Source organism: Mastigoproctus giganteus, chromosome 13 (assembly GCF_048544385.1).
Source record: "Mastigoproctus giganteus isolate SK-2022 chromosome 13, ASM4854438v1, whole genome shotgun sequence".
NCBI lineage: Eukaryota > Metazoa > Arthropoda > Arachnida > Uropygi > Thelyphonidae > Mastigoproctus > Mastigoproctus giganteus.
The window spans coordinates 166906023-167194380 of NC_143587.1; the positions used below are offsets into that span (position 1 = coordinate 166906023).

A 288358-nucleotide genomic window follows, 5' to 3' on the forward strand; every position below is an offset into this window, starting at 1 on the left:
AAAATTTGCAGTTTCACTGCTCTTTTTTTTTTCACTACTTCTCGATTACACGCGTTGTACGCAACATTTCATATTTATTCAAGGAAAGTTCAGATTGCTAGCAATAGATGGCGTCGGTAACTAAGGCATTGTTTCTGGAATCAGAGTGAGAAAGTCGATTGTGTAATTATTTCCCAACCTTTTTCGGATGCCGACCATTTTTATATTTGAGATAGAGGTCAAAGACCGAAAAGTATTAAACCATACGTGCAGATATATTATTAGTTTTTCTTTTTTTCTATTAAATGTGGCGATATGTATAGGCGCGAGGATGCATAACTATACGCACTTTGAGTGACCTTCGTTCAAGAAAGAATCATTGCTAAATACGGTGCTGTTTCTTGTATTCTCTCTTGTGAACTCCTCTGAGCATAAGAGTGACGGCGAAGTATGGCCGTCACTCAGTATAAGATCTCCGTAGCCGAGTGGTATAAAGTGCATACGCTTTGAATGACCTTTCGAGTAGTCTTTCGAGCTCGCGTGACTACTAAACATGGTATAAAATGTACTTGTATTTCTGTCTTCCTGGCTTGGTTATCGCAGAGTATAAACAGGAAATATACTTATTTGTTTTTTTAGATTTTGTACTTAACACGTGTATTATAAATCCAGTTGTGATAGGAATATCTGTATTTCCATGTTAATAGGATCGTTGCCTAATTAAAAAAAAAAAAAAAAACTATTTTATTAAGTCAGGTGGACCACGAGTCAAGAAACACCGATGACCAGTGCTTCTCAAACGATCTGTGAAGGACGAGTTTCTTTTATTTACAATCCGTCGCGGACCAATACTTTTGTAAAATCCCCGCGGACCGGTAACGGATGAATCGCCGCAGACCATTCGCATAATCGATTATTTCGATTCTGATTACTCGTAAATCATTCGATTATGCGAATAGCATTCGAATGTTTCATTTGATTATACAATCAAATCAAATAATGGAACGAAATAATTCGATTCTATCATTCGAATGATGTGTCCATAATCGAAAGAATCATTGGAATGTATGCCCATCACTAATTCGTGCACTTTAATGAGAGAGAGATGCGGGGAAATTCTCATTAATTTGCTACACATAATTTAGAAAGATCACTTTATTGAATGAACTTATCAATAAACATCTTCTGCTGATCAGCATTCATTACTTTTATTAATTTATTTATTTTTAAACATGTTTTTCAATCTGATGTGACCGAAGCACAGTTTGAACGCTGTCCACGGGATGTTTACAAATAGAAGGCGATGAAATCGTGAATTAATACCTCGATATACATATATATATTTTTTTTATGGTCACGCGTTTCCAGCTAATAGCTTCCGGTTTTTTTTTTTTTTAGCGTCCATTTTAATTACACGCTTAAATAGATGAAACATAAAGGCGAAATTTTCAGGGACAATCGTTCCTTACAAATTGCAATCTGTTTCGGAAAAGTGCCTCCCTAGATTTCAGTGTATTATTTCAGAGAGAGAGAGAGAGACACAATGAGAACAAACGCATTACTGCGAATTTTTAAAAATCATAAACCTGAATATTTTAAATTAATACATTAGAATTCAGCCAAAGGAACGCACGAAGATCGTATTGCGATAAAAGTTTAGTGTAAGTTAGGCCTAACCATCTTGGTGAAACTAAATTACAAGAGAAATTTTTTTCAAAATCAGTTTTTAAACAAACAGTTGTTGCTACTTGCTTAAATCTTGTAAACAAATAAATCAATAAATATGTTCTGTTTATACTCCTATATTTATTTATTTATATACACGTTTCTCACACACAGGGCACACAAACCCTAAATAAAGGTGAGAACGCTAGGAGTTACAGAAAATACAAAACAGTAATAATCAATACAGAACTAGAATTAAAATATATACAAAATTTACATTAAGAAAACAGAGTAAGGAGTAAATTCTTATAGATAGATGGATTAAGAGTAAAATCAATAATTTATTACCTGAAGGAAACGGAACAGAGGACTTTTTTTACGAGGAACAGGCAGTGAGAAATTAATTTTATAACGAGAATTCAGACGGGGTATAGTGAAAGGTATTAAATTTGAATCCCAATGAATGGATTTCCATAAAATTTTACATTTTGTTCTTTTATAAAGACTTCTGGAACTTTCTAATTACATTAAAATTAGACCAATAGAAATCCGGCAAATATATCTTTATTTTTCATACATCACATATAGGTTATCCATATATTGTAGCTGAAGCGCTGTATATTTCTTGCTGTGCACTGATTGGGAGAATGAATAAGCAATATAAGTGGGTGCACAGAAATGGAAAAAAAATAAAACAACTCGGTTTGCTCACAAAATTCGTTGTTTTTGCTCGTTTTTGTTATCAGTTTACTAAATCATGAATTATTGATCAATAAATAAATATTCATTTATTGCAAATACAGCAAGCCAATTTATGGCTAGTGGCAGATAATAATATATGGCTAGTGGCAGATAATAATACAAAGGAAATAACATAAAATAATCGAATACATAGCAGATTTCATATAAACATTAAAAATTACTCGGAATTATACTTATGTATAATTCCGAGCCAAATGTCCTGTTCTGAAAAAAAGAATTTTCAGAACAGGACATTTAGCTTTCAGTTCCAGTTACTGGGTTGGAGGCAGGGTGCTGTTTTTATTTCTCTTCATTTTATCGGAGATCTGACTCCTGTAGGCTTCGGAGTTGATTAACCTGTTGCAATCAATGTTGGGATGATTTATGAGGTGAAGGGATGCATTGGGGAACATTCTGTCCATTTGTTTGAGCCTCTAGAGGTTGGATTAAGTTTCTGGTTTCTTGAATTTTTCCTGTTGAGGAAAAATTCAAGAAATTTAAGTTTGGTGAATAGCATGCAGAAGTGATTAACTTTGCAAGAAGCATGACTCCAGACTCGTTGATCACCTATTGCAGAGGCTTTGTTTTTAAGTTTTCATAAAACTGTTGCCTTGATAATGTATGAGGAAAACGAAGCTTACTATTCAGCCATCTAAGAACCCAATATGCTAGGGCAAGAATTTTCTTGACGGTTACTTGAGGAGAACCAGACCAGATTTCGGAAGCATAGGACAAAATGGGAAAGATGCATCTTTGAACATGCTTAATGACTGTTTTTCTGTCTTGAATCGCTGCTGTTTCTTGTTTGATTAACCATTTTGCTTTTTGATTTTTTTGAGCAACATATAAATAGCGGGCATTAAAGGAGAGATTTTTATCAAAAACAACTCCAATATCTTTGTGAGATCTTGGAGTTGTTTTTGATAAAAACAACTTTGGGATTGGGACATCTGCAATTTTTATTTCTATGTGGTTGGGTTGTTTCTGAAGGGAATAAGTAATTTGAGCAGATTTGCTTGCATTTATAGATTGAGATCTTTCAGATACTTGATGATTTCACAAACCTGTGAATTCGCATCATTGATAACTTCGCGAATATCATCACTGGCTTTGGAGATTATAAATAACTTTAAATCATCGGCATATGCAAGTAGATTTTTATTTTCTTGTAGAAGTGGTTGAAGAAATGCTGAAAATATAGTACTGGAGAGAACGGCTCCTTGAGGAATGCCTGTTGAGGTTGGGACGAGAATATTGTCAGTACTAGTGGGGAAGAGGAGAAGTCTGCGATTTATTCTGTATTGAAAAGAGGAAATAATCACTGTGTCAACGAGAAAATGAGTTTTTTAGTATTTCAAAAGCTTTTTTGGGATCTATGTTGTCGAAAGCACCTTTGATGTCAAAGTAAAACACATTGCATTGTGCCTTCTCTTGGAACGCAGTTTGGATGCGCACAATGGTGCCAGCTAGGCTTGTTGTTGTGGAGCGCCCTCTAGGACCAAAATGCATGTTGACAAGTGCATTAGCGAAGATTGCATGTTGAAGATATGGAAGCATGATTTTTTCAATAATTTTAGTAATTATTGACGAAACAGCAATTGGTCGATGGCTGGGATGGTTATTACTGCAAGATTTTTTAGGAATCAGCGTAATCCCGAAAGTTTTCCATTGTCTTGGAAGGAATGGCTTGGAAATGCATCTGGAAATGATATGCACTAACGAATCAATGATGTATACGCTGGACAATCTAATAATGAAACCAGGGATGCGGTCAGGACCTTCACTACTATCAGGGCCTAATTGGTTAACTGCACGCTGAACTGTATTCTTGTTCACAAGTTGGTTAATTAGCAGGGCTTGAACCGGAGACACATCATGTTGCACGTTGTCTGCTTGATGACTAATGTACTATCACAAAAAAGCGACCCCAATTACAACCTGTAGCATAACTCTTCATGTGACAAGTGGCTGGAAGAGGGAACAAAAAAGGATAGATGAATTCCTAACAGAAACCTGGCAAGGAAGATGGAATGAAACCACCAAAGGAGCAATAACCCATAAATTTCTTCCACCTGTGACAAAAATGTACCCGAAAGCCCCACCGTGGTACTTCTCGGGCCTTAACACTACATATCTACTAACGGGCCATGGCCCGTTTAAGGAAAAACTAAACATGCTAGGCATAACAGAAGATAGAAATTGTACTTGCGGAAAACCCGAATCATGGACTCATGTCATGCATGAATGTCAAAATTATGACGACATAAGAGCGAGCCTCATTACAAACATCCAGTACAATCCAATTAGCCAAGAATCCCGACTCCTGAATACACAAGAAGAGTTTGTAGCGTTCACCAGCTTTGCAATTCAACTATTTACAAGAAGGAAAACAATTATCGCACTACAACCTATCCAGCAGGAAGACAACAACACTCAATAAAAAAGTCTAAACTTAGAAGGAATGGATGAACCAGAACAAGGGAGAAACTGAAACAAACCAGAATCAAAGAAGAGAATTCAACAGTACAGAAAAATGCACCATTAGTGCCTAAAAGACTAATCAAAGTTGCTCACAGGAAAAGGAGAAAACAACTTTCTTGAAAAAAAACTACGCCAGACAAGACAAATTCTCATGACACTGACGAATTTCTTGAAAGAGACCAACACTGAAGCGTCCCAGAACTAGAGTAGAGCGCCATCTGGCTCTCAGATCCTGCACCTGCAGGATCCTCTTTAAACCCTATTTCCTCGCAAGGGGGGAGAACCCTCTTCCCCCCTTGCCACCCTCCTTTCCCTCTGGTGGGGCATGGGCATTCTCCTCTGAAAAACGGGGGTCGTCTTCTCTATCGACCCCTTTGCTTCCTATTTTCCCCCAGTCTTCTGCCTCCCCACCCAAAACTGTCATCTTACATAGCGATCAGCACAACATCAAAATTTAAGACACACCAAAATTTATGCCCCACCTTTTTACAGACTTTCAGTGTAAACCCCAAACGATGTTTAAAAGAACCTTAACTAACTAAACTACGCTCGCGATTTCTCCAATTTATTTTATTTTTTATATATAAATATATATATATTATTATTTTTTTTTTTTTTTTTTTTTTTAGGTCCTAGCCACTGAAATCTCAGGTAAGTAAGTGGCAGGACCTGCCAGAGTAAAATAGCCTCACTGGGTACACCCAGCCAGCCGCCACGTGACAGGGTGTGGAAACGTCAGGTCCGTCTAGGGGCCTGGCGGCTAATAGGCCGGATGAACAAAGGGCACAACACACCACATAGCACATGAACTATACATTTTTTTAAAAAAATTTCAAGCTTGCCGGAAACATAGAAAATACGCGGAGATTGGGGAAATCCCAGGAGCCGTTAGACCCTCAACACACCTTACATCAGGTATTAGGAAGTCTGCTCTCATTAGAATAATCCCTAAATCATACAGGCCTATCGCTTTATTATCCCACTTAGGCAAGTTACTAGAAAAGCTCATGGCATACAGATGTAATCTACTTCTTTTGGAAAGTAATCTATCTTCCTCTCTTCAGTATGGATTTAAGCCTGGTTATAGTTGTGAAGATGCGCTTTTTGAATTGAAAAAGTTAACTGATAGCGCTACTTACAAATATGCACTTTCAGTTTTTATTGATTTTGAAGGCGCCTTCGACAATGTTTGGTGGGAGAGTGTCTTTCGGCGCCTTAGAATCGCTCGGTGTTTTAGACATCTCTTCCTTTTGTTCAAAAGTTACTTTGCTGAACGTACCGTCTACATCCAAACCAAACATCAGTCGGTATCCAAAGCTGTTTCTCGAGGGTGTCCCCAGGGTTACATTCTTGGCCCTCTTTGTGTGGAACCTCGTCCTTGATGATTGGCTGTCTTCTCCCTACAACACGGCCGATGTGCAAATGATTGCCTTTGCCGATCTCTCCATCTTAGTACATGGAAACTCCAGGTCCCAATTGGAACAACAGGCTAACTCTGTACTCGATAACTTGCTGGATTGGATTCTGAAAAATAAATTAAGAGTGTTACCATCTAAAACCAAGATGATGATATTTCACGGAAAACTAGACCATAATAGACCTCCGGTTGTCAAATTTAATGGAGTATCTCTGCCACTTGTTGCCGCTCATAAGCATCTTGGTATTATTTTTGATGAAAAATTGTTATTCTTACCACACATTCAGAAACTTTCCAAAAAAGTGAAAACTTTTACGGCCATATTATTCAAAATCTCTCAGCAGGACTGGGGTTTAAAAAAGGGAACCCTCGGAATTCTATACTACACAGTGTTTATTCCAATCGTTATATATGCAGCCAGCATATATATGGTTTCACAGAACCAAACTTATTACAGTTCAAACCAAACTAGAGTGTCCAACGGACCTTTTTGCTAGCTCTCCTGATAACATTTAGAACAGTTTCAACTGCATCTTTGCAAGGCATTTTAGGCTTGTTACCTCTGTATCTGTATCTTACGTACATAGGCTTTGTTTACTATATTCGTAAAAGACATCCTCTAACCTTTTCCGATTTGACCTATGATTCCACTGCCGAACCAAAGAATGAAAAAGCGAAATGTTGAACTGAGCTTCATAAAAGATGGCAAGTGAGATGGAATTTCTCGACCAAAGGAGCAGTGACCAGAGGTTTTATACCCGATGTTAAATTCACTATCTCAAAAAGTGATCAGTTTTGGTTCTATCCAAGCCTTGTTACATTATACATTCTAACTGGTCACGGTTCTTTGAACGCTCGTCTTCTTCAATTCCATCTATCCACGACAGATACCTGTTTCTGCGGAGCCTCTGAAGACTGGAGTCATGTCTTATTCTTCTGCCCAGTTTACCAAGATTTAAGACAAACATTATCTAGTACGGTGCATAATTTCTCTCCTAGAAATGAAAGATATCTTATTGAAAATCAAAATGCCTTATCAGTTCTACAGGAATTTGCCACACATGTTTTCAACAGACGACGTGGATTGCTGAGCTGACTTCTATACTCAACAAAGCTACATATTTTCTTTTTTTTTTAATAATAATTATTATTTGAACATTTTATCTAATTAATTTATTTTTTTCTTTATTTATTTTATTTTATTTATATATTTTTATTTTTTGAAACGTAATAATATTTTGTCCAATTTTTATTTATTTTTTGCTAGCCCCTTAGGGGCAGGATTCGTTGGTCTCCAGTTTATTAGAGACGGGATTTTAAACTGCTTGTACCCAGGGCGCCTCCGTAGCCAGGTGGGCAGGAGCAGCAGTGGTAGCACACGCTTCTTGATTAGATCGAGGTTCGAGCCTGTGACCACCAAATACGGAGGATGCGGAAAGGTTAGGGAATTACCACCGCATATTCCCGGAGCAATATGGCCTAAGTTGCTAATGCTCCTAAAAACCAAATAACAACAACTGTACCCAGATTTGGGCTTCCTGGGTACGGGAACTGCTGGTATCCACTGCTATTACACTTTCTGGATTCTTTGTGGTATTCACCACCGTACGTGATTATAGGAGATTGCTGCACCTATAAGACTTGCGCTTATTCCTATGGGTGCTTGAAATATCACATTTAGTTTAGTATGTGTATAATTGGGCCCGCCTCCTCGTGGCTTGGACGGGTACTGGGAAGCAGCCTTTCCGGTGATCGCTGCTTCCTGGTAGCAAAGCGGCCAAAAACAGCTAAACAACACACATATACACACACACACTACGCAAACATTTCTGGCCATTGTATAGAGTCTTGTATATCATCACAGAGAACCATGGCGGAGATAAACTAACGTTTAGGGGCCCCCTTGCGTAAGACACAACACATATCCACATTAGGTTGAGTGGGGTATACCACTTTTCAATCTTCCTTATGGCCTGCAGGAGTGCTGCTGTGTTTCTGGAAGTAATCCTTAAGGTTAACTATTTCTGTCTTCTGTTGCTCAATCAGGTCTATCAGGCCGCCTTCCTCTTATAATAATAATAATAATAATAATAATTATTATTATTATTATTCACTTTTTTGCTTCTATTAATCACAGGAAGAGAAAATAAAATTCAATTACTTTAAGAAATAAAAAAAATCTAACGCGGCTGATATTTAATTGCAAAAAAAGTATGCGCCCATAAATAAACGTTATATTTTATTTACTCATTCAATTTTCCATATACAAATCATAAAATGAATTTATATATAAGTTACTTATTGTATTTGATTTTATGTTTCATACGATCAAAAATTTAAATTCATCCCGAATATTTCACCAGAAGACGTCCACCACAAGTTGGGAAATGCTACTTTGGGGCGTCAACACTTCATACATTAAGAGCACAAGTTTATAAATACATTTTACTTTTAATTTCGAAACATGGACGTAGTGAATCGTTTATTATGGAATGCAGCAAAACATGTTTTTCTATTTTTTTTTAATTTGGATTTTTGCTAGGTAGGTTTCAAGGACACTTTCGGCTACTTTAATTACTCTTAAGCATCAAGTTTTCCTTCTTCTTTTTTTAAAAACTCTTTATATTTATTATTATATTTGTTTAAAATCGATAAATTGTCCGCTATTACTGTGGTATATATACAAACCGGGATAAAATTAGTAAAGATAATTGACTAGAAATATTATTTAAACTTTTCCTAATAAATAATTTGACCTGTATTGTAGTGAACTGTTCGCCTCCGCATTTTCTCTGTACCGTACATTTATACACACAGTACTTAAGTAAGAATATTTATGTCTCATTTATGTTGTACATTCAGTGACCAAAAAATTAGAAACCTTTATTCAATGTCTAGTAGAGGCACCCTTTGTCCAAATTACAGCAGTGGCATGGATTCTCTGAGGTAGTCTACTTCGGATTTGACTACTCTTTCATCAGGATATTTGTCATCTGTAATCAGCATCAAAACGGATTTCCTAATTAATCGAAGCTCGTAAATGAACGGAAAATTCTTTGACTATTCTTCGACATATTCCAATTGCCTCTATTTTTCAAACTTTGTAAAAATTACTGAGCAAACAGGAGACTCCGTTACTATCTTTTAACCGAAGAAGGGGGATTGTCTCTTTAATGGCAGTTTCCTAGAAGAACTCAGTTGCGTTCTTCGAGGAAACCGTCAGGTTGATCGCTGCCCCTCCCTTCGATCAATAATAGTGACAAAATATCCCACATGTTATTTTGAATATGTGAACTACAGAGTGATGAAAGATTGGTAAAAAAAAATATTGCAAAATAAAGGATGAATATAAGAGCGGGATTTGCGAAGTTCATGGCCCGACTATGAAAGGGTAGTGGTACAGTGTTGAAAATTTCTGTACTTTAATGTATAATACTTCAAATAGTAACCCTTTTCATCAGTTTCAAGATTTTTTTTTTTTATTACAGGTCCTGAAAGTCAACAGAGTTATATGAATGAGGGGGGAAAGATTGACAAAATCAATTACCGTGCAGTCGACCAATCAATATTTGGGGGGGGGGGACTAAAGCTAAAGACGATTCATGAAGATATGGTTATAACACTGGGGGAGGATCTCTCTTTTTATTCCTCGAAGGTTCTGGACCATGGACGAGTTTTATCGCTGGATGAAAAACATCCAAGAAAAAAATGAATTGATGGACGCGATAAAGTAACGCGTTGGGTTTTCTTGGCTCGTTACTTACTCTAAATGTTGCAATCCAACTGGGTAGCCCCGACATTTTATTCCACCTTACTCCTGAGTTCAACTAAAGTTTCCTTATTGTTTAAAATGAAATTTTATGCGCTCAAAACTGAATCGCGTGGACCACTCTCAACTACATCTCACTAAATTCAAAATTGTAGAACGATGCAATTTTAATTTTGAGATAATTAGCATTTATGAATAATATTTTTATATTAAAAAGAAAAATTTCGGTTTACTTTTTAAGGTGGCATTAATTTACGACGTTTATTCGATGCTAACAGAAGTCTGATTGGCGGGTGTGAACTAAATGCAAAAAGTTTGATAATGCAACTATCTTTCACTCCGGTGAAATTTCGAAGTACTCTCTACTTTTGCAAGTTCTACATTATACTGTGAAGAGGATTTTTATGTTCTGTTGTCGATTTCTTTAGAGATTTTTCTGCTTTATGAGGTGTTTTCCAGCTATTCCGGCGTACATTTTATTTGCTTTATGGTTTTATTTCTAGTGTATAAGAGTGCTTTTGAAAAGACTACACATAATTGAACAAGAGTAATCCTCGGAATTTTTTGATGAATTGTGAAGGTGTCTGTTTAGACTTACCTTGGATGACTTCCAGCTACTTGCTGTATGAACTTATTTCGTAGATATTTTGGATAATCTGAATACAGTAGTGAAACAGAATGCTGTGGAATGAAGGTATGAGTATTAGACTAATCTTTATAGCAGCGTTTTCAAGCATTGTACCTTGTATTATTTCAATTAGGCTAATATTTTAGTGTTTTGAAGATAATATGCCTCGCGCACCATCGGTGTAATTAATTGTGGGATACCAGGAAACAGACGAGTTTTATTTTATATGCTTAATGGTTGGGGATATGGAATTTTTACTCTTAAAATTATAGAGTAGGGGCATTCTAGTGACTAGTGCTTCATAAGGGAAGTTGCGTACTCTTCTTATACCAGAAAAATTTGCTGCAATTCCCACCTTAATATTATAAATAGAATATCTTAGTAAGCGTTCTTGTGCAAAGAATAATAAATGATTTCAGGCTTTCCGTGGGTGCACACAAAGTAAATCAAATTCCACCGTTTGTGTATCACCTAAATTAAATCGATGATAATATGGGAAGCAGTCATAAGACTACTTCCCAACCTTCGGGTAATTTTTTGAATGCAATTTAACTGTCTGCTGAAGGCAAGCTGTATGACTTTGGGTCACAGGTACTCAACGCTTCTAAAGACAGAATCTTTTCCACAGTTCCTTGATCTTGAGGAATAGACCGTAATCGAAGGACCTGCATCAAATCTAATGCGTTTTTTAAATTCTATTTTTATTTAAATAACTTTAAATTTAAATTAAGCTTTCATTTAATGGTATTATTACTTGTATAATTATTAACTAATATTTAAATAGACCTTACTGCTCATTTTCAGGCAAAACAGTTTATTCTGAACGGATTATCGGTTACTTGCATAATGAGCCACAACCGGTAGAAACCTTTAACTTTAATGGCCGTCATGGGAATTGCGCACGTCTACAACATTAAAGAATCTTTATGTATATTATAAATATATAATTAATCATTGATTGTTATTACTGATAAAAATTGTTTCCATTTAAAAAAATGTTCTCAAAAAGCTTAAAATACACATTAAAACGTGTATTTTAAGCTTTTCCCTAGTCAGAAGATTTGATTTTTTAAAAGAATATGAGATGAATGATATGAAATGCCGATATTCTCAATATGAAGGTTTATTGTCACAATTATTGCACCTTTACATAAACCACTGCAAGCTCAAAAGTTTCGGACTCTAGTGTATAAGAGTATAAAATATTTACAAGAACGTGGCTGAAAACTTACACATCACGAAGAAAGGAAATTCGCTCCCTTTACATCTCACTGATAAGCCGAAGAGCATACGGTTCTTTTTGTCGAGGAGTTACTTGGCACCAGTGGTGCATCAAAATATCATGGACGGAGTTACATTTTCCCAAAAATGAAAAATGCATCTCTTAAAATAGTTACTGCAAGTTTTAATCATACATTTCTGTGGATGATTAAACCAACGTATAAGGTATATCAAAAGTCCTGTTACCCCATGATTACCTTTATTTTACATTCCCATCATAAGTAGAGACCAGTAATATACATCTAATCGATTATTTAATTACAAAATAGCTTAGTCTTCCCACTTCATGGTCTGTGCCAATGCTGGCATGTTAATTTTCATGATGCAGAGTAATGGGTATAAATGCTGTGAGATGTTCGGCGTAATATTACGTGCTATTTTCCTTCCCATCGTAATTTCGGGTGTGAGGGTGAGTAGATAAGTCGTTTCAATTTTTTGTCTTACTGCTAACTTCTGTTTTGCTTACCAGTGTTTTCCCTTTTATGAACCCACGTGCTCTTTACATAATAAAATCGGACATAACGCAAACTAAACAGGGTGAGCTTCATTTGGTAACTGGACTTTTGATGTACCTTACAAAGTTTCTTTAAATTAACAATGGCTAATTTGAAGGTATTCTTTCACGGAAAAGCGTGGAATATAAATTATTTTAATCAATTTAATTTTAATTTGTTTTTAATCATTAAGAAATTCAGCGGCTACTTTGCATGGGCTACTCCTCATATAAATTACGAATTGCTGACGAAGAGTTCCGTGACTTCGTAGGACACACAAAATTGGATATTAATTCTTTTCCATTCGTTACATGAAATTTCTTGTCTTCCGTGTTCTCGTGCAGGGAAAAAACAAAACTTTACTGTATCACAAACATCAGTTATACACCACACACAAGTGATATTCCACGAACTTTTTTAAAGAAAGTACTGATCACAGTACAGCATACCCAAGACGGCTCTGTCAGCATGCCATGGACGAAGTCTAGTTGTTCCTTAGCACTTTAAGGGGAGTCGTTGAAAGCTGATGCTAAGACGTTCACAACAGTGATCAGGAAGATCCCAATGACTGTTAAGTTATTCATCACCTCTGCCCTGTACTGCTGGTGGGTCTTATTGATGTTGTAGCGAACGTTGATGATAAGAAGAATGCCAATCACGATCTGAAAAGAAAAGAGAGATATTTATTCACTAAATACACGCTTTAACGTGAATTGCAGCGCACCTTCATTTCAAAATCAATTTCAAAGACGCTTCCAAGAAGTTCTAATAAAACGTAATTGTCGATTCCTAATCAATACACGCCTAAAATATTAGCAGTAGCAGTTATGGACACAGTATAGTAAACTTTTATTGGCATGTGTAACATATTGACTCAAAAGTTTTCACTTCTTGGAACAGCGTGTTGCCGACTTCAATCGAAATTACTCTATTACAGGATGGCTGCTTCGACAAGCGAACTCGGTGACACACGTTTCTCATTGGTTGCTCCTAATCCGAACTCGTAGCTATCGTCAGTCGAACTGCACAGCATATAGACTTTAAAACTAAACATATTTAATCTGATGACATTGCTTAGTTTTAAAAAGCCAGCACTGTTTTAGGTAACCTAATAATTTTTTTTAAATATTAAGTACTGCGAAGTACCTATTTCTAAATAAAAGAAGGTTACTTGCCTAAAATTTAAGAGTTTTGGATTTTAAAACGTGGAATCACCGCTAATACGGAAGTGCCAAAAAAAAAGTTAGGATACGTTTCTGTAATACTGCCTTTGTTATTGATTATAAATAGTAGGTCATTAGTAGTTAACATTACTGATTACATAACTTATTTCCATTGAATGACATGCGACACTTATTACAGCCGACCGGGCTAGCCGGGTGGGTAAAGTGCCTGCCTAGCAACCCAAAGGTCGCGGGTTCGATTCCCGCCTCGGGCTTGGATCAAAGTACACTGCAAAAACCTTGGGAGGTGCATTATGGCCACAGAAGCCTATGCGCCAACAACTACCAAAAAAAAAAAAAAAAAAAAAAAACCACTTATTACGTTACGGAAATTTATTGAAGCGTGTAATATGACTTGGTTGCATTAGGTTGCCAATCATGATCAGCAACAACGAATAAGAAACATGCATGACTGAGTTTGATTATCAACGAACTGTCCAATCACAGAGATTTGATATCACCAAACATGCGCCTTCGGAATGGGAAAAGTTACGGTCGCTAAGTTACATATTCCGCCCTTTTACCTGATTTATTTATTTAACGAAGATTGCATTCCAATTAACATCGTGTAGTTCTTTCGGCGGCCATACTCCAATATACGGTGCCCCCTTTTAATTGGCTGTCAGAACGGGGGAAAGCAGTGATTGACAGGTTTTGATCCCGCCTACTGACTGCGTCCCCTCTTCGTTTCACGTGGATGTCACGTGACACGACGTCACTGGAGCGCTAAATGCGAAATTCGTTGCGTATTCTTTCTTTTGAATGTTGGTTTTTAGTGAGTACGGTACTGAGCTGTTACTTCTTGCTTTTCTGGTTATTGCCTCGTGGTTTTCAGTTTGTCGTTATCCCGTTCCATCCTGCTGGTAAACTGTTTCTTTGTTTTTTGCTGCTGTGAGGTGAGTTTAGTTTGTCTTGTATTTCTGTGTTATTTTCACGTATTATTAACGTAGTATTGTGTCCGTTGCGTTTTTTTTTTAAAAAGAAAAAATTCTACGTTGCCGTTTTGTGCTTATGCAAAGAACAATTTTATTGTTCGTTGCACGTATTAATTGACTTTCGTTTCTGTTTAGCCAGAAAAGGTTAGGTTTTCATGCGACTTCGGGAAGGATTCAAGCAAAAACCAGTCGTTGGACGAAAAAAAAAAAAAAATGTATATTGGGAATTACGTTTTTAATTGTCTTTCGTTTGTGTTTAATTAAAAATGGTAGGTTACCTTTTTGTGGGACTTCGCCAGTTATTTGTCAAAAATTGGTCGTTTGCTGAGTCTCATTATTTTTTTTTTCGTTTTGAACAACGAAATTAGTGTGTTTAATTTACAATCATTTTGGCTGCTGCTCCGAAAAAATTACTGTTGCCGATAATTTCGTTATTTTTCGGTTCCGCCATACTGTTATGTCGCGTGACATTCGCCACGTGCAGTTGTCGAGAATAAGAGGGGGAACGCAGTGAGTGGGCGGAGTTACGAACCGTACGTCACTGCTTTCCCCCTCTTCTTCTCGACGTAATTGTCAAAGGGGCACCGTGTTCTGGAGTATTACCCTTTCGGCATTTATTCAAACATAAAGCAGTTTATTCAAGTCCAAACTGAGTATAATAAATTTGTAAATATTCCTACTACAATAAATACATGATTAAAATAAGTCTTAAATAAAACCTTTAAAACTAAGGTAATGAGGTGTCAGTATTATAATGAAAACTAAATTAGAAGTTTATGAAAGAGCGCATTTAAATTGACGACAAATAATCGTTTTAAAAGGGGACCCAAATTACATGAAAACTGATGGATGGTACAATTAAATGAAGTTCGACTCGTGCGTATCTGAAAAGAAGTATTCAGTAGAGAAAGCTGTAGTCTTTGATAGGGTTGTCATTAACCGAGATAGCCAGGCAACTTTCACGAAAGAATTTTGTACTGTTAATGAGATTGGTCAGGCAGACTGGTCGAGTTGAGCTGATCAACAGAGCAATTAATAACTCATGTAAGGTTGTGAGAGGTGGGTCACTCTAAATTTGTCTCCCGAGAACATCACATCCCACATATGCGCAACTGGAAACATCGGTGGCTGCGCCATTCTTGAAATATCTTCATTCTGAGGAAAAGGTCTCTCCATCCCCTCTGTAGGGGAATATCAACTTCCATTAGTACGAACTGCATATCTACTACACTCCAGAAAGTCTGAAAGAAGAGTGATTTCATCCCCATGCCTCATAGTAGTCATGGTTCCTCTCTAGTAGATATGGAGTTCAGTACGTTTGTATTGAGCCTCTGTTAAACAGCCATATGATGTGGATGCCGCCGTAGAGACGCGAGGGTACAGAAGTACACGCGTTTAAGTTGACAGCAGTTCAACACTGATTGCTAAATATTCTCTCTGCCTTGAACTCCTCTGACCCTATGAGTAGAGTATAAACAGAAAATGTATTTGTTAAGAATAATGTGTTTAGGAGATTTATCCTGGAAGCCACTAACACATTCATCCATTCTAGAGTAGAAGTACCGCGAAATAAAGACCAAAATGAATCATAAGAGTTCTGAAAGGAAAAGCAGAACTCACAGGGCAAACTATCCCAAGACATCCATTCACATGACATTCTCCTCCAACATATGTTAAGACAGTCCCGAAAAGAAGAATGATGTGATTAGCAAAATTTTAATATAGTGTATGACCCCCCCCCCATGAGCTTTAATGACTACCCTCTGGGGGTTACGTTCTACAAACCTGTATGACTTACAGTACAGCAAGGTTCAAGTCTCTTGAATGAATCGTGCTCCACTTCTCCCGTGAATATTTAATAAATTAGATAGGAGAAATCACTGATAAAGAGAACAAGGAACAGGATAAGTTCTAGTAGAATGTGAATACAAGAAAAATGAAGAGGGTAAATCAGATAGGGCCTCCGCTTACAACACGGGAATAACGGATTCACAGACAACCAAACGAAGTGGATGATGAATTGAATAGGTACTTTGTGACGATCTTTACAACTGATTGTTTGAGTGAAGAGAGTGAACTACTATAAATCAAGGAATATAACGGTCTCTGAGAAGCCTCTATCAGGACTGTATATAGCAGTACTGTACCTTCTCTCTGAAGCACTTCCAGACTTCAGTAAGGTGTTCCAAATGGAGTCTCACCTTATACACAAGAAGAAAGACATCCTTCTACCTGGTTGCAAAGTTTGCATAAATCGTAGATAGAATACCATGTGCGTTGCTTGCTGCATGTTTATGCGGCCTGGTAAATTTCGTATCCCTATCGTCTTGTTTTGTCCGGAACCACTTATTTTTATTATTTTTTTTAATTTCTTCTTTAGCCTACAAGTTACTTCCCGATTTCTTTCAGTTAAAAAGTTTAATTGGAAGCTTTAAACTTTAGTTGCTATTTTTCAGACGATAAATGCAACGATCAAAGTTATTTTGAATTAACATAGCCTAGTGCTAGCCATCCACCCTACTTCCAAATCACCAGCAAAGTTTGGTGGCTTCCCTTGTATTCCCACCTCGGTGTCATCGAGGAAGATTAGAGACAAGAGAGAGGCACCTCCCAGAAGTGTTCCCCGAGGGATTCTGCTTGTTACTTTGGTTCACTCTGAAGAATGAGTACCCTTTCTCTCCTCTCAACCAGTCCCTGATCTAACGAAGGAACCTGTCAGTAATCCTTGATCCAGCCTGCCACAAGAGATTGAAGAATTTTGTTAATGGCTTCTTAAGTCGCGGCTCTCAATAGAAGATTTTAGGCAGAGCGAGTAGGATTTCTTGTGAATTGTTTAACCTGCATGGAAAGGAAATTTTTCACTTTTAGATTAATAGTTGTACAGATGCATCAAAATTGAGTTAACCGAGTACTAGGACTTGAGTAGCCAATAAGCCAGAAATCCCAAGGAAAAGAAACACATCTAGCCACGCAGTAAACTTATTGGGGGGGGGGGGGGGATCAGAATGAAATTCCTCGGTTGGGATAAAGTGTCTGCTTATCCTTAGAGGCAATGCATTTCAATAATTAGATTCAATTCGCCATCGATTTATTCCATTTTTACTGAATCCAGCACATACATCTCCAAATGTATTGTCTTTGATGCTTTTGGCGCGTAAACTTGTTTCGCTCGCGACCCCCTGTATTAAATATAAAATTAACGCGACCCCTCAATGTAAACCCCGAGGTAGGATGACCAGATTTTTAGAGGAGAAAAATGGCATTTTATAAATTATGCAGCAGAAAATTTTATTCGACTTCAGAGAAAGGGATAAAAAAATTGTTTCCTTTTCAATTTACACATTAAAATAATTGTTTAATATTTTAATTTAATATAGCAAAAACAACAAATCAAATTCTTATTCTTCAATCAAACTAAGATTACAAAACAATTAATGAGAAGGACGAGCCTGGATAACCTGGCGCAATGTTTGAAATTACTAATCTCATGTTATCTTCTGGATCGAAGTCTGGAAGGCTGTTGTTTTGTTATATTGTTAATTTTGGAAAACCAGACCCGAAAGGTAGCAATGTTTGTATCGCCAATTCTGGATACTCGTCTCGAAGAGAATGCCAAAAGTTTTCCCAAGTACAAGTAGTCTTAGAAGAGTATGTAATGCTTCGTCAGACGACAGGTCGATAAGATCTTCCTTTTGCTGAATGGTAATTTAGCAAACAAATAATTTTGGGACGTGAGGAAATATCAAAAGCAAAGGGATCGCGAATCCAATACAACTTTTTTTCTAGAGATATATAAAATCATTTGGAAAAATTCTTAATTATCATTGTTAGTTGGGTGGCAATGATATCGCTAAATTGAGCAATGTCACTATTATAGCAAAATCAAAAAGGCATGGGAACATTGCAGTATTCTTACGCTCAAATTCATTTTTCCAAAGATTAGGCTTCCCTTTGGAAGTTTCTATTTTATCACTGAGTATTAATATTATTTGTTCCCTGTCCTTAAAGACTTAATTTAAATCATTAAGTTTTTCAAATATATCACCAAGGGAACTAAGCTTTCCAAGCCATTTTTGATTTGTAAACAATTTAGGTTCTGATTTTTACCGATAAAATTAAAACTTTGTTTGAGGTCAAAAAGCAACACTTTACCACTGGACAACCACCCCACTTTCGTATATAAAAGAAGCGTTTCATCCCATTTCATTACAAAGCATTGTGAAAAGTCTGCTATTTAAGCTACTGCTTTTTAATAGTCGATCACACTTATCGCATCTTTCAAACTTGGTGAAAATCAGTTTGCGATTTGTACTAATGCAATGATTGAAAACTATATTTGGAGCAATTTCTTTTACTTTCTTTTTTAAACCTTTATTTTATCCTGTTAATGCAGCCGCACCATCAGTAAAAATCGCAAAGCAGTTGTTCCACTTTAGACAATATTTATTTGAAAGAAAATATTTATAATATTAAAAATCTCGCCCGTCGTTCTTCCTTCCAAAGCTTTGCAAAATAGAATCCAAAATATCTCTCTCGTAGCAGTACCTGACATATACAATAAGTTGAGCAAGGTTTTAAATATCTGTGAATTCATCTAACTGTATTGCAAAAATTGGACTTTCTCTCAATCGATTTAATAAATTGAATGTTATGTTGTTCGCGATAGCTGTGTCTCCGGATAGAGAAATGGTATTTAAATCGTTGCTGTACTTTTCTCCATGCATAATTGAAATCATTTTTGATTCAGCAATAGTATGTGATTTCAATTTTTTTCCTTTTAAATATGAAACTTCCAACAATGCTCTAAAAGCTTTACAAGAAACAGTAGCGTTTCTTCATGGAAGATTTCACACCTTGTATGGCGTCGGCGTGTCTTTTGAAAAGGATTCAGTATTTTTCGTCCTCTCTGGATGTTTCGTATGTAAATGTCTTTTTCTTTTAATAGGTTTCATGCTTTCGTTAGCCACTTTTTCATAACATTTTACGCACGCAGGACGTTGCTCATTAACAACAACAACACTGTAAGTAAAGCCGTACTTCATAAATTCTTCTTGATATTTTCTGTTCTTTTTCATTCCTTTTGATTTGGAATATGAAGCCTCTCTACCAGAAATTGGTGGTTGCCCTACACTTGAAATAATGTTAGTGTCCAAATTTTCACATGATATAATATTTCTTACCTTATTAGCTTCTGAAGTACCTGTAGCAAAATTATTGTCGTCACTCCTCGGCCTTTTTGTTCTGATTACCCAATTGTCCATGGGAAAAAATATAAAAAGGTATTTTTTTTTCTTCTTAAAAACAACGATAATATAAAAAGTAGCGGAAGAATGAAAAACACATCCAAGTTGACGTGAAAGCACCGAATTACGAAGCAGAATAAAGCGTGCGTGCAACAGATTTGCTATTTACTGCCACCAACATATTCGCTCATCTGGTCTGCAGGCAATTTCAGAAATTTTTGCTGTAGGAAGCACGAATTAAGAGCTAGAGGGATTACGATTCACCAATTGAGTAGTACTGAGAAGTATTAATACATACTGAGAAGTCACACTACTCAGCTGCTTTCTGTGTGTCCATAGCCAGTGAGCAAATTAAGCCATATTATCCACAAGGACAATAAGTAAGCAAGCCACCTGCATCACACGTAAAACCACTCTAAAAAATAGAGTGGCAATAGGGTTCTTTCGTATCTCAGAATTCGTTCGAGTAGGAAGGTCTCTGCACCTACAGCATTGAAAAAGTAATTTTAACAGCGGGTTTTTTTGTCTTTGATGTACACAAAAACTAATTTTATTTAAAAATTTCCGCGACCTCTTTGGGGGTTGCACCCCATAGTTTGCGCACCAATGCAGTAAATTAGTATAAGCTGAACACTTAAAAACCTTAAGTTGCAGACATCAGTTTGAGCCACTATTTTTGCAGAAAGTGCAGTAATAGTTTTGTAGACGCTGTAATTTTCATTTATAGTAAACTTTCACAATCTAATGAAAAAATATTATATAACATAGAGGAAGCGCCACCTACCTGCAAGCATATAGATATACTAATACACGTTATCGTAATTAGGCGCAAACTTATAGCTCCATCAGTTTGTAAGACCAACTTCAATTGCGCTGCATTCGATGTAAGCAATGCGATATCCATCATTCCTTGAGCTACACTTTTTTTGGTTGCATACAGATTTACGTCCATTGGAGAACGTATTCTGGTGCGAGGGACGGTATCCTGAAAGGAGAGTAAAGTGCTGTGACTATATATATAAAATTATATAAAATAATAATGAAAGTATATAGATTGGTTTGTGTGACATAAATCAATATTAAAGGGCATGGTGACGATACGACTGCAGATTGCGTTAGTATGGTTATTAAAGATTACTCGGGAGTCTCCAGAATTCGCCATTAGACATAAAAAAATTAAAGCATAAGAATTTTCTGATGTATAAGGTAAAGGCCTTATATGGTTCAACAACCACAGGAATTTATCCATACCCTATGTGTCGGAATTTTAGGATCATGGTTGCATTACATCGATAAATGCTTCGTTATGTCTAGTTCATTCACTTTCAGATACCATCTGTTGCCAAAGCATTATCTGCGGGAGGAGGCTGACGTTGTTATTTGGTTTTTAGGAGCATTAGCAACTAAGGCCATATTGCTCCGGGATATGCGGTGGTCATTCCTTGACCTTTCCACATCCTCCGTATTTGGTGGTGACGGGCTCGAACCCCGGTCTAATCAAGAAGCATGTGCTACGCACTGCTGCTCCTTCCCACCTGGCTACGGAGGCGCCTGCGGGAGGAGGGCTGAGCAGGTTGCTTCTGCATTTCTTATTGGTGGAAAATTTCAGGAGGCCGCCATCAGTCTTGTTAGCATTTGGCTTCTTGGTATTCTAAGAGTGTGCAGAACGGTGTCCACTGCCGCGCTGCAGGTGTTGGCCAGAGCGCTACCCTTGGATTTACATTTGTTGTATCGCGGTTTTTGCTACCGTATTAAGAGGGAAATTCCTACAGAAATTTTTGATATAGAAATCAATATTCGCTCTGACTGTAGAAGCGAAAAGAAAAGATGTATGAATGAAATAATCAATTTACGGCAGACAAGATGGAATACCATACCTACTGGAAGAGTGACCAACTTATTTATCCCGAACGTGACTTTTCTGAATGATAAAAAGGTTCGCAATTGGTTTACACCTAGTTTACAGTCGTCATTTTTTGTTAACAGGGCACGGGTCAATGAATGAGAAATTATATGCATTAGGACTAAGTAACACGGACCTTTGTTTTTGCGGGGCCAGGGAAGGCTGGCGGCACATACTATATGATTGTCCAATATATGACAATGCCAGGACACCGATACGTGAAATTCTTGAGAGTATAGCTCCAGGAGAAGAAGCTATATTTTTAAGAGACTGGAGTAAGTTTCAGATGCTCCAGGTATTTGCTAAAGAAGTATTTGAACTAAGGAAAAGTATGATTCCAGTGATTTTTTTTTTTTTTTTTTTTTTTTTTTTGTTTGTTGTTGGCGCATAGGCTTCTGTGGCCATAATGCACTTCCCAAGGTTTTTGCAGTACTTTGATCCAAGCCCGAGGCGGGAATCGAACCCGCGACCTTTGGGTTGCCAGGCTTTACCCTTTACCCACCCGGGTAAAGGGTAAAGCCTGGCAACCCAAACTTTACCCACCCGGCTAGCCCGGTCGGCTCCAGTGATAAGAGGTTGATCAAATCCATCTGGCTGGAGGCACCGAAGTGTTTTTATGCTGCCGTTCTTACTGGTTGCACAACTGGAAGATCTACTCTTTTCTTTAGCTCCCTCTTCCCCCCCCTTGGTTTTTCCCTTTTCACATTTTGGTATATATATGTATGTATGTTTGTGTATATATGCTAAAAACCAATATATATATATATATATATACTTAGTATATATATTTATTTATTTTATTTTTCATTTTATTATTTTATTTTATTATTATTATTTTTTTGTTATCTTAGTTAATTATTTTTATTCTTTTCTTTCTCTTACTTTCGGGTTTCTTTTTTTTTTTTTTTTCCCCTCTGGAGTGGGCCCTAGAGAAGGATTTTTTTTTTTTTTTTTTTTTTTGTTGTCTCATACTCTCATACTATGGGACACCATAGGTGTCCCATCTACTGGAACTGGCCCACCTTCCCGTGGTGTGGACGACTACCCAGAATCATATGTCCAGGTGATTGATGCTTCTGAGTAGCCAAGTGGCCAGAACACACACATAATACACACAAACCGACGTCACACACATATCTGGCCCATTAGTAGTGATACTATTCTTCACAGAGATACGAGGCGGAGTTGAACTGACGTTCTAGGAGCCGCCCCTTACATGAACACATGTCTACACACATGTCCACATGGCCAGGAATAAGTCCGATAAAGCAAACATATTGGAGTCAGCACAGGTGTGGCTCGCAGGTGGGACTGAGGATTTGGCCAAGCACCACATTCCCCGAGATGTGGCAGGGAGATGAGTCCGATCATCATTTTTACGGTGAAACAAGTATTTTTTTTTTTACTCAACCAAGGACGGTAGTGTCCTTATTTTTAGCGCTTTAGCCATTATAGTTTTTCTCTGGGCAGGAGGCATTCGGACCAATGCCATACAAATGCTCCTCATGTTAAATGGGGCGGTTTCAACACCGTAAAGGTTTGACTATACCAGTTCGGGATCACCGATGTGAGTCAGTTGATTTTTTTTAGCCAGTAGAGCCAATTGGTTTTGATCTGAAGCTTGTCAAGGTTTTGTCTAAAGATCACTTTTGGGTTTAATGTCCCCCCCCCCCCAAAGTCTGAGTGTTCCTTTGTACTTGTATTAGAAACACGATGCTGCCAATTGATATTAACAGGTGAGAAGGGTTGCGACTGAAGCAAAAGTTATGGCAGGGCCCCAACTAAATCAAAAAAAAAAAAAAAAAAAAAAAAAAATCCTCCCAAATATCTATCACCAAGAAGCGGAGAAAAATGATATACAAGGTGTAATAAATGGCAATAAAGTCATCAAGGTATCATCCCATGCAGATCTTGCTTGGATACATGGTAACCCATTCATCATCTCTAGATCTATACTACATGCAAACATGAATACGACACCATGAAAAATCAAAATTCTGAAAAAGAACTTCATAACTCTTGCCAAATTACTGATTAATAGGATAGATTCCGCCAACGTCTAAGAAATCATCTCAGCATCAAACTATCCATCCTAGAGAGCAACATAATCGACGTTATAGGTCGATTCTTACCAACCACGTCTGCCTTAGAGACATGTTCCCAGCAAATATTATTCAACATTTCAACCAGCTGCAGAAGTGACCCCAACAAACTATTGGATGACAAGAAATAAGGCAAGAATATCCTGGAAGACTTGCATCGAAGCCATTGACTACAGTGAATCCTGTAGGCAATGTTCCTAAATGTATGCGTCCATCTATGGATGCATACATTTAGGAACTCCTGTACTTGAAGACTGGCTGTATTTTTAACAACTGAATTCATATTGCAAACTTAATTTTCCTGTGTTTAAACCTAAGTTATATCCCTCATGTTAATATATATTAAAGTAAAACTAAATGGAACAAGGCATCACATGTTTAAGAGAGTAAATAATCTACATAATATTGGTGTAAATCCACCAATATTATATAGATAACTCTTAATATTATATAGATAACTCTTAAACGACGAAACTACGTAAGTAGTGTAAAAGGACATCATTTTATCTGTATCACATATTGGGCTCATCCTTCAGAATGAGTTTCCATGTATTTCATTACTTCGAATAAGTAACGCTTCGCTAAAAGAGGAGACTATTGTTACTTAAGTAACAATAGTCTTCTCTTTTAGGTAAAATGATGCCCTTTTACACTACTTACGTAGTTTTCTTCGTTTAAGAGTTATCTATGGTGTATTTACACCAATATTTTATATATATATATATATATATATATATGTTCGAGGGAACAAGAACGAGAGTAGCCTTGTGCAGGCGAAGTTTTTACTGTTCCTGGAATAGAGAAGTTTTTTTTTATGTTTTATTAGCTTAAATTGGCATATTAACTTATTTTCTAGAGTATTTTAATTTTCCTAGTTACGATACTTAGTTTAAACTTTAACTTAGATGGAGATTTTGTAGGTATTACTTAGTATTGGTGGGTAAGGGTATCAAATCCACGTGTTACAAGTTGCAGCTCCGCTAAACGAGAAGTTTTTTAACCATATTTAGCCGCTTTATTGACCAATTGTTATATTAAATTATTTTCTGTAAGTAGCTTATAGACCTAGTCAGGATCCTTAGTTTATTCTGAATTGAGACAGCGAGATTTGGAAGTTAATTAATACTTAAGTGTCCATAGATTTACAGTTCGCAACTTCCGCCATTGTTATACGATATATTTTTTTTCTTATTATTATTATCATCAGTTTATTTCTCTTAGGAGAACACCCTGTTACAGCCACTGGCTAGGGGGTGATCATACATATACAACTATGTTACAAAATGCAATACAATTATGAAATACATTTTATCTGGAATATAAAGTACATTTTATCTGGAATATAAAGTATTTGAGTTATTAATTACTCGCAAAGGCTTTTACTACTTAACTACTGTAAACTGGTAAGAACATAATATCGTGACAATTGAAGCATACCTTCTGCTTAAACACACACACATGTGGGAGTTTCACCATATTTACATAAACACAAATATTTACAGCCAAACAACATACAGCATATGAAACAACATGACAACAGGAATGACCGCGATACAGTAAAATAAAAATTTGAAAGTTCAATTTTCCAGCAGTCGTCTTCTTCTGTGGGGATTAGAGTGGGGTAGGTAGGATAATCCTGACACCTAATTCTTGATGAGGTTGGGTTTCCTAAAGCCCAGTGGCTCGTGCCTGGCCGAGCAAGGTGCTGAAACTGTATCCTTACATCTGTATTTGCAAGTAAGAGTTTCTGAGAACTTCCTTTCTGTAGGATTTGCAATTGCAGATCTTTTCAGGATTGATATTGAGGTTGTTGAATAGCTGGATGGTGTTTGCTGGAAAGAATCTTCCGAGGCTATCCAACTGCGTAAATGCCGCTTTCAGTTGCGGTTCCTAATCTGAAACTCGTCTTGGTTTTTCGCCGGGTATTATTATTCACTCTCGGGCTTTCGGTGCACCCAGTCGTCCCGTTAAAAGCTGAGCGAGGGTCATTATGTTTCTTGACGTGATTATTTGTCTCCAGAGTGTGACCTCTAAATTGGAGTATGGTACAGCTCTTGAGATGGTAAAAGGCTTAGCTGAAATTCTGTTCAGCCATCTGAAGAGCCAGTATCCGAGTCCTATAAAGGCTTTGATCCGGAACTAGATAGCGTTAGCTTAGTATAGTATATAATATAATATTGTCAATTAATCAGTAAAATCTATTAATCTTGTTAAACTTCAAGTCAATTAAATTGTACTTTTTAACTAAATACATATAACGACTTAGATTTTACAAACGTAACATAATTAATTAATACATAACTTGATACGGAAGTTATATAAACGGAACTCGTAGATAATACTCGATACTGAAAAATATATATAGCGTTATAATTGTGTCGGTATACAAGTTTAGGGTTATAATTTGTACTGAAATTGAAATTTTATTGAAATTAAATCGAAATCATGACTCAGACCAGAGCAGCAAAGCAAAAGGCTCAAGCTAATGGGAGTGCTGTGGCCAGAGCAGAACTGAGGGGGGGGGGCAGTTGCCCTCTGAATCACAGCCTTTTAAAATGCACTGCTTGCTTGATGTTTGTGGAGCAATCGGGTACGGGACATGATATTGCCATGGGGAATGTCTTTGTGTGTGCGCGCGATGTAAGGAGTGTAAGGAAATCAGGCGACAACTCAGCGTTGTTATGAGTCTATATGAGAGCTTGAAGGACAGGGTGGATGTCCTCGAAGGATCTAAATTGAGGGGCCCATCAAGCTCTCAGCTGCCCACATCAACGCCAGAGCTTGCACTTGGTCATCACGCAACACAGCGGCAACTCACAAGGCAGAATGGGCTGGTCCCACAGGAACTACTAGTAGTTGTTGGTAACTATTGTCAGGGAAACAGGGAACATGGTATGTAAAAAGGATAGGTGGAACAGGACCAGGATATGTCTGCCAGGGGCAAAGGTTGATGACGTTGTAGAGCGGATATCAACTTTTAAGAGCACAAAAGGTGATATAGTTGTACACGTTGGCACTAATGACATTAAGAATAGGAGACCGGCGGAATTATTTAACAAGTACAGGTCACTGTTGAAAAAAAGTTGTGAATTAAGGTTGAATTTGAAAGTGTTTGCAATTCTGCCCAGGCATGATAGGAGGGAGTATAGGATGAGAGCCTTGTCGATCAATTCGGCACTGGAAAGATGTGTGCAAGGCTCAAGGCGTACAATTTTTTTCAGCCTGGTCTATACTTGTTAACAGGAGAGACTGCTTCTACAGGGATGGGATACACTTAAATAGAAAGGGTGCAAGAATATTTTATGATGCTATTGAGGCAGTGTTAGGTGGGTCGGAAAACTGCTAGCTTGGGATACAAGGACTAATAGATTAACAGTAGCCACTGGCAGAGGTGGAAGTGATTCTTGCACTGCTTCTATTGGAATGAGCAGCAGCTTGGAAAACAAGATGCAGGTTATTTCAGAGACTGCTGGGAGTCATTGCGGTAAAAGTAAACACATGGATTGTGTTAGGGTAGCTAAGAATAGGAACAGCTGTATGTATAATGTATACTTCCGTGTACACCAATGCTAGTAGTTTGGTAAATGAATTTGAGGTATTGCTCAAAACATCAAAAGCAGATATTGTTGGGATATCAGAGAAGTGGTGTCACACAGATATAAGGAATGCAGAACTGGAATTTGGGGAGTACAATGTGTACAGAAAGGATAGACAGGACAGGAAGGAAGGAAGGAAGGAGGGGTTATAATCCAAGGAAACACATAAAATCCAAGGAAGTGAAGCCAGTCGACATCGCTGGACAGTGCAGTGTTGAGTCAGTTTGGTGTGATAAGCATCGGGAGATCAAAATTGAGAGTAGGAGTGTGCTATAGGCCTAATGACTCTGATGAGTATAATAAGAAACTATACAGGGAAATAGTGGGCCAGTAAATCAGAGTCTTATAATGGGGAAATTTTAATTTCCCAGATATTGACTGGAATTTGTGGGTTGGTCACTCATACACTAGCAAGTCTTTTGTGGATTTATTGGATGATTGTTTTCTACATTAGCATGTTCGGGAGGAAACTAGAGGGAGTAATACTCTTGATCTGATTATCAGTAGTAATTCTTCATGCATTCAGAATCTGCAGATAAAGGAACCACTAGGTGGCAGTGATCACAGTGTGCTGAAGTGGGATTTAATCAAAGAGGTAACTACCATCAGGGGTAAAGGGAAGGGTTTTTGTTTTCGTAAAGGCGACTACGATGGTCTGTGACACTATTTAAATTCTATACAGTGGGACCAACTGATGATGTTACCAATAGCAAATTCAAAATGGAAAGCATTCAACGAACTTATCTTGGAAGCTAATAGGCTTTACATACCAACTAAGAAATATTGTTCAAGGTTTAGGCCTAAATGGATGTCAGATGAACTAATGAGACATATGGCAGAGAAGAAAAATGCATGGGATACATACAAATTAATGGGTGACATGGAAGCCTATGATAGATATAAGCTGGTCTCTAACCAAGTCACAAAGGAGATTAGGCAGGCAAAGGCAGATTATGAGAAATTCTTGGCAAAGGATGCAAAGAAAAACAGAAAAGAGTTCTTTACCTATGTAAACTCTAAGAGGAAAGGGATGAATCAGATTTGTCCACTGGACAGTGATGGTTCAACAGTTGAGGATCCTGCTCAGGTGGCTAACAAATTAAACGATTATTTTGCATCTACATTCGATGATTTCGTAATAACTGAGAGGAAAGCGGAGAAGAAATTGTTGAGGATAAACATAAAAAAGGCATCCGGGGTGGATGGGATCTCTCCAGTTATATTAAAGGAGGCAGCAAAGGAAGTAAGCAAACCCCTAGCCATAATTATGAGAGCTTCTTTGGACTCAGGGGAGGTACCCATGGACTGGAGAAGTGCAAATGTGACCCCATTCACAAAGGAGAATCAAAGGCTGACACAAGTAATTATAGACCTGTGAGTTTAACTTCTGTTCCAGGAAAATTAATGGAGGCACTGGTTAAAGAAGCACTGCAGGATCATCTAGACAAGAGTTCAGCTATAGCTCGGACACAGCATGGTTTTGTTAAGGGAAAGTCTTGTCTGACTAATTTGATTGGATACTATGATGTATTTGATTGGATACTATGGAATGCAGGGAATAACTTTGATATTATATATTTGGATCTTAGAAAGGCTTTTGATACTGTTGCACATGGAAGACTGCTACACAAATTGAAGCAGTGTGGCATTGGAGGCAAATTGCTGGTATGGATAAAGGGATGGTTGAGAGAGAGAAGACAAAGTGGTAATCAGTGGACGCTGCTCATCGTGAACTAGTGTTATTAGTGGAGTCCCTCAGGGTTCAGCGTTGGGTCCATTGTTGTTTTCAGTATTTATAAATGATATTGATTTTGGGATATCAAGCTTAATGTCCAAGTTTGCAGACGATACAAAGGTTGGCAGGGTTGTTAAGGACACTACTGACGCTATGCTGCTGCAACAGGATCTGGAAACGTTGAGCATATGGGCTGAGAGGTAGCAAATGAAGTTTAACATTGACAAATGTAAAGTACTACATATGGGAAACAGTAACTCCAGAGCAACGTATCAACTCTACTACACTGACAATGGTAGAGAATGAAAAGGACCTGGGGGTAATTGTGCAGGCAGATATGAAGTTTTCCGAGCAGTGCAGACGAGCTGCAAGAGTAGCTCATGATGTCTTGTCAATGATATACAGGAATTTTTCTAGCAGGGATAAGGTGATTATTCCCTTGTATAAGGCAATGGTCAGGCTACACCTTGAGTACTGTATACAGGTCTGGAGGCCTCATTTCAAGAAGAAGGATGTAAAGCTGCTGAAGAGTACAGAGAGGGGCAACAAGATTAGTGAATGGAACAAAGGGTTGCTCTTACGAAGGAAGGATTAAGTTTTGCAAATTACAGTGTCTGGAGACTACGCACCGGCGATGTGATCTGATAGACGTGTATAAAGCTTTGAATGGTTTGAGTATACTCAATGCCAATGGGATTCTTTCTCTTGCTCAGAATAATCACCTGAGAGGGCATAAATTCAAATTGAGGAAAGACAGATGTAGGATAGATGTGCGGAAATTTGCCTTTAGCCAACGGGTGGTTGGTTGGTTGGTGCATCAAACTTCCATCCCTTGTTGTAGAAGTAGATAGCCTAAATAAATTTAAGGCTCGGCTGGACAGGTATTTCGAACGAATGGAGGGGTGAAATGGGAGTGGTGTTTTTTTTTTTTTTTTTTGGCTGATGGTGCACAAGCTTCAATCGTTCTTTTAATGTATATGTTTTTTTTTAATTATGTTTCTATGAATCTAAATATTCTTTTAAAATTCTATGTATACCCTTCTAGCCAACCAGATATACACGGGGTGAAAGCAAACTTAATAATAATAATGTTAGGTAGCTTCTGGCTTGTGAAAGTGTTGAGGTCAGCTCCCTGGTTCTATCGTGGCACAGTGGCTGATGTCTTCCCTGTTCTCCCTCGTGGGTAGCATATTCGGCAGAATCGCCGTCCGTCCTCCCAACATCTGGTAGAAAAGATCTTAGTTCGAATCATGTTGATGATATGAGGAATTTTTATGGACCTTTTTCACGTGGCTGAGTTAGTCTTCTCGGGCGAGAGTAGCCTCGTTTTTCTCCTGGACGCTCGAATTTTGAGTCCAGAAAACGGAAAATCGGTCATAGGACACATGCAGTTCATAGACAGTATATACGGAGCAATATGGTCTCATAAAATCCTACTACTACTACAACATCCCTGTTCATAATGAAGGGAACAAGGAACTCTGTAAACCAGATCATCGCTAGTAACCCCACCACGCGGAACACCAGCTACGATTTTATAGGACTTGGTGTGGTTGTAAGACATCTTAAGGTTCTCTGAGTATAATAGTCGGGAACCAAAGAATGTTCCCGCGAATGCAGATCGATTTTTCCAGCAGATGGATCAGCGTTTGAATATGAACAGTGAGGATTGCCGATTTTACATCAATATAGGTGGTGGATAATTCTTCGTTGCATTCGAATGGCCTGCAGGATGGCGTTTGTTGCATTTATCTCTCCTGACAGGCATGGTGAACTTGTGGTAGTTTGTTAGAAATGTTAGTTTGTTGTTTGTTATTTGGTTTTTAGGAGCATTAGCAACTAAGGCCATATTGCTCCGTTGTTAGAAATAATCTGAGTCATTGCCATTAGTATAATTTTCTGTAGAAGCTTAATACAGAGAAAATTTGCCTATGACAAGTCAGATCAATGGATCTTACCCTTAAGTTGCGTCCAGATGGGATATTTGTTTTAATCTTCGGGGAAGTGTTGTTGGGATAACACTGGCATCATGATAATTTCATTCATTTATTAATTACACACAATATACAATCTCAAGATTATGTACATCAAAGTATATACATGATTTATATACAATATATATTTACATATAATTAGATGCTCTGTACATATCATTAAACACTTGTGTGTGTGTGTGTGTGTGTGTGTGTGTGTGTGTGTGTGTGTGTGTGTGTGTGTGTGTGCGCGCGCGCGCGCGCTAATCAGGGTAACTCCCAGGCATAAGCCCAACTCTACCTTGAGAACTTGTGAATAGGTAGTCTTTACAAAGCAGTCCTGGAAAAGTATGTTGAATTACCTGGGTCTGATTTTACTGTAGCGCAATTCGCTCGTGAAATCCCGCACCTACTGGAGGTAGTGCAATACCAGTGAGTGCCAGCAGTCCCCGCTCCCCGGGTTGCCCATACCAGGTAGCCAGCAGGGAAAAAAAACACACACACACACAAAATCAATAGTCTGGATGGCACAACTATAAACTTCAAAAATCACAGTTCGACTGAATATTTCCTCATTTGCTGTTCCACATGCACTGGAACCTCCAAACCCAATAAAGGTACTATCCAGCAAATGCCCAACTATACGTCATGGATAACAGAACCATTAGAGCACCATACACGACGCAATGAATCAGGTCCAGCCCCCAGAATCCAGAAGGAAGTATTCATTATCACTGCACAAAAGACAACTAACCAGAGCACCAGACCAAACACGATGAATCTGGTCCAGCACTCCAGCTGCTAGCCAGAGGTAGAAACCAATAGTTGAACGCAACGTCCTCCAAAATTACAGAACCGACACAAGGAATCGGGTCCAACAAGAAACTCCATGAAGACAATCCAGTCACCAGGTTTTCCTCCCAGTCTGGAGCGTCCTGAAATGAATTAAAACAGTCACGATTTGCAATAAGTAAATGTACTGTATCAAACGATAAGCAGGGATTATGTGCCATCAAAGTCTGCCTTTGGTCTTCATACCCCCGACATAAAAAAATTACATGCATCCAAGTCTCCTGTTCGCCACACGTACAGAAAGGATCTGTCTCCAAACCTCTCTCATATAATTTGGCCCTAAGTGAGTCATGTCCTGTTAACAAAAATGTAGTATACATAGAACGGTTTTTGACAATGCATAGTTCACCTGGGGAAGATATATTTCCTCGTCACACCTCCACTTTCCCATATGGTTTGCCATAAATCCATTAATTTATTCCATATTCGTTGTTTTTCTTCTTTAATATTATTCTCCAAATCGATTGTGATATCCAAAAACGTTAACAACATACCCTTCTCAATTTGTACAAAAAACCTCTGTAGACAATATATAACTCCAATGGCATGGTAGCCGCTGTTCTAGGTAACTTTCAGTAAAGTTAATAATATAGAGCGCTTAAGCGATAAAAGTTTCGATCGAATCCTAGTTTTACTTACCACAAAAAACCAAGCAACAGCCGCAAATGCCACTATCTGGAGAAAAATAGTCTTATAATGCAATGACAACACCCTCTTATTCAATCCCCACTCCTTACTTACGAGAAATCCTAGCAATGGAAGCTGTAACGTGTCTTACTTTTACATTCAGGTGTGAAACTGTGGCAAAAAGGAAAGCTTGTCATCTATGATTAATCCCAAATACTTAGTTTTAGCCACATAGGGAATCTGAACTCCACCTAAAAGAACTCTTGGAGGTCTGCCGTAATCAAATTGTTTTCTTAAAAACCATAAAACAGGTCTTACTTGCAGTGGTCTTCAATTTGTTCAATTCGGCCCACTGCATTAAATCATCAAAAACTGGCTGTATTTTTCCTTCCAATACAAGTCTGGAGCGCCCAGAAACTCCAATCACAAGGTTATCAGCATAGGCTATCTTAACAAACTCTGTACCCTCCTTAATAAGCCACTGATCTAAAACTGCATTCCAAATGAGAGGTCCCGAAACCGAACTTTGAGGACAACCTTTCGAAACACCGGCACTATATGAAGATGACGTGCACGTACAGTAATAAATCTGCCCTGAAAATATGACCTTATACTATCACAGTGTAATAGTTAAATATGTAACTATTACACTGTGCAAGCACAAGAGATCAAAGGGCACTTCCCACCATACCGAATCAAATTCTCCTTCAAAGTCTATAAAGACCATAAGAACGTATTTATCAGAAAAATCCTTGATGTAGTTTAAAAGAGATGTTATTGCGTCCTCTGTACAGTGCCCCTTCTTAAATCCATGCTGATCAGCAGAACACAGATGCTTATCTTCTAACATCGCGGAAATTTTGGGAGCAAGTAACCTTTCATAAACTTTACCCATGTTCGCCAAGAGAGAAATTGGTCTGTATGCTCTCGGATCAGTCCTAGGCTTATGCAGTATCGTTAGAGTTGTCACCTTCCACGGTCTTGGAAAAGTACCCTCAATGAAACATTTGTTAAATAAATTTAACATAATTTGAGGGGAAAAAATCATAAAACTTAATGATTACTTGATTTTCAATTAAGTCCAAACTCAGACATTTCTTAACGTTCAATTTAGCTACAGCTGCACCCAACTCTACCAAACTGAACAGTTCAACATCCGAGTCACCTGCTCCTGTTAACTCAGAGTTAATCCGGCGTATTTCCGCTTGTTCAGGTGAATCATCTTGAGGAAGATCCTGAGGAAATAGTCTTCTAACAATCGTTTCCACAGTAGAAAAACCAATCCGATGTCTCATCATTATTGTTCAATACAGTGTCGTATATTTCTCCACAAAACAATTTATTACGAGAAATTTCATACACGAGACTCCAGAGATCTGTGTTACCAACCTCATTAACCAACTCTTGCTCTCAGCAATAGCCTTACGAAAAGTCTTTCTTCTCTCTTTATAGGCATTTTTAAATTATTCCACATCAACACTAGAGAGATGTCTATTTCTTTGGTATTCTTTCCTAGCTGTTTGTTTGTTTGTTTTTTGGTTTTTAGGAGCATTAGCAACTAAGGCCATCTTCTTTCTTTCCGAGCCTGGCATACCTGAGATCTCAGAGCAGACAAAGCAGGAGTCCAGCAAGGGACAGACAATTTTTTTAGTCCTTTTTCTCCTGGTGGAGTGCACACAAGCCTGGAAAATATGATACTGTACATAGTTACATATTCATAAGCTGTCATAGCATTTAAACTCTCTCCAGTTATCACTATCGAAAACTGTAGTCAAATAATTTTTAAAATTGTTCCAGTTAACACGGTCCATACAAAATCTAGACAGATCACTCGTAGCAAAGCTCTTTTCCCCTCATTGGAAACATAGATCAAATGAAATTGCACGGTGATCACTATTTACTAATCCAGAATTGACTTCCCAATTCAAAATAGACTCGCACATACGAAAAGATGTCACAGTAACATTAGACTTTCCATTTACAGTTGAAAAGGTGAACGGCTTATTTGGAAGGTTTTGAACAACTAGATTATGAAATAATAAGAGGTCTTTAAATTGGTTCCCTCTCACATCAGTATATCCACTGTGCCAAAAATGTGATTTTGCCTTAAAATCAGCAGTCACAATGAGATTATTGGATGCATATCTAAAACAAATATTTTCCAAATAATGAAGCGCTATCTGAATATCTTCAGATGGAGGGCAATACAGTGACACCAGGCAGAAAGAAGAAACTTGTGAAGACACAAGAATGCTGGTCATACACGCCGAACAAAAACCCGTGATTGACGTTACAACAAGGTCTTGATTAAAAATGACAATAGCGGATTTTGGTGTAACATCCACAGCTGCTACTATTCTAGCAGAAGAAGGAAAACTCAATCTTATGGGCTGCCCCTCCCACTTGTGAGGAATAAATTGGCTCCTGGATACAAACAATGTATATACAATTCTCCATGGCAATCACCCTTATTTCATCAGCAACTGCCCGACAGAGCTGATCATTTATTTGCAAAATTTTTAAATCTCTATGTCCTTGCAAAGCTCCAGAGGTAAAATCAGGGAAGGAGCTATTATACATTATTGATACGCATGTTTGCTAATTCCAATCTCTGTTTGTTCTCTTACAATTAATACATTGTGGAGGGTCCTCCTTGTGAGGGCACTCAGCGAAAACATGACCTCCATTAGCACAGTGACTACAAGAAACAGTCTTGTGTGAACATGACTGCGCACCATGTCCAAAACCCAGACATCTAAAACTTGTTCACCACAGTGAATTTCCGAAACCTATGGGAACCGAATCCAAGAAAAATTCTTTCATTATGAGACAAGCATTTATATAATCGAGGGCTGAAACCAATGACCCAATTAGTTACTTTAGTTCCAGAACCAGAATTAAATTGGAATGTTACTTAATCTTTTATCTCATCCTGGGTAAATTCATTATCTTTAAAATTTTTATAGTATAAATCCTCCAGGATTTCGTCCTTTGTAAACTCTTTGGGCACTCCGTATACATTTTATACATTGGACACTCCGTAGACATTTTAGGCCTATCGATCGAGAGGCCTAAAGCTGAAAGTTGCATTTAACTGAAAGTTAAAGCTGAAAGTTGCATCTTCTGAGTTTGTGGTTTCCAATAAAACCCTTTTATTCTTCAGGAGATGAATATTTTTAATCTTCATATTCTTATTAATCCTTAATTGCATCTGCCACCGCATTCCTGACGTCTTGGCTCGAAGCCAAAGCAGAATCCTCTGTAGGTCTAAGTATAACAATGTTTTAGTGACCGAGGACACAGGCACAAACTTATCTGCAGCCGGCAACACTCATTGCACGCCTCACAGTAGCCTCCCTAACAATAGTATCACCATCAGAATTCTCACAAACCAAATTCTGCCTAACTGCATCAGCAAATAATCTGTGAGGAGCTGCCCGCTTCTCCATTAGCTGATCTAAATGATTTGCCCGAATTTCTAGTTCTGCTGATTTAGCTTTAAATCGCTCATTGTCAATCAATAAAGCTGCTGTGACTACCTCCAAATCTGTCCACAAACTATGGATGTGATTTGAGGCCAACTTTGTTACTTTGCTTGAATCAGCTGACATACTCTCCCAAAGCCTTTCGAATTTTGGCTACCGTTGCATACACAACAGAAGCCTCAAGGGACCCTCCAAGGTCCAAACCCTCTGTAAATGACGAATCCTGAACCATATCATTTTCACTAGAACTATTTTGATTATCCGAATTAACCGTAGAAGTAATAACAATGACATCTGTTCCCATAGTTGAGGTAGACTCTTCCACCCACACATGAGGATTTTTATCCTTATCCTTATCCTTGTCTTTATTTTTGTCCAACCGAGGAACAAGCACTTTGGGTGTTTTAGGGATTTTCGGGGTTTTTTTTACCCCTAGACATGATAAGGCACACTGCTGATGAAGGAGAGCAACTGATCGAGATGGTATGAGCTGAGTTATTTGATAATGAACCGTGGGATCCCGTAAGCGCTGGTTGTTTGCCAAAAGAGGAAATGTTCTAATTTCTACAAGATGTTGCCTGGTTATTCTGATCATTGACGAAGGTTGAGGGCATTACTTGGGCAGGAAATTTAACTGTCCGTCAGTGTCGTTATCTGTTAACAATCTGGCTATGTGGCCTAGACATTGCGTAGGCCGAGTTAAGCTAGTTTTATAAACCGGTTTGCCTTTAGTGATAGACGAATCAAGGTGTTTTTTGTATTGTATATCATTTTTAAGCACGGACCCTGCTTTCGAGAACGCTGTTCGGTCTTAACTGAGCGGTATATTTTATTAAGTTTTATGTAGGCTTAAGCGGGAGTGCAGTAGCACATACTCTTTGAGTAGACCGGGGTTCAAGCCCCTGACCGCTAAATACGTCGATCTGCCAACCCGCACTGGACCAGCGTGGCAGATTATGGTCCATTTCCCTCAGCATGAATTATTGAAGAGGCTTCCATCCTGCAGTGGGTTGATAATGGCTGCAGTTCACCTTTTTTTTTTTTTTTTTTTTTTTAGGCTTTTTTAAAGAAGTAGACACTTGTTAGCTCCAATGTTCACCAGATTTTTGAATTATAAAATGAATTCTTCGTATATTGGGCCACAGTTTTATACTATAATCAGAGGATTTCTGTTAAAGTTCAGTCGTACACTTTGAATCAAAGAAATAAATGGGCTCATACCTTTCTTTCCATCCGTGTTGAAGCAGTACATAGCGATACATTTGAAAACAAGTTCAAACTAAGAAAGAGAACGATGCATATCTTTACTAAAACACAGTAGCGAACTTTTCATTACTGATTTATTTCTAACTGCTCTCTGTTCGAATTCAGTTGACTTCCAAAATTTACCTAATCAATTTACTAAAATGGGTTCTATCCTTAGATAATAATCAACTTTTGTATAAGTTATACTTTATACTTTGTAAAACCCCATAGTTTTATATTTTAAAATTAAACTATTCGGTTTATTATTCTTATGATAAAATATTTTAGCAATAATCATCTCCCTCGCAGTGTATACAACCTCATTACGTCACGAGTTTCACATACGAGTACACGAGACAAGCGCATGAACTGTCCAAATACTGAAATTCAAACTGTAGCTTAACATAAGACTAGATTAGAACAAGGTGACAGGTAAAATATCCTTTATCTGTTTTTAAAATACAGTAACCCCCGACTTACGTAAGGTTGCGTTCCGCGGAACTCTACGTAAGTCGGGAATTTCTCCATGCTTGTGCAGTACTCGCAACTGTGCTCTATGAATTGATTGAATCAAAAAAGAAATGTTCGACGAACAGGTAAATAGAATTATTTATTGTATTTATTCGATTTTTTATCTCATGCGCAGAAAAAATTACAAAAGCGTGCAATTTAAAAAAAAAATTCAAAATTGTAAAATTACCAAAAAAAGAGAAGAGACAGGAATAATTGTCAGTCAGTTTTACCCCTCGAGCATCGTTGCCAGAATAGACATCATCAGCTGATAAATACGCCGCTGCGGAGGTTGAGGGCTGTGGAGATTTAGAAGGGGTCGGCAGCTCAACCTTACGAAAGAACATATTAATGGATGACTGGACGGTGGCTTTTTTCTTTTCATCGTAGATTTATTTGTAGCAAGCAAGCATATCATTCACCCCTCTGTTAACTTTTAAGTATCGTTCGCTGTCAGGATCCATCTTCTCAAAACTGGCCATTGCCGATGCAATTTCACAAAATGCCATTGCCATTTCTCTGGTGATGAAGCGTCTTGGCTTCTCATTTGGTTCATCTTGAGCTTCGTCAGCATTTTCTTCTTCCGCTATCGCTGCCTGCAAGTCAATAAGTTCTTCGTTAGATAACTCCTTCTCTTCTTGATATATTAACTCCTTCACGTCTTTGGCATCAACCTCCAACTGAAGTAGCTCTGAACCTTTACAATCTTATCTGTAACCGCTTTATATGATTCGTCTTTTTCAAATCCTTCGAAGCCTTTTACGTGCCGTGGGCATATTTTCTTCCATGCGCCATTTAAACAACTTTTAGTAATTTCCGCCCAGGCATTATTAATGTTTAAGATGGAGTGGTAAATATTGAAAGATTTCCAAATGTCTCTTAACGTAAAATTTTCTTCATCGTCTACTGCAGACAATGCCTGAGCAAATGTTGTGCGTAAATAGAACCCTGATCCATAGGTTGGATGAGTGAAGTCGTGTTTGGCATTAGAAATATGACTCTCACGTTCGAATTGAAATCATCTAGATGCGTAGGATGTCCAGGAGCACCATCTTGAAAGGAACGTCGTTGTCTTCACATTATTTTTCAACCAATTTAAACCAATTTAAACCAATCCGCAGAGAGACATTGTTATCCATGATCTGTTTCGATCGGAAATGTACGGGTAGGGTGGCTTTATTGATGCCCTTAAATGCACGAGGATTTCCAGAATGGTACACAAGCAGTGGTTTTAATCTGTAATATCCTGCTGGGTTCGAATCCCGCCTCGGGCTTGGATCAAAGTACTGCAAAAAAAACATTGGGAGGTGCATTATGGCCACAGAAGCCGATGCGCCAACAACTACCAAAAAAAAAAAAAAAATATATATATATATATATATATCCTGCTGCATTAGCCCCAAGCAAGAGCGTGGTCCTATCTTTTGACGCCTTGAAACCTGGCATTGTATTTTCCTCTTTAGCAATGTATATTGGATCTGGAATTTTTTTTTTTTTTTTCTCAATAGAGAGCAGTCTCGTCAACGTTAAAAATTTGCTGCGTTGAATAGCAGCCTTCATCAATAATTTTTTTCAACACATCACTAAATTTCTCTGCAGCTGCAGAATCGGCACTGGTGACTTCACCGCATATTTTAACGTTGTGGAAACCAGCGTGATGCTTGAACCTATTAAACCACCCGTTTCTTGCCATGAACTTGAGCTGGGGTTCGCCGTACTTATCCTTAATATCTTCATAAATACTTGTTGCTTTTGCTCGAATGGTCATTAGACCCGGGGGCACTCGCTTCTGAATCTGCTTTTTCATCCATATTATTAACAGCTGTTCCATCTTCGATCACAAAACAGCTTTCAGGTGCTGAAACAGCACCTGAACTCTGTTTTGTGATCACTGTTGATCTAAGTGCGTTGATCCTTTGACATGTTCTTTTGTACGCGCACTGTCCTTTAAAATAGTATTCACTGTTGAAGCAGCGAGACCTAATTCCCATGCAATAGATGACACACTTTGTCCTGCTTCGTAGTTCTTAATCATTTTCATCTTCATTTCTAAATCAATTTTATTTCGTTTCCTGGCACTGCCAGCACTTGCACTTTCCGTTGGTTGCTTTCACTTCATCATTGTAATACGCAAATAGGAATGAAGAGAAGTTTTTGAAAATTTGTATTTTATATGATTGAAGATTTAAGTGAAGGGGGAACACATTTCACCATAGTAGCGTAAAAACCTACACAAATGCAGTTATCGATATTATCGGAAATGCAATAAGATCGAGTTTACTACCCGTTTATAATTAGATGCACCAACAGAAAAACCCAATAAACCGGAAAATGCAAATTGTTTTATGGTCGTGACCTCCAGAAACGTGCTTTAAAAAATATCACAAAGGCGTTCAAAACTGATTCTTATAACGGGAACATATGATAACGACGAAAGGAAAAGGATAGTGCAATTTCCATTATAAATATGATCTTTTAGAGAAATGAACAGGTTAGTAATATAGTGAAATTTTCAACTTGCAAGGACTTGGAACAAATTAAAAAAAAAAACAGTGTTATTGGGTTCACATTACGATATTTTCACGATACCTCCATTTATTCTTACGGGTGCAAAATACGTTTCCACGATTTTTTTTAAGTTTGCACGGGCCGGAAAAAACTTACGTAAATTCGACTTTACGTAAGTCGTGTATTATGTAAGTTGGAAGTTCCTGTATTATAAACAAATAATACATTTTATAAATAAAACGTGCAGTTGATAAAGCGCATATTTAACATTTATTATAATTATGAGGGGTGGGTCACAGAGGTGAATGAAACTCAGAAGTGGGCCACGAGCCAAAAAAAAAAAAAAAAAAAAGGTTGAGAACCACTGCTCTAGGTGACCAGAAGAAAGCGTGGGCCCTACATGTCATTCGCACCGCTTCTTCGAATGAATTATGCGATTGGTTGAATAGAGTAGTCTATGCAGTTTGCCATACCCATGAAATAGAGGGAGCCAAAAGATCACGATAGTGAGTGTTACTTTTGTAATGTAAATATACTACGATTCTCAGCGAAGAATAAGACCACCATTGTTTATCTGAACCTGGATTGAGCGACGTGAAAATTCCTCCAGATGACAATATGCCAATTCTGGTACCAACAGAGCACCAACATCGAATATTGCATCCAATAGAGGTTTTCCTTCCGTCTCTACAAATTAAACTTGGTCTAATGAAGAGTTTTGTGAAAGGAATGGGTAAGATGAATTCATCTTACCCATTCCTTTCACAAATGGAATGGGTAAGATGGAATGGGATGGAAATTTCTCACTATGGAATGGGTAAGATGTATTCATCTTACCCATTCCATAGTGAGAAATTTCCAAAGATCGGTGCGGCAAAAATGATGGAGGGAATCTTTAATTTGATTTGACGGCCTCGAATCAGAGAGACTCTGTAGAATGAAAGCTTTTAAAAATGCCTTAAGGTGTTAAAATTAAAAACATGGCAGGCTTAAAAATGAGGCTTTGTGGAAAGTTTTTGTGCAACCACAGATCGCCTGCATACAAAGATGGAGTTCAGAAACTGCTCAATGCATATACTGAAATAGGATGTTGTTGTGTGTGTGGCACTGCAATTATATTTCTTGCATTCGCATTTAGAATTCTTCCTCAAAAACTTTCGCACGGTGGGTGACGAGCAGGAGGAACGATTCCATCAAGATATCAAATCAATGGAAAATCGCTATTACGGTTTCTGGAACGAATGCAGGTTGGCAGATTTTTGCTGAATGTTGTACTGCAACATTCCGGACAAACTGTACCAAAGGAAATTGGTACACATTTTTAAATCGTACACAGCTTTTTATTTTTTAATTTTTACAATAGTGTACTATATTATCTCAACTGTGTGTGTATATAATAAATTGGGGTTAAACGCCTTAACTAACTTGTAGTGATTTTATCATCAGTCGTATTACACAAACTACGCGTGCTGAAAAAGAAACAAAGTACATTTGAAATCAGTGCGCAAAACTGGTTCAGGACATGTCAGATTTCATATAATCACTATCCTCCCCACTCCAGGTGGAAAAGAACCGACTTTGAATCCCATTAATTACGCAAGGAATTTTTATGGACCTTTTTTCACAATTAAGTTAGTCACTCTCGGACGAAGGTAGCACGGTTTTTTCTCCTGGAAACTCCGGTTTTTCGTCCAGAAAAAAATAGGCAAATCGAACTCGCATAATATGTACGGGGCAATAAAGTCGCTGATGTGCTTTAAACCCTACAGCAAAAACATATGGGGAAGGAGGAAGTTGATCAGTGACATTGCAATAGCATAGTTATACCAGCAGTGTTCTGATTAGCAACGCTCGTACTTCCTGCCAGCTATCGTTTACTATTTATGTTTTAATAGTAATGATTTTTATAAACTATATTAATCTGTAATTACACATCCTAATTAGTTCCTTTCCCTCTCCACGCCATAAGACGTTGGCCAATATATATTTCACCTAGTAGATAAAATTGCAGTTCATTTTGTTTCATAACATACTGGTTATTACAATTGATTTTCCAAGGAACCTAACGGTGATAATTAAACTTGTCATAGTAATTTATACTGTAAGGAAATTTGCGCAACTACTCCAAGAATTATTGTCAGATGGCAATCGCACATCATAGGTTGTGCAATCAGTTCCGCCTGACTTACATTTTTCTAACTTTCATTTTTCTAAAACGCAATATCAAGGGATATTAACGGTATTGAGTGGGTAGATTTCGTAAAATGGTAGAAGAATTTCAAGGCTGTAGGTGAATGCCATTAAACGGCTACATGGAAATCTGACAGACATCGTCAGAATCTCACATGAGTTGTACTTTACTCGAGAAACATCTTCAGATTTATGTGGTTTCAGGGAAAAAACACTAACTTTCTGTTTGTTTTCTCCCTACCGAGATGAATGACCTTTAACGAAGGTTAAACCCACTCATGACGTACGCAATTAGGTAGTTCGAAAAGAAAATTCCCGAATGTGTCCCACTCGAAAATCATTTATGGAAATGAAATGTTGCAACTCTAGAATCAAGTTTATTGACATGTGCCTTATTTGTTGGGTTAACGTTGGATTTAACGAGGCGCAGTTACGTCAGGGTTTTATGATCAGCAGACACCACACCTTGTCATTAGAATTAAACGAAGAAAAAGTGAGTTTTTGGATGGGATATTTTGTTTTTGTATTTCCTTTTTCTATTAAAATACAGAATAACAATTATCCAGTATAAAATATTATTAATAATATCTTATATATACATTATAAAACATCTTTAGTTAACTTTATATTATCATATAATATCCGTATGTCAATCAACTTTTAACCGCCTTAGGACCATCTTGGCAGGTTGTTATTTTGTTTTTAGGAGCATTAGCAACTAAGGCCATATTGCTCCGAGAATATGCGGTGGTCATTCCCTGACCTTTCCGCATCCTCCGTATTTGGTGGTCACGGGCTCGAACCCCGGTCTAATCAAGAAGCGTGTGCTACGCACTGCTGCTCCTGCTCACCTGCTACGGAGGCGCCTGTCTTTGATAGGATCTGGCGCTTTAAGGCGCTACACTAAAACATTAATGAAGGTTGCTGGCTATTTGGATGGATCTCCTTCGAAGTAGTCTTCTTGACATTTGATTAGGTGCTTCATGACGTTACACCGATTCCGACGATCCTGGAAACATTCCTGGTGCGCCCAAAAAACAATTTATAATAGTTCGTGTCGTGTTCTGAATAATTTTCTCAGTCGTTGCAAATCTATGATCATTCAAGGGGGACAAATTCATAATTAACAGAGCCCTCTGTATAAAAAAGTTTGCAAGTTTGGCTAGTATTACTAGTGGCAAACGATACAAGAAAGCAAGTTTATATAGTTTATTTAGTTCCTCCTTGAATTTATTAAGCTGGCCACTTCCACAACAACAGATGGAAGCCTGTTCCAACAATCAACCACCCGCTGGCTAAAGACAAATTCTTCACATCTATTCTGCAACCATCCTTCCTGAATTTTAATTTGTGCTCCCCCGTCATGTGTGTAGTCTAAGCAAGAGGACGAATGCCATCAGTATTGAACTTGCTCAATCCATTCAAAGCCTTAAACGCCTCAATCAGATCACTTTGTAGGCGACTAATCTCAAGACGTTCCAATTTGCAGAACTGAAGCCTTTCTTAGTATGAGCACCCCTTTGTTCCCCTAACTAATCTCGTTTCCCTTCTCTGTACTTGTTCCAACAGCTCAATCAAAAATGAGGCTTCGATACATGTATGTAGTACTCAAGATGCTGCCTAACCATTGCCGAATACCATGGTTTAACCACCTCCTTGTATCAGGCAATGGTTAGGCCACACCTTGACTAACTTACCCTGCTTACTCTGCCTCTAGGACAGCAGGACAGTATAGCAGCACACAGTTGAAGCGAATGGTCTGCCAGAACTGAGATGCAGCCTGGCATACACAGTGTAGTAAACTATCCCTTGTTTCCAAGAAACAGCCTTGCTTCCAATAATCGGACTGAAAACTTTCTCTCTTACCATCCTTAGAATTTTTGCAGCTTAAATATCTGAATATTTAAGTTCGTGAATTAAAGCTGAAAAATGACGAGTGATAAAATATTGATTTTACTGTCATCATTAATTAAAAATGTAAAAACAGTAAATATGTAGTATTCGATCAACTCAGTGCTTTCCGAGCACAATCTGATTATTGATTTCATACTGGCGCGCGCACACTTCAGAAAGAACTATTTTTATTCCAGAGGATGGGTGGAGTAAATCCTGTTTGTGACTTGCAATATACGTGTTTTTCCGCACATGCGCAATTAGTATCATCAGGTCCTTTAAAATTCGTGTTTATCTCTATAAAGTATTCTAGTAATTTTGATTTGTTCCAGAGACAGGGTTTGCTTTAATTATGGAAAAAAAAAAAAAAAGAAGAAGAAAGAGATATCAATAAATAGCGAAGGGAAGCAGATATTTACTACTATTATTATTAAATCCGTTTATTATTATAGCAAGTGATTGCTTTCACCCCTTATACACAGCCGACCGGCTAGAAGGGTTTGTAAAAATGTAAGAATGGCAAATTTTTACAATGCAATATTTACAAATCATGTTTACAATATTTACAGAAGTGCGATCATTTACACTGTTATTTACAGAATGTAATTATCGACAACTTTAGAAGAGGAAATTATTCACAGTACCATTTAAAAGTAGATGTCCAACAGTTATTTTATATTTTGGTCATTCCTTCCTATTTATAAAGTTCAAATTCCTAGCTTTTTCTAGTTCAAGCTTCTTCTTCATACTTCTATAGTTCAAGCAAGCTGTAAGCTTCAGAGAGGCTCTTCACTCTGTACTGCTTGCCTTCACAGTATTTCACAGGATCTATTGCCAATGTATTGAAAAGGGGAACTGCGTTGTTCGGAAAGAAATTCTTCAGACAGCACAGGTTGGATAGTGTAGTATGCAACGGTAAGTAGGGATTGTCATTACTGCGTCCAGCACGTGGAGTAGCGATAACTCCGCGAAGACTGGGGGCGTCAATCACACCACTTAGCATCTGAGACAGAAAAAGAATATTCCTGGATGCAATGTGAACTCTCCAGGGAGTGATATTAAAGTTGGCATATAAAACAGCCCTGGAGATGGTGAATGCGCTGCCCGTGACTCTGTTCATCCATCGCATTACCCAGTACTCGACTGCCAGGAATCTGTTTATGTCGAGGTCGGTGCAGAAGACCAGATTGGTGATGCATATAGTGCGACTGGTTGTAGGCACCGCAGGACATATCCTCCGACTACACCGACGTGGAGTAACCCCGTCAGCTCCTCTTGTCGAATTGCCCACATCGCCGAAAAAGTCTTAGTTTTCATGGTCGAAAAATGGTTTTGAAAAGTGAGGCCCTCGTCCCAAGTCAAGCCGAGGTCGGTGTGAGACTTCACTTTCCTTATCTGCACTCCGTTGTGATAGGCTGTGATGTCATTTTTGATTCTCTTTTTTGTAAATGTGATTTGGGCTGATTTAGATATGTTTAGCTCCAGGACGGCGGCTCGCTGATTTATCAGGTGGGTTTGTTCAGGGTCATTTAATTTTATATAAAATTAACTATGCTGCTGAAAGAGATATTTAAATACATAATTACTATTTGTAAAATAATAAGAGAAGTCTACCACAATATAGTACAATCCTCAATATGGTACTATATTGAGGTAAACTTCTTATTATTTTAAAAATATTGATATCAACGTAGAACGTATTGAGCATTACAGCTCTGGTTCATACTATTTAGTATATAATTAAAGAATACTACAAGGCAGATAAATGAGATGGTTATCTGATTTAAATGTCAATATTTACTCCATAAGCCTATATAAAATCGCGAGTATGTTTAACGAGTAGATACGCTTTTTTTAAAATACCTAACACTTAAAATTCAACTGCCGCTGTATTTAATTTACAATTCTACTTAGTAATCAATTCAAATCAGCAAAATTAATTATCAATCTGGCTATTTAAAATAGCCTCGCATGTCACGTAGGTACGTTTTCAAAGCCCACTGACTTTGAAAGTAGTGAAAAACGAAGATGGGCAAAAACATATTTAGGGAGTGCGTTTAGTATCTGTAGGTCAGTAGCAAACATAGTTCGCGGACATGGCTGTTGCTGTCTGTGAGATTTGTGCCACGAATGAGTCAGCAAAAAAAGGAGAGCACTAATTCTGAGAGATGAAACCCTTTTCAGTTCTAGCATTTCGAGAAGTCAGGATGTAAGCGATTGTGTATCAAGTGGACTACATACAAACAATTTTTTGTTTAATTTTCTTTTCTTAAATATGTGCACTTCGAAATGAGTGAAAGCAAATTTTGAAGGTTGGTTAGAAATATTTTTCCTTATCGATTACATTATTATTTTATTATAGCAGTAAAGCAGAATGCTATTTTATTTTTTGTTGTTTTGAGCAGCATCCGCGACTTAAACTATATTGCTCTGTATGTATTATGCCTGTGCTAGTTGTGTTCGCGGGCAGATTTCTATTTTGTGAGGGCTGAAACCCAATATAACTCAAGGGAAAAATTCTACGCCTGCGTCTGAGATCCATTAACTACAGACCTGATTGAAAAGACCTTTACAAATACTCCCAGTCATCAACGAGATTCCAACCCAGACCTCTCCAAAAGAGTAACGAATGGCTATTATTCTCTATTCCCTCACGGTGGACAATATTTTAATTGGGAGAACACTAGATCGAAGTCAAAAAAAATCTTGACGCCAACCCAATCTTCTTCGCAGAACTCAAACACTGCTGTGCGAACTGCAATCTTATATAAGCTGTTCCTGACTTTGAGTCTTCATCAGCGTCACAAATCAGTCCATTCTTAATGCAAAGCTAAGTGTGTGTGTGAGAGAGAGAGAGAGAGGGGGGGGGAATGGTGGAGAGGCTACAGAATTGAAACTAGCTTACTATACAATAAAGTAGTATCCTAATAAACTATATTATTAATTTCACGTGGTATAAGAGTGGTATTAATATAAAAATAAACTTAAAAATCTTCCCATGGACCATAGAAACATTAGCCGAAAATTTTGTGTCGATCAGTTTTTCCTTCTCGACTAATGCCCGAAACCCAAAGGGTACATACACTGTACATGTTTCTGGACAGGGTGCGGCATCTGATGGGGCGACAAAATCAAAATTAATCCCGAAACTTTTCCCGAGAGGGCTAAGAGAACATGATCTGAAAATCTGGTACTGATTCAACTTTTGCTTATTTTGTATTGCCGAAACATCGGAAATCTATTTTGATTTATAAGTACTGGACGGGCCACGAAATGATGATACATTTAAATATCTCATAATTACAATATTAATAGATCTGACACAGTAATGTGATTTAACATCGTCTATACGTGAGACAGAAACTGCGCCCATTTTTGTCCCACTTAATGACGATAGTAATTCAATGGTGCCTATATTATGTGTGCTTTTCATGCTTCATTGTTTTTTATGGACCAAGGTGTCGGAAAATCATATTACTGTGTAGGATTTAATAAAATTGTATTTGTGAGACATTAAAGTCCAGGGGTCGGCAACCTATTTTGAATGAAGAGCCATTTTTGATCAAATAAAAAAAAAAAAGAGAGAGAATCCGAAGAGCCTCAGCTCAAGCTGGGAAGGGGCGGGAGGAAGGAGTTTTTTAAGAAATAGGATAGAGTGGGAAGGTATTTTATTATATATATTTTTTGAAATATTATTTATTAAAACTGAAAAAAATGTAACAAACATCCAATTAGGTACAAATTAATGTGACTTTTGCTGCTCAACTTCTTGAGCGAGTCTCTCAACATCAGGCGAGTATGCCGTAATTTTCATCTGTAAACATGCTGAGAGACTCGCATTGTTCAGTTTCTTGATTTATTTTTAATATAGTTCATTTTCGAAAATATTTTCCGGCAGAAATTCGTCGAACCAAAAACTGAGAAGTCCAAACGCAAATATTGTCAAATTTATATACGTGTCCGGTAAGCTACTCCACGCATCCAACACAATTTGGTCTTGCTTTTTCAACTCGTCTATCGCCGCCCATTTGTGTTGAATTGCAAGGGCAGATTTTGCCTCTCCAAATCCTTAATTTCAGTTTTAAGGCATTTAGTCTTGCACTCCACACATGTCCTTGATTTTTTTCAATTTCATATTGTGCTTCACGTGAGCTAAAAGTTAGAGCCGCAGGTTGATGACCCCTGCATTAAACAAATGTCATCATTTGGTGGGGAAAGTAAATAAAAAAAAAAAAAAGTTCACGGAAATCATCCATTCACTGGGATCCGACCGTCACACGGACGTGAAAAGGTTAGTTTTTTAAAACCCAGTATAATTTTCTTTAACAACGGTCGACGACATTTCCCCTAAATAAGCATCTTTTGTCAATAGGAACAACTTTATTTTCAAAGTAAAACATAAATATATTAATCATAAATACATTAAGAATTTCTTATTCTTCTCTGAAAGGTATTTGTAATAACCATATACATGAAGAATATATTGCAGCAGAATCCCGTCACTATGAGGAAACTAAATTCAAAGGAAACCATTTCATTTCGCTCTTCGAGGAAACTGTTCTTCCGCATTGGTCCTATCTGAAACGCCCATCTGCAACCAATTACATATCCTCTTGCCTTGCCTTGCCGTGCTGCAACTACAAAACTGTCTACGAAGCAAAAAACATCGCGTCAGGCAGGGCAATGCGCACTACTCCATTCCAATTTCATTCATCTAGAATTCGGTAACGAGAGAAGTATAATTTTCCGAACTGAACACCGTGACACACATACCGTGTACTCTGTGGAAAATAAAATAAACACCAACCCCACCTGGTGTACGGAAGTACAAGGAATGGAAATGTAACTACTAAAGCGCTTTTTGTTATTTGTTAAAAAAAAAAAATAAATAAAATAAAGTCGCGGCACTCAGGTGTTTCCTGTAAATGTCCTGTAACACTTCAATAATGAATTGTGATTTCTCTGCTGTGTAACGTTTTAACGAAACACGCCAAACAGAAATACCGAGAGTTTAGTGTCAGACAACGTTAACAACAAAATCATTTTGTAGAAAGGCTTTTGTAATTAACCAAGAAAAAGTCATTTGACATTTTCTTGTTTTACCAGAAATGTGCTTTTAGCCCAAGCTGAGTTGTAAACTACCAGAGAAATACATTTCTATGACATGCCATGCCTTGTTATTTGTAGAAACTAAAGTTATCTCAAAACAAAAATGTAATTTTGTAGTTAACATTGTCTGCCACTAAGCCCTCGATATGTACGTCGCGTTTTTTAAAGCTTCCATTTTAATAATTTTACATGATTGATTAAGCCGGATATCATCATTCTTCTTTTTCTTGGTGATTCCTTTCTACTTCTCTCTCACAGGGTAAATCGGGAATTTTTTTTTTTTTTTTTGGTTGATGCAGCATAAGCCTCAGGCTTCCTTGCACCATATAGCTAATAATAATAATAACCCACGTAAAGTACTTTAATTTGCGCATGCGTTGTGGCAATTTCGCTTGGAAATAATCGAAGTTTCGTGCTTTGTTCCCGTTAATAAATTGAAAAGGAATATTTTCTCACTGCTTACAAATTAATGGAAATAATCTTGTTTCGGCAGATATTCAAATGGGATTTTTTTATTTCTTAGAAATTTTAGAGAATAATGATTTTTTTTTTCTTATCAACTCCAAACTGGATCACCGAGAGGCATGAACATTCAAAAGATCACCTTCTATACAATACATTGGAATAGTGTCGTTTAAAAGAATTAATTTCCGATAAAATGAAGCGCAAAATTGAGAAATTTGTTTTCTACAAAATCTTCGAGCAGAAATAAACATCGCTCAATATCAGTATGTAAATTAAGCCTCCCGTGCTAGCGCATTGGCTACGACAGTCTTCACCAGTTCGTAAAAGTCCAGGTTTGAGTCCCCTATTGTCATGAGGACCTATTCTCTTTGGAAAGCAGAGGTCGTTCAGTAGATCGTTCAGTCTGTCATATACATGAAGATTTATCCCGTCATGGTTTTATCCCGTGGTTTGTTTTATTTATTTTTTTGAAATATTCTTATAAGCCTCTTAAATTCGTGCTGCAACAACAATGTAGAAAAGAGCACTGAATGTGCTCTTTTCTACATTTACATTAGTAGACAGATCTCTACTACGGATATGTATCCAAGAATTTTTTTTTAGAATGAGATACTTGACTTTCTGCAAGTTTTAATTTTCAGCAATTAATATGACTGGAGCTTGTTCCAGAAAACAGCAGTTGAAGGAATAAGTAAAGATGGAGTGTTGATTCGGTAAGCTGGCAGTTGAACCTTGAAGATGCTCTGCCCGTAGACCTCACTATAAGAAGGAGGTGGGGTTCTCTCAACTAAAAATCACTTAAGTTGGTTTAATTTTTTCTTTCTTTCTTTAAGTTATCTCATTCTAAATGTTTCAAACTCTAAAGTTATTAGGTTATGGGACTGTCGGGGTAATTTTTGTTCTCCTTTGTACTGTGCATTGACAATCGTTTACGCCACATATCGTCTAAGTACAGTACTATGTAATCATCCATTACCCCAGGGGCTCACATCTGGTGAGTACGGGCTTGGCAAACCCAGGGTCCTGAGCTGGATATCATCATTATTCTTTTTCTTGGTGATGCCTGTCTATTTCTGACCTCTCTCTCTCTCTCTCTCTCTCTCTCTCTCTCTCTCTCTCTCTCTCTCTCTCTGAGGGTAATCAGGATTTTTTTTTTGGCTGGTGCAGCATAAACCTCAGGCTTTTTTGAATCATATGGCTAATAATAACAATAATAATAAGGAAATACTTAAACATGTGCCTTCTTTCCAACTCTGTTTCCTGACAACAACGTTCTTATATCTAAAAGGGCTCGTTTCCTTTTAGGACCAGTGGCAGATTTCCGCACAGGCGCACGAGGTGCGCGCCTGGGGCCTCTTAAATAGAAGGGGCCTCAAATCTCAGGTCTCAAAAAAAAAAAAAAATAAAATTGTTTCATTTTTAAATTTTACACTCATCATTATTACCTTTACTGAATAAAACTATAATTTAATATGAGAAGTTCGTAAACTCTTATGCGAATATCCCTACATATTATATGAAATATCTATGCGATATAAGTGAATCTGAAGTGGAATACGTATTATCATTAATGCTTAGTTGTGCCATTTTTGCATTTAAACATTAGTTAAAATATATATGAAAGAATTGCGCAACAAAAATGATTACAACCGCAACACCAAATCTGTAGCGCATGCTACAGTAAAAATGTGCGCGTAGAATGAACACTGTAGTGGTACCGAAAATATTTAGAGGTGGGGCCCTCAAAATTGAATTGCGTCTGGGGACTCTCAAGTGCTAAGGCCGCCGTAGCCTAGTGGTTAGGCGCGCGAGTGCATAAGTACACGTGCCTTGAGTGACCGGGGTTCAAGCCCGTGACTGCTGAATACGGTGCTGTTTCTTGTATTCTGTCTATCTTGTGAACTCCTCTGACCGTTTGGTCGTCCCGGAGTATAAACAGAATTTATTTATTTATTTATTTATTTATTTAAATCCGCCACTGTTAAGGACAATCACTTCCCCCCCCCCCCTGTATTTCGAATCTTTATTCCATTGCATCTAAATTTAAGGTATTAAAGCTGAAATATTAATATTCGATTTTTTTTTTTTTTTTTTTTTTTTTATGTAAACCCCAAACACGAGTGGTATTAGAACCTATAGTACTTAGCACCGTGCTTGGGTGGAAGTTGAGAAGACGAAAGAAGATATTTGTTGACATTGGACTTGAAATTCTGTAGACTATTATTTTCAGGAAATACGTATGAAGGAAGGTTGTTCCAGAAAACGGCAGTTGAATGAATAAACGAGGAAGATGAAAAGTTGGTTCTGTGAGTTTGAAGTTGGACAGTAAATGCATGTTGGCTGGAGGCGGCACGTGTTCGGACTGTTTTGAAAGAGAGAGCTGGAATTATAGAAGCCAATTCAGAAGAACGGTGCCCATGGAAGTATCTGTAGAAGAGGCATGCAGCAAAAACAGTACGTCTATGAGAGAGCGAGTGGACAGACTCTGTTAGAGATGAATCATTAATTAACCTAATTGCCCTCTTCTGAATGGAATCAAGAATCTGAGCAAACGTTGACATCAGAAGTTTTGAAACAGTAATCCGACCAAGGAAAAGAAGAAAAGAAGTCTCGCAGGTCATCCCATTTTGCATTCTTGTAATGCCAAACAACACGAGGTTGGGAATAGCCATGAGATAAAGGTTCCATTGGAGAAGAGACAATCACCAAGTTGTGATCTGAAGTGCCTAAAGGACCTCTCACTTCGACCGTGTACTTAGAAGGGTTGTTTGTGAGAAAAAGATCAAGCGTATTGGCTATATGATTAGGATTATCCGGTATTCTTGTAGGTAAATGAACAATCTGTGCAAGATCATTAGTAATTGCAAAAGCCTCAGCATCTCGACCAGCTGGGTCGGTGTGACTAGAAAACGGAAGCCAGCTGGAGTTGTGAACATTAAAATCACCAAGGAAAATTACCTCACTGTTAGGAAAGTTGGAATGGAGAAAGTCAAGTTGCAAATATTATCTTCAACGTTCGTTAGTGAACAGATATCAATACTCCAACGCAAATCAACCCGAAATCCCGCACATATAATAGTAGACTGCACACGTTTGAATAAAATAACTGGAATATTAGCTAAAATTATGATTAACGCTTATAACGACTGAGCTAGAGGTTTGTGTGTAAAGCAGACGGAGTTTGTCTTGATTAAGTACCACACGTTTTAAGGTTTTTTTTTGAAGAATTCAGTTAGTTCAGACTAACTGAATTCTTCAAAGACTATTTGTGAATTTGCTAATTGATTGTGACCAGGGAAGGCGTCAACCTTTGCTACAGCAAAGGTTAGCGAGTGAAACCCCAACCAAAAAGGTGAACACTTCCATCGACACGTAAAGTAAACAGAGTAGCTGTTCAATTTTATTTATTTATTTTAGGTAAATATAAACGTTGCATAAGTCATAGTTTGTTTTGATCACTTCTGTTGCAACAATCCAGATGCTGCCCTCGTGGTGGCACAGCATCGCCGTCCTGCCCACACCAGGTGGAAAAGAATTGAGTTCGAGTCCCGTCGATGATGTGAGGAATTTTTATAGGCCTTTTTCACAACGTAGCTGACTTGGTCGGTCTCGGGCAAGGGTAGCACGGTTTTTCATCCCAGAAACTGTTTTTTTGTCCTGCAAACAGAAAATCGACCTCAGAACACACGCAATTTACAAACAATATATACAGAGCAATGTGGCCTTGTTTGCTGATGCTCCTAAAGCCCTACTATAACAACAACAGTCAGATGCCGTGTGGATAACCATTCTCCAAAGGAAACTAAAGCATAATAGCTCCTCAGAGGGTATTACCGTATTTCTAAAGCGTGAAGTGTTCCGCATGCATTACTATTTACTGTATGAAAGGAGAATGCTCTCTGAGAGAAAGTTCTCTGTTATATGCAAGTAAAAAAAACCAAACTATTACTTTTAGGCCACCCGAATAATTAAATTAATCTGCCGTGCTGTGTGTCCTATGTCTGTAAATTGCATGTGTTCTATGGTCGATTTGTCTGTTTTGCTGGACGAAAAACTCCAGTTTCTGGAGGGAGACCTTGCTACCTACGCCTGAGACCGACTAACTCAGCCACGGAATGAAATAAGCCCATTAAAGTTCCTCGAGTCATCGACAGGATTCGATAACGGGCCTTTTCCACCCAGTTTGGGGAGGACGGTGACGCTACCACTGTGTTACCGCGCAGACTTATATGCAAGTCAGCAACATATTTCTGTTGAAGTGCAGGATGCACATGTTTATATCCCACATGTTTATGCGTCACCAATGAGAACATAAAATGAGATCGCCTATGAATGTTTAACTCATGGTATGAAGATTGTAACTTGGGACACTCCTACCATTTTAATGAACTTCTGAACTGCATCATAAAAGCAGTTTTCTTCTGCTTGTTATGTAGTTGTACTCCTCACGTTATCTACAATGGTTAAGTACAAAAGAAGCAAAAGAAGCTCTCCATTCGACCGTAGACTAATATAGAGCTATGTTTTGGAGTTTAGGGTCATGGTACATGGTCCAAGAATGGCAACCAAGCTAGAAGGCGTCTGGCATTAGTCAGGGTGATTACTGGCTTGTGGACGCCTGCACGACCGCGATGGCTCCGAATGGAAAGCGATAGTTTCCAAGCGACTTTTCTAGTCTTTTCTAGGAAAACACTAGAAAAACACTTTTTAGTACTAGCTTCTCAAAATTTTCCTCCGCTCGCAACATTACTGCTACCTTCACTAGCAACGTACTGGTCTCCTGATCGCTTGGTGACTGGTTGGCACCGCTCCTGCTTCCACCTGGCGGGGCCAGTAACCTGGGGGAGAAGTTATCATCCAGGTCTAAATGGAGCATCCATGATTTAAATGACTTTCCAAACTCAAGACTAGCAACATCCAATGACTTGAATCAACCTAAAAGGATTCGAAAGGAAGCATAATGCCATGACATGCCAAACTTTCTGGTAATAAACTCCCTGTCCACTCAACCTGTGGGTAAATTATCATAATTTCTAAGTAAAAGTAGCAGAGTGGTCAGACGTGAGGGTACACAAGTACACGTGCTTTGAGTGACCGGGATTCAAGCCCTTGACTGATAAATACAGGGCTGCTTCTTGTATTTTCTCAACCTTGTCAACTCCTCTGACCGCGTGGTCGTCCCGGAGTATAAACAGAAAATTTATTTATTTATATATTTTTTAGAGATATTTGGAATTCATCGCCGAATCACAAAGAAATTGGTGAAACGACTATAATCCGGTGACCACCTGCTTGAAACAGCTACCTCAAAACATTCTGAATGGCTGCTGAAAACAACGACATCTGGTGGGCTGCCAGTGATAAATGGTCTGCTAATGATATATTATTATGGATCTTTACCGTCTAGGATTAAGTGGCTCTTTTACATGAAACACGAGTAATTCAAAATTTCCTGCACCTGCGTTTTTTTTTTTTTTTCAGGTCCGATATAAAAACATACGCGCTGCATCTCAGAGTTTCGTGATGGTTTCAGCGCCAGTCCACTTCCATTTGCAGTTCACATCGCTAATTGTCGGCCTTCAATGACATTGAAATACTCGAAACTGACTGCTTAAATGGCACTCTTTTATCATTCCGCGCTACAAGTCCGTTAAATCCGTCAATAGCAGCCTTTTGGGCTTACAATCGTACTACCGTCTCCTCGAAGGACAACAAGCATAATTACAGTTGTCTGACAAATGGCTAGGTCGTGACCACTATCAATGGAAAGATTCTGGGTATTAATGGTAGGACAGTGTATTTTCAACTACTATGAGCCTTCTGCTGTCTTGTACGACTGTACAGTCTTCATGTGGCATGATTTGTTTATTACAATCATGTGGCATGATTTGTTTATTCAAATGTTTCCTCTTTTATTTGCAGCTTCAGCAAACACATTCTCACTATTTCCTAGCTCGATGCGGTTGGGCGTGTCGGCATTGTTTAACACGCAATAAGAAACCATTTTATGTTTTATTAAATGATATTGTTACAACTTTCAATGAACAACATAACCAGGAAGTAAAATTTAGCACAAACCTATTTAAATAATAATATCTCAGCGTTAAAATATTAACTTCAGTTAAATTAAAACTGTGTGCGGTCATCTTCGGTTAATTATCATCTTTTAAGGGCACAAAAGGTGATACAGTTGTACACGTGGCACTAATGATATCAAGAGTAGGAGACCGGCGGAATTACTTAACAAGTACAGGTCACTGTTGAAAAAAAGCCGTGAATTAGGGTTGAATTTGAAAGTGTCTGCAATTCTGCCCAGACACGATTTTTTTTTATTTACTTATTTTTTTTATTTGTTTTTATTTTATTTATTTGTTTTTATTATTATTTTTTTATTTTATTTTTATTTATTATTTTTTATTATTTTATATATATATATTTTTTTTTTTTTTTTAAAGGTCCTAGCCGCCGAAATCCCAGGAAATTAAGCGGCAGGACCTGCCAGAGTGAATCTACAGCTGCTGGGTTCCTGGTCTGCCTCCACGGGGTGTAAGTGGGACAACGTTGGGCCTCAATAGGGGTCCAACGGCTAAATGACCAGATGAACAACGGTACAGAACACTACACATGAACAATTCCCACACACTTTTAAATCTCTGGCATTTCCCAGTGAACTGGTTCACCACAATGAAAGCAACGCGGAGATGGGGGAAACCCCTGGTGCCGTAAGACAACACACACTTACTTACACTTACACACGATAGGAAGGAGTATATGATGAGAGCCTTGTCAATCAATTGGGCCCTGGAAAGATGTCTGCAAGGCTCAAGGGGTAGAATTTTTTTCAGCCTGGACTGTACTTGTTAACAGGAGAGACTGCTTCTACAGGGATGGGATACACTTAAATAGAAAGGGTGCAAGAATATTTGCTGATGCTATCGAGGCAGTGTTAGGTGGGTCGGAAAACTGCTAGCTTGGGGGGAAGACAAAGACTAATAGATTAACAGTAGCCACTGGCAGAGGTGAAAGAGATTCTTGCACTGCTTCTATTGGAACGAACAGAAACCTGAAAAACAAGATGCAGGATATTTCAGAGACTGCTGGGAGTCACTGCGGAATAAGTAAACACATGGGTTGTGTTAGGGTAGCAAAGAATAGAAACAGATGCATGCATACTTGCGTGTACACCAATGCTAGGAGTTTAGTGAATAAATTTGATGAATTTGAGGTACTGCTCAAAACACCAAAGGCAGATATTGTTGGGATATCAGAGATATGGTGTCACACAGATATAACGAATGCAGAACTGGAATTTGGGGAGTACAACGTCTACAGAAAGGATAGGAAGGGGAGGAGGGGTTACGCTATTAGTTAAGAAACACATAAAATCCAAGGAAGTGAAGCCAGTCGACATCGCTGGACAGTGCAGTGTCGAGTCAGTTTGTTGTGACATAAGCTTTGGGAGATCAAAATTAAGAGTAGGATTGTGCTATAGGCCTAATGACTCTGATGGGTATAATAAGGAACTGTACAGGGAAATAGAGTGGGTCAGTAAATCAGAGAGTCTTATAATGGGGGATTTTAATTTTCCCAGATATTGACTGGAATTTGGGGGCTGGTCACTCAAACACTTGCAAGGCTTTTGTCGATTCATTGGATAATTGTTTTCTACATCAGCATGTTCAGGAGGCAACTAGAGGCAGTAATACTCTTGATTTGATTATCAGCAGTGATTCTTCATGCATTAAGAATCTGCAGATAAATGAACCACTAGGTGGAAGTGATCACAGTGTGCTGAAGTGGTATTTACTCAAAGAGGTAACTACCATTAGGGGTAAAGGGAAGGGTTATTGCTTTCGTAAAGGCGACTACGATGGACTGCGACAGTATTTAAATTCTATACAGTGGGACCAACTGATGATGTTACCAACAGCAAATTCAAAATGGGAAGCATTCAAAGAACTTATCTTGGAAGCTACTAGGCTTTACATACGAACTAAGAAATATTGTTCAAGGTTCAGGCCTATGGATGTCATATGAACTAATGAGACATATGGTAGAGAAGAAAAATGCATGGGATACATACAAATTAACACATGACACAGAAGCCTATGATAGATACAAGTTGATCTGTACCCAAGTTACAAAGGAGGTTAGGCAGGCGAAGGCAGATTACGAGAAATCTTTGGCAAGGGATGCAAAGATAAACAGCAAAGAGTTCTTTACTTATGTAAACTCTAGAAGGAAAGGGATGAATCAGATTGGTCCACTTGATATCGATGGGTCAACTGTTCATGATCTTACTCAGATAGCTAACAAACTAAATGAATATTTTGCATCGATATTCACACATGAGGAGTTATTCAGCGAGAGGAATGCCAGAGGTCTTTTCAAATCTGGCAGTAAGCTAGAGAATCTTGTAATAACTGAGAGTAAAGTGGAGGAGAAATTGTTGAAGATAAAGACAAGAAAGGCACCTGGGGTGGATCGGATCTATCCAGTTATATTAAAGGAGGCGGCAAAGGAAGAAAGCAAACCCTTAGCCATAATTATGAGAGCTTCCTTGGACTCAGGGGAGGTACCCACAGATTGGAGATGTGAAAATGTGACCCCAATTCACAAAGGAGGATCAAAGGCTGACACAAGTAATCATAGACCTGTGAGTTTAACTTCTGTTCCAGGAAAATTAATGGAGGCACTGGTTAAAGAAGCACTGCAGGATCATCTAGACAAGACTTCAGTTATAGCTCGGACACAGCATGGTTTTGTTAAGGGAAAGTCTTGTCTGACCAATTTGATTGGATACTATGATGCAGTCACAAAAGAACTGGATGCAGGGAATAACTTTGATATTATATACTTGGATCTTAGAAAGGCTTTTGATACTGTTGCACATGGAAGACTGCTACACAAATTGGAGCAGTGTGGCATTGGAGGCAAATTGCTGCTATGGATAAAGGGATGGTTGAGGGGGAGAAGACAGAGTGTGGTAATCAATGGACACTGCTCATCCTGGACTAATGTTATCAGTGGAGTACCTCAGGGTTCAGTGTTGGGTCCATTATTGTTTTCTGTATTTATAAATGATATTGATGATGGTATATCAAGCTTAATGTCCAAGTTTGCAGACGATACGAAGGTTGGCAGGGTTGTCACGGACACTACTGACACTATGCTGCTGCAACAGGATCTGGAAAGGTTGAGCAGGTGGGCTGAGAGGTGGCAAATGAAGTTTAACATTGACAAATGTAAAGTACTGCATATGGGAAACAGCAACACCAAAGCAACGTATCAGCTCTGTGGTACTACACTGACAGTGGTAGAGAATGAAAGGGATCTGGGGGTGGTTGTGCAGTCAGATATGACGTTCTCTGAGCAGTGCAGACGGTCTGCAAGAGTAGCTCATGGTGTATTGTCAATGATATATAGGAATTTTTCTAGCAGGGATAAGGAGGTGATTATTCCCTTGTATAAGGCAATGGTCAGGCCACACCTAGAATACTGTATACAGGTCTGGAGGCCTCATTTCAAGAAGGATGTAGAGCTTCTGGAACGAGTACAGAGAAGGGCAACAAGATTAGTGAATGGAACAAAGGGATGCTCTTACAAATAAAGGCTTAAGTTTCGCAAATTACAGTGTCTGGAGACTAGGAGAGCATGGACTCAGGGCATGGAATCACCTGAGAGAGCATGCTCAATGCTGATGGGATTCTTCCTCTTGCTCAGAATAATCACCTGAGAGGGCATAAATTCAAATTGAGGAAAGACAGATGTAGGATAGACGTGCGGAAATTTGCCTTTAGCCAGCGGGTGGTTGGTTGGTGGAATAGACTTCCATCCCTTGTCGTGGAAGTTGATAGCCTAAATAAGTTCAGCTGGACAGGTATTTCGAACGAACAGAGGGGTGAAGTGGAAGTGTGTTTTTTTTTTTTTTTTTTTTTTTTGTCTGATGCTGCATAATGAGTAAGCTTGCTTTATTGTATCAAATGCCTCTACTAATGCTAATACTAATTTCTATTCTCATAATTTCCAGATTATTAGACTGGAGCGGTGGTTAAGTAAAGGTAAAGGTGGTTAAGGTCAATGGTCAAGTTAAGCGTTGACATGACAATATCTAACAACAGTTCTTTCATTTGTATAACGTGACGCGGAACCTCTTAAAATGAAAACTTCGTTTCTTATTCTTGATTAATGAGTAACGTTTTTTTTTTTTTTTGCCCTACGAAAACGATCTTCGCGTAATACTTATAGTTGCTGCTGATGTCGTATAGCATTCAGTTACACTTCAAGTCCTTTCTTGGTCTCCCCTATCGCGTGGTTCCTCGAATGCAGATGGTATCAACGGCACAATTTAAAAAATGCGCTAATGAGAGTAATAAAAACTGGTTTCGTAAGTGTATGAAGCATAATGTGACACCTGATTAGCTGTTTGGTTTCGTTACGGGAAGCATGTTTTTTGTTTCGAAAAACGTTGAGAGGGTAGAGGAGCGGCAAATGATGATATCTCAACTAGGAAGTTACGCCACAGTCAACTGTAATTTAGAAGTTGTCTAAAACTTGATTTATGAACAGAAACATGCGTGTGAGACCATATCGTATAGTTCGATTTCTCAGCAATACCTTTTTAAAACAGACGGAGCCCCGTCGGGAAATGACTTTGCTACACTTAAAATCCTTATGATAAACACCAATCCTTATGATTATGAAATACAGTTTTCTTAGATATTCACATTAACAAACTTTGCATAATCGCAATTTTGTTTCTCCGTTGTCAACCGCAGTTTACAGCTAGCTTCTTTTTTTTTTTTTTTCTGTAAATTAGTAAGCTCGTACATTAATAATTTCTTGTTAAATATCTATTAGGGATTACCCCAACTCCATTAGAGATTACCCTAACAGAACAGAATTACTCCATTCAAATGAGGACAATCAGGTTAATTACCCTCTCTTACGAAGTCGTCTACTGTCAGTCTCACTGACGTTTTTCTTTTGCTGCATGCCTTTTCTGTACATACGAGGAGCATGTCAAAAGTTTTCTCCCTGAGTATGAAGGGGAGTCTAGTAACATATTACTTTTCGACATAGTCGCCTTTGTAGTCAAAACACTTTTGCCACAGAAGCTACAGTGAGTTGATGCCAGCTGCGAAGAAAGTTTTTTCCTTGGGGCTCCAGGAACGCATCCACTGCACAAAAGACGTCACTGTCGCTGGGAAAATGGATGCCAGCCAGATTTTTTTTTTTTTAATTAGGAGATAAGTGAAATTAGGAAATAGGTGACTCTGAATTCTCAGACCCAATATTCACCAAATCTAGCACCATCGGGTGCTAGATTTGGTGAATATGGGAATGGTCCAAGAATCCAAAGTCGCACTCAGGCAGTGAAGCAATAGCAATGAGATATTTGTGAGCAGGCGCAGGGTCCTGATGGCACAAGGGTCCATTGCTGGGTTTCCTGGGTTTTCTTTGAGTTTTTCACGCAAACGCCTCACAAGGTCTTCATAATAAGCACCTGTGACTGTCTTGTCTTTCACTGGAAATATTTCATCATCATCCAAGCAACTGAGGCCATCACCTTGACAGCAGAAGGAATCGATTTGGCTTTCTTCGTAGGAGGAGAAGAGCTGTGTTTCCACTGTCCTTTTGTATCTGGCTGAAATTAATGGACCCAGGTCCCATCCACGGTCACGAACCTTTCAAGGAAATTTGCTGGATATGCTTGAAACCCATGCAAGTGTTCACTTGACTTGACAGTACTTGTGCATTTTGATTTGCTATCAACAACTTTGGGACCCATCGTACTGACACTTTTCATTGCAAGAACCCCTGTTATCAGATGAGATGCCCAAGATGCTGGCAATGTATTGAACTATCACTCGTCGACTACTCATCACCAGTCATGCACATTCAACTTCTGGAGTGATGGATGTTGCAGGTTTTCCATAGCGCGGATAATCTTCCACGAGCTCCCTCCCTCGTTTACATTTTGCTGCCTATTTCTTAAACATGGAAAATGTTGGAACATCTTCCCAATGCTGTAATCATATCTAATGAATATCCCTTTTTTGCCAAATATTGAATGACTGAGCGGTGACAGATTTTGTCCATCTGTCCTCATTCACACAACTCTAAATTCGGGATCTATAATAAAAAAAAAAAAAGAGATTACTGCAAATGCATGAAACTTGGTGGGTTACTATTTGAAGTGTTATACATTAAGTACAGAAAATTTTAACACTACCACTATCCTTTCATACTCAGGCCACAGACGTTTCAAATTCCCCTGGTATTTCCTTGGGCACTGTTTTGAATTCGGTTCTGTAACTCACAGAACCAACTTTTCATCTTCCTCATTTATTCCTTCAACTTCAGCTTCCTGGAAAATACCTTCCTTCACATGTATTTTCTGAAAATTACAACCTGCAGAAATTTAAGTTTAATGTAAACAAGTATCTTCTTCTGTCTTCTCAACCATCAACGCACGTACTGTACTCAGTAAACTGCTCGACAAAATTAACAGAACAAAATGTTTTCATGAATATTTTATTGTGAACAATGTCGCCGAAAGCGAATATTTGATATAATATGCATCCTGGTATGCAAATTCCGAGTATCCAATAGAAATCGATCTCCCACCTTACAGAGCCGCACATTATGCAAATTGTTCATGCCTAAAAAAACAAGGGTTGCTACTGTCACTTCATTCCCGTTTTTTGGGGATTGCTCAGTGGGATATCCACATCTCCAGTACTCAGGATGGCAAGTCATCATCGTTTAGATTTGAGATGGCGGGCAGTTGTACTACTTAAGCCTCGTAGGTGGCACGTTGCTTAATGTAACAAGTACATGTAGTTCAGTTTCACTCAACAATGTATACTACGCGGAGATGGAGATAACCCCTAGTGCCGTTAGACACGAAAACACTACACTTTTACGCCGAGGGCTACACTAAGTCCACCAGAACAGACCACTGCTACTGGCTTTAACAGCAAGCCCTACGATGTCCTGTTATCAATTGCCTCTTGAGGTTGCTGTGGCCACATGTGAAAACATTTACAAATGGACTGTGTTAAGAAGGCTCGACTCAAGTGGACTCTACGCAAATAAGCCAGTGGTTTGTATCCAATTAACCCAAACTACCGCAGAACTCGTCGAAACTGGAGAAATGAATGTGACTTGGAGTCCTGACAAATTGGGTGCACTTTTATTCTCTGATGAGTTCCGTTTTAGCATATAAACAGATTCTAAACGTTATTTCATCTGGAGACAATGAGGAATGCGGTACCATCCTGGAATATAAGAGAAAGGGACACAGCGGGGGAGAGGCAGTGTTCACGTGTGGGGGTGGACTCATGATCAATGGCCGTATTCCTCCATGTTTTTGAACAGGGGTACCATAACTGCGCAGAGGTACTGAGAACAGATCCTCCAACCGTATGTATGACCTTTTTGGGGTGCAGTTGGCTCTGATTTTTTTTTTTTTTTTTATGCATGACAAAACCACTGCACTTAAAGCTCAAGTGGTGGAGTAATATCTTGAAACTGAAGATATTCATCGATTGCAGTGGCCAGCACGATCACTAGACTTAAATTCGATCGAGCATGTTTGAAACGCCCTTGGTCGTCGCATTGCACGCTGACAGCCAACTCCTCGATCACTAAGGTCTGCACTGGTGGAAGAATGGGATTTGTTGTGACAGACTCTTATAGACACCCTTATATCGAGCATAGTTCGCCGTTGGAAGGAATAATACTCCGTACTAATCTCATATGAACATATTTTCGAGCATCATGTATGGACTTCTGTAAAGTAACCTTTTTGGTACTTCTTATACAACTCCTATAAATGTCGCTTATACCTGTCAGAAGTTTCTCGCTCTCTTCATTTTATCGTTATTCTATATTACACTACCATACCAATTTTTGTCCCACTTCGTTGCAAGCTGAGCGAGTTACATCACATTTTCTACATGTTCTGTAAATTGTCGAGAAGCGTATAGGTTCTAACACCTTTCGTGTTTGTGGTTTCAAAACAAAAAAAAAAAAAAAAAAAAAAAATTTTATTTATTTTTTTTTTAAACGATAGCTATATATATATATATATATATATATATATATATATATATAGCTATCGTTTTATATTTCATAATGTCCAAAGAATGAAATCTATTTTTGAATACTACTACAGGATAAATAATTCTTATCTCCTTCGCATATTGATCTTTCATCGAATCTAATTTTTGAGCACTGCGATACAAGCTGTTTTCTTAATGAATTGTACTCTAATATCTTTTCATGGTTCCAACTGCATTGTCTGGAATCGAGAGAGAGATTCTCATTTTTTAGATTCCGAATGTTCTCTGCAGCTTCGTGTGGCTAGTCGGTGCTATCATTCTTTGTGTGTTCAAATATTTATAATCTAACTTCATTTCAGATACGTTTTCTTTTTTTCCTTCCTCTTTATGATAAATCTCCTTTTTATATTTTCTAAAAAATATTAGGTATGTCAAATTGGGGCAAGTCATTTCAGATTTATCAGGATTTTCATTCTTTTGTAGTCTAATTGCAGTTATAAGTATATATTCCTTTATAACTTAGTTTAAATAATCTTTTTTTTTATTTTTATAAGAAATGTTTTTTTATTTTTATTTTACAATTATCATAACAGTCAGTTTTAGAGATTTTATAATATTGATTGAGTTTAGAGGTCAATAAAGATGAAATTAAAGCATTTAAACATAATTCCAGAGAGATTAAATTAAAGCATTTTTAAACATAATTCCAGAGAGATGAAATTAAAGCATTTAAACATAATTCCAGATCATAACATCATTGGTAGAATAACTACATTGTAGTTTATAATGTTCTGTGTTTTAAGATAACCACATTATGCCTGATTCGTGTTCCCTATATACTCAAGTATTAAGTTTAACTGATATTCCATCCCTTCCCAATGGACAGTCAAAATATAATCTTTAGTACTGTCAAGAACCGTAGTCTAGTTCGTAATTACAATAAGACAAAATCAAGCCGAAGATCGGCGGAGATAAGCCAGCTGCATGAACTCGAGAGTAGGTTTGTCCAACTCTTCTTGGTACAACGAATGCTGCATCTTCGGGCTGGGGGCTTTAAATTGAAGAGAGAACAAAATATTCATAAACGGACCGCTACAGAGGGAACTCGGAGGAAAATTTGAAATAATGAAACAATTCTAAAAACACAGATTTCTGGTTTTTCTTCTTATTTAAAAAACATATTTACTACAGCACGTAATGTTTTTAAACAACGCTTACACGCATTTAATTTCAAAATATTATGTGATTAATGCAGCAATACCTGACTGAAAGTAGTCACTGGCTTCTGGACAGATGACTAATTTGTCTAGGCATAAATTCGTCCTATTTTCTAATTGTATACAATCGGTCACTCTACTCCACAACGGGTACTTTATCTCTGTGACCTTGGTGTACTATCTCATGATGCAAATTTTCTTACCACATAAATCACATCACATCACTTACTGTATTGTGTAAGCATCACCTACATAATCTACTGTATTTGATTTCAGCAGAAGAGACACCTTCTTCGAGATCTTGCTACTTTCAAATCATTCTGCCTACTCTTAATCTTTCTGTTTCTGTTAAAGTACACCCCACCATATTTTGCCTATGGAAATACATGAATATTTTGTATTGCGTTTCCTGTCGAAATGTAATCTGTAATCGGTTAACTGAAATCTACGCAGTACAATCCAGTTTACGTTACATTTCAGCCGAGTTCGATTCTTTTCCTTAAATTAATCGATTTTGTTTCTTTTTCTGTGTTTAAGAGAAGTGAAAAGTAAATATAGTTATCTCCTTATGGGATAACTGGAAAACTGAATCTACCGGCACCTCCTTAACTTCTAAGGAGGTTCCAGTAGAGTAGTACACTGTTTTGTACTTATTAGCGGAAGAAGCTGAAGCCATTCCATCTAATGAAAAATAAATCTAAGATTGAGAAAACAAAAGTGTTAAAAAAAATTATATATATATATATATATATATATAAACTTAATTGTTTATTTTATGTTTCATGTGTTATAGAGGAATAAACTGAATTTTCAGATTGGTACTGTACATATGTGACGTTAATGCTATTGTAATAGTAATAAATTAAACATTATACGCACATTGTTTTACTTTGGGCATGATCCTATTTATTTTTGGATTCCTGTTTGCTGTGTATTTATAACTTGGATGGAAACCATTTCAGGCATTAAGGCCTAATGGTGCTGACTAGCAATTTGGTGTGCTAGAAGCAGCCGGTTCGCCTGTTTTTTTTTTTTCTTCTTATATTAAATCCTAATTTTACTAGTTAAATACTAAATTTGTGGTTCTATAGATAAAGAACCATGCTTAAAAACAATAAAATAAAATAAAACAGCAATTTGAAAAATAATATAAAAGATCAATTTGAAAAGGAATATAAAAGGTTAGAGGAAATGGAAAAGAACCAAATAGAAGTCCTGCAAACAGAAAATGTTTATTCATAATGCGTGGGCCACAAATAGCAATACTGGGAAGTGCAGTTTATTTGTAGTGTCATGGCTGAGGCAATTCCCAGGGGGTATGTGATGCTCTGTACAGTTCTTGAAACTAAAGTTTGCTAATGGCAACGTATACAAGGTGTTTAAATTAAAAGGTTACCAGGGTCGCTTATTTTAAGGTTTAGACTACTGCCCGGATCTTTGCAGTTTTTCGGTTAAAATTTTTGAATTTGATGTTAAAATTGGAATAAATTATAATAACCGTTAAGATTTTGCGATTTCTAAATTTGCCTAATCAGTTGCTTTTTTCTGAATGATACATTTGCTATCCGTCCTGGTTTAGTTTAAAACCGTTATCGGAGTACTTCAGAAATTAACACAAAAACCTATTATATTTTAGTAGACCAATGGCGTTTTAAGAGAGTAATGCAAGCAGTCCAATTTTAACATCAAATTCATTTAACAACAGATAGCTTTGAAATAAAGCGAGACAGATTCCGGTGTTTTTAAACTGACACGCCCTGTATAAAGAAGTGCTTAACCACCTAACTTCGTAGTTAATATATTATTTTATTTTATCTGTCCTGACTGTACCCCATTCATTAAAAAAAATCCATTCATCATGATTGTTTTCCTGTCCGAAAAATAATTGATAACTTTTATTCCCATTTCTGATTTGCACTCCCATCGATCATGGTTGGGAAAGTTTTATACGATTTCTCACCTGACTACTGAGCTGCCTTTGAGATCATCTAAAAAGCCAAACTCTTTCGTTTCGTTTTATTTATTATAATAAAATTAAACTTTAAACCTGTCATAATTAATATTGTGCAGCAGGCGTAACTGCAGCATAAGGGGTGATGGTATGAAAGGTTTACAGATAGCATAATCAAAGACTGTCGTCAGCGTCTTCCTTGAAAGAGCTGACGACAGCCTTTGCAATAACTTTGTGAAATTAGTCATAGGTCCCGACATATTTGTTTCATGTAACCGGTAACTCAGGTGGAAAATGGGTCACTCCCTGGAAAGGTTGGTCTCTCTATTTTAGATCACCGAGTAGTTTACGGTAGACAGATTTCTTAAGGACCTGTTACGAGACAAAGAAATAGTTTATTAACGGTTTCCTTGAAACAACCTGGAAATTCAAACTAGTTTGTATTTCCAGTTTAGACAGTAGTTTTTCGCTATAAGTGACCTCTTTGTGTGCTTTATTTATTTGAATGAATAAAAGTTCATTTAATGTTTACTGACTTCTTGACAGAGGGAGGGGATGAATTATTCTAGGAAATTCGGTTCACGAAGGATCACTACAGCATGTCTCTAAATAATCTGTAATCGCACTTCCCTTTTCTTTAGGGAAGTGCGATTACAGTGCTCTAAGGCCTGTTTTTCAGATTAAATCGAAAGTGCAAGATTTTTCGAATGAAAACGACTGAAAATTCTTGCATTCCGATTGAAATCGGCCGACTTACAGCTGAGGCTTTTAGTCTAGCCTGTGACGCAGGCTTCACTACCGAACTTCAGCTCACCCTTCCAATGATAATGAGCAACGCTGTCACTTTTGCCCCTGATTTGATAACAGGGAAGCAATCAACCTTGATTGCTGTGGTCTGTGGGTCCTCTTTTACCAATTTTACGACAGAGTACAAGGAGAAATCAAAATCTTTTTGAATTAAGATGGCCTGGCTTGAATTATTAATACCACTTTCAGACCATCAGCAAACTTTGACAGCTTATCTTGGATACCTTCGCCAATATCATTTATTAAATGGTATTGATGAGGGTTTCCAAGGTAAGTCTATCATTTATGTCGTCAATAGCATTTATCATCTGTCTACCTCGTAGCTGAGCCCATTTTCTTTGGACTTCTCGAATTCCCATCTCACAGACGTCACGTGCGTACAAAAACTGATGTAAAATAAGTGAGGTAATGATCTCGGAGAAGCGTTTCTTAGATGAGAATATACCGTTTCCAGGAGAAGACGGTATTCAGTTGGTGCCAAGCGATTGTGACTGAACGATTTCCTTGTGCTATCAATGCGATTTCCTAAAAGCGATATACAGTATAGTTCTTTTATGTTCCTCTTGTTATGCCATCCATTTAACAACAGCTCTTGTTATAAAAGTACTGTATCTTTGTACAGAACAAGAGAGGAAAGCTACCTTTTTTTATTTCACAGTTTTATTACTAACCCCTACTACCTTTCGCTTGGTGACACCAGGCACTGCTTTTGCCTCCCCGTTGCGGTGCCAGTAATCTCGGTGGTAAAGAGAAACACCCAGGACTAAAAGGAGTCAATATGGATAAAAACAATTATCCACCCTTCGAGCTCAAGAACAGAAATTTGCATTAGGAAATGATAATCCAAAGGGACAGAAGAATGATCGGATGGAGCACCCCTGCCCATCGTTTTTAATTTTCCACTCCCTCACTAGTCAGCTTATGAGCAAATTGTCTCCCTTTGTGATACAAAAACATGTGGAAAGTATTGCAGGATCTCCTAAGACTTAACTTATTAGTGGAAACTACGAACCACAGACATTCATAGAAACTTTTGCAGCTTACAAAATTTGCTGGCATTCCAGTAAAAATATCTCCTCACACAACCCTAAATTCAATAAGGGTGTCATATCCAGTTGGGACCTATTAAATGTCACGGAAGAAGAAATAACCCAAGAGTTGCAGGGGCAAAATGAAATTGAAGCAAAACGTATAATGACTAAAAAAGACAATCAACTTACACTTACCAGAAATATTATTCTCGCCTTCAATACTCCTAACATACCCGCTTCTGTAAAAGCAGGTTATTTACTTTGCAGCATTCGCCCATATATTCCCAACCCTTTAAGATCTTATAAATGCTAAAAGTACGGCCCTTCTCAAACTGTATGCTGAGGTGACCCTGTCTGCCCCAACTGTGGGTCCTCAGATCACACTCAAAGTGACTATTCGGCTACAAAAAAAAATTACCTGCCCAAACTGCAAAGGTGACCATCCTGCATATTCCAAAACATGTTAAAAATGGAAAACTAAGGGGGAAAAATAGTAAAATACAAGGTTAAGAATAAAGTCAGCCGCAGTGTTTCCGAATATCACTATTTTAGCATCCCTTCTACCTGAATTCAGTATCTTCTCTGCTGAATTATATACAATTAAATTAGCTTTAGAAAATCTCTGTTCTGACTGTTATTTAAAATCTTATTTTCACTGATTCCCTAAGCTCAATCATGGCATTATGTAATTCCTCAGATAAAGTTGACCCTGTTCTTGATGAAATTAGAAGCTTATTACTGCAGGTTGAAGAATACCACCAACTGGTCACCTTCTGCTGGTTTCCAGCACATACTGGAATTTTGGGCAATGAACTGGCCGACAGAGGTGCAAAAAAATCCAACCACCTTAGATTTAACCAATATCCCTCTTCCAGAATCAGACTATACACTAATCATTCATGCTACATGCCTATCAGAATGGATAGCACTCTAGCAATCTCAAACTAATAATAAACTCTTGCATATCTTCCAGGATCCAAAAATTTGGGCCTCCAGTGTCCGTACATGAAGACGAGAAGTAGTCCTTTCAAGAGCAAGAATAGGTCATACTCATCTGGCCAACCTTTATTTACTGACAGGAGACGATCTACCACAGTGTACACATTGTTCTATAAATCTGTCTGTTAAACACATTCTCATTGATTGCCACTAATATAAACAAGACAGAACTTCAACCCTGCTATCAGTGGTAGATCTTGATAAACCAATAGCTTTAGAGAACCTCGTTGGTGACAAGGCAAATATTTCCGACTACCTTAAGCAAATTGGACTTTCAATCATTTCTGATTTTACAAAAATTTCTCATTTCCTTATATAATAAATGAATAGGCACATTACAGCCAAAGCAGCTTATGGGCCATCAACCCCCCCCCATAACAACAAAAACATATATTCAGCTGTACTTAAAAAAAGTTGCATATGAGTGTATCAAACCGGTGAGAATGTTAATGAGAACACTGCTGTAATCCGGGATGCTCCCCTTGGACTGTAGAAGTGCTAATGTTTCCCCAGTCCACAAAGGTGGTGCTAAAGAGGAGTTAGATAACTATAGCCCAATAAATCACTTCTGTGGTAAGGAAGGTCATGGAGTGTGTGGTTAAGGATGCGATTCAGGACCATCTCGACAAGAATGGTATCTTAAATAGATTCCAGCATGGGTTCGTTAAGGGGAGTTCATGACTGACCAGTCTGGTATATTATTATGATGTAGTCGTTGGGTGTAGGTAGCAAGTCTGATATTACATATTCAGACGGTAAAGTTATAGATACTGGCACTCATGGAAGGTTCACATATAAACTGGAAGAAGATGGAGTTATTGGTAAGATCCTACGCTGGATCGCAAGCTGGCTAAAGGTTAGGAAACAGAAGGTTGTTATAAATGGTCAATTTTCGGTATGGACCAGCGTACTAAGTGGTGATACCGCAGGGATCGGTGTTGGATCTCTCCTAATTTTAATAAATTATATTTATGAGGGTATCCAAGGTAAACTATCAAAGTTTTCTGATGGTTTGAAGGTGGGAAGGTGGTTAACAGTTCAAGTCAGGCCAACTTTTTTTCAAAATGACTTGCAGTGGTAGCATGTATGGTCCGAAAAATGACAACTAAAGTTTAATGCTTCTAAATGTAAAGTTATGCATTTGGGTAACTGAAACTCTGGAGTTGCGTATAAGCTAGTGGGGGCGAAGCTAAAAGCGATTAAAAACGAAAACAACTTGGATATTATTCAACATGACGAAATTTTTCGCGCAATGTAAACGGGCGGCTAGAAATGCATATGGTGTCTTGTCTATGATTTATAAGGGCCTTTGTGTTAGCTGAATACAATGCAATATTGTATTCAGCTCTGGAGACAGCACTTAATAAAAAACAACTGGATAGGGATAGTATGAATATTCCGATTTTTAATTATTATTCTCTTTATTTTTGGCTGATGTAGGAAAAGTTAACTTTCTTGCATCATTTGGCTTTATTAATACTAAGTAAACAAGTATGCATCAAAAATGACTCGATAAATGAAGTAAAAAAAAATAAATTAAATAAATTTAAAAAATGCTCCCAAAGCTATTTAATGACGAGTTAGTATATAAAGTACCACCGTATTTCGGTGTACCCATTTTGACCTTTTGTGGTATAATGAAGCAGAGATAAAAGTATAAAGTTTCTGAACGTTTAGAAGAAACTAATGAAGTATGAAAGTAGATGTAATCTACTACCCTCTTCTTCTTTCTCTCCAGAATTTAAGGAACTATATATAACTTCTTCACGGTTCTATCAATTCAAATTAACCTGCCATTTAAAATGAATTAGTGTGTATGTTTTATTAATTCATTGTATTTTTAAGTAAATTTTGAGAAAAAGAATATTAACGCAAGTCTATTGCTAAAGACACACTTTACAGAGAATGAAGTGTTATCGAGAAATAATTCGCCGCTACTCGATGGCGTAAAATGAATGGGAAATAATAATAATGGTATGCTTATGTGATTCACTTCTCCTGTGAGACCGTCAGTTGCAGAGGGAATTGTGAAGTTCGTGTACATAACCCAATGTAATTAACTCGTGATGGAGAGTAGAACCTACGAATCAGTCTGAAAGTTGAAATTATAGTAAGAGAAACAGTTATTTCTCCTGGCTATTCGCAGATGTACAGAAAAACTGATAACGCCCACTGTTACCATCTGTGCCTCCAAGTGTAGGTACAGTCAGAAACAGTGAGCTCAACCCAAATGGTATTAAAACACTGTTTATTACTGTGGACTTCCTTTAATCATTCTAAGGCAGAGTGCCCAAAACTAACTGGTTAATGTTTGGAAGGTTAGTAGCAGCCATTGACTGCCACTAATTAGAGACGACGAAATATTAAACATGGCAGAACTTTCTCGTTTCATAATTTGTCATTATATAAAGAGCTACAGCACAGCCTTCACGTGAATGTTTGGTGTAATGCGAAATGAAAGTCGACACCGAAGAGTTAAAAAAAAAAAAAAAAAACGCAAAAGTATAGCAAAATATTCATGAAGCACACAACGTTAGAAAATATTTTTAAAACTAATTGTGGCTCGTAAATTTCATTAGAATGTCGTCAGATTGGAAATGTTTGCCTGGTTTCAAGTTATATGCTATTCAGAGCAGTTATACTGAACTAGAATATTTCGATTATTAATTAGGTTGAATATTTCCGACAAATATACAGTATGTAGTAGGTAGCTATAAAAGACGTCATACTTTTAGTTTATGATTTCGTTTATATTTGTTTAATTTTTGTTATGTGTTCTGACTCATCTGATTGATGAAACCAGTATTAAAAACACCTTGAAGGGTTACACTGTATTAATTTGTTTCAACAGACCTAAGTAATTCAGAAGATTCAGTTGGTGGGAATATTAATCACTGAATCCTTTGCGAAAACCACTGTTTATTTGTAAAGTAAGACCGAGCCAAGTTGTATAATTTGTTGTAACAGTACCGAGATGTTTAATGAAATTGTCGTTTAGTTCAGGGGTAACTAAATAAATGAATCTCCAGAATCAATATAAGTTCCTTTACAAACAACTTTTTGTTTAAAGATATAAAACAATTTGACTGCTTTAAGTTTGAAAACATCTTAATTCCGACATAAATTTAAGATATAAATATTTTGGAATTATTATTATTTTTTCTCAAAACTGAATTTCGATTTTCATAAGTAAATTCCCATTATAGAAATCAACCGCATATTTAAAATCGCAAAAGATATTCTACGTACTGAAATACAGAAAGATGGTTTTAAATATATCACAAGTTTTATAATAATTTACATTTTCATCCTACTAACTTATAATTTAGTACTAATAGTACTAAGTATTATTTTCAAAAACGAAATGAAGCAAACTACAACTGTAAATTCAATCAAAATTATAATATATGAATAAACGGAGATATTTCTAGGTCAGTAACAAATAAGGAAATGTTCTTTGATTTACATTTATTTGTGTTGCAACTTCCATAGCGAATGACTGATTGTTTTTTCCATAACTTATTAGAGCGGAAAAATTTTGAAATTTCTCTACTTCCTTTCGCTATGAGATCGCTTCTTTTCTTTCTGATTTTCAAAAAAATGTCTCGTTAATTTACTCATTAGTCGGGATTCTACTTCTGGCACAATCTTTTTAAGCAAACGGGATAGCATTTCACCTGTATACCTCCAGCCGCTGCTTCCAAGTACGCTATATTTATCTGGGAAACTAAGTTAGGCTGGCTCAGTGCACCTGACGTGGAGAACCAACAGTATACAAATATCTCCTTCGGCCGATAGATCTACAGGTATAGCTGAATAGCAAAAGTTTAGATTAAGTTTAATAAATGAAGTTTGTTAGAACACAGGAATAGACAAGCTTAGGTGGGGGAGGCGGGGGAAAAGCACTTCCCATAATATAAACTGCAGTTAAATTCACGAGATCCACTTAGCTTGTTTATTTTCTGTAATCCAGCTCAGAACACATCGAGAAATGAAGCGCTTCACGCAGTCATGCGACTGCAAAATGTGGGCGAATGAATGTCTGATTAGGGAAAGTTTTAACAAATGGCATCTCAAAGTTGAGAAGCGTCCTTATTTAAATGCAAACATTATCGTAATGTTTATTTATTTCTCACAGAACTCGTGAAATTACTTCTTACCTCTCTTTCCCGAAGAGGAACATGCTCTGATCTGGCCTCGCTGCTGGGACCGCCTACGTTTGTCATTTCTGTCCCGTCGGCGGCGGCCGGTTTGTTATTTTCGCTAGCCATGTTTCGTCCCCAAGCACCTCACTGCGCCACACACAAAGGTTTAGATTTAGCTCTCGCACACAAGTGGCAAGCAACGCGCACAATCGCCGGATTCAAGTTGCAACTCTGCTCATTTTCTCCAAATCGGACGAGAATTTCCTCTTGCGACAGTCGCTAAGCCTAACTCCTGCTCTGGTGGCTGATCGCAGAGGCGTTCGTGTGGCTTCCTTGGAAGGTAGATGTACTATGACGCGACAGGAAAAGAGGACCGACGCCCGATGATTCTGTGTTACAGACAAAGCTGCAAGCGTTGTTAATGGCCTACTTTGGGTATTTTCCCCCTTTTCTTTCTTTCCTTCCGTCTATAAGCATTTTACTGAAGACTTTTTTTTTTTTTTTTTTTTTGTGTGATATTCCGCGGTTGAACAACGTATATAACTGACGTAGGAAAACGAGATTCGTCACTTACAGGCCTCTTAAATAAAAGGTTTTTTTTTTTTTAAATTCAATTTGTGAATGCTTATGAATTGGCGAGGTGCCATCTGCAACTCTTGTATACATGTGATGACAGGAGGGACATAATCGGGCTCTCTACTGATAAAGATATCCTTAGCCTATGCGTGTATGAAGACGTGGAAGAGACATAAATGTTTATGGTTAACTTCTACACGAATAGCATAAACGGTGCTTTGTCTAGAAATAGATCGGCGGTGAAAAAATAAAAAACAAATACATTAACCGACAGGACATGACCGTTTTGTTTTCAGAAACAAATTTGAACTTCTCCAGAATCACGGAAACGAATTTTTCGGGGACCATGCACATTAGGTAACTTTTGTAATAAAGAAATTAATGGGGAATTAATCGGAAAGAAATCGATTCATCTACACTGATCTGAGTCGAGCCTTCAACTCGGTCTCGCATAAAGTGGCCAGACGTCCCGGATTTAAGTAGAAGGAATTATTAAGAAAATTTCACTCCACGGAAAAATATATTTAATTTCTGTTGTTTTTATTGTTAAAAGACGTATGTATTTTTATTATTTCACAGAAATAACTACATAATATAGTATATAATATAATTACTATTATAAATAATACAATTAATAATAAATACCTATATAATAATTTGTTTTATTTCGGTAAAATAAAAGAAATATGTGAAAAAAACAAAAAAAAAATGTTAAATCGATGTCCCTCATTGGAAGACTGGATCTAGTCACTTTAGCTTAGCAGTTAAACTCAATCTCTATGGTATGAGTGAAGTGCTGCTTAGATGTTCACGATAGGCTATGTAAGTTTTCTGTCAATGACGCTGTTTCCAATATCTTTTAAGTACACTATCTAATAAGTACTAACCTCAGGCAGTATTGGAGGCCCTATCCACAAGCTGAACTAGAACAGCTCCATAAGAACAGACAAGATGATCCGCAAAAAAAAGACCGAATATACTCTCACTGACAAGACGGGAAAGATTACCTGTCTGATTGACACAGCGGTGCCCAACATTAGCAATCTCCATAAACCTACGAGGAAAAGATCAGGATATAATCAGACCAAAGACAGAAAGTCAAGAAATGTGGTATATGGTAACAAGTAGACCTTTGCAATTAGGACATGGTTGATGCCTTGCATTCTGTTTGTGTATGAATTTTATACCCACAGTTTGCACGTTGCATCTCCACAGCATGCTGCCTGGGAATGGCCAAATTTCTGGCATTTAAAACACCTTAAGGGGTTCGAGATATATGGTTAAGCGCGACAGTTTAAATATCCTGCTTTGACTGAAGCAGGTAGGTTTCGAGAACTGAATGTTAAAATTATACTCTCGATAGAAACCAAACTGCCATATTTTCGGATCATGATCCTTTTTGCCTGCGTGACTTTTTGATCTTTAAGTTCCTGAACTAGTTCATCATCAGGAATGCTCAATAAATCCCATTCAGTGATCACTACTTTTGAAGAATTGAGGGTGGTATGTATGATTTTAACTGGGATTCCATTCAAGGATGTCAGACGTAATAGTAGTTCAGAGTGTCGACAATTAGTGGTCTCTATTAATAAATCTCCAGGTTGGAGACGTTTCGCCATTTTTTGTGAACCTGTAGCATGTTCGAGGCATCTCGGAATAATGAAGCTTGCTCACAGGATGTGTTGACAGAGAATGTAATATCAGGAAAGCTGGTCATTCCTGTCTGTCAGTGTCTTTTTTCATTCTCTTCGAGAGAAAGCAGTCACGGTCAGTATCGTAATTGTCACTTTGTCGAGAGCCCTTTGGCTCAAAATGTGGAAATCCATTTGTTTCTATTTCTACTCCTTTTAGCTCTGAGGGTTGGTTTATCCCCCCTATTACGGTGTTAACCAGCGGAATGGTGCCACAGCGCCTCCATAAGAACCTAATACCAATAGGCCTCGCAGAAAACGCTTACATGGAACTCCGGAAAGCCCAATCCTTGAACGCCTCTGAGATAGTCGGTTGTTGCTCGACCAGTAATAAATATCTGGACATAATAACCCATGCACCTGATACTACACTGCTCGACAAACTTAACAGAACAAAATGATTTTTGTTCTGTTAATTAAACGCTTACATCGTCATTTTGATCAAGGATTCTCAACGGGGCCAAAATTGGACGTTGGACGTTTAAAACCGGGTAGTCGCAGGCGGAGGTGGCACATTAGCTTCAAGTTATCCAATGCCGTCTCGGCACTATGGAAGCAGTTTCAGGAAACAGGAACCATTACAAGATGAGCTGACCAAAGTTCCCGAGGGCTACGTCAACCAGACAGACCGCTATTTAGCTCTAACAGCAAGACAGGACCTTACGATGTCCTGTCATCAGCTGTCTCTTGGGGTTGCTGCGGCCACCAGTGGAAACATTTCCACCTGGAATGTGTTAAGGAGCTCAAATCAATTGGACTCTAAGTTAGGAAGCCAGTGGTGGCGCCCCATTAATCCCAAACCAACGCAGAGCTCGTCAAAACTGATGCCATCAACATGTGAATCGGTGCCCTGACAAATGGGGTACAGATCTATTCTCTGAGTACCGTATTAGCCTACAAAAAGATTCTATATTATTTAATCTGGACACAACGAGGAATGCCGAACCATTCCTCCCACGTCAGAGAAAAGGAAACTTACGGTGGAGGTGGTTTTCTCGTTTGGGCCGCATAATAACGGCCGCACTTCTCATCATGTTTTTGATAGGGATACCCTAACTACGCAGAGGTACCGAGAACAGATCCTCGAACCCGTGCGAATTTTTAAAGGGTGTGGTTCGTCCAGATTTTATCGTCATGCATGATAATACCACTGCACATGGAGTTCACGAAGTGGAGGTATATCTTGAAACTGAAGATACCCAACAACTGTCGTGGCCAGTACGCTCACCAGACTGACCAAAGACAAACCTAATCTAATCGAACATGTGTGGGACGCTCTTGGGCATCGCAATGCACGCCGAAAGCCAACTCCTCGGTCACTTGGTGAGCTAAGGTCTGCGCTGGTGGAAGAATGGGATTTATTGCCACAAAATCTTATAGACATCCGTATATCGATCAGGGTTCCCCGCTGTCAGGCCTGTTTAGCAGTTTGAGGGGGGTGGGTCATACTCCGTACTGATGTCATGCGACCATATTTTCGAGCATCTTGTATCGACTTCTGTAATGTGACCTTTTTGGTAATTCTTATACAACTCCTAAAAATATCCCTTATACCTGTCTCACGCTTCTTCATTTCATTGTCATTCTATGGTACACCACCATACCAAATTTTGTTCAGTTTCATCACAAGCTGTACGAGTTACACCACGTTTTCTACGCGCTCTGTTAATTTTGAAGAGCAGTGTAAAAAATAAATAAGGAAAAGAAAGAAGAGAGTAATAATCAAAGTCCCCTACAGTTCAATTGTTTTGGGGTAAAGCATTAACATCCATTAAAAGAAAGTGGACACCCCCAATGAACATCTGAAAAGTCTAACGTAGGCCTTCTTCCGCAGCGTCTTTGTTGAAGATGTGGAGCTCCATATACGTGCATTGCATATTATGCTACCCCGATCATCAGACCACCTCCTTTGAGATGATCACTTTCCCCGATATATATATCAAAACAGTTTTTTAATATAAAATAAAATACTGAATAAAATAATAAAATTCTAAGACAATGCAAATATTTTTACATATATGCGAATATATGTAAAATAGAATATATGATCCCATAAAATTTCGGTTTCGGTGTCCACACCATAATATGCAATACCCTCCCCGCTCATTTAGTTGCTAAAAAATCCCTGCACAGTTTAGAGCGGTGCTTCGGGTCATTGTCTCCTTGAAATATAAAATTTCTTCCACAAATTCGTTCAAGTTATATTATGTTCAAGAATGTTTTTATAGCCTTTTTCTTAAAATTTCTTCAATTCTGACCATGTCACCTCACCCACTCCAGAAAAACGAAAGCAACCATTTTTCAGAAGCATTTTTCCTTCAGTTGATCGTCGCACATAAACTCTGCGCTTGGATCCAAAAATTTCAAATTTGGATCTTCAGTTGTCTAATGTTTATGGTTCTTAGCCCAAACCAACCGTTTCTTTCGATTTTCCGGTTTTAATAAGAGTTTTTGGACCACTGCACGACCAAGAAATCCTGCTTGTTTAAAACAGTGGATATAGACACGGGAGTTTCTCTGTTCCTATTGAAGTCAACTAGGATTTTAGGAGCAGTAAGTCGTCGTTTGCGTTTAGAAATCGGTGAATTATGGTGTTATCTTCCACTTACGTTGTTACACGCGAGGGTCCTGATCGTGGTTTTGCCTTTAAACTGCAATCTCCTTGAATCCTCCAATGAGTTTGTGCTTCTTTAAATGAAACACCTAATTTTTTGCTAATTCGTCTCTTGGATATCTTTCTTTGTACAGTTATAATAGTACTTCTTTTTTCAAAACTCAGTTCTTATTTCTTGCATGTTTATCAAGAAACGCACAAAACTAACATCAAACACTCTTTCTGAATAACGGGTGTTCGATTTCATAAATTAAATCTTTTAGTCCTCAATTTATATTATTGAAAAAAAAAAAACTATCTAGAATCATTTACAATCTTCTGTAATATTGAAACAGTACCCCGACTTTCTAGAATATTCGAGAATCATCTACAACGTTGAGGAATTTTCTGCATTTTGCTACCACATTTAGGAGTCTTTTACACCTTTCTGGAATATTCTCAAATATTCTAGAAGTTTCTTAAATATTTCTTAATTGTTATTTCAGATTTGATTATTATACATAATAGAAAACAGCAGCTTAGTAAAAATTGGTAAACAAGTTGGTACTATTTTAACAAAAACTTTGAAAATTAAGAAAAATCAAATGTGATTACAAACTTTTAGGCGGAAGTGTATATGTATATTTGCTATGTATATGCACAGTCCAGTCAAAACATTCGCCAAATATCGAAGGGTGCACGTATGTCTTCCTCTTGCTGCCACACGGCGAGGAATGGACTCTATAAGGCCGCTGAACGTTGCAAACTCTGCGTTGTATCATGTCACGTGGATGGCATCCCGTAGATCTCCAACAATCCAAACGCACGCCTCGATTTAAAACTTCTGGTATAGACTGGACAAATTTTGAAAATAAATTTCGCGAAGTGTTTACCCCTACTTGCGTTTCCTACCTTTCGTCTTTGGATACTTCATCATTTTTGACAAAATTTTATGAACTGCTTTCAGAGGTTTCTTCTGCTACACTCAGGAAAAGCAAGGGTCGTGCTGCTTCTGTTCCCTGGTCGTCCCAGGATTTATATCCATTAAGAAAATTAATGAATTCCGCTCGGCGTGATTTTCTTAACGTAAAGAAATTTAATAGACCCCCGACTGAACTCCAACGCCTTCATGAAATTTACAAAGCTTCAAGAAACAACTATTTAAATCAGATTTATAAAAATAAGCGTGATTCATGGGATAGGCTCATCCAGCAAAATTTAAATCAAAACCCGTGGGGTTTCGTTTATAAGATTATTGCTGAGAAAATTCATCCTGGATCTGTCTCTTCTTCGGTCATTGGATCCAATAACCCAAGAGTCTTTCTCCTGGGAAGACACAATAAACACCATTTTAAACGAAATTATTAAAGAGGACATTTCAGTCCCGGAGAGTCCATCTCAGACTGCTCTCCGCTTAAACCATTTATGCTATTCTGGCCTTAGCTATGAAGCCCCTTTTTCAAATCTCGAAGTTTCCTCTGCAATTTGATTCTTTAAATTCAGGAAAATGCCCTGACCTAGACCTAATGGAGGTCTCGGTCTTAAAACGTATCTGGTCCCTCAAACCAGACCTTTTAGTTTCGCTTTTTAACTCCTGCCTTTCTGAGGGTGTCTTCCCGGCCCCTTGTAAAGTGGCTAACCTCAAGATCCTACTCAAAAATCAAAATAAACCCCCAAATTTTCCAACTTCTTATAGACCTATAGCACTTCTTCCCGCCCTTGGAAAAGTTTTTTAGAGAAACTTATTGTTGCTCGATTTCAACCTCTGTATTTTGAAAAGTCCTTATCCGCTCCCAACCAATTTGGCTTCCGTAAAGGTTCCTCCACAGTGGATGCTATTCGGCACACTGTGGATCTTATAGCTGCCTCTGATAGCAAGTACGTCCTCAGTCTCCTGGTTGACTTCAAAGGGGCCTTTGACACTGTATGGTGGCAGAGTGTCCTGGAGAGGTTCTGGGAGGCCAGGATAGCAAGTACGTCCTCAGTCTCCTGGTTGACTTCAAAGGGGCCTTTGACACTGTATGGTGGCAGAGTGTCCTGGAGAGGTTCCGGGAGGCCAGGGTTTCTGTCCCACTGTATAGACTCATTAGTAGTTATTTCACTGACTGTAGCCTTATTGTCTCCTCTGGCATTCTTGCTCTTCAGAGACAGGTTACTAGGGGTTGTCCTCAAGGTTCTGTTCTTGGTCCCTTTTGCTGGACGATGGTCCTAGATGGGTAGTTCCTAAAAGTTCATAAAAATATTGATAAGATTGCTTACGCCGATGATTTGGTCGTTCCAGGTTGGAATTGGAAGAACGTGCCAATGAGGTGCTTGCTGATCTCAACTGTTGGTGTCTTTTTCACAAACTTGAAATCTCAACTGAAAAACCTTATCAAATGCTATTTAAAGGGCGACTCAACCTTGCTAGACCTCCCACAATCAAATTGATGGATCAATCAATAAAACTAGTTAGAGTATCCAAATATTTGGGCGTAATGCTTGATGACCAGCTGACTTTTGTTCAACATGCTAAATATGTCCTTAACAAAATTAAAACTATTACCGGAAAGCTCATACACATCTCTAGATGTGCCCTAGGACTTAAGCCTACAATCCTGAAATTATATTATAAATGTATCTTTGTCCCAATCTCCTGATATGCTGCCGGAGTTTGGGGTAAAAACATTCTAAAACCTTTGGTTTTAAGGTTTTTGTCGCGGGTGCAGCGCTTATTTTTGTTGACAATTTCTCGGGCCTGCAGAACGGTTTCCACTTCTGCTCTGCAGGTCCTTACTGGTTCCCTCCCAATCAAATACAGTGTAATACAGCATTACCTTATGTACAATAAAAGCAGAGGTATCAATGCCACCATTGGACAATATTTCAATAACTTAGACTCAACTCATAAAGAGGAACTTCTAAGACTAAATAATGAATTTTTATTTGATTGGCAGTCAGATTGGAATACGGCCACCACTGGCAGAATTACACATCTTTTTCTGCCAAAAGTAGCAATTTTTGTTAAAAATCTTTGTTCCTGGCTTTGTCCAGGTTTATACACAATGTTCTTCTGCACTGGACACGGGAGCTTAAACTACAAATTACATTCCCTTGATCTTTCTGCCACTCCAGATTGTTCGTGTGGTGCTCCCGAAACAGTTCAATATCTGCTTCTTGAATGTCCTCATTACTCGGACTTAAGGCTTAACTTGCAGTTGGTAACAGATGTTTATCATGAAAATGAGTTTCATGTACTATTTTCCAATAAGGATAAATATTTAGACTTTGCTTCCTTCGCTGAAGAAGTTTTTCGGCAAAGAAAGTCTTTAGTCTCCCTGAGCTAACCTCAGCAGAATGTACTGTTCTAATTTACACTAAATTATAATTGATTCTCGTAAATCATTAAACTGTTTTAAATCTTTTCCTGCTTGTGCTCCGGGAGACTACTCCTTTTGATTAATAATAATTATAATCAACCACTTCAGTCTATTTCTTAATTCTAAGATTGCAAAACTGCTTGAAATGTTTAATGTTTTGCCTTATTCCATCAACTATTAACTTTCCTTGGAGTTACTTGTTTGTGACTCCATTTTTAAATTAGTCGTTGCCTCCTCTTTTATACTTAAACTTGAATATAGATTATGTTAAATTCTACTTGCCCTGCACGAGTTTCCTCCTAGCTCTAGATCATCTCGTACTTGTGTTTGCTGCCATTTCTTGTTCCTAATTAAATTTAGACAATGTTTTTGCAATAGATTTTATTGCAAATGTTTAATGTGTTCAGAGGTCCTGCCCACATACCTCTACTTCAAAGACATGGAAATGTTTTAATTGTTGCCTGCAGGATTCTTGCAGGTAAAATGATTGTTGTAAATATATCTAATGTATATAGCCTTGTTTGTGTACAAGGTATTGCGTGTTTTTTTTTTTTTTTTTGCTGTTAATACTGCAACTTGTTAAATTATTTAATATAATTACTCAGGTGTACGTAGTACGTTTGAGTTTGCTCACTTGTTTTGCATAGCCTTGCATTGCTCGTGTGTACATATTGCTTTATTTGTTTAATTAGAAGTATTAATGTTTACTGCTATACAGAGTTTTTCTGCTGTACATAGTTTATATAGCTGTACATAAGTTTAAATTAAGTCTCTTCCTCCACTAGTTCGACATCCGCTTCTCTTCTTCTTTCTTTTATTTCCTTCTTCTAAGGTTGATCTCCTTCATCTTTAATAAACTATTTCTTTCTTCTCCTCATTCTTCCTACTTCATCTTTTTTTTTAAACTAAATTTTACTTATTGAGTCTTAGTAGTTCCTGGCTGCCTCCCGTGGCTAGGAACGTGAGCCCAGGGGCAGGAACTAATTTTCCTGTCCCTGGGCTGCTAAATGCCAGGGTAGGCACACAACGGTACACACACATTATACTACACTTAAATTCCACACAATCAAATTAGAAGCTTTTTTTTTTTTTTTTTTTAAGTGCCGGCTTTAGACAATTAAGCTTTTAGATGACACAGCGGTGCATAAGAGAAACCTTGGATCCCGCACTATTTAACAATAATACTTTGAATCCAAACGCAGGGTATGTCGACCCAAATAATCCCAGAGATGTTCTACGGGGATCATATCCGATGAATTCAGTAGCCAAAGCAGCACTAAACCAGCAAAGAATTTTATTTATATGCGTCGATTCCCAGCCCCCTACTCTAAGTACTGACCATTGGCAAGCAATCTGGCTAAATGCTGAAACAAAAATATAATGTGAATTAGCCGAAGTTCATCTTAGCAAGTGCAAGATCCCGTTATAGCCGTGAGAAATCTTAATTAGTGGCAAGGCCAACGTATAAAAGTTGGCTCAGATTCAATTACGGACCCAATGCCAATGTACAAGAGGAGAATGGCATGTGCCCGCATTCAAGAACTTCTCTAGATTATGCTTATTAATTAAATAATTACATAAAACTTAGACGAGAGAGTTGCTAGCCCTGTTCTTGCTAAGAAGGTTAAGAATATCTCAAAAAAGCATATGAAGTTTTTGTTTTCTCGCAGCATCGCTTATTATTTTTATTATATTCAAATTTAAATGCACAAGGCATAGTACGATATGAGCTTAAAATATGCTATAAAATATCGGTGTAAATACACCTTAGATTGCTCATAAAAGAAAAACTAACAACACCGCTACTGTTTAAATGTCAGCTTTATTTCTCTCAGCTACTGGATCCGGTTAGAAGTTCAGTGGGTTGCGTTGCAGTGGCTTTTTTTTTTTTGCAGTTAATGGCCTTGAGTTTTTTTTTTTTTTTTTTTTTTTTAATGTAAATCCCAAACACGAGAGGTATTAGAACCCATAGGAGGTTGAGAAGACGAAAGAAGATATTTGTTGACATTAGACTTTAACTTCTGTACAGTACATTGTAATTTTTAAGAAATACGTATGAAGGAAGGTTGTTCCAGAAAACGGCAGATGAATGAATAAACGAGGAAGATGAAAAGTTGGTTCTGTGAGTTTGAAGTTGGACAGTAAATGGATGTTGGCTGGTGGCGGCACGTGTTCGGACTGTTTTGAAAGAGAGAGCGGGAATTATAGAAGCCAATTCAGAAGAACAGTGCCCATGGAAGTATCTGTAGAAGAGGCATGCAGCAGAAACAGTGCGTCTATGAGAAAGCGAGTGGAGAGACTCTATTAGAGATGAATCATTAATTAACCTAACTGCCCTCTTCTGAATGGAATCAAGAAGCCTGAGAGAGGTTTTGGGGGCACCGCCCCAGATGTGCGAACAATATTCCATGGTAGGGCGGATTTGCGATGTATACAGAGTTTTTTTTTTTTTTTTTTTAGTTAGTTAATTGTTGGGCCGACCGGGCTAGCCAGGTGGGTAAAGTGCCTGCCTGGCAACCCAAAGGTCGCGGGTTCGATTCCCGCCTCGGGCTTGGATCAAAGTACTGCAAAAACCTTGGGAGGTGCATTATGGCCACAGAAGCCTATGCGCCAACAACTACCAAACAAAAAAAAAAAAAAAAAAAGTTAATTGTTGGCGCATCGGCTTCTATGGCCATAATGCCTCTCCCAAGGTTTTGCAGTACTTTGATCCAAGCCCGAGGCAGGATTCGAAACAGCGACCTTTGCGTTGCCAGGCAGGCACTTTACCCACCCGGCCAGCCCGGTCGGCTTATACAGAGTTAGCAGCTGTTCGAAAGAAACGTAAGAGCGAAAGAGAAAGCCAAGTTTTTTAGATGCAGAGGAAGCAATATTTGTAATTTGTCTCTTGTGCCAAGAGACATTAGAAGTCAGGATAAATCCCCAAAAAGAGATATATCAACTTGCCTAGAAATCGGGGTGTCACCAAAGATAAGCATAGGAGCAGAAGAATCCTTTTTGCGAAACATGAGACAAGACTGAATTTTAGAAGAGCTGAAATCAACTAAGTTGTCTTTGCTCCACTGGAGGATTACCTGAAGATCGGCATTTAAGGAATTGGTAGCACATTTACGAGAAGTTGAAGCTGATTGAGCAGGGCAAGGTTTCTCAAAATGGAAAGTAGAATGCAATGTGCTATTATCGGAAAAATTATGAATAGGATTTCCAGTCAACGGAAGAAGATCATTAATATACAAGAGGGAGTGGGGGAAAGAACTGAACCTCGGGGGAAACCAGCATTAGTGGAGAAGTTAGAAGACAGAGAGCCATCTACCATCACCCTCAGTGAGCGATCAGAGAGAAAACTGGATAACCAATTACTAAAAACAGTTGGCAAACCATAAGATGGAAGTTTGTTTAGAAGACCTTTATGCCAAACACGATCAAAAGCCTTTGAGATGTCAAGAGCAACTACTTGGGTTTCACCGAACCTTTCCATTGAATTAGTCCATAAATGGATAATATAAGCCAGAATATCACCAGTGGATCGACACTGACGGAATCCATACTGGCGATCGTTGATCAGATGGAAGGTTTCTAGGTAGTTTAAGAGTTGGCGGTTAATTGAGTTCTCCATTACTTTAGAAAGAGTAGAAGTAATTGCAATGGGACGATAATTGGATGGGAGGGATTTGTCACCCTTTTTAGGAACTGGCTGGATATGAGCAAATTTCAAGGCAGAAGGAAAAACACCTTTGGAATAAGAAAGTGTAAAAAAAAGGCGGCAAAGAATAGGAGTAAGTTCAGGGACACAGGTTTTGAAAACAAGTGGAAAAATACCATCGGGACCTGGAGCTTTCTTAGTATCAAGATTCGTCAAAATCCTTCTGACATCCTTTTGACGGAAGACCACAGGAGGCATTGAATGGTGGGAGGTGTTTTACCAAGGTCATTAATACATGAGTTGGAAGAAAAATGGGATGTTAGCAGGTCAGCTTTATCCTTGGCTGAAGTGACAACAGAACCATCTGGTTTGGACAGAGGTGGGAGCAGAGATGGGCAAAAATTGCGGCCAATAGCTTTGGCAAGAGACCAGAATGCTTGGCTACCATTAGGGCAAGAAGCAAATTTTCTACTCTTAGTCTGTTCAAAATCTATTTCGGACTGATTAATAACTGCTTTACAATTGTTGCGAGCTTTGGTGTAGGCAGAAAATCAAACTGGAGAATTAGAACCAAGCCAATTACGATATGCAACATTCTTCTCTTGAACAGCCTTAGCACATTTATTGGAAAACCAAGGTTTAGATAAAGGACGAGATTTTAAAGTGGAGTGTGGGATAAAGGATTCCATTTCGCAAGGAGAAGTGGCGAAAGGAGAACAAAATGGTAGTCAATGAAAATAAGTGGAAGCTGATGAGTTTTGCCAATGCACACACACAAAAAAAACGAAACTTAATTTTTCTTATTGTATCAACAACAAGGCAATCAAAAAAGTTAGCACAGTCAAAAATTTTGTTATATTAATTAAAGAATAATTTTTTTTAATGTGCATGTCTCAAACATTGTGAAGGCAGCTAGCAAAAAACTAGGTTTCCTGAAAAGAATTAACCGAGACTTCAATCAATTAGCACTTTTGATCTTTCTCTACAAAATTTATGTTACGCTAGCCCTAGAATTTGCCTCACAGGTCTGGTCCGCACATGCACTTACCAAAAATTAGAAATTGAAAATATTAAAAAAAGAGCAATACACCACGTTTGCTTTAAACGTGTCCTTGAATACAATGAGAAACTTACCAAAAGTGGCGTGTATTCTTTGGACTTGAAACGCTGAAAGAAAGAAGAGATAAAGCCGGCTTACTCCTTTTTAACCAGCTGTTAAATGGTACTCTCAACTTCCCTCATCTCGTTTCACAAATAAACTTCAACTCACTGACAAGAGCTTTAAGAAACCATCCACTGCTGAAACCATCCTATGCGAGAACAAATTACGGATACTACAACTTCTATAACAGGACTGCAAGATCAATCAACAAAGTAAATCGGGAGATATTTGACACCCCTGGACATTTCAAGAGGCAACTGAAATTGCTAACCTCATCCGTTACCTGAATGAAGAGTCAATTTTAACCTTAAAATTGACTCTTCTTGCAAGTTCTAAGACTCTGATTGTGTAATGTGTGTGTGAAGAAATACCAGTGCTCTACATTACTCCTACCTGTCCACTTAAATCTGACTGATTCCTCCTCTTTTTATTTATTTAGTTTTATTTTTATCTGTAGACTTCAATTTACTGTTTTGTGTTCTCTTTATGTACATTTACTTTTCTCTTTATTTTGGAAATATATACTCCAAGCTTCTTCTTTGAAGCTGTGTAATAATGCTTTGTAGCTGCACCCTCAGGCATGTTCGTTTGCTGTTTTGTAGTTGTTAACAACAATCATAATAACATTTCATATATTTTAAGAAAATGTTACATACAGTACTAAATAAATATTGAACAGTGAGTCTATTAACCTTATTATATTTACAAAAATGTTTATCTGATAACAAAACAATTTTTTAAATTAAATTAAGACGATTATAAAAGACAGAAAACGACAATAATTTTGTCGTTTTCTGCCTTTTAATTCTTTTCTCTCGAAATTCTTTTCGAGAAGATCTCACTGCTGAAGCTGTGATCCTAGCAATTGAGCCTTGGTTTTGGAGAGGACTAAATCTCTGACCAAATCGTTTAATTCTGTCTGGGTGATTAGATGCGGCTTTTAATATATCAAGAGTTAAAAGGTCTGGATCTCTACTCGTTCTGGGTTTTGCATTTTCTGGGGACTCCTTTTCCGCTCCTGAATCAGAGTGAAGTCCATAAGTTTCTGGTGGCATCGTATCATCGTGAGGAACCGGACTTAGCACAGAAGGTATGTTGGGATACTCTACTTTATGCTTGAATTTCCCAGAAAAACCAGAAATATTGGTCATGCAAATGTAACAATCGTTTATGTGGTCTCGAGGTTCCCGCTATATCACCGGAACAGCAAAAGGCATCGATTTATGACTACCCCTAAGCCAGCCTGTTAATGTCCTTGAACATGGGCTACAGGAAATCTTTGGAGCGCATACTTTATCTTGATCTCTGACGTTAAATCCAAAATAGAGTTCATAGACTTTTCTAACAAGTTTTGACAGTGGCTTCCGCTGCGATTTTAATACCACTTCTCGTAAATGTAGCAAAAACTATCAACCTTATTTTATCAAGAAAGCGACATGTTTCATGTATCGTTGAGGCAAGAACACAAGAAATTGTAGATTTTTATTTCTAATTTAAACACAGTTCACGATTTACACTAATGCACACATTTGTTTACTAACACATTACAAAGACACTTGTTCACTTTGTTCATCACTCGCTCTCTGAAACAAATACAATTTTTGAAATACGAAAATGCTCGCTTGGTGCGGAACCCACTCGTATTTAAACCGGCAGAGAAGTTTCTATAAGGCTCACAACGTTTGTAGAGAACTCGGTACCTTCCAGAAACATCTCAACCTTTCTTGCGTACGTAAGAATATTCTAGATCGTTCCGGAGCATTCGCTAATGTTGTAGAAAGCTCCCGAATGTTCTGGAAATCTCTCAAATGTTCTGAAAAATAATAAATAGATAAAATAGGTGGAAAAGATGATTAAACCAACTGCAGATCTTCGTTTTCGGTCATTAACCTAAGATAAACTCCTCTGACCGTTTGGTCGTCCCGGAGTATAAACAGAAAATTTATTTATATTTGAAAACCGACAGTAATGAGGACTTTTTTAAGCACATATCTGAGTTTTTGAACAAATTTCCTACGAGAATCTGTCGAAATCATTTCAGGAAGGAAACTGATGCCGACCAGTGGCATTTGGCTGAAATATATTAATATCCTAAGGGTAATGTTTGCTTAGACACGAGACGCTGATCTTTACTTCATTTGTAACAGAACCATAATTCAGTCCCAACTGTAGCGTCAGTTTATGACTCAGCAAGAAGTGAGCACTGCAGTAGCTAAATACAATTAACCATAACGCTCTAAGAACCGCGTTAGGTGCATATCGCACATCCCCAGTCCATAACTTATATAATGTATGAATCTCTTTACCTATGCAACTAAACTTCGGAGACTTTCATCTCATCCTATTTGGGCTTCCTTTTTTTCAATCCGGTCTGGTAAACTACTTTCAGAATAAAGCAAACTAAAATAAGTTCTGAGCTCACATTGCAGGAACTTATGCAAATATGAAGTGGTAGTTGGAAAATATCTACGAGAAATCGAAATTTAGCAGTTCTATGGTCTGTCATAAGCAATTCAGCAATGACTGTTTTTACCAATGGGGAACACTCGCTAGTCAGTCGAAATATATGAGTGCATTGTCAAATTCTCATGTACTTCAGTTATATACGGATGGCCCAAGAAAGGATACATTTGTGTGGTTTTACCCACTTGCACTATTCTTAGCCTCTTCTCACTTGCACCTAGTTGCATTGTCTACGCAGCTAACTTTATGCAATCAACGTTATGCAAACTTTATGCAAAAAAGCTTGCATAAAGGAGAGAAAGCAGCTAAAAATCTCCTCAATCCTATTTTATCTCCTAACATGATCCCATATATGACTACGAACAATATTACGGCAAGAATGTATTGATCATTGGACAACAGAATGGTAAGGTCAAACTCATGATAAGCTCTTTCGAATTAAAGAAACTCCAGAAGAGAAGAGGCTTCCCGACCATTCTTATTTTACTCACTGTCACTTATAATTGAAAACTGTCCTCATTGTGTTCCTAATCACTCACATATATGCATTGACTCTACCAGCTGAAGTTTTTCGAATTGCAACTTGAAGAAACTTGATTTAATTATATAAAAAAGATTGTGATACGAGCATCTGTAGTATCTTTCACGAATACAGTGAGCAATTCAATATCTGTTTGATATTGAATCGCTAACTGTGTAACGTGCCCTTTGATAGTACAGTTGATGAGATCATCGTCCTCCATACATCTGGTGCAAATGATCTCAGTTTGAATCAGCCAATGACAAGCAACTTTCATGGGATCTTTTTCAGTGTGGCTAAGTTAGTCGGTCTCAGGCGAGGGTAGCATGGTTTTTTCTCCCGAAAACTTTACTTTTTTGTCCAGCAAACAGCAAATCGACCACAGAACACGCTCAATACACGCAAAAGCCATGCTATACGCGGCACAATGTGGCCAAAGTTCCTGATAAAAAAAAAAAAAAAAAAATCCACTTAGCCCTTGCCTGAGACCAACTCAACCATGCTTTTTTTTTAAAAAAAAAAGCAACAAATTCTTGTTGTCATTGACGGAATTCGAGGTGGAATTAAAACTGGTTTGCCACCCACCAGCTGTTCGCACCACACAAGAAACAGATGGTTATAATTATTTTGAAGTCTAAACTTTGAATACACTTCAGGTTACATAAAACTACAGAAAGTATAAAAACTCAGAATAAATAATGAGATAAATTATGTATTTATTTGTTAAGAATAAATTTTAATAAGAAAGCGCCATAAACAGTTTTTTTCACCATACAGAAATAATATGGCGCATTTTATCATGGCGTCACTTACCATGTTTGTCGGCAGGTTTTCGGAATGCATTAAAATCTTATACCGCCTAGAGGCCTCAAAAGAAACATTTGCGCAGAATTACCTTTCAATCCCCTCTTACGTAACAAGGAAAAATAATCTTCGTTCTACGGGAAATATGGCACATTTGCCTAATTCGTTATGTTTCTGTAACAGCTGATTATCTTTTCTGGGGGATCCAACGTTGACCAGTAGAAAACGAGATACGCTTCGTGTTATAAAGACATTTTTCGGTCGACTTTAATTCCGCCTTCTTTATCGCCTATAGTAGAATGACTTATGGAGCACGCGGCGACCACCAGACGGTTGCCTTGGCAACGGTCAGTTTTCGTTTAAAAACAACTTATTTTCATTAATATTAAGACTCACTCGATCCATTTAGTCTCTCTCAATATCCATTTAGTCTCTCTCTCAGTATCAATGGGTCAAGATCGAACTAGTTGATTGATTATTTAACCAATCATGTTTCAGTTCTTTTTTTTTTTTTTGAGCACAAAATTACGTCGGAATCACAGGAACCAGAATCAATATTAAGTTATTTTGATGTCGCTTTTTCCTTTAGGGGAAAATTTTCCGTTTGCGTCCATTCATCGTGTGTGTGTTACTATCTGAACACTTCCAAATATACTCCCAAAGCCGAGGGAGAATTTGTTTTATCTTACTTTTACGGATTTAGGGGGAAGTCTGTGGCCGTGTATTATTCATTCAGTTTTAGTAAATAATACTAAAACTGAATGAATTTCCTAATTTCCTGTATCTGGCCTGGATGTTTTTGTTTTCAACAACGCGGAACTCTGAATAAATAATAAATAAACATTTATTATTTTTATTTATTTATAAATTTATTTATTATTATTAATTATTTATAATTAGATTTGTGTATTGATTTTTAATATTTATATTTATACTTAAAATATACTTAGTATATGGTTTCATTTTTTAATTTCACTATTCATCTTTTGATCAAGATCTGTCCAAGTTTAGTAAGTATAACTGGTGAGTATGGGCTGGGCAAACTCAGGGTCCTGAGCTGGATACATTCTTCGCTTTCTTGCTTCTTTGGTGATTCCCTTCTACTTCTCTCTCTCTCAGGGAACTTTTTTTTTTTTTTTTTGGCTGGTGCACAGCATAAGCCTCATGCTTCCTTGCACCATATGGCTAATAATAACACGAATTGAGAAAGTTTGTAATTTTAAAGTTGAAGCAATAAGTTAGTGGCGCCATCTCTTTGTAAATAATGGTATTAAAAATTATTTGGATAAGAAATCATGTGTAATAATATCACAGCTAGGTTGCAATAAGGTGCTAATTTATTATTATTAGCCATATGGTGCAAGGAAGCCTGAGGCTTATGCTGTGCACCAGCCAAAAAAATTCTGAATTACCCTAAGAGAGAGAGAGAGAGAGAGAGAGACAGAAGTAGAAGGAGAATCACCAAGAAAGAGAAGGATGATGATATTCAGCTCAGGACCCTGGGCGTTCCAAGCCCATACTCACCAGATATTGAGCCCTTGGGGTTAATGTCCGATTTCTAATTTATGCGTACATGTATGTGGAATTGCTTCCTGTAGTGGGCGCATTTAATAAATTATTATTTTTTTACTCATTTTTAGTAAAGTAATAAAAATGAACACAAAGAAATGGGCACATTTCTTAAATTTAATACAATTGACGCCATGTTGCAATGAAAATAAGTTGCGTGAGTTGACACTCCAAGAATTATCATATGATCTCTTGGAGAGCTGATGTCGTGTACTTCGCCAGGAGGAAAATATTTAAAAACGATGTTGTAATGAAACAGATTTATGGAAAAGAAAATCAGCACGTACATAAAGAAAAATAAAAACTACTAAAATAAGAAAACTACTTTGTAAAGAGCGCAAATTTAGTGATTCTTCCCCCTAATCAAAACCGGACGTGTGGGGAAAACTTTAATAGACTTTCCATACGTGGTCAAGTTGGTATGGGAGAGTTGCTTTAATATACGTAGTTGCATTGCAGCAGTATGTCTGCTGGAGAATATCAAACGTGGCCTTAAAAAAAGTATTGTACCCCAATCACCAATAGTGTCACTCGTATTACCAACGGCAAGAATACAAAGCAGAAATAAGTTTGTAAGTGGCAGGGAAGAGCACAGATGTCATTGACAAACAGAATGAACGTCTGTTCAACTCCGCCTCGTATCTCTGTGAAGAACAGTACCACTACAAATGGGCCAGATATGTGTGTGACGTAGGTTTGTGTGAATTATGTGTGTGTTCTGCTGCGGTGTCTGGCCGTTTGGCTACCCAGAAGCATCAATCACCTGGGGAGATGATTCTGACTACTCGTCCACACCACGGAAAGGTGGGCCAGTCCCAGTAATGCACGTACTGTCTCAAAAGAGACTCTGACTCACCTGATGCAGCAGGGGGACCAGGGGGCCCATTCCAGAGGGACAGACAAATTAGAGGAAAAAAAAAAAAAACACCTGTGGTGCAGGTTATGGGAAAAAAATAATAAATAATAAAAAAATAAATAATTTAGTAAAAAAATTAATAAATAAAAATAAGTCTGGAGTGGCTGACTCCAGATAGAACGCAAGGAAAAAATAAATGAAGAAAGAAAGAAATAATAATAATAATTAAATAAATAAAATTACCCGAGAATGAGTTTCAAACAGGCTCTCATTGGATGAAGTATCAGCAATTGCTCGCCACATATTTCAAATTAGCGAAGTCAGCTGTCGCCGAAGGGATTAAAAGATGGAAGAATGAGGCTGATTTAGATTGCACGAAGTCCGGTAGTAAGGAAAAATGTGATCACGAGAATCGTGGAAAAAGTGGTGAAAGTGAACCGAAAAACAACTCTTTAAAAACGTCACGTTGGAGAGTCACAGATACACTGACATCCACTGGATATCGGTAAATCCTTAATGAGTTTTGGTGGAAGTGCTGTTCTTGTGATTTGGAGGCGGATCGTGTGCCAAAATTCATCAATGCCCGAGTCGTAAAACTGACATCCTGGATATTTCCATGTTTCTTGCACTCTAGCACCTCTGTTCAAGATGAGTCCCTCCATTTCCCCTCCTTGCCGTATGGGAGGGACACGATAATGCTCCATCCTATACGGTAAACAGTGTAGAAACCTGATTTGAGGAAAACGAAGTCCAGCAACTCGCCTGACTGGCCAAGAGTCTGCCCCTGAATCCGAAGGCTTTTGGGATGAGCTGAAATGCTGGATAAGTCAGCAGCCAATAGGCTTCTATACAGATGAATTGGTAACGGCACTGAAAGAGGAATGGGTATAGCTGAATGGTAAAGCGCAAGGTACAGACTTATACCTGTTTAAATGACCATGGTTCAAACCTACGTAACTAAATACGGCAATGTTATTACATTCCCTCGCTACTTTCTGAACTCCTCTGTACGGTCATCCAGAAGTATAAACATTTTTTTTTTTTTAATTCGTATTACATGGAACTTGTCCAAAATATTCGGCACATGATTGATGGTGTAATCGGGGCCAAAAGGTGGGATTACATCTTACTAATTTGGACATTAAAACCTCGTTTTTTTTAAAAAAATGTGATGGAATTTTAATTCTTTTGACAGAGTGGTGTATACAAAGGAAATAGAAATATGCTACAGAACTGTAGCATATTAAAAAAAAAAAAAAAAAAAAAAAGAAAAACGAACTTCGCTTAAAAGTATATATACAGGTTAGCCACGTTCTTTTAATTTATTCTTAAAAGTTAAAAATACCACAGAAGAAATAATTTTGATAAACCTTTTGGTATGAAACAGTTTTCTGTAATACTTTTTAAGATGGGAGGAGGAGGGGTTTGCAAGGGTGTAGTAATTTGTCTCTTTGTTCCCTACCAGTGTAACTTTTACGATTTTGATAGGCGTTAGTATAATAAATATGCAGTTATCAACATATTAAAATGAGCATTCATTTTATGCCCCATTATGGTCAAGCACAGTTTATTTCTTTAGAGTTAGAAATCCGTTGAAAACAGATTCTTTAAAAAAAAAAAAAAAAAAAACTTCACAACATTAGCACGCTTTGGACTTTTAGCAACGATCATGTAGGAACTGGTACAAAAGTCAGTCGCAATTAGTGATTCCTTTCGCCGGGGAACAAATATCATCGATTTATACACAGTTGATGCATTCAGTTCATAAGTGATTAAAGCGGAGTGGGAGCCATAACTGCGTGGCCATATCCGTAATTTTCGCTTTAGAATAAACGTCTGTTAGCAGCTGACGAGCATGCGCAGAAATCGCACAAAGGATTCGTCATACCAACCCGGTTCAACATCGCGCAGAGCGTGACTCATTTTCAGTTTAAAGCAGACACGTGACTGATTGCATTAAAATTCAAATTTATGGAGATCTGAAAGCGTAATTAATTCTCCCTAACTTTTCTGAAATCGGCCTCTATTGAACGAGGTTTTAACATTGTAGAATAACTGAAATAGTTTTAAATAGTAAATAAAATAAAAGGAAAAATTCTCCTATATTCATCATTACAACCTCAATTGGGTAACCAATTTGAGGTCAGCTGCAAAACTTTATTTTGTAAAAGGTTAAAAGACACAATTGTTAATATTTAATGCCCCCCCCCCCCCACAATTCAAAAACGGTTTGTTGCACTGGTTAGAAATAGATGTGGAAAACGCTGTCTTAAAATGATAAACATCATTTATAGTGTACAAAAGGGTTTAACATTCTTCATATATTGTCATCATTTTCGTGCAGTGAACATCGATGTACTCTACTACGTCTCTGCTATGCCTTTGTCCTTTATAAACCTATATTATGGTTTCCAGGTGTATGCTTCTGCTAGAGATAGCTCACTCAGGTGGCTACAGTTAGTCCTCCACCAGTCATCCGAATTACTTGAGATTGCATTAAGAATATATTTATCTGTGTCTAAAGCAGTAGTAGAAATAACATTTTTTCCAAACGGAATTAATAAATAATTATTTAAGAATAACTTTTAAAAAAATAAATAAAAAATGAAAAAATCGACTTTCAGACTTTGCAATTAGTGCCCCAGCCACTAAATAATAATTGATGAATTGATATAAGAAATAAGAAATAATTGATCAATTGGTAGTCCAAATAATGCCAAGTTTCATAAGTGATTAAAGTGACTAAATGATAATATTTTACAGAATTTTTTTTTAGTTTCTTTAAAAAAAATTAGGGCAACATAGTTGCCATCAAAAGCAAGGCTCGTGGCCCCCAATTGCCAAGCGATTTCTAGTGTTTCTTTTTTTTTTATCCTAGGATGGATGGATAAAAATGGGCCAGTACTTTTCTTTCATAAACCCTCCTTCGCTAGCAACATCACTGCTACACCCGCTTGCAACGTTACCGCTTCCTTCACTAGCAACGTACAGTACTACTCTTCTGCTCCCTGATCGCTTGGTTACTGGTCGGCACCGCTGTTGCCTCCACGTGGCGGAGCCTGTAAGCTGGGAGAAGAAACAGTAGATTTAAATAACTTTTCACCGTTAGAGAATTCAAGCTCCAGACCAGAAATATCCGATCAAAATGATTCTAAAAGGCTTCGAAGGGGAACACAGTGCAATTACACGCTAAAGTTTTTGGTTAGTTGTAGTATTTATTATAAAACAATATCTTAAATTCATCGAAAGGTATCACAGAGTGGGACCTACTTACAGTAACTTAAGAAGAAGAATTAGTTCAGGAACTTAGCAATCAAAAAGTAATTAGTGCCAAACGAATAATATCTAATAAAAATGGAAATCTCATTCCAACTCGATCCATCACTTTAAATTTCAGCACTCCAGGTTTGCCATCCTCAGTAAAAGCTGGGTATTTAAACTGCTGAATTCGGCCTTACATCCCGAATCCCATTCGTTGCCTTAAAAATGTCAGAAATATAACTATTCCCAGCAGGCATGTAGGGTGGTGATGCCATCTATCCTATTTGTGGTTCCAAGGAGCAACACAGTTGTTCAGCAGATTTTTCAGCCTCAATTCCTGTTTGCCCCAATTCAAAGGAAGCCACAACATTTTCTAAATCATGTGAAATATGTAAAACAAGGAAGACAATTTAAAAGTACAAAATAGAGTCACATAACCTGAGGCACGCAGACAAGTTATGTTGCCCGTGCCAAGTCATTCTTATGTATCTCATACTCGAAGCTATCATTCAACAACAGCTCACACAGATGTATCAATACGCCTAAGAACCTCTTTAGCTAACTTGGCTAAAACTACACTATCAGTCTCTGGAAAAGACACACCTCAAACTAAAACCGACGACGCGACCAAGGCTCCAATTAGCATCCCAACTGATACTCTATTCGAAACATTCCTGGATTATCATAACCTGACTCTGTTACCTTCTGGCTCTCCAACTCATGTTCAACTACCTACAGGTACTACACTAACCATAGACTTATCCATCTGTTCAGCATTTCTTTTTCCAAGCCATTTTCCTATCATCATTTCACTTCAAACACAGACTGGAAAAACTATTTCACTTGTGGCCTACTCGACAGTCAATATGTTCAGCAAAACACCTTGACGACGTAACTGATCACATTACCAGTCATATATTATCTGCAGCAGAAATTTCCATCCCAAAATCAGAGCAGCGCAACCGTGTACACCAAAACGAGTGGTGGAATGCAGATTGTTCCAAAACGAATGTAGGAAAAAACCGTGCTTGGAACCACTTCCGCAAATTCCCAACTACCGCCAATCTAATTGTTTACAATAAACTCAGAGCCAAAACAAGACAAATTAGGAAAAAAAGCAAAACATGAATCCTAGATTAACTTCGCCTCAACTATTAACAAAAATACTGAAAACACATTCGAATTATCTAGAAAAAATAAATAAAAATACAAGCTCTCAATGGGAAATTTCTACCGCTACAATAATACAATGGAATGGGCAGGATTTATCTTCTCCTACTGACATTGCAAATGCTTTAGCAGAATCGTTTTATAACATTTCCGCCTGTTCCTCTTATGTGACCTCCTTTCAACGAATTAAAACTGATGAAGAACGTCATTAATTTAATTTTTCAACTAGTCTCTCACTTCCATATAACCATAACCAACCGTTTACTCTAGCTGAATTCAAATAATCCTTGAACAAATCTCCGAATTGTGCAGCAAGACAAAACGGCATTCACTACAGTATGCTGAAGAATCTTGAAGCCGATCTAAGCATATGATTACTCTTCTATAACCGTATCTTTTCAGAAAATACATATCCTTTGTCATTCCTCTATCTGTGCTGTACCAAAACAAAGATATCCCTCTCCAGTTCAGAATTACAGACCGATGTCGCTGACAAGCTGTTTGGGCAAAATCTTTGAAAGGATATTGCACAAAAGGATAATCTGGATTCTAGATCCCCAAAAGTTTTCTCATCGCCAATATGGCTTTCGCATAAACAGCTCTACCCTAGATTTACTTGTAAAAATTGATTCCGACATACGAAATGCCTTCGTCATGAAACAGCATCTAGTGATGGGTAACCTAGATATTTAGAAAGTATTCAATACCACTTGGCGTCGTGGTATTATTAAAGATATGCATCAGTTGGGACTTAGAGGCTACCTCAAATAAATCAGAAGTTTTTAAGATTGCGCGCATTTCAAGTTCGATATCGAAACAAGCTCTCAGCATCTCGCATTCAAGAAGAGGGTGTCCGCAGGGTTCCATATTGAGTGCTACCCTGTTTCCGATTCGGGCCAACAACATTTTGGATGTTGTTGACCCGAATCTTCCAAAAACCATTAAAATATATATGTATGCAGATGACCTCACCATATCCTGCCAGTTGCAAAGTACAAATACTGATGAAAGACAGTTACATATTGCTCTTGCCAAAATAGAAACCTGGACTTGACGTAATGGATACCCGTCTTGCTGAGCAGAAATCCACCACTACTCACTTCTGCAAATTGTGATCACTTTATCCTGATCCTGAGCTAAAGATCAATAACATTCCAATTCCCCTTGCTCATACGGACCATTTTCTTGGCCTGGTACTAGATAGGAAACTGAACTTTCAAGCACATGTGGCCTATTTTCGAACTATCTGTTTGAAGAAGTTGAATATCCTCCGGTGTGTGACATGAATGTCATGGGGTGCTGATCTGCATACCTTGATCCATCTTTATAGAGCTCTCATCACGGCTCGCTTGGACTATGGTTCTCCAGTGTATGGCTTTGCAAAGAAAAATACTTAAGAGCTGTTAAATACCATCAATACAGTGCTGTGAGAGTTTCTATAGGGGCTTTGGAACATCACCAGTTCAGAGTCTTTATATTGAAGCCCATGAACCTCCATTAAATCCCCGCAGGAAAACGCTAAGTAATTTAAATCTAAACCAAATATAAACCAGTATAAGTCAAATATAAATCGAATATAAATAAATCGAATGATGATAAAAATTAAGAAAAATTTTGAAATATTAGAATCAAAGGTAAGAAATATAAGTAAAATATAAATGTAAGCATATATTAATCATCGTTGATCCGACAGAGAACGTAATTTAATGATTAAAATAAGATTAAATATATAATACATACTACATATTGACCGTATCTAGGACATAATGTAATAGTAGTCAAAATAATATGTGGTGCCCCCTATGTGATGGATACGGTAAAAATAAATAAATAATTAAATTAATGCAAAGAGAAACATGCAGATAGTAAGAAGAAAAACTAAAGGAGTAGGAAAAATAGAACCTGAACTCCACAAAGGCGAAAAATAGTGGTATAGATAAGAAATAGTTTCTCCTACGTCCTCGGATTGCCCTAATAATTTCGGAGAAATAAAAATAAAGAGTGTAGGACAGATTAAAGACATTACAAGATATAAGTTGTGGCTCGGGTAATAATAATAATTTTTTTTTTTTTTTTTTTTTTTGCGTTTTCTTAGGTCCCTGATGGTATTATTATTGGATTGATTTACTTTTTCTAATAATATTCTATAGATATTATGGGTGTATTGCATGATTGCTTGCAACTGCATTAACCCATAAATATTAGTTATTGTCTTTTTAACTTTCTTTCTTTCCTTTTTTATCACCAATATATACAGGCATATACATAATATATACAGGCATACCTCGAATAACGAATAGGATGCGTTCCACGAAATTACTTCGTTTTCAGAGGTAAAAATACTATGGCCAGAATAGGGATATGTTCCTATGTAAAGAAAATGAAAAGCTTTTTTTTTCGAACAAAGAAAAGTTTTATTAAATAAACAGTCAACTTTATACAAAGTGAAATCACATTTTAAAATTGATTGCTTATGCTTTTTTTCTCTTTCATTTAACAATTGCCTATACGGAGTTATTGCATTTAACACTGATCGCTTAACAATAACACTTCTTCCTAAATCAGGATCATTTTCACTAAAAAAATTTAAAACATTTTCAATGTCATTTAAGCACCTTTTTAAATCTTTGGTTGTTAACACTTTTTCGGCAGGAACTTTAACTTCGTCTTCATTATCTTTGTCTTCGTCTTCATTATCTTTGTCTTGTTTTTAGAAAACAAGGTTTTCTAAATCTTCCACTGAAAAACCATCATCTTCTGCATTCAATAAATTTCTAACATCCTCTTCATCGACATTTTCGAAACCTATTGATTGAGCCATCTGGATAACTTCATTTCTAATTTCTTGGATGTTATTTTCTTCTTCTAGTACAACTTCTGGCCATATTTTGCGCCAAACTCCATTTAAGCATTTCTTGGTGACTTCTTTCCAAGAACTATCAATGCTTTCAATTGCGTTTTTAATGGTTTAGTTTTTCCAAAAAGTTTTAACTGTCATTTCCTCTTTATCCTCTAGTTCAGTTAAACTGCTTAATGTTCGACGCAGATTATAAGCTTTAAATGATGCTATTACTCCCTGATCCAATGGTTGAATCAGGGAAGTTGTGTTTGCTGGAAGAAACACAACTTTGACAGGAATGCATGTGTCCAACGTGTTAAGATCAGTAGGATGTCCCGGAGCATTGTCTAACAACAAAAGAGCTTTTTCTTCAAAGTTGATTTTTTTTGACAATACCGTTTTACTTCATGACAAAAGTGGTTAACAAACCAATCAGTAAATAACTCCTTGGTAACCCACGCTTTTCTGTTTGCTTTCCATATTACAGGTAAATTCATTTTTATGTTACCTTTTAACGCCCTCGGATTTTCTGAATGGTAAACTAATAATAATTTTAATTTATAATCGCCAGAGGCATTTGATCCAAAGAGTAACGTTAAACGGTCTTTGGCTGCTTTGAACCCAGCAGCTGATTTTTCTTCAATAGAAATGAAGCTTTTTGTTGGTAGCCGTTTCCAGAACAAACCGCTTTCGTCAACATTGAACACCAAATTTGGAAAATTTTCACTTTCAATTATTTCCTTTAGTTTTTCTGGAAACTTATTTGCAGCTTCTCCTGTTAATTTTACACTATGAATCCTGGCCCGTTTTTTAAATTTCTCGAACCAACCACGAGAAGCCCCAAAGGTTTCCGTAATTTCTTCACTTTGTTTCGATTTCAGGTGAGTAAACTGGAATATTTTTTTTATGTTAAATGGGGCTTGAAATTGCCGACTTCGTTATATCGAAGCTTCGTTATCAGAGGTAACGTTAACCGAGGTATGCCTGTATATATAAATATATATATATATATATATATTTTTTTTTTAGGTCCTAGCCACTGAAATCTCAGGAAATTAGGTGGCAGGACCTGCCAGAGTAATTATTTCAATACTAGTATACCTGGTCTGCCTCCACGAGGCATAGTGTAGACAACGTTGGGCTCCAGCAGGGGTCTAGCAGCTAAATGGCCAGAAGAACAACGATACACAACACTACACTCATACAATATTCATACACGTTTAAATCTCTGGCCTTTACAGTGAACTGTTACACCCACAATGAAAGTAACACGGAGATGGGGGACACCCCTGGTGCCGTTAGACACAAACACACTATACACTACCAGTGGTTTTCAACCGGGGTGCCGCAATAACATTCCAGGTATGCCACGTAATTTGGGTTTATGTTATTAAACTTATTATTTTTTAAAATTTATATGTTTATTTCATTATAAAAAGGTGTACAGTTCCTTTTTAATTTGTGGTGATCTATAATTGATGCTTACGTAGTACCTCTATAAAAAGAATAAAATTATTATATATTGTATATACAAATTTGTATTATTAAATGTAATTTTTATAATTATATTATTGTAATAACTATCATATAACATATATTTTTTTAATATTATATATATATATATATATATAGAGAATATCATTAGAAAAAGTAAATCAATCCAATAATAAGAATACCATCAAGGACTTAAGAAAACGCAAAAAAAAAAAAAAAAAAAAAATTATTATTATCGCTTTTTACCGACAATCTAGATGACTTCAACTGGGGCCAACCACCCAGAATGAAGGCAAAAAACGACAAGAAGTTCTCTGTTTCTGTGATGATCAATATATGCTAAGTAATTTAAATCTAAACCAAATATAAACCAGTATAGGCCGAACATAAATCGAATATAAATAAATCGAATGAAGATAATTAATTAAGAAAAATTTTGAAATATTAGAATCAAAGGTAAGAAATATAAGTAAAATATAAATGTAAGCATATATTAATCATCGTTGACCCGACAGAGAACGTAATTTAAGGATTAAAACAAGATTAAATATATAATACATACTACATTTGACCGTATCTAGGACATAATGTAATAGTCGTCAAAATAATATGTGGTGCCCCCTATGTGATGGATACGGTAAAAATAAATAATTAAATTAAATTAACGCAAAGAGAAACATGCAGATAGTAAGAAGAAAAACTAAAGGAGTAGGAAAAATAGAACCTGAACTCCACAAAGGCGAAAAATAGTGGTATAGATAAGAAATAGTTTCTCCTACGTCCTCGGATTGCCCTAATAATTTCGGAGAAATAAAAATAAAGAGTGTAGGACAGCTTAAAGGCATTACAAGATATAAGTTGTGGCTCGGGTATGCCCGGGATCGCAAACCCGTTCCTATAGTAGGACCCTGAGCTGAATTTGCATGTTATCTCAGCGTGAATTTAAGTAAATTTAAATGAAATTAACTATATGTATTTAAAAAAAAAAAAAAATGATACACTGTAATTTACAAGCCGGTGGGTACAAGTTTTCTACGCCGTAAGACACCAAGAATGCAAAGTGTATCCTATTTACATATATACATGGCACTAAATATAACGATTTTATTGAAAATTATATTGAAACGATAGGTTCAGAAAACAAATTTTTGAAATTAATTATGCTAATTGCTTTCCTGAAGTGATATTTCAGGTAAGCGATAGGGAAATTATTATTAATCAACTTGCCGTACAACGCTGTTAAGCCTGTTGAACAATTTTTATTACTATTGCAGATATAAGCAATCCTTAAACATTGCGATAAAATTATATTAGCATGCACTGATTTTGATACATTTGATTTCCAGTTTGTAAGGCTGACTACGTTAAAATTAAATGCATCTCTTTTATTATATACGTTTACGTCTATTTTATTATTATGTAATATTTCTATATGAAGATCCAAGTAATTTGCTATAGTATCGGAACTATTAGTTTTTTCCAACACAAGCTCCCCTGGATATAATCCACTGTAATCCTGGACAAAATGTGGACAATTAAAAACACATATATCATCTACGTATCTGTATATAAGTAGGTTATCTTGAAATTCTCTTTCTGTATAATACAGATAAAGGTTTGCGATTATGCTTGATGCTGGACTTCCCATAGGGGTGCCAGTGACTTGCAAATATAACGATGTTCCGTCATATACATAGTTATTAAAGATGCATAATTTTATTAGAGAATTCCAATAGGTTAAATCAACCTTTATAGCATTTTTATTTTCTAAATATAATTTCTGGAGGACGACGTCTAAGTTATTAAGGTTAATGCTCGTAAATAGACTGTTAAAGTCAAAAGTTTGTATTTGATGAATATTATTATTTTGATGAATAATATTATTATTATTATTTGATGAATAATATTATTTAGATATAGATGATTTAGATATACATAAAACTATTAATTTACGTAATGACTTGCTGCCTATTAATAACTTACATATTAATATCAGATTTAGATATTCTAAACCATTTGGTCTTAAAGCGTGTAACTATAAAACAATAGCTACAAACCTTCACAATATTAACATCGGACAGGATACATGTGTTTGTCACAAACCTTCATTTCATAGATACGTGGATCCTAACCATAATCACATTATAACCGGCAATTTAGATATAATCCCATATCCCGAACTTAGAGATATTTTATCACTGGGTTTTAAATTTCGACCTAATCCACCTATTAATAAATCTAATTCTAATTTTAAAAAATTGTTATATCTAGATTTACTAAAATACTGCATAAGATCAGCATACAAACATAATATACCGGTTGAAGCTTATCACATGTGGTTATTTACAATGCTTAATATCATATCTAATAAATATAATCAATTGAAATTCGTACAGGATAATCTATATAATACCAAATTAATAAATAGGCAGCTCAAAGATATACATGAACATTTTATAATAACTCCCGTTGACAAAGCTGCTTGCAATTATGCAATCATATGTAAATCATATTATATAGATATTATAAAAAATGAACTACAGTCTAGCCGTACATATAAACAGATAACATCTTCTTCTAATATAATAATCAAAAAATTAATTGCATTGCATAAAAAATTAAAGTTAAAGTATAATAACCTAAAATTTCCATTTATATATTGCATACCCAAATTTCACAAAACACCAATTGCTTTTAGATTCATAACATCATGTAGAGATAGTTATGCTAAATTTCCCGGAAAAACGTTAGAAAAGTTACTTAAAAGTATATTAAATAACTTAAATAAAACTATTATAATAAATAATAACTTACCTATTATAAATGCTCTAAAAAATAATAATATTCATCAAATACAAACTTTTGACTTTAACAGTCTATTTACGAGCATTAACCTTAATAACTTAGAAGTCGTCCTCCAGAAACTATATTTAGAAAATAAAAATGCTATAAAGGTTGATTTAACCTATTGGAATTCTCTAATAAAATTATGCATCTTTAATAACTATGTATATGACGGAACATCGTTATATTTGCAAGTGACTGGCACCCCTATGGGAAGTCCAGCATCAAGCATAATCGCAAACCTTTATCTGTATTATACAGAAAGAGAATTTCAAGATAACCTACTTATATACAGATACGTAGATGATATATGTGTTTTTAATTGTCCACATTTTGTCCAGGATTACAGTGGATTATATCCAGGGGAGCTTGTGTTGGAAAAAACTAATAGTTCCGATACTATAGCAAATTACTTGGATCTTCATATAGAAATATTACATAATAATAAAATAGACGTAAACGTATATAATAAAAGAGATGCATTTAATTTTAACGTAGTCAGCCTTACAAACTGGAAATCAAATGTATCAAAATCAGTGCATGCTAATATAATTTTATCGCAATGTTTAAGGATTGCTTATATCTGCAATAGTAATAAAAATTGTTCAACAGGCTTAACAGCGTTGTACGGCAAGTTGATTAATAATAATTTCCCTATCGCTTACCTGAAATATCACTTCAGGAAAGCAATTAGCATAATTAATTTCAAAAATTTGTTTTCTGAACCTATCGTTTCAATATAATTTTCAATAAAATCGTTATATTTAGTGCCATGTATATATGTAAATAGGATACACTTTGCATTCTTGGTGTCTTACGGCGTAGAAAACTTGTACCCACCGGCTTGTAAATTACAGTGTATCATTTTTTTTTTTTTTTAAATACATATAGTTAATTTCATTTAAATTTACTTAAATTCACGCTGAGATAACATGCAAATTCAGCTCAGGGTCCTACTATAGGAACGGGTTTGCGATCCCGGGCATACCCGAGCCACAACTTATATCTTGTAATGCCTTTAAGCTGTCCTACACTCTTTATTTTTATTTCTCCGAAATTATTAGGGCAATCCGAGGACGTAGGAGAAACTATTTCTTATCTATACCACTATTTTTCGCCTTTGTGGAGTTCAGGTTCTATTTTTCCTACTCCTTTAGTTTTTCTTCTTACTATCTGCATGTTTCTCTTTGCGTTAATTTAATTTAATTATTTATTTTTACCGTATCCATCACATAGGGGGCACCACATATTATTTTGACGACTATTACATTATGTCCTAGATACGGTCAAATGTAGTATGTATTATATATTTAATCTTGTTTTAATCCTTAAATTACGTTCTCTGTCGGGTCAACGATGATTAATATATGCTTACATTTATATTTTACTTATATTTCTTACCTTTGATTCTAATATTTCAAAATTTTTCTTAATTAATTATCTTCATTCGATTTATTTATATTCGATTTATGTTCGGCCTATACTGGTTTATATTTGGTTTAGATTTAAATTACTTAGCATATATTGATCATCACAGAAACAGAGAACTTCTTGTCGTTTTTTGCCTTCATTCTGGGTGGTTGGCCCCAGTTGAAGTCATCTAGATTGTCGGTGAAAAGCGATAATAATAATTTTTTTTTTTTTTTTTTTTTGCGTTTTCTTAAGTCCTTGATGGTATTCTTATTATTGGATTGATTTACTTTTTCTAATGATATTCTATAGACATTGTGGGTGTATTGCATGATTGCTTGCAACTGCATTAACCCATAAATATTAGTTATTGTCTTTTAACTTTCTTGCTTTGCTTTATTTCTTGCTTTCCTTTTATCACTAATATAACTATTAATATATATATATATATATATATATATATATATATATATATAGAGAGAGAGAGAGAGAGAGAGAGTGTGAGAGAGAGAGAATCAGATCTAACAGACAGAAAATTGAGTATTGAGTAGGGGTGCCACAAAATAAAATAAATTACTTAGGAGTGCCATTATTAAAAAAAAAAAGGTTGAAAACCACTGCACTGCCTATATGTTGTAATGTATTATTTTCCCAGGTAAAAAGTTTTCCTGCATAAAAAGTTTGTGATAAAGAATACAGTGTATTATTATTCTGACGTTTTCCCACTTAATACATTTTTTAAATATACAATTGCTTATTTTTAATATTAAACAATATGAACATTTGGTAAATGAACAAGTTATTGTATAGTATCATTTTAGTTCATAATAAATCACCGAAGTAGGTGAAATGGCATCGTTTTTGATATTCATGTATCTCATATGGTGAATGGCTTCTGATTTGCCCTGATTTTGCACTACCTCCAATAAGCAATGCTTTGCAATGGAGAAGACTAATGTTACTTATTCTTGGCGGATACCAGCACCCAAGAATGGTGGTATCCAACGAAAATCCACTGGCAAAGCGTTGCCTACTTGAGAATCCACTGTCAAAGCTTTTCTTATTCGAGGTAGTTCGATATCACGGCAACTCGTTGTGAAGGCATTAACAATATGCAATATTATAAAAATGATGTCATTTCACCTACTTCGGTGATTTACTACAAACTAAAATGATGCTTGGCACTAACTTGTTCGATTAGTGAATTTTCAATAGTCTTTGGCTTTCAGCGCTAAATCCTTTTTAACATTACTTCTGTATGTCGCAAAAATCCGCAGTCTTCCTTCTCACCTTAATGGGAGATGCTTGTACAATACCGAATGAGGGTTATTTTACAATAGTAAACCAAATGAAAACCGATCTGTTCCCATTTGACTTAAAGAGCTGGCTCAATCATGAAATATAGAAATCGATAATATATTTCAGGACACGACACCATCAAATCCAACTTGGACAAATATCCCTGCAATTTGATGACTATTTTCAAAGTGGGGAAAGAACACCTAGTTTCCTTCCGATATTGCACAGTCACATGCAACTTATTCTATTTCTAACTCAAAAGCATGTGGACTCTATACAGATGGATCAAAAACTGAGAGCCAAGTAAGTTCTGCGGCAATCTTCCACTCATTCACCACTTCTGTCTCATTACCAATGGAATGCAGTATCTTCGCTGCTGAGCTTTATGCTATTAACTTAGCTCCGAATCACATTACTGATCTTCTAATTACGCTTGCTTTAATATACACTGATTCACTCAGTGCTGTTTTTCCTATAAATAGTAATACCAACTCCTCTCACCCTGTGATAAAACAAATCCATTCTAAGTTAATTGCTTGTAATGAGTTGAACCAAACTGTAACATTCTGCTGGATCCCAAATGAAAGAGAAGACCTTGCAGCCAAACAACCAGATACTACTACTTCGCAGACTTTTCAGATTCCATATTCCGATTATAAACATATGCGTAAAGCATGTTACAATAGCTTGACACCAATCTGGAGAGATTATTCAGGAAGCAAACTATAAAATAAAACTAGAATAAAATAACTAAAACCATAACGAAAGCTGTGGCCTCAAGCTTCCGGGAAAGCAGACGAAAAGAAACAATTTTAGGAAGGCTAAGAATTGGGCATCACTCACCTCTATCTATTAACGAATGACAGTGCTCTCCAATGCACATCATGTCACGTACAATTGACTGTTCTTTACTTATTAGTGGAGTGTCCCCACTTTCAAAATATCCACTCAAAAACCTTTACTTCATTTACTAATGCACAGTCATCACTAACGTTATCGCAGATTCTTGGAGATGACCCTAATAAGAAAGAACTGTTACTAAATAATATATATATATCATAAAATATAATTATTACAATAAAGTTAATATTTCATATTCACTATTGGAAAGACACAATACGGCCTGTGTGTCTTTAAACTCCACAACAACAACAACAACCGACTCCCTCTGTCTCTGCCATAAGGAAGAATTTCTCATCTTCTCATTCTGTCTTGAAATACTTTCATTCCTAGCTATTCTCCTGCAGCGTTTCCAATCAGTTTTCACTGGATTCCTGGCCAATCTGGCATTCCAAGGAATGAAAGTGCAGCTTAAACCCGCTCTCACAACATCCTCAGGTTCCTTGCACTGACTATAGACTTATCATTCGCAAAGCATGCTACGACAACTGGTCCCTGATCTGGAAAAGTAAAACTAACAATAATCTTTACCAGTTAAAACAAGATCCAAAGATTTGTATCTCGTTCTTCCGTCGAGAGGAAGTGGTATTGGTAAAACTGAGAATTGGTCACGCTCAACTCATCTCTACCTGTTATTGGGAGAAAACCCATCCCAGTACTCATCCCATCAGAGAAAACTTAGGAGCCGTCAATTTCTGGTTGATTGTCCATTATATTCAATCATTCGGTTAAACACTTTTCAGTCACTCTCCACGTTGAACATCTCACATGATTTCTCTCACGACTTAGGAAATTAAATAAATATAGAACAACTTTTAATCTACTGCGCAGTGCTAAAAACAAAATGTTTTTCATGAATATTTTATTGGGAACACTGTCACGGAATGCGAATATTTGATATAATAGGCAACCTGGCATGGAAAATTCCCAGCATGCAATAGAAATCGACCTGCCACCTTACAGTGCCACACATTTCGCAAATTATTCATGCCAATAAAAACACAGGTTGCGCACATATCACTTCATTCCCGTTTTTTGGCTTTCTTATTGGAATAGTCATATCTCCAGTACCGAGGATGGCAAGTCATGTTCTTTTATAATGATTCTTTGAGATGACGTACCTTTAGAAGGCGTGGTGTTTTTGGTAATTCTTATACATCCTCTATAAATGTCCCTTACATATATCCGACGTTTCTCACTGTCTCCTCATTTTATTGTTCTTCTATGGTACACTATCATACCAAATTTTTCCGCTTAGTAGTGTATTTAAACGTATTGGCCTATACAGGAGCATATAATTTAACAACAACTATACCGACACGATCATGCAAATAAATTATGAACACACAGTTTGGCCACAATAGTCCTTGTGTGGTTAAACTCAATACCAACAACAACAATTATCGATATACGGAAATTTTCTTTCACCCAGCGGATGGTAAGAACAAGCCTTCATCTTGTGTTTTAGAAGTGGATACTTTTGAATGTATTCAGGAGATGGACAAGTGATGTGGGTAGTCTTTTTTTCTTTTTTTTTTTTTTTTTTGACCTTTATGCTTTATTAGCCGCTTACTTGCTACGTTTGCCACTACTGATATTAATATATTATAGATTTTTTAAAGTTTAATCCATATATTTTAATTTAAAATCAACTGTATTGGTCAGACTCAACACAGCAAATGTTCAAGCGTATATGTGCAGTAATGCACTAGCATTCGACTGGGCCGTGGTTCAAGTCTGTCTAACTGCTGGACACTGACTAACGTGTTCAAATATCAGTAATTTCAAACTTCTCTGATCTAATGATCATACTCTTCTCTCTGATCTAATGATCATTAAATTAATGATAATTTTAGAAGTGGATACTTTTGAATGTATTCAGGAGATGGACAAGTGATGTGGGTAGTCTTTTTTTCTTTTTTCTTTTTTTTTTTTTTGACCTTTATGCTTTATTAGCCGCTTACTTGCTACGTTTGCCACTACTGATATTAATATATTATAGATTTTTTAAAGTTTAATCCATATATTTTAATTTAAAATCAACTGTATTGGTCAGACTCAACACAGCAAATGTTCAAGCGTATATGTGCAGTAATGCACTAGCATTCGACTGGGCCGTGGTTCAAGTCTGTCTAACTGCTGGACACTGACTAACGTGTTCAAATATCAGTAATTTCAAACTTCTCTGATCTAATGATCATACTCAAGTATAAACACGAACGTTATTGACTTGTACAACTATTTCTTAATACGTTATTTCATTTTATTTTATTTATTTATTTTTTTATTTAAGAGTAGAGTTGCGAGTACAAACAATGCATGTCGGGTTTGGGTGTGTTTTACCAGCTCTGAAGCCTCACTTCAGAGTCCGTTTTAGGACTCTCAAGTCGGAAATAAAACCCATGTTCAGATACACTTTCTGAGAGAGAGAGAGAGAGAGAGAGAGAGAGAGAGAGAGAGAGAGAGAGAGATCAAAGGCGTGTACGTTGAAGCACAAATGACCTACTTTAACATAAATAGGTCAAACTGTAATTTCTCGATGCCATTCGTTCCGGTTACAAGTATTGGCCACATCGATCCAATGTTTCCAGACAAAAACAACAGCAATTGTCAACAAGTTTTCCAACAGTTGGCGGAGATTAAAGGAAAGCAGATTTTGTTATAATTTTTTTTTATTAAAAAAGTGACATCCAGAAGTTTCTTTATTAAATAAAATTCTAGATTTCACCATTGCCCAAGTATTTCGTTACGAGCCTTGTGTAGGAGTTATCATTGGGTATTTTGTAATGTAATAACATTAACAGTCCCAGACTTTGAATGTTCAAGTCCGGGACTGTTAATTTTTGTTTTCGGTTGGTTGATTTTTCCAATTGGCTATTCGGCAAAGCTAATGCGCATTGGATAAATGAGTTCAGAGTCAAGAATGTTATAGCTGGTGTTCTTTATTCCTTCTGTCGCATTTCAACTCAAAATCTTAACGCCGATGCTAACTGCTCTTGAAAGTACAGTAGCGTGTAAAATAAGCCATCGGAATTGAGGATGAAGTTCGTTTATGATGTGGACTCAAGTAGCTTAAGTTGTCTCTTCGAAACTAACCTCCAATTTCTTTTTTTTTTACCACTGCGCGCTTCAGTTCCCTAAGACAGTTAATTTCAAATTAGTGTTTCTAAATGAGCAATTTTTTGTCCTATTTTTCTTGCTTTCTTGAAGGAATTATACTTGAATAAACAGGAGACTGTATTTTCGATGACAAATACTTCTCTTTCGTAGAAGTACTGTAGTTAGAGAGCGCCGAGCTGCTTTTCATAGAAGCAAGAGTGGCAGTTAATGGTTCTCTTCACGAACACACACTGCTGCTTTTTATTCATTATCCACTGCATTGTGTAGCATTGATCGAAGACGAAAGCCATTGTGAGAGAACGCTTTTCAGAAGCGGTAACGATATGTAGGCTGTTAGAAACACAAGGAAGTTGTATTTAATGAGAATCAGATTTCATAGAGAAAAACGTTTGCATGAGAGAAACGCGAGGTAGTAATTATCTTAAAAATTATATGCACAAAGTTTTGAAGCTTGCAGACCAGAACGCTTGTAAATTTTTAATGTATTTCTTAGAAGATATGATACGAAAACATCAAAACAATGGTACATTGCAGAAGTTGGTAAATGTATCACATTTACTCTTTGTACCTCACGTCAAGTTTTCTGTGATTTCTTCTTGTGATTCTTTGTTCCCCAAACTAAACATTCGAACGCAAAGGACGGAGATTTTGTGACACATACAGGAAAAGTGGCAGGAAAATTACTTTCTTCTCGATACACGTTATGATTACTTTGTGGACACTGTACACGTTGTAGCTCCCTCTATCAAACATTTTCTTTTGGGAAATAAACTACTGGCCACAAAATTGGAAACTTTTTTGCAACGGATAATTTAACGTACAGTATGCAAATATAAGTTGTCATATGGTATGACCACCGGTTCCTTGGTATCAGATAAATACTGAGCGTTTTACTGTAAAAACCTTGCTACTCTCCACGCCGGCCCCGAGTGCCAAGCGATAGTGACAAGCGATTTTCTCTGAGATATATAGTCTGCTCTTTCTAAGCGACAAAGTTTAATTTACTTTCTAATGTTTCTCTTTTGTTTATCTAAAGTGGTTCTGTGCTTCAAGTTTTAAAGTAAGAACCAAGAAAGGAAAACTTTCTTTTTTCAGAGTATATATATTAATTACTAACGAACTACTAACTTTTACAACCACTTGGTCACTGGTGGCACCGTCCTGCCTCCACGTGGCTCTCCCAGGGCTAAAAGGAGCAAACATGGAATTTGATAATTTCCCTCCAACTGAGCTCGACGCTCATCATGTTCTAAATAAAATGATAATGACCATGACACATCACAGTCGAAAAGACTGCGGACTGACAGAGCAAAAAGAATGTCCATCTTTCCTTATCTTCCACTCCTTGTCAAACAAATGCATGAGTACACTCTCCCCATTTCTGACACAGAAATGTTTGGAAAGCTCAGCAGGTTCACCTAAAATGGTGAAAAGACTTAGATCAGTGATTTACTAATCGAAAGTGTGAGTCGTAAGCAATCAGCGACTGCTGAATCTCTCAACCTTTGGTGGTATTCCCGTGCGATTTACCCCACATGCAACACTAAATATCTCCAAACGGGTCATCGCTGAGCAGGATTTGATGAATGTCACAGAAGATGAATTCCTCCAAGAGTTAAAAGAACAAAAAGGCACACAAGCTAAGCGGATTATAATCAGAAAAGATAGTCAGCGTGTTCCCACGCGGAACATCATCCTTACGTTTGGCACACCAAATTTACCATTGAGTGTTATATCTGGCTATCTCAATTGCCGTATAAGACCCTATATTCCTAATCCCATCAGGTGTTATAAGTGTCAAATGTTTGGGCACTCTCAGACCGTCTGTCGAGGGGATTTTTGGTACCCAAACTGTGGTTCAAGATCTCACACACAAACGGAATGTGATGCTGAAACACCACTTTGTCCAAATTGTCAAGGCCAACACCCCGCTTATTCAAAGTCCTATGAACTATGGAAAACAGGAAAAAAAAATCCAAAAATACAAAGTAGAGCGGAAAGTGACTTGCCAGGAGGCAAAGAAGCAATTTATGCTTACTACACCTATACACACCTACTCATCAGCAACAAAGAAATACCAGTCAGCAGCCACTCAAACTGACGTGTCAGTTCCCCCAGCCATGTCTATTGCAGATTGGGCCCGAGAAATACTCTCAACCTGACAGCAATCTACTAAGGAACAGCATGCGATAGATAGTGCCAACAACATATCGATACCGCCAACTGCATTGCAGTCTTCCTCAGAAACCATAAAAACTAAAACAGCAGTCCCAATGCGGAAAAGTCGGCGACATGGACCCAGGGCGTCCTATCTTCTCGAAAAAAGAAAGAATAAAATTGGAGAGACGAAAAACAGACTGGACCTAAAAGACAAATTGAATCAAACACAACTGCTAAAAACAAATAATGGATCACATTGTACCGTGGAACTGTAGAGGCTTACGTAGCAACATTGATGATGTCTGTGACCTAACCAACAGTATAGTCCGGTAAGCATATATTTACAAGAAACTAATCTACCACCACAAGCAGTTCCAAAAATCAAGAACTATACTGTATATCAGCATAATAGAAATAACAGTAACACTTTGCGTGGAGGTGTGTGACATTCAAGTAAACTCAGGAATTTCTACTAAACGAATTTCACTGCAGGCCTCAGAAGCAGTAGCAGTACGTGTCTCCTTAGGAATCATGTTAACAATCTAACTATCACCACCAAAAAATATACTTATAATGACCTAGGAGAACTGCTGCTGCAGATCCCTGCTCCCTTTTGTTTATTAGGGGATTTTAATGCACACCACCCACGCTGGGACTCTCCGCATACAGATAGACGAGAAAAACTTCTAAAATTTCAGCTTGACAAATATAATCTAACACTGGTGAAGATGCTTACATTCATTTTGCTACTAGAACAACTACAGCTATACACTTAACAATCTGCTCTCCAACGGTGTATCCACTCATCCGCTAAACATTGACCATTATCCAATAATTTGTGAAATCCAAACAACTAGAATCCCTCAGGCAAATAATTCCCGCTTAAAATGGAAATTTTCCAAGGCCGATTGGAAGTTATTTGCTTCAAGTAACTCATTAAATGATGAAATTATCAAATTCCAATCCATCGATGATGCCGCACATCACATCACATCCTAAATGCCACAACCATGGCCATACCAAAAATCCGTACTGGTTCTTTTAAACATACCAATCTTTGGTGGAGTGATGCGTGCCAACTTGCCAAAAAAGAGAAAAAGAAGGCATGGAATCTGTTTCGTAATCACCCAACTACTGAGAACCTTATAAATTTCAAAAAACTGAAAGCAAAAGCGCGATTCGTAAGGAAAAAGGCAAAAAACGATTCTTGGATCCAGTTTTCCTCTACTATAACGAAGAACACAAACAGCAGAATAATCTGGAATAAAATAAAAAAAAAAAAGCTGAATGGTAGATTTCTCCCAGCATCCTCTCCAATATTGAGATGGAATGGATGAGACTTATCTCCAATTGAAATAGCTAATACTCTGGCAGAAACTTTTGCACAAATTTCAGATATATCCGCATACGACCATCTTTTCAGCAACATAAAAGAATGACTGAGCAAGGCAAATTAAATTTCAGCACAAGACTCCCATATAATCAACCTTTTTCAATTTTGGAGCTACGGGATGCTCTAAACAAATCAACAAATGGGGCATCAGGTCCTAATGGTTTTCATTACCTAATGTTGCAACACCTAGACAAAAAGGGATTAAATTCTCTATTGCTTTTTCTGAATCGGATCTTCTCCGAAAGCTACTAACCTGGCTCATGTTGTCATTCAACAGTGCTAGCTTTTCCAAAACCTGGAAAAGATCAGACGAATCCATGCAACTATAGACCGATATCCTTTACCAGCTGCTTGGGCAAGATATTGGAAAAAATGATACACAACAGATGTATGGTACATAGAATCACACTCAGTCATCAGTTGTAATCAATACGGTTTCCGCAAAAACCGATCCACATTACACCTTACGGTGAAAGCTGAGTGTAACATAAGGAACGCCTTTACTCGAAAAGAAAACTTGTCATGTTGTGCCTTGATATTGAAAAAGGCTTTGCCATCACCTGGCGCTATGGTATTCTGCAAGACCTGTATGCCATAGGACTCAGAGGTCGACTTCCAATGGTCATAGAGAGTTACCTTAAAAATAGAACTTTTCAAGTGAGTTATCGTAATGCTGTTTCGCAAGCTCTTGTCCAAAGAGGTGTACCACAGGGATCGCTACTCAGCGCTACACGCTTTGCTCTTAGGATAAAGATTTTAGCGCCATTTTGGGTAACGTAGAAATCTATCTTTATGCTGATGATCTTGCAACAACTTGCCATTCACAGAATATGCGTTCAATTGTGAACGACGTCTGCAGCTTGCATAGTGTTTTGTGGAAGTGTTTTCACAACGCGGCTGAGTTAGTGGGTCTCAGGCGAGAGTAGCATAGTTTTTGCCTCCGAAAATTCGGGATTTTCGTCCAGCAAACAGAAAATCGACAGTGCAATTTACTGACAATACACAGGAAGCAATATGGCCTAAGTCGCCGATGCTTCTAAAATCCTACAACAACTTTTAGTTACTCATCAAAACTATTAATAAAGATGTCTGATCACTAGAGGAGTACCGCAGGGGGGGGGTCCTTTACTGTTCGCTGCAGCTCTTGAACTCACCCTTGCATCCCAATAGGACTTTTTTGTCTTATGCGGACGACATTAAACTGTACATAACATCATCTAATCCTAATCAAGCACCTACCATCAATCAACTGGCTAATCAAAAAAACACAACAAACTTAATCACGCCAAATCGGCTCAAAATACCTTTACTAACAATGGGTTAAGGATAACAGAAATTTATATCGCAGGGAAACCTCTAGGAAAAGTCATTACGTATAAGGACTTTGGCTTAACTTGGGATGGGGGCCTCACATTTCAGCAGCATCTAAGCGTCACCAGAAAACCTATGCAACAATGTGGCTGCTACGCCAAGAACTCGCAGGAATATATGACCCTCAGCTTATTATCCGATACGTTCAACGCTGCTTTTATCCTATGCCATTCTATTCCTCCATAATCTGACGCCCAAAACCCACTTCATCAAATTTCTTGGATTAGAGTATTGGATCCTTAAACGGCTTCACAGAATAACAGGGAGTCAGAATACCATTTCTAGATCGGTGCTCTACTCGAATTTAGACGTGATCCCTTAGAAACAGCAGATTGCTACCCAAAATATTTAACACTTACTAAATATTTAACGGGACACAATCGATGCCCCCAGAATTGACGAAATCGCGAAGACTCCCAGGATAGCAGGACGTTACTAAGCTCACCCTCGGCTTTCTCTTCAACAGGGCTTGTGTTTCCTGGAAACATTACTTAAGTGACCAAGATTGTCTAAATCTTGGTCATTTAAGTAATGTTTCCAGGAAACACAATCCGACTTATCAACAGATTAGCGATTGATCTTGACAAGTTCTGTGACTCAAAAGTATACAAATCGGCGAAACTGCAGGAAACCTTCACGTGGATGGAGCTATGACATCTACTACCCACTGAAAAAGCACGAGAAACCAAGATGCTGAGCTGTGTCCAGTTCGCCCCTGATTCCTACTGCTGAAGTTGTACTGAAATTTGTAAATTTGTTTGCTATTAAATATACTACTGAAATTTGTAAATACAGGTATTTCTTATTTATGGCATATTTTTATGTAAGTTGACCTTGTAAAATCTACTGTTTGTAAATAATTAATTGTATTACGGATCGCCCTCCTAGCTGAATTGTCGTGTAATGGGTGGAGGCCATATTTATTGGTTCAAACTGATTTAATAATGATAACAATCATCAGTAGCGAGGAAATACCAGTTGATCAAAGAAAGTGTTCCGTATTACAAGTACGATCCTAGGCAGTACTAGAGACCCCAACCTACAAGCTGTACTGGGACCGCGCCATAATAATGGACAAGACGATCCCACCCAACAGACCGGACATAACCTTGTCGACCAGAAGGAAAAGGCTACCTATCTGATTAACATGGCGGCACCCAACACTGGCAAACCTCCAGAAAACCCATGAGGAAAAGATCAGGAAGTACACTGACCTAAGAAATGTGGCATATGCAACAAGTAGCGACCATCCTGATCAACGTGTCAACCAACCGTATGGTGCCAAAGACCCTACATAACAGCCCAGTAGCAACAGGTCTCCCAGAGAACGCACACAAGGACCAAAGTCGCAATCCTGAATACCTGTAGGATAGTCAGAGAGTTCCTCGACCAACAGTGACACCGGACATGACAACCACCCTATGTACTTGGTAGTAATACCCGTCACAGGGTCGAATCCCCCAGTCGGAGAAATAATATAAGAGAATAATAATATTTCATGCATTTAAGTGCACCAATACTGCATTGCTTAAAATTTATAGAGGGTGTTTCATTTAAAAACCGTAGGGGGGGGGGATCTGTCCCGCTTATTTTAGTTTAGACTATTTATCATCTGGTTCCCCCTTTTTTTTATCTCGCTATTACCGTTAATATTACCGTTAAGATTTCTATGTTTAAATAACCTTAAACGGATTTTATTTGAAGGAAAGGGACAAAATAAACAAAAAGAAGAAAATGGTTCTAGAGTGAAGAGACGCAACACATTAACGGCCGATACACACATCGGCCCATACATATACGTGCATTATAGCCTATAGTACAGATTACGTGTACATCGGCCTATGCATTGTGTGCATAGACCTATATATATATATGTGTGTGTGTGTGTGTATGATACACGCGTTGGCGCATATCATAGCATGTTTTTTTCTTTTTTTTTTTATACGTTATTTTCACAAGTACACGTATTTAGACTAACTTGAGGAGAGGAGAAGAATTTTCCCATTGAGAAAAAAAGCAGTTCCTTGTGCTATTTTAAATCGAGAAATAAAATAGAAATAATATCTATCAGATTCAAAAATTTCAACCCATTTCGGGTTGAAATTTTTCTGACACAAATACATTTCGGACCACAAACAGTTCAACTCTAAAAATAAACCAGATAGACCCGGTGCCTTTTAAGTGAAGTACCCTGCATTTACATCTTACAGTATACATAGCTGTGGGATTTATATGTTGCGTTACAGGTATTCCCTCTCTCTGTCAATAAAAAGTTGCCACGTGACAACCATTTCGCTCAACAATTGGTTCTCTGGCATTGATTTAAATTTCCAGCCATACTCCTCGACAACAGACCAGCGTCAGCAGTTAGTGAGCAATGAACCTAATTTACTCCGCGATCTTGGTGCTGTGTTTCTCTCTAACTATGGTAAGTAAAGGTTATTGAAAGAAACCAGTTTATTTATATTAATACTCACGGTAAGGTTAGCTGATACGTGCACAATGGGTTGCTTCATTTTGCTATTATTGTTGAATAATTTAAGTGACATATAAAGGGATTCCTTATGTTAGTCCTTAGTCCCACGAAATAAAAAAAAAATAACCGGATTCAAGCAAAAGAAGCCACGCCTGCAGAGTGGTAGTACCCATGTTCTGGACAGCATCATTAAAAACGAAAGAGGACATCACAAATGCCACCTTACGAACTTAACGAAACTTAATGAGAAAACTTTTTAACGAATTTTCTTGGAAATTTTGCGATAATCCCTAATGTCGTTGTTATAAATGAATAACAACGTTTACTGTAAATATTTACTGTAATTACATAAATTACAGTAAATATTCTTTTAAATATATTTCAGGTCTATAAATGAAGTGGAAACTACTGAACTTTGAAAATTCCGATGTTACTGTAATTAATGTCAGCGTCATAATTAAAAAAAGGTCATATTTAATAAAAATCAGTTTGCCCAGAAATTTTGCAATATTAATTAATGTAAATGTTATAAATGAACCAAGTGATGTAAGTTTTCTACTTCATTCATTATAAATTTTGTCTGAATCTCCTCTTTCATTAAATGAAATAAGTTATCTTGGACTTCTCCGACTACTGCTGCAAATTTCCTTAGGTAAATAAGTATTTAATGCAATTAATGTGATTTGAAAATGATTGCTGTTGCAGTGGTATCGTCATTGGTTCCACATTGCTAATTGGAAAACAGTCCACGATCTTCAAGTTGTCTTAAAATCTGGAAAGTAAAGCGTCACCAGCTCGCAACTTTTCCAGGGACAATACCGCATTCTAAAGGTATTGTCTGGGATGGGTACACCATGTCGGGTATTTTAGCTGCTACTGATTTAGCAGCTAAAATACCCGACATGGTGTACCAAAGCAAATATCTTCATGGGTTTCATCGAATCCAATACCAAGAGACTTCTAGTTCTCCTTTCCAGTTCTCTGATGACACAGAACTGGAAATACACTCTTCGATAACTTTTTCTCACGGTAGGAGTCCCTGAAAGTGTTCGTAAATATCACGTGATAGCGTTTGATATTTACTTGTAACAGCAAATATAATAACATTCTTGTTACAATGTAGTATAGTAACAAATTCATTTGAAGACACGCGATGCCGAGGCAGCCAACTTCTAAGTGATCATAACGACCCCTTAAAGTGTCACAGATCGAGAGAAAAATCGAAATGAGGTGAATACGTTGCTTGCTTATTTAGTAGGAATATTCATCACTAGAGTATAAATCAAGCTAGTCATAAAATTAATTTTTTGAAATAAAGTTTTTTTTCAAATAAATATTTTTTTTTTCATTCCGAACTAGATGGCCGAAGATTATTATGATTATACGAGGCGTTGCGGTGGAAAATGCAAAGAAGATGAGTGCTGCATAAGGACTTACCTCTCCGAAAATGGCCAGTGCCGTACATTAGGAGGAGAAGGTAAGAATAGCTGATTCTCAAATATATTGCTTAAGTAAAAAAAAAAAAAAAAAAAATTAGATTTTTTTTTTTAAATCTGAAGACAGCTAAATAACACGAGCATGACTCACAATCACTGTGAAATGGAAAATCAAAGATTTTTATTATCGAATCTAAATCAGTAGTTATTTTAAACCATTTAATTCAGATTAGGTTGATGGGTTGCTGTGTGAGAAAACTAATTTTCTTACAATTGCATCAGTTTCACATTGTGGAGGCTCTTGACCTCGAGTTGCCTTAGTATTAAAAAATAAATGGATTAAAAATAAACCTGGAAAAGTCTGAATTTATGATAGTCTTCTTAAATAAAACGCCCTCTTGTAGTCAGCTAACACTTTAATTTTACTATACCCATCGCAACCACATGGAGAAACTGCTCATCCAGGCAGCTCGACTCCGATGGATTGCCAAATAGCATTTGCATTATATTAATGAAGTCACAACTACCAGAAAATATATAAAAACCACGGAATACTCACCGCGTTTTATGCTGCAGAGGTATGGGCATCTGCTGCCCGTAGCACAATTAGGCCACTTTTTCTGCTGCTGAGTGGGCAGCAGAAAAATCTCTTAAAATGGGCCTTAAACAGACAAACTTCCTACACAGTTAAGGACAACTGAAATGGCCAGTTAGATACAAATTCGCAGGCTCCTCACGTTGATTATGGTGAAACGCCTTACTACAACTGTCAAAACGATTGTTGGCAAGATTTCAGCACCATCATTCTAGGACTTGTGCGCTTGGAGAGTCCCTCGGCCTTCCCTCAGTGCAACTCCGACTCTGTGCACACATCACAGCCTTCTCCGTCTATCCGATATGTTTCTGCCTTTTCAGCCAGTCTCATGTGCCCAGTCTTTGGATGCTGACCTCAATAGCATTAGCATTAGTAGAGGCATATGATGCAAGAAAGCAAGCTTATTCAGCATCAGCCAAAAAAAATAAATAAATAAAAATAAAAAAACACAGACCACTCCCATTTCACCCCTCCGTTCGTTCGAAATACCTGTCCAGTTGAGCTTTAAATTTGTTTAGGCTATCAACTTCAACAACAAGTGATGGAAGTCGGTTCCACCAACCAACCACCCGCTGGCCAAAGGCAAATTTCCGCACATCTATCCGACATCCGTCCTTCCTCAATTTGAATTTATGCCCTCTGAGGTGATTATTCTGAGAAAGATGAAGAATCCCATTGGCATTGAGCATGCTCAAACCATTCAAAGCCTTATACACCTCTATCAGATCACCTCGCCGGTGCCTAGTCTCCAGACTCTGTAATTTGCAAAACTTAAGCCTTTCTTCGTAAGAGCAACCCTTTGTTCCATTTACTAATCTTGTTGCCCTTCTCTGTACCCGTTCCAGCAGCTCTACATCCTTCTTGAAATGAGGCCTCCAGACCTGTATACAGTACTCAAGATGTGGCCTAACCATTGCCTTATACAAGGGAATAATCACCTCCTTATCCCTGCTAGAAAAATTCCTGTATATCATTGACAAGACACCATGAGCTACTCTTGCAGCTCGTCTGCACTGCTCAGAGAACTTCATATCTGCCTGCACAATTACCCCCAGGTCCTTTTCATTCTCCACCACTGTCAGTGTTGATACATTGCTCTGGGGTTACTGTTACCCATATGTAGTACTTTACATTTGTCAATGTTAAACTTCATTTGCCACCTCTCAGCCCATCTGTTCAACCTTTCCAGATCCTGTTGCAGCAGCATAGCGTCAGTAGTGTCCTTAACGACCCTGCCAACCTTTGTATCATCTGCAAACTTAGACATTAAACTTGATATCCCATCATCAATATCATTCATAAACACCGAAAACAACAATGGACCCAACACTGAACCTTGAGGAACTCCACTAATAACATTAGTCCACGTTGAGCAGTGTCCATTGATTATCACTCTCTGTCTTCTGCCACTCAACCATCCCCTTATCCATAGCAGCAATTTGCCTCCAATGCCACACTGCTCCAATTTGTGCAGCAGTCTTCAATGTGCAACAGTATCAAAAGCCTTTCTAAGATCCAAATATATAATATCAAAGTTATTCCCTGCATCCAGTTCTTCTTATGACAGGGAATACAGACGTCGCACCCTTGAATTGTACTTCTCTATCCCTGATCCTTCTCCTCGAAGCTCCTCTTAATCTCGGAAGCCAAGAATACCATATGATATGAAGGTGGTTTGCTAACTTTTCAGTTTTCCACCTCTATATTCTGTGTACATTGTGCTGTATATAACTTTATTATACTTGGAGTTTTGAGTTGTATTTCGCTTTATGCGTCCATATATGTATTTCCTTATCTTTAATTTATCAATGATATTTCTCTTACATTATTACTTGTATTATCTCTGTTAACCCCTGGCCATGTGGGCCGTGATATTACAATGTATCGATTTGTACTGTATTATTATTGAAATAAAGATTTCTGTTGTGCTAAGTACATTAAAAAGCAGTACTCCGCTCCAATGGAGAAGTATATTATAATTCATTTAAAAAGCATACCCCTACACCGTAGGCTTCAACCACTAATTCAACATTCAAAGTTAACGATAAGGCCAGAAATTCAGCCTTGAAGAAGCAGTACAGGAAATACCGAGAATAGTCTGAGAAATATATGCAGTATTCCTTTAAGAAATTGAATACAGATTCACACTACGCAGGTTTAAGTTCTTAGACTTTCACTGTTCTCCAATCCCAGAATAACGTACATAAATAATAAAGTCTGAGTTTGCATTGATCAACGTTAAACTTCAGCTACCATTTCTCTGGCTAATTTTTCTAGATCATGTTGCCGTAGCATACCGTTGTTCCTGCTATTAACCACCCTGCCAACTTTTGTATCATCTGCAAACTTGGAAATTAAGCCTGATATACCTTCATCAATATTATTCATAAATATAGAAAACAGTAATGTCCGTATTCCCTGTGCTATTAGTGTTGTGGGGGGTGGAAAACAAAAAATTATTATTTACTTTTTATTATTTATTTGTTCCCTTATATGAGTTGTTGTCCACCTTTAATTTAATTTCCCCAATTACACATCTGACTTTACTTTACAGGAGAATTCCAGATTCAAGGGAACTTCTCAATTATTTATAATTCCCCTCGGACAGGCTGAGTGTTCAAGAATGACAAACAACACACACATTAATATATAACATAACATTTTATTTACACTTATATACACAATATAAGAATTAACAACTCTCAAGCACATATTATTATTACTCAAATTTGCCTATGTATTATCAGTTATATATGGCAATTAAATACATTGGTTTTACACTAGAAAGGTTATTTCTTTATACACAACAAACTTAATATCTTTACAAAAACTGCTATAGCTTCTTCTTCACACATGAACAATAATTACTTAAGAGGATTAGGTACACCCTTTCTCCTATTTAAATCAAATCCTTACCTTATAAATTGATTTAGGAATTTCATTCCTAACTTCCGTTTTAATTAGTGCCCCATTTTGTCTTGGGGAATATAACTTCACAACTTTCTTTAATCAAGACAGATAGTACATTTGACACCAATTTCTGGTCCCAAGTGTTAGCTACATTCATAAGACTATTTCTTTCTCTGTATTCTCTACCCTTGCCTTCCAAAATATATTATACTTATATGTTAGACAATAACTAATAACAAATATCAAATTTCTCCCCTTTGCCTTTCTACATATGTCTAATTATACATTAATCAAAACCCAAAACTATCATCTGACTTATCTCTATATTTATGTATATATTTATATCTTTGTATAGCCTTCCCTTAACATCTTTCTAAACATTATACTAATCTGATATTAGAGTTCCAACAGTCCTTTATTTGTGAGGGAGAATACTATATAACTAGTCACTTACTTAATTTTACGAATCGGATTTCTCCGTTTTGGGACCTTCAGCTCCTTGTCTGGGAAGGGCATCATCGTTTACTAACTGCATTCATCTCAGAACTTCAAGTTTCTCCATGGGCTGTAGTCTACGTCTGGAATAGAGCATCATTGTGTCTTTTAGGAATTTATGGGCTCGTCTTCGATACTGCTACTTAACCTTCGGTTCAGCTATTCTGGCGGACTCGGGATTACAACTTTACCTTCTCAGCTCACTTATCTGCGCCTTGCCTTTATCACTGCCTTCAGATGATGGATTAGGGTTATTTCTTTCCTTACACTACTTATTTTCACGCTGGCCACTTTCACTACCTTCCTATAACGGACAGGTTATTTCTCCCTACACTTCAGTCATTTGCATACGGGCTATTACCCTTGCCTTCCGACGACGGACTGACTTATTTGCATACAGGCCACTACCCTTGCCTTCCGATAACGGATTACTCGACTGTTCTCTTCTATTATTAAACTCCACTAACTTTTTTTAACTTACTGACTGCACTAAACTTATCTAACCCTTCACTACTCCATCTTACCTTGTCGGATCTTTCCTAACTGGCTGACAGGACAGGACTTATCTAACCCCACACAACTTATTACTCAATTTTCCCACTAACACTGTCAAAAAACTGACGTCTGTCTTTCCTAACTCATCTCCACAAACCGCCAACAAAAGCCCAACTCTGTGTTCTTTTTAGCCCATTTTCACAAAACACTAACAAAAACTCAACTCAGTAACTTTTAACTCATTCTTTCCCTAACACCGGCAAAAACTCAACTCTGTTTTTACTAACCCATTTCCACAAACACCAACGAAATCTCAACTGTGTGTGTCTTGTCTCTCCCCGTTCACTCACTTTTGTCATCTCAATTCAGCAACGCCCCTCATAATTCCTGCTCGCCTTTTTTTTTTTAGTTTACCCAATCTTCTCATTTTGTCAACTTTCATCATTTCCTATTCGTCCTTTAAAATTTCTCAAGCTGTATATTCAGAGCTCATTTTAATAAATTTCCAAATTTTTCCCAGGCAATCCACTGCTTTGAAGTTCTCCGTCACCTTCGCCACCCCTCGTTAAACTTAGCAGATTTATTTTACATGCTCTAACGACCTTGCCATCGCCGACAGTCAGACGCAAATGTGATTGCTAGCCGGAGTAATTTGACCCGTATTTACTACCTGGCCGATATTTTAGGTGTCACCGGACAAAGGGATGTCCGACAATGTTCAGTCTACAGCCCTATGTTCTTCAGAGCCATAGTTATTCGCACCTGCTCGCCAGCAGTTGTTGTCACCATTCCCGTTGTTATTGTTTGTTCTATGCCATGGTGGGAACTGAAATGTATCCCTAATTGCTAATAGCTTACCGCTCCCTTCTCTAATTCAACCTTGTCTAATTTTTAATCCTTGTGAGTGACCTAGAATAATATTTGTGACTGGAAATGTTTACTGTCCTATTTTGCTATTTCCTAAGCTTTATTTTAAATAAATCTCACTCATTTCTAAAATATTAACATGTAAGATTTTACATCTTACAGTGTTACTAATAGCATTGGCCCAAGAGCGCATTCAATAATAAATACAGTATTGTCTTCTGACACGCAACCATCGTTCTATAGACAGCAGTAACTAGCTATAAATACCAAATTGCTCCAATTTATATAGTAGTCGTTCATGTGGAAGAGTATCAAAAGCGTTCCTGAAATCTAAGTATAAGATATCATTACATTACTCTTCCAGTGGCAACAGTCTTGGCATGGGCAAGTTACAACAAGCTATATTAGATAAAGCCTGTAATCCAATGTCTGCGCAGGATCCGCAGAGAGAAAGGGAGAAGTTCTAGCTCGCCTCCCCCATAGGACACATGCATTTCTGCTGAGGGCAGATGAATCTCCTACATGTGAGAATTGTGTCACCGTTTTAACCATTCGTCATATTTTAACTGAGTGTTCCTGTCATAGACACGAACGTGTTTTATATTTTATCTCTTTTAGTCATCTGGCCTTATACACTCAAGTCAGATTTTATCTCATAATGACCATGTGTCTTCTGCTTTTAGTTATTTGAAATATTTTTTATTCGTATTTGCCTTTTTATTGTTATATCTTTATTCGCAACGTATTTTCTACATTTTTATGCCTTTTATCATTATGTACTTTGACTTTCATAAATTCAGTGACCTAATTCTTTAGGTCACTGAAATTTTAATTGTGTACTTTTATAACCTGATTTTGGCGCATTATAGCCTCTGTTGCTAATGCGCCAATAAAACCCATACTAAACCAATCAGATTGGTCCCTGCACTCCTGCCTAGATGGTTCTGCATTTCTTCTTTAATCAGTAACTCCATGAAATAATGGAGTCGCTGGTTAATCTTATCTGACTAACGTGATCGGAACAGAAGTCAAACTTCTGGAAGGTTTGTAATTACTCACTTTGCCCTTGCAGCCTTCTTTGAGAATAAGAGAGACACTTGCACTTCTCCATTCTGAGCGTAAACCCTCTAAGTCTAAGGATGAGAGCATCTTTTCGTTCAGGAGATCTTATGATTTCTGATATTTTCTGTGGAACGTTGTGTGCTTTATGTGTGTACTTGGCAATTTGTAGTATTACATTTATTTCAATTTCGTCGATTGCTGCTCACGCTTTACCTAAGCACCATGTGTAAAACATAACTACACTGGTGTGCAAAACTTAAGGACCAACACTATTTCTAAAGGTTACAACCACAAAATCTTTACTTAAGGTACTCTTTATTCAGTCTCAGCAGCGATTGTGGACGTCAGCTAATCTGGCTAGAAATTGGCACAAGGTATCACCCCGCAAACATCATTGAAAGGGATCGATATGGCGGTCGAGGTGTTTTCGTCTGGGGAGGCGTTATCTTGGATGGACGTACACAACTCCAGATACTAGAAGGCGGTACTGTAACCGGTGCACGCTACTGTACTGAGGTAATCCTTCCCCATGTCCGTCTGTTCCGAAGTACCATTGGCCCCGAGTTCGTGTTTACGGATAACGCCACACCCCATCGCACTGCAGCTGTTGATATGCTTTTGGAAAGTCAGGATTTTGTTCGTATGGATTGGCCTGCCCGTTCCATCGATCTAAATCCCATCGAACACATATGGGACGCTCTCGGGAGACGCCTAGCGGCACGTCCACACCCACCAGAAAATGTTCATCAGCTGAAGATGGCGCTGACAGAGGACCGGATGATGTTACCACAAGAACTAATCAAAAACATTGTTCTAAGTATGGACAGGCGGTGCAAAGCCTGCATCGACATTAGGGGTGGCCATTTCTCCTACTGAGGACAACCTCTTTCCTTTGTTCCACCTTTGGCAGTGATGCATCTGTATCACGGCAGCCAGTGCTATGTTGCCATTTTGGAATAAAGTCCCTCTGTACCGTTTTTCCGTTGTTTTGTCGGTGTTGTTTCCTTCATTTCTGTACCGAAGTTCCTTTGGTATGCTTTTCGCATATCCAAGCCACTCCCATGAGAAGCTACAGGTGAAAACCTGACTGATCCTTAAATTTTGCACATCAGTGTATAAATATGCTCGTAGTATAGTAAAATGATTATGAATACAAGATGCGCGCGAACGACGGAGTTAACAGGCGTTCAGCGCGGAATAGTGACAAGGTGCGTGACACATATGCAGTCGGTCTGTTTCAACGCCCCTGAAGAGCCCCATTCCGACGATTGATGATGTAATCTGAAAATGGAGGTAGACTGGCGCTAAAACCTCAAAAAAAAAAAAAAAAAATGTGGAAAACCTCTGACGGTGACAGACCGTGACAGGATTGCCTTGCAAAGATTGATCTGCTCAGAACGCAGCTCGACGATGCTGAATGATATAGGCCGTCGTTAACTGATGTGCTAGATATCAGCCCAATAACGTCAGGCGATATCTAGCCCGGTGCAAAGTCCGCCGTTCTTGAACCAATAGAAAGCTGTGCTCTGGTGTGACGTGCTTATCAATCCGATTATCGTGCCTGGGTGTGAAGAATGCCTAGAGAAACCTACCTGCCGGATTGCATCGTTCGGACAATATAGTTTGACAGAAAAAGCGTGATGGTTTGGTTTTTCATGTTTCAGCCTGAGACCATTGGTTGTTTTGGACAAATCCATGAAAGCTGAGGTCTGTCTAGACGTCCTGAAAAGTAATGCGTTACCGTTGTGGCAGCACGTAGGAGAAGACCCATCAGCAGAATAACTTCATTTTATACTGCTCCCTTTATGACGGACTGGTTTGAGGACAGGAACGTCGAAAAGTTGGACTGGCTTGATCTCAATCCTGTAGAGAACTTTTGTGATGAATTGCATCGTAGGGTATACTTGTCAGGACAGACTGCCTAAAAAACAAAGCTAACTGCTCGCCGCTTTGAAAGCCGAAAAGCAGAAAATGTCAGAGGATATTTACAAAACAACTGGTGGAGAGTGTTTCATGGAGACTAGAGACTTTCATAACGGTTCAAGGTTTCAGCATACGTTATTAGTTTTCCTGTAGATATGAGGATGATTGGATATTAATGACAGATCTGTGTAATGTAATAAATAGTGAACGGAGGAAAGCCATTTAAAATGTAGCCTATAGTAATTTTTGCATCTCTTGTTTCAAACCCGAATGAATACTGTCCGGTTTGGTGATATTGTTGAGTTTAGACTGAAATTCAAAATCATTTCGGCCAATTAAAGACAGGCAAGCAAGTGAAACAGTTAATTGATGTGCTAGTTATCAACAGCTTCGGAATTTGGATGCGTGGGCGATGTTTGTATTTATACTATGTATACTCTGTATATTCTATTATACAAATAAAGATTATTTATTTTTGATATTATTTCAATTGGAATATAACAGTTAAACTGAAATAAAAACTAATCCATGTATACATTTTTCTCTTTTCATAAAGACAGAAAATAACATTCAGTGCATATCATAAATAACATATTAGTAGAATGAATAATGTGCAATAACATTTTTGTGGAATGGATAATGTGCATTAACATATTTGTGAAATGAAATGAAATTATTACGCTTTACTCAAAAAGTGAAAAACTTCAATTACCATGGTTCATTTTCCAGGTTCATTTTGTCAGCCATATACAGAGAGCGGAGATTATCATTTTTATTGCCCGTGCAACATGAATATGAGTTGCGAAGTCGCTGAACCACTCGATCACGTAAGTAGGAATTTTTGAAACATTCGTATTTTATTAATCGTATTAATTCAAATTTTATTAATTCATATTTTAAAAATCGATTTAAAACAAGGCGAGAACTCTTATTTTGATTAAAATAAAAATATTTAACCTCATCAGCCGATTTCTGAGAGAATACTGCGAAGAGAATGGATAACATCGATTTCTGGAGTTAGATCCCCTCTCCAAAAAAGGTCAGTGCTAAACAGCTGCAAATGAAGGTCGACTAATATTGGCTAAAAGGCAAAAAAGCTGAAATGTTGATGTTCGGAAAAGTTGTGATGTGGTCCAATGAATCAAAATTTGCTTATAATCTGCTGATGCCAGGCATCGTATTTACAGGAGACATTTTATCCAGATTGTGTGCAAGTTGTCGTACTGTTTGCACACGACCTTGTTGTCATATAAGTTGATGGTGATGGTTTGGGAATGTTTTAACTATTATGAAGTGCTCCCCCTACTTTAAATACCAACGAGGATGAATTAGACTGCCTATATAAATATTTTGGATAATCAAGTTGTGCCTTTTGTAGTGTTTTTTGATCATTTCAGCGACACATGATTTCGATACACCTGTATTTCAGAATGACAGCTTCAGAAAACATCTGCCAGGGTATGATTTTTAGACTATTAGTTATAAGATCATAAACCTTACATAGATAATGTGCTTTCATTCTGATCATGTTTACCTGCTCAACATGCAGTCCAAACATTATACTGTATTAGTATTCTGAGACTGCTGGAGGCTCCCGATATTCGTGTGTGCCGTCTGCTTGTAGGTCATTCACTCTAATCCCTCTTCCTGCAGTCGTAATCAATAGGCTGATGAACTTAATGTTGCTTTTGGGAAACAGAATTTCGCTGAAATATCCACTACCATCTATCGAACACCGCTTGTCATTCAGGGAATTCATTCTTTATTAGGATGGCCAATTTACATGATTTCGTATTTATTGCATTTTCCGGAAAATGACACCTTAAGTCTGGCGATTCGCATAATCGAGAGATGTATTTCGTATCCTATAAAAGAATTTATAGTCACATGAATTGAAAAATTGAGGAGTATTTGGCTAAGTGAATTGTTTCGAACTTTTTATAGCTGTCAGTCTTTATACCTCTCACTCCGGTAGCTGATATTCCTCAACGCTTCATCCAAGAACACAGAAAACTGATTATGGACGCAGTCCTATAACTCACATGATGTGGGATGCAACTACGTGACAGTATGCAACTACTGTCAAATTATGTTTTCACTATTGCTGTATTTCATATACATGCTGCGTTTCATATACATCGCTACAAAGACATTGTATGTTTATCAATAAATTATTATTGATATATCATATTAATAATCAGTGAGTTATATCATTGTTTCTTTATCCTGTTTTCTGAGCTTCCGACTGTAAATAGTCCTGGTGTTTGATTACAAGGATTTGCCTGTACGTCACCGTGTACAGAAATAAATACGCCAATAATGTATATAGTTTCTAAAATTTTAATATTTGGTTTAGTTTCTAAAAGCATAGTGTCTAATTGATTATTCTTTCCTGTTTTGCAGAAATGGCCTCAGAAGTGTGTAAACGAAATCATCCAGGGATGAGAAATCATACAGATCAAAACTTTTTTTTTTTTTTTTTAATTTCGCTTTTAGAAATTGTACGCTTGCCTTGGGATGTTTTTCATTCAAAAAGCCTCCGATGGAGCAGCAAAAAAGGAGAATATGTATAAGCATCGAAAATCAAAGCATAAGCGTTTTTCGTTAAAAAAAAAAAAAAAAAATTGCAGCTCGGTTTAATTTGCAGCTTGCTGGGCTGACCAAAAATAGATAAATAAATGAAGACTCCCCTCATTCAGAGTTTCTAATGTAGAATGGCTATCAATTTGAGAATTTTTCTGACTATAAACAACATAATATAAGGGAGAAAAATGATATATTTTAAGATTACTTAAATGAAGAAAAGAGATATACTAAGATAGTGTACAAGTATGTTCATGGGCCACTTGCTGTACCATACAGGGGAATTTGTATGGACTGTTTCTGTTTTTGTGTCATACTTGAATTATTCGGTTCATAGTGCTCGTCTTTTTGAGAACTGGAAAACTGCTCTTATTTTTGGAACAGTGTGCACGTTACCAAATAACCTTTTTAAAATTTCTTGAGTACACAATTTAAATCTGTTCACGATTAATGTTCTTGTTAATTACTCGTATATTCTTCTATGGTGATACAGCTCCATGATGAATATTATTTGTGATTTAAATGGGCACAGAATGTATTTTTGGAAAAATTTATTCCATTCGCATTTTAGTTTTCGAGCATATTCACTGTTTTCCGCTTCAATGGAGCATTTTTCAATGTACTCAAACATTTTTCCATAATTGATATGCATTTATGTTAATATATACTGTAATTGTATATTTTAAAAATGTTTACGTTTATTCATCTATAACTTTACTGAAAATAAATTCGAAAATAAATATTAAAAAAGCTGAGATTTCACACCTGGGTTTTGAACGCATGGCCACAAAACATCCGACGAATAACGCTGTTCGAAATTGTCCTGTACGTTGAACCGACAAAGTCGATGTTTATTGTTTATCTCTATTTGATCACAAAGATCGTAATTATATATCTTAATTCACAGTAATTTCGCTCAGATTACAACTTAAACTTCTCAATTTCCAATGTTTAAAAACAGGGATAACAAAGATAAAATCCCAACCCTGTAAAAAAACAATCTCTCCTTGTTAACAGGAGAGACTGTTTTTGCAGGGATGGGATAATTCACCTCTTCTGTTCACTTGAAAGGAAGAGGTGAAAGAATATTGCTGATGCTATCAAGGCAGTGATAGGTGGGCGGGAAAACTACTGGCTAGCGGGAATACAAATAATAATAGTGTAACTAGAGCAGCAGGCAAGGGTAAAAGTGATTCTTGCATTGGTACAAGCGGCAGCCTGCAATTTCAGGACCTGCTGTAGGTCATCATGGAACATATGAATACATGGGCTGTGTTAGGATAACTAAGAGTAAGAACACGTGCATGTATACTTGCATGTACGCTAATGCTAGGAGCATTGTAAATATATTTGATAAATTTGAAGTACTAATTAAGTCATCAAATGCAGACATTGTAGGAATAGCGGAAACATGGAGTCACTCAGACATAAGTGATGCTGAATTTAAATATGAGGAGCACAATGTATATAGGAAGGACAAACAGGACAGGAGGGGTAGAAGGGTTATGCTCTTTTACTTAAGAAAAATATTAAATCTAAGGCGGTGCTCCCGTTGGATTGGGTGATAAGTGCAATGTTGAGTCGTTCCAGAGCTGGATATCATCATTCTTCTCTTTCTTGGTGATTCCTTTCTACTTTCTCTCTCTCTGGGTAACTCGGGAATTTTTTTTGGCTGGTGCAGCATAAGCCTCAGGCTTCCTTGCTCCATATGTCTAATAATACTAATAACATACATTGTGCTGCCACTTTATTAGGTACACCCCTGCTGTGCACGAAAATGGTTTGTCCCACAACGTTGCAAGTCACATGACCACAGTTGAGGATATAAATGCAACATAACCTTTCTAGTATCAGTTAAGCATACAAACTGTAGCAAGAATGGGGAAAAGAGTGACCTAACGGACTTCGAACGTGGCATGGTAGTAGGTGCAAGGCGTGCTGGACAAAGCATCTCTGAATCGGCAGTTCTGAACTTTTCACGAACCACAGTTTCAAGGGTGTATAGAGAATGGTGCAAAGAACAGAAAACATTCTCTCAACGCCACTCCTGTGGAAGAATATCGCTTGTTGATGAGAGAGGTCAGAGGAGGATGGCTAGAATTGTGCAAGCAATCAGGCGGGCCACACTGTCGCACATCACGTCAGAATATAACCTTGGTGAGCAGAACAAAATATCGCAACGGACCACTAGTCGCACTTTGTCGCGAATAGGCTACAACAGCCGACGGCCACATTGCGTACCTTTGTTATCAATGAAGATCTAGGGAGCACGCCTCCTGGGGACACAGCAACACCAGCACTGGACTATCGAGAATTGGAAAACAGTTGCTTGGTCTGACGAGTCGATGTTCCTGGTGCATGAAGTTGATGGAAGGCTCAGAATTTGGCAAAAACAACATGAATCCATGGACCCCTCGTGTCTGATGATTATTGTGCAAGGTGGTGGGGGCAGTTATGGTGTAGGGAATGTTTTCTTGGCACACGTTTGGGTCCATTGATACCCATAGATTCACGTCTGAATGCCACCTCGTACCTAAACATCATTGCTAACCAAGTGCATCCGTTAATGTTGACAGTTTATCCTCAGTCAGATGGTTACTTCCAGCAGGATATTGCGCCTGTGCACAAAGCCCGAATCACTATGGAATGGTTCCAGGAACATGACAATGACTTTTCTTTGCTGCAGTGGCCCGCTCAGTCCGCAGATCTCAATCCTACTGAGATCTCTATTCCTGCACAACGTTTTCAGCATCTTGTTCAATCCATGCCTAGACGAATTCAGACTGTTTAGAAGGGTAAAGGAGGCAACACGCTACTAGGTTTACCTAATAAAGTGGCAGCACAGTGTATATATACAGGTAGTTCTCAACTTTACGAGTTAATTCGTTCCTAGCGTGCCCTCTTAAAGCGAAAACTCGTAAAGCGGGAATTTATTTCCCATAGTCAGCAATGAAGTTAGTAAGCTAATTAGTTTGTTTAAACGATTGATTTATCGAAAGAAATGAATCGAAAGTCTGTAAAATCAAGCAAATTATAATAATAGAGAAATTATTTACGACTTACAAATGTTAGAGAATATTTATTCTTCATCATCATCAACTAAATGCACACTTGTTGATCACTCATTATTGGCTCGACACTCGCTGGTTTGTCGCACAAGGAGTCGTCTTCTTTAGAAATGCTTCAAGAGGCGTTTATTTCTAAGGTAATTCTCTTTTAATTATAAATTTCACGATTGCATGCGTAAGCACTCTTTGACTACACACACAAATTGCAACTAACACGATTCGCGTGGAGTAACAAGTTTACGAAGCTTAAAAATAAAAGGAATGAAGAGAAGATTCTGAAAATTTGTTTTTTTACGATTGAAGATTTCAGTAAAGGACAAACACATTTCACCATAATAACGTAAAAAAACAAAATTCCAGCTATCGGTATTTTCTCAAATGCAAGAAGATCGAGTTTACTACCTGTTTATAATTGCGTGCAGTAACAGAAAGGCCCAATAAACCGGAAAGTGAAAATTGTTTTTATTGTTTTATGGTCGTGACCTCCAGAAATATGCTTTAGAAAAATATCACAAAACCGTTCAAAATTTATTCTTATAACGGAACATATGATAACGATTAAGGTGTAATGCATTTTAATGATTTGAATTGGTAACTAACACAATTTCCAAACCACGCTCACGACCTTTTATATGTCCTTAAGGTCACGAGCGTGACCGTGACCTCCAGGACACATAAAAGGTCAGATAAATAGCTTAGTTATACAGCGAAAATTTCAACTTCCGAGATTTTGAAACGAATTACCAAAAAACAATGTGTTATTGGGTTCACATTACGATAATTTTAACGATGCGATGGGGTCCTCTTGAACTGATTAATATCGTAAAGCGGGGTACACTGCATTGTATAGCTATGCACGTGGTTTGAAATGCAGTATTTATGAATGTTTAGCATTCATTTTTGAAATTAAAGTTCCTATTTCGATTTTGTTGATATATTTATATATGTACAGTACAGTAATACCCCGAAGTTACGCGATAGGTGGGTCCGACGAAAATCGCGTAAGTCGAATTCGCGTAAGTCGGGGTAAAACTTTGCATATAAATACATATAAATTTTGCTTAATTGGGACCAAGGACTAACAAAAACACTAGTTTAGAAGAAAAATATTAATAAAATTGCAGTTCTTTATACATATTAATACAAAATATGTATTAAAAAAACAAATGACTTACGTTAAAAAGTTATTTCGATGTCGATGGCTTCATAAAATCTAACAAATTCGTCTGACGACACAGCGCGTTCTTTTTTTCATGCAGAATTTCTTCGTAGCAAGCTAATAATTTTTTTATTCCTTGCTTTCTAGCTATAACGCGTTCTTCGTTGGAGTCTATGTTTTCTAAAATTTTTAAGCCCTTTACAATTGAGATCTTTTCAATTTTCAACCTGTCAAGTTTGCAATTGTCATGTGCTTTTCGCCGTTGCTTCATTTAGGCCTGTAGCACGTGCAATATCACACGGTCTTTCATTTCGCTCAAAGCGTTTCACAATTTCATATTTTTTCTCTATCGACAGAGGCGGACTGGCCATAAGCCTTACCGGGGAAACCCCGGTGGGCCAGTGTGATTTTGGCCATAAACCATAGTGTGAGGCCACTATAAATTTTCCCGGGTAAGAATTTTTGATCCAGTCCGCCTCTGTTTATCGATAATTGCTTTTCTTTTTCTCTCTGAATCTGCAGTGTCTTCACCAGGACGCTTCCTTTTCACACCTTTTAATTTTACTAATTTTTAGGGAATAAAGCACAATTACAAAACGAGGAGCACGCTTGATACGCATAAACAAAGCTGCGCGCATGTAGCAACTGAATAAACAACACCATAAAGGCAGAGATACACTATTAACACCTCACATTTCTAGGGGTTACTACCATAAAACAATAAAAATCCAGTTGCGTTTCTGCTAGTGAAATCTGTTATAAACTGGTAGTAAACTCGATCTAATTGCATTTGCGATTATACCGATAGCTGGAATTGTGTTGGTTTTTACGTTATTATGGTGAAATGTGTTTCCCCTTCACTGATATAAAAAACATAAAAGCAGCAAAGTTGAATTTTGTTCATCTTTCGCTCTCAATCTCCGCCGTCGCACCGGATATCGATAACATATGAAAAACGACCTTGAAGATAGTGGGCGGCAGCGTTGCCAAACGAAAAAATCAAGAACCGCGTAACTCCGAGTTCGCGTAAGTCGGGGTATTACTGTATATCAAATATTAAAAAAAATCTGCTATATGATAGTTATTACAATAATATAACTATAAACAAAATTATAATTCATAATACAAATTTTATATACTATATATATATACTGTATATATAATAATTTTATTCTTTATATAGAAGTACTAAATAAACAAGAATTATAGATTAAAACAAGATTAAAAAGATACTGTACACCTTTTTATAATGAAATAAATACTTAATTTTTTTAAAAAATAAGTTTAGGTAACGTAAATCCAAATTAGGTGGCACTCCTGGAATGTTGTTACGGCACCTTAGGGAGGCCCGGTTGAAAATCACTGAGCTAGCCTCTCGCTCGGCGACAAACAAGAACCAGTGCAGCTTTCAGGAAAAAAAAAATAGTCAACGCTAGGCATTTTAATGAAGGCAGAATCCAACATTCGGAATGCTTTTATTCGAAAGGAACATCTTGTCATGGTCTTCCCGGACACTGAAAAAGCCTTCGATATAACATGTCTTTATGGCATTCTTCAAAACTTGTATGCCACAGGCAGCGCCAGATTAAGGTACGGGCTAGCTGGCCCTTGCTCGTGGCGCCATTCTTTAAGGGCGCCTAAAAGAAAAGAATAATGAGGCAAAAATATTTATAGACTTATTAAACGGCGCCGAAAAATCATTCTTCACGGGGCACAGTAGTATCGTCATCGTCTTCCGGACACCGGGTGGAAAACGCTTGGGCTGGAATCCAGTCGATGACGCGAGGAACTTAAATGTTCTTTTTTTTTTCACTCCGTGGCTGAGTTAGTCAGTCTCAGGCATTGATAGTAAGCTCTTTTTTACCCAGTAACTGTGGTTTTTATCGTCCAGCAAACAGGCAAATCGACCAGAGAACACACACAATTTACAGACACAATACATATATGGGTTTATTGAAGCAATGCAGTGTGACTCTAATAAAATAAAAATAATTTGAAAAAAAATTGTTTTGTTCGGTGTGCAGAAATACCTTGGTCTGGCACTGGCCACAGGACTTCGGGGATGTAGCTTTATACAGAGCTTTCTAATACGGAACTTTTCAAGTGCGTTACTGCAATTCTCTATCTCGAACAGTTGTCCAAGAAGGAATCTCGCAAGGATCGGTCCTTAGTGCCACGCTCGTTGCAGTTAGGATAAATAGTGTAACAGACACTATTCGGGCTAATGTTGAGAGCTATCTGTATGCTGATGACCTTAAAGTATCCTGCCATTCACAGAATGTGCTTTATTGAACGACAACTTCAGCTCTCAATAAACAAAACATAGTCATGGTCATCTCACAATGGTTATTGCCTATCGGCATCAAAAACCACCGCCATCTACTTTTGTAAAAAGCGCCAAGTCCATTTAGATCTTGATTTAATGTTGGGAACCAATCAATACCAATTAGTAAAAATAACCAGTTCTTAACCTAATACTTAATACAAAGGTTACTTTCCAAAAGCACATAACTCAAATATGAACACAGAGTAGCTGAGTTAGTCGGTCTCAGCTTTTTATCCGGGGTTGTCGGGTTTTTTGTCCAGAAAACAGAAACTCGACCACAGAACGCATGCAATTTACAGTTGGTATATACCGAGCAATATGGCCCTAGTCGCCGATGCTTCTGAAACCTTACTACAACAACAGCAAACTCAAATTCAGTGCATGAAAAATTACCTCCATCAGTACCACACAGTTGGTACATAACCCTAGGGTATCGTATCAACTGTGTGGTACTATACTGACGGCGGTAGAGGACCTGAGGGTAATTGTGCAGTCAGATATGAAGTTTTCTTAGCAGTGCAGACGGTCTGCAAGAATCGCTGATGGTGTCTTGTCAATGATATACAGGAATTTTTCTAGCAGTGATAAGGAGGTAATTATCCCCTTGAATAAGGCAATGACCAGGCCACACCATGAGTACTGTATACAGGTCTGGAGGCCTCATTTTAAGAAGTATGTAGAACTGCTGGAACAAGTATAGAAAAGGGCAACAAGATTAGTGAATGGAACAAAGGGTTGCTCTTACTAAGAAAGGCTTAAGTTTTGCAAATGACAGTGTCTGGAGACTAGGCACCTGCAAGGTGATCTGATTGAAGTGTATAGGGCCTTGAATGGTTTGTGCATGCTCAATGCTGATGGAACTCTTCCTCTTGCTCAGAATAATCGCCTGAGAGGGCATAATTCAAATTGAGGAAAGACAGTTGTAGGATAGATGTGTGGAAGTTTGCCTTTAGCCAGCGGGTGGTCGATTGCTGGAACAAACTTCCATCTGTTGTTGTAGAAGTTGATAGCTTAAATAGATTCAAGGCAGAACTAGACAAACATTTGGAGCGAGTGGATAGGTGAAATGAGAAAGTTTTTTTTTTTTTTTTTTTGGCTGATGCTGTATAAGCTCGCTTTCTTTCATCATATGCTAATGCTAAATGAAGAAAATGAATTTACTGTGGTCACTGTGGGGTGACCACAGTAAATGACATGGGGTGCAAATTCAGGCTACTACACCTTCACACTATTATACTTTAATTAGATCTACTCAACAGTGACCACTACTCATTAATATGTAAAATTCAAACATCACACTTTGCAACTTCAGAAAACAGCATAAAATGAAAATTGCGCAACAAATGTGGTGCCTGCGCGGAATGCAGTTCATATCATGAGCCCCCTGGCAGTTGAGTTTCGTTCATGTAGCTTTAACAGTTGCGTAGGAGCAAGCGTTTATAATGACACGTCAGCTAGAATGTTACTCCAAGTTCGAGGTACGCGGAGCAGTACGATTTTTTGTGGGCGAAATGTCTGAATTGTTTCGAGATTCATCGTGAAATAACCGCAGTGTATGGGGAAAATGCAATGTCGCGTCCAGCCCTAGTGAAGTGGTGCCAGCAGTTTGAAAGTAGTCACACAAAATTGACGGATGGTGGTCGAAAAAGGAAGGCCATCAACATCGACCACTGCAGACAACGTGATGCGGATTGATGAAATGATTCGTAATAATCGAAGACTGATCGCAGAAATGACAAGAGAGTTGGATATTTCGATAATAAGTGTTCATTCCATCGTCCGTGAACATTTTGAATATCGCAAATTGTGGGCACGATGGGTTCTTTGTTCGCTCACAGATGAAAAACAAAGCTCAATGTTTTTTGTCTTCTCTAGCCTTCCTTCAACGCTATTCTGTGGAAGGCCATGACTTCTTACGCCACATAATCACTGGCTATGAAACATGGGTGCACCATTTCACCCCAGAAACGAAGAGTGCGTCTATCGAATGGAGACACACAACATCGCCTGTGCGGAAGAAATTCAAAGTTGCACCATCACTGGAAAGGACATGGCCACTGTGTTTTTCGACTGTGAAAGAGTTGTTTAGACGGAATTTATGGCAAAAGGCACACCAGTTAATGCTGTCTCATACCGCCAAACATTATAGTATTTGCGAACAGCCATGAAAAACAAGAGGTTTGGAACGTTAAGCAAAGATGTTGTTCTCATTCAAGACAACATCACGCCACACAATGCATGCACAACACGACATTTGCTCAAAAGTTTTGGATGGGCGGTATGGCAACATCCGTCGTACAGTCCTTCCCGATCTTTCACCTTGTGACTATCACATCTTCGGCAAGCTTAAAGAACATCTAGGGGGACAGCGATTTGCAAACGATAAGCAGGTGCAAACAGCAGTTTGACGGTGGCTGAATGACCGATGAGTGGATTTCTATCATCAGGGAATCGAACGTTTAGTCATACGTTCCGAGAAATGTTTACACCGACTCGGCGACTTTGTGGAAAAGTAGTGCAAAGTATGTGCTTTCTATTGCATAATGTTACGTACATCAATAAATGTCTCATGGGCTACAATGATCAAGTGTAACTTATTTTTTGAATTACTCTCGTACATTTCTCATTTATCAAACTAACTATTATTTTTAAGCCACCCGAATAATTAAATTCATCTGCCATGCTGTGTGTCTTATTGCGTGTGTTCTGTGGTCGATTTGTCTGTTTTTCTGGACAAAAACCCTAGTTTCTACGGGAAAAACCTTGCTATTTACGCCTGAGATCGACTAACTTAGCCACAGAGTGAAAAAAGCCCATTAAAGTTCCTCGCGTCGTCTACGGGATTTCTCATATATGATTTGATAATTAGATAATCGAATCACGTCCAGTTGGCACAGTCGCCGACCATATTACGAAACAAATTCTAATACCTGCGTCTATCGCCATCCCACAATTATGGCCAAACGTCCATAAATAATTGGTGGAACGAGGATTCTAAGAATGCCAAAAAAGAAAAGAAAATATATTCCGCAAATATCCTACTACCAATAATCTTATAAATTATAAGAAATCAGAACCAAGGCCCGCCAGATCAGGAAGTAATTTAAAAAAGACTCTTGGATCCGATTTACAACTTCAAGTAATAAAAATAGAGTAGTAAACTAAAAGGCAAATTTCCTCCATTATCCTCTCCAATTTTTAACTGGGATGGACAGGAGCTCTCTACTCCTTCGGAGATTGCGAATGCCTTAGGGCCAGTATTCGCACAGCTATCTGCCTCGACTGCATACGATCCGTCATTTTAGAAGATTACAGCTTCAGCCGAAATATCTCATTGGAGCTTCAAAACCAAACCTGCTTTACTATACAATTAGTTCACTATGTTTGAACTTCAAGAAGCTATATATACCCCAAAGAACTGTGCTGCTGGTCCCGACGGAGTATATAATGCTTCAACACTTAACAATTCATTCTCTTTGCTGCTGACCTCCTACAACCGTATATTCATTGAACATCCATTCCCTACTTGCTGGCATCACTCACCTACTTGCTGGCATCACTCACCTATGTACTGGCAATTCCCAAACGAGGGAAAGATCACTGTCCCTCACAATTATAGACCTATTCCTCTTACCAGTTGCTTGAGTGAAATCCTAGAAAAAATGATACACGATCGACTGACTGACGGAGTATGTATCGTGATTCAAAAAATCTATTATCTGATAACCAATTTGGTTTCAGAAAAAATCTATCGTCCCCGGATCTCACGGTCTAAGCAGAAAGAAACGTCAGGAATACATATCCGAAACGAGCATTTTTTTATGTTATGCCTTGACATAGAGAAGGCCTTTGACACGACATGGCGTTTTGCTATCTTGAATGATCTTTATTCCCTTGACCGGAGAGGCTGCTTACTATATGCTTCCTTCAGCATACATCTTTTGAAGTCCGCTATCGGAAAATCCTCTCGCAAATCTATATACAAGAGGAAGGAGTCCCACAAGGCTCAGTTCTCAGTGCTACCTTATTTGAAATAAGAATAAATCATATAACCAAATGGATAGTATGATTTGTTCACAAATGAACTGGGTGCAAAAAATAATTTTGTTATCGTATACTTGGATTTCAGGAAAGCTTTTGATTCTGTTGCATATAAAAGACTAATACACAAATTGGAGCAATGATGCTGCAAATTGCTGCTATGGATAAAGGGATTGTTGAGTGGGAGAAGACAGAGTGGTGATCAATGGACTGTGCTCTTCGTAGACTAATTTTATTAGTGGAGCCCGCCTTGGTTTGGTGTTGGGCCCATTGTTGTTTTGTATATTTATCAATGATATTGATAAAGGCGTATCAGGCTTAATGTCCAAGTTTGCAGATAATACAAAGGTCAGCGGGGTGGTTAATGACGGTATACTACTGCAACAGGATATATAAAAGTTGGGCAGATAGGCTGGGAAATAGCAATTGAAATTTAACATTGACAAATGCAAAGTGCTGCACATGGGTAGTGGTAACCCCAGAGTAATATACAAACTGTGTGGGTCTGCATTCAGGGTACTGAAAAATGGAAAGACCTGGAGGTAATTGTGCAGTTAGATATGAAGTTCTCTGAGCAGTGTAGACAGGTTACCAAGAGAGTTTATGGGGTTTTGTCAATGATATACAGGAATTTTTCTCGCAGGGATAAGGAGGCGATTATCCCATTGTATAAGGTCCCAACAAGATATCTGTCAAGGATGGAGTAAGCCTGGCGGAATGCCAGGGGGAAGAGAGTAAGCATGTCTACTGTATCAGCGCTCTATGAGTAAATCGCAAATCGTTGCCATTTGTAAGTTATTTAATTCTTTCGTTTGTTGTTCATTTCGTGCAAGTGCATTAGCAGAAACATCTTGTGTTAACTACGCCAACGATTTACAAACATGAATCAAAATATATGCAAAAAGTGCAACCTACCGCTGCACGTGGTAGAGGTGGTATGTCATGGCTGCCACAATTGGTATCATTTTTTTCGATGCTGATTGAAAGAAGCAACCTATAAAGAGATGGCGAAACAGAAGAAACAACAGTGGAGGTGTATATTGTGCAGGAAAGAATTGAGATAAGAGAGAAGTGAAATTTCCTATTCGGCAGAAGAATTTCAAGATTTGCTGAATTCAACAGCTGTAACAAACGAAGATTTAGAAGTCACACAAATGCAGGCGAAACCCTAAATATAGAGGACGTACTAAGGAGACTATCCAGTAAAATCCATTTACTGGATTTACTAACAGAAATTGTATCGATAAAGAACAAAATGGAAGACCTTAAGACGGAAGTAGAAGATATCAAAAAATCGATTTCATTTGTCTCAGAATCCTTTGACAAAAAACCCCAGGGGCTCACATCTGGTGAGTAGGGGCTTGGCACACCCAGGGTCCTGAGCTGGATATCACCATTCTTCTGTTTCTTGGTGATTCCCTTCTACACACACACTCTCACTCTTTCTCAAGGGTAACTTAGGGAATTTTTTTTTTTTTTTTTTTTTTTCGCTGGTGCAGCATAAGCCTCAGGCTTTCTTGCACTATATGGCTAGTAATAATAATAAAAGAAATACCTAACAGTTCCGTTTAGTAGTTAGGTCCAAACAACTTAATAAGAAACGCGTAAACTGTGAACTACCTCGAGCTAGTAGTTCGCGCGGTGTCCGACAGATGTCGAGTATCGCTGTGTTTCCCTCGAAAATTTAAAATATTCCGCGGCGCGCAGTTTGGGAACCGCTGTTTTATGCAATACACATTTAATTCCATAATTATTTTCATTATCTTTTACATTGTATACAGTTAAAAAGTTATTTAAAAGGTATTTTTAAAATTTTTTATGGACTTTCCAGAAGGTCAAGGACCAATTATAATTTTTCCTATTGATATTCGATTAACGCGTTTCCGTTTTGCGCGATGCGCTCGCGGGACGAATTAATCGCGTTAATCGAGGCCAGCCTGTATTTTTATTTCAATGCACTGCGATCGACTGTTTACGTCCCCTGTCAGGCAAGTTGACACTTGCTGAAAATTGTTTTGACAATTTTTATGTGGATATGAATGATTTTAGAGATGGCGCTGCTAGAAACATTGTCTCTAGTCTCGCAAACATTGGAAGTACGTTATGTCGTATTGCATGTTAGTGTTTTATTTTTGTGGTATTAACTTTAGCTAAATGCAATTCGTTGAGTTTATGAAATGGAGGAAAACAATTTAAAGTAGAAATTGAAATATTTCCTTAGAAGAAAGGATTTAGAAGCGATATATGGATCCGAAGAAGGCGATATCAGTTCAGCTTCAAGCACGAGAAAATGCCGAAGAACTGCAAGATTATCTCCGTGACTTGAACAATTGGGAAAAAGAAATGAAACAGAAAGATGAAGAATTCCGCAAAAAACGATTGGTGGACGAACCAGTAAGTAAGGATGGTTTACTTATAATTTTAATTTTGTGAACCTTTGGACGAGTTATATCTCATCATACACCGCTATTGGATTACAGATAAGTCTTATTACAGACTATGCTGTAATAACTATGCTATACAGTATAAATCTTATTATAGAAACCATAATTATAATTCGTTATTGTTATAACGAATTATATACATAATTATAATTCGTTATTGTTATATGTAATACAGTTTAATAAATCACTTTTTAACTAATCTAGTGAAGAGTTTCTTTTGCTAGTTTTCTCAAGCCTTCGTAAAACTGATTTTACGAAGGCTTGAGAAAGTCTTCCACAGCTACTTTTACTTCGTAAAAATTTACTTCGTAAAAGTAGCTGTGGAAGCCTGGTTTAGTACCCACTCTGAAAAGCATAGAATTTCGGGTGTCTATAAGTGTGATTGCCTCATTATGGACATCTCCAATCTGCCTTTTATGTAGTGGAAATTGAAGCCAGGCAATATGCCATGGGGAAACACATTTTTCAGTATCTGGATGATTGTTATTTATTCCAACATGGTATATAAATACAAAGGGCTCTAATATCCTTGACATGGTTTTCACAAAGGACTCAAACTGTATTCAAAGTTTGACAGTGCTTGTACTAAAGTGGGTAGTGATCACAGTGGCATAAAATTGAGAAGTGGCATAAAACCTTTTCCCACAGAAATCTCTTTGATTTCACCAGAAATTGAGGTTAATCCATAAAGCTTTCATTGTATATTTTCTACTCTTATGTCTGGGAAAGATTATAGTGGATCAAGGTTATAGGAAAGATTATAGTGGATCAAGGTTATAGGAAAGATTATAGTGGATCATTTCTCAGACTCCGTTAACTGGGACATATGATGTTAGGTATGAATTCATTATGGGAATTATTCAAGGGAAGCATGAAACAATGAATGTGAAGCTGTAAATGCATTGTTCCAGTGAAAATGTTTTCATCATCAAAATGAAGTAGTTAAATGACACAGAAGTTGAACAGGTACTTTTCAACAATCTTTGCAGATGATAGATCATTCGAACCAAGGGAACATTGACAAGCAGGCAGACTGCTGTAAATTAAGTGATATACAAGGGTGGTCTAGTGCTGCTTTAACATAAAAGTATAAAAGACAACAGATGCAAAGTTGAAATTTATATCATTTATTAAACAAACAATGGAATGTATGGATACATACAAAGTATGCATTCTCTGTATTCACGTTTTCATCAAGCCGACCGGGCTAGCCGAGTGGGTAAAGTACCTACCCGGCAACCCAAAGGTCGCGGGTTCGATTCCCGCCTCGGGCTTGGATCAAAGTACTGCAAAAACCTTGGGAGGTGCAATATGGCCACAGAAGCCGATGCGCCAATAACTACCAAATCAAAAAAAAAAAAAAAAAAAAAAACGTTTTCATCATTACATTTTTGCCATTGTTATTTCCAACTTACATATGCACTGTGGTAAAAGGAAATTTAGACCCTGCTGTTGAAGCCAATCAGTCACTGATTTTTCAGCTCCTCATCACCAAATAAGTGTTTCTTACAAAGATCTCTTCATATGTCCAAATAGAAAAAAAAAATCAGACAGAGCCAAGTATGGGCTATATGCAGGATGAAGTCAAACTCCTCATTCTAAGTCGACAATTTTCATCTGAGTCATTGTGTTTGATCTTGCATCCAATTTAGGCTCCATGGTGGGGCACTGAATAAAGACAGAAATAACTATGATTCCTGATACTTTAAATTCTCCTGGGAGCCTAACAAGGTCCCTATGAGAAAAATGTCACAAACAAAAAATTCTACTTTAGTTAAAAGACCCAGAACTGAAGATATATCTGTCCCAACACCTTGTTACCTGATTATACGTACTACAAATGAAAAGTCCATAGGAAAAATGTCACTCTTCTTTGGCCATAAGTGGCCTAGCAAGCTCACCCAAGTTGGTTAAATGGCTTTGTTCTGGCGAGCCTTGTTGAGATGAAAACCAACAAGCACTCTGAACAGCTCTTCCAAGCAACATCTGTTGGGAGAATATGAATTATAGTAATCCCCCTCCCACAAGGCATTGAATTCATCCTGAGGTGTTATCTCAGAATGGGATCTGCTCAAAGTGTCTGAGGAGAATTAATAAGCCAAGGAGTGACAGCAGCAAAGCAAATGTTCAAACCTAGGAATGGGAATCTAGTCCCGACTACAAACCTCATCCTTATGTTCAATACACCAATATCTCCGAACAAGATTAAAGCTGGTTATCTAAACTGCACAGTATGTCCATACAGTCAGTCCTTGTATATCACGATAGTTATGTTCCTAGGAACCCTCATGCAATGCAAAATCGTGCAATATAAATAACATGCCTTGTGAATATAATAGGGTTAGGTGCTGACCACCCAAGATTAAACACACATTTGTAACCAAAACATTACCAAACACAATAATCGTAATAAAATACTTATATATTTTATTATATAATAAAATATTGCTAATGCTTTTGCTTCTATCGTAAGCAGACTTGTTCTTTGTTTGATCTTCTATCCAAAGAGATGACAGACATTCCATCTTGTGCCTTGATCTAATGGATTTTGTTACACTTTGTGTTTTTTTTTTTTTATTTTTTTTTTATGAAAACTTCAAACACAAGAGGTATTAAAATCTATAATACTTAGTACCGTGCTTGGGTTGGAGGTTGAGAAGAAGAAAGAAGATATTTGTTGACATTAGACTTGAACTTCTGTAGATTGTAATTTTCAGGATATACATATGAAGGAAGGTTTTTCCAGAAAATGGCAGTTGAATGAATAAATGAGGAAGATGAAAAGGTGGTTCTGTGAGTTTGAAGTTGAACAGTATATGGATGTTGGCTGGTGGCAGCACATGTTTGGACTGTTTTAAAAGAGAGAGCGGGAAATATAGAAGACAATTCAGAAGAACAGTGCCTGTGAAGTATCTGTAGAAAGGGCATGCAGCAGAAACTACGTTTATGAGATAGCGAGTGGAGAGACTCTGTTAGAGAGGAGTCATTAATTAACCTAACTGCCTTCTTCTGAATGGAATCTAGAAGCCTGAGAGAGGTTTTGGTGGCACCGCCCCAGATGTGGGAACAATATTCCACGGTAGGGCGGATTTGTGATTTGTACAGAGTGAACATCTGTTTGTAAGAAAAGTAATGCTGAGAGCGAAAGAGAAATCTTTGTAATGTGCTTGTGTCAAGAGAGATTATAAGTCAGAGTAATCCCCAAAAGATATATCAATTTGCCTAGAAATCGGAGTGTCACCAAAGATAAGCATAGGAGCAGAAGAATCCTTTTTGCGAGATATAAGACAAGACTAAGTTTTAGAAGGATTGAAATCAACTAAGTTGTCTTTGCCCCACTGGAGATCGGCATTTAAGGAATTGGTAGCAGATATTCGAGAAGTTGAATCTGATTGAGCAGGGCAAGGTTTCCCAAAATGGAAAGTGGAATACAATGTGCTATCATCAGCAAAACTATGGATAGGATTTCCAGTCAATGGAAGAAGATCATTAATATACAAGAGGGAAAGAACTTAACCTTGGGGGACACCAGGATTAGTGGAGAAGTTAGAAGACAGACACCCATCTACCATTACCCTCAGTGAGCGATCAGAGAGAAAACTGGATAACCAATTACAAAAATCAGTTGGCAAACCATAAGATGAAAGCTTGTTTAGAAGACCAGTATGCCAAACACGATCGAAAGTGTTTGAGATGTCAAGAGCAAGTGCTTGTGTTTCACCAAACTTTTCCATTGAATTTGTCCATAAATGGGTAACATAAGCCAGAATATCACCAGTGGATCGACACTGATGGAATCCATACTGGCAACCGTTGATTGGATGGAAGGTTTCTAGGTACTTTAAGAGTTGGCAGTTAATTAATTTCTCCATTACTTTATAAAGAGTAGAAGTAATTGCAATGAGACAATAATTGGATGGAGGGATTTGTTACCCTTTTTAGGAACTGGCTGGATATGAGCAAATTTCCAAGCAGAAGGAAAAATACCTTTCGAATAAGAAAGTGAAAAAAGGCGACAAAGAACAGGAGTAAGTTCAGAAGCACAGGTTTTGAGAACAATTGGAGAAATACCATCAGGACCTGGAACTTTCTTAGCATCAAGATTCGTCAGAATCCTTCTGACAGAAGACCACAGGAGGCATTGAATGGAATGTGTTGGGAATGGTGGGAGGTGTTTTACCAAGGTCATTAATACATGAGTTGAAAGAAAAATAGGATGCTAGCTGGTCAGTTTTATCTTTGACTGAAGGGACAACAGAACCATCTGGTTTTAACAGAGGTGGGAGCAGAAATGGGCAAAAGTTGCGGCCAATAACTTTGGCAAGAGACCAGAATGCTCGGCTACCATTAGGGCAAGAAGCAAGTTTTCTACTCTTAGCCTGTTCAAAATCTAGTTTGAACTGATTAATAACTGCTTTACAATTGTTGCGAACTTTGGTGTAGGCAGAAAATGAAACTGAAGATTTGGAAACAAGCCAATTATGATATGCAACATTCTTTTCTTGAACAGTCTTAGCACATTTATTGGAAAACCAAGGTTTAGATAAAGGACAAGATTTTAAAGTGGAGTGTGAAATAAAGGATTGCATTCCTACAAGAATAATTTCACTGACATAAATAATCTGAGCAAACGTTGCAGTTTTGAAACAGTAATCTGAACAAGTAAAAGAAGAAAAGAAATATTGCAGGTAATCCCATTTTGCATTCCTGTAATGCCAAACAGCACAAGATTGGGAATAGCCATGAGATAAAGGCTCCATTGGAAAAGAGCCAATTGCCAAGTTGTGATCTGAGGTGCCTAAAGGACCACGCACTTCGACCGTATACTTAGAAGGGTTGTTTGTTGAAAAAAGATCAATCGTGTTGGCTGTAATGTTAGGATTGTCAGGTATTCTTGTAGGTAAATGAACAATCTGTGTAAGGTCATTAGTAATTGCAAAAGCCTCAGCATCTTGACCAGCTGGGTCGATGTGACTAGAAAACGGAAGCCAGCTGGAGTTGTGAACATTAAAATCACCAAGGAAAATAACCTCACTGTTAGGAAAGTTGGACTGGAGAAAGTCCAACTTTCATTGAGAGAGAAGTTTTGCTTTTTTTATTGACTTAAATTAGCATATTAATTTATTTTTTAGAATTGCTTTATATTCCTAGTAACAATACTTTAATTTAACTTGAATGTAGATAGAGATTTTGTAGGTTATTACTTAGTATCGGTAAGGGTATCAAATCGACTTGTTGAACAGGTTTTGCAGCTCCTGCGAACGCAAAGTTTTGATAATACTTAGCCACTTTGACTTAATTGTTAGATTAAATTATTTTCTATAAGTAGCTTATAGACCTAGTCAAGCTCTGTGCTTTATTTTGAATTTAGATAGCGCGATTTGGAAAGTAAATAATACCTTGTGTCCATAGATTAATCATTTGTAACTTGATTAATCGTTTGCACTGAACCAGACAGTGTAAGGTCTAACAGAAAACTTGATAGCATAAGGTTTAACTGAAAACTTGATAGCGCAAGGTTTAACGGAAAACTAGATAGCGAGTATTGTAGTATCAATTAATCAGTAAAATTTATTAATCTTATTAAATTTCATTGTCAATTGAATTGTACTTTAAATAAATAAATATAGCGACCTAGTTTTTACAAACTTAACATCATAAATTAATACATATAAGTTGACAGCGGGTAAGAAAGTCATATAACGTAACTCGGAGATAACATTCGATACCGAAATACATACATATATATAGTGTTATAACTGCATTGGGATATAAGTTTAGGGTTATATTTTGTATTGAACTTGAATTGAAATCATACCTCAGGCCAGAGCAGCAAAGCAAAAGTCTCAAACTAATGGAAGTGCTGTGGCTCAAGGGAGAACTGAGGGGGCCAGTTGTTCTCTGAATCACAGTCTATTGAAATGCACTGCTTGTTTGATGTTTGTGGAGTAATCAGGAACGGGACATGATATTGCAAAAAACTCCATTGAAAAAACTCCATGACCTGCTCTTGCAGCCCCTCTGCGCTGTTCAGAGAACTTCATATCCAACTGTACAATTACCCCTATGTCTTTTTCATTCTCCACCTCCCTGAGTGTAATACCACACAATGGTACATTTCCTTTGGGTTACTGCTACCCATATGCAGTACTTCAGATGCCACTTCTCAGCCCATCTTCCTAACTTTTCTAGATCCTGTTGCAGTAGCCTACTGTCTTTACGATTATTAACAACCCTGCCAACCTTTGTATCATCTGCAAACTTGTGACATTAAGCCTGATATACCTTCATCGATATCATTAATAAATACACAAAACAAAAATGGGCCCAGCACCGAAACCTGGAGGATTCCGCTAATAACATTAGTCCACATAGAGCAGTGTCCATTTATTACCACTCTCTGCCATCTCCCACTCAACCATCCCTTTATCTATTGCAGCAACTTGCCCTTAATGCCATTCTGTTCCAATTTGAACAGCAGTCTTCCATGTGCAACAGTATCAAAATTATTTTTTGCATCCAGTTCTTTTGTGACCACATGATAGTATCCAATCAAATTGGTTAGACAAGACTTCCCTTTCACAAACCCATGCTATATCTGAAGTATTACTGCAGTCTTGTCTAGGTGATCCTGCATCACTTCTTTAACCAGTGACTCCAATATTTTCCCAGTAACAGAAGTTAAACTAACAGGTCTATAATTATTTGTGTCACCCTTGAACCCCCTTTGTGAATTGGGGATACATTTTCACACCTCCATGGGGATAAACAAATCTAATGAGTTTTTTTTTTTTTTTTTTATGTGAACCCCAAACACGAGAGGTATTAGAACCTATAGTACTTAGTACCGTGCTTGGGTTGGAGGTTGAGAAGACGAAAGAAGATATTTGTTGACATTGGACTTGAACTTCTGTAGATTGTAATTTTCAGGAAATACGTATGAAGGAAGGTTGTTCCAGAAAACGGCAGTTGAATGAATAAATGAGGAAGATGAAAAGTTGGTTCTGTGGGTTTGAAGTTGAACAGTAATTGGATGTTGGCGGCACGTGTTCGGACTGTTTTGAAAGAGAGAGCGGGAATTATAGAAGCCAATTCAGAAGAACAGTGCCCATGGAAATATCTGTAGAAGAGGCATGCAGCAGAAACAGTACGTCTATGAGAAAGCGAGTGGAGAGACTCTGTTAAAGATGAATCATTAATTAACCTAACTGCCCTCTTCTGAATGGAATCAAGAAGCCTGAGAGAGGTTTTGGGGGCACCACCCCAGATGTGGGAACAATATTCCATGGCAGGGCGGATTTGCGATTTATACAGAGTGAGCAGCTGTTTGGAAGAAAAGTAACGCCGAGAGCAAAAGAGAAAACCAAGTTTTTTAGATGCAGAGGAAGCAATATTTGTAATGTGCTTGTGCCAAGAGAGATTAGAAGTCAGGGTAATTCCCAAAAGAGATATATCCTTTTGCCTAGAAATTGGAGTGTCACTAAAGATAAGCATAGGAGCAGAAGAATCCTTTTTGCGAGATATAAGACAAGACTGAGTTTTAGAAGGGTTGAAATCAACTAAGTTGTCTTTGCCCCACTGGAGAATTACCTGAAGATCGGCATTTAAGGAATTGGTAGCAGATTTTCGAGAAGTTGAAGCTGATTGAGCAGGGCAAGGTTTCTCAAAATGGAAAGTTGAATGCAATGTGCTATCATCGGCAAAACTATGGATAGGATTTCCAGTCAATGGAAGAAGGTCATTGATATACAAGAGGAAAAGAGTGGGGGAAAGAACTGAACCTTGGGGGACACCGGCATTAGTGGAGAAGTTAGAAGACAGAGAGCCATCTACCATCACCCTCAGTGAGCGATCAGAGAGAAAACTGGATAACCAATTACTAAAAACAGTTGGCAAACCATAAGATGGAAGCTTGTTTAGAAGACCTTTATGCCAAACACGATCGAAAGCCTTTGAGATGTCAAGAGCAACTACTTGGGTTTCACCGAACCTTTCCATTGAAGTAGTCCATAAATGGGTAACATAAGCCAGAATATCACCAGTGGATCGACACTGACGGAATCCATACTGGCGATCGTTGATCAGACGGAAGGTTTCTAGGTAGTTTAAGAGATGGCGGTTAATTGATTTCTCCATTACTTTAGAAAGAGTAGAAGTAATTGCAATGGGACGATAATTGGATGGGAGGGATTTGTCACCCTTTTTAGGAACTGGCTGGATATGAGCAAATTTCCAAGCAGAAGGAAAAACACCTTTGGAATAAGAAAGTGAAAAAAGGTGGCAAAGAATAGGAGTAAGTTCAGGAGCACAGATTTTGAGAACAAGTGGAGAAATACCATCAGGACCTGGAGCTTTCTTAGCATCAAGATTCATCAAAATCCTTCTGATATCCTTTTGACGGAAGACCACAGGAAGCATTGAATGGACCGTGTTGGGAATGGTGGGAGGTGTTTTACCAAGATCATTAATACATGAGCTGGAAGAAAAATGGGATGCTAGCAGGTCAGCTTTATCCTTGGCTGAAGTGACAACAGAACCATCTGGTTTGGACAGAGGTGGGAGCAGAGATGGGCAAAAGTTGCGGCCAATAGCTTTGGCAAGAGACCAGAATGCTCGGCTACCATTAGGGCAAGAAGCAAGTTTTCTACTCTTAGCCTGTTCAGACTCTAGTTTGGACTGATTAATAACTGCTTTACAATTGTTACGAGCTTTGGTGTAGGCAGAAAATGAAACTGAAGAATTAGAAACAAGCCAATTACGATATGCAACATTCTTCTCTTGAACAGCCTTAGCACATTTATTGGAAAACCAAGGTTTAGATAAAGGACGAGATTTTAAAGTGGAGTGTGGGATAAAGGATTCCATTCCTGCAAGAATAATTTCACTGACACGATCTGAGCAAACGTTGACATCAGGAGTTTTGAAACAGTAATCCGACCAAGGAAAAGAAGAAAAGAAGTCTCGCAGGTCATCCCATTTTGCATTCTTGTAATGCCAAACAACACGAGGTTGGGAATAGCCATGAGATAAAGGTTCCATTGGAGAAGAGACAATCACCAAGTTGTGGTCTGAAGTGCCTAAAGACCTCTCACTTTGACCGTGTACTTAGAAGGGTTGTTTGTGAGAAAAAGATCTAGCGTATTGGCTGTATGATTCGGATTGTCCGGTATTCTTGTAGGTAAATGAACAATCTGTGCTAGGTCATTAGTAATTGCAAAAGCCTCAGCATCTCGACCTGCTGGGTCGGTGTGACTAGAAAACGGAAGCCAGCTGGAGTTGTGAACATTAAAATCACCAAGGAAAATTACCTCACTGTTAGGAAAGTTGGACTGGAGAAAGTCAAGTTGCAACGAGAGGAAGTCAAAGAGCTCCAAGTGATTAGTGGAGTTTGGGGAACGGTAGAGACAACAGATGAATTTGACACAATGAGGTAGAGAGATTTTAAGCCAGAGAAGATCAAAGAGAGGAGATTCCAAATTGCGAAGTCTCTGACAGGGAATATCAGAACGGACATATGCACAAGTACCACCTTTGAGGCGAAAGGAATCATACAGCGAATAATTTGGGCATCTGAGATGAGCAGTAGTTGAATCAACCGATAACTGAGATTCTGTCAGAAAAAGTACATGGGGTTTGGCAGACTGCAAGTGGAAATGGACATCATTGAGATTAGAATTGAGACCACGTATATTTGTGAAATGAATTAGGAAATCCTTACACTAACAAATGAGTTACACTAAGAAACCTAGTAAAGACATGTCTTAGCCTTTGATGTCCTTGTGTCATAAAATCCTTAAACAACACTGATGACAGATGTGACCATTCTATAGAATGCTTTTTAGAATAACAGTCATGATGAATGATTCAGGTCTCATCAACTGTTATCAGGCCTTTAAAAAAATCTTGAAAGATATTGCATTCCTGCAACAGGCCTTAGTAGATCTTCTGTATGGAGAATTTAATTTCTCTTGTTAACGTATATTGTATACCCATTTGCAACATATTTTTTGATAATGTAATGTGTCTAAAATGGGTAATACCCTTCTCCTTTTAATACCTTTGCACTTGCATACTGCTCCTCTTTTAAAATATATAATCTACTTATATTGGTATACTTTGTATGCTTTGCTCACTTGATATACTTTCTGTATACTTCTTGGTATACTTTCCTCACTTTTTCATGAATCGAGACAACTGAGAGTTTTCTCCTGACTTGAAAAGGAACTCTATCGCTGACCATTTGCAGACACAGACATTGGTTTGACTGTTCGTAATGTCAAATCTGTAATTGAATGAAACTTTTATATTTGCAACTTCATGATGCTATACTAGCAACTTCATGATGCTAATGCTGTTGCAAAAAAAAATTTTGTCAGCCAAGAGGCATTACTTATGGTCAACCCTTGCAGTAATCTCAGAGAAGTGTAAAAGAAGAGTAGAGAGAGAGAGAGAGAGAGAGAGAGAGAGAGAGAGAGAGAGAGAAAGAGAGAGAGAGGTACTGAAGCTGATTGAAGGTAAGTCTTCAGGAATGGACAGCATACATCATCCTGTTAGGGATGTTGTAGACCAGTGATTGATTTCAGTGGTGGGTAAGATCATGGAGTCTGATTAAGATTGTAACCATCTTGACTGGAATAGCATCTTTAATGGATCACAGTATGGATTCATTTATTATTATGTCAAATAAGTTAATTGGTATGTCAAAGTCACAAAACAGTTGGATGTAAGAAACAACTTTAACATTATTTACCTTTGCCTCACTAAAATTTTTGACATGGGTCCCCAAGAAAGGCTATTAAATAAACTGGAGCAAATTAGGATTATTGATAAGCTCATTCATTGGATCAAAGGCTGGCTAAAAAATAAGAGACTGAAAGTAATCATAAACGAACATTTCTCGGGATGGACCAGTGTAGCAAGTGGAGTTCCTCAGGGATCAGTATTGAGGTTACTTCTTTTGTTATTTTCCTTAGTGACATTAATGAGGGAGTGCAGGGGAAGTTGTTAGAGTGTGCTGATGATTTAAAGGTAAGGAGGGTGGTTAAACAACCAGAACCAGCCATTTTGCTTCAAATGACAGGTTGGTTGCACACATGGTGGGAAAAATGGCCAGTTTTTCAGACCAGTATTAAACATTTGTGTTTTCAAATGTTTAATGCTTCCAAATGGAAGGCTTTGCACCTGGGAAAAACAAATGTAGGAATTACTTATAATCTAGGACAGTGGTCTGCAAAGTTTTGTGCATGCACCCTTATGGGTATGCGAAATGATCCATGGGGTGCACGAGATAGTCTGCAATAAATCAATATTTATTATGAAAACTTTAGTTTTTCGAAACAATTGAAAATAAAAATTATAAATACATGTTTTTTTAATACTTCAATATGCAGCTTTGTTTGATCATGCCGTTGGTTTCGCTCTTGTCCAAAATGAAGCAGCCACATGCTCGCTTTGGGCTTGGAGTATATCTTCCATCCTTGTTTAACTTACTGAACAAATGTAGATCAAGCAAACAGTCAAACCAATGATTTTATAAATGTGATTTTAGATATAATGCCTTCCGTGTAAAATGATTTATAAATTTTAAAAAAATATATTAAACTTATATATTTAATTTTTTTATTCTGGGGAGCGTGCTAGTCCTTTTAAGTAAATTAAGGGTGCACGACCAAAAAAGTTTGGATCCCACTGATCGAGGAGGGGAGAGAGAGAGAGAATGTGACTGAGTGAGTTAAATGTGATTCAGGATAAAAATTTTAGTCACAAATTTTTCCACACAGTGTAAATAGGCAGCTGGGAAAAAATGTGAGGGCCTGTTTATAATATATAGGGCCTTCACAAGTAGGGAAAAAGATGGCATTATCCATTTGTTTAAGATAGTGGTGAAACTATTCAGAATATTATGTTCAGTTTTGGAGGCCACACTTGAAAAAAAGACAGCTTTTAAAAAGGGATCAAAGAAGGGCAGTCAGACTGGTGACTGCCCTTCAGTCACCAGTGAAGAATGGCTTAGAAGGTTTAGTCTGCATTGCTCAGCAACTAGACATCTTGGGGGATCTGAACTGAGCTATGTGAGGCCCTGAAGAGAATTAGTAAAATGAAGGATGGCATCAGTAGGGCATATGATGCAAGAAAGCAAGTTTATATAGCATTAGCCAAAAAAAAAAAAAAAAAAAGAAAAAGAAACCTTCCCATTTCACTCTTTGGAGTGAAATGGGAAGATTTTTGTCTAGTTCTGCCTTCAATTTATTTGTCATGTTTGTCTAGTTCTGCCTTTAACTTATTTAAGTTGAAGATGACAGATGGAAGTTTGTTCCAGTTATCAACCACCCGCTGGCTAAAGGCGAATTTCCACACATCTATTCTACAGTTGTCTTTCCTGCATTTGAATTTGTCCCCTCAGTGAGTAATCTGAGCAAGAGGAAGAATGTCATTAGCATTGAACTTGCTCAATTCATTCAAGGCCTTATACACCTCAATTAGATCACCTCGCATGTGCCTAGTCTTCAGGGCCCCGGGTGCCAAGCGATTGTGACTGAGTGAATTCTATGTACTTAAAGAGTGATTTTCCAAAAGTGATATTATAGTTCTTTTACGTTCCTGTCCTTAAAACAATTTATTTATTCAGTAACAGCTCTTGTTAAAAAAGTACTTTACAGAGCAGGAAAGGAAAGTCACCTTTCTTTATTTCTTATATATTTTATTACTAATACCTACTACTTCTCGCTTGGTCACACCAGGCACTGCTCCTGCCTCCCCGTGTCAGGGTCGGAAATCTTGGCAGAACAGTTAATCTGCCAAGGGCCAAAAGGAGCAATTATGGAACACAATAAGTTTCCTCCACTAGAGCCGACAAGCTCTCGGCCAGACATAGAAAATGAACATGACATGTCTCAACCGAAGAGGTTTAAGACCAACTCTTCAAACATAGATTTTCCTGCATTTCTCATAATGCATTCACTTACGGATCAGCCTTTCACCAAATTGTCTCCGTTTCTTATTCAGAAACACATAGAAAGTCTTTCAGGATCTCCTAAAACAGTCAAGCGACTGCAATCAGGAGACCTACTAATAGAAACAATCAGCAGGAAACATTCAGAGTCTCTACTAAAAGTTACAAATTTTGCTGGAATTTCAGTAAAAGTTTCTCCTCATGGTACCCTAAACACTTCTAAGGGTGTTATATCCAGCTGGGACCTACTGAATGTCTCGGAGGAGGAGATATATCAAGAACTTCAGGAGCAAAATGTAATTCCAGTAAAAAGAATTATGATTAAAAAGGACAACACACTGGCACCTACAAGGAATATTATACTCACTTTTAATTCCCCAAACCTACCTTCTTCCATAAAAGCAGGTTATCTTCATTGCCGCATTAGACCCTACATCCCTAATCCATTGAGATGCTATAAGTGCCAAAAGTATGGCACTCTCAAACGGCATGTAGAGGAAGTCCAGTCTGTCCCAACTGTGGGTTCACCAATCATACTCAAAATGACTGTTCAGCAACAGAAATGAGCTGTCCTAACTGTAAAGGCAACCATCCCGCCTATTCTAGGACATGCGACAGGTGGAAAACTGAAAAGAAAATTGTGAAGTATAAAATTGAAAATAAAGTAAGCTTTCAAGAAGCGAGAAAATTAATTGCTCCCAGTATTACAAAACGTACATATGCCAGTGTCGCATAAAAATATCAATCAGTGGTCACCCAGACTGATGTTACAGTCCACTCAAACAACTCAATCTCTGACTGGGCACGAACTGTTCTCTCCAATATCCCGAAACAGTTGAACTAGGCAAACAATACTGCTCTTACAGTACCAGCGAAATCTCCTTCTCCTACTCCTCCAACGAATGCTGCTGCATCAAATAATCGAGGTTCAAACATGAAAACGAATATTCAAGACACATCCATGGATATAATTGACTCATCCAGACACAAAGACCCAGTCTTAGAAATACATGTGGAAGAAGATATGGACATCGGTCGGCCATTCTTCAAAAAAGACAAACCGAAACCTGAACGCCATAAAACAGTCACATCAAAAAAACAGTCAGATACAGCTTCTTTTACTAAACACCAATAATGCCTTATATTATTCAATGGAATTGTAGAGGATTTCGTAGCAATTTTAATGATATTCAAGACTTAATTAACTGCTACTCTCCAGTTGGTTTCTGTATACAAGAAACCTATTTAACTTCCCAAATTTCTGCCAACATAAAGAACTATTCTATCTACCGACAAGATCGTAATACTTCAACTTCCACTCGTGGTGGTGTGGCCATCTTGGTCAGTTCAAAGACCCCAACCAAGCAAATTGTTTTGAAAACTGAAATTGAAGTCATTGCTGTACGTTTGGTAACCCAAATTGAGTTAACATTAGTATCAATTTATCTCCCACCAAGTCATACCTTCTCTTACCAAGATCTTGAAAACCTGCTAATACAGCTACCTTCCCCTATCTTTCTTCTGGGGGATTCCAATGGCCACCACCCCTTATAGGGATCTACTAAATTGGACAGTCATGGCCGACTGATTGAAACCTTCGTAGATAAGCAAAACCTTACCATTCTTAATACTGGTGCACCTACTCACATACAAATACCAACTGGACAAACTTCTGCAATCGATCTCTTGATATGCTCCCCTATTCTGTATCCAATCATGGAATGGTCTGTTATGGACAATCCCATGGGCAGTGATCATTTTCCGATTATTTGCGATTTGCTCATTGCACAACCGCCAGTAGCCAAACCCTGCAAAAAATGGAAGTTCTCTCGAGCCAACTGGGCCAAATTTCAGTCAGCTGTCAATCTGGTTGAGAGATTTATAAGAACACAGTCGATAGATGAAGCCACAGATTATATTACTTCACAACTACTATCTGCAGCTAACTGTTCAATTCCATTGTCGAATACCCAGTTCCGCCGGCACATTAACTACTGGTGGGATGAAGAATGCACAAAAGCAAAGAAGTTAAAAAATAAAGCATGGAATTTATTTCGTAAATCCCCAACCACAGATAATCTTATCAACTACAAGAAATTAAGGGCAAAAGCACGTCTCATTCAGAGGCAAGCCAAGAAGAATTCTTGGATCCGGTTTACATCTACCATAAATAGAAACACTAACTCCAGGTTAATATGGAAGAAAATTAGGCAGATTTCTGGCAAATTTCCAACCACCCCTTCGCCAATTCTTTCGTGGAATGGGCAAGAACTCTCTGCTCCTGAAGACATAGCAAATGCCCTGGCTAAAACTTTTGCCGAAGTTTCTGCAGCATCAAATTATTCTCCTGATTTCCAGAAAATAAAGACCACGACTGAACAATGTGCCATCAACTTTTGAACATCAGTTTCCCTTCCATACAACCAGCCTCTTTAATATTCTGAACTTCTACATGCCATTAAAACAACACACAACAGTGCCGCTGGGCCAGATGGAATATCTTATATCATGTTACAAAACCTTGGTGACAAAAACTTAGAAATACTGCTGATCTACTATAACCGAATATTTCTGGAAAACATTTATCCCAGCTCTTGGCATCATGCAGCAGTTCTTGCCTTTTTGAAACCTGGAAGAAATCCTACCAGTCCGTACTGTTACAGACCAATTTCGCTCTCCAGTTGCCTCGGTAAATTACTTGAAAACATTATCCATAATCGACTTGTTTGGATCATCGAAACAGAACACCTAATTAGCATTAGCATTAGTAGAGGCATTTGATGCAAGAAAGCAAGCTTATGCAGCATCAGCCAAAAAAAAAAAAAAAAAAACCCACTTCCACTTCACCCCTCTGTTCGTTCAAAATACCTGTCCAGCTGAGCCTTAAACTTATTTAGGCTATCAACCTCCACCACAAGGGATGGGAGTCTGTTCCACCAACCAACCACCCGCTGGCTAAAGGCAAATTTCTGCACGTCTATCCTACATCTGTCTTTCCTCAATTTGAATTTATGCCCTCTCAGGTGATTTTTCTGAGCTAGAGGAAGAATCCCATCAGCATTGAGCATGCTTAAACCATTCAAGGCTTTATACACCTCTATCAGATCACCTCGCTGGTGCCTAGTCTCCAGACACTAATTTGCAAAACTTAAGCCTTTCTTCGTAAGAGCACCCCTTTGTTCCATTCACTAATCTTGTTGCCCTTCTCTGTACTCGTTCTAGCAGCTCTACATCCTTCTTGAAATGAGGCCTCCAGACCTGTATACAGTACTCTAGGTGTGGCCTGACCATTGCCTTATACAATGGAATCATTGTATTACAAAAATTATATATCTTATACAAAATATATAATGAGTAATCACCAACATGGGATCAAAGCTGAGTCTGCAATTCGTAATGCCTTTGTAAAAAATGAACATCCTGTTATGGTTTCCATAGGCGTAGAGAAGGCATTTGATACTACCTGGCGTCGTGGCATTCTCAGTGACCTTTATGCTCTTGGTTTACGAGGCAACCTGCCTATATTCATTAGGAACTTTCTTCAGAATCGTTCATTCCAAGTTCGATATCACAACTCACTTTCTGGGGCATTTTCACAGGAAGGAGTTCCACGAGGGTCTGTACTGAGTGCAACCCTTTTCGCCCTTAGAATCGATTCCATCACAAAAGAACTTCCAAATGCTGTTCAGACCTACCTTTATGCTGATGATCTCTCTATTTCTTGCCATTCTCAGAACAAGAGATCCATTGAACGGCAACTGCAAATATCCCCGAATAAAGTCTAGAGGTGGGCAAGGTTAAAAGGCTATCGTCTATCACAGCAGAAGACTGTTGCCATCCATTTTTGTAATCAATGGAAAACGCATACAGATCCTGAACTTCATATATCAAACTTTACCATTCCGGTGACTAACAACATCAGATTCTTAGGATTAATCCATGACAGGAAACTAAATTTTCTTAAGCACATTAAATTTGTATGTACTTCCTTCCTCAAAAAACTAAACATACTAAGAGCTTTATCTGCCTTGTCTTGGGGAGCAGACCTTACATCTTTGCTGCTCTTATATAGATCACTGATCAGATCCCGATTGGATTATGGTGCTCCACTCTATGATTCTACCCGTAAGAGTACACTATGATGGCTAGATCCTATACAGCATAGTGCATTGCACTTGGTGTGTTCAGGACCTCTCCTATTCATAGTTTATATATTGAAGCTAATGAGTCACCTCTTTACCTCTGCAGAAAAACACTGCTTCTTAAGTATGCAGCCCGAATACGAAGTTGCTGGCAGCATCCTGTTGAGCCATACCTTTTTAATCCACCACTGCAAAATCTCTATAGAAACAAACCCACTAAAATAAGACCAGCAGGCTTACGCCTAATTGAAATAACACAGAGTTGGAATGTTCCAATTTTCAACAGGCAACAAGTAATGAATTACTCTCAGCCACCTTAGAGGCTGCCTGTACAATTAGCCTCCGTAGCCAGGTGGGAAGGAGCAGCAGTGCGTAGCACACGCTTCTTGATTAGACCGGGGTTCGAGCCCGTCACCACCAAATACGGATGATGTGGAAAGGTCAAGGAATGACCACCGCATATCCCGGAGTAATATGGCCTAAGCTGCTAATGCTCCTAAAAACCAAACAACAACAACAACAACAACTGTACAATTAATCTACGATACTTATCTTCACAAATGGGGAAAGAATTGCCTACCAATAATCAATGTGAAACAACTCCATGCAAGCCATATTCAAAAATATGCTGATTTTTCACCGATTTTTTACTGATGGCTCCAAATCACATTCATCGAGAGGAGCAGCGGCAGTATTTCCTTCTTCAATCATTTCGGCTGCTCTTCCAGCTCAGTATAGCAGCTTCTCAGCAGAACTCCATGCTATAAAATTAGCCTTAGAAAATCTGAATCACTACCCATCTGTAAAATACATAGTATACACGGACTCGCTCAGCTCAATTACAGCAATGCAACATTTCTCCTACAAGGTTCACCCTTTGTTAGATGAAATCAGAAGTCTCCTATTGCAAATAGAAGAATGTCATCAATCAGTGACCTTTTGCTGGATCCCAGCACATTCGGGGATAAAGGGGAACGAACTCGCTGACAAAACTGCTAAAAATCCATCAACTTTTGATTTAAACTCCGTCCATGTTCCAGCCTCTGACTACAATCACATCATACAAACAGCATATCTCGCGCAGTGGAAAGATCTATGGCAATCCCAAACCAATAATAAACTCTATCAGTTGAAACAGCACCCAAAGCTTTGGTACACTAGCACCAAAACAGTGCGAAGAGAAGAAGTGGTACTTGCAAGGGCACGAATAGGACATACGTATCTCACTCACCTTCATCTACTCACAGGAGAGGATCCTCCTCAGTGTCCACACTGTTTAACACAGTTATCAGTGAAACATATTCTAATTGACTGCCCACAGTATCAACAAGACAGAACATCCGTCCTGTCTTCCCTGAGAAATCTGCGAGAACCGATGACATTAAAGCATATTATTGGCGAGGAAGCAAATATCAGTGAATTTTCTATTTCCTGAAAAAAATTGGACTTTATCATAAATTCTGAAAGATCACTGTAACAAAAATCAAATCATTACAACTAAATTTTGTTTTTAGCAGTTCACTATGAATAGGCGCACTATAGCCCCAGCAGCTTATGTGGCATTAAACCTCCATAACACACACACACACACACACCTAGTCTTCAGAAGCTGCAATTTGCAGAACTTAAGCATTTCTGGGTAACACCAACCCTTTGTTCCACTCACCAATCTCATTGCCCTTCTCTGTACTCATTCCAGTAGCTCTACATCCTTCATAAAATGAGGTCTCCAGACCTGTATACAGTACTCAAAGTGTGGCCTGACCATTGCTGTATACAAGAGGACAATCGTCTTCTTATCGCTGCTAGCAAAATTCCTGTATCTCATTTACAAGACACCATGAGCTACTCTTGCAGCCTTTCTACACTGTTCAGAAAACTTCATATCTGACTGCAGAATTATTCCCAGATTATTGAGGTTGTCACAGACATTCTCTCAGATATGCTAGACAAGCTGTACTTGCTACTTGGGAGTCTAAAATGCTGATGGAACTGATATTCGGGTGACACTCAAGTCAAGTGGACCCAATTTCGGCTAAGTGCGGACGGTCTGTGACAGCCAAATCCTCTGCTTGCACCTTCCCGATGGTGGGACTGTTAGTAATCCTGGGTATAACCTCCATGCACATGCACGCTGTGGGTAACCAGGTGTGAACCAACGTAAGCAGGGGTTGAGGTGTGATGCCCACACCACACCACACCACATGGAGGAATGCTGACCCTCTGTGTTACCAGGCAATTCTAGGTAGTAGATGACTCTCATCAACCGGTGAAATTCCACCACTTTGCTTATTGGAGGCTTGAAGTGGTGGAACCCATGTTTAGTCTCCAGAGCTAAGTTCCGGTCAACCCTTCCCCATCTCTTCCATCATGCAGTATGACTGATGACGTTTGAGGTTATGTTGAATATCATGGTGAGATCAAATCTTCTTTGCATTTCAAGCATACAGCTCTAAAACGGTATTCGCAGGCCGACCGCTAGATAGTACACCAGACCGAACTTATTGGTAACTCTTTAGGAGGCTTCCGGATCAACTAGTGTATAATCTTGCTACCTCTACTCTGCTAGATAGTAACTGGAGGGAGACCGAGTAGTGTGTGTGCGGGGGACATTGTCGAGGCCAGGTTATGTCAAGGATCTGGATATATTCTTAACATGTGTATGCCACATCCAAAAATTTCATTACTTCATACAGCATGTCCCCAACACACTTTTCCTTACTATAGAACACACTGTGAATTGTCAAACTAATAGAGTAAGCTTATCCGTGAGATCTAAACCTCCCAAACACTTCCTAGTTCATTTCACAAATATACGTGGTCTCAATACTAATCTCAAGGATGTCGATTTCCACTCAGTCTGCCAAACCCCATGTACTTTTTCTGACGGAATCTCAGTTATCGGTTGATTCAACCACTGCTCATCTCAGTAGCCCAAATTATTCGCTGTATGATTCCTTTCGCCTCAAAGGTGGTACTTGTGCATATGTTCGTTCTGATATTGCTTGTCAGAGACTTGGTAATTTGGAATCTCCTCTGGCTTAATATCTCTCTACCTCATTGTGTCAAAATCACCTGTTGTCTTTACCGTTCTCCCAACTCCACTAATCACTTGGAGCTCTTTGACTTCTTGTGCTCTTCTCCAGTTCAACTTTCCTAGCAGTGAGGTAATTTTCCTTGGTGATTTTAATGTTCACAACTCCAGCTGGCTTCCGTTTTCTAGTCACACCGACCCAGCTGGTCGAGATGCTGGGGCTTCTGCAATTACTAATGACCTTGCAGAGATTGTTCATTTATCTACAAGAATACCGGACAATCCTAACAAGGCAGCCAACACGCTTGATCTTTTTCTCACAAACAACAATTCTAAGTACACAGTCGAAGTGAGTGGTCCTTTAGGCACCTCAGATCACAACTTGGTGATTGTCTCTTCTCCAATGGAGCTTTTATCTCATGGTTATTCCCAACCTCATATTGTTTGGCATTACAAGAATGCAAAATGGGTTGACTTGCGAGATTTGTTTTCCTTGTCGGATTACTATTTTAAAACTTGTGATGTCAACGTTTGCTCAGATCGTGTCAGTGAAATTATTCTTGTAGGAATAGAATCCTTTATTCCACACTCTACTTTAAAATTTCGTCCTTTATCTAAACCTTGGTTTTCCAATAAATGTGCCAAGGCTGTTCAAGAGAAGAATGTTGTATGTCATAATTGGCTTGTTTCCAAATCTTCAGTTTCATTTTCTGCCTACACCGAAGGGGCGCCTCCGTAGGCCGGTGGGCAGGAGCAGCAGTGTATAGCACACGCTTCTTGATTAAACCGGGGTTCGAGCCCGTGATCCACCAAATACGGAGGATGCGGAAAGGTCAGGGAATGACCACCGCATATCCGCGGAGCAATATGGCCTTAGTTTCTAATGCTCCAAAAAACCAAAAATAACAATAGCCCACTGTGGTCTTCTGTCAAAAGGATGTCTGAAGGATTTTGACGAATCTTGATGCTTAGAAAGCTTCAGGTCCTGATGGTATTTCTCCACTTGTTCTGAAAACTTGTGCTCCTGAACTTACTCCTGTTCGGTGCCGCCTTTTTTTACTTTCTTATTCCAACGGTGTTTTTCCTTCTGCCTGGAAATTTGCTCGTATCGAGCCAGTTCCTGAAAAGGGTGACAAATATCCCTCCCATCCAATTATCGTCCCATTGCAATTACTTCTACTCTTTTTCTAAAGCAATGGAGAAATCAATTAAATGCCAACTCTTAAACTACCTAGAAACCGGGGCCTCCGTAGCCAGGTGGGAAGGAGCAGCAGTGCGTAGCACATGCTTCTTGATTAGACCAGGGTTCGAACTCGTCACCACCAAATGCGGAAAGGTCAGTGAATGACCACTGCATATCCCGGAGCAATATGGCCTTGGTTGCTAATGCTCCTGAAAACCAAATAACAAACAAACAAACAAACAAACCTAGAAACCTTCCGTCTGATCAACAATCGCCAGTATGGATTCCATCAGTGTCGATCCACTGGTGATATTCTGGCTTATGTTACCCATTTATGGACAAATACAATGGAAAAGTTCGGTGAAACACAAGCAGTTGCTCTTGACATCTCAAAGGCTTTTGATTGTGTTTAGCATTAAGGTCTCCTAACTAAGCTTCTATCTTATGGTTTGCCAATTGTTTTTTGTAATTGGTTATCCAGTTTCTCTCTGATCGCTCACTGAGGGTGATGGTCGATGGCTCTCTGTCTTCTAACTTTTCCACTAATGCTGATGTCCCCCAAGGTTCAGTTCTTTTCCTCTTGTATATTAATGACCTTCTTCCATTGACTGGAAATCCTATCCATGGTTTTGTTGATGATAGCACATTGCATTCCACTTTCCATTTTGTGAAACCTTGCTCTGTTCAATCAGCTTCAACTTCTCGAATATCCACTACCAATTACTTAAATGCCGATCTCCAGGTAATTCTCCAGTGGGGCAAAGTCAACTAAGTTGATTTCAATCCTTCTAAAACTCAGTCTTGTCTTATATCTCGCAAAAAGGATTCTTCTGCTCCTATGCTTATCTTTAGTGACACCCCGATTTCTAAGCAAAATGATATATCTCTTTTGGGGATTACCCTGACTTTTAATCTCTCTTGGCACAACCACATTACAAATATTGCTTCCTCTGCATCTAAAAAACTTTGTTTTCTCTTTCGCTCTCGGCGTTACTTTTCTTATAAACAGCTGTTCACTGTGTAAAATCGCAAATCCTCCCTACCTTGGAATATTGTTCCCACATCTGGGGCGGTGCCCCCAAAACCTCTCTCAGGCTTCTAGATTCCATTCAGAAGAGGGCAGCTAGGTTAATTAATGACTCCTCTGTAACAGAGTCTCTCCACTCGCTGTCTCATAGCTGTACTGTTTCCACTGCATGCCTCTTCTAGATACTTCCACGGGCACTGTTCTTCTGAATTGGCTTCTATAATTCCCACTCTCTCTTTCAAAACAGTCCAAACACGTGCCGCCACTAGCTAACATCCTTTTATGGTCCAACTTCAAGCTCACAGAACCAACTATTCATCTTCCTTGTTTATTCATTCAACTGCTGTTTTCTGGAACAAACTTCCTTCTTACGTATTTCCTGAAAATTACAGTCTACAGAAGTTCAAGTCTAATATCAATAAATATCTTCTTTCGTCTTCTCAACCTCTAACCCAAGCACGGTACCAAGTACTATAGGTTCTAATACCTCTCGTATTTGGGGTTTTCATAAAAAAAAAAAAAAAAAAAAAGATCCTTTTCATTCTTCACTACCTGAGTGTAGTACCACCCAGTTGATACGGTACTCTGGGGTTACTGCTGCCCATATGCAGTACTTGAGATTTGTCGATGTTAAAATTCACTTGCCACCTCTCAGCCCATCTGCTGAAATTTTCCAGATTCTGTTGTAATAGCAACAGAATCTGGAAAATTTGGCAAGGTTGTCATTAACAACCTTGCCAACCTTCATCGATATCATTGATAAATACCAAAAACAACAATAGGTCGAACACTGAACTCTGGGGCACTCCACTAATAACATTAGTCCATGAAGAGCAGTGTCCATTGATAACCACTCTCTGTGTTCTCCTACTCAACCATCCTTTTATCCATTGTAATAACTTGTCTTTAATGCCATGCTGTTCCAGTTTGTACAGTAGTCTTCCATGTGCTGCATAAGCTTGCTTTCTTGCATCGTATGCCTCTACTAAATGCTAAATGTGTCGCAGTATTAAAAGCTTTCCTAAAATCCAAGTTTATGATATCAAAATTATTCTTTGCATCCAATTCCTTTGTCACCACATCATAGTATCCAATAAAATTTGTCAGACAAGACTTCCTCTTAAAAAAACCCATGCTGTGTCTGAATTATAACTGCAGTGTTGTCTAGATGATCCTGCATTGCTTCCTTAATCAGTGACTCCATTATTTTCCCTGGAACAGAAGTCAAACTGATATCTGTAATTACTCATGTCACCCTTTGATGATCCCCCTTTGTGAATTGGGGACACATTTGCATATCTCCAGTCCATGGGATTTCCCCAGAGTCTAAAGAAGCTTTTATAATTATGGCTAAGGGTTTGCTTACTTCCTTTGCTGCCTCCTTTAATATAACTGGATAGATCCCATCCACCCCAGGTGCCTTCCTTATGTTTAACTTCAACAATTTCTCCTCCACTTTGCTCTCAGTTATTACATAATCATGTAGCTCCCTGTTAGAGTTTGATAAACTTCTGGCATTCCCTTCCTTGAATAACTCCTCATGTAAGAATGTAGATGCATGTGTGTGATGTATATATTAATTGATAGAAGAAATAATTAGAGGTGAAAAATATAAAATTCTGGGTAGCAACAGAAAATAGAATCTCATGAAGTTTACCTTTGAATAGCATGTGATAGATCAGAGGTTGGAAAACTTTTTCTGTAAACATCCAATAGTAAACATTTTAGGCTTTGTTTAGGCAATCACTGCGAATTTTAGTGTGGTGAGCAGCAGTGCGAAGTGATGAGAGTGCCACATATGGTCTCTGTCACAACTATTCAACTTTGCCACAAAAGCAGCCATAGACAATATGTAAATGGAGCATAGCTGTGTTACAATAAAACTTTATTCATGGACACTGAAATTTGAATTTCATAAAATTTTAATGTAATATTATTCTTCTTTTGATTAAACCATCCTTAGCTTGCGGGCCGTACCAAAAACAGGCAAAGGGCCAGATTCGGCCTGCTGGCTGTAGTTTGCCAGGCCCTAATATGGATCATTGGAATGATTTTCCTGCCGCAGTGGTTGATGTGGAGACTTGATAAGCTTTTTTGTAATTGGATAGCCACTTTTTGGCAATTGGGAAGATATAATTGAGAATTTTTTTTTTTTTTGGCATCTGCAAAATTTTTATTTGCATCATTAAGCCATTATAATACCAGATGTCATCATTACTGCTCCATTATGGCAATAACTTCATTATCTAATACCACTCATAAAACGTGAAATATCGAATGCAAACTTAATGAAGCTATGAACAAAGTCAGCAAGCAGCACAAATAAACAGTTTTTGCATTTTCAAACAAAAACTGTGTGTGTGTGGGTGTGTAAGACAAGACATATAAGTAATAGGGCAAATAGATATAGAAAAAGAGCAAAGAAGTATATATAAAAAATTAAAGTAACAAAAGAAATCATAGCATACATAAAAAAAAAAAAATACATACAAATAAAAATTGATAAGTATATTGTTATATCACACACAACCCTGGTGTCATTATCAAAAATCAGCCACCAAGATTGTACAAAAGATGACAATATAAAGTCTGTTTCTGGCACAAAGCACTTGCCGCAAAATAAAGGTAAAACAAAGGATTTAAAAAAATGAGTGAATTTAGTATAAATTTATGAGGTTAAGGCCAAAAGGGGATATATATGGGTTACGATACAAGTAGTAGGCATGTGATTTATGGTTGAAACAACAGAAGAGCAAAAAAGAAAAGGGAAAAACAAAAGAAAGTAGTAAAAGAACTCGCCATAAGAGATAGCAACTAAAATACAAAAAAAATATATATATATATATAATGGAAATATCTGGAAGTAAAAGATGAAGAAATAGAGATCTCGAGTGGCAGATATGAAAATGAAAACAAGCATGGTGTGTAGTTAAATTTGTGCTGTGTACAGCCCAGAATAGGAAAAGAAGTAAATAATGCATAAAGTAGCAAGAAAAGAATACTAAAACTTTTATAAGAAAAAAAAAAAAAAAAAAAAAAGGTAGAATAGGAAGAATATAGTTTCTCGCTGTGTATTCGCAAAGCTGATGGCTCATGAAAAATAAAAATAAGGGTATAGAAAACTAAAAAGTAGAGGAAATGTAGAGAAAATTTTTCTACATTTTACACCCCCTTTTGGAGTAGGCTCCTGATATAGGGATGGTTTAGGGTAAACTTAACAGTATCTATTATGTGATCCTAAATGCAATAGGTATTTCTCCAAATGATTTAGTTTCAGTCTTAAAAACTGACTGTTTAAAAAGTTTTGAAAATGAAAAGGTGTTGTACAGAAACAAGTGTGCATTTAAGTTAGTTAGCTCTTGTATATAAAACAACCCCAAAAGATTGGTCAGTCTTACTGAAATTTTTTATCAGCTTTCAGAACAGTCTTATATGATCCTTTATATTAATAATTGGGAGGTTTTTAAATTTTCTTATTCATAAGAAAATTTTTTTAAAAATTTGTGCATAGTGATATGTCATTTTTTGTTGGTGGATTAAAAGCCATCAAATACTTTAATGAGGTTGAAAGCATTTATGAACCCATTACAGTATTCAATTTATTAGTTTATTTTGAGTGATTCATTTCACAGTGATTATTTAAATATTCAAGCTGTGATGAGCTTTGATTAATTCATTGTATACTGTGTAATAACCATATGCTTGACTACATCTATCAAGTAAAATGATATTTAATAGCTTAGAAAACAAGCTAAGTGCATTACAAGATTTAAAATAAAAATTTGGGAAATATACGTATCTCTGTAAACTTTCATATTTTAGCATATTGTAAAAACGAAACATTGCATAGAATTAAACTTTATATTCTAACTTAATAGCAAAATTAAACTAAATGATGGTTACATGCTAGGCTAAACTGCATAAAACTAATGAATTAAAAAAAAAAATACTTTAAAATTTTACTTATTTATTTTGACTTATGAATGTCTCTAAGGTATTGTGTTTAGTACTTTATGAAGTTAAAAATTTTGTAAATTCTTAAATTTCCTGAAATTCTAAATTGGTAATATATGTGTGCATAAATGTGCAGTTTAAAATGTGTATTTGTTATATTTTTAGCCAGCGGAGAACATTCTTTCTGCAATGCAGTTATCAATATTGTACATTCTTTAGTTTGGACTGTTTTTCGTATATACTATAAACATAACTTTCGGCTGTTAAAGCAGTCTTATATTATTCTTAATATACTTTTTCTTTGTAGGGTCTTCCACCTATAAGAAATAAATCAAAAACATGTATTAAAAGAAGAAAAAAAAAGAACACAAATACATCTAAAAATGCAGAGAATTCTTCTACCGAAAAACCTAAGATCACTATTTCAGATTATTATAAAAAGTGGGAAAACTTTAATGTGGTATGTGTTGTAAATACTTGCTCTGTAAATAATTTAAATTTTATTGATTGAATGATAAATTTGTATAATGGAAAAACATAAGCATGTTATTGATGAGAAATTTTAATATTATTATTGACTGGTTATTAGTGTTCTGAGCTTTCTAAATTTGGATGTTTTGTACCTGCCAGTTTTAATGTTTTTTTTAATATTATTATGATTATTATTATTTTTTTTTACTTAAATGATAAGAATTGCCAGTATAAAATTTGGATTCATTAACATTTTCAGTGGTATGTATTTGAAAGTTACTTTAAACATTGTTCCTTTATTGTATGAATTGTCTTGAAATTTTGTTAGTTCTGATTTGGTTTTTAACAATACCTTTACTCTAGTGTTAGGCAATGTCAAAATAAGAATATATTGATATTTTAGAGCATTTTTATACAAATTGTGTTTTTTTTTTTTAATTAAATTTCTATTTCACAAAAAAAATTCACTCTGCACAGTTGTACACATGCCACAAACTTGCTGCTGAATATGGTAATGATTTCATTTGTATCGTTAAAATTTGTCCTCTGTGGTAGTGTATATTTCTATATTTTTATTATCAAAATAGGAAGTAAATCTGATGTAAATGATGTAGGAAGTAAATCTGTAGTGTTTTAGGAGCATCAGCAACTAAGGCCCATATTGCTTGGATCTTACGAAGAGTGGTACGAAAGTAATGCCTCCTGTTTAAAAGGAAATTTAATTCCTACAACTATGCTTTTACATCAATTAAATCTCAATCATCATTTTCTATGCACTTCAGCATTATTTTCTATACTCTTCTGCCATCTCCGAGTCAAATGCTGTATTCCAATCCTGTAAAAGTCTTTACTCTTACTCCGGAGGGCTTCACGAACACTTTGCTTGAGCTAGTCATTGTCTGCAAAATGGGTTCCATGGAGTGCATCCTTTAGCAGGCCAAAGAGGTGATAGCTGGGAGGTGCAAGATCCGGGCTACGAGAGGGGTGAGGAAAAACAGTGCACCCCAGTTTTGCAGTGGCCTCCATCATGCACAAACTGGTGTGGGGTTGTGGATGTTATGGAGAAGAAGAACCTCGTTGAGGTTTTTGTCTGGTTGAACTGTATGGATGCAGGCTTTCAACTTTTTAACGTTTCCACATATCGACCTAATTTGATTGTGGTGCCATGCTGCAAGAAATCCACAAGCAAGACCCCATCTATGTCCCAAAACACTGTTGCCATGACTTTACTGACAGAAGGCTGTCTTTTGAACTTCTTGCACGGTGAATTTTGATGGTGCCACTCCATCGCTGTCTCTTCATTTCAGGGTCATAATGGTTGACCCAGGTTCTGTCACCTGTGACTATGAGTGAAAGAAAAACCTCTCCTTCACTCTCGTAGCGCATTGGTGACATTACCGGCCGGCTGCTTTGGGGCTTGTCAATAATGTTACTTTCCCCAGCAGTGAACAAGTGTAAACTAGAAACAATCCAAAGGTCCATCCTGCTAACCATCACTTGCGCTTGCTGTACGGCTAGTATGCATGCCCTTCAAGTCCTCGTACTAGATGTGGAGGTCGCACGCTGCAACATGTTATACCACTTATCTAAAGGATGATCTTCCACTTTCATGGATTTTACAACTGAACCTGTCACCAGTCACAAAATTGATAAAAGACACCGACAACTTACATGAATAATTAATGATAAACACCAGCCAAGAAATTGAACTGAAAATTTACTATAAAATGAAATAATATACAATGAAATGTGATGAAAATAAAACACTGATTAAATTATAGTTACAATATAATTTACAATATAGTTAAAAGCAATAAAATCTTTGCTTTTATTGCTTTTAACAGTAACTAATAGAATCGGTGCATCCAGTCACAATACTATTACTAGGGACAGGGGGATCTGTTTACACTCCCTATTTGAGGCAGTTGTCCTCAGAAGGGATGACCGTTTCTGTTTGACACGCTCCCGAGCCACTTCCGTTTCCGATATGCGCATGGATAATGTAGATCATGTGTCTGATGATCACATGCATGAGTGCCATGGATCTGCTACTTAAGGATGTGTATTTGCACTAGTAGTATACTGTTGAAGAAGGAGACGGCAGTTCTCCGAAAGCTCCAGGTTTCATTGTTTTATCGCTTTTAACCCAGTTTATTTTAGATAATTTTATTGCTTTTAACTGTATTGTAAATTATATTGTAACTATAATTTAATCAGTGTTTTATTTTCATCACATTTCACTGTATATTATTTCATTTTATAGTAAATTTTCAGTTCAATTTCTTGGCTGGTGTTTATCATTAATTATTATAGTATGGAAATTCCCAGCCCCATAGGCCTGTTTGAAGATAACTTACATGAAATAAGCTTGGCAAACAGGATGGTCCACTTCCACCGAAGGCCAGTTAACAAGAAAATTCTTCCCACATATCAGTAAGACATACCCCAAACCACCAAGCTGGCTGTTCCCTGGCCTTTATGACATATGTACTAACAGGACATGGTGCGTTCAGAGAGAAATGAACCACTTTGGAATTGGATAGACTCCACTCTGCCACTGTGGGGAAACAGAATGGGAAACATCTGATGTACGATTGCCCATTATATGAGGACCTGTATTACAACCTCATCATAAGAATACATTATCTACCCAAAAATCAGGAGAACCATATCATGGACCATGCAGATCACTACAAGACTTTTACCTCCTATGCCCAAGGTCTATTTCAGCGGCATAGAACCTTCCCAGAACCACAGTAGGCACCATCCGACTATTGCAAACAGTAGAAAACATGGCATTCGGACGATTATCTGCAACGAGCCTCCTTTCCCCAAAAAAGGGGACCCCTACGATACACTACAATCAACCATGCACAACTGTATCTGCCCACAAATTGAATGTCCCACAGACCAACACAGGCTTCTTCAACAAACAGGAACAAAATTGGTCTCAGACCTAATGACTTTCCTGGACACTACCACCAAATTGGACAATTATCTTGGACACTGATACTGACTTAGACTACTCAGACTAGAAAACTTATGATATATCCACCTTCGCCTACAAAGGCAACTTGATGATATGGATTTATGACTTGACTCTCAACAGACATGACTTCAATTGGACTTGATGCAATTACAGAATGACAAAGATCCAACTGAACTCAACTAGCATTGCCCTAATTGCCATTTGCTTGTTGAACTAAAATAGCCACATGGCGACCTATCCATGTGCTCTTGCATGGACCCTTTTCTCCCATCCCCTTACCTCCTTTCACCTGATAGAACCCTGTCTCCATTGCTTCTTGGGGATGCCTTCCCTTTCATCCCTGTACTTCTACCTTTTCCCGCACTCTTCAATCTCACTCCTCACTTTACCTACACATTTTTTTTTTTAAGGTCTTCGCTGCAGCAGGATCTGCCAGAGATTTGAGATTGCTAGGCTACCTCCCAGAGGTTAGTGGCAGGCAAAGTGGGGACCCACCAGAGGTCCTATGGCAAAAAGTCAGATGTACAACCCAACACTACACATCACAAACAACACACAACTCACACCTCTGGCGTTTACAGAGTATGGTATCATCACACAGAGTAAACAGCACAGATGTGGGAACCACTGGAGGTAGCCCTCCACCAAAACACTGCCACTAATATCACTTTCCCCCACTCTTAAAGTGTCTTACCCAACTTCTAACTGTACTCACATCTAGTATTATCACCATAAACAATTTTTAGATGTGTGTGGATTTTGATACGTGTCATATTGTTACATAAGCCACATAAGTTTAAGGTGCCAGCAGGGATCGAGGTCTCTGTGTGAATCCACTATGTATTGAGTACCTTAGCCCAGGTTATCATAGGAGATTGTTGCTATATAAGCCAAATATTGCCAACTGCAATCATTATCACTTTGCAGATGCAGCAAATTCAGTGGAGTACGGTGGTATGGTGGTTAGCATAGCTGCCTTCCAAGCAGTTGACCTGGGTTCAATTCCTGGCCGTCACAGATTAGCTTTTACAGTGAGGCCACGGCTTTTACAGATGAGGCCTCATCTGAGTGAAAAATCAGGAATAATGTAGTCCTGATTCAGGTAGCACGCAAAGATCTAAGAAAAATAGAAAGCCATCCTTAGGTGGCTTTCTATTTTTCTCCCTGAAAAACTGAAAGGGAAAAACCCAGATATTATAATCTTTGATGTATCTGTGTCAGTAATAGAAAAAGAATTCATGATGGACATCTACTTCAAAAACTTGAACAATGAAATGTCAATAGATGAATTTGCTGCTGAGTTCCTGCTGAAAAGAGCAACAAAAAACAAAAGGAATGGACAGCTCAACATAACTGTAGAAATTACACCAAAAATTTGGAAGATATTGCAGGAACAACAGAGAATCTATGCTGGCTGGACCAGTCATAGATTAAGGGAACATTTTCCTATCCAAAGATGCTTTAATTGCCATAAACATGGTCACATTGCCAGAGACCGCAGTCAGAAAGAACCTGTGTGTGGCCACTGAGCAGTAGCTGGCCACAATTACAAATATTGCAAAAATAAGCCTCAGCAGCCAAAATGTGCTACCTGCAAGGCAACACGGCTGACTGACTATACACATACTATCAGGGATGATAAATGCCCCAGTTATAAAAAAAAAAAATGGCAAAACTTATACAATTTAATACCAACTATGGGCTAGATAGGAAACATAAACATAAATCCTGTCCAGTTGAATGCTCAAAGAGCAAGAGCTGTTGTAGATCAGATCAAACTCAAATTAGAAGAAAATAATATAGATATCTTGGTACTCCAGGGGCCCTACACACATATGGGTAGAGTTCAGGGATACCCAAGAGGCTATAAAATAATAAAATACACCTCAGGTGTCCCTTCTACAGCAATGGTAGTTAAAAATACTGACCTTACAGTCACAAAGGTGGGTTACCTCTACTCCCCAGTGGGAGCATATGCCCATATCACCAATGCTGTAAGACAGTTTTACATTATTTCACTATATTCCAGACCAGGTGAAGATATAAATCCAACTATTGAATACCTGCAAGTAGTCACAAACTTGCTACCTACTGCAAATATCGTAGTGTGTGTTGATGTCAACTGCCGGTCAGCCTTATGGCATAGCCATACGGAAGACACAGCAGGCACACACAATGGCCAGATACTTTCAGGCTATACAGCCACCTCACCCTTTCACGTTCTAAACCAACCAAATTATGTCCCATCTTTTAGCAGTACCGTGTGGGAGAGTGACATTGATGTTGCTCTTGGCACCAATTCAATAGCTTATAAAATCACAGACTGGTGTGTCCAGCCAGCCTGGACCACATCAGATCATAGAGCTATTTCCTTCAAACTAAACAGGCAATTACGAACAATCCAACACTCCCTGTTGGATATCAAGAGGTATAACCTTAAAAAGGCAAACTGGCAGATTTTTGCAGAACATACAGCAGCTGAGCTGCAAAAACAGGAAAATGAGTGGTCTAGATCAGGCAGCTGTAGCCTGGATGAGCAAGCACTGACTATGACAAACATTTTAACAAAAACAGCAACCCTGTCTATCCCGTGGGAAAAAAACCGAGGACGCAGGCAGTTCCCTGGTGGTGCCCCGAACTGACTATACTCAGGAGAAGGGTACACCAGGCAAGGAGACATTTTCAAAGAGCCAGAACATCTTGGCCACAAAATGAGGTGGATGCACTGAGAGATTTTTATAGAACTCTCAGGAATCAGTATACAGCCCTCATTAATGCAATCACATTCCTCACTTTACCTACACATTTTTTTTTAAGGTCTTCGCTGTGGCAGGATCTGCCAGAGATTTGAGATTGCTACTATGTCCCAGAGGTTAGTGGCAGGCAATGTGGGGACCCACCAGAGGCCCTGTGGCAAAAAGCCAGATGTACAACCCAACACAAACAACACACAACTCACACCTATGGCATTTACAGAGTATGGTATCACCACACAGAGTAAACAGTACAGATGTGGGAACTACTGGAGGTACCCCTCCACGAAAACACTGCCACTAAGATCACTTTCCCCACCCTTAAAGTGTCTTACCCAATGTCTAACTGTACTCACATCTACAGTATTGTCACCATAAACAATTTTTAGATGTGTATGGCTTTTGATATGTGTCACTTCTTCCTTGGTAAGAAATTCAATCATCAACCCTTTGCTTGAAACGTATCTATGTAACGTCCACCATTTTGAACTATCCGTGTGCTGCACTCGCGAGACCGATCACAACACCACTCAGTATGGTGAAACTAGAGACCTCTAGCGACCACTTAGTGACATGAAAAATGATCTTCAGTGCCACATTTGAAAGCAAAAAATTAGGAAACATTACTTTTGTACCGGTCCCCATACATCAGGCATGTCTGATATGCATGCGTATTATACAATATCATTAGTCCGTGTTTTGGACAGTCGTGGCAATATCACTCCATGTTGTACAAAACTAGTTTGTGGCTATAGCCTTAAAAAGTTGGACTGCTTGGTTGAGGACTAGATCTCAACTGCACTTGAACACCTGTGAGACAGATTGGAGTGCTGAATTAGGCTGCATCCAAAAAGGCCTCTTTTTTAAACCAGCTCTGGCAGCTGTTTGTAGGAGGTTGGTTATTGGAAGTTTAATGGCGCATCAGCATTTAAGGCTATTGTTGTTTGTAGGAGGAATAGAGGGTTGAGGCTTTAGGCATTATGTGGTCTTACTATATATTATGGTTTTGAATTGAACCCTTTTTGAAAGGGCTTTTAATTCCCCATTTTTATAGTCCATTGGACCTTGGATAAACAAGTGGCTCATACTGTTACATAAGCCATGTAAGTTTAAGGTGCCAGCAGGGATTGAGGTCTGTGTGAATCCACTATGTATTGAATACCGTAGCCTAGGTTATCATGGGAGAGTGTCGCTGTATAAGCCAAATATTGCCAACTGCAATCAGTAGTATCACCTTGTAGGTGCAACAAATTCTGTAATTGGTTCATAGAACAGTGGAAATAGGTTGTATGGAATGAGGAATTTCACTACCCCTATTCCGATCAAATGGGTTTGTGAGGAGGATGCCTGGAGAACCTCTGTTAAAAAAAAGAACCTCTGTTGCTGGAGTGAATTGAGTGAATTCACATCCTCTGAACTTCAACAATTTGAAGTTCAGAGGATGTGAAGTTGTGGTGTGGAGCTGTTTCTCATGATATGGTCCAGGATCTTTGGTGATTGTATTAGAAACCACGAGTGCTGACACCAACTTTTAAACTCAGGACAATTCTGTTCTACTTACAGTGTGCAGTACTGTGGTAGGCCCATATTTGTTGCAGCGTGTAAGTGCTCCATGCCATACTACCGATGCTGTTCAAGAGTAATTCATGCACACGAATATACAAAAGTTGGAATGATCAGTGCAGAGTCCTTATTTTTGAATCCTATGGGATGCCCCTAACCATGACTTTAAAAGAGTCATTTCCATCAACAGCCCACTGGCTGAAATAAAACTTCCACACATCTATCCTGCAACCATCCTTCCTCAATTTGAATTTATGCCTGTTTGTGTGTGTAGTCTCAGCAAGATGAAGAATGCGATCAGCATTAAGCTTGCTCTATCCATTTAAATCCTTAAACACCTCAATCACATCAACTTGCAGGTGTGTTGTCTCCAGATGCTGCAATTTGCAGTGTTGAAGTCTTTTGTGGAGAGTTCTCTTCAATTCCCTTCAATTCCAATCTTGTTGCCCTTCTCTGCAGCTATTCCAGTAGATCTACATCTTTCCTAAAATTAGGCCTCCAGACCTGTATGACATACTGAAGATGCAGACTTACCATTCCTTGTACAATAGGATAATCATTTCCTTATCCCTGTTAGCAGAGTTCCTTGTGTCTACAGCTTAGCATGTGCTATTTCGTTATGGTTTCCATATTTATTCATACAGTTTTTATATGGCTTGTATGTGTTATATTTCTTCATTTATGTATTGTTCCTGGTTTATATTTACGGCAGTGTACTTATTAGCAACTTTGCACTTTATTTGCTGTGCTCCATCGTCATGTTATTTAAGAATTATTTTTGTCAGTTTATAATTTACACCTGCTTACTTAGTATTTATCTGCAGATATTATATATTGGATTTCACCTGGTTTCTGCCTTTTGTGTTCATGTTGCAGTGTTCTTTTTTTTTCTTTTTTTTTTCTTTTGTTTTGTTTATTTAGTGTTGAGGCTGCTTTCCTTTTATGGTATTTTGGTGGCATAATTTCTGCACCCATTCAAATAAGTAGCTTCATTGCCTGTTTGACTGGCTTATGAAATTTTTGTCTGTCATGTCTCAGGAGCAGTCTGAAGAGTATGGGATTCGAGGATGGGGTTCATATTTCTAAGCTGATAAAGGGTAAATCATTCCAAAAGGTACTTAATATATATTTTGTGTTTGTTCTTATTCCTTTTAGTACTCTTATTAGTTTTAACATTTATCTCTGTATATTTTATTACTATTCTTAACAAGTTTACTTACATTGCATTTTATTTTTACCGTATTTTAATAAAGTTTTATTTTATACTTTCATGTTTTGTCTGTAGTGACAAGATTTTTTTCCCTATTTCTGGTTTTGCTTATTGGAATTCTTGTGGCATTTTGCATGTAGTTCTCCATTACATAATGTGATATTTCACACTATTACGTTTTTATGTTATGCTAGCCTCTTCATTAGTATTATTATTATTTTTTATGTTACTTATTATTCATCTGCAGATATTATATACAGTGGTACCTTGGTTTGTGAGCATAATTCGTTCCGGAAACGTGCTCGTAATCCAAACTACTCGTATATTAAAGTGAATTTCCCCATAAGAAATAATGGAAACCCAAATGATTTGTTCCAAAACTCAAAAATATTCATATACTGTAAAAATGATTAATACAAAATACATACATACCTTTTTATATTTTTAATATTTAAATTTAATATACATAAAGCAATGAATTTATTAATTATTGTGTAGGATGACTTTCACTGTCACTAACGGAATCACTGCTATCTGTTGACTTTTTCTTTTTGTGCGACTTTAACAAGGAACCTATCTAATGACACTTGCTTTTGCCTCCTTTTAAGGATTTCATGGAAATATGACATTGCATTGTCGTTAAACAGATTCATCGCTCGCACTGCCACAGCCTTGCTTTTCTACAAAATTTTGCACTGATTCCCACATTTTACGCACCTCCCTAATCTCATTTGAAGAGAGGGATGTCTCCATTTTTTTCTCCTCCTCCTCAGACGAGATCTCCTCCCTAACCTCTTGCTGTTGCTCGTGATGCAGATCCATCAGTTCGTCGGTTGTAAATGCTTGGCCATGTTCCTCCACCAGCTCTTGAATGTTGTCCTTATTCACCTCCAGTCCCATGGTCGTCCCCAAGGACACAATTTTATCGACAACTGGCAACTCCTGTTCATGAGCAAACCCCTCAACGCAATCAGACCACAGTTTTCTCCCAGCAGAATTGAGGTTTCTCTTGGTGACCCCATCCCAGGCTTTATCGATGATCTTGAGTTAGTTTACGATGTGGAAATGATTTTTCCAAAACTCTCGGAGGGTAATGTTAGTTCCTTCGGTCACCTCGAAGCATCGCTGAAATAGTGCCTTGATGTAAAGCTTTTTAAAGTTCGAAATGACCTGCTGATCCATGGGCTGGAGTAATGGAGTAGTGTTGGGAGGAAGGAACTTGACCTTAATGAACTCGAATTCTTCCAGTTAGTCGTCCTCAGGGCCTGGAGGATGAGCAGGAGCATTATCCATAACCAGCAAGACTTTGAGTGGCAGTTTTTTTTCTAAAAGGCATTTCTTCACTGCAGGACCGAAGACCTCGTTGATCCACTCAGTGAACAAGATACGAGTGACCCAAGCCATGCTGTTGGACCTCCACATAACGTTTAATTGGCTCTTCTGCACTTTGCATTTCTTGAAGGCTCGTGGATTCTCAGAATGATACATGAGCAGGGGCTTGACTTTGAAATCACCGCTTGCATTAGCACACAGTAAGAGGGTGAGACGGTCTTTCGTGGGCTTGTGACCGAGCATTGCATTCTCTTCTCCTGTAATGTAGGTCCTCTTTGGCATCTTTTTCCAAAAAAGCCCTGTCTCATCGCAATTAAAAACTTGCTGCGGCAGGTAACACTCGGAAAGCATGAGCTTCTGGACCTCGGCAATGAACGCCTTAGCTGCCTTAGCGTCCGAACTCGCAGCCTCTCCGTGCCTCACAACACTATGGATGCCACTTCTCCTCTTAAAGTTATCAAACCATCCCCTGCTTGCCTTGAAGCCTTCTTCGGTTTCTGTAGATGTACCTGGCAGTTTACTTACGAGGTCAGTGGCGCCTCTGTAGCCAGGTGGGAAGGAGCAGCAGTGCGTAGCACACGCTTCTTGATTAGACTGGGGTTCGAGCCCGTCACCACCAAATACGGAGGATGCGGTAAGGTCATGGAATGACCACCGCATAATCCCGGAGCAATATGGCCTTAGTTGCTAATGCTCCTAAAAACCAAATAACAACGACAACAAACGACAACGACAACGACAAATAACGAGGTCAGTGTACAAGGCCTTTCCCTTCTCACAGATCAAGTTCTCGGTCACAGTATCACATGTCTGAACTCCATACCTTTGATAGGCACAATATGGCCATAGTAGCCCTTGCACCAGAAATAACAATACCAATACAGTATCACCTGCTAGTTGCTTCTCGTTTATCCACACCAAAAGCAACTTTTCTACATCTTCCAGAATACGTGGCTGTTGCTTTGATATTTTCGTGACTCCTTTTGATACATCTAGTCCCCTTAGTTCTTCTTTAATATTGTGCAAATCGTTGACGTAGACTTCTTATAAATCTTGCGATGGCGGCCACTTTCATACCTTGTTCGTGCTTCCCAATGATTTCCTTCTTAATTTCTACCGTAATCATCTCCTTCTTCTTACCGCCTTCCTTTTCAACCCTTTTTTTCATTGGGGTCATTTTCGTAGTGTACAGTTAATAAAGAACAGTCACTATATTTGAACACAAAATAAAAAAATGCTTTACGCACATACACGTGGTCACAATGCTAGCACGAATGTTCACTACAATGTTGACTGTATACGAATGAGGTATGCCGACTGAGATCAAGCATGCGGGACGATTACCCAATCAGCATGTGATCACGTGACGCTCGGCAGACAATTTTTAGGAAATAAAGCACAATTACAAAATGAGGAGGCATGCTTGATACACATAAACAAAGCTGCGCGCGTGTAGCAACTGAATAAACAACACCGTAAAGGCAGAGATACATTATTAACACCTCACATTTTACTAAAGCACATTTCAAGGGATTACTACCATAAAACAAAAACAATTTCCAGTTGCATTTCTGCTAGTGGAATCTGTTATAAACTGGTAGCAAACTCGATCTAATTGCATTTGCGATTATACTGATAGCTGGAATTGTGTCGGTTTTTACGTTATTATGGTGAAATGTGTTTCCCCTTCACTGATATGAAAAACATAAATACATTTTCAGAATCTTCTCTTCGTTCCTATTGTGTTGCATTCGGTTGGGGTGATTCTGCGTTCGACTTCCATTTCCTGTAAACACAAAGGCGAATCGTGCATAAGCGAATTCGGTTCGTGTTATATACTACATCGTTCCCCTGTTTATAAATCGCGTATGATCGAATTCGTGTAGCGTAAACACGTGTTATACGAGGACTGACTGTACTCATATTGCAAGACCTCACTTGTTTATCAAGTTAAAATTTATTAAAAATTTTTGCTCGTCTTGCAAAACACTCGCAGACCAAGTTACTCGCAATCCAAGGTACCACTGTACTTGATTTCACCTAGTTTCTGCTTTTTTGTGTTCATGTTGCAGTTTTTTTTTTTTTTTTTGGTGGTATTTTGATGGTATTTTGGTGGCATAATTTCTGCACACATTCAGATAAGTAGCTTCATTGCGTGTTTGACTGGCTTATGAAATGTTGTTTGTCTGTCATAATGTCTCAGGAGAAATCTGAAGAATATGGGGTTCAGGGATGTGGAAAACAAGGTGCAGGGGACTTCAGAGACTGCTGGGAGTCATTGTGGAACAATTAAATACATGGGCTGTGTTAGGGTAGCTAAGAATAGGAATAGGTGCATGTATACTTGTGTGTTCACAATGCTAGGAGTTTGCTAAATAAATATGATGAATTTGATGTGTTGGTCAAAACATCAAAGGCAGATATTGTTGAGATATCAGAGACGTGGTGTCACACAGATATAAGGAATGCAGAAATGTAATTTGTGGAGTACAATGTGTACAGGAAGGATAGGAAGGGAGGAGGGTTATGCTAATAGTTAAGAAACACTTAAAATCTAAGGAAGTGCATCCAATTGATGTTGGTGGACAATGAAGTGTCGAGTCAGTTTGGTGTGACATAAGCATGGGGACAGCAAAATTGAGATTAGGAGTGTGTTATAGGCCTAATGACTCTGATGAGTATAATAAACAACTGTACAGAAAAATAGAATAGGCCAGTAAATCAGATTGTCTTATAATGGAGGATTTTAATTTTCCAGATATTGACTGGAATTTGTGTGGTGGTTACTTGCACACTAGCAAGGCTTTTGTGGATTTATTGGATGATTGTTTTCTACAGCAGCATGTTCTCAAGGCAACTAGAGGGAGTAATATTCTTGATCTGATTATCAGTAGTGATTCTTCATGCATTAAGAATCTGCAGATAAAGGAACCATTACGTGGCAGTGATCAGAGTGTGCTGAAGTTGGATTTTCTCAAAGAGGTAACTACCATCAGGGGTAAAGGGAAGGGTTTTTGCTTTCGTAAAAGTGACTATGGTGATCTGAGACTGTTTTTAAATTCTGTACAGTGGGGCCGACTGATGTGTTACCAACAGCAAATTCAAAATGGGAAGCATTCAAAGAATTAATCTTGGAAGCTACTAGGCTTTTCATATACAAACTAAGAAATATTGTTTAAAGTTTAGGCCTAAGTGGATGTGGCAGAGAAGAAAATTGTGTGGGGTATGTATAAATTCACAGGCCACATGGAAGCCTATGATAGATATAAGCTGGTCTGTAACCAAGTCACAAAGGAGGTTAGGCAGGCATAGGATGCAAAGAAAAAGAGCCAAGAGCTCTTTACTTATGTAAATTATAGAAGGAAGGGAATGAATCAGATTGGTCCAATGGTTCAATTTTGATGATCCTGCTCAGGTAGCTAACAAACTAAATGAGTATTTTGCATCTACATTCACACATGAAGTTATTCAGGAATGGGAATGCCAGAGGTGTATCAAACTCTGGCAGTGAGCTAGATGATTTTGTAATGACTGAGAGCAAAGTGGAGGAGAAATTTTTGAAGATAAACATAAGAAAGGCACCTGGGGTGGATGGGATTTATCCAGTTATATTACAGGAGGCAGCAAAGGAAGTAAGCAAACTCTTAGTCATAATTAGAGCTTCCTTTGACTCTGAGGAGGTACCCATGGACTGCAGATGTGCAAATGTGGCCCCAATTCACAAAGGAGGATCAAAGGGTGACACAAGTAATTACAGACCTGTTAGTTTAACTTCTTTTCCAAGAAAATTAATGGAGCCACTGGTTAAACATGCACTGCAAAATCATCTAGACAAGACTTCAGTTATAGCTCGGACACAGCATGGGTTTGTTAAGGGGAAGTTTTGTCTGACCAATTTGATTGGATACTATGATGTGGTCACAAGGGAACTGGATGCAAAGAATAATTTTGATACCATATATTTGGATTTTAGAAAGGCTTTTGATACTGCTACACAAATTGAAGCAGCGTGGGATTGAAGGCAAATTGCTGATATGGATAATGGGATGATTGAGTGGGAGAAGACGGAGTGGTAATCAATGGACACTGCTCTTCTTGGGCTAATGTTATTAGTGTAGTCCCCCAGAGTTCAGTGTTGGGTCCATTGTTGTTCTCGGTATTTATTAATGATATTGATGATGGTATATCAGGCTTAATGTCTAAGTTTGCTGACGATACGAAGGTTGGCAGGATTGTTAATGACACTAATGACAGTACACTACTACAACAGGATCTAGAAAAGTTGAGCAGATGGGCCGAGAATTGGCAACTGAAGTTTAACATTGACAAACGTAAATGAATGAAACATATGGGAAGCAGTAACCCCAGAGTAATGTATAAAATGTGTGTACTACACTGACAGTGCTAGAGAACGAAAAGGATCTGGGGCTAATTGTGCAGTCAGATATGAAGTTTTCCCAGCAGTGCAGATGGTCTGCAAGAATAGCTCATGGTGTTCTGTCAATGATATACAAGAATTTTTCTAGCAGGGATAAGGAGGTGATTATCCCCTTGTATAAGGCAGTGGTCAGGCCACACCTTGAGTACTGTATACAAGTCGGGAGGCCTCATTTTAAGAAGGATGGAGAACTGCTGGAATGAGTACTGAGCAGGGCAACAAGATTAGTGAATGGAACAAAGGGTTGCTCTTACAAAGGAAGGCTTAAGTTTTTCTAATTACATTGGCTGGAGACCAGGCACCTGCGAGGTGATCTGATTGAGGTTTATAAGGCCTTGAATGGTTTTCGCATATTGATGGGATTCTTCCTCTTGCTCAGAATAATCGCCCGAGAGGGCATAAATTCAAATTGAGGAAAGACAGTTGTAGGATAGATATGTGGAATTTTTGCCTTTAGCTAGTGGGTGGTTGATTGTTGGAACAAACTTCCATCTGTCATTGTAGAAGTTGATAGCTTAAATAGATTCAATGCAGAACTAGCAAACATTTGGAGCAAGTGGATGGATAAATGAGAAGGTTTTTTTTTTTTTTTTTTTTTTGGCTGATGTTTTGATTAAGCTTGCTTTGATTCTACTTTTAAATGTTTTAGAATCAAAACATTCTAATTTAGAATGTTTTGATTCTAAATTACAGTCGAACTTGGTTATAACAAGCTCGGAAATAATGAGATCACGGCTGTAACGAGCAAAAAGCCACGATGATTTTAATTTATGCGTATTCCCATACAGTTGCTCACTGTTATTTTGAGCATGCTACACGGATATACCTAACAAATTTTGCTTGGGTAGTCGAAAAAAACCCAATTCTTGGAATAGACGAAAATGTAAAGGGTAACTTAGCTTTATCAGATTAGTGGCTGGTTCATGACCTTGTCCTTCTTTGGACAGGGACTATACAATAGTGCATTGGCATTGGGCTTGTCACATTACCCTATTTACAAATTGTCTTGTATTTATGGAACCATAAATTTATTTAGGGACTTCTAAGAACTTTATATGCATTTCACAACTTCTAAGAACGTATGCATTTCGGGACTTCTAAGAACATATGCATTTTGGGCTTCTATGAACTTTGTATGTAGATCACTTTACTATCATTTTAAAGTAAAATCAGTTAGAAATGAACCCTTCCTTCGGAAACATGTCTACTAACAAAAAAAAAGTGTCTCCTGATTCATGAAAAAGTCGAAATTATTCATGAGTGAGAATGCAGTACAAAAAATGTTGAAGTTTGTAAAAAGTTTTCTTAGTCCTCTTCAAGTGTATCGACATTGTGGAAGAATAAAGATGTTTACATATCGGCACTGGAAAAGAACATAACCGAAAAAAAAAATTGGAAAGTGCGAGATTACAAATGCTGATGAAGCATTGCTTCAATGGTTCATCACACAAAGAAATGCTGGATTTTCAATAGACGGTCTGATTGTGAAGGCTCCAGTGGGAAAAAACTTTTGCTAAACAATTTGGATGCAACAATTTTGTGTTTAACAATGGTTGACTGGATCAATTTAAAAATCGACATAACATCGTTTATGCAAAAGTTAGTGGAGAATCTCCATCTGCAGATCCAGTAATGGCAAATGAATGGATTGACCATGTTCGGGTAGAAATCAGGAAAGATTTCAATGATGAAGACATCTGCAATGCCTACTAAACACGACTTTTTTATAATTTGACACCTGACAGTACATTGAATGTGTTGGTGGAAAATAATCAAAGGCTCGCTTGTGGTGCTCATATGTGCAAATATGACAGGAACTGATAAAAAAAAAAAAAAAATCGGAAAATTGTTAAAACCTCTGTGTTTCGAAAACGTAAGGAAACTTCCTGTGTAAGAACATTGCAAACGAGAAAGCTTGGACGACTTCGGGTATTTTTGGCAATACGTAAATGATTGGAATAAGGAGCTATTCAAAAAGAAGATAAATATTTTACTGTTACAGGTGACCCCCGCTTAACGCTGATAATTCATTCCCGAAAAACAGAGTGCTAAGTGAATCCGTGCTAAGCGAGTGCCGCATTCCCATAAAGTAACATATGTATTTGTGAGTTACGGTCGGTGCCATAGGATATTTCCTAATCAATAATAAACGGTAGTGAAAAGATGCACAGACGTCAGTCAAAATATTTAATATTCAAATATTTGTACATATAAAATATTCTGCATTACATATGTATATAATTATGTGGTAACTACTTATGTATCAAAATTAAACTTAAAATTACAATTAAAATCATGAATTTAATTGATCTAAATTGATTTAATTTAATTGATGAATTTAATCAAGAAAAATGTGTCGATTTTGGGTTGAACTTTGGCCCTCTTCCAAATAAACTAAAAGGGGTATTAATTTTAAATCCCCCCGCAGCATTAAAGTCAACAGATCCCGACAACCCAACAATAAAGTCAAGAGATCCTTCACCGCTTTGTAGTAGTAGTAGTAGTAGTGGCACATGATGCAAGAAAGCAAGTATAGGAGCTTATGCAGCATCAGACAAAAAAAAAAAAAAAAAAAATCACACCATTCCCTCCAAATGCCTGTCCAGTTCCTCCTTAAATTTATTTAACCTATCAACTTCCACAACGACAGATGGAAGTTTGTTCCAGCAATTAACCACCCGCTGGCTAAAGGCAAATTTCCTCACATCTATTCTACATCTGTCCTTTCTTAATTTGAACTTATGTCCCCGTAGGTTCGTAATCTGAACAAGTGGAAGGATCCCATCAGAATTCAGTGTGCTCAACCCATTCAAGGCCTTATAGACCTCAATCAGATCACCGCGCAGGTGCTAGTCTCCAGCCACTGCAATTTGCAGAACTTAAGCCTCTCTTGGTAAGAGAATCCCTTCATTCCCCTCACCAATTGTGTTGCTCTTCTCTGTACACGCTCAAGCAAATCTACATCCTTCCTAAAATGAGGCCTCCAGACCTGTACGCAGTACTCAAGGCGTGGCCTGACCATTGCCTTATACAGAGGGACAATCACCTCCTTTTCCCTGCTAGCAAAATTCCTATATATCATTGACAAAACCCCATGACTCGCCCTAGCAGCCTGTCTGCACTGCTCAGAAAACTTCATATCTGACTGCACAATTACTCCCAGGTCTTTTTCATTTTCTACCACCTTAAGTGTAGTACCGCACAGTTGGTACGTTTCTCTGGGGTTACTTCTACCCATATGCAGTACTTTGCATTTGTCAAGGTTAAGCTTCAGTTGAAACTTCTTAGCCCATCTGCCCAAATTTTCTAGATCCTGTTGCAGTAGCACACTGCCATTACTGTCATTAACAACCCTGCCAACCTTTGTGTCATCTGCAAACTTCGACATTAAGCCTGATATACCTTCATCAATATCATTGATAAATACACAAAACAACAGTGGACCCAACACCGAACCCTGTGGGACTCCACTAATAACATTAGTCCACGAAGAGCAGCACCCATTGATTACCACCCTCTGTCTTCTCCCACTTAACCATCCTTTTATCCATTGTAGCAACTTACCCTTAATACCATTCTGCTCCAATTTGTACAGCAGTCTTCCATGCGCAACAGTGTCAAAAGCTTTCCTGAAATCCAAGTATATGATATCAAAATTATTTTTTGCATCCGGTTCCTTTGTGACCACATCATAATAACCAATCAAATTTGTCAGACAAGACTTTCCCTTAACAAACCCATGCTGTGTTTGAATTATTGCTGCAGTCTTGTCTAGATGATCCTGCAATGCATCTTTAACCAGTGACTCCATTATTTTACCCGGAACAGAAGTTAAACTAACTGGTCTGTAATTACTCGTGTCACCCTTTGATCCACCTTTGTGAATTGGGGACACATTTGCACATCTCCAGTCCGTGGGAACCTCCCCTGAGTCCAAGGATGCTCTCATAATTATGGCTAAGGGTTTGCTTAGTTGCTTTTCCGCCTCCTTTAAAATAACTGGATAGATCCCATCCACCCCAGGTGCCTTTCTTATGTTTAACTTCAACAATTTCTCCTCCACTTTGCTCTCAGTTATTACAAAATCATTAAGCACACTGCTACAATTTGATAACCTTCTTCCATTTTCAAACTGTAATAATTCCTCACATGTGAATGTAGATGCAAAATACTCATTCAGTTTGTTTGCTATCTGAGCAGGATCATCAACAGTCGAACCATCGATGTCAAGTGGACCAATCATATTCATCCCCTTCCTTTTAGAGTTTATATAAGTAAAGAAATCCTTGCTGGAGAAATCCCTGCCATGTTTTTTTCTTCTTTCAATATGAAACTGTTTTTCTTAGCATCTTTTGCCAAAGATTTCTCGTAATCCGCCTTCGCCTGCCGAACCTCCTTTGTGACCTGATTACAGACTTGCTTATATCTGCCACAGGCTTCTGCGTCACCTGATAATTTATATGCATCCCATGCATTTTTCTTCTCTGTCACGAGTCTCATTAGTTCATTTGATAACCATTTAGGCCTAAACCTTGAACGATATTTCTTAATCGGTATATAAAGTCTAGTAGCTTCCACGATTAATTCCTTGATTGCTTCCCACTTAGAATTTACTGTTTGTAACATCGTCAGTTGATCCCACTGTACAGAATTTAAAAACTGTCTGAGACCACTGTACTCCCCTTTACGGAAGCAAAAACCCTTTCCTTTACTCCTGACGGTAGTTACCTCTTTGAGTAAATCCCACTTCAGCACACTGTGATCACTGCCACCTAGTGGTTCCTTTATCTGCAAATTCTTAATACACGAATGATCACTGCTGATAACCAGATCAAGAGTGTTACTTTCTCTGGTTGCCTCTCGCACATGCTGCTGCAGAAAACAATCATCCAATAAATCCACAAAACCTGCCATGTTTTTTTCTTCTTTCAATATGAAACTATTAGGCATTCGTTTCCACAAAAGTCCTGCTTCATCTATGTTAAAAACTTGTTGAGAAGTATAACACATAATATCCCTCTTCAAAAATTTTAACAAGTTCTTTTTTGAAAGTTTCGGCTACTGCACTTGCGGCTTCTCCCTGGATTTTAAATCTATTCAACCAGCCCTTACTAGTTTTAAATGTTCCAATTTTTTTTTTTTTTAGTTGAGTTTTCTTCAGATCATCATATAGGCTAATCTCTATCTTTTTTATTATTTATAATATTTAACTTAACTGAATTCTGCATTGGATATTATCTTCAGTAAAATTAGTTAGTCTTTCCATTTCAATACTAATAGCCGGCCTTCTCCTAATTGCTTGCAGTGGATCAGCTGTCTTTCCCGCTGCTAAAATTAATTCTTTATTTTTTTATAATTGTTCTTACAGTTAAACTTGCAAGTCGTAAATTATGGCACACACCTGCTTGTCTTTGACCGGAATCGATTCGCTTCAAAACGTCTAATTTAATTTTCAAATTCAGTCTTTTTCTTACATTTATAGTCTTCGTACTGCGCTCAGACGTTGCTTTTTCATTCTTATTGGCCATTATTAACTCTTCGAAAATGGAACTGCGTTGGTTGCATTAATTATGATACAATGTTCAAGTAAACTGTCCGTTTCGCACCATGTCTAATACTGTACTGAGTGATGACTAGACTTCGGATAAATGAATATAATGCAAATATTACAAGCAATATACTTGATCATTTTTTAAAATGTTGATCTCGGAACTACGTAACAAGTCACTGTACTGCAATTAAATTAGCGCGAGAGAGAATTTCACTGAGTGTGGGAATATTTCTCAGGTCGGCGTGGGAAACATTTTAACCGTATTTTTATATTCATTTTCAAGCTATCGACTCCATCAAATGAAACGATTTCATTAAATATGCCAAAAATGCAATCTGTAAAAGAGCGTTATAGTGATCTGTGACAGTGTTATAGTCAGATACGGGTTATAATATAAGAACAGCGTTATAGCGAATCAGCGTAAAGCGAACCGCGTTATAACGGGTGCCTGTTGTAGTTGATAACTGTCCTGTACATCCCCCAGATTCAAAATTTGTTCAACATTAAGCTGGTCTTTCTGCCTCCCATTGCTACATCAGTTTTACAACCAATGGACATAAGTGTAATCAAGAGTTTTGAAAGGATTTTATAAAAGATTTCTAGTTCTACATCTGATCAGTCAAAGAGAATCGAGTCTATATCGACATTGGATGCTATAAATTTATTGAATGATGTGTGGAACAACATTACTTTGACAAGCATATCGAATTACTTCAAGAAATCGAAATTAAATTCAAATGATGTTTCAATTGTAGATGAAGAAGATGGAAACGAAGAAAACAACATACCATTATCCGAATGGTTGCTACGTAATAATGTTGTAGGTTTTAATATAGGTAACATCGATGAATTTGTGTGAGTCTGACAACTTATTAACTAGTGGTCTTCCTACAGAGTGACATTGTAGATGCTGTCCTCAACAAAGACGATGGTAAAGAGGATGATTGTAATGATATGATGACAACTGAAAGTGAATTAAAATCAGTGCTGACAATCTCACAAGCTCAAGGTGTAATTGTCACATTAGTCAATTTTTTTGAAGGAACTGAGGCAAGTAATGAGACTTTTAATGCGTTGAGTGTTTTATGGAGAAACTTAAGAAATATGAAAGAGAAATCTTTAAAACAAACATCAATTTTAAGATTCATAAATAAAGACTAATTGAAATCGTGTTTATTATTAAATACTAGTGTTTTTAATTACAGAGAAATAAATTGTGTTTACTGTTAAGTATGGTTTTAAAATTACAGACAAATAAATTGTATTTAATATTAAGTGTATTGCAATTTCTACAAGCATATTAATGCAAATAATATGTAGGTATGTACTTATATTATTTTTTTCTCTCTAATATTTCTTTTGTTTTTTTAATCCATCTTTTTATCAAGTTATTGAGGATTTAAAAAATAAGAGGTAGATTTAACTCATCACTGATATAAAATGTTCATTGTTTAATGGCCCCAAGGGTTTCCCCATCTCTGCTCTCCCTGATATAGCTAGTAACGGTTATAACGAGGTAATTTTGTTGGTCCCTTGATGCTCGAAATATCCAAGTTCGACTGTATTTGGACATTGATTCCTGATTTTAACTAAATTTTTGCCTAATTTCATGGCCACTACTACTGCTATTATTTAAAAAAAAAAAAATATATATATATATATATTATGAAATAATAGTGGAAAGGAAGGAAAAGTAGGAGAAGTGTAACCAGATCAGATTACTGCTATCAAATTATTGATTTAACATTATGTCAGTCTGTAAATATATATATACAGTAGACTGTCAAAATAATGGCACCCCAAATAACAGAACATTCTAGCTAATGGCACATTGAGATCAGATGTTTACATACAGGGCAAATGTCTTGCAATGCCGGAAAAAGAAAACGGCAAGTCACATGATTACTGCATTTGTTTACGTTCGCCATTTTGAAAGTGAATTCTGTACTGATATCAAGGATTATCCTGCTGTTTAACATTTATTTTAAATTAAAAACCCCTCACTATACTTATAAAGTTAATAAACCTCACACAGAGAAGAACAACATTAAAGCTTAGTGACAAACTTGATATAGTCAAAACTATTATATTAGGGTCACCCAGAAAGTTAATTCATATACCCATGTGTATTGTCTATCTACAGAATTGTGTGCGTCAATTTGCCTCCTTTACTGGATGAAAACCCAAGTTTCTTGGGGGGGGGGGAACTTGCTATCCACACCTGAGAGCAACTAACTCAGCCACGGAGTGAAAAAAGCCCATAAAAGTTCCTCGCATCATCGATGTAATTCGAACCTGGCCTTTTCACCGGTATGGGAAGGACAGTGATGATACCACTGTGCTACCGCATAGACTAAACTTGATATAATAGAGAAAACAGAATGGGGCTTAAGCAGGAGTGTATTAATGGCAGAAATTGGATCGTCAACATGTTTGTTTTTTATGTGCAGTTAATAAAATTGTATTCTTAATCTCCCTATTTCTTATTTAGCCTCATTATATCTGCATTAAATATAGTAAAAATAAATCTTTCTAGATAGCGGAAAAATTGAAATAACACGCCTTGAATTCTCGAAGGTGCTGTTATTCTGAAAGTCTGCTGTATATAACATGCCTCCAGCCATCTGCAAAGTAGCCTATAAATAAATAAATTTTCTGTTTATACTCCGGGATGACCAAACGGTCAGAGGAGTTCGCAGGATAGACAGAATACAAGAAACAGCACCGTATTTAGCAGTCACGGCCTTGAATCCCAGTCACTCAAGACGTGTACTTATGCACCCACATGCCTGACCACTCGGCTACGGCGGCCTTATGTACTCTGTTATAGCAATGCAACACCATTTTATCCATTCAACATATTTTATCTGATTGTAACAGTTCTAGAAATGCTTGTTTTACTGCTTTTACCCATCTGACTGACCCATATATTCCCAGTCAGATTTTAAATGACAATGACAATGTGTCATCAGTTTTTAAATTTTAAAATCGATTAATATGTACTCATGAAATATACAATCTATTTTTACTCTTATACCGATTTTTGTTTATTGACAGGTATTTATATATATGCACTTTTGATGAGGTAACCTTTTTAAAGGTTACCAATCTCATCTTTTTTGAATTTTAACATTTTCATGTTGCACTATAACCTTGCTGTTTTTGCACCACAAAAAAATCAAATCAAATCAACTCTGTTATAACTGCACCATTCTGAAAACTTTGATATTACAGAAATATTATTAAACAGGTTGCTTAAATAAAAATGGGTGGAAATGTATGCTGTCCTCCAGTTATCATTTATGTGCATCATTTTGATCCGTATCAGAATTGAAAAAAAGTTGGTGGGAGGTGATTATTAACTACTGTACTGATGGAATATTCTGTTATCCTCTAATACAGTGGTTTTCAACCTTTTTTTAATAACGGCACCCCTAAGTCATTTATTTTATTTTGTGGCACCCCTACTCAATTTTCTGCCTGTTAGATCCGATTCTCTCTCTGTATATATCCGTGTGTATATATATATATATATATATAATATTAAAAAATATATAAGTTATATATTTATTACAATAATATAATTATAAAAATTACATTTCATAATACAAATTATATATATATATATATATATATATATATATATATATATATATAAATTTTATTCTTTATATAGAGGTACTAAGTATACATCAGTTATAGATCACCACAAAATTGAAAAGATACTGTACACCTTTTTATAATGAAATAAACATATAAATTAAAAAATAAAAATAAGTTTAAGTAACTTAAACCCAAATTATGTGGCACCCCTGGAATGTTGTTGTGGAACCCCGGTTGAAAACCACTTCTCCAATATTATGATATAAGAGATATGCCGTTGATAAAAAGCATAGATTGAGGAAGGCAACATAAAGAAAATGTAAATTTAGGAAGATAACACTTACTACCAAAAGGTCAGTGATGTTATGTATATTTTAATTAGTCCTTTTTATAGTTTGTGCATTTGTTTTTTTTTTATTTCTGATCATCATAGGATTTCAGTTGTAAATACTTAAACCAACCTGTAAATGAATTGGGTCATATTTTTTTTTTTTTTTTGCTTTTTCAGTGATTGGTAAAACATTATACATTAGTAATATACCTGACCTTCTCACAGCTTATTTTATGTTCAGGAAAAGGCATTAGAGGATATAGAATCCCTTTCTAATCATGAGAGCAGTGAAGAGGAAGAGAGTGAAGAAGATGAAGAGCTGGAGCTTCAGAGACAGAAACAGAGGGCAGTGTTGGATAAAGAAAAGGTTAGTTTTTATGATCTGTAAAGCATTATTTTTATTAAAAGTTTTATCGCAAACTAAAATAGGCGCCTCCGTAGCCAGGTGGGCAGGAGCAGCAGTGCGTGCACACGCTTCTTGATTAGACCGGGGTTCGAGCCCGTAACCACCGAATACGGAGGATGCAGAAAGGTCAGGGAATGACCACTGCATATTCCCGGAGCAATATGGCCTTAGTTGCTAATGCTCCTAAAAACCAAATAACAAAAAAAACAACAACAACAAACTAAAATAGCTCTGCCTGTAATATTTAATTACATGGCACAATGAGCACATGGCACAAAGAGTTACTGATCTTACAAAGTCTACATGAGATGAAGACAAATAAACAATATGGTCACAAGTACCTAAATAAATTTTCCAATAAGATTAGCTGTTTGCAAAGGAACATGATGATCATTAACTACCACGTCAATTACACTGTTTATTTCAGCATTTTTAACTGTTACACAGAATTCATGTCAATAGTCTATAAGCCTTCTACTGTTCTTTCCTCAAGTTCAAGCAGTACTAATCTTCTCTGGAATAATTTCTTGGAAAATTTTTGAAAAGCCTGAAAATCTTTAAAAACAGTTTGTAGATTAGGCACAAACTATTTTTCTGGCAGAACATCAACAACAGAGGAAAAGAATCTGATTCTAAAGAGTCATTATGATATCTAAGATTCGCTTGTCCTTATTCTTAGGATCATTAGCCAAATCCAACTCAAGATCACGAATAATAAAAGTTCCATGCCAAATATTGAAAGTCATTACTCTGTAAATCAGAAAGAGGTCAGTTGGCATTTTCCATGTGACCATCTGTAGTGCTTCAGTGGAGACAGTTCTACAAACTAGAGCCATCTTCAGGAGCATCATCCTCTGAATGAAATACAGTTTTCTTATATATATTTTTTAAAAATTAACACAGTCTATCCAAGCTGAGATACCATAAGAAACAATAGGAAGAAAAATACAGTTAAAGAAGAGATAGTGCCTACCTCTAATACCCCACTCCTTCCTAGTAATTCTTGCTATCATGTTAACAAATTTTGCAACTTTTTCAGATATAAAATTGATATGAGTGTCAAATCTAAGACCTCTGTCAATGAAGACTCCAAGATATTTAATATTCTTAACGAACATTGAACTTTCACAACCAATCTAGCACATGAAGTTCTCTATGAACAGATAGGTTTCCCCTTTAGGAATAATATTTTTGTTTTTGACCTGGATATTATTAATTTATGGAAGTCACACCAAGCATTTAGATCTTTTATTATTTCATTAGATTGTTGTTCAATTTGTAGCCGTGAAGAGCCTTCAGCTAATATTACCTGGTCATTCACATATGCAATTATATGAACATGACTATATTCCTTCTGTAACCAATCCTCTAATATCAATTTCAACATTAATGACCCAAAAACAGGTCCTTGCAGACTTCCTTGAATAGCAGATCTAGTTACTGAATTCCAACTAGACTTAAACAGTGAAAAATCTTTCCTTAAAATAAGATTCTGGGGCAGACAGCCTCACCAGGCCACTCCACTTTTCCCTGTAGAGGGTCTGGACTCTTGATTTTGGGCTATACAGTATCCTGGCCCAGGACAGCTGATCCAATCTACCATATGCTATTTTGTGGCAGCATATTTACTCAATTTTCATTCCTGTGATCACGACAGTCGGTCGAAAAGCATTGTCAGCTTCAGGAAGGAAAATCGTTTTGAATATTTTCGTTAGATTCTTTTAATTGCGTTAATTTGAATTTTAATTGTTTTGAATTGATTTTGAATTGTGTTAAATTGATTATTTAATTATTTATATTTTACTTTAATTATTTATATTTTACTTTAATGTACCGGTAAGTTGTCGGTTTTTTTCGTTTTTTCCGTTTTAATTTCTGGAGGGTATCATACGGAAGTGTTCCACGTACTATATTGAGGTAAACTCCTCTTATTAATTTACGAACAACATGAATATATTGTTCATAAGGAATAGACCACGAGAAAAATGAATATGTTGTCCATTTTCACCTAGCATATTATTGATAGTAAAAATTATTTTAATAAATAATTAAATAATTATTAGCCCTAAAAAATAAAAGTTGCACACTAACCTTTATTTTTTTAACCTCTTTGTTACAGTAGTGTTTTTTTTTTTTTTTTTATGTAAACCCCAAACACGAGAGGTATTAGAACCTATAGTACTGTGCTTGGGTTGGAGGTTGAAAAGATGACAGAAGATATTTGTTGATATTGGACTTGAACTTCTGTAGACTGTAATTTTCAGGAAATACATATGAAGGAAGGTTGTTCCAGAAAACGGCAGTTGAATGAATAAACGAGGAAGATGAAAAGTTGGTTCTGTGAGTTTGAAGTTGCACAGTAAATGGATGTTGGCTGGTGGCGGCACGTGTTCGGACTGTTTTGAAAGAGAGAGCATGAATTATAGAAGCCAATTCAGAAGAAGCCATCTTCTTGCTGATGTATTTATCACGTGCTGTGAATAACTTCATTTTGATATATACTCACTTAATATGGTTGTAATTAGGTGATCATGTAGTTCATATACATCTTAGCTTACTCATATGAAATATTATTAATCTTCATTTCTGTTTTGTTACAATCTGTAATTTATATTATTTATATCATTTCTCTATCTTTTATTTTCAGAGTAGATTTCTTAATTTTTTTGTTTTATAAACACTCCTATATTACTTAATTGTATTTTCTGATATAGGGTAATTCTTATTTTAAAGAAGGAAACTATGACCAAGCCATAGCTTGTTATACTTCAGGCATACAGAGTGATCCAACAAGTGCTTTACTTCTGACAAATAGAGCAATGGCATTTTTGAAAAAGGGACAGTAAGTTTTTACATCATTAATTTTTTTAAAGTGATTCTGTATGTTCAAGACATAAAGACATTGAATACACATTATTTATTTGATATTTCTGTATGATGCATGTAGATATTAATATATAATGAGAGTGATTTAAGACAGAATTAGACTTTTATTTTTACTAAAACCAGGTATAGTAGAATCTCACAAATAAAAGTTCAAGGGACCTAAATTTTAGGTTATGTAATAATGAGAACTATCAAAAATTTTAAAACTTATACTCTCCTTGGTTTTTATTTATAATTAAGCCTTTCTAACAATAATAAGAGAAACAATGAGAAAAGAAAACAATTGAAATAAACATATAATACTAATTCTAGTATCAGATAAATCAGAAAAACCAGAAATATTAAAATAAACATAAAACCATTTAACTATTTTGTAAGTTTGTGTGTAAATAAATTAAAATTTATCTTTTTTTTTTTCTTTTTTTTCCCCTCTTCTGGTCAATTTGGTTACTTTGTTTGCCACACTAAAATATTATACTTATAGCAGCATTAATTATATACAAAAAAAATAAAATGTACATTCTGTTTCATTTCTCCATGACTGCAATTATACAAAGCTTATAATCCAACTACCAATAGATGAATTTCATTACTGTATGCAGAAATTCTGAAGATGGAATGTGTAATAATTTATTATTAAATAGTGTATGATAATTTAATTTTCAAGAAATACACTGCGAGGTGCATGGGTATTTTTTTTTTTTTTTGACCATTGCGTAATACAGGGGGGATAATCACCTCCTTGTCTTCTAGCAAAATTCATATATATCTTTCACAAGACTCCACGACCTGCTCTGGCAACCCATCTATCTGCACTGCTCAGGGAGGTGCCTCCGTAGCCAGGTGAGCAGGAGCAGCAGTGCGCTTCTTGATTAGACCGGGGTTCGAACCCGTGATCACCAAATACAGAGGATGCGGAAAGGTCAGGGAATGACCACTGCATATCCCCGGAGCAATATGGCCTTAGTTGCTAATGCTCCTAAAAACCAAATAAACAAACAAACAAACTGCTCAGGGAACTTCATATCTTACTGCTCAGGGAACTTCATATCTTACTGCACAGTTACCTCCAGGTCTTTTTCATTCTCTACTTCCCTGAGTGTAGTACCACACAGTTGGTATGTTTATTTTGGGTTAATGTTACCCATAAGCAATACTTTGCATTTGTCAGTGTTAAACTTCAGTTGTCACTTCTCAGCCCATCTTCCTAACTTTTCTAGATCCTGTTGCAGAAGAATACTGTCTTAAATATCATTAACAGTCCTGCCAACCTTTGCATCATCTGCGAACTTGGATATTAAGCCTGATATACCTCCATCAATATTACTGATAAATATAGAAAACAACAATGGGCCCAACACTGAACCGTGGGGAACTCCACTAATAACATTTGTCCACGAAGAGCAGTGTCCATTAATTATCACTCTCTATCGTCTCCCACTCAGCCATCCCTTTATCCGTTGTAGCAACTTGCCCTTTAATGCCAATGCCATACCACTCCAATTTATACAGCAGTCTTCCATGTGCAATGGTATCAAAAGCTCCTGAAATCCAAGTATATGATATCAAAATTATTTTCTGCATCCAGTTCCTTCGTGACCACAACCTAGTATCCAATCAGATTGGTCAGACAAGACTTCCCATTAACAAACCTATGCTGTGTCTGTACTATTACTGCGTGTGTTAGATGATCCTGCAATGCTTCTTTAACCAGTGGCTCCATTATTTTCCCTGGAACATAAGTTAAACTAGTCAGGTCTGTAATTATTTGTGTCACCCTTTGAACCCCTTTTGTGAATTTGGGGATACATTTGCACATCTCCAGTCCATGGGGGACCTCCCCTGAATCTAAGGATGCTCTCATAATTATGGCTAAGGGTCTGCTTACTTCCCTCGCTGCCTCCTTCAATACAACTGGATAGATTCCATCCACTCCAGGTGCCTTTCTTATGTTTAACTTCAATAATTTCTACTCCACTTTGCTCTCCGTTATTACAAAGTCATTTTGCTCCCTGTTAGAGTTTAGTAAACTTCTGTTCTCCCCTTTGTTACAGAATTCCTCATGTGTGAATGTAGATGCAAAATACTCATTCAGTTTGTCAGCTTTCTGAGCAGGATCATCAACAGTCAAACCATCAATAACTAGTGGACCAATCTGATTCATCCCCTTCCTTCTAGAGTTTACATAAGTAAAGAAGTCTTTGTTGTTTTTCTTTGTATCCTTTGCCAAGGATTTCTCGTAATCAGCCTTCGCTTGCCTAACCTCCTTTGTGACTTGATAACAGACTAGCTTATATCTACCATAGGCTTCTGTGTCACCTGATAATTTATATGCAACCCATGCATTTTTCTTCTTTGCGATGAGGGTAACTAAGAGTAGTTAGCCTCATCCATTTAGGGCTAAGTCTTGAACAGTATTTCTTAGTTGGCTTGAAAAGCCTAGTAGCTTCCAAGACTGATTCCTTGAAGGCTTCTCATTTGCTGTTTTTAACATCGTAAGTTGATCCCACTATAGAATTTTAAGAATGTCAGGGCCCACTGTAATCACTTTCATGAAAGCAAAAATCTTTTCCTTTACCTTTGATTGTAGTTACATCTTTAATTAAATCCCACTGTGGTACACTGTGATCACTGTCACTTAGTGATTCCTTTATCTGCAAATGCTTAATGCATGAATAATCACTGCCGATAATCAGATCAAGAGTATTACTCCCTCTGGTTGCCCCTCGAACATGTTGCTGTAGAAAACAATCCTCCAAAAAATCCACAAAAGTCTTTCTAGCATGCGAGTGACCAACCCATGTGTTCCAGTCAATATCTGGAGAGTTAAAATCCCCCATTACAAGACATTTCGATTTACTGGCCCACTCTATTTCTTTGCACAATTGTTTATTTTACTCATCAGAGTCATTAGACCTATAATATACTCCTACTCTCATTTTCCCTTTCCCAGTGCTTATGTCACACCAAACTGACTCAAGATTGCACTGTCCACCAATGTCAACTAGATGCACTTCCTTAGATTTTGTGTTTCTTAACTAACAGCATAACCCCTCCTTCCTTCCTACCCTGTCTATCCTTTCTCTACACATTGTACTCTCCAAATTCTAATTCTGCACTGCTTATATTTGTGTGACACTGTCTCTGATATCCCAACAATATCTGCCTTTGATGTCTTGACCAGCACTTCAAATTCATCAAATTTATTTACTATGCTTCTAGTATTGGTGTACATGCAAGTATATATGCACCTGTTCTTACTCTTAGTTACCCTAACACAGCCCATGTATTTACTTGTTCAATGATGACTCCCAGCAGTTCTTGAAAACTCCAGCAACGTACTTTCTAGGCTGCTGCTCATTCCAATAGAAGCAGTGTAAGAATCACTTTTGCCTCTACCTGCAGTTACTGTTAATCTTTTAAAATAAAAGGATCAGCCAATAACATTGAAGACAAACCATGCTCAGTAAATATGGATACTAATGCGGATATCCTACAGGATGAACCCATCTTAGATTTACATACAGAAGACGAAATGGACACTACCTTTCCAAAAAAAAAGGATGAATCTAAATCGATAGAGACACAAAAATCAGACTAAACCGTAGACAACCACTAAACCTAAATAATGGATAACATTTTATAGTGGAACTGTAGAGGTCTACAAAGCAACATTTTTGATATTTATGATTTAATCGAACAGCACAGTCTAATAAGCTTCTGCCTGCAAGAAACCAATCTAATTCCACTAGTGGTTAAAAACCACTGGAGGTTAGAAAACCAATCTGACTCCAGTGGTTAAAAACTATAGTATCTATCAACAAAGACGGAAACAATACTAACTCAACAAGAGGAGGCGTAGCCATACTTGTCAACAACAAAATTCCTACAAAACAGATCCCTCTGCAGACCGCATTAGAAGCTGTAGTGGTACGTATTGTTTTGAACTTTTATGTTAACTGTAGTCTCTGTGTACATTTCCTCAAACAAAGAATTGGAAGATCTTATAAAGCAGCTTCCATCTCCTTTCCTTCTGCTGGGAGATTTCAGTGGGCATCATTCTATGTGGGGGATGTCCCCAGATAAATAAACAAGGAAAACTCATTGAAACAGTTCTTGACAACGAGAATCTTACCTTGTTAAACACTGGTGCTGTCACTTATATCCACTTTCTCACTGGAACATCTACTGCTATAGATTTATCAGTATGTTCCCAATCATTCAGTGGTTAGTTTCAAATAACCCACTGAACAGTGCCCATTGCCCAATTATTTGCATATTAAAAACACATAGAACCTCACATATAGCCAGCCACATAAAATGGAAATTTACCAAGGCAGATTGGATCACTGATGCAATTTCCTTTGATGATCAAGTCATCAAAAGCCAACTTATAGATGATGTTACTAACCACATTACTACACAGATAATAACAGCTGCAACCTGTGCTGTGAAGTCAAAAAAGAACAGAATAAAGCTTGGAGTTTCATAAGTACCCAACACATGACAACCTGATTAACTTTAAGAAACTTAAAGCTAAGACACATAACGTGCAGAAAAAAGTGGAAAAAGACTCTTGGATCCGGTTTGCTTCCACTATTACTAAATAAAAATACAGACAGTAGAAAAATGAAAAAAACTGAATGGTAAATCCCTCCTGGAATCAATGCCCATTATAAGTTGGAAGGGTAAAGACTTCTCTCTAGTGGAAATTGCAAATGCCCTGTCAGAATGTTTTTTCTGAAATCTCTGTCACATCAGCATATGACAGCCTTTAAACAGGAAAAAAGCCAATGCAGAAAAGCATAGGCTGAATTTTAATACAATGGCATCTCTTTCATATAACCAACCTTTTACATTACTCGAACTAGAGAGCTCCATAAACAGGTCAGCCAATACTGCACCAGGGCCTGACAGAATGTACTATATGATGCTTAAACACCTAAAGAAGAAAGCTCTGAATTCACTGCTGACATATTTCAAATGAACATTCTCAGAAGGCTACTTCCCTCATTCTTGGTGCCACTCAATAGTCCTAGCCTTTCCCAAATCTGGAAAGGATCAGTCAGTTCCATGAAACTGTTGACCAATTATCTCTTAGCAGCTGCCTCAGTAAGACATTAGAAAAAGCAATGCACACTCGATTGGTATGGTATCTAGAATTCCATTCAGTAATGAACAAGAACTAGTACAGCTTTTGAAAAAATCAATCAACTCTAGATCTTATGATCAAGGCAGAATCCTTTTATACTGAATCTGTAAAGAACATCTTGTCGTGATCTGCCTAGACATTGAAAAAGCCTTTGATACCACCTGGCACTATGGCATTCTTCAAAATCTGTATGCTACAGGACTTCGTGGTCAGCTATCATTAATTATACAGAGCTTTCTCCAGAACAGAACCTTTCAGGTGCATTACTGCAATTCACTATTTCAAACATTTGTCCAAGAAGAAGGGGGGCCCTACAAGTATCAGTTCTTAGTGCGATGCTCTTTGCAGTTAGGTTAAACAATGCAACAAAGAATATTCTGCCTAATGTTGACACCTATCTATATGCAGATAACCTTACATTATCCTGCCACTCACAGAATATGCACTCAGTTGAACGACAACTGCAGCTCTCAATAAACAAAATAGAGTAATGGGTATTGCACAATGGCTATCGCTTGTCTGCAACAAAAACAACTGCTATCACTGTTGTACAAAGCGTCAGCTCCATCCAGATCTTGGGTCTAGTACTTGACACTAAACTTATCTTTCAGATGCATATAATGCAATTACAAACTCAGTGTATGAAAAAGTTGAATATCCTTAATGTTATCTTTTCTATGGCATGGAGAGCTGATTGCTTCACACTGCTACACCTATATCAAACCCTGCTTCAACAAGATGGGTGGTCCTGGAAGGCCTGGTTGGGATCAGTTGGCTAGTAGCCTGCGAGGGTCAACCGTGTCAATTGCCATGCCCCTACCCTCATCGTGTGAGGGACAGGATTCAGGCTGGCGGCAGTGCGGGTATGATGTCTGGGTAGCCCCGGCGTTCCACTCCTGAGTGCATTTATTGCATGCTGAGTAGTGGGTGTCCCTTTTGGCTCCCAGGTGGGTGGGGAGCCCGGGTGCTGAACCATTTCAATATCTTCATGAATCCTGATAAACTTACTTCTTCAGTGGCCCCAACCCGGTCTGCAAATATAGACACAGATAGCACTATTGCTACAAAGAGGCAGCGAACTGAAATATCATCAGGGCCTGTCCCAAGGTTTTTAATTATACACTACCAGTGAAAAACCGATTGGTGTATTGCTATCATTGATTTCCTTCTGGAAAATAGATCCTGGGCATATTGACTGAGTTCCTTGTAGTCCTCTTGAGTGTCTAACAGTTTGGGTTCTTGGTTGTCTGGTTGCCGTTATTAGGCATAGTCGTAGGCCATCATACAGATCGCACTCAAACATTAAGTGTCTCCAGGACTCCGGGTTGCCACAGGGACAGTCTGCGTTATCTATGATGCCAAGTTGGTGAAGCTTAGCTTTAAACAGGCCGTGTCCTGTAAGGAGGAAGGTGGTATTCCAACCAGGGTGAAACCACGCTGACGTCTTAGGGTACAGCTTGGTGACAGTGGAAAGGAATCTTCTAGTCACTGCGCCTTTTTCTGTGTCGCTCCATCTCCTCTGCCAAATCTCAACGAGGTGGTTTGTGATTCTTCTCTTCTCACAGTTACGGTCAGTGGTGAGGTCATACATTGTAGCCGATGTGTTTCTGGCAAGATAGTAGAGCAGACCGTAGCAGGTAGCCTCGAGGTCCAGGGGGAGAACCCCTGCCAGGACTTGGAGAGCAGCCGTGCTAGTCATTCTAGTTGCTCTCGTCATGGTAAGGAGGATGGTCCTCTGAATGGTCGTTCGAGGATCCGTTTATTCACTTCTGGTCCGGCCCTCACGTACCAGACAGGGGAGTCATACATGATGGCAGGGATAAAGAGAGCTTTGTAGTAAAGGGACAGGATAGTATGGCTGAGTTCCCTTTCCCTGCGAGTGACTCTAGCGACGAGGGCTGTGTATCTTCTTATCTTTTGTTTAATATATTCTAGGTGTGGCTTGAAATTTAATTTTCTGTCCAGGATTATTCCTAGGTATTTAATCTGTTTGCACAGCTTAACTGTTTTGTTCTCAATCTTAATTTGTGGTGGTTTCCTTAAGTCTAGGAAGCAGCACCGATTTTGTCTTGTTGGGTGCTAGTTTGAGCAAGTGTGGTTTCGTCCAGTGTAGCAGCTTTTGCAGGGCAACATTTGCTTGCATTTCTAGGGAGGATCTACTGTCAGCCTTGATAGTCAAGAACAAGTCATCTGCATAGGCCTGGGCTTCCACATCACCCAGATCCGTGGCAAGGAATTCATCTAAGACAAAGTTCAGGACAGAACCCTGGGGACAGCCCCTGTGGACTGGGCAACTGAGGCATTTATATGGTGTGGTAACTTGCACTGCTCTATCAGCCAGGTAATCCTTCATGCAATTGTAAAGATTCAATGGCAGGTTGGCAGCTCAGAGTCTCGCCAAGACGCTCAGCCACCAGAGGGTGTCGAATGCCCCGGCGAAATCCATTGCGATGACGAGGAAGTATTTCCTTTGACAGTGGGTGGCTCTAGAGAGGTTCTGTATTGCTTCGATAGTGGATTTGCCAGGAGTAAATCCGTATTGCTTTGTCATGTTAGGATTTACTTCATTATAATGCTTTGTCATTCTGGTATGTAGCAGCCTTTCGTATATTTTACTAAGGGTTGGTAGCAGGGCTATGGGTCTGTATGAACTACGTATCTCTGGTGGCCTTGTTGGGTTTTTTAGGAGCAGTTTTAAATTTGGCTTCTAGACCAATTTCCTTTCATGTACTGGTAAACACTCCAAAATAACAAGTGCAATTTGGCCAAAGTAGCCCTTGTGCCATTAAATCCCACTCTAACAACAACTGCTAATCTTTGTCTGCGAATCTCCCTCCCCAGCCAGCAATTTTCTGACCCACCTAACACTGCCTCAATAGCATCAGCAAATATTCTTGCACCTTTTCTATTTAAGTGTATCCCATTCCTGTAGAAGCAGGGATGGGATACACTTACAGCAATATTATGCTAAAACAACTACTTGTCTTATCTACTCTACCGATCTTCTGTAACCAGATCTACTCAGAAAATGTTTATCCTCTTTCCTGCCACCATTTTTTCATAGTTGCCGTACTAAAACCAGGCAAAGCCCCTTGGTTCAAAATTATAGACCAATATCTCTCACAAGCTGCATGGGAAAAATTTTTGAGAGAATGGTACATTCAAGGTTAACATGAATGTTAGAATCAGAATCTTTTATGAGGTCATCAGCATGCTTTTGTAAGAGCAAATCCCCTCTCTATGTACTTCTCAAAGTGGAATCAAATATTTCGCAATGCTTTTGTCGTAAAAGAACATCTAGTCAACTTAGATGTCAAAAAGGCATTTGACACCACCTAACAACATTGTATTATTATGGACCTTTACCATTGAATTGCACAGTGTTATTTTCAATTTGAATCAACAACACTACCTGAGACAACTCTAGAACTGTTGAGGCTTACATGTATGCAGATGACCTCACCTGTCAGTCGTAAAGCCTGAACATCATTGAACGTCAACTCAGCTTGCCATAAAGAGAATTGAATCCTGGACCTCACTCAACAGATATCGATGAGCAGAACAGAAATCTAGCACAATTTACTTTTGTAAGTGATGTGCTTTCCACCACCATCCTGAACTACAGTTAAACGATAGTCTGATACTGCTAGTAAACAGGGTGCATCCGTGGGCAGGAGCGGCAGTGCGTAGCACACGCTTCTTGATTAGACTGGGGTTCGAGCCCATGACCACCAAATACAGAGGATGCGGAAAGGTAAGGGAATGATCACCGCATATCCCTGGAGCAATATGGCCTTAGTTGCTAATGCTCCTAAAAACCAGATAACAAACAACTAGTAAACAGCATCAGATTTCTGGGTCTGATATTAGAAACAAGCTAAATTTCCAAGCACATGTTACTTATCTATGCTTGCTTATCTCTAAAACTATTGAATATAATTTGGTCAGTCTCGTCCGTGTCGTGGGAAGCTGATCGGTACTCCTTACTTCATCTCTACAAGTCTCTGATCCATTCATGCTTAGATTATGGTTTTCCAGCATACAACTCGGCTAGGAGAAGTACATTAGAATGACTAAATGTCATCCAGCACAATGCTCTGTGGACTGCCCTGGGAGTTTCAGAACTTCTCCAATCCGAAGCCTTTATGTTGAAGTGTATGACCCATTGCACCTACGAAGAAAAACAATGTTGTCTCGCTATGCAGTTAAGTTATGGAGTATCCTATCGCATCCTTGTTTTGAGTATATGTATAATACCTGTTGGGATTCTTTATATGATAATGAGCCAATTGAAAATTGACCTGCAGCACTTATAATAAGAGAAATTATTCAAACATGGAATATTGATTTAAGTAAAATTTCTCAGGACACCATGCTTCCCTGTTCCACCTTGGGTTCATGCTCCCACTTCTCATGATGACTACTTTCACCAATGGGATAAGAATGTTTTATCTCCCTCCAGTATCAGACAGTTGCACACAGCTCTTGTTATTCTGAACTGCAATGCCTGTACAATATACACAGATGGATTGAAAACTGACAATGCTTTAGGTGCTGCGGCAGTCTTTCCTTCATTCACTGATACTGCTTAATTACCAGGCAAATGCTGTATCTTTACTACCAAACTATATACCATAAAGTTAGTACTTGACCGGATTGTTGAATTTTCCATTTCACATGTGCTAATCTAGACTGACTCTCTCATTGTGATCTTTTGCCATAAAGGAAAATTTCTCTTCCTTTTGTCCAATACTGAAACCATTCACTACCAGTTACTCTCTTGCAGTGAATCCAAACAGTCAGTAACATTTTGTTGGATCCTGGGACATTGCAGAATTACAGGAAATGAGAGTGCCAATCTTGTCGCTAAACAACCTATTCCCACCCTCACAGCAACATCATGTTTCTTATATGGATTACAAACCTATAATTCACAAGGCATATTACCATAACTGGTCACAGATCTGGTTTGTCGATGGTAAGGTAATACCATCAACAAACTTTACCAGATAAAACAAGATCCAAAGCTGTGGATCTCTGGGTTTAGACGGAACAGACGAAAAGCAGTGGTATTGGCAAGACTGAGAATTGGACACACTCATCTTACACACCTATTTTTATTATTGGCCGAAAATCCACGTCATTGCACATCCTCTCACTGAACTCATGGTCTGGTGTAGGCTGTCCATTTTACTCATCCATCCATCCATCCATCCATCCATCCGTTCTAGCACTTTCCAGTCATTCAGCAGATTGAATAAAGTTCAGATTCTATCTAGTTTCCTCGGAAATCATTCAAACAGAACTCTTAATATAATTGAAGGGTATTGGCCCTGTGCTCATCAATATAATTAAATAGCTATGATATATTAAATATATATATATTATATTAAATAAATTACGAGAAACACAATTTGGCCTCAAGAAACCTCTGTGTCGTTAAACATTATATCAACAACAGTAAAATCCATCCAATAACAATTCACTTGGCTTAATTAATGTTATTCATATTTCACTGTAATTTATTTACATACAACATTTTCATTTTTACAAAGCTTCAGATTCCACAAAGTCACTCCAGAACTGGCTGCTTCTAATGGAAAAACTCACTGCCGAAGGATTAAGCTTTAAAAAAAAAAAAAGAGTATTTGATACTTTTAGTTTTGCCAAATGTAAAAATATCAAACAAGCAAACACAGTACTGAATTTGAGCCTCTTGGTTTTTACAAGCAAGTTGTATTCTACTGAACTGGAGGCTTAACATATATTATAACTATTACTGTTTTTGCAGAATATGGTAACAAGTTAGTTATAATATATGTTCATTTATGCTGTGCAGAACCAAACCATCTTTTTTTTTTTTTTTTTTTTTTCACTTTTTTATTTTTTAAGGCAGAAGTGCAATTGAAACTAGAATATCTAATTTAGATAGCCTACATAACATTTAGTGCCTCTTTTTTTAATGAGAAATTCTTTTCAAAACTTTCATTTGCAGGTTAGCAGCTGCTGAAAAGGATTGTGATGATTCTCTAAGTATTGATCCTACTTTTGTTAAAACTTACCATCGGAGAGGAACTGCAAGATTAGGTTTAAGGAAATTTGAACTGGCAAAAGAAGACTTCATGACAGTTTTGAAACTTGAACCTGGTCATAAACAGGCAAAGGTGGAATTGCAAAAAATAGAAAAAGTAATTATTTATTATTTATTTCTGGAATACTGAATAGAATTATTATATTTCATATGAAAAGCAGACAACAGTTTAATAATATATAACATTGATTTAATTTTTTATATAGTTACATTCCAAAACAACCATGTTGCCATAGGAGTTTACTACATTATTAGTGATCTTTCAGGCATGGAGCTTCATGTGGTACAGTGCTGCAGCAATTTATGATGCTAAGTTCTCAGGTTGATTTAGCATTCTGTATACCAAAAAAGCCCTGTTACCTCTGTGTGATGCTGGTTGCTCTCTCTCAGTCGCATTTGAGAAAAGCTCAAAAAATAAGTTCATTTCATTGGTAATGAGATTCAAATCAACACACCTATGCAAAATGTTTGGTACATTTTAAAAAATTTGTAATAATTTGATTTATGATATCTCTGAAAAGCTGTGTAATAACAAAAAAACAAAATCATAATTTACAGTACATGCTTTATCTCCCATAATGCTGAATGCTGATTCCATCAGAAAAGATTATAGAATTGTAGCAGCTTATTGCATAATCCAGTTTGGTGTTTATAGTTTCATGCAGTAGTACTAAGATCTAATCTTTATTTTTCTAAGCATTTCCTTGTATTTTTTAAAATCTTTTGAGTGTTAATTTGCCCATGCTTAAACACTGAAATAATTTCATGGAAATTAAAATATATTGAAATTTTGAATAATGAAGAGTATGATAAAATGCAGTTTGTGGAAAACTTACATATTCTTGTTCTGTGGTATCAAATTCGTTAAAAAAGGCTAACTGATAAGCATTGACTAGGTCGCTGTATTCGGTGCTTGTTTTGCATTTTCCAGCTTGAATGGAAAGCACTGAATAGGTTATCCAAATTTTTCTCACCACTTGAAGATAGCATTTTTGCTGTTTATGCTGTCTGAACCATTTTAACACATCCAATGAGTTAACACAAGAATGGAAGTAATCAATTTTTTTTGTTTTTGCAAGTTCAGGTACTGTTAGGCAATGGCTGTACTGTATGGTTTCCTTCCTTGGCCTGCAGACTGAGGAAGGAATCCTTATTCACTGTGTAAATAAAGGAGTGAAAAAAAGTGCAACAAAGCAACAGTTGCTGTACATTGCTGAAAAGTGATTCAGAGTGTTATTTTCAAATGAGAATCAGTTTTGTTTAGGAAGTAATGCCCCATCACTAGTTCACACTCAAGTAACACTAAAAAGAGCATTCAGTATGAAAACATGAAAAGGAATGAACTGAGATCTGCAAAACATTTGTTTGGTGACATAATGTGGTTTTTTTGGCATGACAACTGTTGATTACCTTATGAACTCGAGTCATGAGCACCCTGCCAACTCTAGAAAGAAGAGTCTTGCTTCTTTTACAATAACATCAACCTGCTGTGAACTTAGTTGCATAAAAATCATTTTATTTCCATATTGCAAACAAAACCTTTTTTCTGAGCTGAAAGTTTGATGTGCTATCCTAGCTGTATAAATTGCAACATCTCAACTCCATTAATAAATTTTTGATATCTTTTAAGCAAAAAGATAGGTAATTTGCAACCACAAACAACAAATGAAAAGTCAAATTACGGTGCTATTGTTCATATATTCAAATATTTAAATCAACATGATTTATTTTAATGGTTTCATTATTTCAGCATAGAAATTACTAAAAATTATATTCCGCAGTTTATCACTGAAGATGTGCAACCTCACCAAATTTTTGCACAGTAGACCACTCTGGCCGCACGTTAACTTAAAAAACCAATGATTCAATCAGTTATTTTCTTGATCAGATCAGAGTGATTGGCATTAACTATCCACAAACTTGTTAGTGAATCTTGTATTTCTTACGGGACTGTCAATGCGTTGTTTTGTGTCTCACATCCTCTTGATGATCAGAGCGTGGCGAGTTCTTTTGTATGCCAGAATCTTTGTCAATGTGCTGCTTCATTTCTTCCATCATTACTTATGATGAATTGTAGATGCATGGTTGTGAACGAAAAACAAATGCCCACACCTCTCAGTGTAGGCATCTGTTTTCTACAAGGCCTAAAAAAAACAAACAAGGTAATGTTCTTGTTTATACTCCAGCAAGACCACCAGATCAGTGGAGTTTACAATAAATCAATAAATGTTAATCGTATTTAGCCGTCACAGGCTTGAGCCCCAGTCCACTCAAAGAGTGTGTTCTACTGCACTCTCACTCCTGACCACTCAGCTACGTTAGGCCTAACCTAATCTTGATCAAAAGTGAAGATCATGCATAGTGTAACTTGCAAGGCATTATATATAATGAACTGGTCAAACAGTAAATCAGGAATACTACAGAGCACTTGTATGGTAATTGCATGGTGCTGTTCTGAGAATGTATTGGGTGATCAGAAGTTGGTGCTTGTATTGTGAAAATGCCCCAGCACATTTAGTGCTTTCCCTTCAAGAATTTCTTGTGTAGCACTCCACCACTGTGGCCCCCATTTGCCATACCCACCAGGTTAGCCCCCTTATTTTTCCCCCTTTTTGTTTCCCAGGCTTGAGGAAATCATATATGAGAGGAATTGTTATTTTCGAAAGGTGCCTATCAAGAATGCTTGCAGAAGCTGGAATTTGTGTATACAGCATCAGGAGATTAATTCAAAGGGTATTCGTCTGAACATCCTCTCTCATGATAAGCTTCATCATTTCCCAGATGATGGTTCAGTCCTCAAACTCTGATCACACTGTATTTTTCTCACTTCCTTGTTTTTTGCATCAGTGACATTATAGTGAGTATTTTTTCCTGATTTTCTTAGCTTATTCAGTGAATATCTGGTGTTTATTTTTATGAATTTTTCAGGTTTATTATTAGGACCTCTTAAGTTGGTTTATTTTTGCACAGTAGGCCACTCTTGCCACATGTTAACTTAAAAAACCAATGATTCAATCAGTCATTTTCTTGATCAGATCGGAGTGATTGGCATTAACTATCCACAAACTTGTTAGTGAATCTTGTATTTCTTACGGGAATCAACATTATATCCATAATGTTGATTTCGAAATGTCAGTTGACTTGTTTTATTTTTAACTAAATTAATTACAGAACTATGTATAATACACAGTAAATTGGATACAGATAAAATTTAATTCATTGACATTATAATGCATTAAAATGACAATCATTCTTATAATGGGAACTTATGTTATAATACTTGGAATATCAATGAATTAAATTTTGTGTGTCAGTATAGTGTTTTATTACGTTCCTGTGTCATTAGAGCTTATATCTGTTTCTCTTTCATTTCAGGAGTTATCACAGCAAAATCAACCGCAAAAGAAAAATGAACAGAATTTAACTAAAGGGATGGGTGATGGCAAACATATAAAGGACAAAGAGAGTAGTTTAATTGTCAGTTCGAATTTGAACCCTTTTGTTAAATTGCCTCACCTGAGATCAAAGGTAATTCAAGAATCAACTTTTCTATATTTGAAGTAGCTTCTGTGTCATCGAATAGAGAAATGCCCATGAAACATTCAGTTTAGTTCACTTTTATTACATCAATTTAATTATTAATTTAATTGCATTAACTTTACTTTTTCCCTTTCTCTTAATTTTTTTTTTTTTTTGTCTGGTGTTGGGTGACATCTCACTGGTCTGAATTCCCTTCTGTTTTGGAAACTTAATCCTTCTACACGCACACATACGTTGAGCTCTGACATAGCATCTTGGTTTTTACAATAATTTTCTTTTCCGAAAGAATAGTTCTATCCAAGGACTGTGACCTCGCTGAGAGTACTTAGATAGAACTCTTCAGTATTTTCAAGTTAAAGAATATCATTGAGTTGGCAACAATCAAATCTGTTCTCTAGGGAGACATTGGAGACATGCATTTAAAAGTTGGAGTGACACTTTATGATGCCTTTCAGAGATTCTGGCATTCGCATGTCTGAATCCTGCCTGCTTGTTTATGTATAGTCCCTTCTCGATGTTGGTACTTGTATGTGGTGAAGGACCTTCAGTGATGCTGCTGGGTTTTCAGACTAGTGCCACTGGGATTCAATGTCCACAGCCTAGGTTCGAGGCTACCACCCTAGAATCTGGCGTGTTTGCCATGCACTAAGACTCATAAACTGGGATCCGGTGAAAAGCCTAAGAATTGAACCAAAAAAAAAAATATATATATATCATCATCATCATCAGCCATTTTCAATCCACTGCAGGATGAAGGCCTCTCCAGCAACTTTCCAGTTCCTTCTGTTTTGAGCACTGGCCATCCATTTACTACTCAAAAACTCATGAATTTCATCTATCCATCTCCGCCTTTGTCTTCCAGGTTTTCTTCTAGCTCCTCTTGGGTACCATTCTGTTATTTTCTTAGTCCATCTGTCATCATGTCTTCGAGCTATGTGTCCTGCCCAAGACCATTTTAGTTCTTTAGTTTTGATAAGAATGTCCTTTACTTGAGTTTGCTGCCTAATCCATGTGTTTCTCTTCTTATCTAACATTCTAATTCCCAATATAATTCGTTCCATTCTTCGCTGTGTAGTTCTTAGCTTCTCTTCCATTCTTTTGGTGAGTGCCCAAGTTTCACTTCCATAAGTCATGGTGGGGAGTATACATTGATTCATTATTTTACGTTTCAGACAAACTGGGATATTGCTCTTCAGTATGTGACTATATTTCCTGAATGCTATCCATCCAAAATTTATTCTTCTCTTGACTTCCAGCCATTTATCATTATTACAGCTAATAACTTGTCCCAGATAAGTATATGACTCCACCTTTTCAATTACTGCTCCTTCAATCATTATTTCCCTTTCCGTGGCATACTTGTTCATCATTACTTTTGTTTTAGCCATATTCATCTTTAGTCCAAAATCCTTACTAACTGTACATAACTGATTAAGATTTTCCTCTAATTCTTTGGGATCGTGGCTTATGACCACAATGTCATCTGCAAATCGTAAATGGTTTAGGTACTCTCCGTTCACATTGACTCCTTTCTGCGACCAGTCTAATCTTCTGAAAGCTTCCTCAAGGGCAGCAGTAAACAGCTTCGGAGATATTGTGTCTCCTTGTCGAACTCTTTTTTCGATTTTAAATTTGCTACTGTCTTTGTCTAGTCTAATAAAGGATGTAGCACTCTTATATATTTTCTTCAAAATCATAATATATGGAGTATCTATGCCTTGTCTTTCCAGTGCCCGAAACATTGCCTTATGCTGTATGGAGTCAAATGCCTTTTCATAATCCACAAATGCCAGGCATAATGGTGTTTTATATTCATTTGCTTTCTCCATTAGCTGTGATATTACGTGAAGGTGATCCATAGTTGAGAATCCTGTCCTAAAGCCAGCTTGCTCTTTCGGTTGATTCTCATCAAGTATTCTTTCTAATCTGTTAGTAATGACCCTTGTGAACAACTTGTAGATATGGGATAACAAGCTAATTGGTCTATAATTTCCAATTTCTGATTTATCTCCTTTCTTATGCAGCAAAACTATGATTGCATTATTCCACTGCTTAGGCATCACACCTTTTCTAATGCACTTTGTGAACAGCCTTGCCAGTTTTTGTGTTATGTCTCTTCCTCCCAATTTTAACAACTCTACAGTAACTTCGTCTTCCCCCGGGGCTTTCCGATTCTTCATTTTCTTCAATGCATGTTCTACCTCATCAGGAAGAATATCGGGTATGTCGTATGTGTTGCTACTTTGCAATCCATCTTCCCCACTGCTGGTATCATTCCCTCGCTCCTTGTATAATTCTCTATAGTAGTCTTCTGCTATTTGAATTATGCCTTCTCTGCTGTTTATAAGTACACCATCGCTATTCTTCAGTTTCAGTATCATTTGTCTTTCTGTATTACTGCTCATGGCTGCTGATTTAAATCCTTTGTTTTCCCTTAATGCTTGTTCTACTTTTCTTGTGTTAAATCTTCTTATGTCCTCTCTGAGTCTCTTTCTAATGGCTTTGCATAACTCAGTATACTCAATTTTCTCCCTGGCAGTGTTTTTCTTGCTCTTCATTTGTCGTCTTTGGTTCATCATGACAAGTGTTTCTTGACTAATTTTTTCTTCTTTGGATTTCTGTTTCCCTATAGGTTTCTTGGGCTTTATCACTTTCAGAAAGTTGTAATATTCCTCGTCGATATCTTGGTCCTGAGCAGTCTGCAGAAGCTCAAACTTGTTCTTAAGTTCCAGTACATACTGCTTTTTCTCCTCCTCTGTTATTTCAAAGACCTTTGTATTATTTACTCAAGTCAGTTTTTTCCTTTCCTTTCCTATGTCTATATCAAGTGTACATCTTACCATTCTGTGATCACTTCCAACATTTACCTTATTCAGGACGGTAACATCATTCACAATATATCTTCTGTTAGTGAGGATGAAGTCGATTTCATTAGTTGTTAATCCATTTGGACTCTTCCATGTCCACTTTCTGTTCACCCTTTTCTTGAAAAAAGTGTTCATTACTGACATTCCTTGAGATTCTGCAAATTCCACAAGTCTTTCACCTCTTTTATTTCTTTCACCAATTCCAAAATTTCCTATAGTTCCTCTTTCTGCACTGTTTTGCCTTTTTCCAACCTTAGCATTGAAGTCCCCCATAATAATAGTGTAGTGGGTTTTCTGCTCATCTAGAAGACTCTCAATTTCAGTGTACATGTCTTCAACCTCTTCATCATCATGGCTCGATGTTGGTGCATAAATCATTACAATCTTTAGCTTGTACCTCTTAGAAATCTTGAGTATTAGTCTTGACACCCTTGGTGATGTACTTTTGAATTCCAAAATGTTGTTTTTAAAATCTTTATGGACCAGAAACCCAACTCCACCTTCACTCTTTTCACTGTTTCCATTGGTGTACAGCAGATTTCCACTTGATAAACTTATAAGTGATTCATTTCTTCTTCTTGTTTCAGCCAAACCGATGATATTCCAATTCACATTTTCTAATTCCTTTTCCAGCTCTAATATCCTGTCTTCACCGATGAGTGATCGTACGTTATAACAGGCCAAGTTCAATTTCCGTGCATGGCAGCCTGGTCGTACCCAGAGATTCTTAGCACCCTCTGCTTCCACTCTGATCCTCTCGCTGCCGTAAGAGGGAGAGTGAAAGCTGCTGGGGACTGAGGGCCATTTGTATTGTTGTGCTCTCATTGCTGGAGGGATTGGTCTTTTCCTCTTCACGCTGACCAGGCGTCTTGAAGAGAACCACTCTGCACGTTCGTTGCCACCTAAGTGACGTAACAGGGCTCACCATCGAGAAGGTGTGCATGAGTGGATTTTAGGGAGGCAGGCCAACCGGACTTCTCCTAAATCTTCTGTAATAGAGAGATATTGGATCCATCAGTGTTTTAGGCTGAGTGTCTGATAACACACAGGATACCTGTTCCCCTCTAAGCCCCTATATATATATATAGAACTGATGAATTCTGATAATGTAAACTATTCTTCTGGGAACCCAGCATGGTCCCTACCAGATACCAGTGACATTGAAATTAATACTGTTACAGCAGCAAAAAGAGGAGGTATCAGGAACTTTACTATGATTCCTGATAATCCTCTCCACTAATGAAAAGTCCATAGCAAAGATTGTGATCCCTTCTTTATACAGAAGGAGTTAGAAGGCTTGTTAGTTTGATGGCCCAATTTTCTGGTGGTGCTGGCAGCAATCTCTGCCTAGCTGCCTAGGTCAGTCCACTCCAGGAATTAATCTTGTATGTTTATCACTCTACCCACTTTTGCAACAGGATATGATTTTTGTCAGCTCTGGACTTATGCACAGGATTGATTTAAATTCTGCATTGCTGTGCAGCTCAGATAAATTTCTAAATATATATAGTCTCACATTTTGTATATGAATTTTTAATTATAATATTTTTCTTTTAGAAACCTCTGAAGAGGCTTGTGCTTGAAGAAGTTGACACAGACAGTGATGAATGGACAGTGGATACTTTACCAGAAATAGCAGTAAATAGATTATTAAAACCATCTCTTCAACCTGCCACCAGACATGATATCACTGATATACCTCAAGGTTCTTCATCAGCAAATGCATGTGTCTGTGAATCTATCACAAGTTCAAGAACAAATGGTATCATACCATATCAGCCTCCATCTTCCATTCCTGATGCACCAAGTACAGCCTATCAGTTTTTTGGAGACTGGAAGAAACTGAAGTGGTGGCCTGAAATGCAAGCAGAATATCTTAAGGTAAAAACTAATAATATTTTCCACTGGTAAAGATGTGTTGCTACAATCCCAAAAGTGAATATGCCTGTTGAAAACTTAATTGGCATTTTTATAATTGTAGCTTATGGTGAATACTAACAATCATGGTTCAGTAAATTACTGATTCAGCGTATTTTCTACTTGATAAGTTATATATCCAATCTGTAAAAAAAATATCATCAATATTATATTCTTCATAATAGATAACCTATCTGTTTATACATGAAAATCAAGTAACATAGCTGTGGTAATAGTACTAGTCATTGTGTCTATGTAGCTGGAACTCCTCAAGAAACAAAAATGTCATTAACACTCTGATTTGATAAATAGTGTTTTATGATTTCATCAAAGAAGTGAAATGCCTTGACCTTGTCTTGACTGCATTTGCAGGCTTGAACACTTAATGCTTTATTTTTCAAAGGTAAGTTTGTTCTGAGATAAGTAATAAAAAAAATGATACAAAACTCATACTGGCAAATCACATTCAGATGGCACCAAACCATGAAATATATGCTATGCACATTGTATAGCATTTGAAACAGTTGCTCTTATAGTGCTACATAAAATTCTTTTAGTTGATTTTTTTTCCCTTACTTAGAATTGGCACCAGTTATCTGTTTCAAATAGTGGCAATGTTATTAAACCAGTAAGAAAGGAACATTCCAAATATACTGTTATAACTCTACAAAAGAGCCAGCGAATTGGTTACTTTAGCCTATTGTGCAAAATCATTACCAGAAGCAGTTTCTTATGTGATATACTCCACTCTCATGAGTAGGCTCTCCACCAATGAATGATAGACTGCAGTGAATATAATCCTTTAATTCTCCTACAGAACAGTGACTATTTGAGGTACTGATGTGGAACGTTTTGGTTTGGCTTCCATCCAATATTCTAGTTCATCCCATAGATGCTATAGGATGAATTTATTGCTTGCTACAGTGTTCAAATCAGACTCTGTGCTGACCATTCCATCTTTAGTACATTCATGCCCATAAACCATTCTTGAATGCCAGCAGTATGACATGGTCTAAAGAAACATGCATCTGTACCAAGGAACTGCTACATTGCAGGAAGCATGGAGTTGTTAAAGTAAGCATTAGCATTCATAGTTCTCTGCCAAAAGTCTTAGGCCAGAGAAACAGCCACACACAATAGCCCCAGTTCCTCTAAACTTCAGCTCCTCAACGTGGGCACCTGTATGTGGTGAGGGGAACCTCCCAGTGACGCTGATGGTCCTCCAGATTACCACCAATGGAATCCGGTATGTTTGCCGTGGAAATTCGAAAACGGGGATACTAGTGGTTGAGGGGCCCAGCTTCAATACACCACTTTGGTCCCTGCTTCGACAAGACGGGTGATCCTAGAAGGCCTGGCTAGGATCAGTAGGCTCGCCTGCGAGGGTCAGCCATGTCAATGCCATGCCCCTACCCTCATGGTCCGAGGGACAGGATTCAGGCTGGCAGCATATGGTGTCTGGGTAGCCCTGCCATCCCACTCCCGACTGCATTTATTGCTTGCTGGGTAGTGGACATCCCTTTGGGCTCTGTGTTGGATGGGGAGCCCAGGCACTGAACCACTTCAAAAACTTCATGAATCCTGATAGGATTATTCTGTCTGGGGCCAGAACTCAGTCCCTATCTGAGAATTTGACAGTTGACCCAGATGACGTCATTTCTGCTAAAGGACAAAAAACAAGCTATGAGTATATCAGGTCCAACATCGTGCTACCTGATAATTCACTCCACTAGTGAGAAGCCCTTAAGAAAAATGTCACCCTTCTTTATCCAGAAGGGTTTGGAAGGGTGGCAAGTTCTCCTAAATCTGTCAAGCGGCTTCGTTCAGGCGACATACTTGTACAGAACAGAATCCAAACTAATTGGGACCAGGGGTAGTTCAGACTTCCGACTTGTTCAGATTTTTGAACTTATCAAAAATACTGTTCTAGAGTCTAAAAATAAAAACACTGGCTTTAAAATCTGAGGGACCACCTGATTTTTTGTTAAAATACAGTGCCTTTTCACACACCAAAGGTCCAGATATGGGTTCTCCTAACTTAATCTCTGTGTGAACCACAAATAAACAGCATCTTCGACAGATGGGTCATTAGCCGTTCTAGTTTTTCTCTTTTTTTGCACCATCTGAATCAAGTTTTGATGCAGACTTAAATTTTTTCCTTGTTGTTTTTAATGTCTGTTGTGGTTGACTTTCCAACCTCGTAAAATTTTGCTAGCTGAGATCTGCTTTCTCCCTTTGAAAGTATGTTTAAGATCTCAATCTTTGATTCAATTGTTAAAAATTTCTGCTTTCTTTTAAATGACGAAGAAAGTGTAGTTGTAAAATACAACTCTGTTCAGAATCTTTTTACTCTATCTCATTTCCATGTATCGTTGCAATTTCTGCATGCCGTGTTCTTTGTTATTGATTGACTTTTATCTTATTTTACTGTTTTAGATTTTACAACTCAAAAAAAATGTCAGTGAACAAAAATATCAGATTATTATGTTTGGTTAGTGCTGTATGTATATTAATTAAGTTATGTATGTAAGCATAAATTTATTTTTATGCTTACATACATAACTTAATCCAATTGTTCTTTTAATATCTTCTTGGATGATTCTTCCAAATTTCACGTATCATTTAATGTTGTTATTTGGTAAGGGAAAAAAAAAGGTGTAAATTTGTGCTTTATATCTTCATTTTTATAGCCTGTGGATAATATTCCTCCAATTTTTTCTTATTAGAATTGCCGTTTAATAGAATCAAAATTCAATTTGCAAATGTGATCACAATAACCAGCACCTACTGCAATTATTTTATGGCACCAGCATAAAAAAAAAATATATAGATGCTGGCTCTTTTTGATTATTGATGTTCAGTTTTTTGATGGTCTACTGTATTTTCATGAACAACCATACTGGTTGCTATTTATAGCTGAGCTGTGACATTTAAGACTAAACCAAACTGCATCACATGTTAACTGCACAGGTGTGACCTTGGAGGTCAGTCAAGTTTATGCCAGTTCAGTTTTACCTACTTAATAATGGATATGATATTCAAGGAACAGTATGCTGCTCTCAAATTTTTTTTTCCGTCTCAAGAAAACATCATCTGAAGTGCATGAAATGTTAAAAGAGACTTATGGTGAATCTGTGCTTCCATATAGCACAGCTTGCAAGTGGTTTAGAATGTTTAAAGATGGACAATCACAAAAATCGGTGGTCCTTGCTGCCACTGTAGAAACCATAAACACCACTACTGTAATCATCGTATAATGTTAAGGCAATTGCAGAGATGTTCAGAATATCAGTAAGAAGCATGCATATGTGTTTGTGCACGCTAGGTTCCAAGACGGCTCACACCTGAGCACTAGCAAATTTGCATGGAGGTTTGTCAGGAGCTGCAATGAATAGTTACTGAAGATGGTGAGGTTGTGCACAAGGCAGACAAGGCATGGCTTCATCATTTCAACCCAGGGGGTAAGCAACAAAGCACTATTTGGAAGTCTATGTCATCGCCAACACTGAAAAAAAAAGCAAGTTGTTCTTCTGCAGGAAAGGTCGTGGTCATCTCTTTTTTGACATCCAAGGAATCGTTTACCATCATGGTGTGCCATGTCATATGACTGTTACGGGAACTTGTTACAGAACTGCACTACACACTTTGCGGGATCACATTTGTTGCAACATGATATCTCACAACAATGTGAGATATCACATTGCCATGCTGTTCTCGTGTGCTTAGCCAGCATTAATGTCAAATATGTTCCTCATCTGTCTTACAGCCCTGACCTTGCCCTGTGATTTTTTTATTTCCAAAGTTAAAGGAGCTGCAAGGAAAATGTTTCCAGTCATCAGAAGTTCTACAGACATTCGCGGTGATTCTCAAATGCATGTCAAAAAATGGCTTCCACAATGTTTTTGAAGAATGGCAGAAATGTTGGTTTTTTTTTTTTTTTTTAGGAGCATTGGCAACTAAGGCCATATTGCTCCGGGATATGCTGTGGTCATTCCCTGACCTTTCCTTATCCTCCGTATTTGGTGGCGACGGGCTCGAACCCTGGTCTAATCAAGAAGCGTGTGCTACGCACTGCTTCTCCTTCCCACCTGGCTACGGGGGCTCCTTGGCAGAAATGTTGGAGTAAGTGCATTTTGTAAAATGTGGACTATTTTGAAAAGGACCATCAAAATATGGATGATTAACAAAGGTATGTGCAAGCAAAATACATGAACCCACCAATGGGTTCACTGATCCACTCCATCCCAATTCCACTCTCACCTCCATTGGGTGGCCCCTGGGACTTGAGCAACCTAGAGGAAGGTTGGGTTTCAACTCCAGTGGGAATCTAGGTCAATTGCAGACGAGATAAGGAAGGATATGTAGGGCCTTCCCTTCAACATGCTATGAAGACGGCCTACTTATCTGGTTACCAGTAGGTAGGCCGGTAATCTGAGTTTTGGTGGCAGAGTAACCTAAATAGGTCAATGGCAGCAAACACAGCTTCAGTTAGAGCAGTGGTTTTTGAATTTTTTTAATAACGGCACCCCTAAGTATTTTATTTTGTGGCACTCCTACTCAATCTAATATTAAAAAAATATGTTATATGATAGTTATTACAATAATATATAGGGTGTCTCAAAAATATTGGTACAAACGTTTAGGGGAGGTAGGTAATATCTAAATGAATGTGAGTCGCATAGGAACCCATAACCGGAAACATCACCTTAAGTCGGTACACGGCACTGTTCATCAGTTCGCAAAAGGGAAAATTTCTGGTTTATTCATTCAAGCAGTACTTGCCGCATGAAGAGCATGCATCGATATACGAACTGTGAGCTGGCAGACATGCACCTAGTGTATGGATTTACAGAGGGCCCACACGGTGTGCACCCCCATGCAACACAACATCGCTTTGCAATAAATGTGTGGGCAGGTATGGTCGGTGACTGCTTAGTCGGCCTGTACCTGTTACCATCCCGCATGAACTCCGCTAAATATCGGATCTTTTTTGAAAAAGTTCTACCAGGGTTACTTGACGATGTTCCAGCAAATGTGAGATGCAACATTTGGTTTCAACGTGACGGGGCACCTGCCCATTATGGAAGGTGTGTTTGTGACCATTTGAACAGGCATTTTGGGTGTCGATGGATTGGCCGTGGTGGACCTGTTGCCTGGCCCCCACGCTCACCTGATTTATCGAGCCTTGATTTCTTTCTGTGGGGGGCCCCTCAAATCTATCGTGTATGAATTGCCTGTGGAGACGGAAATGGATCTTGTGGCGAGACTCGTCTGCGCTGCTGCTACTGTCAAATAAACTCCAGGTGTGTTTGACCGTGTCCGCCAATCCATGCTGCGTCTGTGTCACGCATCTCATGGCGGAACCTTCGAGCATCTGTTGTAACATCATGAAATCCATCTCGTACTCCATTGTTAATATTATGTCAAATAAATGTTTGCCACTAATTACTGTCTTGTGTCATTTCTGCTTCTTGTGCCGCTGCTACTACTTTCCCGTGATGTTTCCGGTTATGGGTTACTATGCGATTCACATTCCTTTAGATGTTACCTACCTCCCCTAAACGTTTGTACCAATATTTTCGAGACACCCTGTATAAGTATAAACAAAATTACAATTCATAATGCAAATTATATGTACTTATATAATAATTTTATTCTTTATTGTACTAAATAAACATCAATTATAGATCACAAAATTAAATAGATACTGTACACCTTTTTTGTAATGAAATAAATAAATAAATAAATAAGTTTAAGTAACAGACCCAAATTACGTGGCACCCCTGGAATGTTGTTGCCGCACCCCCATTGAAAACCACTGAGTTAGAGGAAGCTACTACCAACAGGGAAAGCAACAGGAACTGCGGTAAAGTAAACATATCTCAAGAAATTCAGTGAAGAGTGAGCAAGAGAAGAACAAATGAACTGGAAAAGACAAAGGTGGAGACAGCTCATCAGAGGAAGTGACCATTCACAAGACTGAATTACTGGATGATGATGAAGAAAGGTATGCTATGAAAAATAAATAAAATTTGGTCATTCTTTATTGAACAGCTCTCGTATTAGTCTGCCGTGTATTGCAAATTTTAACAGTGTACTGTACATTACATTTACTTCCTAATAGACAGTGGGTTGTTTTTATTTTAGGTGTTGTTTAGTAAAATATGTTTCATAGTTACTTATGTTATGTTACTTTTTCAGAAAATTCCTCCTGAAAATTATTCACAAATATTTAAGCATTCTATGGAATATGAAATATTTTCTGGGATATTGCATATCCTTGTTAAATTCTTTACAAGGTAAGCCTTTTAAATTCTTTATTAGGTTTATAAAAGGATACTGAAATTTCTTTATCTCTTTAATTTCTTTTGTGAGCGTGCGCGCATGCACTCACCCACTCACTCACTTACTCACTCACTCACTCACCCACTCACTCACGTGCACAGTACAACCTCATAAATAGAGCAGTATTGGGAATCTTTGAAATCCAGAAATTTCTGATGTATTTTTCAATTATATTAAATTCAAGTTAAACAGTATTTTTTAACTTTAACACTTTTGAAAACTCCATTAGTAGCTTTGTATATGCATTAATTTATGGTGGCCAGCACTTTAAATTTTTATAAGTAAACATGCTGTGGTCTTATTCAGTATAGAAAGTCTGTTGGCTGCAAAACAAAGTCCACAATTTGCCAGATTTATTTATTTATTATTATTTTTATTTTTTGAAGAATTGCATGTAAATGTAGCTGTTCCTTCACTGTACATAAAAACACTTATTTGAAATTTTCCATGAAATGTGCTGCAGTCAGTTTGTCATCTGTCAACCTATGTGATGCTCATGACATATCTCTGTACTTGTTTCTCATTAATTCTTAATTTCTGTTGACAGAAATAGTGGTGTTTGCTAAATTATTAACAAGGGACAACCCGATTTTGATTCATATTTTTGATCTTTGATTGTGTTGACAATGCACGTTACAGTCTACAGCAGCATTGCCACTATGACAGTTGTAGTGTATAGCTCAGTTCAATCAAGTTTTCCTACAAATAAAAATATTTAGATCGCCAAACTGTTTCGAATTAACAAAGGCTTGAAATCAGAGACCTGGTTTGTGAGGTTTTAGTGTGCATGTATATATATATAACAGTTAACTCTTGATTATCTGGGTTAATGGTGGGTGAGAGGAAGCATGGGCAATTCAAAATTATATTTTAACTTAGTGCATCAGTTTTTTTTTTTTTTTTTTAAGTTTTGATAAAACGTATGTGTAACCTCATTATAATTTATGCCCATCAATAACAACAGTAAAGTAAATAAGAATTTACTTTACTTTACGTAAATAAGAATTAGTTTGTTGCATTTTGTTTATTAATTATGCTCTACCTTGCTAACTAAGTTGTAAGATCAGATGCAGATTGTCATTTTGATTGTTGTAATTTAACCAGAGTACAGTACAGTGTGTTGCTTCCCCTAGCCTAGCAGCTGATAGAAGAGACTATAGTTATTCTAATCCATCCATGAGAGGTTCCATTATAAATAATGAATTTTCTGTTTGTACTGTGATACAGCCAAACAAGATCAGAGTAGTTTACAAGTAAAGATTACCTGCATAAAAATACCACTTGGGTGGTGTTTTTTTAGGGATGGAGGGAAATTAAAGTTTATTTTAAAAGTTATTTTAAAATTATTTATGATATAAACGAGAAGTTTTCTAATGATCTGTTCTGAGTGTCATGCTGTTTTCCATCAAAATAAATAGCAAAACAAATCAACTGCCACTCACAGTGTCACACATGATATATGTAAAAACCTTTGGTACCTCTTACTGAGCCCAGCGTATGGTAACAATAGAAAGGCAGCTACAGTGTGCAATTAACAATATCAGTAAATGGGTTTAGAATTTCAAACACAAAACAGTATGTTGCAATTTTTGTTAGAAAGCGAAATTTCATCCTGACCATGAACTAACACTAAGTTCACAGAGTAGCAGGTAACCAAAACATAAAATTTGTAGGACTCATTTTACGTAACAACTTGATCTTCACAGAACATATCAAGCAATACAAATAAAGCACATGAAACATCTCAATGTTCTTAAATAAATAACAATTCTTAAATAACAATAAAAATGTTGCGAGCAGACCATTAAACCTTGCTCACCCTTGATTAAGCGCTAATGAGGTCCCAGAATAGATTACAAGCATCTTTCTACAGCCTGGTGTGGAAGCAATAAAATAACATGAATAATACCTCTAAGATACTTAATCTTTCATCATATGAAAAGTATAATGTTATTTTATAGTAATGGTGTCTAATGTCTCCATTTTGACTTGTATTTTAATGGGTAACTGCATTTCATTGAAGGTTAACGTCTCCATCATTACAACTCCTGACAATATAGAGACAGCTTAACTCATAATAAGAAAGATAGGGATACTAGTTTATAGTTATGAATGACATCTCTGATTAGTGTTACTGTAGGCTTAATACATAATTTTTCTTTTATTTCATGTCTGCATGTATTGCAGATGGATAAGAGCTCTACACTCTATTTACAGGATACAATCAAGAAGTTCCTTGATTATATCACAAAAATGTTATGCAGTTTTCACTTTTATATTTAATGGCAGTGCACATGCTACTATATATAGAGTCCAACAATTAAGAGACTTTTTGTAGCTTTATTTCTTGCAAAAAAAAAAAAATTTAAATAATTACTTTATGTGCAAATTATTTACGTCTCCGTCAATAATTTGTACATAAAGTTCACACGTTCGGATCACCTGTGGTGTTCCATGAAAAGTCTTTGTTCTGGATACAGACCACAGTAAATAGTTGGTTTTCAAAAGAAAAAAAAAAAAAAAAAAAAAGAAAGAAAAAAAGTTCAATATCTGTAAAGCAAATAATTAAGAAAATGTTAAAAATGACATAATCTGACAGTATGTCTGTAGTTTTCTGTATTAGCCATTAAAACATAGTGATACATAGTAGTACATCCAAACCACTAAGAGTAGGTATGGATATATCACATTATGTTCATTTAAATTAAATAAATATTAGGTGATACTACATATCTAATTGTAATGTCTGTAGGTAAATGATTTATGTAAAATCATTTACTTTAAGGGGGCATAAATTCAAATCTGGGTTAAATAATGGAGTCACTGGTTAAAGATGCATTGCAGGATCATCTAGACAAGACTGCTGCAGCAATAATTCAGACACAGCATGGGTTTGTTAAGGGAAAGTCTTGTCTGACAAATTTGATAGGATATTATGATGTGGTTACAAAGGAACTGGATGCAAAAAATAATTTTGATATCATATATTTGGATTTCAGAAAAGCTTCTGACACTGTTGCACATGGAAGACTATTGTACAAATTGGAGAAGAATGGTATTAGGGGTAAGTTGCTACAATGGATAAAAGGATGGTTGAGTGGGAGAAGACAGAGTGTTGTGGTAATCAATGGGTGCTGCTCTTCATGGACTAATGTTATTAGTGGAGTCCCACAGGGTTCGGTGTTGGGTCCACTGTTGTTTTGCATATTCATCAATGATATTGATGAAGGTATATCAGGCTTAATGTCAAAGTTTGCAGATGATACAAAGGTTGGCAGGGTTGTTAATGACAGTAATGGCAGTGTGCTACTGCAACAGGATCTAGAAAATTTGGGCAGATGGGCTAAGAAGTTTCAACTGAAGCTTAACCTTGACAAATGCAAAGTACTGCATATGGGTAGAAGTAACCCCAGAGAAATGTACCAACTGTGTGGCACTACACTTAAGGTGGTAGAAAATGAAAAGGACCTGGGAGTAATTGTGCAGTCAGATATGAAGTTTTCTGAGCAATGCAGACAGGCTGCAAGGGCAGGTCATGGGGTTTTGTCAATGATATATAGGAATTTTGCTAGCAGGGAAAAGGAGGTGATTGTCCCTCTGGATAAGGCAATGGTCAGGCCACGCCTTGAGTACTGCATACAGGTCTGGAGGCCTCATTTTAGGAAGGATGTAGATTTGCTTGAGCATGTAAAGAGAAGGGCAACAAGATTGGTGAGGGGAATGAAGGGATCCTCTTACCAAGAGAGGCTTAAGTTCTGCAAATTGCAGTGGCTGGAGACTAGGCACCTGTGCGGTGATCTGATTGAGGTATATAAGGCCTTGAATGGGTTGAGCATGCTGAATTCTGATGAGATCCTTCCACTTGTTCAGATTATGAACCTAAGAGGGCATAAATTAAAATTAAGAAAAGACAGATGTAGAATAGAGTGCGGAAATTTGCCTTTAGCCAGCGGGTGGTTAATTGCTGGAACAAATTTCCATCTGTCTTGGAAGTTGATAGGTTAAATAAATTTAAGGAGGAACTGGACAGGCATTTGGAGGCAATGGTGTGATTTTTTTTTTTTTTTTTTTGGCTGATGCTGCATAAGCTCATACACTTGCTTTCTTGCATCACGTGCCACTACTGCTGTTGAGTAGGAGATTGCAGTAGAAGGGAAGTAACGGCGATCATGACTGGCCTGTTTTGAAATACTCTGAAATGTATATATTCAATTTAAAATACACTGTACTCGTTATCTCTTTCTCCCATGACTAAAAGTAATGTATTTTTCTTTCATAGCACTGATGTTGATTTGTTCCTTTATTTGAAACATCTTAGTGAAGTAGAAAGATTTAGAACCCTGATAATGTTTTTGACTCCTGATGATGAAAAGGGTGAGAAATTTATTTGTATATTGTATTAAGCTTCTTTTATTAATTAATAATTTTTAGTTTCAGTTATTTTAATTCATTTGTACATGTGATATAGTGTAAATCTTAATGAAAATACAGCAGATACAGGGATGGCTCAAAAAATAAAAAATAAAAAAAAATAAATAAATAAAAAATTTGCTTACCAGCCAGAGATACAGTATTTGTTAAAATAATCTCCAATTGTTTTAAAACATCTATCCATCAAATTTTTAGTATGCCATGAGAAACAAGATCGAATCATTTGACCAAAGATATAAACTTCTTTTTTTTTTTTTTTTTTTTTTTATAAGTTAATATATTACTTTTCAGTTTGATATAGGAACTGTTTGTCAAAGTCTAGGCTGTACAGAGGATGGTCAAGACAGTATCATGGCCAGTACATAAACGATTTATAATGACAAGGAAATACAGAATAAAAGTTGAGTGTAAATATATTGAGGAAATAAAAGTAGTAGCAGAAAAATAAATAATAAAACTTAAATTAAAATTAAGTTGATTAATTATAAGAATAGTGATGCAAATATAAAAAGATATATGTAATAAAATAATGAAAATACAATGAACTAAAATTCAGTATAAAATAACACTAGTGAGCTATCATAAAAATAATGATTACAATATTCATACATTTTTAACATGGAAAATTTTTGTGTTGATATAAACGTAGTGCTGGGCTCATTATCCAGAAATCATCTCTGGCCAAGCTATATAGATTTTGGGTCCTTTGTACTTAGATATTTTGTGTGGTTTGAATCATATCAAGGAAAAAATCCCAGTTATGGGATTTTTTCCTTGATATGATTCATTTCTTTTCCTTGAGGAAAAGAAATTAGCTTTTATTATTGAGAGATCTTGTCAGATTTTTTACTTTAGAACAGACGTAAGTGATGAAGTGTTTGTGTTAGCTGGAACAATAATAATGTTGTAAACCTTTGTTTGAATGCATTGGAGGTTAAGCCTATTCATCAGTATCTAAAAAGTGTGTACATATACAACAGCCATATCTTGTAAAAGTTTACAATAAACACATGGGAGGAGTAGACTGAATACGACAGAATATATCAAAATACAGAACTCATTTAAGGGAAAAAATGGTATTCTAGCCTTATTACATATTGGATTGATGATAGCTGTGAATAATGCCTGGCAGCTACATAGAATATGCAGAGGCAAAGATGCAGTGGACCTATTAGGTTTTCATAGAACTGTAGTTAGATTTTATTTAGAGCGATATTTAGACTAGGGTTTGCACCTGTGACCACCAAATACGGAGGATGCGGAAAGATCAGGGAATGACCACTGCATATCCCCGGAGCAACATGGCCTTAGTTGCTAATGCTCCTAAAAACCAAATAACAAACAAACAGAGCGATGTTACAATACACCACAAGGCAAGTGAGGAAGACCACAGCAAAATGTGAATCAAAGTTGTTTTGACATGTATGCACATTGGGTTGTTCCCCAAGAAAATCACACATTATGTAAGCATTGTTGCATGAAAACAAGATGTGAGAAATGTAATAGAGGTTTTTTTTTTACATTTAAAATGCTTGCCATATTCAGTAACACTTAAATAAAATAATTTGTTTATGTAAGGTATTTTCCTAGTGTCCTATATATATGTATGTATATATAGAATATTATTAGAAAAAGTAAATCAATCCAGGATTTATGATTGTGCATCTTGATTTTATTTTATATTTTATTTTATATTAACTTTGCTTTTATTTTATTTTACATTAACTTTGCGCTTATTATGTCACTTATATATAATAATAATAATATACTACATCGGCAGAGTAGGATAAAAGTGACCGAGGATACTATTGTTGCCCTGGATAGTAATCCTAACCATGTTAATACATTGACACATACACAAATATCACACACATCACACACTTTACAGAGCAGTTTAGCATATAATGCTTCTGGCACTAATATCCGATCTCTTAAATTTCAACCTTGTAATAACAAATTATGTCTTACTTGCCCCTATATGCATCCAAATCATGCTACAATGAATACGAATTCACATATATTCTGTAAAATGAATAATGTTATATATATGATCACTTGTCGTACATGCAATGTTAAATATATTGGTCAAACTAGCAATAAACTAAATATCAGAATGAACCTTCATCGTTCCGATATTAAAACTTATAATAACAAATCCAGTAAGAAAACAGGTAATCTGGAACATGATATTGAATTCAGACATTTCCAAAAACATACTTTTGGTAATATTTTCATTTCAATACTTAACGTAATTAACAATGCAAATGAAAGATTATTGCAAGAAGAAATTAGCATGTTACAATATTAAACACTATATCCATACGGTCTAAATAATAAATTTAATCAAAAATATATGACGAATAATTTAAAAGATATTTGTGTTTATAATATGTTTCAAATTGCCAAACTTCGTAAATATAATCGCAATAGGAAATATAGTAAATCCAACACGTATAAATCCAACACGTATAAAAGCAACCGAGAACATCTAGGAGACTTTATAGATTTATTCAAAATGTGGGACACGGATCCTATAAATATTAATAAAATACATAACACACTTTTCAGTATTAAACTTAGTGTACTCAAAGCACTAAATAGAAAAACCAATGATTACGTCTTTGCATCCTCCCACCTTATGCACATTATATTGGATATTTTTAAATTCAGAATTAATATTTTGAATGTTAGCAAGCAGTCGGAAAACTCTGTCCTCATCTTATACTTTCAAAATAAAATGATGGATGATTTAGATATACATAAAACTATTAATTTACGTAATGACTTGCTGCCTATTAATAACTTACATATTAATATCAGATTTAGATATTCTAAACCATTTGGTCTTAAAGCGTGTAACTATAAAACAATAGCTACAAACCTTCACAATATTAACATCGGACAGGATACATGTGTTTGTCACAAACCTTCATTTCATAGATACGTGGATCCTAACCATAATCACATTATAACCGGCAATTTAGATATAATCCCATATCCCGAACTTAGAGATATTTTATCACTGGGTTTTAAATTTCGACCTAATCCACCTATTAATAAATCTAACTTTAAAAAATTGTTATATCTAGATTTACTAAAATACTGCATAAGATCAGCATACAAACATAATATACCGGTTGAAGCTTATCACATGTGGTTATTTACAATGCTTAATATCATATCTAACAAATATAATCAATTGAAATTTGTACAGGATAATCTATATAATACCAAATTAATAAATAGGCAGCTCAAAGATATACATGAACATTTTATAATAACTCCCGTTGACAAAGCTGCTTGCAATTATGCAATCATATGTAAATCATATTATATAGATATTATAAAAAATGAACTACAGTCTAGCCGTACATATAAACAGATAACATCTTCCTCTAATATAATAATCAAAAAATTAATTGCATTGCATAAAAAATTAAAGTTAAAGTATAATAACCTAAAATATCCATTTATATATTGCATACCCAAATTTCATAAATCACCCATTGCTTTTAGATTCATAACATCATGTAGAGATAGTTATGCTAAATTTCCCGGAAAATACGGTAAGTTACTTAAAATTATATTAAATAACTTAAATAAAACTATTATAATAAATAATAACTTACCGATTATAAATGCTATAAAAAATAACAATATTCATCATATACAAACATTTGACTTTAACAGTCTATTTACGAGCATTAATCTTGATAATTTAAAAGTCGTCCTCCAGAAACTATATTTAGAAAATAAAAATGCTATAAAGGTTGATTTAACCTATTGGGATTCTCTAATAAAATTATGCATCTTTAATAATTATGTATATGACGGAACTTCGTTATACTTACAAGTGACTGGCACCCCTATGGGAAGTCCAGCATCAAGCATAATCGCAAACCTTTATCTGTATTATACAGAAAGAGAATTTCAAGATAACCTACTTATATACAGATACGTAGATGATATATGTGTTTTTAATTGTCCACATTTTGTCCAGGATTACAGTAAATTATATCCAGTAGAACTTGTATTGGAAAAAACTAATAGTTCCGATACTATAGCAAATTACTTGGATCTTCATATAGAAATATTCCATAATAATAAAATAGACGTAAACGTATATAATAAAAGAGATCCATTTAATTTTAACGTAGTCAGCCTTACAAACTGGAAATGTAATGTATCAAAATCAGTGCATGCTAATATAATTTTATCGCAATGTTTAAGGATTGCTTATATCTGCAATAGTAATAAAAATTGTTCAACAGGCTTAACAGCATTGTACGGCAAGTTGATTAATAATAATTTCCCTATCGCTTACCTGAAATATCACTTCAGGAAAGCAATAAGCATAATTAATTTCAAAAATTTGTTTTCTGAACCTATTGTTTCAATATAATTTTCAATAAAATCGTTATATTTAGTGCCATGTATATATGTAAATAGGATACACTTTGCATTCTTGGTGTCTTACGGCGTAGAAAACTTGTACCCACCGGCTTGCAAATTACAGTGTATCTTTTTTTTTTTTTTTTTTTTTTTTTTTTTTTAATACATATAGTTAAATTCATTTAAATTTACTTAAATTCACGCTGAGATAACATGCAAATTCAGCTCAGGGTCCTACTATAGGAACGGGTTTGCGATCCCGGGCATACCCGAGCCACAACTTATATCTTGTAATGTCTTTAAGCTGTCCTACACTCTTTATTTTTATTTCTCCGAAATTATTAGGGCAATCCGAGGACGTAGGAAAAACTATTTCTTATCTATACCACTATTTTTCACCTTTGTGGAGTTCAGGTTCTATTTTTCCTACTTTAGTTTTTCTTCTTACTATCTGCATGTTTCTCTTTGCGTTAATTTAATTATTTATTTATTTTTACCGTATCCATCACATAGGGGGCACCACATTATTTTGACGACTTTTACATTATGTCCTAGATACGGTCAAATGTAGTATGTATTATATATTTAATCTTATTTTAATCATTAAATTACGTTCTCTGTCGGGTCAACGATGATTAATATATGCTTACATTTATATTTTACTTATATTTCTTACCTTTGATTCTAATATTTCAAAATTTTTTCTTAATTATCATCATTCGATTTATTTATATTCGATTTATATTCGGCCTATACTGGTTTATATTTGGTTTAGATTTAAATTACTTAGCATATATTGATCATCACAGAAACAGAGAACTTCTTGTCGTTTTTTGCCTTCATTCTGGGTGGTTGGCCCCAGTTGAAGTCATCTAGATTGTCAGTAAAAAGCGATAATAATTTTTTTTTTTTTTTTTTTTTTTGCGTTTTCTTAAGTCCCTGATGGTATTATTATTGAATTGATTTACTTTTTCTAATAATATTCTATAGACATTATGGGTGTATTGCATGATTGCTTGCAACTGCATTAACCCATAAATATTAGTTATTGTCTTTTAACTTTCCTTTTATCACTAATATAACTATTAATAAATGTATGTATATATATAGGACACATTGTATTTTCATTGTAAATTATATTTTGTGAATAAAACTGCATTTCTCATGTTATTAGGTTTTAATTGTCCTTATTTCTCACACAAGTGTAAAATTCATAAAAAATCTGACTTTAGGTGTTGGTTAATATTGTAGTCTTGTTAGGCTTAATAGAGCTTAGCTTACATTTATTGAATCAAATGCTACTTGGATATCAGATAAACTATTGCTGCATCATTATTATTTTCAGAGTCACTTATATTCTTGTTGTTTTAAAACAATTTCATTATGATGGGAATATATATGTAAATTGGTAATCATATTTTTTTATGATTTTCAGGTGGTTGTAAGCTTTGGTCTGAAATAATGTAGTTTGGTTTGTTGGTATTAGCTAGTATTGTAGATGGTCCGTAGAGAAAAGAATTTTTTTCAGGATTATGCTGTTTGAAATCTCCACCAGTGTATAAACTCAGAAATTTTAGAATACATTGAAGTCATCATATGCTGACACTGGAAGATTATTGCTGTAATAATTCACATTTGTGCAATGCCTGTGTTCATGAATATTTCTTGTTGCTTTAGGTGCTCTGCCAACTATATAGCTGATGGTGGACTGGTTAAATGTGGTGTATGTAATTCACCTAGTCCATTGAGTTGATATTATCATAAGTTCAAGTTTGGAAACCTCATTTAAGAAGGATGTGGATTCGTTGGAATGAGTGCAGGGAAGAGCAATAAGATTATTCAGGAGGAACAAAAGGGTACTTTTATCAAGAAAGGCTTCAGTTCTGAAAATTGCAGTGTCTGGAAACTAGGCACCTGCAAGGAGATGTGACTTAAGTGTTTAAAGGTTTGATGGATTGAGTAAGCTAATGTTGATAGCACCCTTACTCTTGCTCATACGACACATAACAGGGCATATTTTTGAATTGAGGAAAGATGGCTGCAGTATAGATGAAATTTGCTTTCAGTTGATTAATAATTGTTAATTGATTGCTTGTATTGGCTATACTCATCTCAGCCATCTTTTTATTACTAGGAGATGATTCCCTCATCCCACCATTGCTTGCATTGTGGCTTCTGACTTATGATAAAACATATTCTTATTGAATGCACTCATGTACTTTGTCAGATCCACATCTTCAGATCCCGCTAATCTATAGCAGTCTCTACAACTCAGTCACTCTGAGTTTTTCATCTATCTGAAATTGATTAAATTATATATGCACATCTAATCATCTTAAATATGTATGTCTAAGCTTTTTTTTAAAAAAAAAAAAAACATGGGACAAGAGTGTCCGTTAAGTTCACTTGAAATGTCTGGGGGGGGTGGGGGGCTCATTAATGAAAAAGATATATTTTATCAGCAATTTGGTTTATATTTTTACATTAGGTTCTACACACAAACAGTGCACACTTGTGTGTCAATTAAGGATTTTGCATGGCAGAGGCATTGTGGTGAGTTTTAATTGGTATGTTTAAATTTTCTGTAAGTTATTAATATTTAAAAAAAATGGAGAAATTTATAGTTGTCTACATTTGTATTGTTTCTGCTGTTAATGTTGGTATTTTGCTGTAATAGTAATTTTTAGATTACATTCCATTGAATTTTGTTTTTCTAATCTTTCTAATTGTTTCAGAGATCCAGTTTCTTATAAATACAGTAAAAGATTCAAAACTCCACTTAGAAGAACTTCCACAATTAGCAAAAAAATATGGTATAATTGTCTAATTGTTATGACCTATATATTCTGTAAATAAAAGTTAATTTGTTCTGATTAAAACCATATCATCCACAAAATATTAGTACTTCAGTAAGAATATAAGACAGTTCTTGAAAACAAATAAGCAGAGCATTAGTAGAAGTAAGGAATTGTAAAAGTAAGATATCTTAAAAAAAAATTTTTTTTTTGTCAATTGTACCTTAATTTATTCTTTCTGGTTTTTTTCACGTATTTTTTAGATTTTACTCATTTTATATTGTCATTATACACTGAATAAAATTGTACCTATGGATTTGTATTTATTATGTAATTAAAGAAAAAAGATTTTATTAGCTAACACATTTATTTTTATTAATTATCTGTAATCTAATTAATTTGTTTCAAACTAAAGGATATTTTTGCCTAGACTGCAAAGCAGTTTACTGACATATGAGTTAGTGTGATTTCCATCATTTTTATACATTATTAAACTCTGACAAGGAGCTAAATGACTTTGTAATAAGAGAGAAAAGTGGAGGAGAAATTGTTAAAGTTAAATATAAGAAAAGTATCTGGGATGGATGGGATCTATCCAGTTATATTAAAGGAGCCAGCAAAGGAAGTAAGCAAACCCTTGGCCATAATTATGAGAGCATTGTTGGACTCAGGAGGTTCCCACGGACTGGAGGTGAGCAAATGTATCTCCAATTCACAAAGGGTGACATGAGTAACTATAGACCTATTAGTTTACTTCTGTTCTGGGCAAAATAATGGAGTCACTGGTTAAAGAAGTGAGGCAGGATCACCTAGACAAGACTGCAGTAATAGTTCAGGCGCAACATTGGTTTGTTAAGGGGAAGTCTTGTCTGACCAATTTGATTGGATACTATGATGAGGTCACAAAGGAACTGGATACAAAAAATAATTTTGATATATACGGGTAGTTCTCGACTTTACGAGTTAATTCGTTCCTAACGCGCACTCGTAAAGCGGGAATTTATTTCCCATAAACATAATGTTAAAAATAGGGGTTATGTTATCAACAATGAAATTAGTTAGCTAATTAGTTTGTTTAAACAATGATTGATTTATTCAAAGAAATTAAAACGCAGCCTGTAAAATCAAGCAAATTATAATAATAGAGAAATTATTTATGACTTACAAATGATAAAGAATGTTTATTCTTCATCATCATCATCATCATTGACTAAATGCACACTCGTTGGTTTGTTGCACAAGGCGTCGTCTTCAAAAATGCTTCAATAGGCATTTATTTACAAGATAACCTCTTTTATTTATATAAATTGTAACTAACACGATTTGCATGGAGTAACAAGTTTACGAAGCTTAAAAAAAAGGAATGAAGAGAAGATTCTGAAAATTTATTTATGTTTTTTATACGATTGAAGATTTCAGTAAAGGACAAACACATTTCACCATAATAACGTAAAAACCCACACAATTCCGGCTATCAGTATTTTCACAAATGCAGTAACATCGAGTTTACTACCTGTTTATAATTGCTTGCAGTAATAGAAAAGTCCAATAAACCATAAAGTGCAAATTGTTTTTATTGACTTATTATTATTATTTTTTATTATTTTTTTTATTTAGTTATTATTTTTAGTGATTTCCAGAAATGTGCTTTAGAAAAATATCACAAAACCGGTTCAATATTGGTTCTTATAACATATGATAATGATGAAAGTGTAGTGCATTTAATGATTTAATACAATTTACACTATAAAAATGACCTTTTAGGGAGTTATATAGCAAAAATTTAAATTTCCCAGATCGTGGAATGAATTACCAAAAAACAACGTGTTATTGGGTTCACATTATGATGTTTTCGCGATACGATGATAACAGATTAATATCGTAAAGCTGGGTACACTGTATTATATAGCTATGCGCGTGGTCTGAAATGTGGCATTTATGAATGTTTAACATTCAATTTTTTGCAATTAATGTTCATATTTTCGATTTTGTTGATACTTGAAAAAAAAAAATAAATAAATAAATACTTGTTAACCCAGGAACTCGTAAAGCGAGAACTGCCTGTACTTGGATTTCAAGAAAGCTTTTTAACTCTTGCACGTGGAAGACTACTGTACAAATTGGAGCAGTATATCATTAAGGGCAATTGCTACAATGGATAAAAGGATGGTTGAGTGGGAGAAGACCAAGAGGTAATCAGTGGACATTGCTCCTCATTCACTAATGTGGAGTCCCCAGGGTTCAGTGTTGGGCTCATTGTTGTTTTCTATATTTATCGATGATACAAAGGTTTGAAGGGTTGTTAATAACAATGAGAGTATGCTACTGCAATAGGATATAGAAAGGTTGGATAGATGTGCTGAGAAGTGGCAACTAAAATTTAACATTGACAAATGCAAAGTACTGCCTATGGGTAACGGTAACACCAGAGAAATGTACCAATTGTGGGGTACTACGCTCACGATAGTCAAGAATGAAAAAGACCTGGGCCTCTTTTTTGTTCTTGACATTTCTTTCTGAGTGCAGACAGGCTGCCAGAGCAGGTCATGGAGTCTTGCCAGTGATATACAGGAATTTTGCTAGAAGGAATAGGAAGGTGATATCCCCTTGTATAAGGAAGTTGTCAGTCCACACCTTGAGTACTGCGTACAGGTCTACAGACCTCATTTTATGAAGGATATAGAATTGCATTGCTAGATTGAGTACAGAGAAGGGCAACCAGACTGGTAAGAGAAATAAAGGGGTGCTCTTACAAAGGCAGGCTTAAGTTCTGCAAATTGCAACGTCTGGAGACGAGGCACCTGTGAGGTGATCTGATTGAGGATGTATAAGGCCTTGAATGGTTTGAGCAGGCTCAATTCTGATGGGATACTTCCTCTTGCTCAGATTATAAACCTGCAGGGACGTGAACTCAAATATTGAATTATGAAGAAAGACAGTTGTAGAATAGATGTGCAGAAATTTGTCTTTACCAAACAGGTAGTTGATTGCTGGAACAAACCTCCATCTGTTGTGGAAGTTGATTGCTTAAATAAATTCAAGGAAAAAGTGGACAAACTTTTGGAGCAATGGATGGGTGAAAGGGAAGGTGTGTTTTTTTTTTTTTTTTTTGTGTGGCTAATGCTTTGCATCATATGCCTCTGCTAATGCTAATTGAATTTCATCCATTTGACACAATTGTCAACCATATTCCAAAGCAGATTCTAGCACCTGCATCTACTGCCATCATACAATCTCAGTCAAGCATCTATAGAACCACAAATTATTGGTGGAAAGGGGACTACACTATGAACGAGGACTAAGAATATCTTTAGAAAAAAACGAACAATTTTTGTCTATTCTACAGACATCCTATCACTGCCAATCTTATAAACTGCAAGAAACTTTGAGCCAAGGTCACATTACAAAATGACTCTTGGATTCAATTTGGCAACTGCAATTACTAAAAATACTGATGTATGAATAATATGGATAAAAAGCAATTAAATGGGAAATTTACTCCATTAACCTCTCCACTTTTCAGCTGGAATGGGCAAGAGCTGTCTACTCCCGCAGAGATTGCCAACGTTCTAGGCAGTGTATTTTTACAGTTGTCTGATTCGACAGCATACGTTTCGTCATTTCAAAAGATTAAAGCTTTAGCCAAAAAATCCCAATTGAATTTCAGAACCATTTCTCTTTACTGTACAAACAACCATTTACTATGTTTTAACTTCAAGAGGATATATCCATCCCAAAGAACTGTGCTTGATGGCCCTGATTGTGGTTTATTATCTAGGTGTAATGCTACAACACCTAGATAATAAACCACTATCTTAGTTGCTGACCCACAATTGGACCTTCATTGAACATTCCTGTCTTCACTCTTATCTACTGGCAATACCCAAACTAGGGAAAGATTATTCTGTTCCTCATAACTATAGACCCATTTCTCACAAGCTGCTTAAGTAACCCTAGAATAATGATACAATGTTGACTGATATGGTATCTTGATTCCCAAAATATGAAAGCCGAGTGGGTAAAGTACCTGCGCGGCAACCCAAAGGTCGCAGGTTCGATTCCCGCCTCGGGCTTGGATCAAAGTATTGCAAAAACCTTGGGAGGTGCAATATGGCCACAGAAGCCGATGCGCCAACAACTACCAAATCAAAAAAAAAAAAAAAAAACCCAAAATATGATCTGTGATAATCAATTTGGCTTCAGAAAAAACATCTTCCCTGGATTAAAGCTGAAACAAACATCAGGATTTTGCTTAGCTGAAATGAACATCCTCAACATAGGGAATGCCTTTGACTCCACTTGACGTTTTGGTATACTGAGATCTTCATTCCCTTGAACTGAGGGGCCACTTTATTTCACATAGAATTTTGTATAGCACAGGACCTTTCAAGTTCAGTTGAAATTGGCAAGTCCTTTTGCAAACATATACAAAGGGTGCCTCGGGGATCTGTTCTCAGTGCAATTTTATTTGCAATAGAAAAAAGTCAAATGACTAAAAAAATCCCAACACTATAAATTCATATCTTTATGCAAATGGTCTGACTGTCTCTTGCAGTTCACAGAAAATGAACTTTATTGAGGTAACTGTAAATCTCAATAATATTGTATGGATAGCACATAATGGTTACCGACTGTCTTATCAGAAATCATTCACTTTTGTAACAAACGAAAGATGCATCCAGATTCAGAGGTGCTCAAAAAATCAGAGTTGCGAACAGTTTTCATCTTAGGTTTTTGGTTTTTAGGAGCATTTGGTGACTAAGGCCATGTTGCCCCATGTATTTTGTCTAAATTGTGTGTTCTGAGGTCGATTTTCTGTTTGCTGGGGGGAAAAACCCTTGTTTCCTGGAGAAAAAACCATGCTACCCTCACCTTAGACCAATTCAGCCACAGTATAAAAAAGACCCATAAAAATTCCTTGTGTCATTGACAGGATTCAAACTCAGTCCTTTTCCACTTGGTGTGGTGACAGTGATCCTACCAACTGTAGGATCAGACCAAGGAGATGCCCACAAGGGCAAATCCTTGGTCTGAATTTTGATAATAAACTGAACTCAGAATATATCAAACATCTATGGACTGCTTCCCAGAAAAAAAATGAACTTACTAAGAGTTATCTCTTCTATATCATGGGGTGCAGGTTACACCTTACTTCACTAGTATAGAGCCCTAATTAGATCTTGCTTTGATTGTGCTGCTCCAGTCTGATTCCACTAGGGAACGCATGCTGGCATGCTTGCTTCTATTCAAGGTTTTGCTCTCAGGTTTGAAATAGGAGTTTATAGAATGTTGCCACTACAAAGTCTTTATATTGAAGCCCAAGAACTTCCCCTCAGCCTCAGGAGAAAAGTCTGATTTGGCGACATAGTCAAGAAAGATATATAGCCCTGCAAACCAATATGCGGGTTGGTGCTTGGAAACAAGGCACCTTAGAGGAGACTTGATTGAGATGGTTAAGGCTCTGAGAGGCATAAGCAAAATGAATAAGGAAGAAATTTTCATGGTTGTAAATGATTCTATGTGATTCCGATGTTATGTGATTCCGATTCGTCTTTGTGTCCCCTACACCTGCAAGTTTGTCGCACTGGTAGTGAATCACCCAGTATATATGTACGTACGTATAACATACATACGTACATGTACGTACGTATTAGACTGGATTGCAGGAAGTTTTATTGTAGCCAACGAGTTATAAATTACTGGAATAAGTTACATGGATGGTAGAGGCTGACAGTTTGGGGAAATTCAAAGGTGGATTTGGAGGAGGGAAATACATTGGTCATGTATTTCCTTTTCTCTTATTAATTATTATTTTTTAAAATTTTCTTGTTATTTTATTTTGTTTTATTATTATTTTTTGGCTAGTGCATATATATATATATATATATATATATATATATATATACACACACACATATATATTCAGTCGATTCCGGTAGTGCTAGTGCAGCATAAGCACTATCGGAATCGATTGAATATATATGTATATATATATGCCAGTAGTATGGGCAACCATATGTACACTGGTGTTCAAAGAAAGTGCATCACCTAGAAATTACACATTTCTAACACTTTTTTGCGATTATGTTACATTAATGACTAGCATCATAAATAGAAAATATAAACAAAAGATATTAATAGTTAAGGCAAAGCTAAGTGATATTTGACCAGTGCTCTCAAAATATTCCGAAATGAGTATTTGCAACCTTCATACAATAGTTTCGGTAAACAATTATGGCTGGAATGTTATCAGAAGTCCTCAATTTGCTTCAGTTTATCATTTTAAACGGAAAACAATGAAAAAGTTCAGCGAGCGCAAACTAATATTTAGTTCAACCGCCTCTGGCCCTGATGACATCAGCACACCATCGAAGCATTGACAAGATCAATTTATGAAGATGATCAACTGAAGTTCGTGGTTCCCAACATGAATTATAGCTTACTGAAGTTCACGAAGGACCTTTGGTTTCTTTCTGGCAACTGCAGATTCCACACGATGCTGACAGTTCTCTATAGGATTCAGGTCTGACTGGGCTGTTTCCTTGCTAGCTAACAGTTGTAATGGACCATTCTTCCAACCCTATTTTCACCTGTAACAAATGTAAACATTACTGTTGAACTTCTAATGCAGAAATGAAGCTAAAGCAACTACAGAAGTGCCTACTTACACTTTTCGCCTGATGACAATGAGCAGAGTCATCCTGAAAGTTGCAGTTACTTGGCAAGTTGAAATGGTCTAATGGCAGCAATTTGCCTTCGAATATAGCCTGGTATCCATTGGCATTTCCGGAACCTTTTATAAACTGCAGGTGACCTATTTCGCAATGTGAAATGCACCCCCATATCATTTGGCTGGTTGGGGAATTTTACTGTAGACACCATACAGTCTGGATGGTATTCTTCACCATGTCTTCTGCGAATTGTCTCCCATCAGAACCATGCAGGTTGAATTTCTTCTCATCCGAGGGAAAAACTGACTTCCACTGCTCAGGGATCCATTTGACATGCTCCTTATACCAAATTAATTGGGCCTGTATGTCATTTTTTGTGTGAGGAGGGGCTTCTTAGGATAACGGCCTACAAGTCCATTTTTGAAGAGCCATCTTCTGACTGTTACTGCACGTGTTACCATCCTGTATCTTCTTTCCATTCTCTTTGAAGAAGCTTTAAGGTTTTTAAGGCATAAGTGCTTCAAAATACAGTCCTGGTTTGGCGTAGAGACTCGTTTGTGTCTGGTTCCTTTTTTTTTTCCTATCAGCAGAACCAGTGTTCTTGAGTTTGGAAAGAAATCTACTCACTGTTGACTGATTACAAGACACTAAGCAATATGATGGGAAGAACATCCTCACGTAAAGCAACAATAACACTCTTTCTTCGTGGCATCAACTGCATAACTCACCATCCTGACACAAGCAAGGAATGACTGCAGCTCTTGCAGAGTGCGCTTATATAGCTGAAAGTAACAGCTGATGCAATATTACATCATCTATGTGTGTCCATCTTATCTGGTGCAATCTGTAAGAAATGTTGCCATATACTTACGTGATTCGGATGACAATTATAATTTTAAGAAGTGATGCACTTTCTTTGAACACCAGTGTATTTATATACATGGCAAACCATTATATTTAGTTTTCCAACCATAGTTTTCACCTGTAACAAATGTAAACACATTACTATTGAACCTCTAATGCAGAAATGAAGCTAATGCAACTACAGAAGTGCCCGATGACAAGGAGCGGACTTTTTGCTTGACACTTTTTTCCTTATGACAAGGAGCAGAGTTGCCCTGAAAGATAGCAGTTACTTGGCAGGTTTAAATGGTCTCTTAAGTTTTCAGTATATACAGGGTGATTCACTACCAGTGCGACAAACTTGCAGGAGGTGTAGGGGGCACAAAGACGAATCGGAATCACATAGCATTGCAGGGTCCAAAATGCCTTTGTCATGCGGTAGAGGTCGTTGAACGGGAGGTCGCATGAACAGCGATCCCGCTGGAAGTCAGCATTTGCAAACCGGTTCCCGAGGCAGTAGGATGGACGAGTATTCAAACATTGAACTGTCCAATAATCACCTCGCGTATGGAGCTCCGGACTGTAATGGGCGCGCCGCTCTGCACTTGTACCAGGAACGTTTCCCGCACGGGCATGCTCATCATACGATTTTCGCACCTGTGCACAGAAGGTTATGTGAGACTGGTTGTTTCACGAGAGGTACCATGAATCGAGAGCGAACGACGTGGATGCCAGACAATGAGAATGTTCTACGTCTTGCAGAAGGCAATCCGAGTACAAGTACTCGAGTGATAGGCCAACGATTGGGTATTTCCCAATCCACTGTATGGAGGATACTGTCAGCAAACCAAATGAGTTCATACCATCTGCAACGCGTCCAGTCATTGGAGCCTGCGGATTATCCACTCCGGAGGACTTTTGCTACTTGGTTTCTTCAACAGAAACGGTTCGCAAATGCTGACTTCCAGTGGGATCGCTGTTCACGCGACCTCCCATTCAACGTCCTCTACCGCATGGTGAAAGCATTTCGGACCCTGCAATGTTATGTGATTCCGATTCGTCTTTGTGTCCCCTACACCTGCAAGTTTGTCGCACTGGTAGTGAATCACCAAGTATATATATACGTATGTATATATATATAACAAGCACACTATCCAGTAAAAACATAATGATCACAGTACCTAATAGTGGGTATATTCTGCTGCCAGTAGAGGCCTTGCCCTCATGGGTAGCACAGTTGGTAAAATCATCGTTCTCACATTAGTTGGAAAAGACTACAGTTTCAGTCCTGCCAATGACTTGAGGAATTTTCTGGGTCTTTTCACAGCGTGGCTCAGTCTGTCTCAGGTGAGAATAGCATGGTTTTTACTTCCTGAAACAGCATTTTAGTGTAGCAAGCAGAAAAATGACCAGAGGACAGGATAGGCCTTACTACTTTTACCAGCCCCGGGTGCCAAGTGTTATAGTGATCAAGGGATTCTCAGTGATTTCTAGAGCGTTTTTCTCGAAGCTACACTTTTGTCATTTCTAAAAGTTACGTTCTCATTAAGTAATAGTAAACTTAGTCTTACGAACTGTAACTAAGTTTCAGAAAGGCAAATCGCCTTTTTTTTTCCATTCAACTAATATCCTAACTTTAACACAACTTGATCATTCTAGCGGCACTGCCCTTGCCTCCCCATGGTGGGGCCGTTAATCTGGGAGAAGAAATACACTCCCAGGGCTGAAAGGAGCAAAGATGGATAACAATATGTTTCCACCTTTAGAGCTCAAAACGCGACAACTCACTGATGATGACTTTTCTCAACCCAAGAGGCTGAAAACAAATCCCCAAGTTTTTTTTTTTTTATGAAAATCCCAAACACGAAAGGTATCAAAACCTATAGTACTTAGTACCGTGCATGGGTTGAAGGAGAAGTATGGGGGGAAGGGGATGCCGGAAACTTTGCTCTAGAGACTAAACATGGGTTTCACCACTTCAAGCCTCCAATAAGCAAAGTGGTGGTATTTCACCGGTTGATGAAAGTCATCTACCACATTTCCATTGCCCCATCCGACCTTACATATCAAACCCAATCATGTGCTATAAGTACCAAAAATATGGACACTCCCAGACAATATGTCCTAATTGTGGATCAAAGGAGCACAACCAATCCGATTGCAATGCTACCACTCCTCGTTGCCCAAATTGTAAAGGTAATCACCCAGCTTTCTCCAAAATATGCAAACTATGGAAGCAAGGAGAAAAAAAATACAGAAATGTAAAGTGGAGAACAAAGTCACTTATTCAGAGGTGAGAAGAGAAATAATCAAAATGGAGCGAAAGCATACATCTGCCACAGCTGCTAAACAGGTTCAGTCAGTAAGTATTCAAATAGACGTTATAGTTTCTCCTAATACATCTTTTGCCAATTGTGCACAATCCATGCTCGCCTCTCCCAAACAGTGTCCTTCACAACAAAAAACTAAACAAGCCAGCAATACTCCAATTTCCATTCCAGCCCCAATTTTGCAACCACGGATTTCAACCAAAATGGATATTGATCAACAGAATAATTCAGATGATGGAATTTTAGAACTTCATGCAACCGATGAAATGGACATGAAACATCCCTTGTTTCCTAAGAAAGACAAAGGAAAAACAGGTGAACAAGCTACAACCAAAAAGCAGTCAGTAACGAGAACGCATAATGGAAAGAATCCAATGGAATTGTAGAGGCTTTCGTAATGCAAAAGATGACTTGCATGATATCATCAACCACTATGAACCAGCAGATATATCCATAAAAGAAACCTATTTAAATCCACAAGTGTGTCCTATCATTAAAAATTATACTAGCTTCAGAAGAGATAGGAGTATCGACTCGCTTGCCCGTGGAGGTGTGGCGGTTCTTGTTAGAAATAATATTCCATCCAAACATGTTGCTCTTCAGACTCCTTTTGAGGTAGTGGCAAGGCGTACAGAAATTGGCACGACTGTTACAATAGCATCTATTTATGTTCCTCGTTCTCCTCAGATAATCTAGAAAATCTAATAGACCAGCTACCACTTCCTTTCTATCTGCTTGGAGACTTCAATGCTCATCATTCGCTGTGGGAATCTCCAACAATCGACAAAAGAGGTAAACTAACAGAAACTCTTCTTGATGTTTGTCAGCTTACTCTTTTGAACACTGGTGAGCCTACCTATATTCATTTTTCTACAGGATCCATGAGTGCAATAGACCATTCAATCTGCTCTCCCTCCATATGTACCAATATGGAGTGGTCTGTTCTTGAAAATCCACAAAATAGTGATCATCTGCCAATTCTCTGCAAGCTGCAAACACGGGTGAACTCCCCTTTGCCGGGTCGCTCCAATGGAAATTCCGTAGGGTACACTGGAATGAATATTCTTCAGATGTTCAGTTAGATGATGAAATAATCCAACTTCAGCCCATAGATTATGCCACACAACATATAACTAATCAAATATTACAAGATGCCAATCCTACAATACCAAAATCCTTGCCTGGGAAACGCAAACACAATAATTACTGGTGGAATCCGGATTGTACATACACTAAACAGGAAAAAAAAATAGGGCTTGGAATTTGTTTCGCAAATTCTCCACAACCAGTAACCTAATTAGTTTTAAAAGAATGAAAGCCAAGTTTCGCCGAATAAGAAGGAAAGAGAAAAAAGAAGCATGGATTAGCTTTTCCTCTAGTATAAACAAGGACACAGATATTAGACTCATCTGGAAGAAAATACAAACACTTAATGGCAAATATCTGCAGTCCCTGGCTTCAATATTAAACTGGAAACGGAAGGAATTTTCCTCTCCAGCAAAAATTGCAAATGCCTTAGCCAAATCATTTGCCAGTATATCGGGCGTATTCACCTACAACCCAATCTTTCAGCAAATTAAAGAATCTTCAGAGCAGCATAAGATCAATTTCTCTACTAGAGTTTCACACCCGTACAACCAGCCATTCACATTAACAACTTTTAGGGGCGCTCAATAAAACATTCAGTAGTGCTGCTGGTCCAGATGGGATCTACTACATCACGATAAGCCATCTAAATAACGGAACAAAACGAACATTGTTAAAATATTACAATCGAATATTTCTATAACATATTTATCCAAACTCCTGGCGTCACTCAATTATACTAGCCTTCCCAAAGCCAGGAAAGGATTGCAGCACTCTGCATAACTACAGGCCGGTTTCACGGACCAGCTGTTTAGGCAAAGTCCTGGAAAAAATGGTTCACAGGCAGCTAACGTGGTTCCTGGAAACTAACAACTTGCTAAATAGCAATCAGTACGGGTTTCGAAAGAACCGGTCCACGTTAGATGTAATGATAAAAGCAGAAGCAAACATCCGAAATACCTTCATAAGGGGACAACATCTGGTCATGATCAACCTCGATATTGGGAAAGCCTTTGATACCACCTGGCGATAGGGTGTACTTCAAGATCGTCATTCTTTTGACTTGAGCGGTCATTTACCCTACTTTATAAAAAACTTCCTAACCACAGAACATTTCAGGTTAGATACATGAAGAATTTATCCAAATCATTTGATCAAGTGGAGAGTGTACCACAAGGGTCCATTCTTAGTCCGTCATTATTTGCAATAAGAATTACAAATACGACACAGGATGTACCGAATGCAGTAGAATCATACGTTTGCTGATGACCTCATTATTTCTTGTCAATCCCAAACCATGAACACCATTGAAAGACAACTTCAAATTTCCATCGCTAAAATAGAATCATAGGCATTGCAGAATGGCTATTCCCTATCAGAAAAGAAATCTAGTGCAATTCATTTTTGTAAAAAACGCAAATTCCACCCGGATCCAGAAATATTTTTAAAAAACTGCCTGATTCCTGTCACTAACAATTTTCGTCTGTTGGTTACGATCTAAATATAACCATATTTATATCGTAAACTCAATTTTGTTTCCCATATTGCTTTCCTTTGAACTACATGTCTTAAAAAGCTTAACATCCTCTGGTATGTCCTGGGGTGCTAACAGAAGCTCTCTCCTTCATCTCTATAGAGCTTTAATAAGATCAAGCTTAGATTATGTATCACCTGTCTATGACTCCGCTAGGAAAAGTTCGCTATTACGTCTAAACATCACACAGCATAGTGCCCTTAGGATAGCTGTAGGAGCCTTCAGAACATCTCTGGTCCACAGCCTGTACATTGAGGCAAATGAACCCCCCCTTTGCATCTTAGGAGAAAATCCTTATTGTGTAATTATGCAGCAAAAATTAAAAGTATTCTGGCCCACCCTAGCTGGCAGTACCTTTTTGAACCTCAACATGCCATGCTATATCGCAATAAACCTAATGAAAACCGCTCCGCAGGCTTCGACTACAAGAGCTTATGCTCAGTTGGGACATCAACTTTCATAATACTGTATATTCCAAGTCTTCTGATACGCCTGAACTTCCCTGGACTAAATTCTCACATTAATAAAACTAACATTCTCACATTAATAAACCTAATGAAAACCGCTCCGCAGGCTTCGACTACAAGAGCTTATGCTCAGTTGGGACATCAACTTTCATAATACTGTATATTCCAAGTCTTCTGATACGCCTGAACTTCCCTGGACTGAATTCTCACATCTCTGTGACAATTTCTTTTTAAGATGGGGGAAAATCCTCCCTGGAGGATTTTCCCCATCTTAAACTTTCAGCAGCTACATAAAGTACATTCCTTGGAAAATTCAGAGAAAGTACAAATATATACTGATGGATCCAAAACAGATGCAGCCGCAGGTGCTGCAGCAGTTACTTCTACCTTCTCAGTAATTGTCGCTTCCTACTGAATGCGGTATCTATACCGCAGAATTATTTGCTATAAAACTAGCTCTAGATTACATAAACAACCACCACATCAAGCAATCTTTGATGTATACCGACTCTCTAAGTACAATCATTGCCATTCAATCTATCTTTTCCGCCTCTAATCCCATTCTTAAAGATATCCAATCAAAATTATTTTACTATCAAACAGCCAACGAGAAGGTTACATTCTGCTGGGTCTCTGGTCATGCCCGCATCCCAGGAAATGAACGTGCTGATGACGCTGCTAAACATCCCAACTGTGGATCCTCCAGTCAACCAAAAGTGCCCTACACCAATTACAAATCCATCATTAAAACATGCATGAAACAATGGTCTCACCTTTGAAAAATTCAAATCGATAATAAACTGCTGCGGATAAAAAGAGAGCCACAACTGTGGACATCTAGTTTCAGGAGAAGCAGGCGACAAGAAATGATTCTGGCAAGACTCCGCATCGGTCATTCGCATCCAACTCACCTGTATTTGCTTATGGGAGAGAACCCTCCTCAGTGTTTCTTTTGTCAGTCGCAGTTAACAATTAAACACATTCTCATCGAATGTCCCCAACATTCAACAATCAGTAAATCAAGTTTCAGCTCTCTATTCGACTTACAGGAACCGTTAACCTTGTTACATAACCTTGGCAATGAAGTAAATTCCGAGGAACTGTTTAATTATTTGAAACACATAAATCTGTGTAATAGACTGTGATCATAGTGGCAAGCAGATCATGAACAGGCACAAATCATGAAGAGGCCCTTGTGCCAAAAAAAAAAAAATCCCCAAATACAACAAGAACTCATCCTACCCTTTGCTTTCCTCGCGTGATTGGAAGATAAATAAGTTATTTACCGATTTTTTTGCATTGGAATATGTATCTCCGGTTTCCCGGGTTAACCTTTAGTGTACAGTACCTTTCCTTCCCCGCCTTTTCCGCTAGATTAAAACCGGGAAAGGATTTTCCAATTTAAATCCATCATCGAAGGGGCGGAAGGTACCGAAATTAACAGTCTTGTAAAAACAAAGGTCAGGTTCGCCGGCCTGACTTTTGTTTTTACATCGCATTCCTGGCAGCTTCAATCGTTTTAAAAATGGTATTCATTCCAACATAAACTAGCAGTAATTAGTAGACTATGAAAGCAACGGGTGGGTCAATCCCGCCGCGCCTAGGCAACTATCGATCGGTGCTGGGATCATTCTAAAGTTTATGTTATTTATTCATTGTTATTTGACAGCTTACTGATAAAAAGCAGCTATCCCTTTGTGGCGTAGTAATATTATATTGTAATAATTTTGCACTGCGTGATACTATAATAATATTATCTATGGTTAATTAGTAGCCTATCTCCAGTCCCAGCCACAACTGTTAATACACAATTAGAAGCGCTAGTAGCGTTATCCGAATAAGTTGCACTAATTTTGCCATGACCTCAAGTGGAACTGTTCCCCTGAATATACCAGTTTCTAATGTAAGAAATACGTTTAGTAGAGAAACTACAAATTCTGCGCGAGATTTGCGAACAAAAACATTATAGTATGTACGATCCGTCCGTCTCACTGCAGTTGCAGATCTGACGGTATGGCAGTTTCGCCACTGAATGCGCTTCTACAGCGATTCCTCTTACAGATTCGATGTTGCAATAACCGCGTTTAGGTCTCATTTATACACTCCGGTTATGAAAAGTACTCGCAGAAAGATTATCATTTGAGGAATTGGCTACATTCTTCGCTTGTACAGCCTTCTCTGATACGAACCCACTTTTTTTTTTTTCACGCTGTTTCATTAGATTTTAAATGATGTATTCATTTAGCCACCGAGAAGAGCGCGCGTGAGGATTCACTTCGGGCTACTATGTTACATAGCCCTGTTGGGGATTCACTGAAAAAAAAACACACGCACAAAAAGAAAATGTTCTTCAAACACGGAAATTTCAGTGATCTGTTGTCAGCTATTAAAGTTATTAAACATGACTTAGTTCACTGGAGCCAGCACTTACACAGCGATTCCTCTTACAGATTCGATGTTGCAATTCGACAAATGTTTATGTCGTATCTATGCGATCTGCCAGCTTTCAGAATTTCAGCAGTTGTCATTATCGTCAGCTGGAAAGTAATACTACTGTAATGCCAAAAAGTGCTAACTAAGTTTCTGTTTACTATATATTTTTTCTCATTTTAGTACTGAAGTGAAATAATTTTTGTTATTATTTCAAGGATAGAATCTTTCAGCTGGGGTTAAATGTCAGTTACTTTTGACCCGAGTAATGATTTAAGTTTCTGTTTACCCTCACATTTACAGTGCAGTGCAAACACTGCAGCGGTTAACCGCACATAAGTGTACCTTTGGTAACACGGGAGTTCCCACAATGTGTATGTAGTGTTTAAAGATATCTATTGTTCTTTCTTTTAATCAAATTCTTAAAATAACTAATTATAACAATATTTCGATTAAAATTCTAATCGTTTCAGTCCTTAATTGCTTTTGAACGATTCGTTATCTTCGTGTTTTTTTTCTTTAAGAAATAATAATTATTATTATTTATTCAAGTAAAGTTTTCCGAAAGGTTACATCTACCCCGAGACAGAAAACATTTGCTAGGATGGTAAACATAACTATAACAGATTAACAATATATACATTAATATAAAGGATATAGATGAAATTTATTACAGCAGGCTAAGGCAATGTTCAGGATAAATGTTCTAAATAAATTCAGCATCCCTCGAAGCACGGTGCAGGAGAGCAGGCAAGTTGTAGACGGCTAGAACAGGAGGTAAGGCCTCCTGTTCTAGCCGTACGGCTAGAACAGGAGGTAAGGCCTCCTGTTCTTGGGTAGTAAGGCCTCCGTAGCCGAGTGGGCAGTAGCACGCGCTCTTTGAGTAGACCGGGGGTTCAAGCCCCTGACTGCTGAATACGGTCGATTTGCTAACCCGCACTGGACCAGCGTGGCAGATTATGGTCCATTTCCCTCAGCATGAATTGTTGAGGAGGCTTCCATCCTGCAGTGGGTTGTAATGGCTGCACTTTACTAGAACAGGAGGGGAGTGCAGTTTGTCCTCAAACACAGAAGCCTACAGAGAGCGGAGGAGACTTGAAACATCTAAAATTGCAGTATTGCGTAGGTATCCGCAAACACTGAATCTGTAGGTCTCATCCACGCAAATCGACTCGGGGTTAATATTTAGGTCGTTCAGGAGACCAATCGTGTTTGCTGGAAACATGACTGAAGGAGCTGATTTGATTGAGGGCAGGTCGGATCTTAGATGTTTGGTGATTAGTTGCTTTTCTATTATCTTTGGGTAGAATGATGAGCCAGTTAATGATGGGAGCATCTAGTCTACCCGAAATAAGCTTGGAGAGGGTCATTATATTGCGAGTAGTGATTATTTGTTTCCAAGGGGTAATTCTATGCAGTGAGTGCAGTATAGCCCTAGAGATATTAATGGGATGTCCTGAAGTCCTATTGAAGGACCGCAGCAGCCAATACTCAATGAAATAAATAAGAAATGAATTTTTTTCTTTAAGAAATTTACTCTGCGACAAATAATTTTATTATTTATTTATTCATTCCAGCGATAACTTGGAAATTTCGAATATGAAAAATGTGAATGACATTAGGATTTGTGCATTTTCAAATTTGAACACTTACTATTCGCTGAATTTCGCCAGAGTGCATTTACAGAGCGACCTATGAAAGTTTTTAAGTTTGATGTACAATAGGAATCAGTCAAGTAAACGAATCCGGTTTCTTGGAATACTCGCTTTAACTGGGGTGTATTAATGCGCCTTACGTCACTGCTGCAACGTCCGGCTTCGATGGGTCACTTCAGATACATCATAAGCTAACTATAATATAGTACAAAACCAAACTATTATTTTAAAGCCACCCAAATAATTAAATTCAACTGCCGTGTATTATGTCTGTAAATTGCGTATGGTCTCTGGTCGTTTTGCCTGTTTTGCTGGAGGAAAAACCCGAATTACCGGAGGGGGAAACCTTGATATTTGCGCCTGAGACCGACTAACTCAGCCACGTAGTGAAAAAAGCTCGTTAAAGTTCCTGGCATCATCGACGGGATTCGAACCCGGACCTTTTCCTCCTGGTGGGGAGGACGGTGACGATACCACTGTGCTACCGCGCAGACTATAATATAGTACAAGGGTTCTTAACCTGGTGCTCGTGAGTACCATTGTGCTCTTTAAAAAATAAATTTGCTTGTGACCGATCCTAAAATTGGTGCTCGCGAGCACTTTCGCTTACGCCAAAAAATATTTATATGTAAATCTTTGTATTTAAGGCCTTCGTAGCCGAGTGGTCAGGAGCGCGAGTGCAGTAGCACATGCTCCTTGAGTAGACCGGGTTTCTAGCCCCTGACTGCCAAATGACTCTCATCAACCGGTGCAATACCACCACTTTGCTTATTGAAGGCTTGAAGTGGTGAAACCCATGTTTAGTCTCTAGAGCAAAGTTTTCGGCATCCCACCCCCTATACTTCTCCTTCAACCAATGCACGGTACTAAGTACTATAGGTTTTGATACCTTTCGTGCTTGGGGTTTTCATAAAAAAAAAATACGGTCGATTTAGCCAAATAAGGTCGATCTGCCAACCCTCACTGGACCACGTGACAGATTATGGTCCATTTCCCTCAACATGAATTGTTGAGGAGGCTTCCATCCTGTAGTGGGTTGATAACGGCTGCAGCTTACTTTTTTTTATACTTTGTATTTAAAAAAAGGTGCTTTCTATTTCTCAACTTTCTGTGATATTCTACAAAAATCCATGCCAATCTTCGCTAGAAAATCATTTCTTTTGTTAGTGATTAGAGGAAAATTATATATTTCGCGATGTTTTAATCTAAAAAAACGGTCAAAGTTTGACACTTTGACGGCATTCTTAAACTTTCTCTTATTAATTATTCCTTAATTCGACATTTATTTAGTAAGAAAATTTTTTACAAATACTTTGTTGAGAGTACGATCATTGTTGCCATGATCATTGAATACCTCATGCCATTCTCAGTTTCATGTTTGAACGGGTTTCTTCCGGGTTTCACTCAGTTTCGCTGCTGCAATAGGTACCGTATACGTATAGTGCTGATTTTAAATGTGATGAAAGTGTTATAGTAAGAAATCTTTTGATTTTGTGTGCAAATGCTTAAATGTATTTTCTTTTAACAGATTTAATTAAAGTTACTTAACCCTTTCGAAATGGATAAGTTTTTAAAAAGAAACCGAAACGAACGTGATGAGGAAAAATATGATGCATTAACACTACCGTCGCAGTCGTTTGATTTAGACCTACGTGTTTCAAATGCAAAGGAACGAAAAAATGAAAGTATGCATTTCACTCCTCTTGGGAATATGATTATTTAGCAACAGTAATAGTAGTGGAACTGGTGCAATTTGCTTATTATGTCAGGCGTGTTTGGCTGGCTATCGGAAGTCGAATTGTGAAAGCCATTACCAAACATGCCAGGAATTTTCATGATGCTTTTCTCAAATTTAATGATATTAGAATACCTTCAATAAGGAAAAACGAAACTTGAAAGAGAGAAAAATAAAGAAATAATAAAAAATTGTGTAGTTATCATTAGAAGTTCTTGCTAGCGTCTTTCCAGATAAACAGAAAGCTACCTTCATTAGTTCTTCCAAAAATATTCCTTTGAGTGATGATACAATTTCAAATTCAGTTCATAAAATGGCAGATGTAACATTCGATGAATTATTAGGTAGAATCGAAAGTTGTGCATTTTTTTCACTGGCACTTGACGAGTCGACTGATGTTTCGGGCATATGTCATGTGCTTCGTTCGTTTGATTCAACATGGCAATTGCGAAGATTTTTTGGCTGTTTTGCCACTTACTGGTCATACAACTGGAAAATATGTATATGACACACTTATGAAATTCCTCACAGTGCACAAAATTGATTTGAGTAAACTTATGTCAATTGTTATCTATGGTGCGCTTCCTTGATAGGTAAAAACAAAGGCCTTATTGCTTATCTTAATAGAGATGAAAGGATACCTATTTCTGTGCATTATCATTGTTTGATTCATATTTCGAGAGCCAAAAATTTGATTCATATTTTGAGGCCTTGTGTTCACGAATGAAAGATCAAAAAGAAATTATAGGATGTCTTGAAGTCATTGTTAAAGTCATCAACCAATTTTATTGCTAAATGCCTAAATAAGAGACTTCTAAAAATATTTTTTGGAAGCTCTTCAAGCATCTCATTCTGGTCTTGTTACTCATGCAGAGGTTCTTTAGCTCAGTCGTGAAAAGGCGCTCTCCAGAATTTTGGTGGTGTTTGAAGAAGTAAAAGCTTTTCGAATAGCAATAAAGAAAACCTTTTTAATGAATTTTTTACCGAATATTTGAAGATTACACTTTCATTCATGGTTGACATCTTCAACCTTTTAAATGAGTTACATTTGAGGCTACAGTGAAAAGATAAATTTGTGGTAGTTTTATACGAGGAGATTATTGCATTTGAGAAAAAAATCTCCAAATATTTCAAAATCAAGTTTTAAAAGGTTGTTTGCTTCATTTTCCTACTCTTAAAAAAATGTCTGGTGGAAACTGCTGGGGGTTGTCCATCGTTTGTAAAGAATGTAATCAAAGACCTTAGTGACCAATTTCAAGAAACATTTGAATAGTTGAAAGGGAACCTCCCAAAATTTGAATTAACAATAAATTACAGAAATTTTGAAATCAGTAACTTGGAACAAATTTTCAGTCAAAATGAAGTAGCAGTTGCCGAGTTGGAACTTGTTGATATGCAATCCTCTTTAGCTCTGAAATGTCTTTTCCAACAGAAAACTATTTTAATGGGGTTCTTCCGACTGCAAAAAACTTCCTTTATTACAAAGAGAAGCGTTCAAATTACTTTTTATGTTTGGATCAACATGCATGTGCGAAAGAGCTTTTTCATTAATGTCAAAAACAAAAGGACAAAGTTGTGGATCACATTAGGAAGAAAATTTGCGATTATCTCTTCATAATTGACAAATTAATTTCAGTGGTTTGGCATGATGGCTTCAAAGTCTAGGTAATAAATATTAGGACCAAAAATTTTAATTGAGAAATATAATTCTTGAATGCGTAATACGGCTAAAATTTAAATGAAAAAATGCATTGTTAATCTTAAAACAAAAAAATATGCTAGCCCGTATTGTAAGCTCCAAAATCTTGCTCGCTTAAAACAAAAAGGTAACTCCTGGTATAGTATAATGGCAGCAACTGTTAAACAGTTTCCGATTTTAATACAACAGAATATGGGGCCCTACTAAATCCCCACCCACCTCTTTTGCCATACTGTCGTATGGCAAAAGAGGTGGGTGGGGATTTAGTTTCAGCAGAAATTCGGCAGTAACTGTGAATCATAGTTTCCGATTTTAATACAACAGCGTATGAGGATAATGCCCCTGTCATCATTTTTACTCTTGGATTAAAATCAGAAAGGAATAAGAAAATTATGATGCTATAATATTCAATTCTATTTGACTATATACTGAAAGAGAAGTTTAATCAATTTTGTTACGCAGTGGTTTAAAGTAACTGCATACTGATTCGAATATTGTCACGCTATTTGAATCCTGCAGGATGCGTCCTTAAATGTATGTATTGCGAAACACCTCCCGATGCACTTAACAGTAAATAGTGAATGCGCTTAAAGTGAAGTAGTGAAAGCTTAAAAAAACTTTTCTGATAACTAGAACTACTGTAGATTTTCTAGACTATGCCGAGTTTTTCCCGGGAAAAACTCGGCATGTAAACACCATCCGGCCCAAAACCTGTAGAAAAGGCATTAGAAATTATGGTTCGAATCCCATCAGTGACACGAGGAGCTTTCATGGGGCTTTTTCACAATGTGGCTGAGTTAGTTGGCCTCGTGTGAGTACTGCATGGTTTTATCTTACGGAAATTCGTTCTTTTCATCCAGAAAACAGGCAAATGGACAAACAACAACGACATGTGTCAGTTGCATTTCAGTATAATGAATAGTTTTAGCATACTAGCAAACTTTTGTCTGTTTGCATTTCAGTTTGCTAAAACCATTTTGCACACTGAAAATAGACAAAAAAAAAAAGAAAAGAAAACAGCGTTTTTTATTCATAATTTTTATGCAGCGATTACATGACAAGAATTCAATAAGTGAAAATGAGGCTCAAATAAAGCATTTTCAACTTCATAGATACGTTATCTAGACATTTATAATGCAACCTCATTGTTGTTCAACCATTTACTTGGTGAGTTAGATCGTGTTAGAATGCGAAATGAGCATAATTTCACTGCCTTTAATGTGTTTCTGGCTATACGTTGTAGAGAGGAGTCCCAGTCCAGGAAAATAGTAGGAGCTATCCGGTGGCAATAGCTTACTTTTGGTGGTAAATCCGACTCTGGCCATCTCGCATTTGTTGCATTGATAACGAACTCGCTTTTGTTATGGGGTTGTTAAATGATTATGCGATGAATTGTACCAAAGGACAATTCCGGTTCAGAAAAGCATTCAAAGGAGAGTGCAGGCTCTTGCTCAGCGATACCCTACCCAGTTGCCCCAGGTATAAACAGAATGCATAGACTATAATTAATTAATTAAATTTATTAATTTAACTAATTTGGTAGATAGCTATGTTAAAATGATGCATTTGCACTAACTTCATGTTAAACAGAATACATTAGTTGCTGAACAATACGCGCTGGAGTTGCCCTCGAGCAGGGAAAAATGGTAGACCGAAACCCAAATCCTCTTCCCTTTCATTTTTTATGGTCTGCCTTAATCTCCATTTCTTGAAGGCAGCTCAACACAGTAGACACAGTACAACACAGTACAGACGGTTTTCCTTCTTGTGGCGTGGACCAGAACTAACAACCGGCTGGATTTCATCCAGAAAGCCGGTTGTTAGTTCAACAACACAATATGTTTAGTGTCTAGTCAAAGAACACAACATGCTTAGTGTCTAGGCAAACAACACAACATGCTTAGTGTCTAGTCAAAATCTTCTAAAATCCGCTAAAATCTTCGAAGGACTACAGGACAGTAGTGTCCAAGGGCTTTTGATAGGTACCGTTAATTTAAATCGGTCACCGAATAGATGTACGGAAATTTGCGTGCAACAAGAAAGTATTGATTGTTGAAATAAACGCTTAATATTGTGGAAGTAAGAAGTTTAATGCATTTAAAGAAAGAATGGGCAATTATTAGAAGCGACGGGTTAATGATTTTTATTACTGTTTTTTGCTGGATTAGATCCCTGTGTCATGGCGACATTGTAATTTCGACATTGCTTTCTTTCACCGTTGTTCCAAAAGTAAAACTGGAAAATTCTTTTTGTGTGCGACGAGGAATGTCGCTAGTGTTCCTATGTACCTTCAGCTGTGTTTCTTTAGAGTGGCAAACGCGGTGTAGAAATCGTTTTGAAATTGTGTTTCAAAGGAAGTAACTGATAAAAGTACGATTTCCAACGCATGATTGGTATATGTGTTAGATCCAACGCATGTGTGATATCTGTGGTGTCTTTCGAGACGGAAAAGAAAAGCAAATGACGTAACGTAAGTAAGGCATCGTTACTTACTTACTATCAGTTTATTAACACAAGGTTCACTACCTGTACAGCAAGTGGGCTACTTGAATCTTCCAATGTTCAATGAAAAGATTACTACGCTAATGATAATCCATTACAAATTAAAGATCGCTCACTAATCAAGAAAACTTTGAATAGCTTTTTCATGTTTTGATTTAAAATCAACTGTATTGACGAGTACGACGTCTACCATTAAACGTGCATCTCCAACCCACCTCTCTGAATGTTGCGTTGACTAGCTTACACGAAAGCGCTTGTTACTGATCGGTGTTTATAAATTGCGCAACCGAGGGAAGAGTCAGATAGAGTCTAAAGCGGCTAGAGAGAAGTTCATGCTAAGAGCAGTATTCACGATGCTCGAAAGAAAAAACAAAACCAAATAATAGTTTTGCTTGTCACATTCCATATTTAAATTAGATGTAAAAAATAACATTGTTTTTATTTTTTGGGAGCAAGAGTGACTATCCTTCATTACGAAATAGTATTGGGTACAAGTGAAAGCTTTCATAGCCATTAATTTGTTATTTGACTTTATAATAACATCCAGTTCTTTTTTTTTTTTTTTTTTTCCTGGACCAATTTTAGTTCTTTTCTCATTAGTTTATAAGTAACTCTTGGATTTCTGCTCCTAAGGTACAAAACCTTACGTCTAGAATCATTAAATTTGAGTTGTTAATTTTCAAACCATATCTGCAACCGATAGAAAGTCATTTCTGACTTAATGCCTTTTGGTCGGGTCGCCAACCGCTCTTTTCTACCTTCAATTCAACACATTCAATCAGCTCTCTTCCCCCCCCCCCCATACTCCTTTGTCAATATTTGTTACCGAATTAAATAATTTAGTTAAATTTTAACATAAAAGTGAAAATTTCAAATCCGATTATATTTTTAGTATACAAAAAGAATGCAGTACTAAAAGAGATGTTTTGAATTTCCTCATAAAAGAAATGATGAATTTTACCCGAATTCTTTTAGAACACCAACTAAAAACGAAACGAACTTCGATGTTATTAATATTGAAACATCGGTATTTCGTCCCATAAATGTCGTAACTTAACATAATGAGACCCAAATCAATGAATGTTGATTTTATTTTGGTTAGCGGGAAAGTTCGCAAAAGTTGGGATTCCATTTGGTTAAAAATTGACTTTTATTTTGTATCTGGCTGCTACTCGAGGGAGGGAGTTTGCCTGTAACACAAGTCGTTCCACAAAGTGCAGAGTTATAATTTTAATTCCCATTTTGCAGTTCTATTGTTGTGACGTAAAACAGTAATTTACAGCTTTAATAGTAATTAACAAAATTAATCGCGACCTGTAAGGAACGAAATTGGAGTTTTAGTGATTGATTGGTAGCTACTCTGACACGTCCAATACAATAAAATCATGCACCTCCATTGTGTGACAATGACAATGTAAACGTTTAGGTTAAAACTCTCGTGAGAACTTTGCTAAAATGAGAACATTCTTGAAAAAGATTATTTTAGTAATTATTTAACATCAGTGATGGCTTTGACTAATCCGCAATTTACACCAGTGGTTCTTAAATGGTGTGCAGCGGCCCTTTTCCAGTGTGCCGGAGATTAGGGAAAACTCCATTGAGTTCAATTGACAATCACTGTTTCGGTGTGCCGTGAATATGCGTCCTTTAACTTCAATGTGACTTGAGCGACAAAAGACTGAGACCCACTGGTTTACACTAATACTTCCTGGAATAGTATAATGGGTACTACTTCCTATTCTTCGTCAGCAGAACTGACGAAGAAGAGGGAGTGCTCTCCTTTAAATTTAGTTAGAGACCGCTTTTGATTTATCTTTTTTTTTTTTTGTTTATTTACTTATATATACGAGGGGGGGGGAGGTTCATCTTCATGTTCTTAACTCTGTGTTAGTGCTTTCGCAAATCTTACATGATCAGTGGTTTTGTTACATAATCCCTTATGTTCATACAAATCAGAATTACGCGAGAATCTGTAATTGTACCACGATTGTTTACTTTTCTCAATTTAACTCTAACCTTGCTCGGCATTTTATATTTTCCATCACCACTGGAACCAACAGGTTCGTAGGTTTCAAGATACATTTCTTGAATTTAGCATATATGCATCTGAATTCATTCCTCGAAGTTAGATGCATATTCGTATTTGACACCAAACAGCAGTCACTCCAAGTTAATCAAGACCAAGGTATATCTCATTCCATTAAAGTCAATTGTTTTGAACTTAAATCTCTCGCCTTTACCTTTGACTATATAGGTTTCTTTAGATAAACCCATTTTATGGTATTGTGGACGCTGTCAGCTATTGGTTCCCTCATTGTCAAGTTTCTGATGTAAATAGTCTCCTTAGTGAGAACCAGACGAAATATTAGAGCCTCTTGTGTTCTCTCGAAATGCTGAGATATTTAGCAAACACCCAGTTTGTTCAGAAAACTGTTATATATTCGATTTCAGGGCCTACAGGAGGGAGGGAGGTTGAAACCTTCCAATATAAGAAAATAGTACTTATTAGCCTATTCAGTTTGCTCAAAGAGGATATAATATACTCTCAAGAGTCATCGGCCTATAACATACCACTGTTTATTTTACACCGTAATTTAACACCACACTGGTTCAATATCCACGTTACCTTAATCTGACTCGAGGAATTTAGAAACAGAGTGGTTATCAATGGGCACTGCTGTTTGTGGACAAATGTTATTAGTGGAGTCCTCCAAGGTTCAGTGCTGGGCCCATTGTTGTTTTCAATACTTACGAGGGGTTTCCGAAAAGTAAGATAACGCATTTTTTTCTTCTTAATAATGGTGAAAGGTAATGAGATGAAACGCGGTTGACAGATAGACCCACTAATAACATTCAAGAAGACTGCCAGTACAGTGTTGCGGTACTATCGCCTCACAGCAGATTCCAGTTGTAAAATGGCGCCTGCCGTGCGAATGTGTTCCAAAACAGGTGCTCGTGAAGTTATTCGCTTTTTGCAAGCAAAAGAGTCTTCAAATGATATTCACCGTGAACTAGTTGCTGTGTATGGCGAAAAGATAATGACAAAGAAGCAGGTGTGTTTTTGATTCAATGAATTTAAAGCGGGCTGTGTTGACATTGAAGATCTTCATCGAGCAAGATAGAAGACAACATTTCGCGCGTCAAGGGAATCGTTCTTGAAAACAGGCAAGTGAAATTGCACAAATAGTGAACGTGAGTAAGTCGACTGTTCACGCAATAGTTCATGATTTATTTGGTTTTCGAAAGGTGTGCCCAGACAATTGTCAGAGGAGGACAAAGAAAAACGCATGGGGATGTGTCTGGAGAACTTGTTGCGATACAGCGACGAAGGAGTGGATTTTCTCGCTCGCATAGTCACAGCAGATGAAACGTGGGTTCATCACTTTACCCCGGAGAGTAAACAAGACTCCATGACCTGGAAACATCAATAATCTCCAGTGCGCAAAAAATTCAAAACTATTCCCAGTGTCCGAAAAGTCATGGCCACGGTGTTCTAGGATCGCCAAGGCGTTCTGTTGGTGGATTTCCTGCCGAAGGGAGGAACAATCAATGCACAGCTTCACTGTTCAACGTTAGAAAAACTGAAAGCCAACATTCGACGCACGCTAACAACCAGGGCTCCTGACAAGCGGCGTAATTTTGCTGCACGACAACGTAACTCCACACACTGCACACAGCACTCGTGAGTGGTGGGTTCGCCGTAATCGTTGGGAAACTGTCACATCCTCCCCTACAGCCCAGACTTAGCTCTTTCAGATTTCCATTTGTTCGGCCCTGTGAAAAAACCTTTCGGGAAAACATTTCATCCCGAATGAGGAAGCTCATCAGGCGGTGCGATGTTGGTTACTACGTGTGGGCATGGACTGCTTCAGTACTGGTATTGATAAACTGATCCATCGTTGGGACAAGTGTATCAATAAAACTGGAGACTTTGTGGAGATGTAGTGCATGTTCAATTATTGCTTGGTGTGCAATTTCAACTTCGTATTATTGAACATCATCGAGAGATAAAATGTGTTTCCTTACTTTTCGGAAACCCCTCGTATTAATGATATTGATGAAAGTACATCGAGCTTGTGGTCTAAGTTTGCAGATGATACAAAAGGTTTGCAGTGTGTTTAATGACAGTAATTAAGGTAAGCTGCTGTAACAAGATCTAGAAAATTAGGCAGATGGGCTAAGAAATGGCAATTGAAGCTTAACATTGACAAATGCAAGGTACTGCCTATGGACAGCAGTAAACCTAGATTAACATACCCACTGTGTTGTATATTGCACTCAGAGTAGTGGAAAATTAAAAAGATCTTGGGGGTAACTGTGCAGTGAGATATGAAGTTCTTTGAGCAGTGCGGACCTTTTGCCAGCAGCTCATGGAGTCGATGTTATACAGAAACTTTCCAAAAACCAGCACGGATAATGAGGTGGATATCCTTTTGTACAAGGCCATGGTTAGGTCACACTTTGAGTACTGTATACAGATCTGGAGGCCTCTGTTTAGTAATGATGTAGATCTGCTGGAACGGATGCAGAGGAGAGCAACAAGATTGGTGAGGGAAACAAAAGGGTGCCCTTACCTAGAAAAGCTTCAGTTCTGCAATTTTCAGCGTCTGATGACTAGGCACCTGCGAGGAGATCTGAGTGAGGTGTTTAAGGCCTTGAATGGATTGAGTAAGCTTAATGTTGAGAGAATTCTTTCTCTTTCTGAGACTACACATGAGATAGGGAATAAATTCAAATTGAGAAAAGCTGGTTGCAGGATAGATACGTTGGGAAGTTTGCCTTCAGTCAGCGTGTGGTTGATTGGTTGAACAGATTTCTATGTGTTGTTATTTATGTTGGTAGTTTGAATAAATTCAAGGAAGAACTAGACATTCTTGCAAGGAACAGATGGATAAGGGCGTAGGTTTTTTTTTGCTTATTCTCAATAAGCTTACATCTTCTTTCATCATTTGCTATTAATACTAATACTTTCTTTTACTTCCAGGCAATTTTTGATCAGAAGCATACCCGCCGACATACCTGGCTGTCCAATAGTCGTATGTTCACCGAAATTAAATTCTTAGTTTTGTTTCTCTGAGTTGTGCCGTGTCTCAGTAAACCCAACCACATCAATGGTTGACGATATAACGCTCAAATTCATTTAATTTATTTACGGTACTCCTGGTATAACTAAATAAATTAAGTTTTGCACTTTGTTGCTTTTTTGAAAACTTTATAACTGATTGAATATGGGTTTTTTTTTTTTTTTTTTTCTGTCTCATATAATCTTTTCTCCCTCATATAAACTGCGACTGCTGATGGTCGCCGCTGCGAATGCTTCAATGGCATGTCTGCACAGAATTATAGATACAACACAATTTTGTCCTTCTTGAAACTTTTCTCAACATGGCCTCATATTTTATTAAAATTCATCAGTTCGTTTAAACATTTAGCCATTACAGTGTCAAATAAGAGAACAATTAAACCATTTTGAAAAAGGCTAGAACAAAATTTGAAATTGCTGCACATTTCGATTTGATGAAGAGAGGTTTCATAATATGAATTTCAATATCACCAGAAATTGGGGGGGGGGAATTGTATTAAACAAATAAAAACTCATGTACGTTAGAAAATTTAATAATTGCAGAATTAATTGAAATAACAATGGGGAGGGATATTGAAGATATTGGATAAGACATCAGTTAAATTATTTTTCATCTACAGTTCCTGTAGGCTAAAATTTCTGTCACGAGAGAGAGAATTGTCTCACTTTGGATGACATCAGTATATTTTGTTTTTATTCTTTGTCCCTCGTCTGTAGAATCATTACATGTAAAAAAGGAATCAGCAAACATTCTGTAAGGTAATGCTGAAAATAGATCAGTTTTGTTATGTTGTAATTATGTGGGTAATTCACTTTTTCTTGATTGAAAAATCAAGAATATCAACCTGTGAAGACAACAGTTCGTTTAAAACATGTTTAGATTTCTTTTTTGAGATTCCAGAGAGAACTTTTTACATAGCAGACTGTTGTTGATTTTAAACCAATGAATTAAGACTATGAGGAATTATCTATTGTTTTTGTAAACTTCTTGTATTCATTGTCTCGTTTGAGTTTCCTGGATGGAAACCTAGATTCCGGGTAAACAAAAATTCCTGGTAAAAAAAAGGTCTTGAATGAAAACATGACAACGACACACAGTGATCATAATTATCGCTATTCTCTCCTCAAGAGTTTATAAAGTAGCCTTTAAAAACTAAAAAAATCTTTTAATCCCTGTACATCTTGTAACTATTGCCCTGTCAGTGCAATTAACACCCTAATGAAGATAACGAAATTAACATTGAGCAGTTTTTACCTATCGTAAGTTCTGGACAGATTCCTCATTTTCAAAATTATTATAAAACTTGAGGAGCGGTAGGTGGAAACAGCACAAAAGCAGTCATTAATATCTTGTTTATTAATACTGAGATTATCAAAGTTACATTTACAGAAGGTTACATTTACACGTGGAACAGACGAACAAAAATAAAAATTTTGGCCATCTTTTGCGCACTCGGGTAAGATTCTGCAGATGGAACAGAAGGCTTATGGCATTCATGATACATGTGTATGCGACCTAAAGGTAGGAAATTATATATAGACATAAATCATTTGAAAACTCTCAACCGGAAATCAAGTTTGATATTCACCAAAAATAAGAGTTTCATGTGTATTTAACTGATATATGTGATCAAATCCAGATGTAGCCGTCTCCCCTAAACTTTTTCTTGATTCTTTTGACAAAAATTGAACGCAATGATATAAATTTAAAAAAGCATGTCCCCGGAAAATAATTTACTTATTAAATAACCAAACCACTGAACGTTAATCTGGTACTTGATTATTGACCTTTTAAACCAGCCCCCACGATAATCTGTCATTCTTTTGAATCATAAATATGACAGACAAAAAATATCAGAATCTGGATAAAGCAAAATTATTGCTTTCGTATGTGTTGCAGCCCTCTTGGATTACACAGTTGGTATAATCACGATCCCCCCTACAGCGGGTATGAAAATAACTGGGTTTGAATCTCGCAATCAGGCCAATCGACAGAAGAGCACAAGTTATTGCACACGATGGACTGTAGCGTTTAATGAATGATCCATCTCTTATATTTTCATTGTTTATCATGTGGACCTTCAGTTTCTGCTGTATTCCTTTTCTGTAGATATTTCCTTGTGTAGTGTTTCGGATTTCAAAACCAATCAGAACACTTACATCAACTAGTCAATATTATTGATTGTTCCACTCCACATTCATAGGACCTACTCTTCGTCATTTATCTCTTCTACTTCTGTTCCCGAAACATCCTTTAGAACTATATCCTGAAAATAGAGCAGCACAGGAATTGAAGTAGTACAGGTAACTGTATTACTTATCAAATCTGTACATATGTGCTAATATCTTTCGTGTTTGGGTTCACCATAAGAAAAAAGTATTTGTTCAATTTCACTAAAGATAGAATTTATGAAGCAGATGTTTTTACGGAGGGTGGGATGCGCACAGACAAAGCAGGTTAACTTATCGAAATGCAATTTGGTTGCAATGGCCCAGAATAATAAACTAGGTTTCTGGAATCCTGCGGATTCGTGTGTGAGCGAGAGCGCGGCAATTAACAATATTTTAATATGAAGTAAAAAATATCCAATACTCAGAAGTGTGTAGAACGGTAGTTTGCAAAGCGTGTTCTACAGAACCCTTGAGAAGTTAGTGGTTCTTGACATATTCGGTAGTTTTTATCATTGACTTTTTTATTTAATAATATAAATACATAATCTAATTTTATATATAATATTTAGAAGTTGGCAAATTCTTTCAATTTTCGTGTCATTCCACTTACCTTTACCCTTTCCGAAATTGATTGCTTTTGATTATTTAATGTAATACTAGAAAAGTTGGTATTGTATGCCTATAAGCAGTTGTATAACTTTTCTGGCTACAGTAAAAATTATTAATTCTTTATAACGAATAATCTAATATGTGAATGTTGTCGTTCATGATTAACGAATACTTTAGAATTTCTACCAGCCATCCCAGTCACCTGGAGTTGATGAATTTTAAGTGACCATTTATCTTGATGATTTTGATTACTCCTATTCAACTTCAGTGAAGCTAAATTGAAGAAAATAGTTTATTTGAAAAGGAAATTAAAGTTTTGAATGATCGGTAGAGTTCGGAGAGGATTGAGTTGCTGGTGAATTTGGTAGAATCGGATAAAGATATTGAACCAAAGAAGAGTGAAGAGATTATCTCCTACGATTAAATATCTTTATCCGGTACTACAAAATTCATTTGCTATCTTGATTTAGATTAGAAAGTCACCGACATGAATTATCAGATGGGCCATGAGCAAAAGCGCTATATTTAGAAAAAGGAAGTAATCGTAGAGTGAGTAATAAGAAGGGATGAGATGAGAAAAAACAAGCAATGAGATTATTATATTATATATTAATAAACTCATAGCGCTTCTGAAAAGTAACGAAACAGAATTCTTTAACAAAAATAAATAAATAACGAGGACGGGACTTTAATCTTTAATTGCAGCAATGATAGACATACAATTAGTCCCGTCGCGGCATGGTGGTGCCAGGGGTGACTTGTCTGGCCAGTCAAAATATTTGCAATAATTATATTTAAAACTGATGTAGCCGAGTGGGCAGGAGCGGGAGTGCAGTAGCACACGCTCTTTGAGTAGACCGGGGTTCAAGCCCCTGACTGCTGAATACGGTCGATCTGCCAACCCGCACTGGACCAGCGTGGCGGATTATGGTCCATTTCCCTCAGCATGAATTGTTGAGGAGGCTTCCACCCTGCAGTGGGTTGATAATGGCTGCACTTTACTTTTTTTTTACTTTTTTCACAAAAACAAGAAGTGGTTTTTATTGCACGACATGTTAATCTGCTCATTCATGTTAATCGTTCAAAGATTTCTTTCGCACAAAGAGGTTATTGAGATTCTGTCGGACTTGTTTCTCTCTCTAAAGTTAAAAATGAAAGGAAAATTTCATACTATTGAAAAGAATGTGACCAGCCACCTCAAAGAGAACTTTGGAGGAATTTTAAAGTACTTTCAATGATCGAAGTGTAACGAATGTATAGAATTCCTTGGAGACAATTTTGAATGATTTTCATAAATTATTTTTCTGAAAATTGTTTTTTTGAATAAAATTTGTCTCATTCGTTTTCAGATGTGTAAGCGAACCGAATAAGGAGGTTCATATGCTTATGGGATAAAGTGAGCGCATTTGGCAGAGTTTTGCTGAGCCTGTTTGTTTATTGGGAAACCAGTGGTAATGTCTTATCGCCTAAGAGTGTTTAAAGGAAGTTAAATATTTCGTAAGATGCTTAATATATGAAAAATGAAAAGCAAATAGGCGTAATGCAAAATACTGACTTCGTACGAGTTCCATTGAAGGAATTTTTGAGTGGCAGATGGAATAAACAGGTAATGCGGTTCATTTCGTGACGTTATCAAAAGTTTCGAAACTGGTTTGAGTGAGTGTTTGTCACAAATAATAATCCTAACAGATAGCTTTATCGATATTGCAGTTTTCCTAAGAAAATTGCAAAAGTTGTACTCGTTGTAACAATGATAACGTACAATTGAAGTTGGGGAGCCACTTGGACATACCCAAACATATGATCCACTTTCTTAATCAGGCGATGCGGTATTCCGCACGTAGTCCGAACCACGCAATAGTGAAGTGGGTTGCATTGGCTTTTATTAGAATTTCCCGGAAATAATGAGATATTATTCAAAAGTTCGAAGTCTAAAGGTTTATTTTTACCTGCACTAACAAAACATCTGAAACGGCTGGACTGAGTCGGTTAAATGTGGAGCCTTGTCTTCTTTGATAACCGATAAGAGCAATCTGCAGTTCACCTCGCATTCGGAAGTAAATGTATTCTTTTAATTTTAGCGAAACTTACTGTACTGTACTATACTATACTATAATATAAATATTATAATTATATAAATATAATATAATACAGTATGGTCCAAAAGGTTTCTTTCTGTTTTCTGCCTCAGGTTTGGGAAATTAATTAGGCAGGGGCGTCAAGAGCAAGCCTTATTAATTACGGCCTTTACCCTCCAATTACTCTTTTCTACAGTCGAAATCCTCCTGCAGGAAGTCCCAAACGGATCACTGCTTTAGACATAAGATTAAGAAATCCTTCTGCAGGATTACATGCCTGTTTTGTTAGTTTGAGAGTTATCATTTTCCCACCTAGCTGTTTGCGAAGTAAATCTTGTAAGACGCGGTTTCTAGGAAAATCAAGATTTATCAAAGTAAATGAAAGTTTAGTTTCAATTTTCAGCTGAGTTTCTTATATAGCCAACTGAGTTTCTTATATTAGAAACTTATATAGTTTCTAATGTAGCCAACATTGATACATTAGAATCAATGTTGGCTACATTAGCCCCTTCCCCATTTCACAATAGTGTGGAGTTTTGTAGTAAGTTGGTGGGAGCCCTCCGTAGCCGTCAGGAGCGGGAGTTCAGTAGCACACGCACTTTGAGTAGACTGGGGTTCAAAACCCTGACGGCTAAATACGGTGGATCTGCCAAACAGCAATGACCCGGCGTACAGATTATTGTCCATTTCCCATCAAAATGAATTGTTGAGGAAGCTTCCATTCTGCAGTGGGTTGAAATTGGCTGCAGTTTACCTTTGGTGGGAGATAATCGAGCAGTTTTTGCCAAACTGAAAGATTAGTTTTAGTGGGTTTATTTTTTTTGCAGTGGAACAGTCGCCGATTTACAAAAGAATTGGAGAAAAGAACTAACAACGCTATCTTTTGCCTCCATATACAGTACTGTAGTACCAGTATAGAAGGCAAGATCGTTACACAACCAGCAAATGTGTGACTACTTTGTCCATTAAAAAAAAATTTAATTCGCCATCCTAAACGACATTTAAGCAATACATATAAAAGGTACCAGTAGATGATCCCACATAAGCAGTTCACACTTGCAGGTTTAGAAGAAAATAAGTTAAATGTTAATTTTAAAATGTTTTCACTCTTCCTTAAAATGTTTTCACTCCAAGAGAGCCGTGTGCAAGTTGCCACTGAGGAATGAGGTGTTCCATACGCCAGTTGGTCCTATCCAGGTTAAGATCGGTTGGCCAGTTAGGTTAGAATCATATGTTTGGGTTGTTCCTATTTTGTGTTGGCAATAGGGTGCTCCGCTTTTGTGAAGAGGGCTTGTGCAAACTTGGTAAACTCATAGTAGCAGTTTTCTTCTGTGATGAATAAATGTTCATTTCCTTGAGGGTTATCTTGTATACGAGTAAACAGGATGCTGCGGAGGTCCTCATAGTGTTGACAGGTATATACTAGATGGTTCCAGTCTTCTATTTCACCACATGCACAGTAGGGGTTGTCAATGATTCCCATGGATGTTAATTTATGGTTTATTGATCCGTGTCCAGTAATCAGGTAGGTGGTATAAAGACCAGGAGAAAACCAATTTGGAGATTTAGGAAATACGGCATTCACATAAGGTATAAATTTCTTGGTGATTGGGCCCTTGTCGGTAGCAGTCCATCTGTCCTGACAGGTCTGAAGTAGTAGGATGGCAATTTTTTTCTTTTCCTGCCTGATTTCATTCAGGTTATTGATGGAGTGTCCAAGGATAGTTGCTGGTATACCCCTGAATAGACAGTAATGGAGGCCCCTTCGAATAACCTCCAGATCAAGCGGAAGGACGCCCGCAAGAACCTGAAGGGCTGGGTTGCTAACTGTGCAGCATGCCCTTGTAATAGTAAGAAGGATGGTGCGCTGGATGGTTCCCAGTTTACGTTTGTTGTTGTAAAGAATTGACCTGCGAAACCAGACCCCTGATCCATACGTTATGAAGGGAAGGAAGATTGATTTGTACAGAATCTTAAGGGTGCGTCGGTTCAATCCCCAATCGCGACGACTCGCCCGTGCGATGAGAGCAGTGTAGTTTCTCACTTTCGCGTGGAGGTGTGCAAGATGCGGAGAGAAAGTGAGCTTAGGGTCAAGTACTATTCCCAGTAGTTTTAACGTAGAAACTAGCTTGACGGTTTGGCCTTGAAGTTTGATAGTGGGGTTTCTAGTAGGCTGCAGTGATCCCTTGAGGAGAATGGATTGTGTCTTTTGGGGTGAGAGTCTTAGTTTGTGTAGGGCTGCCCAGTTCTGAAGGATTTGAAGTGCCTGGTTTCCTCTGGCTTCCAGAGAAGCTCTGCTGTCAGCCTCAATCGAGATGGTCACATCATCAGCAAAGGCTTGTATAGCTACAGGACCTAGGTCCAGTCCAAGGAGCTCATCCAGGACAATGTTCCACAAAAAAGGACCAAGGACTGAACCCTGGGCGCAACCTCTGTAGATTGACCTGATAATTCTTCGGTACGTTGAGGAGATTTTAATTTTCCTATTTGATAAGTAGTTTTCGATGCATTTGTATAAATTTAATGGAATATTTGCTTGCCTAAGTCTGCGAAGGATACTTGCCCACCAGAGCCTGTCAAATGCTCCTGCGAAATCTACTGCTATTAGTAGGTAGTATTTTGAGGTAGAAGTTGAGACTGAGAGATGATCCTTTGCAGTGCGTCTTCTGTGCAACGCCCCGGTCGAAATCCAAACTGGAAGTTGGACTGGAGCCCAGCTTTGGTGTAATGGTCTTGGAGCCGTACTAGGAGTAGTCGTTCAAACAGTTTACTGACCATGGATAAAAGGGCAATGGGTCGATATGACTCTGGTTGTTGGAGCAGTTTAGACGGATTTTTTATGATCAGTTTTACATTGGCGTTTTTCCATTCTTCTGGGAAAGATCCATGGGACAAGCACTTATTGAAGAGGTCGAGTAGAAACTGGATGTTAATTTGGGCGGTCTTTTTAAGGACTTTGGGTTCAATGAGGTCTGGTCCGGGACATTTCCTCTCTTTCATTTTGGTAAGAGCCTGCTGCAGTTCATCGGTGGTAAATTGGTCTTCTACAGCATTGTTGAAGTAGTTGTTGTTTGCCTGGCATACTTCTTGCTGTTGTACTGTCAGAGGATCAGTATCTGTACCAAAAAGTGTGCCCAGAATATTGGCCATAGACTGCTCCCACGATGTAGTCATAGTGCCGTTTGGTTTGAGAGTGGATTGGATAACTTCGCCCCTCGGGAGCTTGTTGGTGGTGATGCGGTACACCACTCCCCAGGGTTCAGTATTGCCAGTCGTTTTGACGAGTCGTTCCCAAGATGATCTTTTACGCTGCCTTATAAGGGAGGTGTAGTCGTTTCTAACTCTTCGATATTCTTCATGGAGGGTGTTGACCTCATTTGGGGGCCAAGAGGTACGAGCTCTCTGAAAGGCTTTTCTTTTGGAGTGTACAATTCGGCGAAGGTGCTCCAGCTCTGGGGACCACCATGGGACGCCATTAGGCATTGGTCTTTTCTTTCTAATTGATTGATTGCAGGCCTGGATGATGATTTCTGTTGTTAGCTTTTGATGTTGGTTGGGATCCAGTGCTGGAAGATCAGAAGAGTTGTGGTTCTGGATCATGGTCTGCAGCGTGGAGCAAAAGATTTCCCAATTGGCCTTGTTAATGGCATAGCGACTAATATTGTAGTGAGGTGGTGGAGTTGGATCAATGGATCTTGTGAGTTGAAATGTAATAGCTCTGTGATCTGAGGTGGTCCAGGCCTCATTGACCTGCCGCCCAGAAATTTTGCTGGAAATAGATCGTGTATGGAGATATCTATTGTGGATTCCCACAGAGTGCTGGAATAGGTAGACAGGTTATTGGGCTTGTTCAGAACCAGGAAGGGAGAAGTGGCCAGGAAATCTTCAAGAAGCTGCCCATTGTGGCACCCAGAACGATCAGTGGTCAGGCTGTACCAGGTAGGAGAGTGGTAATTTACATCTGTCCCAAGGATAATGTTGCTGTTGGGAAGTGTAGCAAGGACTGTACGTAGATAATTTATTGTTGGAGTGATATCTTGGCCAGGTCTGCAGTAGAGGGAGATGAGGTAGAAGGCTCCCAACGGGCAAATTACATGGGCACACGCCGCCCATGCAGTGCATAAGGAGGAAATCCTTGTAACCATGATGTTAGGGTTACGGACAGCTATGGCAGCCCAGGGGGTGTCTTCATCTGTATGTATGATTTTGAAAGTCAGGGGGTATCGCCTGACTAGCTTTGAATAGGTATATGGCTCCTGTAGAATTAATATGTCAGCATTTTCCTCTTCGGCCCTGATTCTAATCTGGGCACTACATGTGACGTTTTTGGTGGCACAAAAGATATTAGAGCCCAGATATAGTATTTGAGTCGAACTTGAATTTCAGTAGATTGTAATTTTGAGCGGTGGTTGATAACTGCGATTCAGTCAGAAAAAGAAAGTGAGTTTGGCGGGTTGTAGACTGACCCTCGCTGAAAATAGATACGAAACCACGTTGAATATAAAATATATTTAGACTACGTGTTATTATTACAGTAAAATCTATCAGAGTTTTTCAGATCAAGAGAAATAGTTTGGCCACATAATACAATGCACATTAGACGCCAGAAGGGGAGGGGACACATCCCCTTCCGCCATTTATGAACTGATGCAGTTTTTAGATATAGCGTTTGTTTCTTGTTTGGTTTTTAGGGGCATTAGCAACTAAGGCCATATTGCTCCGGGATATGCGGTGATCATTACCTGACCCTTCCGCATCCTCCGTATTTGGTGGTGACGGGTTCGAACCCCGGTCTAATCAAGAAGCGTGTGCTATGCACTGCTGCTCCTTCCCACCTGGCTACGGAGGCGCCATAGATATAGTGTACACACAGTAGTAGTAAAGTCAGTTCCTTGACATAATGACTTCGGTAGCGCACCCCCACATACTACTCGGAACTCTTCTGTTGAGTCTGTGAAATTGGAAGAAGCAAGACGCCTACTAGAGCATTGGCAGTAGTTTCGGTGGGGGTGGATTATTAGTGGGCAGCCTGCAAAAATCATTTTAAAACTAGTCTTAATACGCAAGGAATATTGGATCTTAATGTGATACGCGTAATAACCTTAAGAGATATGATCAATAATGCATGACAAAAGAAGGGAAGTGCGGGTGCTTTGAGCTGGAGGTCAAACATAGATTCTGCCACTTCTGCCCATCACCCGGTGCGATTCACTTTGCTTAAAGTGAATCGCACCGGGTGATGGGAGTCGTCTACCACCTTACGAGCTCTGTTTGAATGAGTTTAACCTGAGTAGTCGCCTTTAGCATACAAGTATGGTATTTTTGAACCTTTCACATGCGGATGTACTCATAGTTACAAATAGACTCCTCAGTTTTGAAGGTGCAAGCAAAGGTTGGCGAGGAACGACTGAATTTTAGCGAAATTCGATCCGCTTGATTCACACGTGGGCCAAATTTGCCCCATTTGCGTTGTAGATTCTCAAGTGGCAGCCTTAACTGGCACTATTGGATTGGATGAACGTCCACGGTAAACCCCGGGAAACTAAAAAGCGGAAGCAAGAGTTTTCGACATACAATTTAGGAAGTATTCATACTTCCTAAATAGAACACTATTCTGTGTGAAAGTTAAAGCAAAAAATGTTTTGGATGACTGTTGCTATTCTTTAAAGTAGAAGCTGAATAATAGCATAAACTTTTTTTTTTTTTTTTTAAGAAAACCCCAAAAACGAAAGGTATCCAAACCTATAGTACTTAGTACCGTGCATGGGTTGAAGGAGAAGTATGGGGGAAGGGGGATGCCGGAAACTTTGCTCTAGAGACTAAACATGGGTTTTACCACTTCAAGCCTCCAATAAGCAAAGTGGTGGTATTTCACCGGTTGATGAAAGTCATCTACCACCTATAACTATGAACGGTGTGTTAGTTGTCTAACTGTACCAGGGATTTCTCCCATCTCCGCGTTGTATTCTTTGTGAATGACACGGAATTCTGTGGAGGCCAGAAATTTAAAAAGTGTGTGGGGAGTGTTCTGTTGTTTCTCTCACCGTATTTAGCCGTTGGGCCCCTATTGGAATCCACCATTGCCCACACTTTGCCACGAGGAGGCAGGTCAGGCACCCAGTAGTTTAATGCTCTGGCAGGCTCAACCACCTAATTTCTAAGGATTTCAGTGGAAAGACCTGAAAAAAAAGGGAGGGGGGGGGAGTGTACACTAAAATTTGGCCGAAAGAGATTTAAAAGAAAGTGTTAAAATTTAAACTTGATTAGAATTTGGCGGCATTGTTAAGGGGTGTACTCGGTTGGTTTAGTGAGAGAGGGGGAAGACTGGAGGGAAAACAGGTAGAAGGATAGGGACGATAGGGTAGGCCTCCCCAAAGAGAGACTTTGTAAGAGATGGGTCATTAATTAACCTGAGTGCCCTCTTTGTGAGTCTAGAAGTCTGAGAGAAGTTTGGGAGACCCCCATGAGACAACAGTATTCAATGGTAGGGCTGGTTTGGGATTTGTAGAGAGTGACTAGTGACATAAAAGAAAAGTAACCCCGAGAGCGAAAGAGAAAACCTATTTTTTTAGATGCAGAGGAAGCAATATGTGTGATATGCCAAGAGAGATTAGAAGTCAGAATAATTCCAAATAGAGATTGTGATCTTGTCTAAAACTCTTAAGTGTCATCGAAAATAGGAGCTGCAGTAGACTCCTTTTGCGAAATATAAGACACGACAGTTTCAGAAAGATTTAAATTAACAAAGCTATCTTTACCCCATTGAAAAGAAGGAAAGGAAAGAATGAAGATCGGCATTTAAGGAATTGGTATTGGATATTTGAGAAGTTTCTCAAATTTGAAGGAGTAATGCAATGTGTTATCGTCAGCAAAACTATGGATATTATTTACAGTTATTGGAAGAAGTTCATTAATATGTAAGGGAAAAAGAACTGTCGAAAGTACTAAATCCTGGGAAACAACAGCATTAGTGGAGCCATCTACCGTCACCCTCAGAGAGCAGTCAGATAGAGAACGAAATGCAACAAGTAATATAAAAAAAAAAAAAATTTAAAGTCAATTCCTACTTAGGTCAACAAAGAAAAATTTTATTTTAGTTACTTTTTATTAGTGGCCCTGATGATGAAGTAAGGCTTCTTTACAACAGGGGGGCGCCCGGTACCCTGAGGGGCACGCTAGCGACATAATTATTTTACTACCCTATGCCATTCACCTTCTCGACACGTAGCTCAATCTTAAGGTTAGGTAGGAGAAGTGACCAACAATTGATGACAAAGATTTTAAGGAGAGAAATCGGAATTGAACCCAAAGCATAAAATTTCTTCAATTTTATTTTTTGAGAAAAATCCTTCATTCTAACCACTAAGCCACAACTGCTAACTCACTCTCGAAAATCATTTGGATAAAACGTCTACTTAAAGCAAAAATTTATCAAAAAATTATTGATTCTCGCAAGAATTGAACTCGCATTCTTCACCTTCACGTGAAAAATACCGAAATCCTTGCATTTTACCGATTGAGCTACTGCCTGTTGATTTCAATTTTATTCCTAAATTTATATCCTGTTAAATATCTTATATAAGAGAAATTTTTTCTCCCATATAAAACTAAAATTAATTAATTAAATTTAATTAATGAATTAATATTTGAAAAAACTGTATTAACATCAAGTGTCATCCACTACAAGTTTAAAAAAATTTATTTGAACTTGAGTGGATGAATAAAAAGTATTTTATTAACGATTGAAAATTTGAACAAGATATATAAATATATATAGGGAGAGTGTGAACTAATAGTAGGAATTGAACAAGAGAGGATCTTGTTTAGAAGACCTTTATACCAAACACGATCAAATTTCTTAAAAATGTCAAGTGCAGCTACTTTAGGTGTGTCAAACTTTTCCATTGAATTTAACCATAGATGGGTAACAAAATATCACCTGTGGATCGACGCTGACTGAATTCATATTGGCTAGATGGAAGGTTTCGAGGGAGCTTAGGAGTTGGGGGTTAATTCGTTCAATATTTTGGAAAAGGTACGGGGTAGTGCAACGGGACGATAATTGAATGGGAGAGATTTGTTACTCTTTTTAGGAACTATATCTATACGAGCGAATTTCAAAGCACAACGGAAAACGCCAGAGGCTTTGACAGCTTCTTCAAATCATAAGGAATCCCGGTGCTTTCCGTGTTGCACTTTCTTTCAAGCACGAAAGGAAAGTTCCGTGTAAAATCTTGTAGTAGACAGAAATCTTCTCTACAGCAGCAGCAGCACATGGATACTTTGTACTGTTAAAGTAACCCTTCACAGCTTATGACGGAAACTTGACATTGGCAACAGATTGAATCAAACAAAAAAAAAAAAAGAAGAGTCATTTTAGAGTAAATATGAGCTAAACATCAAACTAAAGTAAGAAGTTGAATATTAAAGTAAAAAGTAATGATAAAAACAGATAATAAGTGACTAAGGCTATAATTAGTTATATAAGAATGGAATGTTTGATAAATATTATAATAAAAGCATATTTTAAGATCTTTATGCACTGTTTTCGGTAACACCAAGCGTCCGAACATTATTTCGCCAAGCTATTGCCAGCCGTTTCATCCAACTTGGTGCTTATTCTTCAACCACATCAGGAAAAATGTGCTCCCAACAACTCGACTTCTGTGTTCATAAATTCCCTCGTCTTTCATTCTGATTATATTTTTTTTAGCTGCTGTGATACGCTATGTGATAACGCAATACAATTTCGCACGTTTTTATTTCGAGAGAAATGATTGCCGTCATTTTTCCCGTTTTTAGTTATCTAAAGGACAACCGCTTTTTATCGTTGTACATCAGTAAAAATGGGCTTCTGTGTTCATAAATTCCCTCTTCTTCTCTTTATATTTTTTTTAGCAGCTGGCATACGCTATTGTCTTTTCAAGAGTAAAGTTTGCTATAATTTTTCCCGTTGTTACACTTCTAAAGAAGAACCATTTTTTATCGTTGGAAATCAGGAATAATGTGCTTCGATCACTGTGACTTCATAAATTCCCTCGTCTTTCCTTCTGGTTATATTTTTAGCGGCTGTCGTACGCTTTTCGAGAGAAAATATTGCCATAATTTTCCCCGTTTTTACATATGTAAAGAACCACGTTGTACCTTAGGAAAAATGTTCTGTGTTCTTAAATTCATTCGTATTGAGGTAACAGATAATAGTAGTGGAACTGGTGCAATTTGTTTATTACGTCAGGCGTATTTGGCTGACGTAATAAACGAATTGTGAAATTCATTACCAAACATGCCTTAGGAATTTTCATGATGCTTTTCCCAAATTTAATAATATTAGAAAAACGTCGAGAAGAAAAAAATAAACTTGAAAGACAGAAAAATAAAAAATTGTGTAGTCATCATTAGAAGTGCTTCCTAGCGTCTTTCCAGATGAACAGAAAGCTACCTTGATTAGTTCCTCCAAATTATTCCTTTGAGTGATGATACAATTTCAAATTCAGTTCATAAAATGGCAGATGTAATATTCGATGAATTATTAGGTAGAATCGAAAGTTGTGTATTTTTTTTCACTGGCACTTGACGAGTCGACTGATGTTTCGGGCATATCACAACTCATGTGCTTCGTTCGTTTGATTCAACATGGCAATTGCGAAGATTTTTTGACTGTTTTGGTCATACAACTAGAAAATATGTATATGACGCGCTTATGAATTTCCTCACAGTGCACAAAATTGATCTCAGTAAACTTGTATCAATTGTGCGCTTCCATGATAGGTAAAAACAAAGGCCTTATTGCTTATCTTAATAGAAGTGAAAGGAGATATCTAATTTTGTGCATTATCACTGTTTCATTCATATTGAGACCTTGTGTTCACGAATGAAAGATCAAAAAGAAATTATAGGATGTCTTGGAGTTATTGTTAAAGTCATCAACAATTTTATTGCTAAATGCTTAAATATGCGACTTCTAAAAATATTTTTTGGAAGCTCTTCAAGCATCTCATTCTGGTCTTGTTACTCATGCAGAGGTTCTTTAACTCAGTCGTGAAAAGGCGCTCTACAGAATTTGGGTGGTGTTTGAAGAAGTAAAAGCTTTTCGAATAGCAATAAAGAAAACCTTTTTAATGAATTTTTTACCGAAGATTTGAAGATTACGTTTTCATTCATGGTTGACATCTTCAGCCGTTTAAATGAGTTAAATTTGAGGCTACAGGGAAAAGATAAATTTGTGGTAGTTTTATACGAGGAGATTATTGCATTTGAGAAAAAAATCTCCAAATATTTCAAAATCAAGTTTTAAAAGGTTGTTTGCTTCATTTTCCTACTCTTAAAAAAATGTCTGGTGGAAACTGCTGGGGGTTGCCCATCGTTTGTAAAGAATGTAATCAAAGACCTTAGTGACCAATTTCAAGAAACATTTGAATACTTGAAAGGGCACCTCCGAAAATTTGAATTAACAATAAATTACAGAAATTTTGAAATCAGTAACTTGGAACAAATTTTCAATCAAAATGAAGTAGCAGCTGCCAAGTTAGAACTTGTTGATATGCATGAGATGTCTGTTCCAACACAACTATTTTAAAGGGTTCTTCCGATTGGAAAAAAATTCCTTTCTTACAAAGAGAAGAGTTCAAAATACTTTCTATATTTGGATCACCATGCACGTGTGAATGGTGATTTTTCATTAATGATCAATATCAAAAACAAAAGAAAGACAAAATTGTGGATCACATTTGGAAGAAAATTTGCGATTATCTCTTCATAATGGAGAAATTAATTTCAGTGGTTTTGCATGATCTCTTCAAATTCAAGTGATAAGGTAATAAATATTAGCGCCCAATAATTTTACTTGAGAAATATAATTCTTGAATGCAGGGCCGTGCGGTAGATTTTCTCAGTATGATGCAATTCTTCGAAATGCCGCCCCTATTTTGATTTCGCTGCTTACGTCGCCCCTTACGGTGCCGCCTGATGCAGCCGCCTCTCTGTATCATAGAACGACACGGCCCTGCTTGAATGCCTATTACAGCTAAAAATTAATTTAAAAAAATGCATTATTAATCTTGAAGCAAAACAATATGATGCTTGCTCGTATTGTAAGCTGCAAAATCTTTCTCGTTTAAAACAAAAGGTTAAGAACTCCTGGTATAGTGTAATAGCAGCAACTGATAAACAGTTTCCGATTTTAATACAACACAATATGGGAGACTACTTATTCCCCACCCACTTCTTTTGCCATACAACAGATCATTTCAGCAGAAATTCGGCAGTAACTGTGAATCATGGTTTCCTATTTTAATGCAACAGCGTATGAGGAGGATGCCCCTTTCATTTTTTACTCTTGGATTAAAATCAGAAAGGAATAAGAAAATTATGATGCTATAATATTCAACTCTATTTGACTATATACTGAAAGAAGTTTAATCAAATTACTTCAAGTCAAATCATCAAATCAAATCAAGTTACTCAATGGTTTAAAGTAACTGCCTACTGAATCGAATATTGTCAGGCTATTTGAATCCAGTGCATCCTGCAGTGACTTCTCCCACAAGTTGAAACAATGACGTAAGCCCATTAATACACCCTAGTTTAAGAAGGACGCCGATTTCTCTGAAAGTAAGAAGAAAAGCTACAGGTTTGGGTAGATGATGTACACTGAATGAACAGAAATCATGGGATACCTTCCTATTAACGGGTAGGCCCACCTTTAATCCGGATAAGGGCAGTCACACGGCGAAATATTGAGCCCTGTAGTTCACGCAGGTATTTCCATCCATGCTTGCTACACCGTTGTCCACAATTCCGTCGAATTCCTCGGTGGAGAATCCAAAGCTTGAATGGACAATTCCACAGCATCACAAAGATGCTCCACAGGATTCATGTCCGTTGAACGGGGAGGCCATTCCATGGTGGTAAAATCTGCGGAATGCTCTTCGAACCATATTCTAAACACCATGCCTCTGTGGGGAGGCGCATTGTCCTGCTGGAAGAATCTATTTTCTGAGTGCACAATGACCATGAAGGGATGCAGATGGTCTGCAAGGATGGACAATAACCTGGACCGTTCAGAGATGCGAGACGTATTAGAAGTCCCAACGTCTGCCATTTGAATACACCCCAAACCATTACCGACCGCGCGAAATAATTGGAAGTAGGACTCGTCTGACCAGGAGATCCGTCTCCAATCATCTAAGGTCCAGTGCCGATGTTCTGACGACCAGTAGAGGCGTAGAGTCCTGTGTTGTGGTGTTAACAATGGGACTCTGATGGGTCGGCGGGTCCCATAAACTGTTGCCGTTAATGATCGCCCGATGGTCTTAGTGGAGACGTTTCTGGCACCTTCCTCGTTGAAGTCGGTGATTTGTGCCATTGTCACTCTCTGGTTGGCTGAAACAATGCGAGACAGACGTCGACGGCAACGTTCATCCACCACCTTTCTCTGTCCACAGCGCTGTCCACTATGAGACGTTATTCCGGAAATGGCGTCTGTCAAATACACTCTTGATACTGTCGAACGGGAATAGTGCAATTACTGTACGACCTCCCCGATAGTGACCCATGCGTCGGGCGCCCACTATCATTCCTCTTTCAAGGTCGGTTAACTCACTACGTTTATCCATACTGACATCGAATTACCGTCTACGCGAATGCAGTGTACCTATATACCTGCCAAGTGGTGGGTTCGTCTATTATGGGCGACAGCGACTTGTTGCCAAGGAACCAGGTATCCCATGAATTCTGTCCTTCCAGTGTACATCCTGTTATACTAATCAAGTCTACAGATGAGTGCATCAGCCTGCTCGGATGTTAATGAGATCGTTATTAGATTTCGGGACCATCCCCCTGCATACTTGCTTGAACTGGGTGTATCAATGTTCCCTACGTCAAGGTTGTGGGCGGAGTATTTTCAAATGTGTAATGGCTAACTGTATAGTATAATGTATGTTATGTGTGTGATAAAGTTAAGGCAGCAATTGGAGGAGGGGAAAATTCTGGGGCCGAAATCGGGAAGGTGGTGCCTCCAAAAGGAATAGATATAGGAGTCTGTGTCATGCTCCCATTTCGCGTTTCCTCAGGGCATCAACTCGATTTCTCAGAAACCAACGTTGGCCCCATTAATCTATAGAAATTATCACAGCATAGTCGTAAAAGATTCCTGTGACTTTTTACTTTTCCAGGGAAATAAACCTGTTTTTCATCTAGAAAAAAAGCTATAACTGAACTTATTTAGTAGACGACCATAGATTGCTACTTGTGGTTTTAGCTAACGGTTAATATCAGTAAGATGCTTTTCGAAAAATAAACTGTTGTGAAACAGCAAAGGTAATAATTTCCAATATGTTCCCCGATTCAGCATCATCTGCCAGTTTCTTTGTTAGCAAAATGGCGAAAGAATATATCATGTGAAGCGAGAAAACTCTTATAGAGTCTGAACTCATGTTATCAAGTTATGAAACAGAACAAGTATACGTCGAGCTAAGAAATATTTCTTTTTAATAGGATAATAAAATTGTATAAAAATAAATTAACACGTATTTCAATAACAAAAGAAATCCTCACGAACAGGACTAAGTTCACTAACAACTGCATGACGAAAACCGTCCTTAACAGTAACAATGGCAGGTTCGAAATTTTATTGAATCTTCAATGGTATGGGTATTTTTAACAGCACACGTTCCTCCATGCAAAGGCAACTATTTTATTGCAAAATTTCGTTTGCCTCCGCAGTTCCTTAGAAGGGAATGCATTTACAATGACATTTTATTCGTATTACCAAATTGAAATTACTTTTCTACGCATTTTTTTTCAATACAAATGAAGACTTTTTTTTTTCCTTTAAAAAAAGAAATTATGGTAGTGTTGCTGTATAGTCTCAGTTCTTTTTCTTTTGTATCGATTGACATATTCTTTAAATAAATATATAGCATTTTCAGCGGCTTGGGTTAAGATGACGTTGGCATAACAACTGTCTTAGTTTCTCTAACTCATTTTTCAAAACGTCTACTTCTGCTTTAAGTTTCAAATTCTCATGTTCGAGAAATACCACACGCTGGGTTGTTTGCTGTTCTTTCTGTCTTCTCATTTCCCTTGACTTCTTTGCCGATTCGTTATTTCTTTTCCGTTTTTCCCAATACGCTTGATCTTTGTGGTGGTCAGGAACTGCCTGAGGTTTCTTCTTTTTGGTCGGATCGGTAGCACTATAAGATTGTGGTGGTGATAATGAAGGTATGCACGATGATATCATCAATGGTTCTGGACACACAGCTACCCCTGGTGAGTACCGAATTGCATGAGAGCTGCTGGATGGTGTTGCCATGCATATGACTCCACTGTAGTTAATGGGAGGATTGAAAAACGGAGATGACTTCTCTCCATCATCGTCTTGGAAATCTTCGGAGCTGTTACTATTGCTGCTAGTGCTGTCCGCTCTGGCAGTTGCTGTAAATAAACAAATTATCAGTTTTTGATATTTCAAAATGTGCGATTACAAGAAATCTTTAATAATTTATGGCAAAAGTATTGACATAATGGATATTTCAAAATACTGATTAATACAGAAATACTACTAACTGGTAGCCAATTTATTTAATACAAATCCATCACAGATAGTACATGATCATACTAGCTTATCATATAGGGTAAACTAGGTTATCATATAGGACTGTTGGACAATTAAAAAATTCAATCTCGATTAATCATGAGTTAATCTATTCCTAATCTTAAAATTCATGTCACAGATAATTATGTATAATGAAAACTAAGCATTAAAAATTACCAAAAAACAATAGTACACTGTATGAATTATACCAAAATAAAACTGTCTTTATTTAAAATAAAACCAGTAAAATAAAATCAGAAATGAAATAATTATTAGGAACTTTAGTTCTGAGATAGTTCCTTTTTATCAAGTACATTTCCGGAGAGAGAGAGCTCAATGTTAGGCTCATATTTATAACGTTTGATTGCAATGAGTATGTCAGGTTCTACTTTCAGTCTCATTTGTATCGAACAAAAAATCAAATAGCAACTTGGCTTTCTCTGCTCGAATTTCGTCATGTACAACATCACTTGCTGGAACTTTAGCAGCATTAAGTTCCTTGCTTTCTATAATTGACCATACACTTTCTCTCTTGTTTCTGCAAGCATTTCAAATTTTTAAATTTGGGATCTAAAGCAGTCTTCAACCACTCCTGTTTATTTTGCACGGTTCTAGCAGAGATTTCAAAACACGAAGCTTTTCCCATTTGCCTTCATTAAATAAAGACAATTTGTATTTTTGACTAAATAGTACAGTCGCCATTGCATCTTTTTGCTTTTGCTCTAGCATATTAAAGTACGAGTCCATATTAATTGCTACGAGTTCCATCTCGTAGCAATATCCTGGATAGGAGTTTCTGGAGGCGGGTGGCATTTAATCGGGTCTTCTTTCAACTCGTTAAATTTGGCAGGTCTGTGTTTAAAATGACCCAAAATTTGACAACGGTTTGTAAACCCGCTTCAGCCAAACCTTTCTTTGCTGACAACTATAGCACGTGCAACATACGGTAGCGATTCAAATGACATTTGCCTAATGGCATTTTTTATCATATTAAAAGTATTATCTGTTCCTATTGTTCTTACTTTTGTTGATTAGTTGCCAATCATTAATTACGCTATTTACAGTATATGGTGATTTACGGTTTCCGCGCAATGACATTCTTCCATGACGTAAACACCAAGAACGAAAGCTTGAAAATGTCACTGATTATCAATAAAATGAGCTGTTGTACCAAGATGACTTTCGTTTGTAACACTTGGCCAATAGTCAGTTGTAACGAAACGCTAGCAGCAGTTTGAAGTGACTGATTGATTTTTTGGATTCGTAGAGCGTATCGAGCCTTGCGATAACTGTTGGACTTGGTCGTAAAATATATGCTTCGTTACATGAAGCAACGCGAATAATTTCTTGCAAGCCATTGTCCATAACAATATTAATTGGATGACAATTTTGTGAACCCATTTGGTAATGGAGTTGGTCAACCTATCGTATTGAGCTCAATCCATTGATTTGGGAAGTTTTCTTTTAACTAGCGAGTCGTTGATTGCTGGAACAAGTTGGCCTAGCAGGTAGTTGAGGCTGACAGTTTGAATAAATTCAAAGGTCTACCTATGTGAGGAGGGAAGCATATAATTTGTGTTTTCTTATCTACTTAGATGTTTTTTTTTTTGTTTTTTTTTTTGCCTGTGCAGCAAAAGCATGTGGCTTCCTTGCACTATATGCCTATTACTATTACCGTTCTCGATGCTATGCACGTCATCCATCTGAAGCATTTCAGCACTGCTAACGCTCGTTTGTTCAGATGTTTAAGTTCCAATTGCCCCGAACGAGTGCCTATTTCGCAAATGATATAAAGCGCTCACGTACGCTGAGGACTCTTATTTTTATTTATTTAAATAAGATTTAAACCTTACTCCAGAAACGGACCGCGTAGCCAGGATTTTTTTTACTAATACACAAGGAGGGTTGTTGTTGTTGGGGTTTTTAGGAGCACGGGCAATTAAGGCCATGTTGCTCCGTGTATATTGTTTGTAAATTGCGTGTTCTGAGGTCGATTTTCTGTTTTCTGGAGAAAAAAAAAAGTTTCCAGGAAGGAAAAAACCATACTATCCTCGCCTGAGCTCGACTAACTCAGCCACGTTGTGGAAAAGATCCATAAAAATTCCTCCCGTTATCCACGGGATTCGATCTCGGGTCTTTTCCAACCGCTGTGGAGAAGATGGCGATCCCACCAATTGTTACACACGACGGCTACAAGGAGAGTAACATTTAAGAAAGTGGAAATTATATCAGTTCAACATAGTAATTGGCAATATTACATTAATTAATATTAAGAATACATAAGCAGTCACATGACTAATATACAAGAAGAGTAACATTTGGGTCCAATAGACAATAATTGACAATATTGCATAAATCAATATTCTTAACATTCATTTATGTAATACTGTCAATCAGTCACATGATTAATTAGTCAACAGTCAATCAGCCACATGATTAATTAGAAACTTTCTTGTGCCCAATGTCAACCTGGTAGTAGTTTGGCAGGAGAGTGTATACACGATGCACAATGTCTCTCTCTCTCTACTAGGCCTTTTCTTTGCAAAATTGGTCACAGTCTGTCCAGGGCGAGAAAAATTCATATAGTTTTGAATGGTAACATCCGATTTTATCCTATTCCTGGGTGACTGTGTTGCAGTTTGACTATGACCACAGGGTCTTCTGAAAGACTATCTCAGCAATATTAAGGATTTCTATCTTTTTGGTGATGAGTTTTTAGAGGGGAGTAGATATATTCAGGGGGATAGATTTTGATTAATATCAGTTGCCAGGGGACCCAATCCAGGTTTACTTGAAGGTTGCTTCTAGAAATGGTAAACGGCTTGCCCAGGTAACGGTTTCGCCACCTCAGAATCCAATATTCCACAGACAGGAACCGCTTGAGATTATCAGCCGGTGCAGAGGCCCATACAGGGAAGGCATAAAGGGAAATGGGGGAAACACATCTCACCACATAGCGTATTACGAGGTTAGATATCCGTATCCCTGTTATTTCCTGTTTAACCCGCTACAATGACTCTAGCAGTCTATGCCTTTTCCATGCCTCTGAGAGGCGAGGTGAGCCCGTAGGTCTTTCGGTTGTTGCTCTCTCTGAACAGAATGCCAATTTAAACCAACACGGGTGTCAATCTTCAGCCTTTTTTCATAGTAAAGGACATTTGATCAATCATGTTTGGGTTCAGGGCGAGACGAATGTCGTTTAGATACGAAGCTAAGTCTTCCAGTTTTCTGGAAGCATCCTTTGAAATTAATTGTTGTTGTTGTTATTTGGTTTTTAGGAGCATTAGCAACTAAAGCCATATTGCTCCGGGGATATGCGATAGTCATTCCCTGACCTTTCCGCATCCTCCGTATTTGGTGGTCACGGGCTCGAACTCCGGTCTAATCAAGAAGCGTGTGCTACGCACTGCTGCTCCTACCCACCTGGTGAAATTAATTGTGGATTAGGGTCATCGCCGGAGGAAATGAACACCTTTAGATCATCTGCATATGACAGTAAATTGCCATATAGCGACAGAAAGGGGTTTAATGGCAGCAGCAAACAGAAAAACAGATAGGAACTTTGAGCGAGTCCCCTGCTCAGGGGGTAAGTTAGGACTGTTTTGTCTTCTGAAACTTTTTGCCTGTTGATTAAAGCTGCAATTGTATCAAGCAGGGGACTCATGATCAGGTGATAGTCGTGCAGTGTTTTTAGTAAGGCTCTGAAAGTCTGTCAAATGCAGAAGAAATATCCATGAAAATTACATGTTTACCACAATATTCACAAACCACAGTTTTGTTGTCAATAAATGTAAACTGGCCATTTAACAAACCTTTTTTGCTTTTGGTCGTGTCGGTTAAAATATAATAAAAACAAAAAATGCGATAACAGGAATGATCACTTTATACAATGTGTTTTGAGTTACTGCTGTTGATCTTCTCTCGGTAAAATTCGTGCAGTAGTGCTCATGGGAACAATTGACCCAAGGCTGTGGGTATGTAAGGTTCTCACAACTCGCGGCGGCGGTCATTTTGCGCCTGAAGCAGAAGGCTTTGCACTGTTACAGGCAATAAGAAAACGGCCTAGTAAATTGAAAAGTCCAACTAAAAGATACAGAACCAGCAACTGAGTTTATACCATTTATGACTTTCAAATGTTAAAGAATGTTTATCCTTCATCATCGACAAAATGCACACTCGTTGATCACTCATTATTGGTTCGGCACTCGTTAGTTTGTTGAACAAGGGGTCGTCTTCTTCAGAAATGTTTAAAGAGGCGTTTGTTTTCAAGATAATCTTCTCTTTTAATTATAGATTTCACGATTGCATTCATAAGCATTTTTTAACGGCACACACAAATTGCAACTAACACGATTCGCGTGGAGTAACAAGTTTACGAAGCTTTAAAAAAATGGAATGAAAAGAAGATTCTGAAAATTTATGCTTTTTATACGATTGAAAATTTCAGTAAAGGGGAAATATATTTCAGTATAATAAAGTGAAAAACCACAATTCCACCTGTCGGTATTTTCGCAAATGCAAGAAGATCGAGTTTATACCGCTTATAATTGGTTGCAGTAAGAGAAAAGACGAATAAACCGGAAAGTGCAAATTGTTTTTGTTTTATGGTCGTGACCTCCAGAAATGTGCTTTAGAAAAATATCACAAAGGCGTTTAAAATTGATTCTTATAAGCAACATATGATAACCATGAAAGTGTAGTACATTTTAATTATTTGAATTGATAACTAATAAAATTTACAAACCACGCTCAGACCTTTTATATTGTCTTAAGGTCACCCTCGTGACATTTAAGAGATAAATAGCTTAGTTATAGAGCGAAATTTTCAACTTTTGAGATCTTCTGAGAATTGGGTTCACATTATGGTATTT

The 288358-nt window shown here is 37.5% G+C and overlaps 3 protein-coding genes across 3 annotated transcripts; 2 read left to right on the plus strand and 1 right to left on the minus strand.

The window, feature by feature from the left end:
- Window positions 1-11826: 11826 nt before the first annotated feature.
- On the minus strand, window positions 11827-74608 carry LOC150076580 (ninjurin-2-like). The gene is made up of 3 exons (XM_090387137.1): window positions 74284-74608; window positions 20641-20841; window positions 11827-13117 (listed from the first exon to the last, which is right to left on the minus strand). Exons 1-3 carry the CDS (start codon window positions 74392-74394, stop codon window positions 12959-12961), a joined length of 471 nt encoding a protein of 156 aa, XP_090243263.1. The 5' UTR covers window positions 74395-74608; the 3' UTR covers window positions 11827-12958.
- A 44521-nt stretch (window positions 74609-119129) lies between these two features.
- Window positions 119130-131516, plus strand: LOC150076581 (U8-theraphotoxin-Hhn1c 1-like). The gene is made up of 4 exons (XM_090387068.1): window positions 119130-119193; window positions 120601-120718; window positions 129754-129851; window positions 131428-131516. Exons 1-4 carry the CDS (start codon window positions 119143-119145, stop codon window positions 131467-131469), a joined length of 309 nt encoding a protein of 102 aa, XP_090243194.1. The 5' UTR covers window positions 119130-119142; the 3' UTR covers window positions 131470-131516.
- Window positions 131517-144269: 12753 nt separating this feature from the next.
- On the plus strand, window positions 144270-236096 carry LOC150076582 (RNA polymerase II-associated protein 3-like). Its single transcript, XM_090387121.1, has 10 exons — window positions 144270-144595; window positions 171245-171397; window positions 195420-195545; window positions 198299-198426; window positions 209618-209810; window positions 213089-213241; window positions 217678-218001; window positions 224239-224336; window positions 228662-228756; window positions 235941-236096. Exons 1-10 carry the CDS (start codon window positions 144446-144448, stop codon window positions 236030-236032), a joined length of 1512 nt encoding a protein of 503 aa, XP_090243247.1. The 5' UTR covers window positions 144270-144445; the 3' UTR covers window positions 236033-236096.
- The last annotated feature ends 52262 nt before the right edge of the window (window positions 236097-288358 follow it).

What these genes read in the sequence shown, in the direction of transcription:
- LOC150076582 (XM_090387121.1), top strand. Translation starts at nt 144,446, where the DNA reads ATGGATCCGAAGAAGGCGATATCAGTTCAGCTTCAAGCACGAGAAAAT. An exon ending in TGCAAGCAGAATATCTTAAG is followed by an intron (nt 218,002 to 224,238) that starts GTAAAAACTAAT and finishes TTACTTTTTCAG; the next exon opens with AAAATTCCTCCTGAAAATTA. An exon ending in CTTGTTAAATTCTTTACAAG is followed by an intron (nt 224,337 to 228,661) that starts GTAAGCCTTTTA and finishes TTTCTTTCATAG; the next exon opens with CACTGATGTTGATTTGTTCC.
- LOC150076581 (XM_090387068.1), top strand. Translation starts at nt 119,143, where the DNA reads ATGAACCTAATTTACTCCGCGATCTTGGTGCTGTGTTTCTCTCTAACT. An exon ending in TGTGTTTCTCTCTAACTATG is followed by an intron (nt 119,194 to 120,600) that starts GTAAGTAAAGGT and finishes ATTCCGAACTAG; the next exon opens with ATGGCCGAAGATTATTATGA. An exon ending in TCGCTGAACCACTCGATCAC is followed by an intron (nt 129,852 to 131,427) that starts GTAAGTAGGAAT and finishes CCTGTTTTGCAG; the next exon opens with AAATGGCCTCAGAAGTGTGT.
- LOC150076580 (XM_090387137.1), bottom strand. Translation starts at nt 74,394, where the DNA reads ATGGCTAGCGAAAATAACAAACCGGCCGCCGCCGACGGGACAGAAATG. An exon ending in TTCCTCTTCGGGAAAGAGAG is followed by an intron (nt 20,842 to 74,283) that starts GTAAGAAGTAAT and finishes CTCTCCTTTCAG; the next exon opens with GATACCGTCCCTCGCACCAG. An exon ending in GTATATCTATATGCTTGCAG is followed by an intron (nt 13,118 to 20,640) that starts GTAGGTGGCGCT and finishes TTTTCTTTTCAG; the next exon opens with ATCGTGATTGGCATTCTTCT.